This window comes from Buteo buteo, chromosome 7 (assembly GCF_964188355.1).
Source record: "Buteo buteo chromosome 7, bButBut1.hap1.1, whole genome shotgun sequence".
NCBI lineage: Eukaryota > Metazoa > Chordata > Aves > Accipitriformes > Accipitridae > Buteo > Buteo buteo.
In genome coordinates this window covers 37540704-37784496 of record NC_134177.1, presented here as the reverse complement: position 1 = coordinate 37784496, position 243793 = coordinate 37540704, and the positions used below count along the sequence as shown (strand labels likewise).

Sequence of the window (243793 nt, the reverse complement as noted above, 5' to 3'; positions counted from 1 at the left end):
TCCCTCTGCCCAGGCTTTCTCGGAGCAGCAAGGCTTTGACTGCAGGGAGAAAGGGAAAAGGGGAAAATTCAAACAACTGGATATTTGCCCCTTTTCCAACGCCAAACAGTTTTGTCAGGGGAAACAGAACCCAATTCTCATCCTATCTCAACATAGGCAATGACGGACAGTCCTCAGAAAGTCTGATGCGAGGAGAAAAGCCAGCACTACGCGACGTCTTTTCTGTTTAATTCCACGTTTCATTTTGTTTATGGTTTTCAGGGTTCTCTCTGAGCAAGCGGCCCATCCGTCCCAGCTGCGCTGCGAAGCTCTCGGCAGAGCGCCCGTGCATGTGGCCATACATGCCGCCGTGCTTTGGGGAGAGATGGGTGTCCCCCGGCAGCTCCTTCCACACTGAGAACACGGGCAGGTTACACTTCACCTTGGAGCTGAACGTTAGGAAACCACCTGAACTCCCTTTCCTCTTGCCCCTCATTCATAAATTTAATAAAATAACAATAATAATAATAATTAAAACAAAGGCTTATTGGAGCTGTTTCTGCTCAACTTTCCACAGTCTCTTTTCATGTCACTCTCTGGACTCAGATTTTTCAAGAAATACTGTGAGAAAAAAAGAATAATAATAATAATAATTATAATAATAATAATAATAATTATAATAATAAAAAGCATCTGGAACCAGCTCAGAAGATTTCTAATGCTTTTCAGCTTGACTGACTTGGAGTGCATTGACCACACCGTTAATATTTTCTTCAGGTACCTGCAAAAAAACAAAAAGAAAGGTCATGCTCTAGCAAAAGCCAGGCAGGGACGACGAGGAAAGGAGAGGCAGGAGACGAAGCCAGAACAGTCCCAAGCAGCCAGGTACTTTGCTGTTGGACACCTGAACTCCACTGAGAAAGGACTCCATCTACATGAGACACCCTCCGGTTCAAAAGCATTAACCCACGGTAGAAGCAAACAGTGTAAGTGAGATCTGGCTGGTTTGCTGTCCGTATGGTGGGTGCTGCTGGGGAGGCAACTGTTTGGGGGATTTTCCTTCCTTCTCATCTTCCTTTCCCTTCCTTTCCCTTCCTTTTGTTGGTAAAGCATTTGTACGCCAGCAGCTCGCTCATGCAAGCTGCCTGTGCTGATGGATTTATGTGGCTGCCTAAGGGCTCCACAAGGCTCTCCAGTTTAGGACCCATAAGTGTGGGTGGGGAGACCACGTCAGGTGACAGAGGAACATGTCCATCAAAAGAAGAAGAGAACTGCCAGTCTGCTTGTGGTGGAGGGTCCCAGATGGTGCAGCGTAGCACCTGAGCTTTCTTATCCAGTCTTGTGATGAAACTTAACCATAGAAGTCCATATACAAAATTATTGGTGGGTGTCTTTTCACACTTACTGCAAGAAAAAACCCTTGTAACAGAAGATGCAAAAGATCTCAGAGCGACTGTCATTGGTAGAAAAGAATATCACAAGTAAAGTTACATCAGACAGAAAAGAGGCGTCTGACCGTTACATAAACTCAAAGAGAACACGCAGGGGACAGGCAGCTAACAGCTCTTGCAAAGTGGAGAGGGGACTGAGGGAAAAATAAATTATCTGTGAGATGCTGCAAGAAGCCAAGATAATTCACGTTAAGTAAGTTGAAGAAGGGACTGTCTCCTCTGCGAGGTATTTGAGTCCTTGGCCAGGAGTACAATACCTGGATTCGCTGGACACCCTCCAGAGCTCAGACAGTGGAAATACAACTGGACTGCGATTTCCTGCAAGGCTTTTTAAAAAACTGAGGAAAAAACCCACGAGTAATAGCAAGAAAAACATTCAATTTTCCAATGGGAAGATGGAATAGGAGCAGCTAACTCTGATGATGTGTGAACAAAAGTCAGCTGGGAAAGGAAGAAAATCATTTTAAAACAACCACACAGCGAATTCTTCTGGGTTAGGAAGAAAACCCCAGCAAACCTCCACTGCAGGGAATAGGACTTTGAGACAGGACTCTCCAGTGCCTCCCCTCCATCATTTTTCCCAGAACACTGAACACTGCAGTGAAGGAAGCTATATGACTCTTTGCCTCTCCAGAAGATAATGAGAAAAGACATAGGAATCAATTTTGCAAAACACATTTTCTTTCCTGGCCCCAGCGGATGATCAGTGGGTCTCTCCATATGCTCCTTCAGTGCAGTACAGGAGCAGGGGGAAGCAGAACCAGCCGGTTCTGGCCAACTGGCTTTGACCTCCACAGAGCCACCTCCTCACTTAAACACAACGGGCTGATCCTTCATTCACCGCAAAATGCTTGACTTCCTTCATGTCAAGGAAATGGTATCAATCATACCGCAAACGTTTGGGCCAGATTTTCTCCAGGACAGATGTGCGAACAGTTTTGCTTTGTAGGACACATCCTAGTTCACCACCAGTGAAGAAGCCCTACCCTTCTCTGCCCCTTGGAGAAGATCCCTATCCCAGGGCAGCTGGTGCAACACGTTCACTTGCCAGCTAGAGGGGAGATCAAAGCATCTACCATGAAGGGAAAAGTAAAGCTCCCAACTACATCCCAGACATAGCTTTGGCCTCACTAGATGCAAAATGCTGGTGAAGAAGAGCAAGATCTCTAAGCATGAGGCAGCAAGAGCAAAGCACCTGGAAAAGGGACTCTTCTCACTTGTTTTCTCTAGAGGGAGCTGGAAACCGTAGCTCTCTCCAGCCCGACCTTATGTCACCCAGGGGACACAGCAGAGACCTGGAGGTTCCCATCTCAGCATTGCCTCCCAAAGGGATTTCTTCTCAAGCACGGGTCCTGATTTCCAGGCAAAACTTCTACAGCTACAGCATTGCAGGAAGAGCTGACTGTTAACACCCAGGTCAAATAAAAATTTAAGCAACAAAAAGATGGACAGGAGAAAAAAGATCAGGTCAAAGGGAACAGCAAGCTTTTATGAAGCACTCTAAATTGTTCACAACAAGTACCGAACAACCTTAAATAAAGGGAGGCTGCAGAGAATGGATTCGAGATGTACTTAGACCTTGAGAAATGTCACTAGAAGTCAAGGTGTCTGGGTAGCACAGTTAGGGAAAACATAACAAAATCTAGGTCAGGGTCTTGACCAACAAAACCAACCTAGAGCCAGCAAGCACACAGCCCAGTCTCCACGCCCAGAGCAAAGTCAAGCAAAGGAGGGCTTGAAATGCACCTTCCACACGGTGGAAGGATTTGACAGCTAGAATAGCGTGGTCCAGATGAAAAGGCTTTTAAAACCATACAAAAAGAGAACAACAAGTAGCAAGGAAAATGCTAAAATACTGATTTGAGTAAGGAAGATCTGCAGACCTTAGCGCATGGCCCAAATAATACCCTGCCAGCTGCGTGGAGGCAGGGATCTGCTGGGTTCAGATGCAGCAGGATGAGACACTTTTAAAAGGTGGAGCTGCCTGCAGAGTCATCACAATTGTATGGTGCAATTTTTAAGTGAAATATCTATTTCACCTGTCAGGGCTTAGCTGTCCAGAAATTGCTTGACAACTAGAAGCACTCTGCACCTTGTGCTCTGCACAGAAAGCATGCACTCGGGGCTACAACAACAGGTAGGATTGTGAGGCAAAGCTAACAGTATTGATTTTAAAATGGTGTTTTATTAGCTTATCTTATCAGCACAGTTAATATTCAAGAAAATAAGACAAACATATATAACACTTTGACCTTTGCTATCTGGAATAATATTTACTTTTACTCTTTACACACATGACCTATAGGCTGCAAATGGTTCATACCAACTGTGAAAACCCAAAGTAATTAACTGAAAAAAGCCTGCCTTGAACTCACTGGAGCTTTTACAGGTTAAAAGTAGGGCCTGTGCAGTGAATTTACAGTGATGAAAGGAGAAGTATAATGCAATAAAGGGCACATTTAAGAAAAAAAAACCAGAAGCACAAAGCAGCTGAGTTTTATTAGCACATGGGCTACTGACTCCCTCCCTGAGGATTGGGGAATGGGCTCCAAGTCAAATGCCACCCTGTGTGTGGCTACAGGCATAGCAATTTTCCCTTTTCAGGGAAATTCCTCATTTTTGAGGGTGTCCTATAAAGCCAAAGGAAGAGCAGAGGTAGGCCTAGAAGGTAAAATACCTGCCAGTATAAAAGAGAAGAGAACCCTGCATGAATGGCAAGACCCTCATGCTGATGACTGTGCTGCATCTGCATATGGGCACTCATGGGAACGAACGTGGCAACAGCCTTCTCTGCTTCAAAATCACCTTCCCGTGCTGTGCTGCCAATTCATGCTATTTTATCAAAGGCCTACACCATGAGAAGGACGATGCAGGGACAGCAGAGCCGATCAGGACTCACAGATGGGTCTCAAAATGCAAAGGTTAGGGCCCTGCAGGTACCAAGAGATGAAGGCTGGGGTCTGCTATTGGGAGACTCTCCAAAAAGTTCCCCCCACACAAAGGCACCCTCATGTAAGTCTGGAGCCTCCATGTTTGCAGGATAACAGAGAGGGTTTGTGGCCATTTCTAATAAAAGGTAGTGACACGGTGGAAGAGATTGCCCGGGGAGGTCATGCAGCCTCCATCGCTGCAGGTCGGTAAGGACTGAGACCAGCCTTTTGCAAGAATGATGCTCCCTAACATGGCTTTTTCGTGGCGTAGGCTTGGGCTTGGTTCAGGAGCCTCTGACCCAGGGCAGTGACAGCCAGGAGGCTGGCGAGAAGTATCTGCTGGGCTATGTCAGAGCAAAGGCACTCCAACAAGCTCTCCAGATGGGAAATGAGGTTCTCATCATGAGTTTTCTCCCAGGGAAAAGATCTCCCCTATTCCAAAGAAGCTGTCTTGATACTCACCAATGCGTGATCAAACTTAAAAGTACTGATGTAGTAGGCTGGGATGTCGGCTGCAGCCAAAGGCTCAGAAATCTGAGCGACAATTCCACATTCATCTGGGGGGAAGATAAAAATTCAGTTATTGTCTGAACGGCACCTGTCAGTCTCACAAAACTCCTGAGTCTTGCCAGCTCCGTGCCTCACAGAATCGGGCTCTTTGGGCCACCACAATAGACTGCACATTTGATTTTATTGCATTCTTCTTGTTACAGAGAATATAAATCCCCCAAAGGCACAAAACATTAGAACTGGAATGATTTTCAGAGGTCTAAAGAAAGGCAATTAATGACGTTCAGGAAGGAAGCACCAAAAAAGGTCTCATGTACCCTTAATTTCCATTTTTCTCTTTAGTTGTTGCTGTTAAAAACTTTGCCCTGCATCTCTGAGAGAGGAGATGCTGACTCGCTGGTTGGCCTGGACACACAGTTCCTAGACCACAGACCACCACAGCCCCTGAGACAGGATTTCACGCCAATTTAAATGGTTCATCTGTCCTGTTCATCGCAGATCAATGGTACATTGTTTCCAGGTGAAATCTGAGTTTCACTCATCCAAATTGAACATTTCAAATTGATTATAAGCTAACATATTCAAACATCACATATTCAGGGGACTGGCAGGTGTCCTGATGTCCCATCAATAACATATACCAGGCCATTTCTACATATTTTGTGTCTAAGATGCATGAAGAGAAGGTGTGTGAAAATTTCCTTCTTGCTGCTTTTGGTTGTCTGGTGTAGAAGTTGCAATTAAATATAAAAATTGGCCAAATATTTTTCAGAAATGTTCTTGAAGCCTGTATTTTGTAACCGTTTCAGAGACCATGGGAAGGAGTCCCAGTGTCTTCTGAAGATCAGGCCTTTGTTGCAGTATTCAGATCAGATGCCTTAAAATTACAGGGGACATAAAAATAACAAGTACACTTCAGCAGACATGAAGCACTTGCTCCAATATTCTTTTGAGTAGAGAAAACGTTTGCAGCACTGGATGTGAAACAGGTCTATGAACAGGACTCCCACTTGGACTGCTATAAATCCATACTAAATCAACTAAAGCCACAGAGTTGCCCGAGGACTGCACTGGAGTACGACAATGCCTTCTCACCACTAATTTCGGTAATCTACAATGCACTCCCATGCCATCTTTTTGTCCACTTTTTCTCTTTGAACAGAGACCCAGCTGTAGCTACCTCCAAAGTCCAGCAGATGACTGCAATTTAGATGGAGCTGTCAAGCATGTAGCACTTTCAAAAGTATATTTAGAAGTCTGACTTACTAGGTAGGAGTCAGACTCCTCCTGTTTGAAAATCTCAGCTTGCAAAGTCATGTTAAGCTGCTGGCTCTTAAAAAGCCTCAGCCTCAGATGGATTTTTCCACCATCCTTGAAGGCCCTGAGGCAACTGACTACCTGCACACCAACTGATCCCCCAAATGTTTACCTACCGAAGCCAAGAGGCTGCCCACCAATCCGCACCATCTTCCAGAGTTCGCCAGATGCACTTGTAAACAACAAATTATTAGGAAATCTGTAAAAGAAAAGGAACACCAAACATGGCAATTAAAACACAGCAGTGTGTCAGATTCTGCCTGCGGGGATGCTGCTGTTCCTGTACCCCTGTGCTGCTTGAAGCCAACAATAGCAGCGGCAGCAGCTCGGTGAAACTGAGAAAACTCAAGGCAAGCGGGACAGCTGCCCCTGCCTGCCTCTCCAGGTGTCCTATGGTAAATCAGCATCTGATGCTGGAAGTGTGCATAGGCACCCAGAGAGGCACGGAAAAAGATTTCTAAGAAACAGGCCATGCCCCAGCTTTATAAATGTCGAGACTGTTAATCTGAAGGCTTGATTTGAGCTGCATTTAGAAACACCTAGGGACAGAGTATGTTTCCACACCTACTCTCTTAGAAATGTGAACGGTGACCACCGGTTTTGTGTCTGAGCATCTCCAGTACTTCCTTCCACACCATCCCCGTGAGGTCCCTGGGATCCCTGCAGAGATCCCCATTTCTTAGCAGGGGAAAGAAGACCAGTGGCTGAGAGACTTGCCCAAGGTCAAGCAGGCAATCTGTGACAGAGGAGGAATTGGCTGCTCAGGTTCCCCAAGTACCAGACTGCCGTGCCAACCCTCTAGCCTCTCCTGAAGGCAGACAGAGGTTTACTCCAATTAAGGTCGAAGAAACTTTCAAGAGGGCAATTAATAGTTTGCAAAACAAGTCCCTAGGGCAGGCAAGAATCAAAACCAAACACTGCACTGTGTGTCAAAAGCAAATCTATGCACTGCATCTCAGCGCAGCATCCAGTCTAGCCTCCAGACCTCAGAGACATCTGTGATGTGAAGCTGCAGAAGTACACATACACACAAACAAACAGGCTGATATTTGCTCCCTAGCTAACTTTCTCCTTGCCAGACAAACAAGTCATGGGCTCCCACTGCACAGGGATGACTCAATACATTATCATCACAAGGAGACTCCCGCACCAAGCCCAGCCATGTGTAAAAGCAAAGCGGGAGGACAGCATTGCTAGAGTCCCCACCCTACTTTTGGCCTTTAGCAGTAAAACTTCAACCACATACACCAAATTGTACACCAGATTTTTGGGAGTTTTGCTCTTAAAAGCACAACTAATGAACAATGGAATAAAAATGTCAAAATCACTTTGCTCCAGTGTTCCTCTTTCAGAAGTGAGACAACCTCACGTTACATTGGCTCATGATTTCACTGAGGGCTTGGACAGACGAGCCCAAAATTCAGGAGCTGGAACTAACGTGCCAGACTTCACTCAGAAAGTGACAGGGTATACAGGCACATGACACCCATGCAATGAGGCTCCCAAGAATTAACATGGAGGAGCTTAAGCTGCTTCCTGCTCCTTTGAGAACATCCCAGGTGCTTTTTTGGGGTCCAGGAAACCCTAAGACCAAAGCTCACCTCTGCTGTGTCTGGACATCCATGACCAAGGAGATGTAACCCTCAATGAGAGAAAAGGAGAAAAAGCGAATATGTCCCGAGTCTTCGTTGCCCACCACCGAGTCTTTTACTCTGAAGAAACAGAAGAGAACAGCATTGACTGTGGCTAGAGGAGCAAAGGAGGGCTTTTAAAGCAGATACAGCCAGTGAAACCAGAAACGTTCATACACTGACTTAGGGAAGTGACATTGAGTCCTGTCACATTATACTGCTTTTCATTTTTTTTTGATTTTGCAGGGCAAAAAAATGCCAGGCCCCACAATCGAGAAAACTCTCCCATCCCTGCCCTGAGGTGCTCTCCCAGGAGGCTGTGGGCCAGGAGCCACAGGCACCAAGGGTAGCAGCACAGCCAGCTGTACGTCCTCCGGTCATACGTGGAAACCCAGCACATTGATCACATTGCTACTCTTCGCTTAAATCTGAAAAGGCTCAGCTTTCCAAAGCCAGGGGATGTCTTTGGACACCCTCAATCTTCTCTTTGGCTTCCACCCATCAGGACGACCCTCTTGAGCCTGTGAAACCTCCCTCCCTGCGTGCAGAGCACCTCAGCAGCATAAGGCCACAGCAGATCCCTGGCATCCTGGAGAAGCAACGTGAATGTGTGCCTCCAGATGCCGGGCACTCCTCCCCTGGGAGCTTGTCTCCCTGCCGGGACCTACCCATTGGAGTAAAACATGACATCCATTAGGAGCGTAGCAACAGTGGGAAGGGTATCTGGATCCAGGCTGGTGACGCAGAACATATTACTCGGACTGGAAAGGGGATGAATGACAGGCCTCTGAACTGAAAGAGACACAGAGACACACACAACTATGAAGCCACGTCTGCAGCAGGTTCACGTCCCCCCAGACGTGTTATCCATGCACCGGCAGCGGCCACAGAGAAAACCGGCAGTGTTTGGGAAGGAAGCTCCTCGTTGCTGAAGCCCTGCTGGCTCTCAGACAGGGACCAAGGAGCCTGACGACAACCTGCTCTTGCCGTGTTCTCCCTGGGGTATAGGGTGAGATCATCCCGAGAACCCTGCCCTGCACGGGGGCACAGCTCAGCTCTCTGCTCGTAGGGGCTCTCAGGCCATTGCATGCATCCACATGAGACAAGGGGCGAGCTAAAGGAGGTGCCAACACAAACTGAAAAGTAGAAATAAATTCAGGCTTCCGCCATTTAAAAGGCAGGGCTACGGAAGGCATTTCTCCAGCTGTGGTTGCTGGCAGTGTACGCTCTTTTCCCTCCTTTCTGGGGGCCTATTTTGCCGTAATATCCACAAAAATTAAAAACCAGCTGCCATGCAGCAGCTTGGCAAACATGTTGCAGCCAGTGGCTATGAAGCAGCCAGTATTTAGGCATTCAACTATTAAACAGAGCAACACAGCAAATTGCATACCTGCGCATAAGCAACGAGCGTTTCACTGTGCCCTCCATTATGGTTTTTGTTTAAGGCTCGTTTTCTTAAATGAGATTATTTATAGCTATTCAAGTGACGAGGCTGAGTGGCACTTCATAATACTGATCCCTGCTTTGTTTGGTTAAGGGCAGAAAATTTACACACAGGTGTGTAGGTAAACATATGTATTTAAGCAGTTCCTTTTCCTGATTGTGCCCTTTGCTTGATGCTTGTTTCTCTAGACTGGAAACATCCTAAGGTTCTGTACAGCCCTGGGCTCACTATGGTCTTGATCCTGACTGGTAGTGAAGTGTGAAAGTTGAATAACACTATTCTCTGTGCATCAATCACTGCAATACTTAAACAAGCTTTTATATAAGCCATTTTCCTTTGAAATGTTGAAACATGGAAATAGGAGCTGCAGACAATGTTATTTTTGCAACTGAAATGAATTGTACTTTAACCTTCCATCCTACAAAAGGCATGTCTCCTCTTCAAATTCAGCAAAGCTCATCAGCACTGCTCAGAAAGTTAAGCACTTACTCAAATCCTTGCTTGAACTGGGATAGACTCAAGTGTGTATTAAGATAGTTTATTATCTTACAACAGGATAAACATTCACCAAAATGTTGAAGGAAGGTGGGAGGCAGACACCCCCATGTGTCATGGAGACCAGCTCCCTGGCAAGCCGAGCCCATGCTGGTCCTTACCTAGTTTTGGTTTGACAAATCCATTTGTTATCCCAAGGTCGTCGGCAGCCACTGTCTCCCCATTCACTACTCTGAGGATGGTGAACTCAGCAGCCAGCGTGTGCATCACAAAGGGCAGGTCTCGTTCACGTACCTGAAGTTGACAACAGGATTAGCTCATGACAGTATGCACCAGAAGTCAGAATACACTGCAGTGGAGGTTACGTATTCCCAGGGCACAGAAAAGTGGACACATCACTCCTGCTTGAGCCAGCAGGTATGTAAGGATAATTACCATCTGGATGTGCATCTAGAGAAGCATATTTGGTGATACAACTGCAAATATCAGTAGGATTAAGCACCACAGTGCTTTTAAGACTGTGGAAAGAGTGTGGAGACTTCTAAGAGGGAGACATTTCACCTCTTTTCCAGCATCCCTTCAAGAACTCAGCACGGTTTGTCCTTCAGCCTTGTTTCCTAAGGAAATAAAGCTTATGTGGTTGTGTCCTGTGTGCATGCACACGTGTGTGTGTGAGACAGAAAGACAGTCTGTCTGTCTATCCCCAAAACAACTTTGGAGCCTCTTGGTCATCATCAGCCAATCTGACAGCAGACACAATCTTCCTCTAACTCTCAGAAAACCAACGTCTGAGTGATGGTGGGAAATGCTGCCAGTGCCTCCATTAAGGGAGAGACTGCAGTGTGGGCTCAGCACTCTCATTAGACACCAGATAACCCATACCGACAAATGCCTCATCCCATGGGAAAAGCTCCTGAGACGTCAGAGAGCCTAACTACAAGGCACAGAGCTCTGGGGAAAGCAGACTTTGGTCATTCTGCTGTTCCTCAAACAACTTGTTCCCAGAAATGTCATTAAAACTGTCCAAATGAACTTTCATTTGGTGGCAGGTAACTCTGCCTGGACCTCTCATGTCCTCTTACCAGGATGAAGTCCGTCTGATAGGTGGAGAGCATGAACACTGAGATGTTTTGGTCAGCTAGTGGTGCTATTACTGACTTGGCAATTTTGGTCACTCCGATGGGCTGGGAGCCAGAAAAGCCACCTCCACCAGACACCACATTGAGGGCAAGCCATGTTGCATCGGCCACGCTCAAGTGTTCCGAGGAAGGGAGCTCTGCAAAGAGACAGAGAGGGAGGACAGAGGTTTGTTTTAGAGGCAGAGAGAGCCAGGTCCACCATCTGGTCCATATGTGGTTAGCAGAGACCTCAGTGCAAGGAAGGAGATGAGCCTGCTTATCCAGGCAACCTCCTGGGCTTCCCGCGCTGCTTCACAGGTTAGTACTGTGCCGCTTTTCAGATACACTGATTGCATCAACTTCCACTGCAGGATTCATACAGATTTTCAAGGACAACACAGGGAACTACGCGAGCCTCAGCGATTCGCTCAGATGCCAGTGACCAGCACTGCTGACTTCCCCATGTGGAAACAGCCTGAGGTCTTTGACTTAACTCAAATCTCTTCTATCGCACAATTTCTCCAAATACTTTATTCAAGCTTTTCTGGTCTCTTTTGTTTCCTTTTTCCTGCTGTAAAACCAAATTTTGTTCTCCTGGACTTGAGATGGAGTTTGACAAAGCAGCCTGGGCACTAGCCCAAGACTTTGGAGATGCAGAGCAGGTACCCTATGCATCTGCAGGCTGCTGCCTCTATCTCTAAAGCAGAAGACAAGAGCCACACAGCTCTGTAAGGGATGGATGGTATAACATATACACTAGAGATTACAAGGTGATCACATACTAAGATAATGGAAATCTTTTTAACAATAAGCTGGTTCCATTCCATTTGCTTCTAGTCTATTATCACTCAGTAGTTAAAAATCTACAGCTAAACCATTTAATACAAATTACTGTTTTAAGGAAACCTTAATGTATTAACAGCCCAGACGCGGACCCTGCAATGAAGGCATAAACTTCTCTTAAGATTCTCTGGACTTTGGATTTTGGTTTGGCAAATTATAGAAACAAACAGTTCAGATCCAGACTTACAAATGCATAATCCCGGTTAAATCTACTTGGCGTAAGGAACCTGACCTCAGATGCAGATCCAGCCAGCAAAGACACAGCGGAGGTCCCAGCGGAAACCTACACACTTTGCTTAGAGGTTAGATGCAGCCCAGCAGTCCGAAAGCATAAAGCCCAGTATTGCTGCTCTTGCAGTCAGTGCCCTGGCACAACAGGCAAGCCATTTCATGTCTCCATACCCACATTTCCTACTCTGTCCACCCACTCCTGGCTCCTCCATACAGTATCCTTTCCTTCTCCTTCAGCAAGACCTTTGGGAGCTGTTTCTGTACAGCTCCAGACACCATGTAATAAATTCATAACCTCACACCCCCTGAATCCCCAGGCACCACTGCTGTGAGACAACGACAGCGCTGAAAACCCAAAATGAACTGAATAACAAATACTGTTCATTTTGCTCTCCTCAATAACCTCAATTGTGTGTGGCATGAAAATAACCCTGAGCAAACACACTGCAAACAGTGGGGACACTGAGGGTTCTGCTTCTGCATTTTGATGTTTAGCTTCATAGGCCAATGTTTCTTTTTTACTGAATAATCAGAGCTTACACAGAATGAAAACTAGACACCGGGGAGAGGGGGTAAGTTTGTGCATTAATCAACAGCATGTTACCTCAGAGAGACCACTGCAAGTTGCTTGCAGAAAATTATTGCAGCAAAATACCATTTTCTGATCAGACAGCCCTTTGCATGAGAAAAGCACCCCCAAAACAAAGCTTACTACATCGATTGGCATGGAGAAGCTAGGGCTCAAAACAACTGCTGCTGATCTAATAAGCAGCTGACGTCTTTTTTTCCTTTATTCCCACCTCTGCTCCTCGCCTGTGAAATAAATAAGGAGGACAAAAAAAAAAAAAAAAAAGAGACGTGTTCCTTCTTTGGACATGTATTTGCTCCCTGGCAGCACGGAGCAGGCAGGCGCAGGCGAGGCCACCTGCACGTCATCGGTATTTACACTTCCATTTCCCACATCCCAAAGCCATTAAAGCAGCCAGGCAACTGAATCACAGAAAGGTCAAGTGACACCTTTCCTCTCCGCAAACTCGTCCCCAAAAGCCTCCGGCAGCGTGGCTGCCCCAGTAACGGTGCCAGCTGCAGAGGATGCACGGGCAGCTCCGCGGGCTCCGGGGTCCGGTGCTCGTCAGCCTGGCCCACCCGTGTGCCCAAGTCTGCTAATGACTCATTACCAGCAGCGAGAAGAGATCACAACTCATTTCCCTCTCTATAAACGGAGTAGATGATATTCCTGCTTTGTATGGGTGACGTGGGCCTGGCTGCAGGTCATTAAATACCAGCTTAAAAACTATTTTGGGTCAGGGATGTGATGGAAGATGCGGTATTTCACAGTGAGCGGAGGCATTATCACATCTCACTCCAGCAGCAGCGGTGCTGGAGGAGCTGCCCCAAGAAGACCTCGTCAACCTCTTACTCAGGGGGCAGGAAGGCTGATTTGCCCGTTGCATTTGTAATTACTGGAAAGCGTTAATCGTGTTTGGGTTTTATGTGTTTAACAGGCCCTATGAAGTGTGACAGGGGCCATTGCATTTGCTTAAGTAACCTGCTTCTCATAATTCAATTAACTTTGCAAAAAATATATAGAAAGTGACTGAAATACCAATTTTGGACACTGTTTCCACTAGACAGCCAGATGGAAAAGCACAGCCCAAATTTTAATGAAACAAACCCAGGCTAGAGGCTCAACAAATTCATCTAAATAGCATCAAATAAGCCACGTGGGAAGGTGCTTTGCCCAGGAAGCTGTTAAATGCAGTAAACCCAAGGAGAGCTGAGAACACCAGACGTAACATTAACGCAGACTCAGTGAGGCAGAATAAGGTAATAAATAAAGAGCAAAAGGAGGAATCGCCCCTGTTTCAGCACCAACCCGCCAAAGCTCCACCACTCTCTACCACTTCTCCCGCAGGAGAGCAGAGCTCCTGACACCCCACGGCTTCAGCACCGCAGCATCCCCCGTCCTCACACCGCGAGATCGGCACAGAAATCTCTCGACTGGGCTCTCAAGATCCTCTTGCAACTAGTTTATCGGAGTGCAGGTCACTCCCGCTTCCCATCACAGGGGACATGTCACCTCTGGCTGAGAAGGATCTCTAAGAACTCAGAGACTTGGGCATTGTTGATTATAATCAGGGTCTTTGTTTTGAATTTGCATTGGGGTGAAGCCTTTAGACTTTTGTGTTTTTGCTGTGCAACACTTTGCAGACCTGCTGCCAAGAGCTGGCACCCAGGAGTGGTTCAGCTGCCCGCAGGCTCCGTAACCATCGTTTGCCGCCCATCATCACATAGCACTCATCTTGCCTATGATTTTGCCTGGCAGCGTAACACTAGGTACCAATCACTGGTGGCCTCCCGTAGCCCATGGTACAGCTCTCTCTGTTGGCACAGCAGTCTTCTCTCATCCAAAATTCTCCCCGCTGCACGAAATTTGCAGTGCCACCAAGCAGACAGACAGGTGCCATGTGGGACACGGCACGGGACACAGCACCCACCGAAGGAGATATCAAACAAATGCCAATCCCCGCTCAAACCAAACCCAACAACCACGTGTCAAATAAGGTTTAGGGCATAAGTTAAACTGCTTATTTGCACCATGGGTGATTTAAAAGGTCAGAGGTCTGTCCAGAGCCTCACCGGCCCATTTGGAAGGTACAACTGAAGCAAAGCAGCCTCCATGCACGTCATCCTGGGACACAAGGTGGTGAATATCATATCAGCCATAATTGGCTCCTGAACTCAAATAATCAATACCATTTCCAGTGAGGACAACAAACGTTGGCCGAAACCCAAATAAGGATTGAATTGCTGCCGCTGGAGCACTACAAAATACTGTAAGTACTGTGAGCTGGTGCTCCACACGGCAGTCCTAAAATACCTTTGGGAGGATGCCGGCCAGATGATGAGCTTCCAGCTCATGGGTCTTTGCAAGCAGCCAAGGTGGTCACACAAAGCAGCGGAGGAAAAATCTCCTGGTTTACAGCTCTGACCAAAGGGTCAGCCCGATGGCAGGGGTGTGTACAACGGTGGGAAAACAGCAACAATTTTCTGCCTCTGTTTTCCACCCTGGAGACCACTCAGTCTCATGCACCCTGTACAGCAGGAGGCAAAGCACTGGGAGAGAGTCCTCCCCCTCCAGAAGGGCATTGGAAAACGTGCAAAACGCTCTAAGAAAGTGCAACGCCACCAAAACTTCTTTTTCCCTTTCTGCACCTAATTTAAATGGGTTAAAATTTCTCATAAAAGGGTTATAGTTAAGGGGGGAATAACTGGAAAATGCACAGTTGCATAGCAGAAATGCATCTCACCTACCCACGTTGATATCTGGATCAGTGCTGTGGAAAGCACTGCCAACCAGGGACTTATTCCCTTCTTCCAAAAGGATACCCTCTGAGTTGTTTTCTGTGGACCTCGTTCCAACTTAACAGTAATCATATACCCACTAGAGGACACCTATTAGCTTTCAAGTGAAACTGTAGATATATGATGGATTTATTGTAGTGCTTGGAGAGAAATGAAGGTGCCTTCCATTTCTCTTCACCTGGTTTGTTTCTTTGGTGTGGTATGTTGGATTATCTCCTAAGTGCTTATCTTCACTCAGTACACAAATTTTTGCATTATAGCAAAGTACTCTGGGTGATGTGCTACTCCTTGATTTGTTCTGGTACTCTGAATGAACCAATTGCTCATTCTATTCATCATTATATGACTTATGTTTGCAGCCATGGCTAACTCCAAATGTTAAAAAATAATGAAATTAAGAAATACTGTGCATTTTTTGACCAGCCTTCTGGCTTTAGATCCCTTACACTGTACTTATTTCACCTTTTATAGCCTTCCTCTGCAAAAATGACAGCTAGACTCTTGCTTGTATTAAAAAGATAGAGAAAAAAGCTCCTGCAATAGCAGGACTCCAATGGTCAGGCATTAAAAATAAAAGCGCTGCCAACTGCAAAATTCATGATAAATTGGGAGAGCTGTTGCCAGTGCCTGTGTGGCAGCACAGTTTATGTATATATATTTTTAATAGGATTTTTATGTTTATTCCCACTGCCCAGTGGAAGTTTTTCATTGCTCTGCAGTTTTAAAATCCCCTCTTATAATGAAGTGACGGATTATCTCAGGTCGTAAAGCCTGATCCAAAGCTTGGGCGTCTTTCTGACTTCTCTGTCAGCTTTATCACACAGCCACTGAGGAGGGGCTGGAGAGGCCACCGGGTGCTGCAGCTGGGTGCTGCCGAGAAGAGGGTGCGATGGCCCAAGCATCAACGGGCCCGTGGGGAGCTGCATGCCCAAGGCAGGTTTCCAGCACCCACCGGTGTGGTTTCCCTGACCTCTACTAAAGCGCATGTGTTTGAACTGGATGTCTCTGCTCAGACAACGTTTTAGGAACTTTTTATCCTCGAGGGCACTGTGGAAACTGGCCACATGAGCTCAAAATCTTGAGGGGAGAGTGGGAGGAAGATAACCACCTGAGCCTCATTTCTTTTGAGAAATTAGGCTAAGTAAACATTCCTTTAACGGTAGGAAATGGAGTACTCTGCTTCTCTCACTTCCAGAAAGCCACACAAAAGGGGATACAGTAGGGTAAAGATGCCATTTATCAGTTTCTGTATGTGCTACAATCCAGAAAGAGCTCTGAAGCTGGTCCAATGCCCAGCTTTGCGTGCCCCAGTCCTCACTATGCACTACGCATGAGGGTAATTCCTGCAGGATGCCCCGTTTCTTGCTTTGCACTGCTGCAAGGACAAGCCAAAGTGATCCAGCGCTGCGCTTCCCCCACAGGGACCCCACCGGGACAGCAAAAACGTCTTGAGGATGTTACAATGCAAATCATAACCTTTCAGAGGATGCAAATACCCTTTCTTTTCGCCTCAAAACACATACGCTGCCAGCTTCACACTTAATAACTGGGAGCAAAGACTTGCTGCCACACAAATTCTAAACAAGCCCCACAGGCAGTTTGCAGCATGGTGTGAGATGGCTGCCAGGCAGAAAGTCCTTGGTGTCGGTTTGATTCGAGTGCCACAGAGCACTCCCACACCAAGGGACTTATCTAAGCACAATAGCCAGGCAAGATGAAAGCACACGACTTGGCTTTGCATTGGGAAACATGATGATTAGGTCCAAAAAGTTAATGCTTTTATGCACAAGAGAAGGAAGAAAATCCCACAGCTCTGATTCAGCTGAAATCATCTCACACGCCAACAAGCTCGAGCTCGTCTTGGGAAGAGGGCGGTGCGCTCACAACCGAGCAGCTTTTGCAATTTTTTTCCATTTATGCTAACGGTTTGGTCAGCTGCCACCTTCTTTAGAGGGCAATACCGGAGGTGATCACAGAATGGTTTGGGTTGGAAGGGACCTTCAAAGGTCATCTAGTCCACCCCCCCTGCAATGAGCAGGGACATCTTCAACTAGATCAGGTTGCTCAGAGCCCCGTCCAACCTGACTTTGAATGTTTCCAGGGATGGGGCATCCACCACCTCTCTGGGCAACCTGTGCCAGTGATGGGTGCCAGAGGCAGGCACAGAAGACAGCCCCGCGAGCACGAGTCACGACACGAGGAGCGCAATGCCTCCAGCATTGCATCTCTGCCCTGCAGCATGCGCTCTGGCTCAGTCTCAGAGGCATGAGCTGGCAGCAAGACATCTCATCCAGGGGCACATCAGGAATTTTTAAAGTGCTGATAGCTCCAAATATTCATTAGATACTAAGCGCTATCAGCAAATAGGATGGCAGGTTTCTCCAGGATCACAGTGGACCATCAAACTTCAGTTTTTGCCTCTTTTATTGCTTTTCTTTGTGCATCCCAAATTTGCTCCTGATGGGATGCCCAGGCACCTCTGCAGGGCTGGATCCACAGCCGGGGAACCTCACCATCTCTAACCGTGTGGCTCTGTTTTTGACATTTTCTCCCAACAGAGCATCCAAAACTGAGGTTTTTTTATTCCAAACTCCCTCAACAGGGAAGCTGTGAAACCTGTCATCTCATTTTCCTATTTAGGTATTATCCCACTCACAAAACTGTCAAAAGAACATTGTTAAGTTCATAAACTCAAACACTCTGCAGTGAAGAAATGACAGCTTGACATTTTATATATTTAACGTCAACATTTCTGTGCCTCAGTTTCCTATCTATAAAGTGGGTACAAACCCCACTATTTCTTCTAAATCTTGCCCTCAAGAAACAGCTGACCTCAACAAGGGGCGCTCCTCAGGGGCCAGTATTGGGACCGGTGCTGTTTCACATCTTTGTTGGTGACATGGACAGTGGGATTGAGTGCACCCTCAGCAAGTTTGCCAACGACACCAAGCTGTGTGGTGCGGTCGACGTGCTGGAGGGAAGGGATGCCATCCAGAGGGACCTTGACAGGCTTGAGAGGGGGGCCTGTGCAAACCTCATCAAGTTCAACAGGGCCAAGTGCAAGGTCCTGCATATGGGGCAGGGCAATCTCAAGCACAAATACAGGCTGGGTGGAGAAAGGATTGGGAGCAGCCCTGAGGAGAAGGACTTGTGGGTGTTGGTTGATGAGAAGCTCAACATTTAAGAAATAGTAATAGAATCATTAAGTTTGGAAAAGACCTCTAAGATCATCAAGTCAAACCGTCAACCCAACACCACCATGCCCACTAAACCATGTCCTGAAACATGACCCAGCAATGTGCGCCAACCATATCCTGGGCTGCATCACAAGAAGCATGGCCAGCAGGTTGAGTGAGGTGATTCTCCCCCTCTACTCCACTCTGGTGAGACCCTACCTGGAGTCCTGCGTCCAGCTCTGGGGCCCCCAGCGTAGGACAGACACGGACCTGCTCGAGTGGGTCCAGAGGAGGGCCACCAAGATGATCAGAGGGCTGCAGCACCTCTCCTATGAAGACAGGCTGAGAGAGTTGGGGTGGTTCAGCCTGGAGAAGAGACGGCTCCAGGGACACCTCAGAACAGCCTTCCAGTACCTAAAGGGCGCCTACAGGAAAGTTGGAGGAGGACTTTTTCCAAGGGCATGTAGTGATAGGACAAGGGGTAATGGCTTTAAACTGAAAGAGGGCAGAATTAGATTAGATATGAGGGTGCTGAGGCATGGAAACAGGTTGCCCAGAGAAGCTGTGGATGCCCCATCCCTGGAAGTGTTCAAGGCCAGGTTGGATAGGGCTCTGAGTAACCTGGTCTAATGGAAGGTGTCCTGCCCATGGCGGGGGGTTTGGAACAAGATGGTCTTTAAAGTCCCCTCCAACCCAAACCATTCTACGATTCTATGTCAGGAGAGAAGGCTGAAGAATGGTGAAAATTCTTAAATATCTGTGATGTAGCTAAGGTTTATATACATCTCAAAACTGAAGGATTTCACAGTTAATGCAAAAATCAGCACTAGGCAGACAAGCAGCATGGAAAATTTCTGCCCAAAGAGGGAGTGGGGCAAAGATTTAAGTGTTTGAAAACAGGGTGGGAATGGAAGAAACTGGAAAGTTTTGCTCTGGCCTTTTTGACCATCTTTCCTGCACCACTGAGGGAGGAAGCTGTTGGTGGTAGTGCTATTCTAGGGATATTAAGGTAGATTTGAAAGGCAAAGGTCTCTCACCTTCCACTATCAAGACCATAAAAGACAGACAGATAAGACAGAGTGAAAGAAAGAAAAGGAAAACAAGAAAGAAGCAAACAAGAAAGCACTCTAGGGAAAAACAAGCACCCGGAGCCTGTTAAAGTCTCATTCGTGAGCAGCTGGCACCTGTAGAGCACCCAGCATGCACCAGCTTTCCCCAAATCAACACCTCCTAGGAGCACTCCCAAAGCGACGTTGAGCGATGCAGCCATCTTCTCTCATTTGTCACATGAAATTTATCCTACACTGGTCCTCGTCTGCTGTTACAGATTTTCTTTCAATTACAGATTAACTAAATCTAAAGGTCCTTTATGGGTTTACATTAGAATGGGCGAACATACCCAGTGCAATTTTCTCATGTTTTCCCGACAATTCAATTCAAACTCTACCCAGTGTAATAACCAGTTTGAATTTCAAACTATTAATGTGAATAAGACAAATTATATACACAGGGAATTACACATGGTGACCCCAGGTTCCATGTCCATCTGACGGAAACTACTGTTATTACTCACAAGCAAGGGAGTTCTCCAAGCCCTTTACTGAAGGGAAATTATAAACACATTCATCCCACCTTCATTTTAATAAAAATTAGGAGACTCGAAAACCTGCTTCCAAGAGCGCTGAGGTCACCTGGGACATTTCTTCAGGCCCTGTTCTCAAGGAGAGACAAATAGCTCCTAACCAGAGGCATCAAGTGATTTAATACCGAGTATTTCCAGTCACCTCGGGAGATACCAGAGACTGTGTCAGCTCAGCCGTCTCCACCAAAGCTTCACTGGCCCCATAAACAATTTGCAAGGTCATGTGAGTATTCCGAATTTTTAAAACAGTTGGGAAGTTTTAATATAAAGTACCTATTTTTCTAACCAGCCCCATCCACTATCCCATACAACACAACCATTTCTGCAGGCGCTACAATCAAGCAGCTCTCTAGCAAGGCCTTTATAAAAAGTTTGTAGAGAGGGGAGAGCACAGTGCTGTGCAGCTTCTCCACTGTCATATGTCTGCCCACGTATCTGCACGAAGTAGGAAAGTCTTTCTGACAGCACTGGAGATGTCATACTCAAAGATGGAGAAGTCAGTGTATTTTTATCCTTGACGGTACAGTTACACAAAGACATCCCAGGCACAATGTCCATGCCCTGGGACGATAGAGGAGGACAGCTTGTTGCTGCTTCTCTTTGCCTGTCCAGAAACACATGCATCCCTTTCTCAGCAGATGCCAAAGGGATCCTCACCTCTGCTGACATGGACACAGCCTACATGGATTTTGAGGAATGAGGTACATGCTGAGGAGTGGCCTCTTCCTGGAAAGTTCACTACCTAGTCCATTAAAATCAGCAGAAGTGGCAATGTATTTACACAAGTTCCAGAGCTTGGGAAGGAGTACGTGCTAATTAAAATTATTCTTTCTGCTCAGCACGTCCTCAACTGCATTTGTACAGAGCAGAGATGACGCCATGCGGCTGACTGATCTATTTACACCTCTGGAGTCCCCTGCTCATCCCCATCCCTGTTTCCCAATTAAGGGTGCAGACAGGAATTTGGGCTAGTTCCAGCAATCAAATACGCCTGGCACACCACTGGGACCGAAGAGACAAACCAGTGACTTTTACCCAACATAAGCTGTTCAGGATCTCTCTGCTGCCTGAAAACAGGCAAGCAGAGGGACCTGAAAACCCCATTCCCAGGGAAGAGCTAAAATAAAGTGAATATTGTTGCTGGAGCCTGTTGTGAGTGCAAAAAGCCAGCAAAAGCTAGGTTAAAACTGTCTGCTGCTTTTTCTAACTTTAAGAAGCAAAGGCAAGAAGCATGCTGCGTTCAGAAATGCACCCGTTCCTGGGTAGTCTCTGGCCCGGGCATGTTACGTGTTCCTGGAAGCAACAGGGTGGACAGCCCACGACACACGTGCACCTGAGCACACATCAGGTCCAACCCAGCACTGCTGCTTAATTCCGGCTTGGCCAGAACACAACCCGGCAACGCTCACCAGCTCCGCACAGCCCCAGCCAGCTGCGAGCCCATCTCCCCCCACCATAACGATGGTACCATTATATTTGCAAAGATGTCTCCTGTACCTGTTAAAAGAGAAGGCATGGCTGAGAGCTCGTGAGTGGCCTAACTCAAAGATAATCACGGCACTGCAGACAAGGGAAAGAAAGCTTCTAAAAGATGCGCCTGTGCTATCACCGCCTTGGGGCTTTTGCTGGCTCCCCAGCTGGTCCTGGTCACTGAAACACCGGTGGCTGCAAGAGTGATTTTAACACTTTGCTCTTTTCTTGCAGGGATCGGGCTGTGTCTCTACACCCCAGGCCTCTGTCAGCATGGGCTACATTTCTACCACGTGCTCGGCATACAGATCTAGAAAGAAGAGCCAGAATTAAAGAGCAGCTGACCTTTGAGGCGGTAAAGAAGCAGCGCAGGGGATGAAGCTCTGCCGCTGCACTCTGCCTTGCTGGTTTTGACCTAAAAGACCTAGATGTTGACAGATGCCCTTCCACGCTGGAGATGTGGGTCCCTTCCTCCCTGCAGTGCTCCAGGCCTGTGGACGAGGTGTTTGTACTCAGTTACAGCTGGAGCTGCCTACAGCAGGGGTCCCTCCCGCAGAACACAGCTCGCTTGTACAACCATGCTCCTGGATTTGGTGACTATCCAAATTGCCACTGAACAGCAAGCAAATATTTGCACAAGTTCACGGAAGCTTTTCAGGGAAGAAAGGAGCAATGATATTTAAAAGACGAATACAGTATGCTGCAGGTAAGAAGATTTTTGTAATGGAAAATACGTGCTGAGGAGCCCGTATAATGCTAGCTTTCATCAATATTCAGAAAAACAAGTGAAATATGTTCCTTCCTATTCCCACTGCTTATTTCTCTTTTAAATATGGGGCAATTAGAGTACATACCAATTACATGTTGGAAAACATGAAACTGTTCACTGATCTCCCACAGCATTTTAGCACTGGTGTTTCCTGGAGCAGCTAGTTCTCAAGATGAATACTCTTCTGGCTGCAGCAACAGCATCTCTCTTTCTTCCAGACTTTTTTATACTCCTTGCCCAGCTGGCTGCTGGCTTAGGGGTAAGTAGAGCTGCAAGCTCTTTCACAGGTGCCCCGTCCCTGCCAGACAGAGACAGACTGCATGCAGGGCTGTTGGGACCGTGGCAAGGGCTGCAGCGTTGCAGATGGATGCTGTGAGTCCATCACAGTGGTCTGGCCCCAGCGGACGTGGCCGACCTGCCTTACCCTGCCACTAGCTTGTGAGGTGACCTTGAGCACATCACGTCCTCTCCCTTACCTGCGTTTCCCTTCCACAGTAAGTATTTGGTTGTTAAGGTCCTCCTCTCTTCCAATACATATGTAAAATATTGCCACGACAGAGCACTGTCATTCCTGGGCATTACAGGAATAGCACCAAAACTAAGCTCAGGAGATGGGACTTAGCCACCCATCCTGGTGCACTTACAGGAAGCAGCTCCCCTTTATTTGTCTCCTGGTATTTTCATTTCACGCACTTTTCCCAAAGCCACCTCTGTCTGCAGTGCCGTGGCACTCGGAGCCGTCCCCAGCAGTGCCTGTGCCACTAAGGTGAGGGGTCTCCATGCCTCCTCTTTCCCTCTGAAGTAGGAAAACCAGCAACAGCTGCAGAAATCCAAGCAGCTGCTTTTTTCTCCCTCCATTAGGCTCCAACCTACAACCAAAACAAGTGAATCCTTTGGTCTGCATCTGGAGAGCAGCTGGATCCCCTTGCATAAATGAAAGGCCAGGATCTCCCAGGGGGAAAAGAATGTGTTTGCAATGCAAGTTCCTTTTGCAGGAGAGAGATCTTCAGCCATGTGAAGCACAATATACTTCCTTTAAAATCAGCAAATATCCCTCCTGGTCTCAGTTTCCCCATCTTCAAGCAAAGAATTAGCATCCCTGGGTCGACTTGACAGACAGCTGAACTCGACAACTGCTAAGTGCTGTACTGCAGCCTTCCAGGTGCTGCAGGCAGAGGCCAGCAGTACTACCTGGAGTCTCTGCTTGTCCCACACTAACCACATACCCAAGCAGTGACATGTTCTGCTGCACATCTACCAGACCTGCTGCAGCCCAAGCTGCTTCACCAGAGGCACCCAGAACAAATCTCTGAACCCCCATGTGAGCTCATGTGCCTGTCCCACTCCCTTCCCTGTCTCAGTCTTTAGTACCTGATGAGCGTACGCCCTGGGCTTTGCAGGGATTTTGCTGCTACAATCATTTTTCCCTGGCCTTGCGGAAGCCCCCAGACTGACTGTGGTCCTTCACCTGAGCCTGAAATACGGTTGTGGCAAGAAGAAGAGCCTGGTGAAGCTGTGCCCCCAGTGGGTACATGAGATCACTGTTTCTGGAAGTGCTGCTGTGGTCCTGTGCTCTGCCACAGCAAGAGTCTTGTGTGCATCCTGGGTCATGTCCAGTGCCACAGACATGGCTAAGGCGGTGGAATGAATGAGAAAGGCCATTTTTAACATTCAAGTGCATCTCTGAAGTACAATGCTAGAGCGTGGCTCTGCAAGGCAAATACCTTTACATGAAAATGTCAAGCTCTCCAACTTTTGAAGTTGTTTTTCTAAATGCCCCCCTCCCCTTGTTCCAGTTAAAAGATATGGAGGAGAAGACATCTCTCTGGGAGATGTTCTGGATACACACCAATGACCACACTGAGTCAGACCAGAGGCAGTTTCAATAGTGCCCAATGACAGATGAACACACAGGTCCATTTTGGGTGTTCCCATCACACTCTGAGACTACATCAGTTTAAAAGGACCATTTTTTAGGGCAGTGGAGACATATCTGCATGTCTGCAGGCAAGCCAGAGAGAACCTGCGAGCGCTGGCTACCCAACCCATCATCGTGAGGATGATGCCTGTTTGCTGCTTGTCATCTGAGCCCATCATGAAAAAAATCAAAGACCCTTCCTGGCTGCCAGCCACGCAGACCAGCTGAGCCCTGCTCCATCCCCTTCTCCTGCCAGTGCCAGGCGGACAGGTGACAGAGGGTGCTGCTGGGAAAAGCATTCACAGCAGCTCAGTTTCCAGTTTGTGAGATGTTTCCTTCTTTCTACCTCCCCTTTCCTACTCTATCTGTGAACTTGTGGATAGACAGAGGGGATATTTCAGTACTTTGTTTGAACTGGGAAAATCTTTCCTTGGCTGGGAGGTGCTGAATTATTCCAGAGATGTCATCAGTCTTTGCCATTTCTGGAAAACCAAGTACGCAGGTGCGAGGGCTGCACACACTCACTCAGGCAGATCCTTTTGAATCAGCAGCAGCAGAAATGCTACCTTTTCTATGGATGAAGTCCTTAAAGCTGTGGCTTAGTGTGCACGAGCCAGCATCCCTCCAAAGGCACGGTGCGAGGTACTGGTGGGGAGCGAACCTTCCCCTCCTGCCAAAGTGACAGATCTGCCTGGAAGGAGGCTGGAACTGCAAATGGTGCGAACGTGTGTGTGTCCCCCCCACACCTGGTTACTGCACACCTTAGGGCTGTCCTCCACCTCTGACCCAGCCAGGCTGCAGCATTTCAAAAAACGAGGTCTGAGCCACGGGCACCTTACCTCACCCTGCAGAGAAGGGGCTGTTTTCTGGAGGGAGATAGGTGTTTGTTTCACTTTTCAAAATCTGCTTATGATTCGGGGCTAGCCAACTGCTGCTCATTTCTACTTAGACGCGCGCACACAGCACCCGGAGACCAGACTGCTCCCAGAAATGGGACGCAAAGCTCCTTCTGCGCTTTCTTCACCGGAGGGGTGCAGGTCCCTGCATTCACGGGGCTGTGTGCCCCCCTTTGCCCCCCCTGCCCCGTGCCACCGCACCGACCTTGCCCTCTTCCCCGGAGAGCAAAACCGCCGCTGATTTTAGCTAAAAGGTACGCGAGCAAGTCCTCCAGGTAAACCCAACCTGCGCATGCAAGCCGGGGAGAGAAAAACGAATGCAGATGAGTTTATTTTCGCACAGCCTCCTACTCCCCGAGCGCGGGGAGTTGCTCCCATTACATCACCCGCACACCCCCGCCCCTCCACACATCCAACCCTGCAAAGGCACAACGCTTCTGCTGACGGCTGCGGGAAGCAAGAGCCACAGGAAAATTAACTCGTGGCTGTGCAGGACGCCTGCGGCACTCTCCGGCGAGCGGGAGTTAGCCAGCGCTTGGGGGGTTTGCGGTTAGCTCTTACAGAAAGGGATGTCTGAATCCTCGGAGAGGAGCGACCCCAGCAACCTCTGCCTCCAGGTATTCACCTAACAGAGCAGGTATTTTTCTAACAGGACAAGGAGGATGAGTTGCTCCTAGTCTGTCCCAAATGATGGGCAAGAGAAGCCACCTGATACCTCAAGGAACAGCCCAACAGTTTTGACAGAGGGACGTGACTGAGCAGGACTCTGGATTCCCACCCGCAGACTTCAATTATACAAGAAACGGGTATTGTTAGCGCCGATTTTCCTTGAGACCCACGTGGCCTGACGGAGCAGCCGCCGGCTGAGACAGAGGCACAGGCATCTTGTCGAGAGCAACACAAAAGCTTTTCTTTGCAGGAAATTAAAAACAAGGAAACAAACAGCAGCACTTGCGTAAGCCCCAGACTGGCTCAGACAGAAAATTACCTCGAGACTGTTTGTGTTCCAGATCAATGGATCAGCTGCAGTGCCGGGCAATTAGCACCTTGAAATTATTCAGCAAGCTGAGGGGTGGGAATTTTAGGAGAGGGTGGTGAGGGAAGGGTGAGAGCAAGCAGGAATAACAACAGATCTTTCGGGATACAGAAGTCAACGCTTGGCTCTGCTGAGCCCAAGCTAAGATACGAACGTGGCTGTTGGATGCTTTTGCAACCAGGCAAAAGGGGGACAGGAGGGAGCTGGAGGGGCTGCTGACACTGCATCCTGGGAATGAGTACATGGTATGAACGTGGAAAGCAGAGCAAATTTTTTCTGGCTGAGACTAAAGGTATCTGCCCAGTTATACCACAAGCCTGTTTTTCACTGTACCTAGCACTCCAAGCAAGGCAAAACTACTCTGTAAACAGATCGTAGCTGTGCTAGATAAGTAGATGGCATGAGGTGCAAGCTGGGCACAAGGCAAACGCTTCAAGCAGGCAGGTGACAGCTCAGTTAGGGCTCTGCCCAGGTCTGCGAGGAGGGTCAGGACCAGCCCCTTTGAGAGGAGTGAGCACCCTCACAGGGGCTGGGTGGCCCTCTCCAACCACGCTCCTCGGCAGCACGCACACCAAAAACCTTCATTGTTCTGGATGTTATGAAGACATTGGTCTGATTATCCCTGCCGCTGTTAGGAACAGGAAAACCTCATTATTTCGTATGTGCTAACGTAATGCTTACATATATGTAACGCGCTTTACTGTTACCATCAGAGAAGGAGGAGGGAGGGAAGAAGGGACGACTGTGGCCGGCTCCAGTGTAACCTCCTTCATGGCCTTTGTTTAAACAATCCAAACTCACCCAGGAGAAAAGAGACATTTGCTCAGAAGGGCCTTGTTGCCCAGCCCGCTGGAACCAAGAGGAATCATTCCCTTTCCCTCTGACCCCAGGAAGCACACGTGGCCTTGGCTGCGGGCCGTGGGGGCTTTCTCCACCATTCCTCAACACCAATGCACAAAAAAGCCAAATATCAAAGATGTAACAAGGATTAAAGCAACTACATGAGAAAGCCTTGCTCCTTTCTAACAGGTCTCCATGCTTCTATTATTAATCTAGTATGAAAAGAAAACCGCCTCTGTCCAAACAGTTTCCTATTATCACGAATGCGTTTGCAGCTAATCTGAACGCAGGGAGGCCACGGCAAGCCGAGTGCAAAACTCTTTCAGGCACTGATGCTCTTAACACTTTGAAATCATGCTAATCTGATAAGGCACTGAGGGAATTATACAAGTAAACAAAGCCGGGCCCTGATAAGGAGTATTAGAGATAGGGCACACCACATATTTAGCGCTCGGAGGGAGGGAGGCAGCGATGGCCAGCACAGCCCCGCGCGGAGAAGCCGTGGCAGGGCCCGTGCGGTGCCAGCCTGCCCCAGCCACTGATCGCTGTAGCCCATGACAAGGAAAGTTAAACAGCAGGATGCGAGCGCTGCTGCTCACAGCTAGATTTTCCTGAGCATTAACATTTGATCACAGCACTTCCTTCGCCAGGATACGGAGAAATGCAGGAGGAGGACAAGCTAGAAACCGCAAATAAAAATGGGACAGGATCTAAGGGTTAGCTGCAAACGAAGCAAATTGGAGACAGCAGGGTTTTTTCCTTGCCTCTGCATGGTTGGTTGGTGTTTGGCAAAACCCGAGTCCTCTCTGCATTCCAGGTTGCTGGTAACACTTTGGCTTCGTGCTTTGTGAAAATGATGCAGGAAGGCTGCAAACTGTTGCCTGCCCTCCTGCCATGCTGGCTTCGCTGGGAACTCGCCTCCTGTCTCCCTGCAGCGTCCTCCACAAAAACAAGCCTCACAGCTGGAGGAAAGCAGTCGAAGTCCTAACTCCTAAATCAACTTTCTAATGCAGGGGCAATTCTTCAAAAGCCTCTCCCCACCCTGGGACACGCAGAGCCTGACTTTGCGCAAGTGCTGCTCTCAGCCCGGTGGCACTGGCACTGCTCTGGGACTCAGCACCTCGGAAATATCAGGCTGCAAATCAAACCCCCAAAACAGACCCACCCCAGAGCAGAAGACACTTCCTATGAAGTTTTGTTGCTACCTTCTTTGTCTCGCTTTCCTTATTCATATAATGGGGATACGAACCCTATCGTTTCAGGAATGCTGCTCAGTGATTAATAGCTGCAAAGCATTTGCAAGGTTAAATGGTCTGGGTAATTATTACCCTGAGCGACCAAGAACAAGACAGTTCAAGGGTACACACTGATAGATTACAACATCATGCTACAAGGGAGCACCCAAAATCTCCCAGCAATTCCTGCTCAAGGGACCAGGTCCAATACTGTATGTTGTGAGAGATGCTATGGCATTTTCACCTCTTCATCATTTGATTCTATTATTATTATGGTAATTGCCAGTGTGAAAAAAGAGATTAATGGGGTGAGAAGGGGAAGACAGGCTCCAGGAGGTGCTCACACTGAGGGGATGAGGCAGGAACAGCCACTCTCCCACCGCTGGCTCCCCTTTCCTTGGCATCTGCTGTCTGGAGCATGATGCAATGGGAGCAAAGCACGTGAGGAAGCCTGGTCCCCGTGATGTATAATATGGGACCTTTCCCCTGGAGCAGGAAAGGGTGAACAGGGACACAAATACCTTCCCCATTTCCCACTCATCCATTTGCACAATTAATTGCAAGAATCTGAGATCCTTGAGAGCTTTTCCTCTGCCTCCAGCAAATTTGGTTGAAACCAGCCAAGCAGAAAGACTCATTCTCTGCACATGTGCAAATCTCACTTTCCTATGGAGAACATTGGTGTTCCTGAGACAGCCAGGCTTTTGGGTAATCCAGTGCTAAGTGCCACCAAAACAGCAGCATTAGTGGTAATTAAAAATGAGATGCTTTCCACACCAGGCTGTATACTTTGGAGGCAGCCAGTTCACCCAAACAGGATTACAATAGCTCAGGATTTTACTTCTTTATTTCCACCCCCTTAACCATGAGATCAATGCAGCCAGCCTCAGCAGAAATAGGCACAAAATTCACTTATGCTGAGATGGGTCTGAAGTTAAAATGTATTTTTCCTCTATTTCTCCAGAACATTCAAGACAAATACAAATATGGAACAGGACTGACACTGGAAAGCAAATAGCATTTAGTCACCCACACAGACCTCTAACAAGCACTTTACTGCATAAGTGAAAATCCCCTGCAAAAGCAGTTTAGTTCAGGGGAAGGAAACCTTTAGGAGAGTGGTAGGAGAACTCCCTGACTGCTCATTTGTGGGAAATTAGAGGTAAAAACAAAACATACGAGGGAAACCAGAATGGTTTAAGTGGGAAACCTCCAAACTGAGGAAGCAGTTGGGCTGTGGTGGCCTGCTAGCACATAAACATATAATGTGCTTGTGTGCATCTATATACATGCTCCTATATATATAACACATAAGCACGCCAGCTTCTGTACACACAGCAATGCCCTCCCCTCCCGACCAGCCCCATTTTCAGTGAGTAGCAGGCTTGTAGGACAGGCAATTTGTCTTCACGCCACACATGTGAGCTGGCATCAGGAGCATTTGGCCCCTTTTTGACCCCAGCGTGTTGGTTCATTCTATTTATGTATTTTTGATCCGTAACCCACGACAGAGGTTTTTGGCACTGTTGCTGGAAGGTCAGGGAAGGACCACAGAAGAGCAAGTCCCAGGCACGGAGCCCTTGCAGAGCACGATCCATCAGCTGCCTCTGCCAGGAATTTGCTGTGTTTTGAATTCAAAGAATCTCTTTCAAAAACAAAAAACCCACTCAGGCCTCCACGCCAAGATGGTAAGCTGGCGGCCCAGAGCTGGTGGAATAGCACAGGGAGCATCCCCTGTTCAGACAGGGCAGCTAACCCCACAGAGATGCTCGGCCACGAGACCTGCAAGAAGGTCCTGGGGAGAGGGAAGGGATGGGGTGAGATGGAAAAGGCAGATTCATGCAGGAGTAGAAACACTCTCTCAGAACAGGCTCTACTCCTGCCCAGCACTAAGCCTGCTGTTGGGCAGCTGGTTTATCAGCATTGCCTAGGGCAGGAGAAAGTGTCTGCAAAGCAAAATGGGGAGCTAAGAACCACTCCCTGGACTTCCTTCCCCCTCCAAGGACTACAAAAGACATTTCATAACTTAGACCCTACTTCCATTAGGTGCCACTGAACATCCCCTGATGATTTCTGGCACTGTCTTGTTGAAGGATTCAGTAAGAAAGTCCGGGACATGTGCCAGGAGGTTCAGCCAGGAGGATGACTTTGGTCCTGAGCCCCTGTGAAACAGTCAGGTGAGGCTGAGGAACAGGAGGCAACTACATGAGAAAGAGCCATATATATCAACAGGGTGGGGAAAAACACAGCAGCGTGAGGCTACCAAATAGACATTCTCTTCATGAGTTCCCAAGCAAACTCATGTGTATACATGTTATATGTCCTATGTGAAGACATCAGGGTGGGGGAAGCTATGGGGCTGGGTTTTCAAATGATAGAAGAGCACAAATCTTGAAGCGATGGCACTTAAGAGTTTCCAGCAGTCCTATTTCTAAAGCCCTATTTCCCACATGTCTGAAGAAGGTCTAGAAAAGAAGATGAATACAGGGGCCAGGAACTTCCCCTTGCACAAGGCAGGCATATATTTAAAGAAGCAACAGCAGAGAAGGGTTGGGTTGTATATTCCCTGCTGGAGACAAACCACAGCATCCTGTTTTTCAGTGCTCAGGTTTCAAAAAATCCCCCAAACTTGACAGTTCATGCCCATTGATCTTACAAGACAGGACCAGGGGATTTTATCGTTACAATGGCTTCATCACAGGATCACCCGTCCCGCAGCTTCACATCCCATGGTGGGGAGAGCCTTTCCTGGGAAGGGACAATCCCCACAGGATTAGAGCATTTCGTGGACTAAGCACACACTCCCACTGCCTCCCTACCTTCTCAAAACACGCTATTTATTGAACAGGCAGAAGTGACGATACAAGAAATACATACGATGGTGAATTTCCCTGCATGGATAATAGCGTCTCCTCTCCTCTGGAGGCCCACCTCCGGGCTGCATTGGGTATCAGCAACCAGGCACTTCCCTGGCCACGGCGGGTGCATTGTCACCATTCACCCACTCACATTCCGGCACGTGAATTTTCTGTTTAATAAACTTTCCTGCAGTTTGTGTTTCTCGGTAACCCTGCGGTAGTAGTCATGGTGACAAAACTGGGGTCCTTGGCAACACACCAATGATGCTGCAAATCTACGATGACTAATCCTAAAAGCCTAATTTGTAGAACTAATTTAAATGCTTAAAGATACGCAGGTCACCACAGGGGTCGATTTAATGGCTATGGCATATCTGGTAGTGAAACAGTTGTTACAGGAGGAGCAGCCAGGGCATCTTCTGGTCATAAAATTAAGTGGATTTTTAATGCAAGATGTAGACTAAAGAGATTAAAAGGAAAGCACAATTTAAACATAGGCACAATAACAAACCCAGCTGATTTCCAGTCAAAGAGCTGGTCAAAGCTTCTAGATGAAATGCTGTTTTAAATAACAATCCCACACAACAATATCGCTGATACAGTATTGCCTGGTTTATTTGTGCCTATTCAGAACGTAATGAATGCTCTTCTCAACACATCTTGCCCATGAGTGTGCAAAACCACGGTGCAGCACAGCCAATTCCCCAAACTGGCCCAATTAAAGGCACACAGAGGATGCCAACTGAGGACCTTCCAGTGCAATGGTTTCCAACTTCACCAGGATGGCTGATGGGCCGAGTGTCTGCCCCACGCCACCTGCCCCTGTAAACCTCCCACGGGGGAGCTCGCGCAGGACAGCAGCTTTCATTACCTATTCAACGTTTCAGACTTTCAGCTCTTTGCTGGCACTAAAAAATTCATGGCTACATCTTCAGTTAATATGCTGATGACGTCACCGAGGGAAGAGCGCCAAAGTAAGTATATTGCTATAACTGTGCTTGGCTGGACCAACAAGGCAGCGTTAAAGCCATTGGCTCTTTTTCCCCAGGCTTTTGCATTTCTCCTCTCCAACTGTCTGCCACCTGGCATTTAACACGCATAGGCACAAGGAAACAGAGAGTGGCTTCTGCTAACACACATCAGCAAAACCCCCTTTGCAGAGGCCCTCTCTCCCTCTCTCTTTATACAAATAAAGCAATGAGCACTGTAGACAGTATCTTACCCCACAGAAAGCAAATCATGCTGGCCTGAGGCTGTAGAGTCCTAAATCCTTATCCGATGGTGCTAAACAATTATCGCTCACCTAATTAGTTGTGGTTTTGAGTAAGCATTCAACATCACTTTAGTCAGCAACTACCAGCGATAAGCATCAACACACAACCAGGTTAAGCCGTTTGATCACACAGTGATATGATTTCCATGTCCTGATCCACTGCCTTAACCCACTGCCCTTCCTACACAGGCATCTTCCAGGAGAAAGACTTCTTTCATCTGACCAGGAGCTGGGACATGAAGCACATTCATGTGGTAGAAAGTAGGCAGCTTTAGTTAAAAACAAGCAGACAAAAAAATACTTGTTTGGTAAAATCCTAGTTCTACTTACTTATCAGGATTTCCCCCTCTTTAAAACTGGATGCAACATAACTGCACTTGCCATTGTGGCTGACACAGAACCAACTCGAGTGCAAAGCACCGCTGGTTCCCTTCATTAGTTTGTCAACTGTTCCTGCAGAGGAAATTGTGTTTAACCAGGAGTTATCTGCACTCATACTTCACTATATTGCTGTAATAAAGCAACAGCAACACAATAATTACTATGGGTACTAATGACTTCTACTGCACCTTCAAGAGCAAAATGCACCACACGATGTACGTAATGTTTGCTTGGATGCAATCAAGATGCTTCTTGGTAAATTCATGCAAAACAAAGGCTTTGCAACTCTTGAAGATAGACTCAACCTTTGATTTTTTTGAAAAACAAAACCCCTTGGCGATCCCACTGGGGACCGAAGCAGTGATCCTGGAGGGCTTGGACAGCTAGAAACAATCTCTGGTCACCTAACACAGCACCTGTGACTCCTGCAATGGAAGCATTAGTCTTCTTGCCCACAGAGATGCGATAGCTCATTAACAGGATGCATCTACTACAGTAAGAAAACTGAATATAGACTTATGCCATTGATGTTGACATTCTGGTCTTAGCACTTGGGTATAGAACAGCACAATGATGCTTTTCAATGATTAGGAACAGAAATGGCAATGCCATACACCAGTTACAGCAAAAGATGGGAGTCCAAACCCCACTTTCTGAATCTCGATGTGTGAATATGTGATCCAACTGAAGTTGCTTCAACCATGGCTCGGTTTCACCACTGGTCATAATAGGTCTAGTTACGTGCTCTCGGTACTACTGTGAGGCTTTAATGAAAGCATTCATATAATTCTGTGATACATAGTGTTATTTACAGTGTTGTAAGTCGCTGTGAGGACTGAAATCCTGGATATGTGGATGTAAGGAAATTTTTGCTCATGGCTTTCTCAGCCAGAACTATTTGAGCTTTTCTTGTCAAAATAATAAACCTCGCAGGGTCCCCATCAGTGGGGCAGCTCACTCCTGCTGTCTGTGTCACCTCCCTGCAGCTCCTCCATGGGTCACCTCCAGCAGCCTGTCACGTCCCCTTGTCCCCCTACCCTGCCCAGGGGACCACAGCTGATGTTCTCTCCCCTGCCCCAGAGAAGCTGCCACTGCCCTCAAGCGCCAGCCAAGGCACTTCGTCTCGCAGCACTGCTCAGCCTGGGCTGCCCGCCCTGCCTCTGGGAATGGTGCTCCAGGCGCCACACAGCCAACATCAACATTTTGCTACAGAAAATAAGGGAAAACATGGTCCACATCGCACCTCTCCAATGCTGCGTAAGAGCACCTTGGGGGTTTACTCCATTTTTGCAGTTGCAGCTGGGCTGAGAATTTTGGGCATGGATGTCAGGTCCTGCTGGCAGTTCAAGGAGGGGCTTAAGGATGGAAAAGGCAACATACTTTTAGCTGCAGCTCAGTTACAGGAGAAGAGCTCCCTATAAAACACTGCCTGTGAAGCTGTCGAGTTTTTGATGGCTGCCGCATGAGCAATTGCAAAATCTATGCCCTGCTATGCTTTACACTCATCTCCTCCTGAAAACCCAGTGTCTACCATGGACATTTAAAGCTCAGCTGAACAAAGCAATAGAAAAGGGGCCGCGTGGACCAGTGGCATGGTCAGTGGGGTGTGCAAAGAGGCAACCTGAAGAGGCATTTACCATTTCTAAAACTCCAGGTAGAAAAGAAAAACAAGATTGGAGAAAAAGAGGGGTAAGAGACAGAACAAGTTGCTGTGTGGGCTAGGGGACTTGTAAGCTCTTCTCAACATCTGCAGAAAGGTTTAAATCCAGAACCAGAAACCCTGGGACGACGCTAGTTAAATGCTTCAATGAATTGGAAGTTATCTTCCAGTATATTTTTAGTTGGCACCAACAGGCATTACATAATGGCTATTATATAACAGCACTACAGCTACAAATACTCTCTTTTGGGCTTTTTGTTTGTTTTTTCTTTTTCTCTCTCTTTCTCTCCCCCCCCCCCCAAATCTTCTCCTGAGTGGGGGATTGATCAATAATTGCACTTCCCATCAAATGAGGGAGGCAAATCCTTAGGAGAAAAATCAAACGGAGTAAAAATATTGTTACTAAGCCTGTGAGCGCTTCTCTCTTGCCCAACCTCAAACAGAATTAACTATTCCCAGAATAGAAATTCCACTAAGGCTTATCTGTAGTTTAAAGGGACAGGCTGTGATTCTGTGCAGACACTGAATTTCTCAATACTGGAGGGGTTTTTATCTCGTAGTGGTGATAGCTCAGAAGACAAAAAGAAAGGGGGGGGGGAGAGCACTATGTAAGCGATGCTGAGGAAAAACTGAAGGAGATTTTCTTTATCTGCCAGCAAGATCATTGCCCGGTAGTGCTCCTTTAAAATCCTCCCCTGGCATATTTTTTATCTTTTCTTCCTAACAGCCATACTGGCAGAGCAACAGAGACTCTTGCTTCCAAACTAGGTGCTACATGAAAAAAAGAAGAAAGTTTCCAAAAGCTAGAAATATTTCCTTTCCTTTATTTCTTATCTCTGAACCTAAAGAGAGGCAAAGCAGGCGCTCTGCCTCTGAATGCAAAAATAAAAATCAGTTCAGTGGCACACCACAAGCTCCCACATCAAGCCGCCCTACGGACTTAGGCAAGGGCTCGCTTTGCTTTTGTTATCCCAGCACAGCGTCTCTCTGACAAACACAGCACTCTCAGTAATTCTGCCTTTTTCGGGCTGGTCCTCTAAAACAAATGAGCCAATTCCAGAAAGAGCAAAAGACCTCATCTGACAAATAATCACTTCTTTGCTAGCAAGCTGCTCCCTTCTGCTGTTTCACTCTGCCACCTCCCCAAACCCAGTAAATGCCACTGATGCTCTACTGACTCGCGCTACGTTTATAAATAAACCAAACCCTGGGCTACCTAGATGGGGAGGCATCGTACTGAGTGCATTGCTGGGTGTCACACACAGGAACAAAAACAACCCTGAGAGAGTGGAGAAGGAAAAAATACAAATGCAGCTGCTTGGAGAGCACTAAGTCAATTCAGAGAGAGGCTTTAAAAGTTGTCGTGGCACACGGCAGACCCCACTACTGATAACAGCTCTGAAGGCAGCGATTGCAGCCCAGTGGAGAAGGACAGCCTGGCAGGGCTGGTCATGTGAACATGAGCAAAACACCCCAAAAAACAGGACAAAGTGGGAGCAGAAGGAATAAAAACAAGTTAGCTGGCACAACAGTGCTAGGTTTGGGCTAAAGTAGTGCAGTTGCGGGGAGAAGGAATAGCATACAAAAACTTATCAAATGTACTAAGGTATATTATTACATGGGGAATACTGCCTTGCTCTGTTTTGTGGGCTTCTGACACCTAGCTATTATGATCTTCAATAATTAACTTGAGAAAAAAAGTAATTTGCTGGAAAAGCTGGCTTGAGAAGTTGTTTGAGCTGTGAAGATGCGAACGCGTGAGACTCCTGCTCCGCTGTGCTCTGCAAGTGGTCCATGCTAACCACAAAGAATACAGCCATTTGTCATTCAGGACTGAAAATATTAGAGAAACAAGTGTCAAAACAAGCAAAAGCAGTAAGTTTACTTGCATTTGTCATGGTTTTCTCCTCTATACAAGCCATTAAGGGATTTTACAATAACCGATCACTTGCAGCACTGGGAAATAGCAAAAACAAGCTTAACTAAGACAAACGTTCATGGTTCTCAGGAGAAGTGCTCCTAATTCATTTCAAAGCTACTCTGCCCTGCTGAGCCTCCAGCCCCAGGTGCTCGGATAAAGGCATTTGATACGGCTTCGGACACAGTGCTGTTTCTGATGTTGAGTGCCCTTCTCAAGATCAAAGCTCTGCAGGCAAACACGGCACAACTGCTAAATCCCTTGTTAATGAACCCTTCTACATGGCTGTACATATATATTGGTAGCTTGTTCATGCATGTATGCAAATGGGGGGGTGTGGGAAGACATCCTCAGGAATCAACAGCTAAACATACGGTCAGGCACTATTTATCAAACAGATGATTGCAGTTGCTGTTGCAGCACTTCTGTTGGAGTCGGCAGCAAACAGCCTGTCTGCAAACAGCGCAGCCACAATGGGAGCGCGCTTGGGGGTCTTCCTGCCGGGGGGGGAAGAAAAGGATGTTTAATTTAAAAGGAAGGGAGCAGCGTAGAGACTGTGTGAACTTTTAAAAATCAGGTTTCACTCGGACATACTCCAAGTTTGGCCAAAGAAAACCAGCTGAACTCTATGAGGACAGAACAGCATAGCCCTTCTCCATCAGGAGCTTCCTTTGTCCAGCTCTCCATTAGTCCCAGCCAGCAGGGAGGGGGAAGAGCTGCTAAAAAAGGGCTCCATATGCACCTCCTGTGCTCAAGGACCAGGCTGGGGTAAAGCCCAAAGCAGCCCTTCTGTGATGTGCTTGGGACACTGCAAATGGCCTGGCAGGAGGGAAAGCAGCATATGCTGCAGAAGGGACCCCTGGATTTTACCCCTGCTCTGCCACTGGTGTGTGCTCACATCTGAGACCAAACCACTTACCCTACCCAACCAGCGCCCAGGAGGTGACCCAGGCAAGTAGCTCACTCCTTCTCCTGTCCCACTTCATCTCCACATCTCAGTGGACCCAAACGTGCATTACCATTCCCACTCCCACCCAGCCTTTCTGCACATGCCTTTGCAACAGCCTGACGTTATCAGACCTCTCTCCTGCGAAAGCAGCACAGTTATCCCTCATAACCCTGAGGTGTAATGCACCAAGGTTCAGTTCGATGGTGTTTCAGAGCTCCTTGGTTCCTTACTTTTACAAGACTTCTGGGGAAGTGCATGCAACAGGACTGCGAAGAATCCTAACCAACCAGCTGCATGTCCAAGGGTGAGCATCTGCAAATATGCTGCTGCTGGGTAAAAAAAAGCCACCTTCACTGTACAGATTCTTCCACTGTATTTAAGACGGAATTAAACCATAATTAACTTGTATAAGTGATATGTAATAAATTTAAGAATAAAATAAAAAGCCTCAGATCTGCAAAATATGAACCATTAATCAAACAGACACTCTGAAAGACTTCACTGTGAAATCTCTAGTGATTAGCTATGGGCACTCAGCCAAAGAGGCCTGCAAGCTCTGTTTCACTGACATGTATTTTTAAACTAGCTCCAGCAAAGAGGAGGCCATTTGGAGCACAGGATACCAACTTTGGGGGCTGGGACCAGTCCCCGCCACAGACTATCTTGCAGATACAGAGAGTATCTCAGTTCCCCATCTCTAAACCTGGGATAATATGCCCTGCTCCTAATTCCTGCCTAGTTTTTACAACTAAATCTGCAGGACAGAGACCACTTCTTCCTACATTAATGTAGTATGCAATGCAACTCTGTCCCTGTTTGGTGATGACAGCTGTGTACATCTGTAATATACCCCATGGAGACAATAAAAAAAACAGGGTTGAAACATCTTCGGGCATAACACAGCCAGTCTATGGCAGGGCCAGTTAGCCCTAGATCATTCCCAATTCTATTTAATGCATTATTTGAAACCATCCAGCGATAGAGAGCCTGCTGCCTCTTTAATAGCCTATTGATTAAATGTATTGCCACAGCCCGTTGACACAAACTACTAGAAGCATCTCTCAGACTGCATTAACATCCCCTGCAACTCCAGGTATGCCAAAACCTGCCTGGGCTGGGTCAGGAGAGCTGATGTTTTGTCAAGCTAGTGGCCCCTGCCGACTTGTGCTGAGCAAAATATCTATTAACTTCTCTCAGTTTGCAAATCACCCAGAATGCTACAGAGACAAGAGGTTACACTGGTAACAAACACAGAATTAAGCTGACAGTTTAAAAGATTAGTAAAGTGTTGCTTTCCATTCAAATTAGGGGGAAAAAAAAAGATTACTTACAAAAAAAGAACTTCACCCACAGAGTGTTTACTCTCTCGAGATGCAGCAAGAGATATTTCATTACTGCAAATCCTCATCAACAGAAAAGCAAATGTTTAAAAAGAAAGAGAAAAACATAAGAGTTTGGAAAATAATGCCAGTTAAAAGGTTTTCAGATTGGTCTGCAAGAAAGAAAACGGGTAAGCAGTGCTCATCTAAACTCTGCCAAAGCAATAACTATTTAAAGGGCACGAAAGACCTGCAGAGCGGTGGTTAGCACAGAGGTCCTGGGCAAGCAGGCTGCCCAGCGTTAGTCCCACCGGCGTATCTGTCTCCAGCTCTAGCACAGCGAACCACCGCTCGGCTGGAAGCAGTGAGCAAGTTCACTCTTCTGTTCTGGTCAGAGCCACCGCTTCCCTCTCTGAAAGCGATGGTGGGGGTTCAAACTCACAGCCACTTTCGTAGCTTCTGAAGATCCTCAAGCAAAACAAGGTACAGACGCAAAGGGTGGCTATGAGGGCAGACTCCTGAGCAGGCAGCACCACTGCGGCTTGGCTTCTACCTGCTAACCCTGCAGGACACAACAGCTGGGGGAAAGGGAAACCCTGCCAAGGAAGGTGAGGTGCTAATTAAAAAAAAAAAAAGAACAGAGCAAGCATAAAAGCAGACATCAGTACCTTCAGCGTGCCTCACCAGCTGGGACTGATTTGATTTAACATGCAGTTTTGTTTTAAATGCTTGTACCACGTAAGTTTTTAATATAAGTTTTTACTGATCACTTCACTTGCAACAAACAGATCAGAGAGAGCAGTACTCCGAAGGGCCCTGCACTTGTTTCAAAAAGATGTTTCTTGCCCCCATGAGTTTACATTTCAACCTAATACAGAGAGACAACAGACGTAAGCAAAAATGCATTCTGGCTGCTTTCACAGCATGAGAAACGTTAGGAGAGTAAAGAAGGTAAGTATAGACAAGAATAGTTTAAATTAATTTCTGCCAACATAATCCGAGAAGTGCGAAGTGGAACTTCTCTGTGCATTGCAGGGAATCAAAAGCAAAAGAAAGTCCCATGACAGGGCTTAGCAGAAGCTCAGCACAAGCTCTTGAGCAAAGAAATAAAACAGACATCTTCATATAAACACAAGTTCTGAAAGAACTGATTGAGAGAGATGATGGATGACCCAGAGAAAGTGTCGTACAAAGTGATGCAGACTAAAACACTGCTCCACAGCTTTACCGTCTCCTCCTGAGCTGGTCCATCTGTGGGGAGCCGGGCACACAAGCCTACCAGCAACCTCACTGCTCAGCATGCTCTTCGGCTTAGCCTCTTGCCTTCAGGTGATCCTCCCCAACTCTATTTCCAAAGTGCTACCCTGACACAGCTAAACTCTAATTTCTAAGAATTAGAATTGGACCTACCAATCTTGGGTCCTAAGAAGATAAATAAAAGGACAGCTAACTTTTTCAGCTCTGCTGTACCCTGTTGTTGTTGTGAAACGCCATGGGACAGCATGGTATGAAAGAAAGCATAGAAGCGAAGCGCCCTACAGAACAAAGCCGTTGTGTCTGTGTTGGACTCGCATGACCTCTTCCTTAGGGTAAACAAATCTGGACTTCTTCTGAACCAGACACAGTCGGAGATGACTCTCTACTCCCAGGACTCACAGCTGATCCTGAAGATGAAAGAGCGCAAGAAAACCCTAAACGCTGGGTTGTTGCAGCCCCATCTCTCCCATGTGTAGCACGGATGACCCTTCAAACTGGTAAAAGCAATCTCCTGACCCGCTGAACTCAAGTTAATCATCGATTAACTACTTATTTATCATTTATCTTTTAAAACTTCCCTGTACACGTGCCCTTAATGAAAAGGGTGATCCTTCTTCTCAATAAAGCTGGACATTAACTGCAGAGTTTCTTCACAGGGACAATTGACTCCATGATGGCCTGGAATTTGGGGGCTGTTACCTATGCTTGGAAAGCAATAAATTCATCAATGGTCAGGGATCATGCTCCACAGCACCAGTCAGTCCCCAGTGGGACAGTTCATCCCGCTACAATGCTGCAAATCAAGTAAAGCACTAATGCATGTGCCCAAGTCCCAGTGATCTCAGTGGAGGTTAAACACTCATTTAGCATATGGAGCTGGAAACAGTGGTTCCTTGCAGACAACTTTGCACAAACCATCATCCTGGACCCTGCTTTACACCAACCACTCCAGCACAGCTACTGAGGATTTATCTTACACATAAAAATGTTGTTTAAAGTGGCGCAACACTGAGTACTCTGAAGGCAGGAGGCTGCCAGACTGAGGTTGTCACAGACAGGGACACAATCCTATTTACTGTGAAACCAATATTTCTTTTCCTGCCATTTGCTTTATTTAGTCTCCAGCTTCCAGCAGGGGGAAGGATGCAGCTGCCTGCAGCCCCCAGCCGCATTCACCACCTGAGCCAGATGCTACCCCAGTGCGGGAGCTTTGGGCACTCAGGTGATGATTCTCAAAGCAGTAGCCTGTAATGACACAACTGAATGCCTGCATCGCGAAGCAGACACAAAAGGAGGTAAATTATCACAGGCAAACTGAGTTTTGGCATCAGCCTTTCTAAAAACCCCAAGCACTTTTAGTAATAGTTGAAACAAAATGCTCAGAAACAGAACCAGTACAGCTACCAGCTTGGGCGCTGAAAACTGCTGAAAAACTGCAATTGCATCAGAGCTTCATCGTGTTCTGCACATGCTCCTGTTTTAGAGCCAACCCATTCAGACCTGCTGCCGTATGCACTGCAATTGTAGCTGGCCTTTCCCACTGCCCAGAGCTGGTGTGGAATGAAAGACACCCTTTGCTGGTGAGCGGGACAGGTACCTTCTGCCATGGGTGTCCTTGTGGGCAGCGGGAGGAGAGAGTGCTCTGGGTGGCCAATTTCTGCTCACCCACAAACCCAACACCCACCAACCTGTTTGTCCTTCATCTCTTCCCTCCTCCCACCTCCCCACCCCAGTCACTCTCACCAACAGCACTCCATCCTCATCGTCTCCTCCCATTCTCCTTGTTCATTCATCCAACTTTACTCTTTTTTGTCTCCTTTTGTCCTCCCCACTGGTCCTGTGCCCTATCTTCCCCACAATGCCTTCCCCTTGACGCTAGGTCCACCCCCACCAGCCTGTCCTCAGCTCCATCACTGCTGCTCTCACTCAAAGACTTCTCCCATCCAACCTCAGACTCACTATTTATACCTTTATTCTGTTTCTTCCTCTGCATTATGTCGGTAACAGCAGGGCCAGAAACCTCCCTTGCTCCTGCACACCCCTGAGGGTCCCTGCTCGCCACTGCAGCACTGAGGCAGTTGTTACAAAGCTGGTTTTTCTCATGCCTTACCTGCAATCTGGGGGAACAGCATGCTCTGCCAGCATGAGCTGTGCTACGGACTGCAAAGAACCACAACAGACTCGATGTCACTTCTGACACTTGGGCAGAAAAACTCCAGGGTGCAACAAACCTACACCTGGGCTGAATGGTTTTAATAAGGCAAAGGTACCTTCTCATGCAAAGACGCCTCCCCTGCCAAAGCATGAGAGGACTAGAGTTCTTCAAAGCTGTCAATATTTTGCAGTATTTCCTTCCAAGGTGCTCCTGAGAACAGCTTAAATAAAATAAGAAAAAAAAAATTGAAAAAGGCAGGTCCCCAGGCATAGAGGATCTCACCCTAGGTTACCCGATCTAGCAAAGAATCAGGCAAAGGCCTAGGGCATTTTAATGGGAAACACTGGGCAAAGTTAACAGAAGGCTGTACTATGAGCCCCACCTATAACAAGTTTTAAACTTCTGCTGACACAGTTCATTATCTTACAAAACAAATTGCTCCAAGTGAACTGTGACATTAGTGTGTGTGATTCTCCAGTTGCTCAGGCTATTAATGTTTAAGATGTAATTAGAAGTAAGGGTAGAAAATAGCCTTTGCAGAATATTTTTCAGACCATTAGTTGAAAGAATTTTCCACACAATTTCTCTCTGGCATTTCTGAGTACGAGGGCCTTCTCTTTATCAAGTGCTCCCCACCCTGCTAAGCACCATGCATTTTCGGTAGTCACGCCAGCCACCCACCCAATGTGCATCAGCGACTCCAGCTCTTATTCCACTACTTCACCAAACCGGAGAAGATCAGGTCAAATTAGACTTATATTGACAGGGGGCTGCCTTGTTTCACTCGCCTCAATGGAAAAAGGCCAAATCAATCTTACTCTCTAATCTATGAGTCCCTCTTGGTAGCCAAATTGTTAAAGAATTGAAGAAAGAAGCTGGGAGAAAAACAAGAATAGATTATTGCACATCTCCACACTGTAGAAATTATATGTATTGTCACCATCCAGCAACAGACACTCTGTCCGCTTACTAATACACAGTTCATTAAGGCAGCCATTTTCTATATGGGAAATTGTTCACATTAAGCCTCTTTGCCTTCTGTTCACCTTGGAAATAAGTACCTTCTGAGCTTTATTTAAAACCTTTCTTGCCACCTAGAACCTTCTAGCTGCAATGGAAAAAAGTACTTGCCAAACACACAAGAGTCTTTCTGTTTTTTGCTTCCTGGACCACCTTACTATTATTATTATTTATGCTGTAGCAGAGGCTAGGAGATCTGGTCGTAAACCAGAGCCCAGCTGCCTCAAGCTTACTGGAGGAGGGTGGGGGGTGGGGATCAGAAAAATTCAAAAGCATGAAAAGCAGTAGATGAGAAGTAGTACCTAATTCTTTTCCTTTTCCCAATTTTCCACTGAGTGCTTTTCGAGCATCATCTTTTCATTTTCAAACAAGGAAGCAGGCTGCACGCTACGTCAGTAGCCCAACTAATCAAAACCGACAACAAAAGTGTCCCCACCTAGAACAACCCATCAAAAATATACCAAACTCAAGCCCAGGAATCTCTGTAGAATAGGCTCTTTTTTGATACTAAATTTCCCTCCAGAATCTTTTCAACTGGAGAGAATTTTTAAAGCAGCTGGGGAAGGACTGACAATCAGTGACAAACACAATCTGAAATATTGCGGTGCCCATTAGAGCTGCCCTGCAGCAAGCACTCCAGCATGCGCCTTGTCTGCTGTACTAAAGAGCCCTGCTCAAAATCCAATGTTTTGCACTGCCAACAGACCATCAACTCCCCTTGTCACATAACCCAAGTCAGATAGATCCACATAACGAGGCTTTTATGCCAGTAAAACCTCTGCTGATGCCCTCCTCCTTCCCACTGTAAAGAGCTGGGCTCCCTCCAACTGCCTTGCCTTCCCTTGCTTCTTCTATGGGGCAGTACGTGAAGGGGTCCTGATCTTGCGGATATTTAAGCCACGTTCAGCACGCGAGTGGCTCGCTAAGCCCCAGCTTAATATGCTTAAAATCAGGCAGGTGCATACACCTTAAAGGTGCAGCCATTGCTCCACAAAGAGCATTGCTATTAGACCTCCTGTCCTCAAGAGTGTTTTTCTTTGGAGTTGGCAAAGTGTACTCTGCAGTCCCTTTGAACTTCATGTTTACGAGACACAGGTTGTACTTTTGAAAGCAAACCAGTTTCAGTTTGTGGTTTCCTTTCATACAACTGGGAGGCAATCTGAGAAGCTGGCATGGGTTGTCCTTGATTCTTGGACACATAAATACATTTCCTTGTAAAGGTACATAGAAGCCACTAAACCCAGGCACATTGTGTCATGTTGGAGTATTCACCTATGTCAAGAATTTGTTTATACAAATTCTACAAATGAATCTGGGGTGAAAATGATCCCTTCTCTGTTTAGAGCATGAAGAGACATGGTAAACATCCATCAGAGCAGGCACTCCTGTCTGCTGCAAACAGCAGAGAGCTTGTTCAAGACACTGTTTTATTTTTTGTTCACTGGTTGAAATGCCAAAACAGACATCCACCAGAGGCTCATCCACATGATGCCCCACATAAATCTCCTCATCCCACATCTTCAAAGGCTTGATTCTAACTGTTTTCTTAAAAAAAAACAACAAACAAATTCACCAAACCTAAAACCTGGTATCGCTGAGGATTTCAGCTCTATGGCAGCAGTACTCAGAGATCAGGACACAACCTGCCATCTAGCTCCTGAGGATACCCTCCTCTGTTAGACCAGCCCTCAGTTATGGATGTTTGTGTCTGTGCGTGAGCTGCCGATTTAATTCGCCAACTAAGGAAAACCTTGGTTTGGTCCTGGACCGCTGAGTCCTGGCAGATGGTTTTGCCAGATATATTAAAGCTTGAAAATCCAATATACTTTCCAGTTTTAAGCTTGAGTTTAAGGGCAAATTTCTGAAAAAGAACAGCTAAATATGCTTTCACTTAATCCCCTTCTACATCCCTGAATAAATACATACATATACAAATATAGGTATATACACATACGTACACACAGGCATTTTATATATATATATAGGCAACTCTTAATTACGCAAGTTCAGCTAAAAGTGTTTCAGTAAATAAACATCTTACCCAAGCCCAGGGAAGCAGAAGAGAAAAACAACTGTGAAATAAATACCTCCCAGACGCAGTTACTTCAGCAGGACTCCAGAGATTACCATTTATTTAGCGCTTACAATCTGCTCAGCAATGTGCAAGACACAAAGATAAAGAAACCAGGCTGTTTGGGACCCTCCAAGGGCATGCCAGCCACAAGTCCAGTGCTACTGACACCTCCAGTCCTTGAGAAGTCGCCTCTCACATCTTATGAAACTCTTCAATTTCACGTACTCCAAAACCAACTGAAACAATAAATGCAGACTGTGACTGCGGAGATACGGTTTATTCCAACTTCAAAAATTCAATAAATGTGGAAGTAGGGAAGTTGGAACTGAAGAGGGATCAGTAAGTCTTATAAAATAAACATGAGAATATTTCGGTAGAACATGGTAATGGAAATCCCAGAAAGAGCAAACCTGAAAGAAAACGGACAAAACTCATGCAAAGCAAAACTGGAGATGTGTTTACCACTTTTTGCCTAGATGGTATGCAGAAAGCTTGGATAGGGATTATGGAAGAAAATAAACTTGAGGTTTTATGATACTCTGAAGGAAGTTAACCACTGTACATCATATCTTACACCTAAACTAGGTTTCTAGAGTCAGGATTTAGGATTAAAAAAATGAGGTGATTCAAACTGGTATGTATATTTGGCAGGGGCGCGGGTGAGGGGGAGAGAGGGAGGTATGAACCCAAATATATTGTGATTCTTTCCATTTGTCTTCTGGGGATGAAATGAAATTATCCAGGAGCAGGTTTCGAGGATCTGAAGTACAAATCCATACAGTGCACACACTGCTGTACATGCTGACAGAGGATGTCATGGAGACTGAAAGAATGAAGAGGCTTCAAAAGGATTTGAGACAACTTTGTGGTGGATTGGTATACTGATAGCTATTAAATATGGTAATGTGGATTCAACCTGTAATTTAGGAATCATTTGGTTGTTAGCTGGCGGGGAACTGTAGTGGGGAAGGAAGGATACAAACTTTCTTGCTCACCTCCTATCCTTGCACATCTTACACAGAGGACAAGCCATGGGCATTGCTCATGTAGCCACAAGCCCATCTGAGCTGACATCCCCAGTTTTTTCAAACAGATCAGCATCTCAACAGAACTGGGTAAGTCCAGATTAATGCAGACAATAAGTTTACAGTTAACTATACACTGCAAGTGATGCAATAATCTCTCTTTCATCATATTAACCGTCTCTGAGCAGGATATCAGTCACCCAAAAGCAAATGCAGAATCCATACCAGAAACCTTCAAAAGAGCCCTCTGGTCTGCGGTACAGGACATGCATATAAAGACTGCTCAATTGAAAGGCAGTGGTAAACTCTGACTGCAGATTAGCAAACATCTAATTAAGGTTGCAAGACTTTTAAGTAGGCATCCGATATATCAGAACTGCGATTTTGCATCATGATTATATAAACAGGATCTTAAAGAAAGAGCTTAAAGCTCTGCAATAATGAGGACTTGGTATAGGAACTGTCAGAATCGTGAACTCTGGGAAGGCATTAAAATAGGGAGTAAAACAGTAAAAGAAGAAAAAATAATCTATTTTCTTTTAGATTTAAGACTTTGAGGGAAGTTTAAGAATTAAAGGAGGGGAAGGACTCCCGAACAACCACTTCCTGCTGTCACAGGAGGGAATTCAGAAATCGTCAGTTTGTACAGCCCAATGCATAAAGCTTCCATAAGCACAAATCATGAGTCAGGATCTAATTAACATAACCTGATGCTAACACTCTTTCCAAATTGAATAAATGATTTGGATGAATAGTTGACTTGCATGTTTATTTCTATCACTGCCTGACTGTGTACTAAATGCATGAGCCATAAAACCAACATATGGGCAACTCTGCAGTGTAATATAAGCCCCAAGAAGCTACAATCCTGAACTACAGGTAAATCTCACGTGCCTTCTTGTTGCCTCTCAAATGCTCTGCAGCCTCAGCTGTGCAAGGCCTGTTAGTCTTGCTGTGCTGATAAAACATATTTCTGGAAGGTGGTTACAGCTGAAAGACAGATTTACTGATGACACAGTCCAAAAAGATGAGAAGCGTTTTAACCACAGGGGCAGAAGAGCGGGCATGCCTTTAGCATTATGCACCGAGTATCACAAGATAGACACGTCTCTGCCAAGGGAAGCTGGAAATGCAACTCACTCGACTTTCTCATCTGTAAGCTGCATAGAAAATATTAGTGCCATGGTCAAATAAAACATTCTACCATTTTAGGCACATTGCCTAATTAGAGGCCATTGTTATCTGAGAACACTGTTTTTGCAGCTGTCAGGAAATTAAATAACCCAAGGGTAACTTGGAATTAAATGAAGCTGTACAAACACATAGCCCAGCTCTGAAATCCTGACTCTGACAAGTAGCTCCTCTGCTTTCCAAGGGACTAAACACCTAACTAGGGCACACAACTATCCTTTTCAATCAAGCCATAGGATAACACAATACTGGTCCTTCTGGAGCGGCTGATGTGGTAGTCCTTTAGAGACTGGGAACTTGCAAATCCGTATGTATGCACAGGCACTGGCTTCTCTCCACTTAAATAATCAGCACCTCCTGAGGAAAGACCTTCAGTACAAGTGTCCGCTAAGAGAGCAATCAAGGACTGATAAAAGGAAATGCTTATACAGAAACCCCTGCTTTTGTCTCAGTTTCAATCAATTACTTCTCTTGCTATCCTTGTAACTTTAAACTTTGACAGCCATCTAAAAACTAAGCTGGTTATATTTTTACAGTGACTTTTAAAAAATTAAACAAAAAGGAGGAGTGCATTTCCAATGAGATTGGCGCAGTCATATGAAATGCACAAAAATGTCCATTTAGAAAATATATTTATGGTGGCCTCCTTTCTTAGCTTCCTACTTGTGATTTCTGCTGTGAGAAACAAAACCCAGACTAATAGCAATAGTCTGAGTCTAAGAGCAGAGAGGCAAATTCTTGCCAGGCCAGACACTGATATAGCAATAAATGGCATTGCACAAGAAAGTCAAGTCATAATGTAGAAGTTGTTATAATGCGATAGCACACTTCCCACCTGGCTATGAGCACAGAGGGATAAGTGACTCACTACAGACTATTGGAAGGATCACTAGAAAACTGGTTTTACAGTAGTGTCTTATAACAGATATTCAAGTCTTTGGAATACAGTGGTAAATAAGTCTGATTTTGAAGTGCAGACAAGTAGATGGCAATTTGGGCTTGTAGTTAAGGCAAAACCTGATCCGTCCCGCAAAGCGTGTATGTGACTTGAAACAAGTCATTCAGTCTCCTTTTTATCAGTTTCCTCATATGTGGGAGAAAAAAATTCTTACCTCACAGGGGTATCATAAGACAGGAAGTATGAATACACTCCAAAAACAAAGCATCGTTATTATGTTTGGCTAAAAATGTGGAACATGGTAAGGTAGATTCCAAAAATAATCATTATGTCCACTCTCACTGGAGAACCGTGTTAGGAAGACAAATCCAGGTTAGGCTCCAGTCTGCTCTCAGGAAATCAGGCTGCTCTCTTCCTTCCTCTTCATGGGATAATGCGCCACTAATAATGAGCAAACCTGGAAAATCAAAACCAGATCCAAGCTCCAAAAGCTGGTGTTTGCTCACGAGAAGGAAGAAGGGAGCAGAAATTGGCTTTTTTTTTTTTTAAGTGATAAGCAATGAAGATTAAAAGTTTGGCTCAAGATGAGTTCAGAGCATGGATATGGGCATATCAGTCCTGCACAGGATTGCCTCCAGAGTGCATTGACTTTGATGCCCTCTCTCTGCCATGATCAAGAGCTGGGTCCTTCCCAACTTGTGAACCACAGCTTTTTGCTCCCAGCCAGGAAAGCATTATTGCTCACGGCCAGCCTCTCCTCGCCCACTTGCTGCTTCATGAGCGAATGGGCTCCACAGTCTGAAAGAACTGAGGATTTTGTCTCTGGTAATCAGAGGACAGGAACTGCAGAAATCAGCAGATTTCCCACTTCCTGACAAAACTTTCCCTGTGTTTCAAAAACTCTTGGCAAAGGCTTTGCTCGCAGAATCTGCAAGCCGGGGGGTGGGGAGGACCTAGCCCAGACAGTCGAAGGCAACGCTGACGGCTCAGATTACTGCTGGCAAGGGGACGCAGGCAACGTGCTTCACTGAAAAACGAAAACCACCGAAATAAAAGAAGATGAAAAAAAAAAACCCTGATGCAGTTGGACTCACATTTCCAATTCCTTTTGTATTTTCAGACAAAATAGCACAAGGAGTCCTTCTTTTCTTCTTCCTTTTTTGAAAATCCCATTTCAGACAATATTTCACTGGTCTGACAGAGCAGAGCAAATAATTACATTTCAAACAAGTCTTGAAGATGGAGCCACTAAATTCCTAACCGTTGTATGACTGTAACCTTGAGGTTATGAGACTTAATCCTGTGCAAGACTAAATACTATGATACAAGATTTTAAAAAGATTATGCAACTTTTTTCACAAAAGGTTATTTTTTTCTACCATAATCTCCAATCTGTTCTACTGCAGAGATGATTTATCCAGTAGGTCTGCAAGTATACCCAGGTCTGCAAGAATCCTGTGGGACAGAAGCTACGTCAATTACTATTTATCGTGGCCCTTGCCTGTTACATTATCAAAGCATTTCCACATGTTTACTAATTAATCTTTATAAGGCCTGTTATGAGGTGATTTAATAGGATTATCCCTATTTTTCAGATGAGGAAACTGAGACACAATGAGACACTTGTCCAAGGTCAAACAGAAAAGCCTGCAGCAGACCTGGGAACTTCTTCACGCCGCTCTGACTCCCTGTCCCTTCACCTTGCGATTGCAGCAGCTCACTTGGGAAAGGCTCGTTTGCCCAACAGGCAGCCCTTCCACAAACCCAGAAGAGACCTTCTGTGACTGTCAGGCCAAAAGCCTAAAGATGATGGTTGGCCAGCGTGTCACCATCAGCTTAACGCTGCATGCAAAGGAAAGAACATCCTCTCTTTGTTTTAACTACACAAGAATTACCTCAAAGCATCAAGCCTCTCCTCATTCCCCTCAAGAGAGAACTGTTAGCTTGGAGTCAAACACATGCATCACTCCGCATTTCCAGAGTTAGATACAAGGAATTCAACTGATTCCAGTGAAAACCAAACAACTAGACAAGTTGCACTGGGATTATGAGAGCTACCCTTGATCCATCATTACCTCTGGAGACTTTGTACCAAGACTGGCAGAAAGCTGGAAAAGGCTGATCTCACTGCACCAGGAGAAAATAAAGTTGGTGAAATTTTGGGGCAAAAAACTTGCCACCTCTGCCTGAGAGCCTCTGTCTAGGTACAGACAGGACGTAAGGTTGTTTGGCTTTCCCTCCTCACTTGACCAGGAAGATCATCCAAGCCTGCAGGGACAGAAATTTTCTCACCTTGACGAATGACTGCTGATCCCTGGGAAACCTGAGGCATGGAGGCCTCCATCTCCTGCACCGAAGAGAAAATCTGGCAAATCTGCTCAGAGACCAACCCTGGGGAGTGCCGGTGCTGGCATTTTACAAGGGATTACCACGAAAGAAATGTTTTCTCTGACTGCAGGTGATGAAAGACTGTTTTTTTGGAAGGTTATTGTAGTCTCACCAGTTTTAGACTATAGTCACAGCATTTATGAGATGCCAAGGTGGAGGGAATCCACTTCCTCATCAGGTCACGAACTTGAGAAAAGTATGGCTTGAAACCTAAAAGTAGGTTCACAACTAGCAAAGTTTGGGAACTGAGGGTCGAATGCTTTCAGCCCTGGGAAAGGGGGTTCATGTCTCTGCTCTATCACCGATCCCTCAGGTCTCCCTGTGCTTTAGTTCTCAGCCTGTGATGGGGGTAACAGCACTTCCTCATCTCTCGCAGGGTGCTCCATATAAAATTCACTTAAAAAGCAGGGAAAGATCACAAATGACAGTCCTACCAGCACTTACAATATACAAATACTTCAAAAGGTCTCACAGCACATATTCAGACTTGTCCCTTCCTTGCCATGGGGTGCACAGTGAGCTACCCTGGCGTGCCTCCACCAACCTGGCAGACTGTGGTTAGCTCCAGATACAGGCAAACAATGAAAGCCACCAACTCCCCTTAAGCCCTGCCTTAAAAAAAACAAACAGAAATGCACCGGTGGAACAGCAGGCAGATGGTCAAATGCTCTCCAGTGAAACAAATAAGCAGGGCTGCTACTTCTCTGTAGAGCTGCATCCTGCTTTTAGAGACCAACCTAAAATTTCAGTGAATCGTTCCATCAGCCAGAAAAGCTTTTTTAGGTCCTGCATTTATGAGAGAGGGTTGATAAGAGTGAGCCGTGGTATCTATCTGCTCATCTATCTCAGACGTTGGAAAGCGCTAGGAAACAGCCAAGACGTAATAAATTTAGAGGAGGAAATCATGGCCAGTCAAATGGTTCAGGAAGAAATGTCTGGGCTTTCTCATCACAGGCTGTGAAACAAAAATAGGTTATCGATACACACCCATCTGCTGGAGGAAACAGTGAAAAATATGTACTATTTATGCAGTATTTCTTTAAATAGGAGCAAACAGAGAAACTGGACCGAAAGACTTTACGTGGCAGGTTACAAACATAAGGAATAATACGTGCTATCAAGATTTGCAAATCCACTCACACATGAGCTCTAAGGAGAAGCTGAAGCACTCACTTCCCCAGGTGACACAAACCAGACCTTGGAATCCTTCCCTCCCTTCCCCCAAAAGCTTTAACCGCCAAACCCTACCACCTCTTGGGAGAGGGCATGCAATCACAGCCCCCCAACATATTTATTGATCTATATCAGCATATATGCATTGCAGCAAAAACCTTCCCAACAAAGCACATATTTCTAATTAGCCAGTAGTCGAATCCCTGTGTTTTTAATTTGAATTTAGGTCATTAATACCACATTACTTAAAAAACCTGAAAACCACAGACACAGTGTAGTCTGGCCAATACACAGATCCAAAAGAGAGCGATTGTGCACGTGTTTAATAGAGAAAAACATCTTCTGCCTAGCAACCAGCAGGCTCTCCTGGCGGTCCCGGGGAAGGAATTCAGTGCTATAAATGTCAGCAAGCAAATTAAGCCACTGTGCCTGAGATACAAAGGCCTAGTCACTGGGCAATAAAAAATTAAAGGAGAAATAGTTATAGAAGAAATATTCAAAAAACCCAGATGCATCTATTAGCTTGCTTCCCTCTGTATCTTTAAATAAAGTTACAGATTGCTCCCAGCTAGATGGGTTCTGTGCTTGCACTTATTTATAAGCTGATTTCTTGCCCATTTTATATACAGGATGAGAGAGAGGACACTGAAAGCAATTTACCATTTTGATGTTATTGAAAAAGGGACTCAATGTGGTACTAAAGCATATGATGGTCCTGAATCCAAGGTCAGATAGGGAACAGGTTGTCTGAGAATGATGGTTATCAAAACAAAGCACTGCCAGCAAGAGGGCTTTTTTTCTTTCTATCCTTTCTTTTTATTAGAATGAGGTCAACATTTTATGAATTCTGACAAAATCTCTCTGCCTAGTTGAGATTTTTCAAATAGTTCCATTATTCTTAATGTACTGGGCAATTTATTGTAAGGTATGAACTAAGATTAGGAGCTGCCTCATTCTGGAAACTGTAAATGCATGGATTTCTGGCCTTAGAGAAGTTACTAGCCATATTAAGCAGCCAAAGAAGGTTAAAAGGAGGACTGTCACCTCCATCTTGCAGATGAACCTCAGTGTGGGGAGACAGTCTTGCTCTATGTTCACACAGGGGATCTGCACCAGAGAAGGAGATGTTTCCCACCACTGCTTCAGTACTGAAATCAAATTGTCTTTCCACTCTGTTTCCAATCCAGAAGAGATCAGTCAGGACCTAAGGTCTGCTGACTGCAGGGGCCTACATGAAACGGTCTTACCAGTTCTAGGAGAAAGAAGACCAGAGAACAGGAATGTGATGTATTCCCCTTACCCACCCCCAATTTCCCTGAAACTAGAATATGCATGTTTACCAACTTGGAAATCACAAGGATTCACTCCTCACTTGACCCCAGCATTTGATTTCTTTCCCCCTTCTCTGATACCTTTTAAGTTCATTGCCTACAGAGAAAGATTACATGCAAGGGACACCAACCAAGTGCCAAGGCTGGGAAGGCAGTGATCTCACCTTGAAAATGGTAGCAACATGTTGCTTTACAATCTTCCATCTTCAGGATGGATTCACCTGGGTGACAGACTGTCACAGTCCCTATTTATGCAGATGTTCATGGAGCAACTCAACAGCTGCCAAGGTCACAGAGGCAGCTAGGTCGGGGCAGCAACAGGCTAGGGGTTTTCTCCCCAATGGAGAAAGAAGCCTTCAAACTCCATTCACTGCCCTGTAAGAGGTCTCAAAAAGGGAGACTCCTCTTTCCATCATAAATAGGAGAGAAACTCAAAAAGTAGAACTTGTTGCCTTCTAGGTGCAAAGAGACTACCTTGCCATAGGAAAGATAGTACAGAGGAGCTCCTCTTCCCTTAGCACATAGCCAGGTCCCAGTGGTGGTGATTCTGGGAAGGTCCTTATCAAACAGTTGGACATCATTTCAAGTGGATGCAAGAGATACTGAAACAAAGAAATACCTGAGGGTAAACTGTAGCCATCTCTCACCTCCATGCAATTGGACCAACTTACATAGATGACACTGGATGGGCTCTTCCTTCATTAAGCTTGTAGAGAATAAAGGTGGCTGAGGGAGGGCGTTAGTTCTCCATTTCACACTGTGCTGTTTAGTTAGAGAAGTGCTATAAAATGGGAGGCTAGATGGATGGCATTTCATTGAAAGCTACCCAAGCAGAGCTATCACTAAACCTAGTAGTGGACTTCCAAGAGAAAAAAGGATGAATAGGACTGCAGACAAACCAGCCGAAGAAACCAGGAACAGAAAAGGGACAATCAAAACAAGACAAACACCCAAACTGCCCGTTTACCTCCAATAAAAGGCTCTCTGGATATATGGTACAGAAACTGTGATGCGACAGCTGTTGGGAGTGCCACTGGAGGAACGTTGCTACCCCCAAACCCCATTATTTTATTCAGATGGCATCTCCAGGACAGGACTGCAATGTCAGCAACTGCTTCCACGCACAGGCAGCTCCTGCTTTCAGCCAAACCTTGTGAAAAAAGCAAACCAAACTCAAACAAGTATTCCTATATTTCAGGGAGCAGCAGCCACTTGACTTTTCTGCCACGCGCTGGCTGCACAGCAGGTGATAAATGCAAGGGTTTTACATGGCTGTCCAAGCACCCCAGTAGCTGAGACACTTGTCTTCAAATAGGAGGGCCCATGGCCAAACCCTTCTGCTAATTCATCTCAGTATCAGCCAGGAAAAGAGCTTTCTGTGCACTGTCCCCCCCGTGTTACTTGCTGAATAAAATTCTTCCTCATTAACAGGCCAAAGCCCAAGAAACAGCCACTGGAACAAACAAGGTTCTGTGCAGATATAATCCCCACCTCACCGCTGGGGAATTAAAGCAAAGAATTAGGCTGTAGCCGTTCCCTTCCAGCACGATGAATGCTTAAGCAGGTTATGGCTTTGCACTGCAGACGTTTTCTGGGGAGAAGAAATAATGACTTCTTTACCAGCCCGACTCACTTGCTACTCTCAGAGAAACAAGCCTGAGGATTATTTTTTGACAAAACAGTTAAGAATGATTACTGCGTGTCAGTATGTTTGAAGTGTTAACCCCAAGAACTGCTGAAAGTATTTCCCCAGCTTGTTCTTTTCCCTTCAGTGTGTTTGTGATATGCAGGAGAAGGGGCCTTGCTAACATGAGAGATGCCAGCTAACAGGACAATCTTCTCACTGCTGCAGCAGCAAAAATTCATACAGGTGCCTGAGCAAGAAAGGTCTTAATTTTCCACACACAAAAGCCTGCCCTTCAGAGACTTACATCGAGTTTGTTAAGCACTGCAAGAACAAAAGTTACCTGGAGAGGGGGAAAAAAAAAAAAAAAAAAATAAAAATGAAGTCACTTGCTGCTGGACTTGCTACCTAAACTGCTCACCAAAGGTGAAGATTTACCCTGTAATTCCTGAGCTGAACCTGGCACTTTACTAGTCAGGTCAATATGCACTTGAGGGAGACGTGATTGGTGCTGTTTTGCAAGATGGTGGGATGCTGCAATTCTTATAGATTTTGATCCTGTTCAAGCCCCTGGGCTGATTACACGCTATAAAAAGGCCAAGTGAGACTCCTCCTCCTGAGACATTTATAGCCAGACTGTGAGGGGAAGCAAGGAATGAAGCAGAGCCCTTTTGCTGTTACAAGGCATCCTAGATCCTCAGTTCCTCCAGATCGTGAAAACCTTACAGCATATGGAAACGAGGAACAGGGATGGAGCAACAGTGGAGACTGTGGTCAGGGTTAACCCTGAGAGGAAGCTTTGGATGTGGTGGTGACAATTCAGAAAGAAGAGCATGGGCTGGACACAACCCCAAAGGGCATGGGTGTTGTGTTAGGAGAATTAGCAGGATGCAGATCATCACTTACTAGCAAAAAGCAAAGAAAAGGTGATGAAGCTGCCAGCTCTGTGACACTACTACCCATGCTGGGTTATGCGCCTGGCTTCCACACCATACCGTAGTAGAAGATGGCCTTAGCATGCTCCTTCCTTCCCCTGTGTTGTCTGGAAGGTGATCTTTTCTCCTGCAAAGCCCTGCTTTAACACCCCAACCGCACGCGGCATATTTGAAAAAAAGGGATGTTATATGCTGCCAATACCATAGCCCAACAGAAGCTACATGGGTACTGTAACTATCAGCAGTAAATTCATGTGCCTATGAGAGCCAAGGTAACAAAGTCAAAAGGGTCCAAGCAGAGAGGTCTGCCGCTTTGAAGTGCGGCAGCACTGTCTGGTTCACAGAGATAACCTGGGGCAGCAGTGGGACATGCAGCTCCTCGAGGACACTGGTCTGGCTAGACGTGGGATTTGCTCCAAGTACAACCGGTGGCGCACACAGTGCAACACAATCCCCCGCTACTGATGAGCAAAACCACTGCTTGAGCTTATCTTTGTTTCAAGCTGGAATAATTTCCAGAGAGACAAATAGCGTGGCTGCTAGAGGCTGTACGGGGGTGGTTGCAATCCAAACTTGCCACCAGTGATTGAACTGAGGAATATGCCTTGTGCCAACTGGGCAGAGAAATGAATGAGTGCCATGGATGTCACAGACACAGATGTGATGCTGGAGATGAGCATGCCCCTAGCATGGCAAATCCGCAGGGACAGCACGGTTCAGTGATGCAGACTCCCTCCTGAGAATGGGACTCTCCAGGTTTCTTGCTCTGCCGCGTGCTGTGGCCCTTGGGGAAAAAAAACCCAACCCCTTTCTCCTCCTTTGGTGACTTCTCTCTTAAAATGAAGCTCTTAGAGGGAGGCTTTGCATCCTACTATTACGACGAAACCAAACTTGAATCGATTTCCCCCAGCTGCCACCAATAATAAAAAAGCTGATACTACCGATAGCAGTAATGAAATTTTTGTGCATACTCCCCCTGAAGAAATGTAACAAGGGACATTCTGGCAGCAGAACTGTTATGTCACCTCCTCTTTCAGGAGCCAAAGCAGAACACATGACATACACTTTCAATCAAACCCTACAACTCCCAGATTACAAACAGCAATAGCTGTAAAGATTCATTCACCTATTCTCAACCTAGTGATTATTTTATGAAAATGTTTAGCCACCATTGTAGTGTTCTAAAATGTAATAATTTATTCTATTATATGTTTTGAGTACTCCTGAAACAGAAAGGGGAATAATTCAGCAATGCTAGTGAACTTTGACTCTGTACTAAATAAAGATGGTATAGTTTCTAATTTTCTCCTTAGGGTTTGGATATTACAAACCCATTTAATATTACAGTGTCACAGGTAGTTACTCGACAGTTAATTCCTATTCAGGAATGAAATCCTCTTTTTTTCATATTTTAATGAATTTTCTCCAAATCGGTAAAATGTGTAGACTTTTAATTCCAACCACAGAAAGCAGTGACTGAACAAAAATAATAATAGCTGCACAACACTTCCTCATTCTACTACCTCAATAACACTGCTACAAACAAAACCTCCCCACATGATAAATGTTATTACAAACTATTTCCATCAGCAAAGCCAAACCATTCTCTCCATCAGCACTCGCCCAACACCAAGCGCCTGCAGCTCCCAAGCACATGCCAACCACCTTCTTTGACACGCAGCCGACTCCACCTTTGACACAGGCTGAGAGAGACCTTCAGCCACCACGTGCAAAGATGGCACATTTAGTACGGAGAGAGCTGGGTGTAAGAAAGGGGGATAAATCACAGCTTTCAGTGATGAGCCAAAGGAGCTGATTCACAACTCCACAGAATTGTGATGGTTGTGGGGATGATACGAACTACTTATCTTCAAGTGCTCCTTTTAAAGAGAGAGGTTGGATGAACCAGCTGGAGACGCAAGATGTGGTGTGCTTGTGGAGGCTTGGGGACAAAGGCCAGCTCATTTTAATACAACGATATGCAGATGGTTTTGCTTTTTCAAATACACTTAAGCTGCTCTTTAAGACTTGTGTGTGCTCTTTTCCCGGCATTAAAATATATTCATATTCCATGTGTGAAACGCCTTGTACAGCTCAGCAGCAGAGACAGCGTGCTTAAGTGATCAAAGCACCTTTCATAGCTGTACTACTAGCACTGACAAACACACCTGTTTTACAAACACTTTGGTTTGTAATCTCAGCGAGAGGTGACACATTTTCCTCCTCCACCCCCAGGTTGGATACTGAAGTGGCACACATTGACACTTACCTAGGAAGCCCTCTTCATCCACAATGATGGTGTAGTCCTCTGGGGTTTCGGTGAGGCTGAAGAACTTGCACCTGGGAAAGGTAAACAGCAGGAGAACATGATTAGCCACGGGACTGAGCAAAGCCTGGTCTTCCACCTAAAACGGAGGTCCTTTCCCACCCAAGCTGTGTTGGAGGAGAGGCACGGTCTGGTGTTTATGGAAAGGCCTGAGGCATTAACAGACCTGGATTTTATCCCTGGCTCAGCCACTCACACTACATGACCCACATTCCCTGCTGCCTGCCTGTGCACAACGGAGCTGGTAAAACACTTATTATTTTTATGACTTAGTTACTTTTCTTAATTACCGCATCCCTTAAGGCTTCCCGTCACAGCCCAGGACCTGTTGTATTGCACTGACACAGAGCAAAAGGCTTTGCTCACCAACTGGTCACTGCAATGCCCTGCAAAAGCCTCCCATGGTTCACACATGCACTCATCTTCCCTACTTGCCCACTGAAGTTTCTTCCCTTGTCAAGGTTTGACATCTAATCTCTCAACCAAGCTGCAGTATCTCTTCTTGCTGCCTCAGACCCCTTTTCCACCAGCAGACAGCATCCCAGTTCCCTTTGCTGGTCCTTGCCCCTTCCCTCAGTAGATGCCTCCCTTCCCTGGGGAGCTCCAGGCGAAGAGACAAGTGGTAGTGGCCATCGAGCACGTGAACACAAGGTTGAGCCTCCCTCCTCCTCAATCTCCTATTGCCTCTGTTCTGCTCTGTGCTCATCTTTTGACACCGCAGGCCACATGCGGCACAGCCTCGCCATCTCATTGAGCACTGAGCACAATGTCACCTCTAGCATGAGATACAAACCAAATGTGACATGGGATTCTACCACTTTAGACACACAAACAAAAGAAAGCCTCAGCCTTAAGGTTTAACACCGCATACAGCTGGAATTTTTTTTCCCCTGACACACCAATGTATGTACAGTAGCATCTACTAAAAAACCCCCACAACCCACCCCATAAACTTTCTCCAGCTTCTATCTAGTTGGTCCCCCAGCAATGGCAGAAAGGTTTGCACAACATTTTGCAAGCTCATGTTCACCTTCAGCAGAGCAGGCACTTGTCGAGCATCAGCACAGTGCTGGCTGGCATCCCTGACCCATGAGGGCTCCCAGCCTTTCCAGGAGCGTGCCAGAGCACATGGACTGTGTTTGCTGCCCAAGCCACAAGAGAAATTTTTCCCTCTGGGAAACTAAATTGGGTGCAACAGGAAGAGCCTGTGTCTATAAGGACCAAAGAGCAGGATTTCGCAGTTACACTGTAATACTATCAGATTTATCTGAGGCAACCTACAGAAAATAATTTAAATACTGGAAAAAGAAAGATTGTTCTTAAGGCCCCCAAATTTCACAGCGTGTTCACAGTATAGTGCCTGCATGGAGCACAGTTCAGCAGGACTTGGCAACCAGGGACTACCAGGGCTTCTCAGCACTGCTGCGCATCTGTGTCCCAAAGTCTCTAGGACTTCTGAAAGCCAGGAACCCCACGCTGGTGGCTCAAGACATCAAAAAATGGAAGCATTCTCTTGATTAGAGAATCAGACTAAAAACTGGCTTGAGCATTCTTCTGACTGACTGAAAAGAACAAAGATTGCAGCTATCCCCTCCAAAAACAACAGGGAGAAAAATGAGATGGCTGCTGCCCTCCCCCTCACCTCATCAGAAAAACTAGAAGAAACAACATGCAGCTCTGTTAGGGATCTGCCATGTAACCAACAGGATTCCATATAAATGGAAAGTATTAGACAACCTGCCTTTAGAGGCTCGTCCTGTTTTCCTGGAAGCATCCGTCACGACAATCAAGCATGACACTCTCCCTCCTAGCACAGACATATCACTATAAAATACGCAAGTGGCCCCACCACAACAGAAACCACAACTTAATTATTTTGTGTCATTGGTAATAGTAAATGTGGCTGTCACAGTAGCTAAGTTGACTCTTTCCAGGAATAGTGCCAAAGAAGCAGAAAACAGTAGCAGCCCAAATTTTTCACTCACTTCTTAACCGCACAAGGATGCTACCTGTGCGAGGGATGATCCAAACTGGGTAAAAAGGACTGCTGGGATGCTGCTCCAGGTGGGTCCCAGGAGGTATAAGTACTTATTTTTTAGTGGATGAATTCCCTGGAGAAGTTACTGAAATAAAATTCTTTGCTACTACTACCCGACCAAGCCACATGCATGCTGACTAGGGAGAAGCTAGTGGTCTTAAAGGAGGAAACGTTAATATAAAAAAAAAATAAATAAAATCTTTCCTGATCTGCGATGGCATTTATGGAGGAATTTTGTTCCAGAACAGTAATACACATCTGTGCGCACACACTGACCCCAGCAGAAAAAGTGATTGTGACAGATGCCATTTTCTTAGCACACATCTAAAAGTGATGATATTTAAGGGATATGTACAGATGAAATCCCGTAATTGCTGGCTCAGAACGCATGTCAAAACCTCACATCTTCATAGACCATCTCAAAGCCTAATTCCCACCTCACTGCAATTCTGTAAAAGGTCAGCAGCATAGAGCTGTCTGAATTTAAAAGCAAAGTCTTTTCACCAGCACAGAGACGACCAGTGGTTCTTGTGGTATACATTCACTTTGTTTAGGCTAGTGATGCATTCTTTTTCCCAAGGAAAATCTAAAAGTGAAAAATTGGAATTGCAAACATTTTGTGATAAAATACGGCATGGAAAATTTTCGTACCACCGCATGCTGCCAAAACTCAAGTCCTCACACTAAAACCTGTGCCTCAGCATAGATAAGTAAAGATCTACTTCCACTGTGAGTGCAACTCAAAAATTGTGTCTTGAATCATCAATGACAGAAGGAACCCAATGTCATATTTCTCTCCTGCACTATACTACACATGCCTCTTACATTCAAGTTATTCCAATAATTTCTTTCCTCTTACACCAGTTCTTGATAAGCTGAATGCCAACAGCATCTTCTATTATCACACCAAAGCCAAGAAAGGAAAAGAATTACCCTTTAATCACTTTGAGACATCAGGCAAACAGTATTTCTCTAAGTACATGTGGAAAGCATATATGTAAGACGACAATATTTTTAGTTTTTCTAATAGCCAAGCCTCAGATAGATTCTTCTGGATTTCTGCCTCCTTCATGTTTCAGCACATTTCCACTTCAGCACTGTTGCTGACTTCAACTGCCTGACAACATATGTCTTTTTCTGGCAACGCAGCAAATGTAGACCAATCTATTATTAGATTAGATCTTTGAAACTGCAAAGCTTACACTGTGTATGGAAGTAATACCCAAGCTTGCACAGAGCAGGAAAGCGTGTGTAGGATGCAGCAACAGCATCACTTCAGTTTGCAAACAGCACTCAAGTCTCCACGGGAGAAGCAAGCGGGCAGGAAAGCGTACTGCTTGGCCTCACTTACAGGTTCGCACCAGAAGTGTCTCCTTAAGACATGTGGTCCCCAGGCCTGCCTAGATCACAAGAGCGATAATACTGGAATGAATGCCGCTTCCATTGGTTCTGGGTCACACACAAAGCACACGTTTGTGGGAATACTGCTACGGGTCATTTGAAAGTTCAGCACAGACGATGGTCTTTAAGGAAGCCACAAGTCCTATCTTCTCGTTTATAAGGAAACTACTTAGTTAATTGTTGCCTCGGCAGGGTAGTGTTGCAGAGCTGTTTGTTCTATGGAAAAGATCTTTCCCAGAAGCAGGTGGGCAGCTGGCCTCCCCACATGTCAGAAACCATGGCCAAATGCCATTCAAAAGCAACATAATGCCTAAAAGGCATTCAAATGCAAAGTCTGGAGGTAACCCAAAAGTTTGCAAAGAAGCAGTTGAACTGAATGGGAATTAAGCAGCAGCAGCAAGTTGATCTGAGTGAATATGAAAAACATAATTTGTTGGGTTTTATTCCAGGCTGTCTTCTCATTTTAGATGAGAAGAGATTTGTATGCTTCACTCTGTACATTATCATGATAATCTATATTCTTAGTACAGAAAGACAGTCTCATGCTAATCATCTAATTCTTGGTGATCTTAACTTCTTTGCAGTTTATAAATAATGACAAGAGGTGGATTCTAGTACGACATATTGTGAAATGTATTTAGGAAAGCAGTAAAGAACACTTGTGCTGTTAATGCGTTTTGACATATTTGTGTAACATGTTATGTACTTTACACCATCTAATTACAAGACTATACAGTCAAATGATGCTGAAAATTACAAACAGTGAAATGGTTGGTGTTTTCTAAACAGCATATTTGTTTGTTAGCCAAAACACTTAGCCAGCTTTTTGGTGAGACTGATAAAACACAGCTTAGCTGAACTCCAAAGACAAAAAAAAGCCCCTTGCAATAGGTGTCAGTTGACTTCCCACTCAATGCTCAGATCAGAAAGTGGGGTGTTGTTCAACTTTCTTACAGTAACTTAGTTCTGCAGCCTGATGCTAGAATACTGCTACCCCATTAAAAGGAGCATTATTGTTCGTATGAGATGTTTAAACAAACTCCGCACTACCGTCCCTACCAAGGGAAACACTAAAGATGTCGCAGCACTGTTAGAAACGGTCAAAGGACAACAGCAACATTCCTTCCAGTCATTAGCTGTGCTCAGATCTGGGATGGAGACATTAGCAAATACAATCAGGGACTGCCTACAGAGTCACTGTGATAGCAGAGTTCGGTTCATTACAGAAAGTTAATCATTTTCAAAAACAACACAGAACAAAACTAACAGATTTGTGGCCAAGGAAAGCAAGTACTCATGAACAGACATAAATTCAGGGAAGTCCTACAGCCTGTGCTATGCCAAAACTTCTAACATGATAACCATGATGGTCTTGTCTAATCCATAATAATAATAATGCCAGTTCAAGCAACAGATTACAGTGTGTAAAGTTAAAAGGGGGGACCTTCAGTCAACCCCTCTCCTTGCTACTTTTGCGTAGCTGGGGAAGTTATCTAAGCCTTTATTTAGACTTTGAGACAACTGGGAACAGAATAATAGAAAAATGATTGGCACCCGGAAGGAACTGAAATCAAGACAAAACACAAAAAGCATGACCTGCAATACAGAAAACAAACAAACAAACAAACAAATAAATGTGGATGTGCTGAAGAAGATACTGATCTTAAATACAGCTTACTGGATAAAGCCCGGACACATGGCAAAAATAAACAAGGATTATTAAAAAAAAAAAGTCAACTGGGTGTCTACCATATTGGCCTTCATTAAACCGATATCAAACTGTGGTTCATGTCTTTATCAGAACAGTTCCATGTGGTCTGGACTACAAGAGCCCATGCAAATCAAATTACTGCTGCAAATGAAAGATTAGCAGTAGCTTGAAACAATACCAACTAGTAATTCTGATATGATTTCTATTTTTCTGGAGTCAGACTTCGTCAGTCCAGACTTCCCAAACTGCAGATTAAACAAATCTACAATATTCAAGAGTTATCCTGCAACATAACCACAAGAGATATTTTTTTGGTTCTATAAACACACACTTGGGAGTTTATTTTTTATGACTAGCAAAGCCCAAGTCACGATGCTTTCACTAGTCAAAGCACAGCGGTTGCAATATTCTTTCTAAAACTGTTACTTGGGATACTAAAACATATCCTTCCTTCATTTGTCATGACAACATTTTTTTAATACTTCCTAAAAAAACAATTAGAAAGCAACATGCAACTTGGCTGGTTTATTTTTCCCCCTTCAACAGACTTCCACCAGCATATTTAGGAAGATGCTGTAAGAAAATCTGTTTTATCTTGACTTATGTGTAGAAATAAATTCTTGCCAAACGTGAAGAGAGAAGCCAAAACTACACTGAAGTAGTAGTAAGAAAATACACCACATGAAGAAACTAAGGCATGCTACATGCTGGAATGGAGTGGAAAGCTCAGCTTACTGAAGGAAACTACATAAGGGAGATGAAAAGGTCTGAGTCCACCCAAGTGCAGCCCCCTCCTTAAGCCGCTCCATCTGATCAATGCGAACGACACTGGTTTCCCAATCCTAGCAGAACTGCCAACCGACAAAGAGTCTGTGGTGCTTAGTAGAGGTGTACTGCAGGAAATATAAATGCAGCTTAAGACCACGCAAGTCTTACTGCGCTCATCTGTTATTTGTCCATTGAAGGAGCTAAATACAGAGATTTTTTTTTGTGAACTCAGTGAGAACAATACACAAACCAACGACTTAAGGTGTGGATATACTGAAGTTAACACATCTTCTATACCCAAGACTTGTCCCGAGCATGAATCTGTAGAATAATTTACTGACCTGATGTAATTAAAAAGTTATTCTTAGCACAGATTTTTCTTCCTGGGTCATAAATTATTTCAAGGGAGCCCTGCTGTGCAATTTTTACTTGGAACGTCACCACTCACCACCTATATTAGTGAATGGGGTTGAACCAAAAACCTGGATCTGAACTTTACTGCTCTGGCTGGTGCCCAGATGATGCAAGTGCCAAGTGCTTGGCAGGAGTCCTTCCATCCACACACTGAGAAAAGTCACCCAGTTACCTCCAAATGGCTGACTTGCACTTTGGGACTCCAGTATGCAAGGCACCATGTAATCATCCTCAATGATAAGGGTACTCAAGGGTACAAAGCACAAGGACTGGAGCCTGCAGCAGATCTGCACCCATGCTGCACCTCACTTCGCACAACCACAGGGTGTCATTCTTCAGGTTTTAGCATTCATACTGCATATTTAGTGGTGCTCATACTGGTGCTCATAAGGGTTTGGTGGATAGAATGCATCTGAAAGCCTATCTGGTGCTCAGAGAAACAGCAGCTCTTGGTCTAAAAAAACATCAGTTATAGCAACATAATTTCAATTTTCCTCAAGTAACCTAAAAAAAATAATTTTTTTTAAATGTAAAAGGAATTACCTCACCTCTACATCTCATTCATCATTTTCTTTTCTCTTCTCTGCCATCTTACTTCCCAAAAAGGGGCAACAGAAGTTGAGGGAACAAGTTCTTGATAAATCAAAACTAGGAAATCACTTCTTGTAGTTTCAAGTTGAAACACTTCCTTTTAGTTTTAATAAAAAATTTCAGGCCAGCAGCAAACATTTCATGGAAGACACTATTCCATTTTGACATAACTGAGCCCCTCAAATCTTAATTCGATAAAGAATCTTCAGTAGTTAATACCTTCTGCTTGGGAAATTTTTGTTTATCTTGGTGCAGCAAATGACAAGGGGGATGGAAGAATCCAGCAGTCATGATTCAGAGTTGCAGACAGGAACAAGATCCTCCACTAATCTTAAAGGTAAAAAAAATATTAGAACAAAACAGCATTTAGATAGGTATATGCTCATGCTTCCACTCCTACACTCTCTTCTTGGGCCTTTGAAAGTGTACTGTGTTTCACAGCACATATGATTGCCACATACACCTCACTTAGGCTTACCCTGGAACCACAGGGTTATGTCTCTGGCTTGCACATGTTGCATGCACTACAAATGCTGCCATTGGAGCAGGTTTAACAATCCCATCGCATGAAGTGAGCCACAACAGACCCCACCTTCCTCTTCTGCAGCCACAGATGAGTTGCACAGCACAGTGCTGGCCTTTTTCCATCTTGGAAAACTCATTTTTATCATCTGCTTAAGTAGGCAACACAGTAAGGCAGGAGAGGAGGCTGGAGGAGGGGAGAAATAAGAGGAAAGAAATAAATTTGGTTAGGTTTTACCTTCCGAAATACTATTTGAATTTCTAGATTCATTATGGGCAAAAAATTCAGGTGTCAGACTGCTGATGGAACTAGCTGCTCTTCTGCTTGAAAGCAGACATGTCTCCATGCTCTAACCTTTGGAGACAGAAAACAAGAGAATAACAGAAGATGAACGACCGAGTAACTCTCACAAACTTTGAGAGCTGTTGCTTAACACTGCCCGAGAGGTACTAGTTTTCTTTCCTGTCATCACAGTAATTCTGAACCCAAATTCATCAACATATGGATGAACATGAACAGAGTGGACTATGTATCTTTGTCCCTTGCCTGTACAGAAAATATAAGCATGCTTGTTTGTAGGGAAACACAGCCATAAAGACAGTAACAGGCGCTCCTTCTCACTCAAAATTATTTCCTATTTTTCTTATAATACAAATTTGGCAACTTCAAGTTCTGCGAGAATAATAATCATTAGCTGATTTTGTCTCCCTGTCTAGAAGTCAAAATCACTAGGCTGCTCTGATAAGGGCAGGCAGCTGGCAAAGTTAAAGCCACAGCTTCCCTTGCACCTTGGGATTTCTCAGTGCACAGCACAAGGCAGCGGCAACTGGGTGCGCAGCTACAACTGTAGTCAGTAACTTTGCAGCTTCTTCGGTGGGATGCCTGCTCTTCACCCCAGGAACATCCCAGTGTGCGCTCAGAGCTGTTGGGCATCTGGGTGATGAGCACTGGATGGACACCTGCCTGTGGTCAGTATGGGTTATTATGGCAAAACTCTTTTTGCAGCTCTGGTTCTACGGAGCTCAAGGCAAACTGGGCACAGCTCTATTTCTTGACATTAAAACCAGCTTTAAGGGGCTTGCCATCAAGCCTCTGAGGAGTATCTAAGAAACAGGCCTTGCAGAGTCATTGGAGCCGACATGCCCAGAGAGCCGCCCTGGCTGAGGAGCCCCACGACACGGGCCAGGCACGGAGCAATGCCATGCACACCAAGCGCGCATTGCAAGAGTCACAAGGTGTGAGACAAGCTCAGATACTCAACTCTTCCCAAGTCAGCATTCATCCTGTGCTGCCCCTTTTTACCAAATGGTGCATAAATTTCTACTGATTTAGGTGGTCTTACATAGCTCTGAGTAAACACTGCTAGGGTGACAATCTGTTTGCATTACAGGCGAAGCACTGAAGCATGTTTGCAACGGAGGCAGGTACAACGCGTCAGTGCTATCCCTGATCTAGCAGGCTACCCTGTCAGCTCAGAAGTGCTCCCAGGATCTGCTTCCCCCCCTGCAGCTGTTAAAATGCAAGTCAGGGCTGATGCTAAGCTTTCACTAGGAGCCTCCCTTGGATTGACTACAGCCCTGCTTGCAACTTAAGGAGTTCTACTTGCAATATAAGAGGAAATTAAGTGAATTTAAGCCAAGAAGTTCAGCGAATCCTGTCTTCATGAGTTCGTGGCTTTCTGGTTATTGGGATATACAAGCAAAACCCAGTTGTAGGAATGGGTCTTGCATAGAGTTGGTTTTGGGTTACTAAAGACTCTACATTTCCCAAAAGGCAAAGTGTGTCAAGAGAGCCGATTTTGGTGCTGAACACTGAAAACATGGATGAGTAAATCTTCTTCCTCCAGCCGTCACTGTTGATTGACCTGTATCATATTATAGAACCCAGCTTGAAAAAGTGCACTTTCAGGGAGCGCTATCTAATACAAATTTGAATTTGGGAAGAAAACAAAACAAAACAAAAACCCAACAACAAATGTGCAATTTTCACAGAAATATAACCAAAAAGAGCCCAGGATTTATTAGCATGGTTTTCTGAGTTATAAAGAAGCTATAGAAACGTCTTTTTTGTCCACACAATTCACTGAACTTAAACCAGGTAGTGGTTTGCACCGACTCTCTTCCCAACTCTTCTGACTTTCATCAAACCCAACACTAGCTTCACTCAATACAAAACAGGCAAAGGGCAAAAGCAGAGGATATTTTTCTTTATAGAAATCTGCCTTTAACACTAGTACCTGAAAGAACAGCAGTAGCGTGTCTCTATATCACACAAGACTCCAATTAGGATTGTCTCACTCTGTCTTATTCAGCTTTTCGCTGTGGGCTCTGGGCATGTTTCTGTAGCTCCTGCCAGGGTGGTGCATAGCCACAGAGGACTACCAGGGAGTTGTGCAGTCCCACGAAGCCAGGAGACTCATAAAAAAATATTACTTGCCACTCTTCACATCAAAGTGAAATACTTGGAGGCTTGGCACTAAATAAAATGAACGCAAGTCAAGCTAAGGCAGAAGGTGAGCCATAGCACAAGTGAAAATGCCAGACCTGCACCTCTGTCCGCAGCAGGAAGCAGGTCTCTCCAGGAGCCAAAGTAGCACGGCACTGCTGGCATCAGTGATATCGAAAGCCTTGAATATGGACCGGCCATGGCCGTACTAAGCACCGTTGAGGTGCTGTCTGTGCTATGCTGACCTCCTATAACCATTAGCAGGAATCGGAATAACCATTAACATGCAGGAAGAGCAAGGACACCTCCTCTCAGCGCAGCACTTTAGGGAGAACAGAAAACTGCCCGCAGGGCCTCTTGCACATTCTCCTCTATTAACCTAAAACCTGTATTTAAACAGATTTTCCCCCCTTCTGCCCCTTCCCAAAAATTTGATCAGGAACAACTGCAAGAAGGGACTAGGACCCTAGCAGCATGAATGGTGTCACAGTCCTCAGAGCCAAGAGACATGACAGCAGCCGATAACAGAAATATTCAAAAGATAACGTAGCCTTAGATAACACGTTCCTCTAGTCATTACAGCCAACTACGTGAGGACAGTCACAAAACGGGCTGTAATCACTAAGCCAGATTCTGGTTTAGAAGTGAAAGCATCCCGAGACTGGTTACATTTCCAGCCTCTGTGCCTGGTGGGATGGGAGAAGCTCGTTCCCACTGTTAAGGCAGGTAGTAACACACCTCCTGGGTGACAGGATCCAGTCCCAAAGGCTGCAGGCGCATTTCCATCTGTGAGGAGGTAAGCAGGGGAGGTTGTGGCCATTGCTACTGACCTAAGCCTACACAGCAGCAAGGAAAGCTCTCTTCCCTTTAGGCAAATCCATGAATTACATCAGGAATTATTTTAATCTGCTAATTTAGATTGCAATGTCTTTAGATTTACAAATAGGAAAAGGAGACAAGACTCTTATTCACTTAAAAAAACCCCAACAACACCCAACCCACACCAAAACTGCCATAGTTATGTTACTAGCTCCAGAGAACCTAATCTAACACCTTGGTCCGTACTGGTCCTATAGGCCTATGACTCGGCTTCCATTTGTGATACAGGTCTAAAACCACCCCTGTTGAGAAGTATGGGGATATAAAACCAAACCAAACCTCATCATATTCTCATTTATTGTGCTAATGGGAACTAAATGAGCATCTTGGGCATCACTTTGCTCATGTTTTATTGCTGTTCTTACTCCAGTTGGGTTTTTTTTGAACCAACATATCAGAAACAAAGCAATAGAGCAATAGCAAAAACATCTGAATCCCCAAACTTGCAAAAATCATAAAATTATTTGCAAAGATGAAACTACTGATGCATAGTGCAGTGCTCCCTGTACTAATTTCCTTCTCCAAAGACTACAGTAAAAGTACACGTCACTTCTTATTCAAATCCTTTAATTTGTTCCTTTTGGTTTGATGCTACCCAGCTCCCCCCCCCCAAGATTTTTAACAATATTGTTTACAGTTTTATCATTGTTAATGACAGGAAAGTAATTTTTCAAATCTCCATAGAGGGTCAATGAATGTTTACATCAAAATGGCAAGAGCTCTTTGCTTTGGGAGAGAATGCTGTAATCAAATCTCTGAAGGGGAAGTTGGAGCAGTAAATGAAAAGGAAGCTTAGTTTGTGTGCATTGGAAAAGGATTCATTTATTATCTAACAATTAACTAATTGATCCAGACACACCTTTTCCTCTTCTCTCTTTGCTATCCCAGCCTGCTAGCACTCTTAAAAGCCCATCTATTGCGAGCCAACTTATCCACACAAGAGATGCAAAAGCAATTCTTTCCATTTGAAATAGCTCATCATTTATTTAAGCAGAAGGTAACTATGCTTTAAAAACTTTTCCTTTATGGCAGTAACAGTATCCCCTGATCACTGTCAGAGCTGAACTTACTTTCAGCACAAGAAAGAGAGGTGGAGTACAACACAGAATTTTCCTTAACCACAAAATTATCTTCTACAAATCAGAAACTGAACTGAGAAACACGTTACAGATGTGGGTGTGGGACCTAAGGCTTACAGTTGAAAACAAAGCATGATTTAATGTACAACAAAGGCTTGTGAATACATTTTACCAACTGGACCCAGAAGGATTATCCTATAAGGACAATGCAAATGCTGAGAAAAAGAGTAAGCCCTGTTTCCGTCCCCCTTCCACATCAGGCACTAAACATCAGTACTGGCAAGTTTGATTCTCTATTACTCCTTTAATGCCCTCTGCTGCAGAATATTGACTTTGAAATCCTACCAACAATAAAATACAATTGAGTTTTCGTAAGTGCAGTGCTGCTGCACATCCAAACCCAAATATTTGGGGTACGTAGTAGCTATGACTGTGTTCAGCCAAAACCCAATGATTATTTTGCGGACAGCAATGAAAAACACAGACTGCAGAGCATATGCTTTTTATTTCAAAGATGGGAGAAACCCAGGCTCAGCCGAATGGGGGCAAGAGGTTCTTACGATATTGCTCCAAGACAGAAAAGGAGGAGGAAGAAACAGCAAAACTGTTGTGGACTGGAACTGATGAACTTGTTTCCCTGCAGGAACCATAAACACAATTTTCCCAGCATGGGACATAATAGTTCTCCCACAAATTACTAAAATATTTCCAGCGCTCAATATAGAAAGCTAGATGCACAAGAAATGTTTGCAGCTTCAATGCAGGCAGTAATTGAGAACATGTGTGGCAGGGGGATTGAAGGGGGAGGAGGAGAGAGAGCAAGCCATACTCCATCGAAACTGAGCAGCGGGAGAAAGACATTTCAGTCCTCATCATTTTCAAAGACCTTCCATTTGCAAGTGGGTCCAAAACCCCGTGTTATAACTCCATCCGAGGGGGAATGCTGTCTGTGAGTCTGCACATCAAACCCAAATTTGATGTACATTAACAGTTTAAGAGCCATTGTTGAGCCTGAATAAAAAATAAAATAGTTTCATCAACTTTCCCTTAAGGACAGAGAGTGGGTTTAGTTTCTTGTATGAATTAAGGACACGTTTACAGGAAAAGCTACCCTTGACTCCTCTCATTCCCCCAGGCTCTGCTTTTGGGTCCTACCCAACATAGGTATTAACTAGCCCAGTGATGAACAAGAAAAGCAGTATTTCTGCATATTCTAGCTGACATTATGTGCAAAGTAGCATTGTAGATGTGCCTGTAGCCAGCTTTCCATAAACCTGTAGTTAAGGTGTTTACCAAATCTACCAGACTTGGACTGAAAGAAAGCTTCATTTGCTTCCTTTGCTAATGAAGCAAAAGGAAGCTGCTCTCGTGCCAATTCTGTCTAGTTTTTTTGGATAAAGTTCCCTATACACATAAGCGAAGGGGAAAATGTATTTCAAGAATTTAATTTTTTTTAAAGTAAGTCAATACTGACAACCCACAAAGTTTCAGCCTTGAAAATGCCAGCCAGTATTATTTTTAACAACACTCTTCCAAAACGTTCTTTCTAAATCAGTCTCTTCAGGCTGCAAAGGAAGAGCCCACAGTAAAGGTAGAAGCATCAAACTTCTTCCCAGGCCTACCAGACCCAAGAAAAACATAAGAAATTATTCAGCAAGTGAGCATGACATAGCTCAGATTGAATTCCGTAGTTTCTGAATATTGCTTCTGAAATCCAGCTGCCAGATCAACACCCAAAACAAAAGCCAGAGCTCCTGGAGAAGTCAAGTCCACTGATAATGCAGAGTGGGTCAGTGTTTGGGTCAAAACCAGCATCATGGTCAGCACCACCCCATAGACATTTCTTGATGCTCGGTCACTCTGAAGAAACATTACAGCCACTCCACAGGGCTTAGCCTCGCTGGGTCTGTCTCAGATCCCTGTGAGGCCACCAGTGTGAAAGGTGTCAAACAAGCTCAAACCCAGCTCAATTCAGGGCCTCAAATCAATGCTCCAAAAGTCTCCAGAAATTAATGGGCTTACTTATTCCCTCGCTGTGTTCTGGGGCTTCGGATATGTTTGCTGGCTACTTTAACTGGTTGCACTGTACCTGCACAGTGCCTTCGTATTTGGCTTTTGATCCTTTCAAAGTTTCAGTACAAAAACTCTCTGTACAGCACCTAGCACAATGAGGCTCAGACATTTCTAGAGAGTGACACAAAACTGTGCATTATGAATACTGTTTTGTAAGGCTGTTCAGTTTGCTGGGTGATGAGAAGACAGCTGCTTAGAGCCAAGGATTCATAAACTCAATTTCCACCTAAACATCTTATAATGCCTGGTGACCTAGAAATAAGATGGCAGGTGAAATACAAAGTCAATAAATGGAAATTAATGCATACTGGGGGAAAAAAATTTAAATACTGAATGAAGAATGACAGGCTCTAAATGAGCTATTACCACTCAGGAAAGAGATTCTGGAGTCACCACGGGCTGTTCTCTGAAAGGGTCAAGGCTTTCAACGAAGCTGAGAGAACAGGAGTAACCAGGCAGAGAGGTGAGAACATCCCATTACCCCAAAGCACAAATCCAGCACATACCCAGCTGCCAAGTACTTCATGATCAAACCATCCCACGGCTACCAAATGGGTTGGAATTCAGTTGGAAGAAACACAGAGAAGGGGCCAAAGGTGATCCAAGGTGTGGAAAACTGAACAGATGAGAACCGTCCAACTGCAAGAAGCAATGGCTCAGTGTGGGATTATGGAAGAAGTTATTATTCCCAAGGTAATTAAAGAAGAATAATTCACTGTCTCACAATGTGTGAAAGTGGGGCATGCAATGAATTGATCTGATAGCACAGTTTTCCATTTAAAAACCTGCATGACTGTGTACATATATGCATGAGAAAGGGATGGCCAGATAATAACACAAAAGCCAATATGAGCAGGGAAGAGATGGGTTAAAGGAAGAAGAGTTCACTGGTGAACATGGTGCCCCTGATGAAATCTTCCCTTTAAGACATGTCTTACACTTCTGGCTCTGGGAGGATGCGCCAGGGTACACACACGGGCCCCATTTCACTTCCCTGAGCAGCACAATCAGTGCTATGGAAGACACAGCACTGGGTGAGATGACTCTTTGCTTTGACCAACCTTGTATTCCAAAGGATAGCACGGCTCAAAGCAAGGGTAAGACAGGAAGATATAGCATGAAATAAAAACCTGTGGGTCTCAATCCCCCCCCCCCCCTTTTTTTTTTTTGCTTTAGGAAGTACTTGTGCAATTCTGGCAATGTCTGACACCTACCACCCTTCAGGTAATTGGCCTGAGGGTCAAACAGCCCCACACATAGATGCAGAGGAACGCCCTCTCTGTGTCATTGCACCCTCTTGGTCCTTCTCAGTGTGTATCCTGGAGGGACTCTTCATGCTGAGTTGCCACTTTGGGAGAAATTTATCAGCCCTTTCCCAGAGTGAGGAAGAGAGAATTACCAGCACTAAGCTGAGTTGGTTGTCTGGCTACGGTAAATCAGAGCCCACTGCCTCAGATACAATCACAGAGAATTCCTTGTTTCAAATCCTGATTCTCAAATTCATACTTCCGAGCCCCTCGGTCAGGCTGGGTGAAAGGGGAGTGTGAGCCAAAAGGCAGGTAAAGCCTGTTATCAGGATGTGTCCTCTTCTGGCATAGCTCTCATGGTTACTAAATTTGTAAAGTTTTTTTTAGACAAGATGAACTGTGCTGGGGAAGGGGGATAGGACAGAACCATGTCAGGAAAAAAACAGCGTTTCAGTAATTGTTTAGTTTCAGCTACCAGAGATCAATGTTAGCTGTCATCTTAGTCAAATTAAAAAGTATCTTAATGGCAGTGGTCTGTGTTTTAAAGAGGCGTTTAAAGTCTATGGGAACAAATACAATGCATTTAACATGTTGGGAAAACCTTTCCACAAGCAGAGGTAGCAAGAAGTTAAGGTAGTTTTAAGTGAGAGCCTGAGGGCACAGACAACATCTTTCCACTTCCAACTGTCTCGGACTGGATAGGCACTTTGGAAGTGAAAGGAAATGCTGTGCCCCCGGCAGGTTTAATACTTCAACTAACAGAGTTTCCCGTGCCCTACCCTCTTTGCTTTAAAATGTAGATGAATCAAGTGCAGAACCATTTAAAATACCACTTTGCATGAAATTCTAATCACCATTTCAGTTTATGTTTTACTGCATTGTTCATTCCCTGCTTCCCCACAGAGAAGGAGAGGAAGAGAAAAGGGAAAATGAGATGTTTCAGTAACGATAGAGTCCATAAACATGTTCTCTGGAAACAGCCAAAGACTGCAAAATGGTCAGGCCTTATGAAGACCCAACAGGCTGGAATCATCTATTTGTGTCCTGTCCTCACCAAGTGCTATGCAGGATTAAGTATTAAAATAGATTGAAAAAATTAAAGCAACAAAATAACAGCTGTCAAGGATTTACGGAAAATTAAAATTGTGAAATCACTAGCTGGGATTAAAAAAAAAACACAACAGAACTACACAATCTTCCCCTTGTAAGGGTTTGGGGAAGAACAAATACTCTCAGAACAATACAAGGCTGCATCATCAAAAGACACCTCTAAAGTCTGAGAACTTAATGAGTAATAGTCTTGGATCTTCCTCTGTGTGCGGGTGTGTTGAAGCCCACCAAAAATGAACAAGGGTAAGGCTGGGCAATATCAATATCCCCTCCATCCTAGGCAGCTGCCTGGGAGTACTCCTGACTTCATCCTGCCTTCCAACCAGTAAGTGGTCAAGTGGACACAACAGAAAATACGCTGTCAGATGTTGCTTTTAATTTTCATCAGTAAAGATATTTAAACCATCAGATGACTCAAAAAGGGAAGATGAGACACCTCAAGCACCTGTGACACCTGTGTGCTCACACCACACTGGTTGGGCTGAAAAGCTCCAAAGGGAAAGTTGCCCTGCTGTGGAAAAATGCAACCAGCTCAGGTGCCCAAGAGCTCACGTCTGCAACATCAACAGTGTCCAACTTGGAAAGGAAACGAGTCAAAATCTCAGTAAGCTGAGCCTTTAATATAAAAGGCTCTTCTGTCACCTCAGTTCTGTACTTACTTTTTAACTTAAGTGCTTCAGCAATATAAGATTCCAGGATAACAGACCTGTGTAGAATGTACGTATCTATAGATCTAAGGGAAAGCACAGTCATGTGAACTGAGGGATGTACTTGAGGTATGTTAACAATCCGTTTCCACTCGAATCAGGATTTAAAAACACACTTTACAGATAAAGATGAGGATTCTCATTCACTGCCTGCACGAGTCCTTCCTGCCAATGGTATTTCAAAATGCTTCCAAGCATGATCATAAGACAGAAGCTTATTGGTTCATCTGAGTGAATAACCTAAATTTTGCTTAATGCTTCCTGAAGAGTCCAATGAAAAGTTCATTCTACTGAGGAATCACAATCAGGATAAATGACAAAAACTTCAGGCGAGATGCAGCCTTGGACTTTGGGTAGTATAACGCAAGATGCAAAGATATCAACGAAAGCTTATAGCCTGACTCACATAATACAGTTCTCCCTTCTCCAGAGCCAGCAAATACCTGTGATTAGCATCATCAGAAAGCTCTCTCTTAAAAATATATTTAGGTCACGGAAAACACTTGAATATCCTCGAAGAAGATACAAAACTAAGTACAATGTTGAACTAAGACAATCACAACTGGAATAAGAACTAGAGAACACAAGTTGCTGCTAGGCTGTGAGTGGACCTGATAGGGAATTGCTGAATTACTGTTGTCGAGGGACAAAAGAAGAGACTCTTCGAAAGGCACAATTCCACCTGGCTCCTATTTGTTGCTTTTCACAAGTAGACCTCAAAGCACTTTCTAAAGAAAGTCAGTATCAATATCAGGTTTTATTGCATCTCAGCTTCACAGGACAAAGCACAAAAGCAGTAATTCTCTCTGGCCTCACACAGCCCAAACAGGTCTGAACATTTAGTGCTCTTCCAGCAAGTCCTCTAGTAGAATAAACAGTTCGTAACAGTTAAAGAATATTTTTAACCCATCCTGAGGATAAAGGGAGCACAGCCTTTGGCAATGTACAAGACTTTGCTTTCAAGCCAAGACTTTGCTTTTTGCACAGCAGAAAGAAACAGGAACAAAACCACCAGGTATTGGTGTCTGCACACTCTACACAGTAAGTGAGCAGTGAGGAGATGAGAAAACAGTGTGGTCCCACAGGACAGCAGGGTCTGACCCAAACCACCAGCACCCTGACATCTTCATCCACAGATCAATCCAAGCAATAGCATAAAAGCTGGAAAAGGAAGTAATAACCTGAAAAATAAAATTCAGTCCCGTACAGAGGATGAATATGAATAAGATTTTTTTAAGCATGGCTAGGGATCTACACTTGATTTGGTCTGACATGGAGCACAGGTCTCCAGCAGGATCTGGCCTCCAGCAACCAGATGTCTCCAGCAGCAGTTTCAGGAGGTTTCTGAGAAGACACACTGCCTGTGCTCCCATTCCACAGAGCACTTGGAGGATTTGTAAGAAAACTGTCTGGAACCAGGACTTCACTGCTGGGGGGAACAGAGGGTACAGGACAGTCTGGAAAAGGTAGATCTCTCTTTCGATATGGACAACTTCTGTTTTGCTGAGCCCAAGGCTTTACTGTCAAGCTCACATGTTGAGATACAGTCTGCAGGCTTTGTTCTGGCAGCAATTAATTGGCTTAGTCACCATTTTTTTTCTGCTGTCGTCAGTAAGTAAACAACATGGGGTTTTTGATCAGACAAAGAGTGAGGGGGTGGAAGCCGCTCAAAGTACAGAAAACAATCATAAATGAACCTCTGATCTTAGAGACTGTTGTAAATCAAGAGGGGGAGCAACAGAGAAGGTGCTAGGAAACCCACTGGTTATTGCACAAGCTTTTCTTCACTCAGTGCCAAGATTCAAATCCCACTGGAAGGTTAGGAACAAAACAGCCTTCTCCACAGCTATGACGGCGTGCCCAGTTGCAAAACCGAGAGTCGTCTTTGTTATTCCAGTTCAAGACAGTTCAAGATACTGCATTAATGTACCTACATTATCATAGACAAGACCTTGGACTCCACTATGTCCATCTTAGTCCAAATCTAGAGCATTTGCTATTATTCTCAATCCAGAATATCTCAATACACAATTCTGGTCTAGTCTGCCCCACCCGGACGTACCTTTTCCCACTGCTTAAGCTCTGCCAAGCAGCCCTTCCTTCCCCACCACCTTCACTGTGGGGATGGGAACTTGCACAGACTACGGAGGCTGCTAAGGAAGATGAGCAACCACACACTTCAGATGCAACGTCCTTGGGGCAAGCGCTATCTGGAAACCTCAGCAGGATCCTGTTCCATAATTAAACGCATCTGATCTTGTCACAGTAAGAGAGATAGCAACTTGAAACATAACAATACAATGATTAAAAGTCAGATGTGGTGCAAATCACAGTAGTCTGGGGGTAATGAATGTCACACAAGGGGTGTTTTGGAGGGATGAAGTAACTTATTTTCATATACCTGTACAATTAAGATTTCCTTAAGTAGCAACAAAAGCAAAACAAAACCATAATTGAGTACTTGTGTATTAAATGAATTAGACCACATTGTATTTTTCCCTATAGGTTATTTCCAGATCCACTTACACAGCCCTTCATAAAGGCCTGCTGAAGACATAAATCAAGCTTCCTAATGCAGAACGACTGATTTCTCTGGCCATCAAGAATACATTTATATCTCAAAGAACTGGATAAATCCAATGGAGGGAAGTTACCATTCATTTATTTGCCAGTAAGTTCTCTGCCATTTTGCCTTTTGCTCATCTGCTAAAATGAGTACTTGAATTGCAGAGTGATCCTCTGACATACAAAGCAGTCAATTCCTATCGTGTTTGTACCATAAACAGCAATTTCACCCATGGATTTAGGTGTTATTCACTGTGAGTGTGGGATCAAGAGTTTGGTCCGTGATGGAGCTGCGAGAAGGCTGGTAGGAATGTCTATGCACTGCCTCCTGCAGATCTGGCACAGCAACATGAATGTTTTGGGAATGCGAATTTTTAATTGCTGTCTTCCCTGTAACTACATTTCACTGTTTAACCTCAATAGAGGGTTGAGATGCCCAGGAGGCGTTTGGAGAAATTGCATGCGTTCTAGCTGATGAAGCATGATCCAGGGTCACACACCTAGATGTTCCTCCAGTTACGTGGTAGCCGCCGAGAGCAGTGAACTGGCTGTGAGCCAGGGAGCTGCCTTGCAGGTAGATGGGGCCAAGCCATGAGTCACTGAAGCTGCCTGGCATGGAAAAGGAGCTGTGACCTACTGAAGGAACTAAGATCTTATTAAGATGAGGAGTTCTGCTTTTTTTTCTTGCTGCTCAGTTGCTCAGCAACAAGTGGAGCAGGGAAGAGATGATCACTCTCTTCCCAAAGACAGGGCAGGGAAGATTTGGGAAAGAAGTACTGATAGAACCCCTATTTTGGGCCTAGTTTTAAAGAGAAAAGCAGTTTTAATGCAAACACACTATGCCACTTGTCCCTTCCATATAAGTTTTTGACCTATTGGCTAATTTCTGGTAAATGTCAGAGTTGGAGATTTCAAAGGTACTAAGTTCATACGAGGTTCATTAAAATGGGTGCTAGGTAGAAGAGGAAAGCCTGTCTGCAGCAGTGCTGAGGGCAAGGCCATAATGCAAGCACAAACCTTATTAGACAGCAAAGAATCCACAAGGGGCATGTCCCAACCACAGGAAACCTCAGAGCTCACACCATGCTAGACTCCAGAGAGTCTCGCTGCAAGAGAAAGTGAGAGGAAACCAGCTTTACTAGTTTGGCTGCTCATTTTCATCAGAGAAGCACAGCCCAGGCGTGCTTTGCGAGGCAGGGTCCTAGCTGTTTTAGAAAGCCCACAGAAAGCTGTGGTGTGTGTTTATATCAAATGCCTGAAGGGGCTGGAAAACCCAGTAGTGACTGTCTCCAGCCAAGGGAGGACCACATGGACTGCTGTGCTGGTGGGAGACAGCTGTTCCAGTGCCTGCGCTGGGGACAGAAATACACTAATGCCACCACCCCAGATGGGAACCGGACCTGATCCAAACCCAGCAGCCTATACACAGGCACCCAGATGTCCACATAAGAAATAGGGTCTGTCCCTCTGCTTGCTCTGGGAAGACTGGGGCATCTGAGGAGCATCTCTGGCAAAGGACAGGGCTCAGCCAACCTTCCTGACCTGCCAGGTCACAGCAGGCCTTGCTTCCCTCCTGGAGCTCTTCGTTCATTCTGGAAGAAGGGCTCCTCTGCTAAGAAGCAGGGGCATCCAAAGCCAGCTCTGTGATTTTGGAGGAGAGAAGGCAAGTCTGAGTCTGAGTTTAAAGGTTGAGGACTGGCAAACTTTCATTAAAGCAGTCCTAAAGTTTTCAGTTACCTCAACATCTGCCTGTATAAATATAACATTTCTCTCAAAGTCAACAGTGGTCTGTTTTTATCTTCGCTACCCTTTGATGTCATTGCCCAGAGGGCTGGAAATGCTACTTAGCAGCATCACCACAAAAGCGTAGGTAGCAGGATCTTCTGCATCAATAGCTGATGACTCAGGAATCCAATATAATTCAGCCTTTACTTTTGGCTGTTTCCGTTACCTGGATTTTCACCACGCTGCAAAACCTGTACAGAGTACTTAGTATCTTCTCCTTGGAAATGGCCATCTGTTTACCCTGACATGGTTGAGTTAATTTCAGATTTCAGCATTGCATGTTAGCTATAAGCCACCGAGCAAACAAGGCTTTGAGGAGAACCTCCCAGAAATTAGAATGGGGAAAGGTAGGTTTTAGTCATTGATATAAGGGGAAAATCAACTTAGAGCTGCTTCTGCCTCAGTGACAGCAGCACTTTTCCAGAGTTACTTGCCAGCCAGCCAACCTCCAAACTAAAACCCAGCAGCCAGACTTTCAAAGGTAGGCAGGATTGCTAACAGTGCAGACTGTGAGGTTTCCAAAGCATCTGCCCCTTCAAGAGAAATGGAAAAGGAGTCAGGCATTTCAATACCTCTGAAAAGCCACGAGTAAGCACATCTCAAAATGAACTAAATCCCTTTGCACATGCTGTGCCTAGTCTCACCCTGTAAGTGTGGGGAACTTCTGCTTCCCACCCAAGGTGCTGCTGTACCATAGGGTCTCTTTCCCAGTCAGATGAGAAGGGACTTCACTAGGAGCTCTTATCATTTCTAGACCCAGTGAATCACTGAGCACTGGCAGTAGGCTGGGGGAAACCCCATCTAAGCAATCCTTGCTGTCACAAAAGTTAAGTAAGTTAGATAAACTCTCAGTAAACCAGAGATCATTCATGTTGAGTTAATCTGGCTAAGGCACAGCTCCAGCTCTCTTCCAGGCTGGTAGGAGGCAGAAGACACAACAAGTGAGATCAAAATGAGCTCATGGTGCCAAACGCTTTCATGCTACACATGGAACAGAATGTCATCCTGCACTAATTTGTCCTATGGTTTCTTATTCATTCCTCTGCATTGGTTTCAGATATACTCAAGCTGCAGATCTTTAAATGGACATGCTAAATATAAGCTATGGAGCTGAATGACAGTTTTATTTTTGTCTTTTATTTAAAGACATGACTGAATCTAGTATTGCTAGTTTTCTCTCAGCACTCATGTTCGTCATGAGAAATTCCAGTCCATAGCAGGTAAGAGAGGTAACGGAAATTTCACTCATCTTCCTACGAAAAGAAGTTACTTCTATCTTAGATAAACACCGTTTACGTCCGCCTATACACATTCACATCTCCATCACTACACGTAAATATACCAGTCATACTAACACATATAGAAACAACTTATAATCTTCCTCTGTTTTTACTAGTCTAACAATCTTTGTATCCAATCAGCCCTTTAGTAAAACCCAGAAACCCCCATTCCCAAGAAAGTGCACTCTCCGAACCACTCACGGGCAGTATTGCAAATTCGAGCCTATAGGAATTACTTGTGCAATTGGTCATGAGAAATCAGCCAAATCAGTCTTGCTAGTTTATCTTGTCACTCCACTGGATTCAGGGAAGACAGAACTAACTCAGCTAATGGCATACAAAGATGCCTTTCTAAGCCATTTTTATAGAAAAACACCACAATAAAAGGAGTGCTGACCAGAGACAAGGAAACTCAAAGGAACAACAGAAAATATTTTTGCTTAGTAAGGGACATGCTTCACCCCATGTATCAGACTGCTGACAAAGCAGATTAGTCTTGTAGTACCCCAGTCCAGCATCTACTTCTGCTACCTGATACAACGAAGCAGATTTATTTTGGGTTTCACTTAGAGTGGCTTTATCTTTCAAGCTATGTACCTCAAAGACAAAAACAGTCTCACAACACAGTTTCATGAATGCCAGCTCTCCAAAGATGGCGTTTGAGGGCCAAAAGGAGACATCGTCCTGACTCATCTTCGTCCTAGCACACATCACAGATTTTGACATCAAGTCCAAAACTTGCATATAAAGCAGAACATAAGTGTGGGAAAACAACTGCACATACAGGTGCTGAGTTCTCTGGAACAAAGTCCTGTGGTTTTAGTGAAGAAAAGAAAGTCAGAAAAGATACTTTTCTATTTTAAGATGCTTTAGTGTGTGTGAGAGCTCTTGTTCTCAAGAGGCGAATGCGAATGGCAGCCCCATTCCCTTGGGAAAAGGCCAGCTCCTCTACTCTAAGAAAACGTCCCTGCAAAATAAGAATGCAGCGCTCGCTCCTGCATTCTTCCCCGGCTTTATGTCTATGATTGAAAAGGCTTTTTTTCTCTCAAGCAGGAGCGGGCAAATTACTACCTTCAATTTCTGCCTAGATAAAAAGAACATGTCCAAGAAAGCTAGAATGAAAACTGAAACAGCCATGTGTAGAAATGCGTATGGGAGTGCACATGGTTGTTGGAACTGCCAGGACGAGCCTGGATCTTTACCTGCAAGTAACAGGGAAGAAATCTAATGGAAGCAGCAGCACTGGGACTCAGGGCTCTTAGGTGCAGCTCATGGCTTCAACATGAATTCACTGCAGTATTTTGGGCTGGCGGCTGAAAATCCTCTTCCACGTATTTTTTCCAATGAAAATCAGAGTAGAAAAAGAGCACATCAACCTCTCAGGTATCCTCTGAACTTACCAGCTGTGGTGAAGCACTATAGCTCATAGGCAAGGCTTGTCACCCAGCATCAGTAAAGGAGCCAATTTATTTTATTTTTCACATGATAGTTGAGTAGATGTGGTAAAACACTAAAATAATGGAGAAAAGCCAGAGAATATAAAATGTATGCAGTTGGGGGGTAACACATTATGGCTTCTGCTACTACTGCTACAACTTGGGTAGTGGTTTATGACAACCTATCTATTCAGGACTTTAATTCAGCTCTCATGAAGTTTGCAATCATCCTTAAAATTCATTAAAATGAAGTGCACTGAAGTGCCAAGACATGGGGAAGAGATAAGGAGAGAAGTATTCAACAGTGGGCATATACAAACTTATGTACATGCTCTAAGTGTTCATATACCTGTCCCTCAAGATGCAACTTCTTTACATTCATCTGTCATTTTATTGGGAATTGTAGAACACTTCATTTCAAAACACAAGCAGTTGCCAATGTGTATTAATGAATATTAGCGCTGACAGCATTCTACCATACTGTCAAAATGGGTAGCTGTGCAACTTGCTGATTTTCATGATTTTGAAGCACAGAGGTAGGTGGGTTTGTGCACATATTATTCAGCTGCCCAAGGAGAAAGAACAAACAACCCATTGTGTCCATCTGAGAAAGAAAAAAACCAACCTGCTGTGGCAAAGACAGATCGGTTTTTAGTAATGCTGCTGGAGACACTGTTGATGACAAATGCTGAATTCTGGCTTGAATGTGTGGGGTGGGAAGATTAAACGTGCTCTGCCATTTAATAAACTTTACACTAAGCTCTGTTTTTCTCTGCCTCGCTCCCTTATCAAAAGAATGAAGCAACTTATCAGATATTTCCAGGCATGCTTCAGATATTATTACCAACTTAAATAATATCAGCTGCCTTTGCTGCTAGAAAAAGAAATAAAAGGTGAGACACAGGTCAGAAGCCCAGAGTTTGAACCAAGTATTGTCACCAAGTTAACTCCTTTTTTTACAAAACCAAAGGCAAGATTACACATAAAGGGTCATATTTTAGGCATCAGACAATTTCAACAAGCATGGAGGCAAGAGAAGCAAAGCCTTGGTGTGTTATTAAACGAGAACCAAGTACAAAGAAATTCAGTTAATCACAGAGACTGCTGGCACCTTATTGTCCCTGTGTGTCCAGACAGTCTCCATCTTGTACCAACAACTCAGAAATTGCTGACATGCTGGCATAAAAATGAGGTAGTATCAGAGAAAGCAATGCTCCCCACAACACTTTTACCAAACTGCAGCAATTTGTTGTTGCACCATGCTACCAAATTTGCATGGTATATTGATTGTCAAATCTTATGACTGCCTTGTTGCTGATATATCTAGAAACAGATGAAGTTTTCATGTAATCACATGACATTTAAAAAAAAAAAGCCCTTTTTAAATGAAGCAACTATGCTAGACTTCACAGGTACAGAGAAAGGTCCTGAAGCATTAACCCACAACTCAAAAACAGGATGCCAAATTATGTGCGTATGTGGAGATTTGATGTACCTTGAGTGCTGCGGGTTGACATTAGCATAAAATCACAGATTCCCATGTAGAAATCAGGTATCAGCCAGCAAAAAAAAAAAAACCACCACCCAAAACCCCCACAATTTTATTTTTTTTTTTTTTTTTTTAATAAAAAGGCATGTAACTGGACCAATACCCAGGGAACATCCAAAACTACAAACTGGAGTTAGACGTCAGCTACAGAGGAACAATCATTGGTATCCCTGAAATGCTCGTCTTCCGTCAGAAATTGCTTCTTGTTTATCTTCTGACAAGAATCAAGTCTGTAGCTGAACAGCCCTAATTCTCATCTCACACTGAAGAGCAAGGAGGGGAGAAAGCAAACACTAACATGACCCCACAGAACAACTAACCCATTCCCTGCACCTGACCACCCATGAACACTGCCATGTCCACAGCGCTGCTTTTATCGTTTACCAAACAATTCCTTGAATGAGTATTCAATTAGCAGTGGAGATTTGGAAAAGTGCTTGAAGATATCTCTTCCTTTTAAATGATCTAAAGATCTTTGAAGAAGGAGACTATATTGATGGAAGGAACAGATCTACATGAGACAAAGTATTTCTCTAGGTAAGAGAAGTTTGATGTCCAGACTGACACACAGCTGCATCTGCTGAAAAAAAGCCTGCAGAGAGAATTAAGCAGTTGTGTGCATAAAGGAGAGCAACTGACAAAAAACAAACAAGAAGGGGAGAAGAGAAAAAGTCAATAGACGGAATAAGTGTTTCCAAGTACATTCAGTTATGGCTTTAAAATATCACTGTTGCATATTTTTGCATAGAAAAAATAATGCTCTATTACACTTCACTGTCATGCCAGACTTACCCTCCACACTATGCATCAATGACTTGAGCTCCCAATACATCCAACTGTTCACCTCTTCGCTTACAAAGGAGGAGAAAAATAATTAAGGCATATACTAGGGCATTTCCGAGGATACTGCTGGTTCAGTACAAAGCCTATTATACTATCAAGTGCTCACCTATACGCTTTCTCTCTCAGAGCTCCCTCCTGCTATCAGATAAGACAGACACGCTACATGCAGACAGCAGCTCTAAAACTCAAGGTTTCCTGGTAGCCCCATCTTGCTAGTATTTGATATTGTGCTGGCACACATGACAGTTCCAGTAGGGCAATATCAAGGCAGTCTTAGTATAAGGAGCTTTGCTCCTTTTTACGCATACATTTTGTTTGATGCAACAGTGAGAAAGGTTCACTCTCCTGCAAGCCCATAACTGCCCCATTCCTGGTTAACAACAGTTTTCCTGCAGATTTGTGCTCCAGGTGAATTCAACAGGGACAGTCCTGTCTTACACAAGGGACCAAAAGTTGGAGTCTCTCCCTGTCCTCTATCGTGAATTCAATCAGAACAGTTCTGACAGGATGACACAATGGTAGGAAAGGGTACATTTTTAGTAACTTTATCGTGCACATGGAGAACCAAGAATTTTGTCACCAACTTTAACGAGAGGAAGATTAGGCCATTGTGGAAGTGGGGGTAAATCGGAAGCAAAAGCTTGTGATTCACTGGGCTAGAACAATTGTATCAAATAAGATCAATGCAATACCCAGCTATGAGCCAGCTACACTCTTAACTCCCAAGCACCAACTCACCATTACTGGTTTAATGCCATTGAAGTTCACACCTGCTGACTTGCTACCGTAAGAACAGCTATGGAGAAAGAGTTAATTTCCCATAATATTTATATCTATCAGGAAGCTATCAGGAACTTCTTCCTCTCTGTGCCCTGCTTAATTTCTTGCTATTTAGTCACGTTCCTCTGCCACGCAAACTCAGGCCAGCGTTTTCAACTTCCCTGCCTAGAGGCAGGCACCTACACCTGCTTGGAAGTCCTTCGGCAGTTTCCGAAGTGCTGAGCTACTGGTAATTCCTGTTGCCATCAGTTGGAGCTGCAGTGGCTCAGCATGTCTGTAGGGAACAACCTACTCAGTGTTTCAGTGCAGATGTGGTGATTTGAACACTTCTACGTGAAAATTTTGTTCCTGATTTTAAACATTCCAGTAAGTAAAGGTGAACAGCACATGGCCTTTGTAAAATGAGCCATGGGTGGCCAGGGATCCCCTCGGTTATCAATGTTCCCAAATAACCCTGTACATAGAACAGAACAGATCAACAATTTCACTGTGTTCATGCTCCTGGCCTCCCAAGGCTGATTATAAGCATGATTTAGTTGTAGCACTGTTCTAAACAGTGCAATAGGTGCCCCATAACTGATGCTCTTACTTTACAGAGAAAAAGGCTGCATAACAAGCCCTCCCCTTGACCCCCAATTACCCCCAAGTATTTCAGTCTTTTTCAACATCTCAGATATGGAAATCAAGCTATACTTACAAATTAAGCAGAAAACTTCAAGGTATAGCATAATTCCCCCCAAATTTTCTCTCTGCTCTGCACAGACTCAGAAGACAGTTTTGTTAGTGTGCTTACGGCAGTATCCTCAAACAAAATGCATTCATAATTTTATTCTCTGTAACTGCAGCTACAGTCGACACACAACATTTGGATCTTTTGAGGTGACAAGAATCCAGGGAGTCTGTCAGTATTACAGTAGCAACCCCAAGCCTGAAATACAATGTATTTATACGGTCATCAGAACTGTAATATCTTATTTTCTGAACAGTCCTCGATGCACTTAGAAGACTGAAGGAAGGCAATTTTTTCCCCCCATGTTTTACAGATCAAATTTGAGAATTCAAAGCTGCCTGCACTATCATTCTAGGTTTCTTGTGTGATCTTAGGCCGGTTTCTGATCTGTGAACTGCCTTTCGCATCTACCTCAGAAAAAAAGTTTGAGAAGGACTGGCATTATGACACTTTGCCAAAGAGCCCAGAAGCCCTGGTGCAAACTGAATAGGCTGAGCCCTTTCAAGGATGGAGTCAGAGTGGAGCACAATCATTAGAAAGCAATTAGAAGACATTGAAGTTTGATTAAAAGAAAACGCAGGGAAACCACACTACCGAGAAGCATATATGTACTGCTGGGCTCAGCCCATGTTAACAGCCCCTATCAGCCTGTTTTTTTAAAGTGAAGAATTGCAGGAATGCCAGACAAACAAGGACAGCAGCAAGAACCAATTCAGTCAGACCAGAGAAAAAATCTTTATAATCGCTCAAAAGTCCAACTTAAGCAAAAACCTAGCGTGGCAATACAGCAGCCCTTCCCCCAGCCTGCGACTCAGACTGTGGAGCAGAACTGAACCCCATCCACAGTAATCATCCTTCTGCCCTCCCCGCTTCCAAGGGAACAGAGTGAAAACTGAATACCTGAACTCCATTAGCAAAAGAACCCAAAGCAAGAGCTACTGCCCAGATCTCTGTAACAAGGCACTTGCACACATGCTCACCTTTCACAGCTAAAGTCACTGGTTTAAGGAATAATACTGTCAAGGCATCAAAATCCAGACCAGGCACTAACATGCACAGAAAAAAAAAAGTTCATGCGTTTCCATGGGGATAGCAGTGATTACATATTTAGCAGCGGTAAGATAAGGCAGTATGCATGATCCGCACACCAATTTCCTGGACAGCAGAACAGCCACAACACCTAAAAGCCAGGACAGCCACAAAATGACAGACGGCAGATTTCCATTCAGGCTTTAATGTCGAGGCAGTATTTTCCGCAAAGCAGGAGCTACTGAAGAAGGTTCCTGCTATTTCATGTCTTGAGATCAGACAAGTGATGCCTTAACTCCTCCCCGGATTTGCTTGTTATAGAAATCCCAGCGGAGGAGGCCTGCCACATCTAAAGAAGTGCAAGTCCCACAACTCCTCCCTCCCAATTCTGGAGTGCCGGAAAGCATCATCAGACCTCACAACTTAGATGGGGGAAGAACAAGCAAAACACAGGGGCTGACTGGGGACACACAGCATAGGGTCTTGTGGCAGACACAGACAAACACACAGGATGGTGCAGGAAAGAGGGATATAGCAGGGGACGAAGCACTGTTTGCAGAGGACTCCCTGCAGCACAAAGCACTGTTTTTCCGCTAAGCCCCATGCACCAAGCTGTGGGCAGACCCCAGATCAAGCTGACACCTGCGTGGCCAGCAGGCAAGCTCCCCATTTGGGAACTGTGCAACACAGAGCTCAAAAGCCCTAAAGGGAGACAAAGCAAGAGAGCTTCTTGTTGACCGTAAGGCCTGACAGGGCTGTAGCACAGTGCTGCAGGGCAGCAGACACCTCCCAGCAGCAGCCAGTGCTGCAGGAGCATCCTCAGAGTAGCCATTAAAACCTTCTTGACTGTATTAGACGTGTGGTGTCTTTTTATGCTCAAAAATAGAGTAAGGCAAAGGACTCCAGCAAAATTAATAAAAATATATAACTTTTCTACCAATCAAAATAGTTAGAGGCCACTTCTGCACATGTTTATGTCAATACTTTTGCACCCTAACCAGCACGGGCCAGGGATCAGAGGTTGGCTCCTTACACAGCTGCACTTTTGTGCTAAATCCTTTATGAAAGCAAACAAGCCATTTATAGGCAACCCAAATGCATACAGACACACAGCAAAAGCACGCAGTTATAGAGGGCTTGATAAAATTAAACTCCCCAATGAATTTCAATTATATTCCTTCAACAGCTTAATAAATGACAAGCTTAAACTACTGGCAAAACCAAAGTTGTTTGGTCACTGAAGTACATTTCTATGGTTTATGTAATTATACCACTGTGACAAAGCTGTAGCATTTGAAGTCCTGCTTAAAGAAAGGGAAGAAATTAAAAGCCAACCAATTACTGTATGCTGGCCCAAAGATTTCGGTACAAAGCTCTATGCTGGCAAATAGCCTGCAATCACCAGAGCAGGGAATAATTTGTGTCTAATGCTGCCAGGGAAAAATGAGGCTCTGAAGGCCGACACCTCAAACACCAATCCAGGAGCAATGCAGCATCCAGCATCACTCACCAGGCTTTTCAACAGCCTATTTCACATTACTGCCCGATACTTAGCAATTCAGGACATGCATCATCTGCAAACGTATTTTACAAATAGATCTTTACATCTCCCTGAAGCAAACAGGTGTATATTGTCATTAACTTCATCACTTTCATCTTCACACATGGAGGCAGGGGTAAAACCAACTTCCAGAGCCCAGATCAGAGCCAAGTTTAACATTAATCTAGATGCCACATCTGAGCTCAGCTCAGATATCCCACCCCTCCACTCCCATATCTGCTCCACAGAGACTGTAATGCTCCTGTCATGCCTCTGCTCTCCCATTACTGGAAATGGAAATCAGAATCAGCTATCAAACAAGTTTAAGAGCTCCTGGATTAGGACAGTGACCCCTGAAAACAGAATCATGAGAGCATGAATCTGCTTTAAAAGATAAAACAGGCTTTACTGCAGAATCAGAAGAGTGGCAAATCATTAAACAAACTCTGAAATTTATAGTTTAAGGCCCCAAAGACCATTTCACTACTCAATCCAGACCCCTTTTAGTGGATTCACACTGGAGCTGGGCTTCAGGGGACAGAGGATGAAGGACTCCAGACAAGAAGAGCTTCCAGGACCATTTTCTGATGCTCTCCCGGACTGGGCACATAGCAGGAAGGGTGCTGTGAAACCAGCACATCCAGAAATCCTCAGAAACAGATGTGGGAAAACAATGAAACACACAAGACTGACACACAACAGGCAATCCAGGACCAGGAGTCAGGATACTATCACCTACCCCAAAACTGCCCAAGCATTCATTTTGGGGGAGCTTTTCACTACGGCAGATCCCATTCCTCAGATAAGCCCTTCTCACAAATTCCCAGTCATTTGCCAAGTAGTTCCTGCCACAGAAACCAGGATTTTTTTTTTGATTTTTTTTTTTCCAGGAGTACTTTTAGGGGGCTACCTAGTGGGTAACTCCAAACAACCTTTTGGCCAACTGAAGGCAATGGCTATACAGCTCTACCCCAGCCAGCAACGGCCCTTTGCTGACAAGCAGCCAAGGCACAAGGCGGTTGTCAGCTGCAGAGCTGTTGCTCACCATTTTCCTTCCCAGACTACAGCTGTTGAGTAGTAAATATCAGCATAATTACAAAGAAGGGGAAAACACACAAACAAATCTAACCAACCAGGCGGCAACAGCAGCACTGCGAGAACCCCGTCCTGAAGTCAGCTGCATTCTTGGCTTGCTGTCGATGCCCTAAGGCTGCGCTGGAGGATGACAACCTGGCAAAATGGGAGATGTGTCCCACATGTTCCCTATACAAAGCTATAACTGTACTACTAGCAATCTCCTTATCTAGACAGACACAGCAGGAAAAGGTGAAGGCAGAAAGACGTTTATCCTGCTTTGCAGATACAGAAAGGAGACAGAGAAATTAAGGCCAGAATTGCCAATACTTGGCTTCAAGAAGGTTTTTGCTGCCCAAAGACAGGCTGCTGCTCTTGAAACCTGTGAAGCAGCTGCAGTGGCAGTACCAAAACTGAACAGCAGAGCCCAGACCCCAGCTCAAAGACTAACCAAGCCCTCCCTTTACAACCTACAGAAGTACTTGGAAGTCCCTGTTTGTAGCCCAAGGACAAAGCCCAGCTCCTGCAGCACCCACTATGTCTCCATTCAGGTCTGACATGCTCCTTGGGCCAAGAAGGCTGCTCCCTCCAGGAAGGCTGCAGAGATACCTCCATTCCCTGATGGATCTGTTTCCACTAAGGACATCTACTATTGTGGAAGGAAAAATGAAGAAAACATGGAGATAGCAGAAGACAAAGTTCCCATCCCAAGGAGAACTAGAAGTTTCTCACTTTCTGCTGGTGGACAGGTCTTGGAGAGCAACCATGCAGGCTGCCACCACCCCCTGGGCTGCTGCTGGGAGCAGAGGGGATGCAGCACTCCAGACTATGCTGGGGACTCTGCCTGCTGTGCTGGAAGGAAACACAGGCAAGACACAGCCGCAGGGATCTCAGGGCTGCCTTTCCACCTCTAAATCAGTATTTAAAGTTACAATGGGAGAAAATGGCTATTTGTTGGTACAAAATTATTTAGTTATGACAATAAATCCCAGCTGAGCCATAGAGGAGACACACAAGGAGACCAATTTTTCCTACCTGTGTAGTGAATGAACTGTGTAATTCTACAATCCCCCCCATAGATGTGTTGTTACACATTTAAGCAGTGTTGCTACAGTGCAGTGATTATGGCTCAAATACAGTGTTTGTATTTACTGGTGCACTTCCAAAAGCTGCACTCTAATATACCCTGATAGGGACACCATAAACTATTGTGTGATCCTTTGGACACAGACAGCTTTCCTCCCAGAACAGCTCGCAGGTCTTGCATTGTAGCAGATCAGACAGCTACACGCTGTTTTGAAGGTTTGCGCATTAAGCATTACTAGAAGTAAGCACCTGCTGCCGTAGACTGCTTGGGCTGGAAGATGGAGAACATAGTACCATAGCAAAGGGAAGGGAAGTGATCCTTTCTTAAAATGATCTAGCTGCCACTCATTCATTTATTCCACATACTAAAAGAGACTTCCAGCTATCATCTGCGATGCATCTGTCTGCTTACACTTAACACCACCCCACTGCCCCTCGGTAATAAATACAACTGCACAGTAACCCAAGTTTTCTTGCAACCTGATCTATAAAAAGCAGCTGGCTTCCATTCCCTCTCCCAACACTACCTTGGGTTTCCTGACACTCTTGGAAACCTAACAGGGTTTTTATTGAGCAAGTTGGCACTGAGTAGCTATAAACATGAATTCTAACCCTACCTCTCTAAATATTACTTACAAGGTCAACATCTCTCACCTACCCTTCACCCTGCCCTCCAAAACAAACAACAAACACAAACTTTCTTTAGCCCCTTTTGAGTTTTTGGAAGCTATCAAGCATAAAATTAAGATACCACCTAGTTGTGTACTCTGCTTAAATACCTTTGGCTGACATGGAGGGAGAGGAGTCATTCAGGCATACCTGCAGCTTAAGTAAATAAGGATAAGCTTCCTACTTGCAACCAAAATAGGAGCAGATCAACATGGCAAATTCTTGTTCACAGACAGATCCCTACCCCTTTTCCCCCCTACCCTGAAATGTTGCTTGTCAACTAGACAATTGAGGGCATCCATTTTAGAAACCCCATCATCACACAGTGCCTCCATTTTAGCAATTCTCAGTTGGTCTGTAGTGACGCACGGGATGCAAGAATGGTAGGCACATCTCAGCCCTATACCTTACTGCTGTCAGACAGGGGGACAGATTAAAAGCCAGCAGGAACAAGGACAGAAGAAAAGGAAAACCCTGCAGGAAGCAGGAGAGAGGGGGCTAGGATTAACCTAAAGCCAACTCTGATTTTGGGGAGTAATGAAGGAGTAAGTCTCAGTACCAAAGTGCCTTGCTATGGCTCAGCTCTGCCCCAGACCTTCATGCTCTCTGCAAATCTTAACACTCACTGTGAAGGGGAAGGAAATCCCATTGCAACAGGACAGATTAGGTTAACCTGTCCAGTTGCAGTTTCCCGGATTTTGTCACACTTCTGCCCCTTGCTGTGTAGCCTCTTTTTTCCAGCACCTTCAAACCTCCTTGGATTAAGCCTCTCTGCATACAGTTTTACCCATCTTCTAGACTCAGGCCAAGACCATGTAAAGAGCCATGGATCCTCTCTTGAAGTTCCCTAAAGCTGCATTTTGCTAAGAAAACTTATGACTCCTCACTGCACTATGGGGTCACATGCATTCTTCATAAAATGATTGGTAATTAAAGGGCCAACTACTGTTTCTCTGGTCCAATATCCTCACATTGGAACATCACCCCATTTAGGGTACTCAGTCACCGTATGGCCCATGCTAGTCTTCCATGCCATGCCAGACCTTACAAGCGTGGCAGAAAGAGCCAGGTACAGGTTGTTCTGCAGTGGGTTTGACCCCTGGCAAGTTCATCCGTTGCCTTGTTTCAAGAAGTACAGAACTTCTTGTGCAATGTTGTTTTGGTGAAGAAATAGTTTATTATTTATGGCATGTTTTATCAGGGAAATACATATTCAGGCTTGAGTATAACCTTAAAAGTAGGCTGAGAGTACATCAGGGAGTAAGAATGAGTTGAGCTAATGACTTGCTCAGATTCAGCCTCCTGCTTTCTGCACTGTTTATTGAGGGAATAAGCTGCTCCTACAGCACAACTCAGTATCAGAGCATTTAACCTGTACACGTCGTCTCCTCCCTGCAGTCCACACACAAGTATTCTGGGATCTGTACATGGCTATAATAGCAGGTAATTCATCAATAACCTCTCCTTCCTAGGTCCTCAAGGAGTATTTACCCAACTCTCAGGTAAATGAGGCAAGACAGAGCACGTCTTGTTCCCAGAACCAGCCCCTCTCTATCAAGTGTTAGACACATTTGCTGAAAAACAAATTAGAGCATGTTAAAACACTTCACTTAATTAAAAATAATCCTAACAGTATCACAAAGGTAAAAGTAATTCAATGTTTTGGTTAAACACTGAAAACACAACCAAAGTCTGTGAAATGACTCTGTGCATACCAAATAGTGTTTTATTTTTAAAGCATACAAATGGAGCAAAATGAAAAGTGATTTGAATTGGCTTTTTAACCACACAGTTTATCCTGTAAATAACTATCAAAAAGCATCTGGACACAGGTAAAGGCCAGTACAGAAAGATTTATTTTTTTTGCAGGGTTAAAAACTGGTAAGATGCATCATCAATACTTTGAATTTCAAAGAAAAAAACAAAACCAGAAAAATTCAATCTTCTTCCATCCTCTAGGGCCTGTCCTTTCTCCAGCTTTACAAATAATATCCTAAGCAGATACCTGGCTCCTTGCATGAGCATGAAAGAACAAATTCCCTGCCTTTTACAAAACCTGGATGAACTACTGATATGACACAGAGCTCCCCTAAACTCTAACTTGCAACCTCCCCCAGTGTCACAGAGGTGGTGGGCCACATTTTCCCTCCAGCGAGTAGTAACAGCCTTCAGTTTCCCCCTGAAGTCTGACCGCAGATTGTCAGTGATTTCTGTGGTTCTCCAACAGGCAGTTCATAAGAAATGGATCTCTGTCTGGCACACCAACTTTTGGCTATGAAAAGCTGGAGGGGAAAAAAAAAACCAACCCCAAACAAAAGAGAGAATGGAAGAAAAATACAGAAGGAAATTTGCAGAAAGCCTCGTTCATTTAAAATTAAGTGTGGTAGAATAGCCACCACCATGACTTTTTTAACTTAATTGCTTTTTTCTTTCAGTCTCCTTCACGGTGCCTTCAAAGAGAAAGCAACATACATCTTAACTTTTCCAGCACTATGCTTTAGTTCAGACTTCCTTAGGAAAATACATCAAAAGTTATTTTTAAGAACAAAAAAGAAAAAAAAACCCAATTACTCATTTCTTGGCATTCAGATAATAGGAATGCTCTAAGGAGATAAAAGCAAAACTTCAGGTTTTGCACTAATATATGCCTGTTTAAGAAGGTAAAGTCCGTTGCTCTGGACAGCTTTTAGTCATTTCATTTTTACTGTTACCATTTGATACCAAAATACATTTTTGCTGAAGAATTATGCAGTTGGATCACTAAAGCCAACATCATTTTCACCGCTAAATGCAACGAAAGCAGGATCTAGGCCACAGTGCCGAGCACATCTATGTCCAGTTATTTTGAGAACATAAATTAACACTGAAGCATCCATCTGGCATAACAGATTGTTTGGTGCACTTCGTCCCCTGCTAATTAATCGATTAGCTCTACTGGGTAATCGAGAGTTTCCCGCCTGGTTCTCCAGTTTCAGAGGACAGGGAAGACAGGCTGCCTGACTGCAGACTCAACAAGTAAGGGCTCACACTGACATCAGGCCTTTTAAAGCCCTTTCAATGAAAGTACAGTAGGCAGGAAACTCCTTGGCCAAGAAGAATTTTGGAGAGGAGAGATGGTTAAGTTTATTGATTAAAAACTGTCCTTTTGTGAAAGGTTTGCAGGTGTCAAAGCTCTTCTGATTTGACAATGTGGGAAAAAAAAGAAAAGAACTGATAAATTTCCAACCCCATCCCCCAAAAACCAGCATAGGCATCGCAGTAAAGGCTGAACACGCAGATTCCCAGACCCAGCGGTGGAGCCTCAGGCCAGATCACCTGGCAGCAGAGACCAGACCCACTCATGGCAGGGATGGGGGCCAGCCACCCTTCCCCAGCCCTCTTCTGCTGCAGTGATGCTTGAGGGAACTTCTCAGGGCCTTCTGCTTGTAAAGTCCATCCTCATCCCCAAGTATAAGCTCATGAGAGTAACACCCCCAACTTGGGATGGAGCCAGGCAGCAGAGGAGCACGCTGCAAGTACAGAGTGATCGCCACAGGGCCGCAGGCTGGGGAAGGATGTTCCCGTGTTAACCTCACTCCTCATCCAAGCCACTATCCTGCTGTAAGAAAGCTTGCTGAAAGCTGAAAACAGAGTTCCATGACTCTGAAAATGCAGAAAACTTAGGGGATTTGCTCCATGCATCTGCATATGCAACATGCCCTGGGAAGTGCTTTGGTAGGAAACTGTACAGCTTTTGCAGCAAGAACAAAACAGAAGGTAGGCTCTGTTTAAGCTCACTTGCCAGGGTATTTCCTGCAGTTTTGCTGGATTTAACCACTGCTAGCTGTTTATCTGCATTTTTTTTTTCTCCAACTGCAAATTTGTGCTGCTGAAGGAGCAGACACAGCCCCTGGGAAGCCACCGAAGAGCAGAATGCAGCTCTGCTGCCCTGACTCACTGGGTGCATGTACCTGCCTGCACCCCCAGCAGTGCCTGGGCCCAAAGCGGAGCCTTTCAAACAAACCCAGGAAGTCGAAAGTGCCTGTGTCAGGAACTGAGGGTTTAATGTACCTAAGACATTAACAGCAAGAAAATTATTGCACATGAAAATGCTCTTTAAGCTCCTTTTTGTAGCTCAGTTCAGCAAGGTAAAGGGCAATGATGATTTTATTCTTCTGTCTGAACTGGCCTGTTTGCATAAGCTAACAAGTGAAAACTCAGAACAAGCTTGAGGAATAACAATTTTTCCTCAAAATCTGCCCACATGCTATGGTTCAACCCCCCGCTGGCAACTAAGCCCCACACAGCCACTCACTCACTCCCCACCTGGGTGAGATGGGGGAGAGAATCAGAAGAGTAAAAGTGAGAAAACTCGTGGGTTGAGCTAAAGACAGTTTAATAGGTAAAGCAAAAGCCGCATGCTCAGGCAAAGCAAACAAGCCATTCATTCACCACTTCTGACCGGCAGTCAGGTGTTCAGCCATCTCCAGGAAAGCAGGGCTCCATCACACATAATGGTGTCTTGGGAAGACAAACACCATCACTCTAAGCGTCCCCCCCTTCCTCCTCCTTCTTCCCCCAGCTTTGAAGCATATGAGCATGACACCATATGGTCTGGAATATCCCTTTGGTCAGTTGGGGTCAGCTGTCCCAGCTGTGTCCCCTCCCAAATTCTTGTGCCCCCCCCCCCCCCCCCCCGCTGGTGGTGTGGGGTTAGGAGAAGAAAAGGCCTTGACTCTGTGTAAGCACTGCTCAGCAATAATGAAAACGTCCCTGTGCTATCAGCACTGTTTTCAGCACAAATCCAAAACATAGCCCCATACTAGCTACTGTGAAGAAAATTAACTCTATCCCAGTCAAAACCAGCACACCATGTCATAAAAGTATTCCAAATGCTCTTTCTGGGCAATACGACTTTCTTGGAAACTTTCTTTCCAAATTACATTTATCTCCTTGTCAAAATTGCATGGTAAGACAGGTCTCTGTGATCTGTGTAAGCATCTTAGGGCTGGGACCATCTCTCCCAATGCAGGTCTGTGAAGTTCCTTATCACATTTGAGGGCAGTACAACAAAAAAAACCCACGAGTGCAAATGTCTGGAAAGAAGATATCTTATGAGCCAATGAGATAATCATCAAAATAGAAAGCTGATTAAACACTGTAACAATTCAGTAAACAGCCTGGTTCTTTGCTACAGGGCTACTGTTTCACTGCATAGGGTTTGACTGCTAAGAGGGCATATACACTACAGTCCATATTTGAGAAAAGGGAGCTGCTCTCTGTACCTATGTAGAATTTTTTAAATATCTGATGTCAGAAAACAAGGACTTTCAGTCCCTGGTATCACCACAAAGCTGCCTCAGACAAGCCAACACGAAGTTTGTATACTGCAGGATGTGGGAAAGAAGAAATATTTGGCTTATATGCTCACAAATAACATAATACAAATTCAGATGCATTTTAAATCTCTCCTACAGGGTATGAAATTGTGGGAGGGAGCCATTCTGATATCTGAACTGTGTTTCTGCTAGGTGCCTCACAAGGAAAGCGTGGGACCTATACTCATACTGGGTCAGGGTCTTGAGCTTCCCACCTGCAGCAGGAACCAAGCAAGCCCGAGGTACAAGGGAAAGGACTCGAGTCCTATGCTCTGGCCACCCAACAAGTCTGTGATGTGACGCAGAAGCTGCCAGAAGGATCGAGTGTAACTTTAAAATAAATGCCTGTCACAAGGAAAACAACTGCAAAACAAAATGCCTTCATGAACCAACCATCCTGCCTGCCCTGGCCACACAGCCATCCATCAGCTGCCTTCATGCTGAGATACACTCTGTGCTTTAGCTGGCCACAGGGGGTCCGTTCAAGTAATACTTGGCCATGAAGTAAAGCCTCATGAATGATCAAACACTACGGGCACACAATCATGGCCCACATTCCCCCTCTCGGCACCCTCCCCCCCTCCCCCCAAGTATTAACTTAGATAACATGGCTTATTTTATCCCAACACTACCCTGACTCCTGCAGCTCTTCTATTTTTTTCCCCTGTTCACTATTTCCTCACACACACACCCTGGCAAACAGTAAGTGAACACAAGCGTCGTAGCGCTGTAACACAGCAGCACCACAGCTCAGAGGAAGACATGGTGAAAAGATCAGTCACTCTGCTACAAAGAGATGCAAATTATAACTCTCCCTATGCTGAAGCAGGACAAACCTCCTGTGACTGCAGTACGAAACCTCCTGGAAGAAAGAAATGTGAAGATCAAGGTCAGGAAGAAGAAAGTAAGTGTAACAGAAGGCAGAAGGTTCCCCCAGCAGCTCCAAAGGCCCCCTGAAAAAAACCGCACATTTATCACACATGCATGTGCCCAGTGGCTGGCCAAGATCCTGGTGTTGGTCAAAAGAGCAGAGGAGCCAACCCAGCACATGGCACTTACAGAAGCTGAGCACTGGGCAGCCCCGTCCACTGCGCTTACAAGTTTATTTGCAAGGCTCAGTTGGGAGCTCTTCAAGCAGCGATTTCACGGAAGTTACTTGCTGAGAGCACTGTTGATCTTTCATAATCCAAAGGTGCACAGCCATTTACCCATTCAAGCACCAGCCAATACAACAGGAGCAGTTATTATCCTTCAACTGCACAGGCTCAAAACTTGCAAAGATGGCTATTTCAAAGGCAAAAGAGGAAAAAGGAACCTCCTTTCTCCATCATTTACTTCATTGTTTTAGTTCCTTCTGCTCATCAACAAGGGTCTGGCACTGGCTGATGCCCTTCATTACTGAATCTAATTATTGCTCGACATGTTGATCCCATACCAAGAAGCCACATCCCTGCCGTCTCCCATGCAGGAAATTCTAGGCTTTATCAAAACTTGACTTGAGACAAGAAATAAAAGCTCTTCATGTTCCAATGTCACATAAGTCTTCTGAGCACTATCATTTATACAGCCATGAGTATTTAGTTTAGACGTCTATCACGTGAGAGCCACAGGTTCATTATTCCTATCTCAAAGTCAATTAATCAATCCTCATCTGGCAACCAAAAGCCTCCACATCAATTTTCTTTAAAAACATATTCACACCCAGAGTTTACATCACGGTCTTCTGGGCAATGGGGAAGGTGGCAGGATGCAGCTTGAGACAAGGGAAAACTGTCTTCTGCAAAGGCATGGGATTACATTCTGATGAATGATCTCCATAAACCTAGAGAGGTCAGGAACTGCTGAGGTACTGCAGCTTTGGAGCAAACCACTTCCCTCTTTTAGCCTCCTGCATAATACTGGGCCATCATTCACTGCAACATTTTTAAAAAAGCAGGTATCTTTTCTCCAAATCTCTACCTAGAATAACGTGATTATGCAAGACCAAATATAAAAAAGATAAATAAATAGGTTCAGGCTCGTTTGCAGACAAATCTAAACTGAAAGCCTGGATACTAATCAGAGAAAGAAACACACATTGAATACTTTTAAATAAAACCCACCTTCTAAAGCCAGTCTTCCTACTTCTTGGGGCCCGACCTCCTGGGGTTTTTGGATATCTGGGTATGTCGATGCTGAAAATGGAATGACCGGCCCACACCTACCTCATGCTGGTGTTCTGCAGCTTAACCACTCTTAATGAAATGCTGCTGGTCCTTTGACAGCTATTTCTATTCAGAGTTTGTGGTAACACCACTCCTAAAATAGCTGGCCAGCTACGAGACATCTCCAAGCAGTGTTTTCTCTGATTCTGTCTGGCTACTGTGCAGCACTCGCCTTGCACACCCAAGCTAGAAGTGACCAAGCAGAAGCCAGCAGAGCCCAGCCAGCAGAGTTAGCTTTCTGCACATCTTTTATGCTCATATTCCACACAGCAATAATCAAAAAAAGATCCTTTACCGTAGCAACCTGGAGAATCAACTCCAACAAGCCCACTACATCACATTCTTTCCATTTGGCCTCTGGCAAGTCTCTGCCTGTTTGAACAGATGCCATCAGCACTTGTCCACGTTGTGCTGTGCTGGTTTTTTCTACTTACTCCACCCTTCTGCTTAAAAGAACAAACCGGCTTTTACAACCTGAATGTTCACCTGATGGCAAAAGATGGCTAAACGTTAAACCAGAACAGTTTCCCATCCAGATCCCTAAGCACAAGTCTACATTTAAATGTTGTCTCCAACACAACTGACACTATACAATTATATTTGTGAAGTCAGTATCAGCTATTAGAACAGTGCTAGGAGGTGATGTTGAACAAAGTTGCCCTTCACTGGTAATGTGTGTACAGACTTGCTCTTCCGAAGCACAAACCAAACCCAAAACCTTGGCTGAGAGTCATCTGAGAAGCCCTATACAGGCTCAAAACAGGCTCAATCACTAAGTCATATCTGAGCCTATTCTTCAGGTGAAGATACAGTTAGACACTCATCAAGCTTTAACGAAAGAAAAGTAATTTCTGTACCTTTTCTTTAGCTTTCCAACTTTCAACTATCAAGCATATATGACACTGTTTGGGATTCCACTTGGAATAAAACTCAGCATTGCGTATCTGTTTTAATGTCACTGATTCCATGATACAAGCTTTTCTTAAAACTCCACCTTATAAAAATAAATCATATGAAGCTCAAGGATATGTATTTTAGGCACCTGAACAGAAAAAGAAAGGTAAACATGATGCATGTGTAACTAAAGAGGCTCAGACTGGAACATAAATAAGAACAGCTCTATTTTTATTTAAAAAAAAAAAATCAATCAAGATTTTAAAACTAATTCCATTGTTTTGATGACGCATGTATACTTGATCTGAGTGAAAAATGTTTAAAACCATCTATCTTGCATTTTTTTTAAGCTCTAGAATCCAACAATGAAAATAGCCACAGGCACGAGCAGGTTGTAAAAACTCCCTTGCTACAGAGCTTGTGGGCAGACAGTATTACTGATTTTATTATTTTTGAATATATCCTTTATGTATCTTGTTGAAAATGTCTTGAGGAATATCACAAGCACTTCCAGACAGTTAATATCTCTGTAAAGCATTTAAGCAATTGTAATCCCTCTGTATCAAATGCTTAAAATGGTTCAGACAGCCATGGACAAAAAGTTATTCTTAAGGATACTCTACAGAACTTCATTGCTTTTAAAATAAGTTTTCTGGTTGTATCACCCTGGAATCCCACAAGCCTGTCTTCAAAAGAATCACTTAACTTTTCTTCTGCCAAACTTTGAAAAAGTTCATTAGTAAATCTTGGAAGCAAACAAGTCTTGTAATTACACCACCACATAAGGCATTACGGCCAGACGAGAGAGTTGGGGAACAGTCCCCCAAACCCCTTAAAACTTGCATTCCCAATCTATCAAGTTACTTAATCACGTACCTAGCTAATAAATTTTAAAAGAAGTGACTCATGCGCTTGAAGTTAGACATGCCCTAAGGCAGCCTGATGAACCAGGGATATTGGGAATCATGCGTGCTGACCCTGGAGAAAAAATAACCCATCTAATATAAACCAAGTTTTTATAAAAGCACACCTTCCTATTAAAAGCCATTGCTCTCAGAGAGACATCCCCAAACTATCTGGTATTTACGCTGTACTGTGGAGTACTGCATTTTCTAATGCATGCCTTCAGTCATTACTGACTAGCCCATTAACAGAAATTTTAGATAAAAGTTTAACAACAACTACTTTGATCAGAAGTTAAATACAATTCCTTTCAGCTTTGTCAGTCTCGTGTTACATGAGCAATCCCAAGGGTTGATGTTTCCTTGGTTGTATTAAAGTAACACTTGATGAGGAAGTAATAACCTTTTTTCTTCCCAAACTGCCCAGACAGCAGGCTGTACTTATGTTGGCATCTCTGTAAAACAGTCACACTTTCCCACTGAAACAATTTACTAATGCTCCCAAGTTTCCTGATGTAGTTTCTCCCTCTCTTATCAAATTAAGGCAAGAGAGAATATGAGGAAAGAGACAGGGACAAAATATACAGCTTAATTACCTAGAAGACTGGATAATCAAAGTAAGTCACAGGGCTAAAACAGGACAAATACATACTGACTTCTATATAAACAGTAAATATCCACAGCATACCCCTAATTACTAAAAAGTACTCAGCCACAGGCTGAATTGTAACTGCATAATTAGACTCAGTGAGGACAACCAACCAAAGAGAAAACTGGGTCCACATAGAGCTATGGAGTTTGGAGCTTAGCTCCTGATGTTTTGTTTTCATTACACTATGAAAAACCAATTCAAACCTAGGGACTTACCAAAGACTTCCATGCACTTAAATTTTTTTCCTCGCTTTTCTCTTTTGTGAAAGATTAAGTCCCATGTTTTCTTACTGAGAGGATGCAAGAAGGAAGTAATTAGCCTTCAGATCAAGCTTGAAAACAAAGCCCTAAATCATATGATGCTCTAGTGTCAGCAAAAGGAAATGAACATAAAATGAAAAAAAAAAAAAAAGCTTTATGGCTGAAAACACAGTAAAAATCATGGGAAAAAAATACCAGCGTACAAAGGAGCCCAATAGCCTCTGTTAGTTTTTGGGCAGGCTTTAGTTAAAATACTAAAAGCATTAAGTGCACTACTTAGTCAACACTGGGCTACATTTAAGTCCACCTTAAGGTGCTTGTTTAGTGCAGCAGTCGGAGAAGCAGAGCAAAGGCTTTTTTTCCTGGCCCTTTTTCTGATGCCCATCTTGTTGGGGACGAGCCCTCCTACTCTTCTGGGGCGAGAAGCACTCAGGGCTGCCACCCTCTCTACAAAGGAGGGGGGAAGAAAACTGGAAGTTCACCTCTATTTCCAAGTCCTCAAGACAAGCAAACCTGCTAACTTACCCCCAAACGTGCCATGCTTTACCTGCAAGGACTACTGGTGCCCTCAGGCAGAACAGCAGCAAACAGGCTCCTTTGGAAAGCCTTCCCCTTCAAGGCAGGAGGGATCTAGCAACTGATAGAGGGAGAGAGAGCAGACAGGAAAGCAAGAGACTCCTATACTTTGAGGATGAGAAAATACGTTTGGATAAGCATTAGAACAAAATGAGAGGAAGGGGAACCTCATTAAAGAACAGGAGCCTGCTGCACACACAAGGGCTCCAAAGCACAAACGCAAGGTGACTGCCAGGAGCAGAATGACATGTATTATTATGATGATGATGACGACGGTGGGACAGACCCAGCCCTAGTGCATCAATTGCAGAGGCTCTCTGTGGATATGGACTGCTTTCCCAGCACTGAAATGGGACATGGGCAGTAGCAAGAGCTCCAGTCAGGCATGCACCATGAGGACCAGGAGTCACCAGCACTGGTGGCAGCTCCAGTCTGTTGTTTTATAGGCAGTCAGACACAATTAGATAAAATATAAAGCTGGAGAGACACCAATATATTTATATGTGTATTTAAAGGTACAGGCACGTAGCTCCCAACAAACTAAAAGTCATCTTCAAGCTTCTGACTATGGGCTACCAGCACTCTTTGCATCATTGCCCCCCCGCCAGGCTCCCAGAAATGGCTTGCTTTACAAGTCAGGACCATGTTTTCAATCACTGAGGAGAGAGGAAGGAGGGTGCTGTCCCAGCCTGAGGGGCATGGCAGGTAATAATTCTACTCCTCTGCCTCTTACTTTACCGAAATAATTTACTCAGCAAGGCCTGCCCACTTTAAAGCCCTGTTAGTCAAATATATGTAAGCACTGGGACAGACTTGCCCCTTCAAAGGCCAGAGCATGAAGTGCCACTACACTCACAAACATTTCATAAAAGAAAAAAAAAAAACAACCCCCACACTACCAGGCTCTGTGTTTTCAGAACTAAGTTTACAAAGAGACCATACTTTCTATAATACTCATCAAAAACTCAACTGACACAAAAATCAAGCTGTGTTTTTTTCAAGCGGATCTCCCACTGAAAAGGCTGCTAACAGATTTTTGCCAACAGCTCTGTAGATTAATCCACCTCTGTCCCTGCACCAGGAAAATAAAGCCTCACACAAACCAGGAGAGGAAGATGCTGCACTTGGCAGATACCAGAACTGCACATGCTACAAAATACAGCACAGCCATATGTAAAGGTAAGGGGTTTGCACATTATAGTATCCTTTTTGTTGTGCCCTTTTATTTTACAAGATACTCCAGAAATTAACGCCTAGCCCAGAATGTTTTTAACTCCATTTCATTTTAAGACTGCAGTTCAGATTATCTTAAAGCAAAAGCACCATACAAAACCAAACATTCCCATTCACCTTTGCAAAAGGGTGGGAAATTAACAGAAGGCCAATTAAAGCAGAGTTCACTGTCGGTATTAATTTCCAACTCTCTGAATTTATTGACAGCCATAGAACTCCTCAATTTCTAGCTGAGTCAGTAGCGTAAAGAGAGAAAGTAGCACCAGCACTTACCCTGGCATACAGAGCAATTGAGCAAGGTCCACGCTACATTGACCTTGCCATCTGGACACGTGGCAAGCCCAGTGCAGAGGCATTTCCAGCATTATCCTCTATAATCATGTAAAATTGTATTCTGGTGAGAGAGTCCAAAAATCCCATGCTCCAAAGATCCAGCTGATAACAGCAATCCATCAATCCCCCTTTATGGATGCCAGGTCACACATGTCACAGAGTGATGCCCACATTACTGTTTCAAAAACATTAATAAATTATCACACTTTCTGCATAGAGATGTTGATTTTCATTCCCCCAGCCTCACTGTGTGAGAGAAAAAACAGCAGTTAAGAAGCTGATCCTACTTCTCCAATGAAAAACTGAAAGGACCTTATTTGGGCTTGCTATAAGTGCAGGATTAGGCGTGAATGATTTGCAAAGAGCTTTGCAATGAATTGGTTACTGAGCTAAGAATAGGAGCCGGGAATCCTGGTTCCTAGTTCTGTACTCACCACACAAGTGCTGCCTGCTCAGCCTCAATAACCACTGCCTTCTCCCATACTGGGCACTCAGGCACACAATCGGACTTTCATGTAGCAAGAGGACACACTGCCCTTGCAAGGCTTCACTCGGGAATCTTCCATCAGCTACATCACAAGAGCCCTGTGCTGGAAACTATGAAACAGCTGTAGCTTCAACTCCTACCTCAGTATTACAAGCTAGTATTATCAGTCTCCATCTTTACGCCAGGAATTCTGCAGGAGTTTGCCTTCTGCAGACTAAAGAGAAAGAAGAATGAAAAAGATAGAAGGGAAGAGATGATTTTGTGCGTGCGCGCGTGTGTGCGTATGAGAGATGGAGAAAGAATGACAGAGAGAAGATGAAAGGCTTTGCAATTATATAGTTTAACCTTCTGCAAAACATAGGCTGAAGAAAATGATTTAGTAATTCCTGTATCAAGCCTATAACTTCTGTCCAAGTCTTCTGTATGGCATTCATCCTGCCCACTATTCTACCACCTGTATTACAACAGCTTCCAGCCTGCATTCAGGCCTCTCGCACATACAGCCTCTGCCCCAAGAAGCTTGCTTAGCTGCTTCAGACAAATCCCACTGCTTCAGCAGAAAAGGCTTTAGCCAGCTGAGCACAAGTGGCATTTCTTTGAAACAGCACATTTTGGGAAGAACCAAATACCTCCAAGTCCTGAGATGTAAAAGATAAAGGACTCAAAAGGAGATCCTCCAACAATGAAAATACATACAACCCTCTCCCATACACCCTGACATAACAAGACTTTACAGGGCTTGAGGGAGCAAGCATAACAGTTATGATATGTTGAAACAAGTATTGTCACTCATTCTTTGTCTTGTACAACAGATTGACGGATTGTCAGTGCAGAACTTGCAGACGATTTCAAAAGGCAGCAAGCTGAAGACAAACTGTCAGTGAAGGGACCAAAATCTTTTTCTGAAAATGAATAAATACAATCCCTGAATCCCCAAGCACTCTGGACTCTTATTAAGACACAAGCACAATCCAAGAGAACAAATCCTGATACGAGTCCACAGAGAAGAAGAGTCTGTGCATCTTTTCTAAGCTAAAGAAACTGTTTTCATGAAGGATGTCATTATTTAAGGACCAACAATCCAGACCAAGAAAAACAGGTGAATTATGGAAGAAAACGACCAGGGGACATAATGGGGTTTTGAGAAAGCCAGCAATGAATCAGCTAACCAGAACAAGAGATAATTCCACTGAAGCCAGTCTCCCACAATGATACTTCTCAATTCTGGATGCAGCCATGACATTCACTAGTTTGGTGATGCGTTAACTATATGACACTGATTTTCTACATGGCATCAAGAAGGAAACATGCTCACAGCCTGTCATCTGCAGAATGGGAAGGCTGCTCCACATATGCAAACATTTCAGAAGGAGGCTCCATGTGGCCATACAAATGCATGGGTAAAAAAACTAAAAATGGCTTTACAGAGCTTGTTGCTTCAAATCTGTCAGTATGGTGGCCTGTACTGAAGTCTGCTACTAGTTTAATAGCAATGTTACATGTAGTGAAGGTACAAAGGCCAAGGTGAAGCAGTTTTGATAGATTTCCTGGGAAGCTACATGCCAGGCCACTCTCTCTGCAGGGAAGGGAGCTATCTTCATGGAAATCAGCTCACACAATGTCAAAGTAGTAATTTTGTGCTCAGATGAATAAATTGGGGGGGGGGGGGGGGGGGGGAATCTTTTGGATTAAATCACAGACAAGCTTTCTCCACAACAAAAATCCAACAGCATAGCAAGGTTTCCAAGCTAGCCACCGCTGACCTGCCCAAAGAAAAGCTGAAGCGTAATTTACTGGATTTCTGTGAAATAAGTTTCAGTTTCATCTGAGGCTGCAAAGCTACAACTGCTGTGGAGTTTTAGTTGGTACATAACGCTTCATCCTAGAGCTGTTTGAGCAGTGGGCAGCATCTCCTACTTAAAGAACCATAAAGAACTTAATGTAAGTGTGCTGGAAAAAGAAACACTTTAATCTATCAACAGATAGGGACGAAGTCTGTCCCAATCACATGAATGTCAATACGGCCACTGCTTTCGACTGAATAAAGATTTCTCCTATTACACAGGCTTAGCTTGCTCATTGTCTACCAAAACCCATTCAATGTTGAGCTATGCTCCTGCTAACTTCTTCCTCGAATGAGAGTATTGCCCTGATCGAAATGAGCATGTATCACTGCCAGCTGTAACACAACCATACAAGGTACCTGAAAAAAGGACAAAATGAGGCTCCAAAATTATAAAGACAAAGACTTAGCGAAGATAAAATGGATGTTTTTACTGCCATTATTTGAGCACTAGCAAACTTCAATCTTTCCTGCTCTAAACAAAGGTGGTGTAAAGAGGTTAGCACTACTGTGACCTGTACCCAACAGATTAATCTCTCTGCCTAAGCTTACACAACAGATGCGTAGAGAAGATGTTGCCCTCAATTTCAAAAACAAAGCTCAACACAAACCCCCAAAATTTACATGCACATTTTCCTAGACCCCTGATTAAGTTTAACTCCCTCTCCCAGCATGGCAGCCCACTATTGCCTAGCAGTTTGAGAGATGTTCTGAGGCAGCACTGACAGTGGTAAACAAAACATCTATGAAAAAGACCACTGAGAGTGCAGACCCATGTCTTAAATGGAAATAAAAAAATTTCTATCTGGCCAGACTCCCAGGCAAAGGTAGTCCTGCACCAGTTACACTCTTCACCAGGATTTTCATGCCCAAGGAGCAAAATAATTTCTTCTTAAACCTCTCCATCAAGAGCCTGGTAAATAGCCATTCTTTGAAATGATGGCACAGAGCCACCATGGGTTTTTTCCCCTCAACGAACTAGCATTGAACAGAAGCTCACAGCCAAAAAGGCAGCAGTAAAAGGGGAAGAGGTAAAAGAGCAAGGCTTAGGAAACCATCACACATAGTATCAGCGTCCTCACACTCACCACAACACACAATGGCTTCAAACCGCGGTGGAGCAGCTGAGCAGCCGGATGGGAGCACTGTAAACATCAGTTATCCAGGAGAACAAAGGGATGGGAGAGCCTTGGCAAAATAAAACTTTAAGTAGCAGAAATCATACACATGAGTCTGGATTGGGATATTGGGGAAAGAACCATCAGCAATCCTGTCACCTACTGAGTTTCCCGAGCTGGAAAATCAACAACAAAATGCCACGCTGCTTTCAGTCTGCTCATCTAGATTCAGATGGGATGTTTTGTCCCCTTCGTACAGAAGCTTCACCATTTACACAATTCATCCAGAGATAATCAAGAGCGGGTTTTAATACAACATGGATTAATCCAAGGATCCTAATGCATGCTACATCCAGCAAAAATGGTCATTTTTGCAGAAACCTCAAGCATAGTGATTTCCAATTTGCATGAACAGGATTTTGCAGAAACATTCCTTCTCACATGAATTTTTCAGCCTGGGCTCCAACTTGCTGACATCAACAGAGAAAAACTTGTTGGCTTTGCCAGGCGTAGAACTGGGTTATCAGGGCATCCCAAGCAGATTTGTAACAAAATCATTGGCTTGAATATTGACATTTCCACTCTTCTATCTGTAGGCATGGTAAAGAAAGAAATACTTCTTGCAAGAAAAAGCTCTGGTCAAGCATAACTACCAAGTCAGCTATTTTTCAACACAAACAGTAAGGTAAATCATTATGCAGTGGTTATATTGTATTAAAGTACACATTGGCATTACTTCATACCAGGTTTTAGGCTTTCCAATTCTATTAAATTCTTTTTTTTTTTTTTTTTTTTTTACCTGGCAGTGCTTTTCAACTTAGTACAATGCAAAATACAGTGAACTGGTACAACCTTGGGGTTTGGGCTGAATGCCATTTGTTGGCCCTACAGCAACTGGAGCCAATAAAACAGGGCTTATTTGCAGCAGGAAACTACCTGAACAATTGTTCTCAAAGGAAGATGGCAAACTCCTGGAGAAGTGGGAAACAATCCCACAGAAAAGAGAAAGCCACACCTGTAAGCTTCAGGTATTTCCTTATTATGAAACTTGATCTTGGGGACACAAGACATACTTACTCAGCATTTTTCTTACTTCTTGCTGCCAGAAATAGGTGATGTATTTGAAGCATACACAAAGTTAAGTCTCTGTCGAGACCACCATTTCACAACAACCTGATCTTTTCTGTTTATTAGCAGAGGCTGGACCTAAATTTTTCAATACTATATACACAGACCTATATAATTCGAGCTAGAAGAATACTGCCATAATTGACAAGAATAGGTGCGGCCAAATGTCTTCTCATGCGGTTCAGAGATATCACAGTCAGGCAGCATCTTCTCAAAACATAACAAAAGATGACACTTCATCAGACAACGTAGATGTGCCAGGCAATAAATCCTGCAGCAGAAGGCTCCTTCCTATTTTAATTCTAGTCGTCACCGATTGAGAGATACAATTGTCTTTCTCAAGACAGACACAGGAGAGGTGAAACCAAAGCAAACACCTCAAGTAACTGAAAAAACACAGAATGCTCAGGGTTTCATTTAAAACCTGGTGTACTTCTCCTGGTCTAACAAAAATAGCCCACCCCACTGTTTGCACAATTCCTGAGATCAGTAGATCCTATCCTGCAGCTGCCTGCACTATTCAGAACAGCAAGGAGGCTTGTTTCAGTTGGGCATATCCATCTGTCTCCCCCTCCTCTTTTAATAGATGCATCATTTCAGCCCCAAGTATGGAACAGGTTGGAGATCTCCCCTACTGTGACTCACATATCTGTGCACTACTGACCATGAAAAGGTGTCCCCACAGGTTTGGTACTCTGCTCTATTCTAGGATCTTTCATCTAAATGTTAGCAAACAAAGCTGCTTTGCAGCACTCCAGAATAATGGTTTTTATCTGGCATCTGACCATTGCTGCTGTCAGGGCATGAAGAAAGCACTTTCATGTATGTAGCAGCACAGACCAGCATGAACTACAAAAAAATCCATCTAAACCCAGAGTAAACACTTGGTCACTTAGTCCATGCCAAGTTCTGTGTTTTACTGGTTACAGCACCAGATTTATCCAAGCTACCTAGTTTAAAGCTATAGATACATTACTGCTGTGTGGATTGGTCTTGAGGTAAGAAGTTTTAGCTTTCCACCCACAGCCACAGGGTTAGGCACCTACAGAGTGCAAAATAAGATCCCAATGCCTGGTCCCCGGGTTCTCCAGCTAGTAAGAAAAAAAATCAAGCAGTGGCAGCAGTAAGAGTCAGAGGAGTTCTCTTAAAGAACAGATTCAGACATATTATCTAGTAAAATCTATTTGTGTATCAGTGGCCACTTTTCCTTTAGAAGAAATGTTCCAAGGCTCCTTCAGTTCTAGCAGCTCAGAGTTCACAAATAACCCTTTGACCAGAAGCCAGTGTGCATTCAGCAAGGATATACGGCCTACCAGGATCAGGACTCAAACCAGCTTGCATCTCCTTCTTGTTCTTCCACAGCTCCCTGCACGCCTGTGGGTAAATCACTCAATCTTCCTGTGCCTAAATTCCACATCTGTATAGGAGGGATAATAACTCTTCACTACTACAGAGGGCCATTGTCAGGCTACATTTACTAGTGATTGACAGAAGCCTAGGTACTACAGACAAGCACCACAAAAAAATCACCCCTCTGCCCCAAATGCTTTATGAAAAACAAATGTTCCTTAAAAAACAGGTTTCAGATTCAGTTCCCTAGTAGTTATCACAAAGACCAACAATTTAACAAAAACTCTACAAATGTAAAAAAAATCCCAACATAATTTGACAATGTCCTTTCAACCTGACATTTAAAAAAAATACATGCACACGTACACATGATAATGTCAAGAGAACAAAAAAGGTGGGCAATATTGTTCCTTCTAGCTTAAAAAAAAATAAAAATTACAGTGCACTCAGTTTGCCAGTTTAATAGGTGATGTGACAGGTCCTTAGTTCATCTTGGGACAATTTGAGAACAGAATGATTAGCAGTGTATGATGACAGTGATCACTAGCTGGTTCCTGGAGAGCTGATAAGTTATTAAGCTAAACAATGCATCACTATTATGAGCGAGTCAGCGCACTAACTGTAATTTCCTTGAAAGCTGAGCGGTGCATGATTATACTTGTCCACTCAGACTCCCTGCTGGCAGCTCCGAACTCTGCTATTGTTCTGAGCTCTAGAGTCTTCCCAGTGCCCAGGATACAGCCGCGTGAAAACGTATTCTTCATATTCAGCCTTCGTTGTGGCAGCTGTCATCTGAAGGATACTGGGAAGAGACACATTGTCTGTCCTGAAGCACAGCTATTAGAGCCCCTAAAAACATGTGGTTTTGTTTGTCAGCACAAGCTACCTCTCATTTCTAGCAGAGGCAACTTCCATTTCAACAGTGCTCTAACTTTGGAATGACACATATATACCTACATGTATATTATACACATATATACATATGTGCGTTTATGTGTATTAAAAAGCCACACATACATACAAGTACATTCCTGGTTGTTTTCTTTATGAGTCTCAGGAAGGCTGCTGTTATTACTGGAAGCTCAAATGGACATCCTTCAACTCACATTTCTCTCTCAATGTATAAGAAAAGACGACAGAGCACACCTCCATGAACGAACCTATAAAAACTGCAAACAGAAAAAGCAAAAGAAAAAAAAAAAAAAGGCAGCAGTTGGATGACAAGGATTTCAAGTGGCTAATACAAACGTGGACTGAAAACATGCCCTTCATCTGTCCTACCAAAAAGAGGCAATTCTAGTGGTGGAGACGATGCAGGACCTGGAAAAAACACGGTCAGGTCCTACTGCGGACCTGCTTTGTGAGCTGGATAAGCCACTTGCCCTCCAGTGTGCCTCAGTTTCTTCCTCTGCTGGGAAGACAACTGCAGGGATTACTGCTGCACAGTGGGACAGTGCAGGGGCCTGATGCTGCACTGCTGGAGAAACGGAGTAAAGCAAGTCCCTAACCCATGTCGTTATGTGGAGAGAGAAGAACACAGACCCCCATTTTGATTCCCTAAAATAATTCTCAGAAATATATCTTCGCTCTTGCCTGCATGAAGAGTCACACTAAGCCTCCTTTCCCTTTGGTGCATTTTTACAACGCTCTTGTCCTGAATGTTGTCAGCTAGTCTGTCCAGGAGGCAAAATTTTTAAAAGCCCTAAGTGTCTTCCACTCCAACAGCAACAGACATTTCAGAGTGTAAGCCCCATTGGCTTCCAATGAGCCTTGGGGTGCCAAGTGCTTAAGTCGTTTTTTTTTTAATGGGACTTAGGTGATTCTGAAAATATTATCATGTACCTCACATTAGATTTGATATAAAGTGAACATTAAGTGGGAAGAAAACCTGACACTGAGAACATTTGACAAGTGCTTAAAAGGTAGGTCCTAATTCATTTTAAACTTTGTTTTATGTAAGACTCATTTAAGGAGCACCATGAAATTCTTTCATTGTCCTTTTCTTTGTGCTGATCCTGCAAGGAATATATAATCAGTAATATGTTTAAACAAGCCAAGGAAGAAGTACCACTACTTTGAATCCAGGAACTGTTCTATTCCTGTCACTGAGTTTTTTCAAACCCAAGTAAAAGGGAAAAAACCGTTTCTGTTGGCATTAAAAACACAAAATAAGCAAAGGTAATATTCAAAACGTGATACTAGTAATACATATAGGATAAGCGTGCCCTATAGTTTTGAAAAAAGCTTAACACCATTGCTATTCACACACCTCATACCTTTACAAATAAATTATTTCTAACCCTACAACAAGATCTAATCATCTGACCATTCTCCTGGGCAGTAAATAAAGGTTAAGTAGTCAATCATCTCTACTCCAGCTCTGAAATTAACCATCCCATAGCTGCAATATTGCAACTGTCTGTGAGCCTGTGCCATAAACATAACCAAAATGATTTGGCTTCAGAGGTGTGGGGTTTGGGGGGGGTTGTTTGTTTTTGTTTTGTTGTTTGGTTTTTTTTTTTTTCCCCCCTGAACTTGGATCACACTCAGCAAGTTAACAGCAACTTCCACAACACTGGAGGTAGGAACTATTGTCTGGGGGCCAGGAATTTCATCAACTGCTTTGCTATGATCCTCCAACTACACCCTCAGTTATCCAGCCAACAGAGACTGCACCTAAAGATAGGGCCATTAACTGCTCTAAGTACTGTGGCCATCTACAAATCCGTAAGAAAAATGCATGGTTACGTTCCAGTCAGTGGGAACTCAAAAGGAGATAAACAGCAATAACATGCCATGGAAGGCTATCAAACATGGATTAACAGCCAAGGATGCATCAGTTTAAAGCCTCAGTGATAATACTATAAACACAGAAGAAAATGAATTTAAAGCATATGCTCATGTACATTTCAAAAGGACACAAATCTTACACGAAGCATTTTACACATACGCGCACATACTATTTATAATTGCTGACTTTTTTCCTGGTTTTTTTCCACCAATAATTAGGTCATTATCACCTTTACAATGAAATATCCATTCAAAATACACTGCTTCACAAGATCATTAAAAGCTAATAGATAACCATATTGTTTTGGGACTGTTTCATATTTAAATCATTGCCTAAGATTACAATTCAACCACCATCTGAATGAACAAAGCCATTCAAACGGGTACAGGACACACAAAGTCCTTTTACATTAGTCATTCCAGGCTGATTTCACACTCCTGTGCAAACGAAAAGTATTTCTGGCCTGTCACAGCATAAGAGCTACCAGGGGATAGCTCAGTGATTCGGCGCAAACCCTTCCCTTAGAGACTTTTATCCTTCCTTCGAGACAAGGCTTTCCCTACATACAAACACAGAGCGCTTGTCCTGGGGTCAGGCCTCAGCAGCCCCTGGATTACAGCGCCGCAATGGGTAATGTGACAAGGCATGAAGCCAACAAAATGACTGTACATACAGGAATTATGAGGACCACTCAGAAATGCAGAGCGTTGGAGTAACTTGATACCAATATGAAGACTACAGAGAAAACTCTTTCATATAGTGTGGTTTCATCGCATGACCACTATTACAGTAGGATTTCAGAAACTGTACAATAACCAAAGCACAACTTTTACCGCAGGGCATCCACCACACAATACTGTACATTAAAGTCAAACCAAGTTAACATTTGGACTTCATGCCATTCTAATACTTTCCCTTACTTACGTCAGGGACATAAATAAAACTCCTGTGTAGAGGACTTGGGTAGAAGCAGCTTCATTAGCCTTGTACATCCATCTAAGACCATTACAAACTGTAATTCAGCTCTCTGCACTGGTACAGAAGTGAGTACATGCCCTTTCCCAAGGCAAGCTTTGCTCTTACCCAGCTATTGAATTTTTTGGCTTCTAGTTTGTTTAAGTGAGAGCAGCCTTGAGGCTGCTCTAACTTCAGCTAGTTTTTCACAGTTTACAGCCAATAAGCAGTTTCACATGAAACGCTCACAAAGAAACATAAAGGACCAATAAATTACTGCAGTAGACAGTTTCTCCTCCAGACCAACAGTTTTCTCCAACACTGGAAGGTTGTACAATTTCACTCAAGTTCAAAAAACACTTTGTCCTGTCTAAATGAGATATTAAATTACACATTATAATGCTATGCAGAAAGTAACACCAAATGGAGCAAAGCGTTACAATGTCAACAAGGTCAACAACATGTTAACACAGAAGAGAGCAAACCTGCATGCACGACTTTAAGTACAAGATCCAGCTGGACAAAATCCTGAGCAACCTGCTCTAGTTGACTCTGCCTTGAGCTGGGGGGTTGGGCTAGATGATCTTCAGAGATCCTTCTCAACCTCAACCATTCTGTGAAAATTTGCTATTTTCTCATTTTGTGACAACAGCACGGTACCAGGCTTAGACTGAAAACAACACAAAAAGGTTAAGGCTCCACTATGGCATTAACTGTCCAAGTCCTGTGTGATGCTTCCAGGTCGTTATGAGACATCCATGCTCATTCACCAAGCCAACTCTGTGCTTTGTCATCTTCTGATCCTCTTCCCCCCACCCAGAAAACCATAAACCCTGCTTTGGTCAAGCTGAATTCTTGCTAACTTTTTCTGTGCTTAGCCAAAATTATACTCGTCTAGCAAAGTGGTTCCTGGTAGTCATCAAAATACTGTTACACCTGTATACCAGAAATACTGAAAAGAAAGTAACCACTTAAAAAACAATTCTGGATCAAAAATGATGCTCTGTTCTTTAGGATTCCAGTTGCTCTGTACATTTGTACCTACCATTACCTTGCCTGCAATGCAGGTAACTCAAATCCATTTAATTTTCAGAATAATGTATTAATTTCATTTCCACAGAAATTGCTATAGACTGTCTACACTGCTGAGTTTTGCCTGAAAAAAAGACCTCTTAACAAAAACAATAATCTATCCAATTTGTGTTTCCTTAGTCCATAAAACGGAAATATTGCAAAACACACAGTCCCACCACTCACCGCAGAAAACCATTCACTAACTAGTCTAAAACCTGAGGTAAGCTCAGGGGAGAACAAGCCACATGCGTATGGTTTCACACCTTGCTAGCTCAGCAGATGCAAACAAGCCACGCACATTAAAGCTCTGCTTGGCTTATGAAAATGCCAAATGGGTAATAACATGCAACTCAAAACACATCATCTCAGTATATCATAAACTGTCCTAAATTTATCCCCAGAGCGGTGAAACACAGGTTAATTCTAACATTTCCCTTTTGCAACCATGTAGTTCAAACGTGAAAACAATTAAAAGCACAATTTTATTTTAATGTTAGCTAATCTGATTTAAAGATACCTGAAATCATTTCTGGAGTGATGGCATCTTAGGTGTAAATAAGATAATTTAAACAACAATTATCAAAAAAGTATGTTTGCTGCTGAAACCCCAAAGCAAATTAAATAAGTCAACTGAGGAGAAATTGGTGGCAAAGCAACTGGAACCAGTCCATTTACACAATAAGCCAGATTTTGACAGCAACAGCATCTTCTGCAAGAAGGGAGAATATTTTCCTCATTTCAAATTACTCGGTTTAGTTCAGAACAATCACTAGTTCATACTAGGTTGAGAAACAAATTAGGAACTGAAAAAAAGCAAGTAAACTTGTTTTTTTTCTGCCAGTATGCAAACAAGAAGTAGGTGTGGGAGGCTGACATCTACTAGCTCTAATGCCTTGACAAGCATAGTTTCAAGTCACCATCGCTTTAGTTTGTTTAGCACAGGTCACATTATAAACACAGTTATAAACACAAAATAGGCTGAGATTTTTTTTCCTAAATACTCAGCACATTTAATATTGCTTATTAGTTTAAAAACAGCAAATGAAAATGTTTGTTTTCCATGTTACAATCAAACTCCAATTTCCACCCAAAAGCAGCTTGAAAGAGATCACAACTGAAAGATTAATCATGTAATAAGCCATCCATCATTTTCAAAAAAGCATGAAAATAAAGAATAAGTAAATCTATGTAAATGTATACAGTTGCTTAGATGCATACAGAGTATATCCTTCTCATTATTAAGAACAACCTTTTTTTACTTTTTGCCAAGACTACATTTATTTGCAAGAGAGTGCCTTGGAGGTTATCAAAAGAGAAGAGTCAATCTTTCTCTAGGAGAAGAAATAAAAGCTACAAATGTTAAACAAGATTAACATGGGCCATTTCAATCAAGGTCTCTGACTTGTCTACTACAACCAACTCACCCTGTAAAACAGGATACATGTGTGGCATAATAAAGAGTTGAATACTGATCTTTTAACCACAGAACTAGGATAAATATTCAGGTATCACTAAAACTAGTGCATATCATTACCCAGATTCTCTGACAAACGCCATTTCCAAAAAGTGTGAACAGAAAAAGACAGGGAGAATCACAGTTATGTTTTACCTGTTCTATCCATGTCAAAACTTGTAAATTTTCCCCTCCCAGCTTTAGAGATTCCCCCAGTATCACAATTTTTTAAATTCACCTATTTGAATACTTTATATAAGACTTAAAAGTTGTATTTTACTCTAAACTCAAGTGGTATAGCTTGCAACACCTTATGACATCCCTGGTATCCTTTGTAACGAGGACACTAAAACTTTGCAGACAAAGAAAATAAACTTTTCCTTTAAAGTTACATCTGGATCAAACACACATTCACAATTACAAGAGGGTTGGGTTTCTACTTTATAAACAATTTGTATTGAAAGAATTTGGGTCAAGGACAGCCTACCACCAATAACAGCCTACATCTCCCTACAATTACTGGCCAATACATACCACAAGTATCTTAAAAACATGTACTCCACCACATTAAGAAAACTTAATTGGACTGCAAAGGTCTGAAAAAAATCATTTTGCCTACTGAGATGTCCCCACAAAAGCGTACCTCAGAAGTGTCCAAAAAGATTAACAAATGGTTTGCTGCCACCAAGCAAACTCACCACTTCTCTTTTCCATGTGCCAACTTTGTGCTAAATAGCAACTCCGATATCTCAGCATTACTGCTGTGAGCCTTCTAAAGCAGGTTGCAGTTCAGAAGGAGGCTTTTTATTTTAATCTCTAGTAAAGCACATTTAACAGACCAAAGTAAGGAAGTCAGTTCTGGTTGGTGAGGAAGCTTAGGCATTCACTGCTTTTCTTTGGATGTGAAAATAAAACTTTATCAACCAGTACAAAATGTTTATTATACACCAGACCACAAAAATGAGATCAGATTCTCTGTTTCCATGGTCAGCACAGTAAAACTTTGTGCAGTATGTCTGAAACTAACAAGGGATTGTATAGTCATGAAACAGCCTTAATCAATCTTTATTTCTTTTGTGCCATAATAAAACATTTTTGTCTCTTGTTTTCTCTCTTAACAAATATATCTTATAGTTGGCTACACAAAACCAAGCTGAGCTTGGGGGGAGAAGAGATCTTTTTTACTTTGAAATGATAACTGCAACTTACAGGCTTTGCTCTGTTGATTCTGAACTGCAATGAATGGAGTTATTTCCTCACATTCCTGTTGTATAATTCTTCCTTTACCAGCCTTCAGCTATCAGCAGATCAGAGCTGGAGTTTACTCTGGAGTTGGCAGTAAACAAAAGAACAAATCTGCACTGTTTCCTCTGAAAAAAGAAATTGTAGCCCTTGTCCAAATACATTAAAACATTGAAACATGCAGGACGATTAAGGAGTTGTGTATTAGATAAATGAGGTAGTGTGTTCAACAGATTAAAAAAAAAGAGAAGAATTAAGTGGAAAGATTTACATATTTATGGAGCACAAATAAGGCGTTGTCAAATAGTTCCAGCCATCAAATGGAGCCTAATTTAAGTTATAACCCAGTGGAAGGAGCAGCCTGTGGACTCAGACTATTGTGTTAGTGAAGAACTCAGCTGTTACTTCTTGATGACGAATGCACAATAGTCATACTTTTCCTTAACAGACCTGCGATATATTTGCTCTACTGCTGAAGCATAAGAGCACCCAGGTTGCAGGAGAAGCCATCTAGGAACTACGAAAAGCCACGTTTTTCATTTAAATATTGACTTACATCTGAAAGTAATAAATATCCAGCTGAAGGGATCTTTAATGAGTTACACGGAAAAAGATAAATACTTCTTCCTCTTTTTTATTTCTCAGCTCAACATCAGTGGGCAGCAGTGTTGTTTTCTTTACATCACTGATAGTGTATGTTATCCCCAGATGATGTATTACATCTATGCAACAGCTCTGCCAATGGACAGAAACAGTTTAGCATGGGAAATAAGGAAAAACAACCAGCCCACTACAAACTACAGCCAGGTATTTATTTATTTAAAAGGCAAATGTCCAATTTCAGATAAGGAGAAAAAAGAAAAAAAAAAATCTTAAAAAATGAACAGCACTGTTAAAACATCCAATATCTAAACCATTTCTCCAGCACATAGTGCTCCCCAGCATTACACTGTGGGTTTGATCCAGTACTTCCGTTCCACCTTTTGAATCTCGTTTACTTTCTAAGCACTCCTGTCAGCTTCTGACTTGGCATCAGCCTTAGCCTGATGGGACCACATGGTAGGTTGAGGACTGCATGACAAGACTGCCAGGCAAAGAAAGACATAAAATAAGGCAGTGCCCCACTGGTCGGCCCATGTGCCAGAAGCAGAAAAGAAAGGGAAATAATAACAACATTTGTAGATAAACAATAAGAGACCATCAGGAAGGAAACCTGGTCTTTCCAAGGTTTAATGTATTAAAACACTGCAGAATGTTCTCACAGCCCAGCGTCAGCTGAAACATACAGTAGCCCCGAACACAAATTGATGACATTCACAATTAAAGAGCTTATGTTCTTCGTTACCCAAACAAGTAACTTCTATTCTCTCTCCTCATTTATCTGATTCTCACTAGCTCTCACTCATCCTGAATATCCACTAGCAAGTTCAGCACCATACATGCACACAGTGATGCAAACAAGGGGGCAAAGTGCTCTGGGGAAGGGCAGGCAGGCGGCTTTAGCCATGAGGCTTCCCATCACTCCAGCCTCCTGTGGTGTCTGGACATCAGGGCTCAGTCCTTCTGTAACAGATGGTCACCAAGTCAGACTAAAAAAGAAGTCCCCAAACCTTAGATATCACACACAAATACAACCTCAGGGGGAAAAAAAAAAAGAAATCAAGACATTTGGGAGTCTTTGCCACACCAAAAGAAAACACAAGCAACCCGTTTTACATGAGTGAACACTGTCTTATAACTTGCAAAAGCCTTTTTTCAGTGGTCTTCCTAGGACATACAGGATGGCAGAAGCTCGGGGCGGCGGGGAGGTTTTAACAACAGGAGTAACTTGCCTTTGCCAGATGATCACCCAATGTTGCAGCCCAATCTGTATTTCATACAAGGACATAAATGACATTTGTTTGTCTGAGTTCATACTAAAGTAAACAGACTACTGATCTCTTGAATGTCCTCAAATGATGCACAGGTACATTTTAAGCACTTGTTTCTCCTATTATGCTCTGAAATCTAAAATAGACCTTTTATTACAGTATCTCCAATTTCAGGACACCTAGGCAGTAAACAAGCGATCAAGGAATGAGAAACACTTATATTAATAGCAACAACACACTGTTCATAAGCAGAGGTGTCAATTATTACTAAGCAAAATGGATAGATTACCAAAAATACCACCACAAACTTAGCAAAGATAACAAACCTAGTTTCATTTTTTGTTCAAAGACCAAAGAAAATACAGCTTATTTTGTACAGTTTATCATTGTTTACTTCTTGCTACATTTTTGTTAGAATGAGTATTTTTAAGCACCTCTCCACTCTAAGAATACCTCCTGCCTCTGAGCATCCCATGGTAGAGGCTGCATGACAAGCAGCGTTGAACATGGGGCAGAGCCCAGCTTGGCTCTTCCACCCTATCCAGCTTCTCTGGGAAGCACCTCACATGCAGGGCCAGCCTTCTGTATTTAGTGCCACATCTGCAAGCTTGTAAGCTTGCAAAGTGCCTGTAATTCTGCTTCAAGTCACCAATATACACAAGCTGCACCTCTAGAAGAAGACCTGAGCATCTTGGAAAACAAACCAGACTGACAGATGCTTTTGAAATGGCTGCCTTAAACACTTCTGTGACCAAGGTTTCATCCTTTACACACGCAGAACTTGTAGGTCATTATTTCAGTGTGCTGAAGAGAAGGAACACCTCAAGCTAAACAGTATCAGAAAACTCTCGGAGATCTTAAAATTTGTGATGCTAGACATATGACCTACAATTATTTTAACCGCCCAGCCCTGTGAACAAACTAATCTCCCAACTTCATCCTGGTTACAACTTAATAGCATTGTAATTTAAATAATACCTTTTTCCCTCAGCTACTTTTTTTCACTGTTTACCACCAAATCTCTATATTAGGTACCGGAACAGAGAGAGGAAAGGCTACTTGTTAACTCATTGACTCCAGATGTTCAAGGGTCTACCAAAGCATTACCCAGAAATCAGGCTAATTACATTATGCAGATACAGTGCTTGGAAGAACCCTGAACCCACTTTATTCTCCAGGACTTAAACTCTCCACATATTTTTATATACACTCAAAAGACAAGGTCAGGCTCACCTTCCTTCTCCCTACTGCATGCACTGGTGGCTCAGTGCAAGCATTATCCAAGACTGTCCTTCCTCCCCCCTCCATTCAGATTTAATTCCTATGCAGTAAAAGGAGATGCAGTTAAAAATATTTTGCAATTAGGAAAAAAAAAAACCAAGACAGGAATGTAGCAGCACATTAGTATGTCTATCAAGTCCTCAAGCAGGTTACTTGTGGCACATCACCCAATAGCATGTGATGGTTTAACTCTGACCAAGGAAGCAGAGACACTTAATTTTGGTGGGAGGAAAGCTGCTCTTTTTGCAGCACACAGGGAGCTGAAGGTGGGAGTTTACAGATAAGCACAGTTCTCTGCCCCAGAGAACTAACATTTACAGAGGCAGGTATAAAAAAAAAAGGACACAATGTTAAAACCAGGCACAGTTGTTATATTTACATATATAAACATGCGGCACGCCTTCTGAATAGGTGAAGATCCTTGGCACCAAGGAACTCTCAAGCCAAACGCAGACGCAACACAAGCAGTAAAACACTAGGATGATGATGACAGCAACAGCAAAAAGATTAGACACATGCAAATCTTCCGCATGCAACTGAAAATTACACAGATCTGATCCTCCACTAGGGTGCCTGGCAGAGCTCAGCTGAAATCAATAGGTCTGCACTTAACCTACGCAAGCAGAGCATCAAGAGCACGTTGCTCAGTGTAACTGCTTCGGAGTTTCACTATTATTTATTTCCGGACTACCTGTCTTAATGCAACTTTGCATAAAATACCTGATGCCTAACTTAAAGTTATGATTAATAGTGTTTTTCTTTCAGCTCAGTTCAGCCCACCATTTTATTCACTCCTGGTCTCACCTCTTCACCTCGTTAACTGCTTTCTTGCTTCTGGCCATCCAAACAGTTCCAAAATTGCTGTTCTTTGTTCAAAAAAATACTGCTATTATAACAGAAGCTAAATTAAAAGACTCATGTCATGAACAAGGGCAGACTGAAAGTGGCAAAAGGCCAAATAAAAAGAGGGAGATTTGTTACTTTGCCTTCCCAAGAGGATTAAGAAAAATGTATAAGATTTTAAAAATTGTTCCAGCCCTTTTCCCTGGTGTATGAGAACATGAAAGAGACTCCAATACTCCCTCCAGATCACTTCTCAGAAGAGCCTATGTAAAAATTGTAGTTTCTTGCACGACTATCATAAAGATACTGATGATGTCATTGCCACTTCTTTGGATCACATCTGTCCCACAAATCATTATATTTCTTACTGGCAGCCTTGCAGCACAGGTTAAAACTCTGTTTAAAGTCTCACTGGGAAAAATGTAGGTGGTATAAGTAACTGGCATCTTTGCTATCTTATCAGAAAAGATTAGCAGGGATGTAGGCCACCTTCACCTTTCATCCCCCAAGTGGTCCTTTTCAGATGGGGTGGTTGGGAAGGGAGATTTGTCTTGCACCCACATAAAAAGTTGTTGTCTCCTGGGCACATTCACTTCTTAAAGGAGAAGGAAAAAGAAACAGTGGGATCATAAATGTATGGAGTTACATCTCCCAGAGACCCTCACCTTCTTCATATACAGTGTTCATCAGAGCAGAAGGTCTGTGGGGCTGGGACCTTGTTTGCCTCAGGGCATGTAAAAAGCACACAGGAGAAAGTATTTCAGTACTGTCAGTTGTCTTAAGAATGACACAAACAAGCTTCCCCTTCTCTCCCCTGCATCTCTACTGTCTGCAAAAAACAACAAAACAAACAAAAGGGAAATAAATAGAAGTTTCCCATGTCAACAAACCTTTCCACAAACAGTCTTTTGTGCCTGACCAGTGAGATTCCATGAAAGCTAAGGAAAGATTATTGATGCTCCCTGTGCATGGAAGGGGCCAGACACCACAGCAACCAGAGGCAATACCAAACTGTCAAGTGCTGCACCCAAATGCAGGACAAGGTATCACACCCCAAAGCGCTTATCTTACTGTCCTAACCCTTTCACAGCTCTCTAATGTTGAAGATGTGAAATGCAGTGTGAAACAAAAAGAAGACAGGACCATGTCTGAACTTAAAATAATAAAAAGACACCCCCCCCCCCCCCAAACCCAGTCTACGCATTAGGAGTGACAGATTTAAAGGTTTCACTGTTCACATTGACAGTGACATTTTAAGCACGGGAAAGGGAGCAACAACCCCTCCAAAAAAACAGTAACCACTTTCAATTATGATGAAACAACACATTAAAAATAGAAATTTAAGACTGAAGAGCCTTTAATGCCCTGTTGAGTATTCAGGGACAGCAGTAAACAAGGTGCTGATATACTTTACACTACAAACAATGTTAGTGGTGAGCCAAATGGGATGAGCCCCAAATCAGAGTGAAATTTCAATGCATGAAGTTTAACTGTGAGATAAGGGACTGTAATCAAATTACACCACAAATAGATCTATTCATCTGTAAGCATTATCGCAGAGAGAGGATTGAATTACAGCTTGGAATAAAACAATTTAAGAAATAAAAAACAAATTTATTATCTATTTGTTATTTTCCTACTGCCAAAGAAAATGTCCCACCTTCATACAAGAATGCTATCCAAGATGAACCTGGGGAGAAAACTGAAATACTAATTATCAGGCTGGAAAAACAAGAAGAGTTTGAGTTGTGTTATTTACATTCCCATTCCTCTTTCTGAATAAAGTCAACAAGCTAAGAGAAGACACAAGAATATGCATTTGCAATTCAAGTTGTTTTGCTGTGAAAGGCCTAGGCAGCTTATATGCATTCAATAAACCGTCCAGAGTATTTTTTTTCCTCCCCTAAAAAAAAAAATAAAAATTCTCACAGTGCCTTCCACTACGTTTTTCTTTTTTTTTCCCCGAAAGCTATGACAATCCATATTACTCAATACCACAATTTTTAAAGAGAACCAAGAGCAAGGCAGGCATTGCCCATCGTCCTCCTCCAATTTGGCAGCACTGAAAAAGCACCTTTTAAAACAAACACGCGTGTGGACGATTCGCTCTTTCAGTAAGTGCTGCAAAGAACAACAACCAGGAAAAAAAAAAAAAAAAAAAAAAGAGCGAGAGCAAAAAAAAAACCCAACTCCTCCTCCTCCTCCTCTCATTGCTGTTGTTGCCTTTGTTGTCCGGCGGTCGCCCCGTGCCTGCAGCCTGCCCCGGCCGGCCCCCCCGGCCCCCACCTGTTTTCATTCATCCGCTCATCGCAGAGCGGGGCTCCCGGGCGAGGTGGCCCGGGAAGGGCAGCAGGAGGCAGGAGCCTCACCGGGGGCTGCCCTGAAACGTTACGGGGGGACCCCAAACTCCAGCGCGGACCCCCATCATCATCTCCCAGGCTTGGGGTGGGGGTGTGTAGGGAAGACCCAGGTGTTCCCCCCTCGCCCCCCAAAAGCCCTGCCCTCTGGCGAGGAGGGTGTCCCCCCTCACCTCAGCACCCTGACTTCTCGCAAGCAGGGTGCCCTCACCCACCCCAGCACCCTGCCGTTCTACAAGGAGGGTATGCCCCCCCCCCCCCAGGACCCTGCCCCCTTGCAGGAACGAGGGCACCCTGCCCCCTTGCAAGGAGGGTGCCCCCCACCCCAACGCCCTGCCCCCTTGCAAGAAGGGTCCCCCTCACCCCAGGACTCTGCCCCCCTGGCAAGGAGGGGTGTCCTCCATAGCAGGACCCTGCTTTTTTTCAAGGAGGGCAGCCCCCACCCCATCAACCCACCGCCTCGCAAGAAGGAGGCTACCCTACCCCCTTGCAAGGAAGGTGCCCCACACCCCAGCCCCTTCGCAGGGACGGAGGGTACCCCCCACTCCAGCACCCTGCCCCTCTGCAGGAAGGAGGCTGCCCTCCCAGCCCCCGGCCCCCTTGCAGCAAGGGGGATACCCCCCCAACACCCTGCCCCCTCGCAAGGAGGACCCCCTCCCCAACACCCCGTTCCCTCGCAAGGAGGGCGCCCGCCCCCCTTACAAGGAAAGTGCCCCCAGCCCCGCGCTGCCCCAGCCCCAGCACCTACCTCGTCTTGGAGGACAGGAAAGCAAGTTTGATTAATCCATAGGTAAACAACTGGATGCTCTCCTTGGCTATGCTGGCCACTCTGAGCCTGTGCTCTAGGATGTGCAGTTCCATCTTTTCCTCTTTCTCATTTGTAGTTCATCTATCCCTGGGGTTTATTTTGTGTTTTTGAATGGGGAGGGGGAGGGGGGCTGTTATTGTCGGTGCCTTTTTTTTTTTTTTTTTTTTTTTTCTCCTTTCCCCCCCCCGGCTCCTTCTCCCCCCTTCCCGGCTCCGGGGGCGGGGGGGGTGAGGGATGAGGGAGCAGAGGGTGCAAAAGTTGGACCGGCGGGGGAGGCCGGCGGGGCGCGGAGCGGAGCCGGGCAGGGAGGCAGCGGAGCCCGGAGTGCCGAGCAGCTGGTGCTCGCTGGAACAAACAACTTGCCACTCAACCCCGGCCCAGCGCGCCTGCGCGCTGCCCCGCCGCATGCCGGGGCTTGGAGTCCGCGCCGCCGCCGCCGCCGAACGGGACGGGACGGGACGGGACGGGACGGTCCGCCCTGTCCTGTCCTGTCCTGCCTTGGGGAGCGGGCCCGGATAGCCCCCTCCCGCAGCACCCCCTCTGCTTTGCCGGGCGATTTTGAGCGGTCGTTTAAAAAAAAAAAAAAAAAAAAAGGAAATTCATTAGAAATACTTGTAAGCGGGCCGTCTTTTTTTTGCTTGTTTTGTTTAATTTTCATTGCGCCTATCGTGCGACTCGGGCAGCGGAGACGCACAGGGCATCTGGAAAAATCTTTCACAGCCCAAAACCCAGCAGAAATGAGAACTTCATAAGTTTTCAGTAACAATAGGGAAATACTCAAATCTTACCCTGTTGACTCTTCGATGTGGCAGATAGGGAGTCCTTGTCTATTTCCCTGTGCAGCAAAAATAGAGTGGAAAAAACCCTCAATTTGCATCAAAGTATTATAGAGGTAAAATCGCAGTTGTTAAGAACGTAAAAACAACCTTGTGTGTGTGACAGTTGGTAATGTTGGAAGGGCGAATGGCCTGTTTGTCTCAGTCCTCACCCCACTCACTCCTCAACAAGGAGGCTGAAGGAAGGTAGGAATGGACGGACCTTCAAACCAGCACCCCAGAAATGGGGGCTGCTCTTCTCCCCAGGAGTGCCACAGGGCTGGCACCAAAACAGCAACCCCAGCCACGCTTTTTGTGAGCACCAGCTCCTCTGCACAGAGCCCCACTGATGCCACACAGACTGAAACAGGAATTAAATTCAGGCTTGGGGTATGCTTAAAACAGGACTTGGGCCATAAACATGATTTTAGCTTCTGTGCAGGGCTCCCTCTGACTTCAGATCACACCGATCCTGCCATGAACACAAGAACAACAGTAATACCACCTAGATCGCTATGGCTCTTTTCATTAGTAGATCTCAAATAGGCTTTATAAAGACCACCAGCAGCAGCCCTTCTGCTCTATACATGGGAAAACTGAGGCACAGGATGCATCCAAGGGCGCAAGATCAGAGCTCAGTTAGCCAAGCCCCACTCCAGGCCATTCCTCTTCCCTATACAGAAGGAAGAGCTTCTGCAGTTGTAAATTAAGCTTCTAGGGCCTGTGTTCTTCTGGCAGAAATCCCTTGAATCCAGCTCTGGAGACAAGCTTCTGAAACGAGGGTTTCCAAACTCTATTCTGTTAGTTCCCACTGGATGGCTGTATTTCTCCCCTGGACATGTCTGTTCTTCCTCTGCCTGTGGCCATACTTCTGAAAGGCTGTCTTAATTTCGTTATATCCCAAAAGGAAAAACTTGAAATTAGAGGCATTCATATCAATAGTTAGTCGAAATCACTCAGAGGAAAGGCAACAAAGATAAAATATCAAATCTCTACTTCATTTTTAAAAAGCCTTTAAAAACTGAGGAGTTGTTTTCCTTCATTGCCTCACACAGAAGTTGAAATGACTGTAGGCGTTGCATTTTAGGAAGCTGAAGAGGTTTTTTAATCTGCTTCCACTGCCAGTTCAAGGTCTTGGTCTTCAAAGCTCTGAATGTACCTGCGCCCAGCTACAAAAAGTGCCTGCACCTGCATCTACAAATCACAGAGATATCTGTGTTCCTCTGGGACAATGCAGACCACGCACTCCAGGAGGAGGCAGCCAGGGACAAAACACGCACCGTCAAGGTTGCTGTGAACTTCCAGAGGAAATCAGACAAATGTAGCCTGAATCACTTCTAGGAAATGCTGCAAAACTTTCCTCTTTTAAAAGATTTTCCATCATAATCAGGACAACATTCACAACATCAACTCTTCCCCTTCCCACTTAGAGAAAAAATATGCTGCCCCCAAGCAGAGCTTTCTCAACCCAGAGAGGCCAGACACTCCAGGAAGGCCACCAGGGATTATGCTATTACCAGTCTAATTACCACAGAAAACGCTTACATGAAACAATGAGAGATGGTAGAACAGACCCAAAGGTAAAATCAGTGGGGACCTTTTGAAGCAAGCAAATCATCAGAGACTTTGTTCTGCCTGCAGGGAAGGAGAAAAGAAGCCCTGAGTTAGTCATCTGGATTTACTAAAAAAAGAAGAATCAAGCAAACAAGCAAAAAAAAATCCCCCCAAACCCACAAAACACAAAATACGTCTTCATTTTGCAAGTTTACATCTGGTGCTCTCCAAAATTGCAATTTCTTTCCTGGGTCTGTTCAGCTGCTATGGTTTTCCAAGTCTTTCAAAGAAGGCCTGAAGGCCTCTTTGAGCTGGAAACACAGACCTCATGGCTACATGAACCTTCACATAATTGACTGTAGGAAGCATTAGGAAAATATAAAGCCCTACCAACACCCAACCTAATTTTCTACACATGAAAAATATGCCTACCTCAGCACAGGCAAATTTTTCAAGAGCAGGCAACCTGGCAATTAGCCAAAATACTATTAAATGCCCCCTCCTCCAGCTGTCATTAGTATTCAGATCTCTCCCTCCCTTGTTGCCAGGTATACCTGGGAGATTCCATGCAGGGAGCAGCCTAGAATATGTTGGTATTATATATAACATGCTATAATATCTTTTGATTATTGCAATTCCAAGTTCTCCATATTTTTGCAGCTCAAAAGGACTCACTTGGCCCAGCCACAGAGCAGGGACCTGTTGTGCAAGATGATGTAACCACACTTTTTCCTTAAAACCAAAACCCATTCCCTGCCCACACAGCTTCCAATGTCAGCTACCGCAGCACATGCTGGGCAGACAGAACAAAGAAACGGGGAGAATGGACAAGAAAACAGGAAGATGAGATAGCAGCATAACAAATCTCAGTATGAGGACTAGGCACCATGAGTCATCTCCTGCCTGGATGGACAGCAGAGCGCTTACAAACTGCCATAATTAGATGAGATTTCTAAGTGCTCTAGGTCAGATACCCCTCATAACACTAAGCAAAACTTGGGTTTTGAAGCCTTGAGTCTAGAGGTGGTGGGGTTTTCCTGGTAGAAGAATGAAGACTGTACTTGGACTGATGGGAACTTTTCAGATATCTCAGCTTCTACTCATGATCACAAGGACCTTCTTACTGGTGAGCAGGGCAAAAGCCATCTCCTGTTTCCCCTGGGGCACTGCTTGTCTGGTAGTGAGGTCCTCAGAAGGAATGTAGCATTTTATGAAAAACTTGAGTTCAAGAAGATGGTATGTATTTTTGCCTTGAACATCTATTTCAGCAGCAACCAAGCTACAGCCAGGTACAGGTCATTGGCAGTCCTTTGGGAGACTCTAGCTCTTGTGAATCTTCAGTTTTGTCTGAATGCGAGATATCTCATAAAGCACACTGCTGCAGACTAACACCCAAGTCTCTGCATGCAGATTGCTTCCAAACCAAACACTCAACAACAATCAGTGTTTCAGGAAACAGAAATTTTAAAAAATGTAGAAACAGTTTAGGTGAAAGGAATGTAATTATCCATTGTGACGAACAGTTCATGAAGATCAGCACTGTACACAGAGGAAAAATAAAGGAGAATTTCTAATCACGTGAGTCATCATGTTTTATGCAGTTACTCCAAACTACAGCAGGATATTTCAGTATTATTTTATTTAGATGGTGAAAGCAAGTTCTTAAATCATTTGTGATCTCTTCTGATACCATAAAAAAGCCCCAAATTACCCTATTTAGTTCTCAAAGATGAAGCTGTGGTAGCCTTTTAAGATGGATTTGAACATGCAATATCTAAATTTTTGGCAATAAAACCTCATTTTAAAAAAATAATTTAGTTTAAATTATCTCACGTGATTTGTATGACATTGCACTATTGCAAATCTAACATTGCTCTGCTTTTGGCAGAATTATGCTCTTTCAGAACCATCTGAAGTTCAACAGCATCTTGACCTTTGACTACGGCTTGTAGCAGCTTCCAAGATCTAAAATAGCAGATAATACAAGTCCTAATATGAATGATGTAATGGCAATACCCTGCATAAATATGCCCAAGGCAAGATGAATCCAGTGTTGCTGTTGTTTGTACTAGCATTTTCTTTTCTGCAGTAGACGGAACATATGAAGTTCTTAGCACGTCTATAGCTCTGGTGTGAAACCAGGGTCAGTGTGCATTCCTGGGGTCCCTTTCAGACTCAGTACATAAGGGATACAGCAATCTGTTCCAGCTTCTAACCTCAGAGAGTACTTTTTGAATGCAGACTGTGTTTAAAGTTTTGAGGACTGGAGGTATCTTTAGGTCAGTCACTGGTTTTGACCAAAAGGGAAGCCATCACATTTCTTAACAGTGTTAACCAGTTTACTCTGAGATGAAAGTTACTAAGTAACTATAATTATCCTGGAACTCTTTGCTTAAGTTAAACAGGCCTTTTTGACTCAGAGAGGGTAATGCTTCTTTAGACAAACACATAAACAAAGGCACAGAAAGGCAGGCAATGAACCAAGGTCACACCATTAGTTATTATCATTCTGGAAGTACAGTTCATAGGCCACTGCTTGATCATGAGACCTCTACGAGGTTGTATGAGGCAGACAGACAGGATGGGTTTACAAGCTGCTATCTTACACTTCAGTGACAATTTGTCTCTCCTAAAAAAATAAATAATCAGTTCTTTAAGAACAATCATGTGTAAAATATAAAAAAAAAAAAAAAAAGGAAAAAAAAGCTTCCCAAATGATAGCTTCTGGGCTTGCTCGTGAAAAATTACCCATTTGTTTAATTGAAGAGAGCGATTTATCAGGCTAATTTCCTTCTAGCAACCAGAGACCTTTCAAAACTTGATTGCAGTTAATGTGCCAGTGTTTCAAAGCATTTTATTCAACTATCAAATAAGCTAATGAAGACCTTTAATTTACTGTTGAAGTACAAGGTGGGCTGAGCAGGTCAGACATTTCATGCTCCCAGGGCAGCAGAGGTGCAGATGAGACTCTGCTGTTGCCTCAGCTCCTCAGATAGGCCCAGAAGTCCTGCAAGAGAGCTGTGGGAGGCCAAACCAGTAAAAGGATGTGCAGAGGCAGCTCCCACTCTGTGTACAAGCCACATTACCCCTAACCTGAATGACAGCAAAGAACTCCAATTAAACATTCACAAGCCAGCTTGCAAATGGAAATTGTACAATTAAATACCTTGGTCAGGAAGGACAAAACCTCACATCTTGGTTCCCCCACCTATGTTCTATGCTTTGGTGACACCTAACAGCTACTGTTCTAGAAGAACAGAAACCAACGGGACTGCCAGTACTGGGCTGGGGAAAGGAAGCTCTGGCACTTGTAATCAATGTTACATAGCTTCTGGATAGAAGAGATGAAATTGCACGTACCTGTCACATGTAGCTGGACACAGCAATTACCAACTGCAGCACTAACCAACTGCAAGTAACTTGCCAAAACTCAGTACACCACAAAGAGGCAGGCTAGTACTGTCCCCATCTAAGGCAAGCAAAATTTGCTCAACTTTTGGCCTGTGAGGAGCCAAGCATAAATATTTGGTCTTGGTATTTCAGTCCAATTTCCTGTTCTCATAGAAAGTGGCTGGCAAAGCTTGTCCACATCCTTGGAGATTCAATGGCTATAGCCACTCCTATGAATTCCTCATTCTCAGAAACACCTAGATGCGTTAAGTTGCACCTATGACTTTACTGGAAACATTCAAAGTCTGGGAGGTAAAATGATTATTAACAAAAAAAGGAAAAGTAGTGCACATGTTGCTGAATCAAAACATCACATGAGAGAGAAGCTGAAAGTTTCCTACCCAAGATGCTGATCACACTGGTTTACTGATCAGGTGAGCTACTTAAACCTGTTTGCTACAATAAGCATTATTGAAACAGACCCAGTTCAGCCCATTAGCTCTATGCAAAACCAGGTGAAATGACTGATGTCATGTCCACTTCGCGAAGGCTGAAAAACATTGTTGATGCAAAACTGAGACAGCATGGCTCAGGATGTGGGAAGGATGTCTTCACAGCTACTAGGAGGTGTTAAAGATAACCTCATCTTCTCATTTACTTCTGATACTGAAATAGGCAATTGAAGAAAATACCATACCCCCCCCCCCCCGCCTCCTAAAGATCAACACATCTGCAAACACATTCTGCAAACCTAAGGGAAGAAAGCCAGATTGTAGCCTGCCTTATCTCTTCTGACTTGCTAAATGTATTTCAGGCCTCAAGTATCACATGACTGTACATAACGTGGGGATACACTAACTAATGTGGCTTTCATAACGCATCAGCAGGGATCAGCAATGTTGAACAAACACCCTTATTTGCAAAAGCACCTTCCCAGCCCGTGAAGCAGGTGACCTTGTCTCCCAAGGGTTACAGTGCAAAGTTAATGATCCGCAAATTAAGGATTAAAATTTGTGTGAAATCTATCCACAGCTCCCCCTTAACCTCACCGTTTTGCACCGAATTGAACAAATGCTGTCACTGCTCTATAGAAACCTAGTGCAATTAAAGAGGCCGGTTCCTGGCAGTGCAAGAGGCAGTGGACAGTGCATTTTCTGCAAGAAAGCACCTGTTGGTGCGGGACAAGATTGCATGAGAAAGCATAGATCAGTATGTTGTTGAATGTCCTTTGTTGTACCTCCAACTGAAGAATATAACACATCTCTCACATAGTCCTGCCTAGTTATATGGTAGGCTAGGTAGAAGTACACAGCAATGTGGGGACTCCTAAAGACCAAGTCAATATATAAGCTATTAACATTTTCCAGAACAGTTTTCTACACACTGGAAGGTTCTGATTGTACAGGACGAAATCTTGTGTGCTCTGCTGGACCACAGGATTCAGGTACTCACAAGATTTAATTCTGCATGAAATGCCACTTGGAAAAATTCCCTGCACATTGACTCTCACATTCACAATAAATTACATCCCATATATCTCAACGGTGAGAAGGCCTTATTTGCCCACGTACTTATAGAGTATGCACCCTATGTGCACAGAAGGCAATACACTTCTGACCATACTATGCTTCTCTTGTAACTGATGTAGCTAAGTTGGGCTCACATGGTTTTGCCATTTCCACTTGAGGACCCCTTGAATCTCTTGGTCAGTATAACCTCTGGATAAGTCCTGGGGCTTTTTTGACTTTGTGGGCCTGTGAACACCATGCTTTTTCCTCGCTAGGGAATTTTGGCTGTGGCAATGCATTTACTGCTGTTGAAGCTGGCTTTAGAAGTTGCAACCTGCCCTAAGGGACTAATTCCTATACATTTGCTGTGCTAGTCAAAGTTTTTGTCTGGCTACAAGACCGACAGGGAGCTCCTGTGTCAGAGATTCAAAGAAGAGGAAACAGTGAATATTTTAAATCCACTCTAATGCCTGCCCTCTTAAAGAGAAGCTGAGGCAAGCTGGCAGGAATCTCAGTTAGGCAAGGCAGCTTTGCTGAGACAAAGCAGGGCCTGTTGGTCATTTGTTTGTAAGAGGTGGAGGGCCTGAGCCAGCATGTCCAGGTCTCTCTTGGCAGGAGTTCCAACAGGGAAGCAGCTTGATCTCTCTAACAGCCTCCGTTTCTTCCAGGACATTATCAGCATCCATTCCCTCCTGTTTATTTTCTTCAGAAGGGTCTTTTTTTACATGATTACTTTGATACAAAAGAGCCCTCCTGGAGTGATTTAGAAGATAAAGCCCAGTTGTTCCCATACTCTCTAATATGGGACCTTCCTTCAAATATCTCAACCCTTTTGATTCTGGACAGCACATTCCAGCAAATACTTGAAAATACTCTCCTCGTCTTGCCTCTCACACCAGGGTAAGAGTTTTAATCCATTGTTACCCCTTGAAAACAGGATACAGCAGCAGGCACAACTACTCTCATGCACTCCATGGAGTTTAGTACTAGAGATAGACAAAAACCAAAATGAAGGATGCACTAAAGAGACATAAAAATAACTGCACAATTAGGAAATGTACACACATTTGCCTACACAAGGCCTGCTTCTTTAACACTTGGGAGTCACGCATAATTGCTTCAGTCTCCATTTTCCAAGTGCAAAAATCATGGAAATGTCGTATCTATTAATGAGGTACCTCTGCAGAGAACTAGAAGTATGTTTTCACATCTTCAGATTGTGTGTTCCACCATGGTGACCAGGGAATACTTTTTACTTGGTTTATACACCATATTTGTAGATTCATAGATGTTGCAAGTGAGGAGTTGCTGAAACAAATGAACATAACAATGAACATAACGAGCTGCAGAACTGGACCATCTTGCCTTGAATCCTGTTTCTAGAGAGTAGCAAATGCTGATGGCAGAATGCAAGAGTAAGACATTTTTGTAGCCTCTTCTGCTGCACCCTGTCTACCGTCTAACAGGTACAAAACCTCACATTCTTCTAAACCACTCTGTAAACCTCGAGCCTTTATTTTAAGAGCAAAATTTTAGTAGTAATGATCTGAGTGCCCTGAGGAACTAAAGCTGAATTGAGGAACAAAGAGTCTTTAAGACAGCAGGGGAAAAAACACTGAGATATTTTAAAATGGAACATTACAAACACTGAAAACAAGCAGACTAAAGAAATGGGACAGCAAGACACACAGGGGAGCAAGTGGAAGGAGGCAGAGTCAACTGCATTTAACTGCATAGAAAGTTTGCTTTATATAAAACATTTCCACTTCTAGGCTTAAATCATGGCTTTCCTCTGCCACTGGCCCCAATAAAAAACAACAGCAACAACATGAATAATGTTCTAGCTTTGGGGATCAAGGGAGAAATTCAGGCATGAGGTTTTATAATATGGTCACACATATCCCCCTCCTAACTGCTTACTCTCTTCCTGCTATAACCACCTATGTCTTTGTCTGGAGAGCTGACAGGTTTAAATAGAGCATATAAAACTGGCTGTTTTCAAGACCCCACTTCTGCCTGTATCAGACAGCATGTAACAGACTTCTTTACACTCAGAGTCACTTTTTCAAATTTCAGTTTTGATTACTTCAGGGCTGTGTTTCATGCTATGCTGTTATTTATTTTAATGAACTCTGCCTACTCTGTCATTTGGTTCAGACTAGGAGATCTTTGGAGCTGTTATGCTATGCACAAATTCAGGATGATACAGCAAAGTAACCTAAATGGAATGAGGCCAAACAACATGTAATCATGTCTAACAAGGAGGGAGGGTAGAGAGCGCAGAGGGGGATGGGTTGGGAGAAGTGGAGACGCAATAAATACCACACACAGAAAACCAGTGCTTCTTACTATACACAAAGCCTGACAAACAAACAGGAGGACAGCTCTGGCTGAGAGGGGAGAGCAAGATCGGACAATCAGGTGGATGGACAGTGAAAGCTATTTTCTGAACTGGCAGCTGATTTTTTTTGTAGTGGCCTGTATTCACAAGGGGGGAAATGTAGCCCTGGAGAAAGAACCCTGCAATAAATTGCTCTTACTTTTTTTTTGCATTGCTGTTCATGACTAGCAGAAAGCAGAAAAGGAAAAAAAAAGAAAGTTGCACCAAGAACAGAGACTCCAGACAGTTACCTCCTTCCTCATCTGCTCGTTACCTGAAGACTAAGCCTTCTCAGTTCTTGGCATTAACTAGAGTCTTCCTTACCTCTCTTCCCATGTAACTCAAATTCATTTCTTACTCTTTAAGTGGAGTAAGTAGGCAGTGCTTTTGTGATTTTGTTCTTGGGCAGAACTGGAAACAGGATGAACTTCTGAGGCAGAGATAACACTAAATGGGTCCTCATGTTTGCAGAACAAATAGATGAGTTGAAGGTAAGGCAATATATTCTCCAGAACATTTCACTGCTTTTGCTCCAGTAGGTATCCACACTGGAATAATTTGTCCCAAGGGGAAATGATAATGAAGTAAACTAGTACACAGTATCTGTTTAACTTAGGAACATGCAAAAAGAAAGAAGAGCAGGAGATAATGAAGCCTAAGGAAGAGCAGAAGTCCTAGAGGCTTTTTTTTCCTTCCTCATATACCAGCCACACTCATGGAAGCACTTTATGTTGTTCTCCAAATTCGTGGACATGAACCTATAACTAAGCATACCAGAACTCCCCCTACTGAGGAGCTACCACAACCACAACTAAATATTTGGGGAATTTCTTTGGCGAAAGACTTCTCTGTTGGAAAGTGCTGATTTGTTGAAACCAAAGCTTTCTGCGGAAAAATGTCAGCTTCAATGAAATATTAGCTGGGAAGAGGTTCTTGTGCTCACAGTGCAAGAGCAGGCAGACACAGCATTCCTTCTGGGTTTTTTCTGCACTGTCCATATACTGCAGGGTCGGACAGATGAGCACAGACATACAAACACAACCCAGAAAGGGCAACCTCTTCATTGTGGAAGGCCAGATTTAGAAGAGGTGTTTGAACCTGGCCTTTCCCACTGGGCTACTACCATATCAGAAGGGGGCTGGTTCCTGTCTCAGTATCTTTATTCAAAGGATAGGCTTAGGTGCTTTGGTTTTCTTTTTCAAAAGAGAACAAACAGAAAGACAAAAGCATTAAACTTTTCATGAAACAGCACTCCGTTCCCACTCTCTAGTTTTAACACAAATGATATCATTGCACTCACACTAGGGACTTGATAATTATTTTGGCTAAAGAAAACTAAACAAACAAGAACAAAACCTTGGAACTCTGTGTGATAGCACTACATTTAGAAAGATTAAGCATAAGACTTAAAATGAAAGAAATCCTGCCTTGCTGTCTACCCTTCAGCCTGAGGCTGACTCTCCTTGCATGCACACTTCCGTACTTGCTGCCAGCACCATTTCACTAAATCAGTGGAACAAGGTGCAAGCTGGGCCCCCTGGCTAGGGGAACAGCATTTTCTGATGATGTTTAAGAGTCCTAAAAATCTGCCTAAAAATGCCAGATCCTCTGTTTAAATGATGTGGCTGCAGTGAGATTTTGTTTGAAAGAATCTAACTGCAGGAAGTTGGGGTTTTTTTTAGCCTAGGTGGAAAACAGGCTTTTTCTGCTTCTTGAATCTCATTCTATGCTACCGTGAGCAACTGCATTGTTTAACCCCCTTCCCAAACACCTCAGGCCCCATATATGCCAAGGGCTTTTAAAGCATCTCAGCCACTTGGCAGATTCTTAGTTAGCTCAACCTGAGTGTGCGTTTGTCCATGCTAACAGTTGTATGGGGGGCTGTTGCTGCATGTGCTCAGGGTTGAGAAGCTTGGTGTGCTGCTCTGTGGTGTCTCTGCTAAAAGCAGGTGATGCATGTTTTCACTGTAGTTGTCCTGAGTCCAAAGAGAACTGTAACTCCTCCTGATTCTGTTTCCAAGGCAGCATCATCAACTAGCTTCAACTCACTATCAAACTTGGACTAAAACAAATGAAAGAATTACCTTCTGGATGTATTATATGTCTAGCTATAAAATACGCCATTTAAAAATATTTTTCATTGGGTTTTTTTTTTTTTTGGAAGCCACAAGCTATGAAAACAGGATGAAGACAAGGTCTTGCAGACATTGCTTGCTGGAATACAGTTGAGTGTAAATTAATTGAAGTTCCAAGCAACAATGAAGACCAGTCCACAAACAAGCTGAGACCCCACAGCCACCTTGTCACAAGTCTGCAGTTAGGATTAAAAGCTGAACCACACCCATTTAAAAAAAAAAAAAAAAGGCATTATCTCATCTTAAGTCCTTTTGTTGGTCAAAAATAAGAATTATTTGTGGATCAGTATCACACGACTGACTGACATTTTTATGTCCCTCATTTGCTATATGCAGTCACTGTTGTGGCAACAAGTGATAATGCTTTGCACTTTAGGGTTGCTGATCTATAAGCCACTCCAGAGGGAACTGCCCAGGGAGAAAGCAACAATGACCCTTAGCCATATACAGAGGGTTGAGAAGAGTTAAAGCATGCTGCTGTACCATCAAACTTTCCCAAGCAATTATCAAAAAAAAGGTTAGCAGAGACACTTTGGTCCCAGACTGTGTTTGCCCATCAGGTTTTTGAGCTGTAAAACTCAAAGGTTAGAAAAGGCCAAGAAAATTCAAGAGCTGCTTGGTGAGAGGGAAGGGCTATTTGCCAAAGCATGGGTCAATGGAAATCTGTTGTGACCAGAAATTGCCCCCATATCACAGCTATTAGGATCTTGACTTCCAGCATCCACATGGCTGCATCTGACTGGCAAGGTGGCCATGATTCAATTAGCAATCTGTACACACCCACCCTTAATACTATTGTGGACATAAAAATGTACATCTAGAAAAGGATTAACAAATCTATCACTCAAATACCATAAAAAGATTATGTTCCTAAAATGCAGATGTTGAATGTCTGTTTGATGCCAATCACTGATTTATATTTTTTTCCTTTTGCTTCACAAGATTTTTTCCTGCAAATGTAAGTGTCCCACTTACTTAGATAATCCAGTCTAAATACTTACAAGCTTTGTAGGAAGTTATGGCTTGGCCATAGCTTTTTGACTAACGTTAGGAGAAAGATGCATAATATAATCCTGGTAAGGCTTGATTCAGTCACACTTCAAAATCAGATTTTGGCACACTTGTCATCTCTGTATTTAGAATCATTGACACATATTTACAGCCTTTTAAGTCTGTTTCTTCCCAACTTACAGTCTAAACATTTCCTTGAAAACACAGAAATATCCATGACAAATTAGAAGATATGCATCAACCAGCTGATCACAGAAGGCCTCATCTGATAGGCAAGAAGAATATTACTATTACTATATTAATTTTATTAATATTACTATCTGTTGTCCAACACAGAGACAAAGATTCTTTATCAGAAAGGTATCTTGCTAGTAATGTGGGCTTGCCAGAGACTCAAATTGTCTGAACACAAATAGCTTGATAATGAAGAGAAACACCATGTTTAGACCACTACTGCAAAGCCAGAGTGGTTTTATTTTTTCTCTCTGTCACTCAAAAAAGAGAAAAGGAACTTCTGGTCAAGTGCCTTTGCTGTAAATCATAAGAAATTATTAAAAGTTTGTTGTACACCCCCCCCCCCCTTCTTTTCCCGTTTTCTTCTTTAAAGGGAATCTTTAGTGAGAGAATGATATTGCTAAAGTGTTGAAAAAACAAAATGCAGGCTGCCTCCCAGACATAGCATAGTCAATATATTACATCTGGATTTATCTGCTCCAGCAGCAGGTGGAACAAATTTAGGTAGTCAGGATAACATTGTTGTTACTTCCATATTACGGTCATTTTTGTGCAAGTCCCTCTTTGGAAGCTAGTATGAAATAGTACAACTCCACCAGACTTTCCTGGGATAGCACTAGTTTACACCAGCTCTGATTTTCAGGCTTGTTGTCTAACTACCAGTATGATATGTAGAAACTATCATAAGAGATATAGAAAAAGAATTATGTCTTTCTTTCTGTTGTTATCCCATGCTTTCTCGTACCATGTTTTACCAATTTACAGGTGACTTGCTTATTAACCCAGTTTGCCCTCATGGTATTATAACTAATCTAGGGGCTGGTTCCTGCTATGCCAATCTATCACTTTGTGCACCAGCTGCATCTGAAATTGGATGAGAAATACAGATTTATTGCAGAGTAGAAGCAAGCAATCCTTAGTACTGAACCTGCAATCTTTACAAAGTTGGAATTCCCGTGGGATTTTGATTGAGGTGTGCAGAATTCACTTTTAAAGGTTGTACATGAACAGAAACACAGTGAAGGCAAACAGTAGTAGGGACTCTCGTGGTCCTCAGAATGGTAAACTATAACATCATACACTAATGTAAGGATAACAGGAGTTAAAAGTCCTTCTACAAAGAGCAGAAATTAACTGTTATTTTGCTCTGTTTACTTATTTTAAACTACATATTCTCCCATCCCTTTTTTTTTAGAATAGAATGAGAAACACTCTTCCAGCCAATATGAACGTGATATTTTAAAAATATTTTCCTCATTTAAATTAGAATGAAATGTTCAACTTCACCTTTTTCATTGCAACTATTCATTTTGTCTTATCTTTTTCAATTTAGGCTTCCATTTATGTGTTTCAAATAGTACAGTTTATAAAAGAAATTCTTCAAAGCAGGTGTTTCAACAATGTCAAAACCTTTCCTATAAAAATGATTTTAAAAGACAAAATTTGATAGGATACTTTCAGAACAAGCCCTTTCCTGAAAAAAGGTTTGATTTTAATGAATTATCATTTTACAACACAGACAATTCAGTAAGAAATTCTTGATTAATTCCTTCAATAACGTCTCAAGAAGGAACATCCTTTTACTATCTGTAAGCCTGGAATTACTGTGCAAGTGTACTGAAGAGTGCTAGAGACAGGTATGTGCTCAAAGCCACCTGGGTACTTCTCCTTCATGACTCACTCTGGTACCCTCAAAGGAAGCACAGAGAAAGTGTTCCTCTCAAAATGACAACAGAACAATGCAGTCCCCATGCCCTTGATGAATCAGGCCAGAACAAAGTAGGTTGCTTTATTTTCACTTGTCACTCCAATATCCTTTTGCATGCTCTTCAACAAGGAAGACAAGAAGAGTGCATTAAGTGGCTTTACCCATTCTACATTATCCTGTTCTGTATCTGTATTGATGATATGTGCTGAGCAAGTTAAATTCATTCTTTAGAGCATGGCTGTATCTGAAGTTATGTTCTCTTACCAAGGATGTGAGCAGGGAGCATGTTCTGAATCTTGAGATTCCACTCATCAGTGGAGTATGCTGCCATTATAACACTAAGCTGCCATGAAAACGATAGCTTCAATTACATTTTCATGATGAGAAGTTTCCACTAAAGCTGATTTAACAATACATTATACTGTCTATTTTCCATGCTTATGCCAATGACTTGGAAAATTGTAAAATTTTGTACAAGAGAATAAGCCAGACCTAATTGCAACCTCCAAGTGTTAGCACTGCAGTTAGTTTCTTCCCTTCCCACCCCTGCAAGTTTCAAATCCCCAAGAAATAATGCTGCAACCAGCACCCAAATGTAGGACTTATTACTTAGCCCCGCACACATACGTTCCTTCTCCAAGCAGGTGGATAGAAGTCTCTCTACATGACTTAAACTCTCTCTCTCAATACAGGCTGCTGACTATTATCATTTCTTATTATGCAGCAGCAAATAATGTTGAAAAATGTTCACAGAGTACAGATGACATTAATAGATGAGTAGATGGGAAAGAAAAACATGTTAGTAACAACTACATGATTATGAAATTCCAGAACTTTGCCAGATAAACATTAATATAGATTCCAAAGGGTCAATTCTGCAGTTCGTTGTTGAACAGAAGTTTGTACAGTCAGATGACAATGAGTTGAACATATTTAGAAGATGCACCTATATATTTAACATAAAAAGTATCATCAAGGGTACCTTTCATACCTTGTGTTTATAACCTTCATTAATCTCTGAAGAGACATCTTTCTCCTCTTTTCCACAGCTAGCATACCTTGCAAACAAGACTCTCTTCAGCTCCATACCTCAGAGCAGACAAGGGGCCACATGTTGTATTCTGCTGTGTTACTGTTCATTAAAAACATAAGGGATGAAAAGAAAGTATGCACAAGTGCATGAAATGGACAGATTAGGCACCTAAGGCCACAGACAACAAAAGGAATACATTTGCTTCCACGATCTGCTTTTGTCTTAGAAAACACATTAGGAATACACTATTAAGAAAATGTCACATGCCTACTCATACATATACTCATATATATACGTTTAGTATTTCTTAGTGTCAGGTCTTGAAGACAATATAATTTCTATAAAGAAGCAATGGAAAATGCATTAGTTAATTTCTTCAACCACAGTAAAAGAAATTACTGTTTCTAACACCACTCAAATTGGACCAGGTCAGATTTTTTTTTTTTTCCCTTAAAAAACTTTGTTGGGCAAAAGACAACAAAAAACCCAAACAAAACCCAATTTTGTGGTGATTACTGCTACAAACTCACATTACAACATACTGATAAAAATTAAAAGCATGTGTTTTCCTGCATAACTGTGCAGGGTTTTTTCTGCTAATGCTAATGCAAATCACTATTGTGGGTCCAAATATAACACTCCATGAATTAGATCCATTTTGAAAAGATGTGAGTAGAACATAGAAGGGTCAGCAGAGATGCTGTGCAAGGGAAACACTCAGCCTTGTTCTAATAGATGTTAGCAACATTGGAGGACTTTGGTGAGACTAAGAACCACAGGTTTTGTGTCTTTTTGGTATTAATAGTTATGCATAAACACCTCTCTTCCAAGGCAGATGACAGCATTTGCCTGCAGAATGTCACTGCAGTTTTCTCCAAGCCCAGCAGGAGCTGCTGAATACTTGCAAGCAGTCCACAGAAAGATAAGGCAGGACTGGAGCCCAATAAATCCAAGACCATTTACTAATCACTCATTCCATTGCTTCCAGTCTTGCCTCTCTTCTCATTTGCCTGGGGCCTGAGGCTCCTTTCATCAAACACGGAAGGGCAATAATCTAGATCAAGACAAACGGACTGAATTCTACTGTTAAAAAGACCATGGGGGTAACACACACCACCCCCCTCCCTCCCAAAAAAAGAAAACAAAAAAAACCCAAAGAAACACAACTAATTGGAAAGCTGAAGAGCAAATACCCTTCCTTTTCCTTGCTGCAGAAAGCATATACCCCCCCCACATAGTCCTATCAACAGAAAACCAATGTTGACCACAGCCAATGTTCACAGGAAAATACTCTGCTCAGTGAACAGCCAGCCCAGTCATATCCCTATCTCTGCATTCAACTTCAGCTGGCTGCAAAGGGCAATGCTATCTTTACAAGTGATGTACACAAGACCTCTGTAAATGCAATCTCTGTCAAGATTACATAATCTAACAAACATAAACCCAAATGTATGTCCCACCAAGTAATCCTCACGAGAGCCATGTTTAGAAGGAAATACAGAGCTCTGGCATTATATTTATGTTGCTGGCTAAATCTACTGGGTACTATTGAGGCGAAGTTGTAATCTTCCTCAGAGAGGTTACCCCTCCTTTGCAGGGCAGAACTCAATTTCACTGGGACCAATATTTGGCTCTCAGAACATAAACTAGGAAGTAGCAGCCAGGCCACACTGCTGCAGTTCACGCAGCCAACAGCAGAAAAAGGAAATGAAGAAGCTAGTACTGCCAGTACTTTGTAGGGGGAATGAAAAGGTCAGCATTTCACAGATATGTTCTGCATATAGACACGTGTGTATACATTTGCAAGAAATTTGTTTTCTCCTCCTGCTGTGCTACATGTTGTTTTGCACATGCAGCCCTCTGTTTTCCGACTGCAAGCCTTGAGGAAGTACTGTTGGAACAACAATCCTGGACATGCATGTAGTTGTTTGACTTGTTCATATACTATTTTATCAAGCTTTGACACGCACGTTTCATATCCAGGAAAAAAAAGGGGGCTCAGACATAGGGAGCTTATTTGGACTCCTGTTTTAGTGTCAGCATGCTGTTAGTGCCTAAGCCTTATGCTGTGCAGACTTGTTTCTGTCACTTTCTACAAGAAGAGCAATAGTTAAATTGGCATGAGGTTCCCTAGTGTATGTCATTGACATTTTTATAGTACTGAAATCAGGTGGACTTTTGCTGTTTCATCTCTATTCACTTGTTTGTTTTGTAACCAGTCTATTTTTAAAAACAGAATCATCTGTCCTGGATATTTGGCTGTGTCTGAGTGCAGTACATAAATTAACCTTCAAATGTGCAAATTTAACAGCCTGCAATTATTGCAGTCATCTTTCATTACAGACCCTTTTAAACAAATAGGTTTTCTTCCATGTATGAAGAGCTTCCCCAAAACTAGCAAAACCAACACCACAAGCATCAAACTTAGTCACGTGCTCTTTTGCTGGCAGTAGAAAGGAGGTACCAGAGGCACAAGGCAAGAAGTGCAAAGAGCTGTGGAAAGTGAGCACTGCCCCTTAGCCCAAGGCCAGGGAAGATGTGACTGTCCCTGCTGCCCTCCCTGGAGCTTTGCCAGGGGTATTACCCCTGTGTTGGCTCCAGAACAGCTGCACATCACCACTTAGCATCTTAGCTTGAACTGGTATTACAAACTGCTTAGTTCCTAGCTATGGCTCAGCACTTGGCATATAAGTGGTTCTCCTGCTGTTCCAATGGATTAGCAGAAGCATCTGGCCAAGAAGTGGTACATAGAACTAAGAGAGATGTCCGAAACTGTGAGAGTAACAGTCATCTGTACTCATCTACCAGAGTGCTTGAGCATATGCTCACCATTAACCCCTTCTTAAAGTCTTCCTGTTATTAAAGGGACTTAGCATGTGCTTGAAGGCTGTATTGAACACGTGAACTGAAGCATGTGCTTAAAAGCGGTCAGATGAACTGCAGTGTCAATAGATTGAAAAGTTATTTTTGAAGGCAGCAATGAAAGACAACAAATATCTTCCAGAAGGCTTAACATAAAACCCTCAAAAATGGGATGCTTGGGGTCACTCTCAACGCGCCATAAACCCAGGATTTACTGGGATCATATTTCAATAGAAATCAGTGTGCATATGCTGGGAAGGAAAGGTGGCAAAGGAGTTTGTAGAACTTAAAGAATATTTTCTGGTATCTAGTATAAAATATTTCTGGATTGTATGCTTTATCACAGTTCTTGCTTTTTATTTTTGTTTAAAGTGGGCTTATAAATAATTTCCCCTACTTTAATGTTTTTTAACATGCCTTTTTCCTAATTTAATATAAGTTTCTTAAAGACGGAAAATACATCTTACATACATAACCCAGCTGGAGTTTAAAATTCAGTTTTGCAGAATTTCAAGAATGAAATATGTTGATTTATTTAAAGAGCTGCTTGGATGCTGAAGGCACTAAGGCCTTTATGTAGGTAGGGGAAACTGAGCTACATAGTTACTACAGAATAACTGTTTCACAACACTCCTTCCAATGCCATTCAGTTATTCACAGCAGCTCCAGGCACACTTCTGCAAAATAAAAGTCACTTTAATTTTAGATTAAGGAGTGAAAACAGGATACCTATGCTAGAACAGTTAATTCTGCAGCAGCTAAGCCACAAAGAGTTTTCCCTGGCATAAAAGTATGCCTATTTCAGTAACTCTACTTTTTAAAGGAACAGTTGTGAAATGGCCACAAAAATCAATGTTAGGGAAGAGCAAGAATGTATTTTACACTCTTTCTCTTCCACAGATTTCATTGCATGAACCTTCAGATGTATATTGGGACTGAAGAATCAGGCTTCAGCAAAACAGTAACTATAGTATTTTCCACAATGCCCAGAAAATTTGGGATTCTCAGTTTCATTTGAGTGTATTAGTAATCCTTAGAAATTAGACTTTGTAAGATAGTGCAGTAGTGAGCATTTCTTTTTTAAATGAGTTTTTCATCCTTTGATCTCATTGGTTTCTGTTATTTGGAAATCCCAAATTTCTTTATAGCAGACGTTCAAGATAACACATTATAAAAATGGAATAAATTAAAAGTTAAAGATAGCAGTAATTACAAGTATGCACAGAAACTACCCTAATTGTTCGTTTCCCATTGTACAGAAGGTAAGTTAGTAGTTGTATTATTTCTGGAGGCGTTGGCTTGATTTTCAAAATTTGTCAGATACATCTAGCATGTGTCAGCTTCAATGGAACTTGTCGTTTCCAAGTCTGGCTAGCTAAGAAAATGTAGCATGTTAATAGGGCACACACAGCCAACGTAACAGAAGACTTGCACCTAATCTGATGCAGTTGATTTAGTTGGAAAGACTTTTTTCCCTTTTTTGTGCCTTGTACCATTCAGCACTGAAAGTACCTTTGCTTTGAAAGGACATTGCTAAACTTCCTATTGAGAAAAGCTCACCTGACCCTTCCCTCTCATCTTCCTGCTCCCAAATAGTGTCTATTAATTGTCCTATTCAGCAATTCCCTGCCGTTTACTATGGAGAAAACATCTATTGTCCAAGCAGTTTTCAGTGACCTTGGCCTCACTATTGCTGTTCAGGAGGCCTCCAAAAGACAGATGACTCCAACTACATGGTCTGAACTTGGGCACTGCAGCAAACATCCTCTCTCAACCGACCGAGTCACTCATCTTCTAGCCAGCACTCATGCCTGACCTTGAATTGGTCAAACTACTCTTGGCTTTGGAGACAAAACAGTGATAACTTCTTTCCTTTATTGCTTTCTATACATTTTAATAGATATAACTATTTATCTGTGACATTAGTGTTGCCCCTTCTTCCCCAAGTAAACTCAGAGAGCATAAGGCACTTATAGAGCAGGGCCATGAAGCAAAATGGCAGACTTACTGTTAAAAATAATGTGATTACAGCATTCTCATCACTCTGCAAAGATGATTCATGGCACCTCTTCATTGGTACTCATGTATACTTTTTGTCTTTGATTTTTTCCCCAACATGCAATAGAAACGCATATCAAAGATTCAAAGTAGGTGAAGAAATCTCCTTCATGGCAGTTAACTACCTTAGAGACAGTTTTCATCAACATTCTCCAATAAACTGGTCAACATATTGTTAAAGAGGCAGAAACTGTGTTTCCTCTCTGAAATCAGGGAAAGGAGAAGTCCTGTTCTCACACCTAAATGTATTAAAGAAATGCAACACTACTATCTCAGCTTCTAGACACAAATAGGATAGCCATATCCTCTGATGGGCCTGTCCCCTATTTTTTTCCCATTTGTTTAATTTAAAAACAGAGAATGGGCATTTGTTCTGTTTTAAGGAAGCTGCAGTGGAACCTCAGATAGATGTTCTCTTCATGACATGAGTAAAGAAATCAGTGTATTGATGAAAGTTCATTCAGCTCAGGGACTATCCCAGAAGTATCAGCCAGACACATCACTGTCTGTCCACCTCTATCAGAGCTCAAGCATAGTTCCATAAGCCTGAGACTATTTTTGCCATCTGCAATGCTTGTCTTTTACACTGGCAATGCTTGGCCCAGACTGAGAAATGCCTGCACTTCTACTTTCTCCACTGGAGGTTTGGAGACAATACAGAGGAAACAAAAGGAAGAACTAAGAATATTCAGCATCCTTATGTTTGTGCTATGCAGTATAACAGGCTGTTTGGTGGTCCGTCTCAGGCACGTGGAAAACAATTACCCCTGAGCTAGTACAGGTTCTCACGCCTCGGAGTAGATCATATCTATATTGATAGACTGATAGTAACTGCTGGCAGTAAAAAAACCAGGCTATTTAACCCAGGTCTGCTGACCTAACAATTTTTTTTGAAGCTTACAAATAACAACATCAGCAGACATTTCTGAAAAGTTTCATAGGCCTCACTGATACTTCAATATTTTGTTACACTGAACTTGGGCCATGTAGCCTCCACCAAGTTTAACTGGATATCCCTTAATAGACTGAATTAAAAAGGAAAACAAACAGTTAATTTCTCCTGTTACATGCCAAACAGTGAGTGAGAGGACAGATTGCTTATTGACTTTCCTTTGCTCTTTGTCTTTTAAAACACAGGAGCATAGCGTGTGTGTCCCATCGCACTGTACCTTGTTTAACCAGGGACTGCCCTGACACCCTCCCTCTGGTGATCAGGAAATGCTAACAGCAAAGCAGGCACTGGGGCTTCATAGCCCAAATCTGCTCTTCCTGATGGTACACAGCAAAACTTTACTGGGAAACTGCCCATTTGTTCTCCACTTGGCCACTCTCCTATTCTAAAAAATAATTTTAACAAGCTGAATACTCAGACAACCTCATCTCTTAGTAAATTATATGACACTGTATTGTTTTCAGTCCATAAACTGGGTCATAAGAGGCCTAAGCATAATATAATAAGGCTCAAGATTTTAACTTCAGTATTTTGTACTAAAGAGTAAAGAGAGAAGTGTCATGTTCCCAAGGCTCTCCCTCTCCAAAAGGGTATTACAAGAAAATAGCACTCAATTTTCAGTGTAAGACTCAGCCGCCCCTTCAAATGCTCAAGGCTGAAAACCGTGGCAGCTTCCATCTTCTTATCTGCTAGTGCTTCCTCCTCGTTATCAGGTGCTTACAGACAGCAATAGGATGATAGGGAAGCTGCTGCTTGTGCTGCATCAGAAAGCAAAAAGCAGCACAGATGTATATAAAGATGCAACTCAACCAAGCCAAGCTCCAGTTTCCCACCTGCTTGTACAAGGCCAACAAATCAAGAATCAGTTGAGAATACACTTGCCTAAACTTTCACATTTAAATTGTTCTCCTGCCAGAACACACACATACAGGAAATTTGATTAACTCCCACTTCAAAAAGGGCAATACAGTCCTTCAATACCTTTTCACTTAATGAAAAGGACAGGCTATAAAAATACTTTGAACAATATTCAACCCTGAGATCGTGCTTTCCTTTCTCCAACTTGTATAACATGCTTGTCATAAAAGAGCTCATACATCACTTGGAAAGCGATAAAGGTTGCCACAGTGGTCATTATCGAAAAAACACAATCTGCACGTGCAACATTGACCACATTCAAACTGTGACTACTTAAATCTCAGAAAACAACATGCACAGAAAGTCAACTGAATTTAAGCTCTAACTCCAGAAGGGAAATAGACTTCTGAGACACATGATGTACAAAACTTCACAGTGATGTCATGGTCCTGGATAGCAAGGGATTGCAGGAAACCACCCGACCCCCACCCCATTTTCTTTTCCACTTCCCCCCCCCCCGAAATCTGTCACACAAAGTATATGATTTTATGGCATGCCAGTGCACTAACAAATATAAACTAAAAATCAGGCTTTTTCCTTATAGAAGAGCTGAAGTCATCCTTCAATCATTCACATTCTTAATTTAATTAGGAACATAAACATCACATGTCCAAGCACAATGGATCAATAGATGCTATGCCAACGCAATTTACAAATACAGACCAGTTACTGAACAGCTGACCACTCAAGTTTTACACCAAATTTAGATTATTTTTTTTACTTAAAAACCTCAGAGATGACTGATTAGGCAAAACAACAATAAAAAAGTCATATCTGCAGAAAGATAGGAGTGTGCAAAGAGTAGTTTCATATAAACATGCTTCTTTGTAGAGAAAATGAATTTTCTGTTGATGAGGTAATGAGGAATCTAGATCAAGATTGACCCACATGCACGATAACAGCAAAAAAAAAATCTACCTTAGCTATGTGTCTTGAGTGTACAGACACTTGCTGTAGATGCAAATATTTTTTGCCGAACTTGCATGAAAAAAAAGAGGTAGGCATAGGTTTTCTCCATGTAACAGAGTTTCCATTGGAAGCTGATCCCAATCCTTGCACATTTGGCAATCAAGCAAGTATTTTCTTGTGTCTTTTCTAAGCACTAAAGCCTGTCTCAAGCCTTGAAATTGAGGATAGATCTTACAAAACAGCATGTGCAGAGAGGAGGCTTACAAAGCATACAGCCACTACCTGTAATGTACCAGACGGTGCACTCATGCCACATCCACGTGTTAGGGAGGGTTTTTGCACTGTCTCAAGCTGTAAGGTTGTGTGGAAGAGATGGGTGGATAGAGAAGGTAAGTGCTTCTAAATCAATTATGCAAGAATGTGTAAATTACTGCCATACTACCATGGCAGGCAGGAAGAAATCCTGGATTGGCATCCTAGAGTCCTGACACTGAGGTTCTGATGATGTGCAAAGATTATGTGTATTATCCACTATTTTACTGCTGACATGCAAAAAATCATGATTCATTAAACACACCTATGCATTTCCTGTGTGTCATGCAAACTAGCCTGAAACTTGAACTTTCTCTAGGAATGTGCTGTTTGGGTGAAAGAACATTTTTCATAGGGATTAAGTGGAATAATCTCTTTGCCTTCAAATCAATGAGATTCTTGACAAAGTAAAGTAGAGTTCAAGGGGTCTGAAAAATATTCAAACCTAGTCCATAATCCTTCTTAACTGAGTGGAAAAAAGTTGGATATTGTTCCACATCCAATCTGATTTTATATTAAGATTGCTATGGCAGCCTCTGATACCATTTTGATATGGGGTACATGCATAATCTCATGGGTGAGGGGAAAATTGTTTGCTAATAGCATTGGTTGACTGGGGCAGTTTGCTGCATTGAGGTGCAGTATTTGTTAGCACTTCTCCCCTGGACACCTACACCTGGTTCCTACTACTTTGGTTCTACTTCAGTTAGATCCTCAGGTAAATTCAGATGAAAACTCCCATGGCAAATTTGCTTGCCAAAGCTTGTACAGATATTAAGAAATATACAGAGTAGAAGATAAAAACCTATTGCCTCTTTGCCCAGGCACTGCTGATTCTGTGAGTCTCTACAGCTAGCTCCAGAGCTAGGTTTTGGTTGGCACTAACGAAAAGGAAAGAGGCTGTGTAATCATTAGTGTTTAGCAAGACCCACCTCAGAATCTTAGAAAAACACTGTTGTGGGTTCAGAAAACAACCACTAAGATTAACTATGAGATCACCATCATAATAAAATTACTTTAGCTCAAAAAAATTAATTTTCAGATCTAAGACCCAAATCCTACAAATTCTTGGTGTTCCTGTGAACACCTTTTCCTATAAATGTAGTTAAGAAATTAAATTTTCCCAGAGGATCTTAAAGCAACTATTAAAAATAATCAGTCACACAGGGCATCCCATTAAGAATTAAATTGTCAGAGATTTCAATTAGTCTCATTTCTAACTAACATAACAATAGATCTACTGGGGCAGACAGCAAGCTCTGAAGTTTCCTTTGGCTATCTTTTACAGATTCTGAAAGAACTGAAAAAAAATATTCACCCAGACAAGAAGTTACCCAACTCAGAAAACATACTGGCATGTTCTAATAACAAGGGAAAGACACAAGTTTGCATAGGTCGAGGTAAAGCTAGGCAATATAAGTCAGACAATATTTTGAGTAGAGGTTTTACATCTACCTATCATGCCTCTTCTGAAAACCTGTATGACTAGCCTGGGAAATATAGGAAGAAGGGAAACATAAATTTCCCAGTATCTTTCCAGCCTCCAGGGACCTGCAGCTGAGGGAACTTCCTAAACCAACAATGGTTCCTCATATTGAATAACTCTTGATTAGTTTTTCTCAGTAAGTTTTTCTTGGTAAGCCATGTAAGTGTTCTTCTGTTCACAACATTCTGGCTGCTTGCTTTAAGGTTTATTAAGTTAGACTTAAATTCAGAGCAGAACTTGCCCAATTTCCTGTTGAGGAACAATTCCTGTAAATAATTTGTTTTGTAAAGTTTTTGTTCACTTCTTCCTGGAACCTGGAGAAGATCTTTTCTCTGCCAGAGGATGATGCACTGATATTTGTCATGAATTCCAGAACCAAACCTGGTCGACTCTCTCTGTAGAGGGGGGAGGATGAAGTCCAGTGGTACTAATGAAGCAAAATGTTGGTTCATAAAGGTAGACAAATGGACCTGAAGCTCTCCTATTTAAACTGCCAGTCTCACTCATGAGTCTCTTCCTGCCATAGACCATCCTTTTTTCTCTTCCCTACAACCTTCATATAAGGAGGTCATGCCAATCCCAGCAAATGCCAAAGAACAGCTATATTCCAGCCTCAAACCTCAAGTTCACTTCTGTTCCCCAGCCAGGAGACAATTATTTTTATTAGTATGTGAATCATTAAAAACATTTTTAGTATCTTTTAGATGCAAATTACCATAAGACAGCAACGGCCTAAGCATTATCTGTGGCAGATTAATTCTCAGTTTATCTGGAGGGACTTTCTCAGAATAATCAATGTATAGGAGTTTTGTAAGAAAGCTAATAAGCAGATTCATCAAATACAAACACAGAATTACCTAGAAAATTTACAATAAGGCAAATAATGCTTTCTTCAGCTTAAATTTCTACTTTCTCAATGCTTTAAAAAGAGGGCAGTGATGTAACCCACTATTCAATATGCACTGCTTCTTCCCTCTGTGCTTGATTCACAGATGATGTGAATGCATGTTAGCTTCCAGCTAGGGAACACGCTATTTCATTTTAAACTATAAAGGTTCTTGCTCTTAATTCTACAGATCTTTCAGTGACAAAGATCATGACCACTGCATCACAGATGAGTGCTGCAGTAGGAAAGAATGCCCTGTGCAGTCAGATAGGGGCCAGAGGATGCAAAAGCAAAGGTTACTATCCTAAATTTTTTAAGGAAGCTTGCTTAATGTTGGGTATGCGATTACAAGCTTCTGTGATATGTCCTTCACAAGAGCTAAGTAATCCTTTAATTTATCAGAATATGTACTTGCCTTTTGGATGCGATACAGAACGAGAGGCTATTAAAAGGACTATTCATTGTAAGATTATTCACATTAGCAACATTTCCCCTCATAGCATTAGTGATAAAGGTCATTGTATTGACCCCGGGTTTGGTAGAAGTTAGTTGACTTACATTAGCAGGCATGTATTTCACAGTAATATGAATCATGAACTGCTAGTGAGCTAAAACACAATGTAACAGGAACGAATGGTTGCAAACAACTGCTTGACCAGAGATCCCAATCCCTCTACAGTGTTCTAGAGCAGCAAGAGGAAGTTTGGCACTTAGACAAAGGTCTATTCAGTGTCAAGTCCTGCAGTTTTGGTGCCTAAAATGTTGTCTGGTAGGTCAGTCCAGAATAGGGTCACATGTTACTTACAAAGGTCTGACTCAAAGTCCCTGGGTTGTGCATCAAATGATTTAACAACTTGGAGAAACGCTCAACTCTCATTTATACCTGACAGAGATTTTCCTGAAATCTCTAATGTTTACATCTAGCTGTGTCAATCTGTATCTGGGATCCAATTAGTCAGGTCAGCTTAATTAGTGAGGAGAACTTAATCACTTCTCTACCTTTTGCCCTCTTGCCAAATTGCTTGCATACATTAAGTCTGTCTATAAGGCCTCTTACTACTCACCTTAAAATCATACCACTAGCCTTAAAACACATCACGACTACAGTCCACAACATGTACTCATTTGTAATGTTTGAGCTGAGCTGTTCCTACATATTTCTATGCTAGGATTAAGTACACTTCTAAAATGTGCATTTATAATGCATCAGATTGTCATATCATCTGTCAGTGTAGCAAAACATCACTGCAAGTTACCTTAACTGCTTGCTTACCATCATTTTGATGGCAGCACTATAGCTATATGCTTTGCCAGGTAAACCATTTTAGTAGCTTTAACTCTGGAGGAAGAGAATTGGTGAGTGAAGTCTCAGGGCTAGATTCAGACATGATAAACAGGGAAGAAGGTGTAGACCTGTATTTGATACCCCTTGACCATATGTAATATGTATGCAATGCAAAGTGGGAGGATGTTACAGCTAGCAAGGACAGCTGAGAACAGTTAATACCTTCCTCATGTCTTGGTCAAAAAACATCAGCACTTTCTTCCTTTTTTTCCATGCCTTCATTTTGTTTATATACATGCATATATATGCACACATTCACACACACACACACACACACAATTAAGTATGTATTTTATAATGTAATTTAACTATTTGCAACTGCCCTGAGTGTCTTGGAGGAGACAAAGCCTCACATGCAAATGCCACTCTGTGCTCTAACAAGTGCTGGTCAGGAAAAATACAGAGATAAATTAATTTTTGGAAAGGGGTTATGTATTTATGTCCACACACTGTGCCCCTCATTAATCTAGGCAATATCACATTATACTTTGAAACTAGAGTTGTTTTGGAGAAGCTCATATAGGACAAGAAAACACTGTAGAACCATGCACAATGAAGATAATATAGCCATTCTATTGGGTATCACCAAAAGACAAACAAAACCCTTTACCTTTGTCTAAATTCAGTTCCCCAGTGCAAGGGGAAACACAATAAAGGTATCTGACACTAGTGACCTGGTAAGGCAAGATCCTACCTATGATTTTTTAGGTAAAAGTTAGTACCCAAAATGCAAAGGAACAGAAAACTGGACTACGGATTTTAAGTCAAACCATCCATATGCTGCACGGACCCTAAACATGGGACACCAACTAGGTTTCAATTCAGTGATTTCTGGATATTGTTGAAAGCAGAATAACAAATTTAAAGCTAAAACAGATAGTGGTTTTATTTGTTGCCGCCCTTCTCCCTCCCTTTTTTTGTTTTTTATATCTAGCTGGGTTTTATTCAGAAGTCATGTTTTAAAAATCATCTAACATATGAAATAAAGAATACAGAGTTTAAAAAAGCTGGTTTCATTTCTTCTTCATATTTCAGAATTTTTAAAACCAGACATGCTGATAAGACTTTTTTCCTTCCACTTCTTTGCAAAAACTTCCATACTGAACTATGCCAGTTTTTAAGAGAAAAATATTAGGCAAGCTTAGACGCATTTTGATGTATATTCAAAATTATTGTGTTTATCTTGATATTGCAGAGCATTCTGTACACAGCACTGTGGGAAACCTAGACTGAAAAGCATTTGTGCTTTCAGAATGAACATTTAATTTGTTAAGGCTCATACTCCTTCAGTTTATGCAGGAAACATTCACCTAAAGTAAACATCTCAACCACTGAAAGCCATCTCTGAATTTTAAAATAATTATCATCTCATGGGAAAGGATTTCCAGGGAATAAGAACTTAGAAAGGGTGTCCATAACATCCTAAGTAACACCCCCCACACTCCTTTCTATTTGTAAATAGCAGGCTGTATATTACTTAACACACATTATCTACACGTTGCTTGCTGACATTGTTACAGCCCAAGCAAGTTAATTCCTTCAGGGTGATTAGGGTGTAATTTTCCATTTAAAACATACAGGATGCATGCACATACAACTTTAACTTCCCATACCCCCCAGCACAGCAAGCTTTGTCTAGAACTGGGAGAACTGCACCGGACTAACACTGTTAGATGACCACACTCAGCTGCTGCAGGGCAGCCAAAAGCACAGCAGTGAAATTAAGAGTCATGAACCCCCATTTTGCAAGCCTCCACTTACAGATCCTCTGTACAGACATACATGCAGTGTCAAAGGAATTTGGCCAAAGTGCAATACAGTTAATTGCATTCAGTGAACGCATGTATTAAACACTCTCCTTTGAAAGACACTTCACAGATATATCTGGTTCTTGTCTCCTCCAATCAAAAAAAAAAAAAAAGGCATATGACTGTAAATCAGTTCTTTGTTTTACAGAGTTAGGAAAATATTTTTTCTTTCCTTTGAAGGCTACTTGCTTGAAAAATCAGGTGAGATTTTGCCAGATAGTTTAGATGACTTCAAGTGCAAAGCAGAGCTTTTCAATTTTGCTTATAGAAGTTTTCTTGTATGCAGGCACCTACTTTAAAAGACACAGTGATTTGGAAAGCAGTAAGTACCATTTGCCTATAATTAAAGACTATCTACATTGCTTAATGTGCATGCATATAGAATACACAAAACAGATCACAGGGAGGAATGAGGAAAAAATGCCTGACCTATTGGCAGAACAAACCACTCACTTTCCCCAATTTCTCTGATGACACACTGTTTGCCTGGAACATACCACTCACGCACATTGCAATTAAATACAAGTTCTTGTAAGCAACAAAATCATTAACAGAAAAGGCCATCTCCTCCCATGCCCTGAGTTGTGGATGGTAGGTTTTTAGTAAATGAAGACAATCTCACCGAGAGGAAGATCCTCATTTTGAGACACATGCTTTTGGACACCTGTGTTATCAGCCAGCTTCTCTTGCCAAATGCAGCTGAAATCAAGGTCAAAAAGAGCATATCTCTGTCTCTCCCTCTCAGAGAGCAGCTTGACTTCTCCCACCTGTAAGTTTTAATTAGTCCAAATGAACTGACCTCCAGTATTCTCCGGTTTGTTTGAACAAGGCTGAACAACTACAAAATAATCACATCCCTTAAAAAGACTGCAACAATGAAGCAGAGAGAGAGGTGAAGCCACTTAAGAAGTTACCCCTCTTCTCCAGTAATCTTATGAGTTAAATTATTACATTGAAGTCTGCCGGTCAGCTAGCAGCATAGCCAGAAATACAAAGCAGAACTCTAGCTCCCAGTTTTATCCTCCTACTTCCACACTTAGAGTAATAACTCACACTATCATCACTGCAAGAAGTAACAAGGACCAATGCAGGGGCAACAGGCAGAAGGTTGTGCAAAGTAAGTGAAACATGGAACAGTGCAGCATACGCTTCAGTGAGATGTGAACAGGGAAGTGTTTAAGCAGGATACACCAAACTCAAGACAGAAAAAAGGGATGAGAAGGCCACAAAGGGAATGCTAATGTGACTCAAAATATTTTTAAGGGTAACTCACATATGTTCAGAAGATAAGACTTACGGACAGACCCAGGCAGGCAAGAGATTCTGTGCAACATACTGATGACCTGGATAAGAAAAATACCCTGTTTTCATGGATACAATTCCTCTGAAGTAATAGTGCAGTGAGCCTCAGAGCTGAGTGTGCGCAGTCTCTCCTCTCTTTTGCAGCCTTTGCAAAACTCACATAAGGCTTCTTCTTTCAGGTCTTCATGGAAGGCCTTGGGCTACTTTACCACACACAGACCCCAAAATAAAAGTTATGAAGGTCTTTAGCTCAGCTATTAATTTCTTATCCTTAATGGTATCATTAAATCAGTCAACCTCCTCCATCCTCTTTAGTTTTCAGGCTGAAAAAATTCCAGAGTTACACCAGGTTACAACCTCAAAGGTACAGCAAAACTCAGGAGTTACTTTTATAGTTCTTTCCTCTACTCTTTCTGGAAAAGAGTCATGGATATGACCTGTAACACTGCACACACAGAGGTATTTAATCTTGAGGCCTTATTTGTATCTCTGATGATCAGCTCTGTAACTCTGACCCCTCATCACAAGCTTCTCTCTCCTGCTTCTTGTTGGAGTATCCTGTGAAGCAAGTGGGGGATGCATTTGCAACTCTAAGTTCTTCTTCCATTAATATCTGCTCATCAAACTACTTCTGCATGAGCAGTAGCCAGAGGTGCTCCCGAGAACATGAATGCTGGCAGGAACACTGACATTCAGGAAGGTTGCTTTTCTGGAGTGTATAGTTACTTTGAGGAGAATTGGTGCTGTTTAATTCTTTAAATAAGAACAGGGCTAGAACCAGACATTTGCTACATTCCTCCTTAAAAAACAGATGCAAACCCAAAGTATCACAAATACATCCTGCCACTGACATCCCTTTTCTAAGGCAAGATAACCCATCTGACTGACAGATCCACAGCTACATCATTGCCTTTGATTCAGAAGGCTGTATTCTGAAGGGTGAGCCATTTGCTCAGCTGCTGTTAGGCTACAGCTGATAATTGAAGTGCATTCAGTACAGAACATTTGCTGGGTTCACCTCTGTGCTTTTCGTGACTCTGAGATATGAGGCTTTTCCATTCATCAGGTTTGTCAGCTTATTTGGGCACAGCAGAGGCCAGTAGACTTATCTTTGCTCTATGCAGGGAAGCAAAGATCCATACTGCAGTGCACCCAGCCAATTTTCCTTTCTAGTTATCTGTGCAGAAAATATACCACCTTCTGCACTGCCCTGAGCTGATGAGCCCCTACCAACTGCCTTACTTGAAAGCAACCTGTCACTTTCATTACACAAGACACTTGAAAACATATTATTCCCAGGCAAAAGATGCATTACAGGGAGCATACACTCACTCTAAGTAGAATGGTCTTTTTGTCTATTGAAAATCATAGAAAGTATCCAGCAACCAGAATTTGGCTGCAAGTTTGACCTGCACAAACTAAAGTAGCACAGTTCACTGCTGCCTACAAAGATTAAAATGATCACACCAAAGCAGCATCCATGAAAGCTAGCTCATACTCATTGTAAACACAGAGAAGCCCAAACAATCATTTGTTTGAACAGTATGAGTGCCATCAACTAAATTTTTACAAACCAATTTTTATTAGGTGTATTTGTCTATGTTATTTCAGGAGGATACAATAAGTAATACAAATACAGAGATAATCATATGCATATTTAACTGCCATTTTGTAAAAAAGCATACAATATATATTAGTAAGCATTGGGTTGAGCTGCACTTTTGATTAAAATGAACCAAGACATTAGAAATCAAGTATTTAAACTATTTGCCTGATTCACTTTGATTCTCCAAAGGAGTTCTCAGATTTAAAAAAGTATTAACCACTAGCAGGAAACAAGCAAGTCAGAGCAGAACAGGAAAGGAACCTTTGTAGTCTCTTCTGTCCTTGATGAGATACAGCTGTGGCCTATCACAACAGGTAGCTGTAGGAAACAGACCTATTTCTTAAGGAGATATTGATCTCAAAGCTAAAAGAGGGTACATCCTTTCTGGTAACCCTGGGTATATCTACTCTTGTAAAATGCATCATGGCTTATGTCAGAGGACAGATTGTTAAAAAAATTTTGAGTGAAGTGGATGTCTAAGAATTGGATAGGGAACAAAGTATTGGTTAAGTATATGGAGAAGCAAAGGCAGAACTTGAAATGGTGGCAGCTGAAGGAAGCTCAGCACAGTATGCATGGAAAGAGTTTCAGTTGTTATGACCAGAATTATGACTCTGCAAATAAACAAGGTTGGTTAGATTTCTAATTACCTGCATTAAAATGAGTAGTATTACTCTATATCCAATACACTTATGGGGGAAGCCCACAGCTATTATTTAATTAAGCATCACTTAGACCTCTGCAGAATTTGTGTAGACCGGATTCTCCACTGCATTACAGTACTTCACACACAGTTATCTCCAGTAAGGTCAGGGGAGTTAGAACAACTGAACTCTGAGTAGTGGAAAGGAAATTTAGACTCACTGTTTTTGTAATTTTGAACAGCCATCTGAGCACTCATCTATAGCTCATACTTTTACAACTTACTGAACTGATGACAAAGATCTTTGAAGGCATTAGGTTCTCATTTGAATCAAGATCTTTATGCTATGCTTTCTTTAAACAGAGAGTTTGCCTGTGTGGCTGAGTGAAAAGCAGATGATCTAAAGTACCATCAATGAATGTCCTTGCATCTTCTGCACAGAACTTGGTGTGCAGGCTCCTTGGTTGGTCAAAGTTGATATAGCATGTGTCAACATCATTTTCCTCCCTACACGACTTCAGAAAGTACAAAGTGTGCATGACAAGATGGTTAAAGAGAGAAAGCCAACAAAGGGCAGCAAAGTGCCACTGGAAAAAGTGAGTAGGTAAAAGAACAAGCTCCGAGTCTTCCAATGTGTCCTTATTACTTTTCTTAAGATACCAGGAAACTGTGTTTCATTTGAAGTAGCAAAATATGTATTTTAAACTACATGAGCTTGCTGAGCCTGGTATTTGAAGAATGAGTCTGTTCAGCATAAGGAAATTACAGTGGAGAAATTAGTTACAACCTACTTGTAATTGCTGACATTTTACAAAAAAAAAAACCCAACCCAACAAACAAAAAAAGAAACAGAAAGCAAACATTGCAGGCTCACTGGAATATTCCCCATGAGAAATAAAAAGGTGATTTATCAAATTTGGGATCCCTATGAAATTTTAAAGAAAGCTGCAATTAGAGAATTAATGATGCAACACCCATATTAGCAGCTGTCATGTTCAATGTAGTAATTAAGTGACTCAAAGCTTTTGTTAGAAAGGTATAAACATAGCCATCCTTGTTTTACAGACAGGAAAGGAGTAAGAAAGTTAATCATTGTCATCACCTAAATATAAACCCAGAAGTATATGACTCCAAGTTTCATTCTCATTCCTTTGGATTATGCTTACTAGATCAGTTCCATTAAATTTATTCTACATTCATCACACACACACAGAAGGGCAGTGAGCATGCAAGCTACTTAACTCTGTGTACAGTTAGTACACAAAGCATCCTGTGGTTACTAAAGTGAATAGGAATTCTATCAAAATACAATATGAAAGATTAAAAGTACATCAATGAACATGAAAACCTGAAACTCAATTAACCACCAGTTTGTTAAAAATACCTTCCCCATCTGTAAAAAGGACAGCTACACTTCTCTACTTCACCAGAGGGCCAAAAAGGGTGCAAAAGTAGCACTGCCATAGAAAACATATAAGTAGAATACATTTACCAAAATATTTTTCCTAAATTCAACAGCCACTAGATTTTCTGCACCTATCTGAAAGCACTCTCACTGTCCTGGAAGAAGTGCATCAGATTTTCATCTGACTTCCTGGCCTAACAGTGGTGGGATAGGAGCTGTGAATTCATACATGAAGAACAAAACATAACAAAAACTTTCTTGAGAATAAATATGCTAAATTGATTAAGAAAGCACAGAGAAATCAGTCATAGTATGGTTATAAGTAGATATGCAACTTTAATGGTAGCTCCTTTAATATGTGCTAGATACATTTCCTTCTTTATCTTGGACAAGCACCCATAAAAAGAAGAAATAATATAAATAATCATAAAAAATAAAACTAGAACAAATGATGACACAGATTAATTATATATTTAATTAGAAATTTAGTACAAGAACTGCCCTTACTTATGTGAGCCATCTGAGGGTGGAAAAAGGGATTTTATGCATGTTTATAAGAGCTCTCACCCCGTGACTTTTTTTTTTTTTAAAGTACAGTTTATGCTGCTGCCCTCTATCATATGCATAAGCAAGTCTCAAATGGGTAGCATCACTCCTAAGAACAAGTACAGATACTGGAAAACCTTTCAAAAAGCCCTATCTACAAAAGAGAGAAACTTCCAAACTCTGGTTCTGTTCTTGCTGCAACACTGAGCAATCCTGACATTTGACACTGCAGAAAAGCATGAAGTTTTTGGGTCGCCAAAAGGTTATAATTATTATAATTCTTTATATAGACATACACCTATGTACACACACGTACATATATATATTTTTACAGTGCAACTGTTCTATCCTAGAAATCAAACTTTTTAAAGAGAAAAACACTCCTTTAAATAAAGCAAGGGAGTTGGAGAACTTTATTCCAATAGTTATGTAGTATGCTCAAGAAGCACTGACGTTACAGATCTATGCATACAGCAAGTGCTTACATTCAGCCTACTAAATCCAAATGTATCACTAAAATTAAATTAAAATCTATAGGCACAAGCAGAAGACCAAGTTCTGTCTGGATTTAGTCACTGATAAAAGAATTATGTTTATCAACATGTGGCACATCTGGAAGAATTACAGCCATGAACCGGATGGGGAGTAAATCAGGACAGAATTAGACCTCAGGAGTGCACGGCTGTATGGCAGCCAGATGTGGTCTCTGTCAACAAACATAATCCCTTCCGAGTCATTGACTCCATCACCAGCAGAAGTAGCATTATTAGCCAATGCTGTGCATGCAGTTTCACTAATGTACTCCCTCAGTTTCAGGGATAAACATATGCACAATCCTGCACCGCAAAACTCCCCCACACTAAATAGGAGTCAGGCAGATTGGTCAGACCACCCAAGCTGAAGGTCAAACAGTGCAACTTGTAAAATGTCCAGACTGCAAACCCTCTACTCATACTAGTAAGCAGTCTCCTTACTTCTAGTTCACTAAGTCAGTGGGTAACTGCTTCCCAGAGGATTCACGGCTTCACCTCAGAACAGCAGGGACAGCTTTATCTTAAGAAACACAAAGTGATTGCCATAGTAATGTGACAGTAAACTGGGGCAAAACAGGCAGAGAATTCATAACTAGAAATACCACAAGCATCTCAGAGAACTGTCTCTGATAGACACCCATCTTCAGACTGTAGAAGATATTTGCAGAGCCTGGATCATGGTCCATGTTTTGCCATTAGAATAGCAATGATTCTTCTCTGGAAGATGATGACAGATCAGATGACCCTGCAAGCTCTTTCCTAGCCTCTGTATGGCTTGATATATGCTACTTCTAATTTTCAAAAGCTACATAATGCATGGAAAGGAGGGCTAAAGTTTTACTACTCAACATGGATGAAGAACACTGAACTCACAAAAGTTCAGATTCCTCTACTGATAATCAAGATAATCAGCATTTCACTTATGTTAGCAACACTACCAGGACTTTCCTGGAGAAAAGTATCACCCTAGCCTGTCTAAGGATCACAAAACAGGACTCGTGGCAACTTTATACAAGTATCACTTGCACTCTGAAAAACAAAATAATACAATGCAAAATCCTTTTAATAAAGGAGAGCAAGTTTAAAGTTTCTTGACTGGCCCTGCTATGTCTATGGAGGCAAGGACCTAGAATGCCTTGCTAACTGATGAAGAAAAAAGCAAGCATCAAATCAGTGAAATGAATTAATGTTCCCTGGAAATGACATCAAGCAGACATTCAGAAATATTTTTAAAGGTGTATTATGCTAAAGTGACCAACGCTTTGTACTGGGCCAGCAAAAAAATTTACCATATTCAGTTGTCTGGCTTTAGGGATGGGAGTTTCAGTCTAACAATTTAAAACATGTTAGCTGCTCTTAGACACATGAAGATTACCTAGGTAGCATCAGAGCTATATAATGTCTTAGCTCATAAAATCTTAGCTCAGTAGTTCATACTACATCCATGAGAGAAAGATGAATTATTCTCAAGTAGGTGAATTATGCTGACAGTCTTATTTGGCAGAATTTATTGGAAGAGATGAACAATGTTCTCAACTGATATAGAAGAACAACAAGAAGATTTCCTTATGCATTACATTTTTCTAGGTTTAATTCTAAACTAAAGAATTTTTACCATTTTTCTTAATGAGAAAATTGTTCTCATGCTGTGTGTTGAAGTGTGTGTCATATTAATAAGAAGTACTGTGAAACTTCTTTCTAAAGCATGCCTGAAAATGGAGTTAAACACCCTGCTCCTAGGTTGAGCAAGTAATGCACAAGCCTTTCCCAACACCCTCATGAAACAGCTACACAGTTTAACTGGTTTACAGACAGTTAATTACGGAGGCAAGCACACTGGGAATTGGCCTACTCCTGATAAAGTGTCTTCTCCCAGCTTTAAAAAGACATTTTCATGGAGCTTCACAAGTACAGTGAAATATTAGTGCTTGGTTTAGAACAAATTAGCAAGTTGCCAACCAATGCAAGCAGCATTGATTTACGTTGCTTTCCCACTGAAAGTTATTATTTTAATAGCTGGTATGAAATCCCAAGACTATCTTTTAAATACTGTAAGTTAAATACAGGTGTTTCATACGCAGACAATAAAAATCTACCCTGCTTTATATCTTCGCTGGGCTATCGAGCTCTAGAACATTTTATACTATACAAATGACAACATCCCTCTGCCATACACAGAAGAAATGCAGAGGGATTATTAGTCAGGAAAAGCTTTAGCAATCCAATACATTCCTTGCTGCAGCTGTTTTCAGAATGGAAGTGATCATTACGCAGACTTGCCAGAATCCCTAAAGGGGCGGAAAGTCATTCACAGTTCAGTATTTTCTGCCTAGAGACTGTAGGAGTCATGGTAGGTATGGAAAAAATCAGCACATTAGAGATTACGTAGGAGCAGAATTCTCAACTGGAGAAATAAGTAATTTTCACAGCACCTCCTTCCCTATTACGTAAGTGGTCTTAAAATAACTGAAATACTAAACAAACAATTTTTTTGGTGGTGTCTACTAGTGTAAACGGACCATTTATTTTAACTTTAATTTTGCATTTTATAACAGAAAAATAAGTTTAATGTCTGGTGATATGACACTAGCTAAGGACCAATGAAAAAATCCCTTCAAGGGCTGTGCAAATGGCAATAAAGGTTATAGAAACAGATGATAGGTAATTTTCTCTATAGAATCAGATCAGGTGATTGGCACAGGAGACAGCAGCACAGGAAGATCAAAAAAATACACTTGAAGAAATCACACCAGAGATCTGGAGTAATTTTGGGTGCTGTGCTCAGTTTTGCTTCTCCCTAGTACTTACCATGAAAAAACGCCAGGAAAATACCATCACTATTTAGAATACTTCCTCTGTGCACAATAGAAGCACTACTGGCCATCATGAAAGGAACAGCTGTCCTTCAGCTTTTAGCCTCAGGAAAACCAGTCATTGGTGCTGAAGGATTTCTCCGCAAGCTGTAGGCCTCAGACTAGTGCTCACTGTACAGCTTCTGAGTTGTATCAGGGCTAGCAGCAGTCACACATGAAAAAAATTTGTTGCACTAGAAACAACAGCGCTGATTGGTTTCATACACTGCCTGTAATACTGGATTTTTTTTTTAAATCCCCAATCTGAGAATTTTACACATAATTGGATTTCAAGTAAACAAAATTAGAGAGGAAAAAACCAGTAATAGTATCAGCCCCAGTTCATTTCTTCCTTATTTGCATCTAAGCAGTATCAAGCAACTGAGCTGTTTATTTTAGAAAATGCCTGTGCTATTTCATTGAATAAGATTACTAAAAGAAAATTAGAAGTCCCTTGGGCTAGATGCATTTGGCCTGAAACAATCACAAATTAGCTTTATCCATGAACCCTTTGATTTGGGGACAGAACATTTCTGATCATAACCAGCGAGCTCAGCGTCCTCTACTATCTACAGCTACCAGGGCCCCACTCCTACAAGCCAGGCCTATGTACAGGCAGAGTAAAGCCAAGGGAATTTGTTTGCCTTAGGCTTCTTACTGGAGTGAGGCTTTAATCTCTGAATGTTTGCAAACTCCTGCCTAACAATGGCAGCCTTATACCTTTTCCCTCCCCTGACAGCCATTTTGTTTTATTAGGGTTATTGAGGCAGGATTACTTAAGAGTTTATTAAGACAAAGCCACCCACAGCATTTAAAAAAAAAAAAAAAAAAAAAAATCAACACACTTATCTATATAACTAGCATCATGTTGGGCTAACAATGATTTCCTAACTAGGGATTCACATTTCTGTGTTGGTACTAAAAGCTGACTCACCTGCTGAAGCAGGCTAGGCCTGCTGTTCCAACATCTACTGCTATGCCTCTACTAGCAAGACACAAGAAAACTAATACAACCCACTTCTTTAAGGGACATAGTGACAGAAACACTCATTTTAAGGATTTGGTGCTTTAATTAGCAGGGAGAGGAAGGGGCAGGTCCCTCAGCTGAGGCCATTCCTCTCCCCCCTCCCTTTCCCCTCAGGGAATGAGGCTGATGGCCCTACCCCAATGCGCCATTTTGTTTTTCCTCCTCACCCTTTCTGCACCCTAAGCAGGGTGGTGTCGCCAGGAATGGCTTGTAGTTCCCACCTGCCCAACTGAGATGCTTAATGTGACACAGGGAAGATGGGTTTGCAGTGAGTTCTTGTTAAATTACCTCATAAAGGCCTGGGTACTGGGAGTTACAGGTCACTCCTGTGGCAAGGGTGGTGCTAGATGCCATTTCTGGAATGGCTGGTAAAGGAAACCAGTCTCCAGGGTGTTGTGCAGTGGGGGCCTGAGTGCTTTCAGCTCCATTATGTTATACTTGTTGCGGTTTCTTAAATCAGAAAACCTTTTGGTCAGCCCAGTGCGCTTACAACTGTGTCAGAAGTGCCAATGCCTCCAGATGTGTGCCAGCCTTGATGCTCTACTCAGGCTGTGAGAAGGTAGGTAGTGAGGGTTGGGGCTTGGGGCCTGTTTTATCTAAGGGATGTTGCCAGCTGCCTCTTCAGAGAACTTGGTTCTGGAGTCTCTCTGTGGGACCCTCTTTACTGACTTCTTGCTGTGTTTTAAGAAATTTCCTTGCAATCTGTTGTGCCAGTCAAAATTAGAAAGGTTTCAACCTGAGGTAAATGAGAGGGGATGTTTAAAATATACATGGAAAAAAAAAATATCTTTGGCAGGAGAGTGGGACTTAAAAAAAAAAAAGTTTGGAAAATAAATCCCAAATACAGCTATTTCTTTGCCACACAGCATGAGTTAGTAGTGCTGAATTTTGTAGCATGTTATGTTCCTTTTAAGGCCAAGCTCGCCTTTATTTCTCTGCCGATCTGACAGATTTCCAGTACTTTATTAGGCTTTCCTGCTTGGAATTGATTTTTTTTCTTCAAAAGTCTTTTCCCTGATCAAGGATTTTTCTGCATTAATGAAGCAGTATGTTCTTGTGTCTATAAATGGAATAGCATACACTATACAGCAAGTGAATAGCGAGCAATAGAGACACCTCTAATAAAAAAACCCCAACCTCTTCCACTAGCAAAATCAGCAAATGTATGGAATCAAGAAATATTTTGTAAGATCGGTGTGGTAGGAGCACTGTGTATGGGCAGTACCTCGTTAGCCTTAGGTTACCATAATATTTGTTTTGTGACCTTTGTTCTGTAATTCAAAATCAAAGCAGTATCACTTTCTTGCATTTTTTGGTATTAAGTTAGGACAATGTCAATTTAAAAGCACTTTTCAGTTTCTGTATTTCTTTTAATCCATCTCAAGTTTTCTGTTGGCAGTTTTGTAAATTTAGTAGCACTGTGGTGTTGCTGATCCTGCTAATTGCTGTGTAGAACTCGTGTTGATTTAGCGAGCTCAGTTGTCGTTTTGCTACTAACACAGATATCCATTCCCTGCTTCTGGCGTCCTACCAACCCATGGGGAAAGCTTGCTGAATGTTTGGCTGCCCAAGTTTAACTCCTTGGGGTTATTTTAAAGATAGAATTCATATTGGTGGTGTGTATGGAACATTCTGCTTTAATCCTGCAGAGACATTAAAAAAAAAAAAACAAAACCAAACCTCTTGTGCTAGACAGCCTGAGAATCCTGAAGCTGTCCTGGAGGAACAGGGCTTCAGAGAGATGGCAGTACAGGACAATTAGATAAGAATTTGGTTGCTAAATTAAAGGAAATGTGAACTCCTAAACTCTCACAGGAGCAGCACAGATTGATTTACCATGAAATGCAAATGATCAAAATGAGTAAAATGCAACTATGGAGCAATTTTGCCTTCCTTTTTCTTGCTTCTCTTTCCTTTGTCCAGAGGCAAAAAGATAACATTGTGCACTTTAGTAATTTGTTTTTTAAATTGAAGATTTACATATGGTTCTAAGCAGTCTATAGTAGTTACTTCACCCACAAGTTACCATTTGGATTTCATCCTCAAGGCATTTGTATGTGAAAGCAATTCTCATTAATGGCAAGACCACCTATCTGGTTGACAGAGCCATAGCTTAGCCTGGTGTTTGTATTTGTTGGTAAAGTATACATACAGAATTCCTAGGAAGGTGGTAGTCTGAGGAGAAGGGAGATGTGCAGGTCAACTCCTGACTTTAATCAATATATCTTTCCAAGGGTCTGGTTCAGGCAGAGGGGACACCATGATCAGAATGGTGTTTTCCTAGTGTGATGTTAATGCCTTCTGTTTCAAATATGCTGACTCTGAAAACCTACCTACATCACTTGTGGGGGAAATGATGTTCAGAGGTAACAGCATGCTGCCCAGGCACTAACCTGTTTTGCCTAAAGCTAGTGAGTTTCACATAATGTGGTAGCTTTAGCAATGCTGTGGCCAGGTGAAGACTATTATGCATTTGAAAGAAGTTGGCTTCTAATTTCTGTGCTGAATGAAGTGTTTGAAACTTTAATTACTCATTCTGATGCAGGATGAAAACAAACGTGAGACTTAAGTGCAAACATTCCCTGAGAACAGTATAACAGGCCTGCTGTTTTTCAAATAGTAAAATTTTTCCTATTTGTTTCCCTTAGAGACTAGTTAGAAGAGCATAAGCACCTTTGCAGCCTGGTTCACAGCTGTGAGGTGTGGCACAGCTGTGTTGTATTATTTCTAAAGCTAGGACACTGTACCACTGTAGACCTTGCTTAGCAGCTCAGCATGCCAAAAATAATCTAGATGTTTAGGATGAGAGTTCTAGTCTCACTGTTCTAAAAGTTTTTTTTCCTGGTACACTTCCTCTTTCTCCTCCCTTGTTCAGTGTTTTGCTAAGGATGCATATTTCTGTCTGAAAGAATCCTCCTGGGTTTGTCTCTGTGTAGAGATACACCCAGCAAACTTGGGCAGACAGTCTCTGCAGAGTGAGTAATACCTGTGAGTTGGGCTCTTTCGTACCTGAGGCAACTTGTGACCTGTGTCCTGTTTCCTCTGGGAGGCTCAGCTAAGAGCTTTCTACGTTGAAACCACGCATGTTTGAGAAAGCCTGGGAATGAACTGCTTGCACTGTGGGAAGTAGCAGCTGAGGCAATGGGTAGAGGAAGGACATAGTCCTGATCGGTGCTGATAGCCTATCCAGTTTCCTTGATTTCTGTGATGTCAGTAAGGGAGAATGAGGTCAAAGCAGATTTTTACATTTTTATTTTAAAAGCAACAGAAGCTTCCAGGAAGGTAGAACATGAAGAAACATAATACAAGGGATGGAGAGTGTCAAAGGGATTCATTTGCTATACAAATTAGTGCATAACATAATGAAGGTTAGATGACTCATCAGGGAGGTACAAGGGCTTTTCAAGGCCCAGGCTACCTAATGGGATGCTCCCACTGATTTTTAACTGATTTTGGGTCATGCTTCTACAGAGCAGAACTGAGATGTTTCTGATGACATGCATTTTTAGAAGTGATAAGTGTATACAAAAGCTCTTCCATGGGATTCCTCCAGGAAGTAGTAGGAATACAGGTAAAGCTTTTGAAACAAAGCCATGTGAAGGCCAGGTCATGTAACTTGGAGAGAATTGCATATGAGATCTCAAACCCATGTATAATTATTAAACCAGTGGTTTTATACTTGCTCGAACAGGGGTCATGTTAACAAATTTGTGTTTGGACAGTAGCTAGCGCAAAGGCTTGTTGGTCCTTGCATAAGACCTTATGCATGATTATCAACAAATTAGCAAATTTACTTGAAGAAACAACATCCTTCAAGGTTTCAACTAATGGGGCATCCTTGAAGATGTGCAGGGTTTAAATCATGACCAAGCTCTGCCTAATAGCTGGGAGCAAGAGAAATCCTTCTGTTAACATGCGGGTTATATGAAATCTTCCCTTTCTGTCCCTATGTTTACTGGGTAGTTCTGCTAGGAGATTTTTGTCTTAATGGTGTTATAATGGTAGCATGGCTTATTCTGCTTCTTTGACCAATGCTTTTGCATTCTGTTCCTGCTCTGTTTTTATGTGACCCTGTTTGCTGTGATTTGTGTGTCAATTGTTTGCAAACATACGACTCCAAATGTGTAACTTGTCACCAGCTACATTAATATATACAGTACATTGTGGTGTTCCCCCCCATGTGTAAACACCAAAGCAACTTAACAACCATTATTTATATGTAGTCAAACAGGGTGGTTTATAGATCTGTAGCATCCAGTGCTGAATCCCTGAGTTTGGTTACAGGAGACTCAGGAATTCAAGGTGACTACCTGATGTACTGAGCAGAGGTTTATGAAGGTGAACTTAAGAGGCAGAACAGTAGCAAAGCAGACATTTAAATAACATTTATTCCCAGGTAGGTCTTAGATCTTAAAAAACAGGTGCAGTAACTTCCCCCTTATTTTACAGGTGGAGAAACTGAGGCACAGAACAGTGACAAGTCCTGTCTATCACTCCACTGGAGGCACAGAGCTGGTAAAATAACTTGGATTTTTTGAGTCTTAAATCAGTGATTTCTCTAATGACATCGGAATGTCATTGTGGACAGTAGTTTTCAGTCTTGGCTCTTGGAGCCTCCCCTCCAAATTTCAAGGGACTTGTGTGAAATTTTTTATGGGTCCACATGCAGGTTGCTGTATGGTGTGCACAAACCTGATTTTCTTAGATGCCTTTTGTGGATCTATCCTGAGTAGTTTGTTGTCCCCCTCCCTGCCCCCCAGAGGAGTGTGAACCGCAGGATGAAAATTGCTGGTGTAGGAGTGTTATTAGCCAAGGCTGTAAGGATTGAAGTGTAAAGGAAAATGTGTTTGAAAGCAGGTCTGGACTTGCTAGATCAATGTTCTACTTTGCTCCTCAGATAGCTGCAGCTGGAGGAAAAGTTTAAGTGAAATTCTCTTGCTGTATATGTCTGACTTTAGGGTAGGTCAGAAATGAAAGTTTTTGAGCTTTTGTTTGTGGATGCCACCTGTGTGACCACAAGTGATGCAGGTTGGGCAGGGATGGGGGTTTTCATGTGGAGCAGCTGTGCTTTTGTTGCAGGAGTCAAAACTGGGAGGAACTTATATGGTGACAGGCAGACACCCCCTTAGTGTCCTGGTACTTCAACAGTGGTTTGCAGCTTATGTTTAGGAACCGCTTTAGTAAGCTTGGCTCTTTCTAGGGTTATCACCCCAGTGGAAGTGCTGACAGAAAGCTGCCTGGCAAGTACCATGAGTGTGGGGCTTAAAGGAAAACAGGCTGTGGGACAGTGTGTGGGATTGGGAGCAGGGGTTTAAGCCTATGAGTAGAGTTGTTGGGCTGGACAATGCTATGTAGGCTTTATTAGTGTTGTTTTTTTTTTTTTAAAATGTATTTTCTGAAAGATGAAAATTGCTTTTGAGATGAGGCTTTTAAGCTCTGTCTGAAGCAAATATATGCTGGTGCTGCAAGGAGCAGTTCCAGAGTGTGTTGTATTTATTTTTCTCCTTTTGGAATGTAATTTGTTTTTCTGTAGGTTCTATCCTCTCCTAGCAGATTGTTTGATAGCCTCGGTGTAGGAGTAGGAGACTGCACTGAAACTGTAGCTCTCTTGCTGGCTCTTTCTGTGTGTTTAGATGAGGTCAGTGGGACATTAATCCAGTTATGAAATGAAGAGGTTGCCCATGGAAGAATGGCACCTGAGTGCATGATCCTGCTGCGTTTGTGTATTTGCTGTTAACTTAGGCCAAATATAAAATGTGAACAGTAAATCATTCCTTGTTGTTATCTATCTGCAGCTGGTTCTCTTCACTCTAAATTAAATGGCAGGGGACTTACAGTGAAGTGCAGCACAGATGATGGAAGGCTGGGGTCGAGCAGTGCCTTAAAAAAATTTGCCTAAAAAGCTCTTGCATGATTGCATTATTCTCAACAACTGCACTGTGCCTAGCCGGTGCAGAGCTATTCCTTGGTGGTATCTACACTGGTCCCAGGGCAGGAAGCAGAGCTCCTCAGTGTGTGTGCTGCACCACATTGTAATGGCTTTAGCAGAGCTGGTATCTGAGTGGGACTGCCCTGACCTGAGTACCTGTTCTAGCTCTAGGGTTTCCAGGCAGCATTGCAGTGCATAGTGTAGGCAAACCTCAGCACATTTAAACAACAAAGCTGAACTAAGCCAGTCCCAGACTGCCAGGAATTGGAGCTTTAAAAATGGTTTATGTTTGAATATGCCTTTGGGGTTCTCCTATATCCCAGAGTTTAGCAGTTTCCTCCTCTGCTGAGGATGGAGCATACCACAAAACCATCAGATTTTACAGCAGCTGATGAAATGATGTTAGAAGTGTAGCCACCTTGGGTGCCCTGACCAGTTTCATTCTTATGTTTTATTCTGTGTAGAGAGTGGCAGCCTGGCAGGTATAAGTTACTGGGATCTTGGTGGACCCTCTCCCCAAACTACAATATGCAAGACCATGGTCCAGAAAACCATAGTTTCTTCATGGTATTTTCACTTCCAAGTTTGATGGGAGGAAGTAGATTTGCTAGAAAAGCATGGTGGCCTCTTAGTTCAAGGTAATTCTGTTAGAAAATCTGGACTTGGTTCCTGATAGGAGGGTTTCCAGTGCCTAGGGCTAAGACCTGTCCTCAGACTAAACTGCCTTTCCACCTTCAGTACGTGAGAGTGGCTCTAACTCCACGTTACTGGCTAAAACTCAAGGTAATCCAGCTTGACAGGAGCAAATGTGACTACCCTGTAATCTCTGTCAACTGGTATTACTTAAGTAGTTACAGTTTATTCCTATCTCTCTCTGCATGCTCTGGGATGGACGATTTTTCACCATTTCTCTGTGACAGAAATGGTTGAAGTGGTACATTACAGTTAGAAGGATCACAGTATGACCCATGTCATTTGGGGGCAATTCATATAAAGGAAGGCTGTGTAGACTTGAGCACCTTTCCCCAGTTGTACCTAGTAACACCAACTGGTACAGTGTGTGCTCCTGTATCCCGTGATACCACTGAGTAGGAGTTAAGGATTGTATTCAAGTAGTTGCTCATGAATTTATGGCAATAACTGAAACTGGAAAGTGTAAGTTGTCTTTCTTGCGATGAAAATCTGTGTCATGTATTTTAGAGCTTACTGTTTTATATCCAGAATTTGATTTCCTTTTACAGGAAAAAATCAATTTTTAAACACTAAAGTATTTCAGTGTATTTGTTTATCTCTGATTTATTTGTATAAACATGACAAATTTAAATTCTAACCACCTTCAACCCTTCACCCTTTTGATAGTAATTAATTCATAGTATGTTCCAGTACCATTCAGTGCAGGTTTAATCAGATCATCAGTTGTGGATGTTAACTGCAACATCTGGGACGTTGGCATAAAACCTGTAGGAGCCTGACGCTGTATGAAATCACTCTCATTACACAGTTCATTTTGAGATTGTAAGTAGCCATGCTGCTCAGAAAACAGGATTAGGGTGAAGTATTCTATTAACACACTTAATCCATAACTAAAATAATATTCATTACTCCTATCCTGTTTTAGGAGTCAAATGCTTTACTTAAGCTGAGAATGACCTTTCTGAATAGGACTTATGTAGTTATATTATTAAATTGAAGTCCATAATGAGAAAGATTAGCTGGAGCTTGTAATACAGCAAATTTATGTGTCAGATAGGAAGCAGCTGTGTCAGAGGTGTCATCACTTTGTCAGAGAGTTGCTCCTCTGCAGCTGGCAAGGATAAAATTGTAATTCCTTTTTTTAAAAGTTGCACTGTGGTGTATGTTGGAGAGGTCCAACCACTGTGTCGTCCCTGGATATGTCTGAGTTAGGCATTAGTTTTTCAGACCATTGACTGTCTGCTGGTATTTCCACAACGTCTGTGTTGCAGCCACAGTTTTGGCTCACGCTCCAGGACTGAACTGGAGGACTCCAGAGCTAAAACAATGAGCGCCGACAGCTTCAGCTAAAGAGCCAAGCTCCTGTCGTGGGTGGCTGTCAAAACACATATGCTTTGCGTGTTCACTAGAGGATGGACATGAACAGTAATGCTGTGTTTTTCTCCATACACAAAGGCTGTCTGTAGGCTCTGTCAGAATTACTTCTTCTGGATTGGAAACAACCACGGGATCTTTGTCAGCGAGCATGCTGTGGAAGAGTCATGCTGGTGACTGCCTTTAATTGAAGTGAATGCAAAATGGCTGCCTGTCTCTACAGCAGAGCTGTGGCATTGTACAGAGAAAAGAAAGGCATGACAGCTATGCACTTACCTTCCATAGCTTGCTTGCCTGAACTCTAACCTTATCCTATTGGTAGTCTCAATTAGGAATAAAAAAAGAATTATATTTGTTAACAAAGTATTAAAGGTTTTCTATGACTGGAAACATTTTAACAGCCTTTGGGTACCTTGGTCGTTTGAGACAAAGTCTTGCTGGAGCAGAAGGAAGCTTCACATTTTTCATGCTGCTTTGTCGCAGTAGAGACGGACACGACAAGTAATAGATCACGCAAAATGGCTACTTTATTGTTCTAACACACCTTTTTATACCCTTCTTTAGAGTATGTGTTAGTAAACACACCTTTTTATACCCTTCTTTAGAGTATGTGTTAGTATATGATTGGTTTGGTTAGTAACTAACAATTCATGATTGGTGAGTTCGTTAGGACGGTTCTTCTTATCACTATCTTGTTTTTGTACTGGTCTTCTTGGATCTTTCCAGACTCTTCAAGGATATACTACAAGCTGCTCAAGGTCGCGCTGTTCTCGAACTGTCAGGAATTCAGTAGACTCGTTGCATTCCCCAACACTGCTTCAAAGAAGATTTTGTGAAAATGTATTTGCACTGAGGAGAGGCATGCACATGTGTGTCCCTTTGGTTGTAGTTTGTAGCCATGGCATGTCCGACTGGGGTGTGCGATGCTTCATGTTTAGTTTCTGTTCTCACTGATTCAGAACGGAGTTTTTTCATCCTGCATCATGTCAAATGAGGCTGAGCAGGGACTAGAATGAGAATCTCACTGGTCAGTACACCCCAATTCATTTTGCCCAACTTCACATGCCTAAATGCTGGTGTTTTTTTTTTTTTTCCCTGAAGTTTAGAGACGGCGTATGGGGGAGGAAAAGAGAAAAAACAATGTTGATTGGGGGGGGGGGAGAAGGGATAAGGGTAGAAAAAATAACGGTGAATTAGCAGAACAGGTAAAAAGTTAGAAGTAACAAAGCTGAAATAAAACTTCTGTTTTGTACACATTTTTGTTATATACACGAAGTCTTGCTGAATGTCAGTGTCTAGCACAGAACAAGGAAGGGGAATAGAGGGAAGGAAAACATCAAACAATTAATTCTGTAACAGTTTCTAGGTTTAGGGTTTTTTCCATAGTGTAATGAAACAAGAAGTGGCAGAGCAGCCTGGGATCTGTTTTGGATAAGGAATAAATCTGGCTAGAGCCAGTTCTTTGGTCAGATAAGACAAACAGTATTTTACATGAGGAGATTGCCAATTCTGTGAAGCTTCCTATGGCAATGGGCAGAGGAGCCTTCGGGGTTTCTCTTCTGATAGTAGAAGATTTTCTGATGCAAGAACCGTAGAGCATAGCCATAAAGCTAGCTTTTGATGGTGCTTTCCAATACCTGCTTGGAGTCAAGAAAACCTGTAGACCCTTCTGTGGCAGGCCTCTAGGGTGGTTCAGAAATGAAGGCCCATCTCTCTCTGAGAAAGTTTCCTTTATTTTCTGGTTCACCAGTTGTCTTTCTTGCTATCTCTGTGATAGCATTTGTTTAAGGTTTAGAATATGTGAAAACATTTTGGCATTTTTGGATGAGGGTATAATTTTTTGTGTTAATGCTAAGCTGCTGTGGGAGAACAATCACACTTATGTATTTTTTTAAATTAGTTTTTAGTTGAAATTGATCTTAAACAAGGGATAAAAGTAGATAACAAGTGTGATTTAAACGTGTCAAAAATATCAATGAGACAAATGGTTCAGTTAGAATGCATTAATGTGTTCACATATCCTTTCTTCAGGAGTGTGTTCTTGTGAAAAACTGTTCTCTCCTTTAGAATTTTCTAATCTTCCTTTATTAAGCTTTCAGGGTTTGTTCAAACATACTGTAGAATATCTATTATTTTCTATTATCATACTTTAGGCTTTTTTATGTTGTTTATGAAGAAACTATTCAAATTCATCTGTAACAAATTGTATGGGTCTGCTCAGTAAAGGATCTATAGGTGACTGCCAAAGATCTGGAGTATCATGCAGTCCCCTTTAAACACCTTTCTGGGAAATTGGTGTAGCAAAAGTCCCTCTATAAGAATATGACTGTATTCAAACTGTGCTTGAGCATGGAAACAAACACAAACCTTGCCAGACCAGCAGTCCTTGTAAAGTAAGCTCTGGTGTCTAGTCAGTTTAGTTTCAACCGGAATCAAAACCTCTGATTACTGTCAATGAAAAGCGATTATATAGGCTGTTTGCCTCCCATTAGGCAGGACAATGAAATCCACAACACATTTTAAGTATTTGTGATGAGCTTCATTTCATAAATAGAAGGCATGGGCTATTTATACCACAGAATAGTGATGATAAAGGTGCCAAATTATTGGTGCCTTTTGGTTAAAGGGGAGTGGGGACAGCTGGTACCTTGAGATGGTGTGTCTGTGGCTGTGCTTGGCTGAAGAGGCCCTGGGAGCATTGGGCCCTTCTGCTGTGGCTGGGAGGCCGTGGGGGGGCTGTGCCCCAGGCCCTGGGAGAGACTAGAGCCAGTTCTGCTCTCTGGCCTGGGCACTCAGCTGAAAGGCAATGGCAGGTGCTTTGCTGGGTGAGACAGGAACGTTTTGCTTACCCTCTGTTCTGGGCATGCTAATACAAGTATTGGTTCTGGTTTTGTGGTTTTTTAAAAAAAAAAAAGGTAAAAAGTAACCCCTTGATTGTAAAGATTTCATGTAGCACAAGGTGGCAGTAATGCTCTATTATTTTGCATTCACCCTGCTGCAGTTAAACAGACATGAAGTTAGAGCTGCAGAATGCAAAGCTGAGATTTTTTTTTTTTTTTTTTTCCTTTGAGATTACTTCCTCTCCCCCTTGGACCCCTAATCATTCTTTCTACTTTTTCCTGAGGTCTGGGGGTGGGTGGGGTGGGACACAATGGGAAATGCCTGTGACCTGAGTCTGTCTGAAGCTGCCTACCTCAAAAACACAGAGAACTGAATCCATCTGAGGTTGGTGCTGTAGGAAAATGGCTGGGAGTGAGTTCTGAGGACTAATTAAAATGTACTCACCAACCCTATTGTCACAGCAATATCTGTGCTACTACAGGGCCCATCGAGCTGCACAGGAGGGACACCATAAAGATAGCACACACTGAGATCTAAGTGTAATGAATACTCAATCACGCTACCATGTAGATCTAATTCTCTCTTATTTACTGCACAAAGGGATGTTTTTCTCTTCTGAGCTTTCTAGATATCTTCTTCAGAACAGATCTGGATATTGACCTCTCATAGCCTTTGCTTAGGAGTGGCACCATGTTGGCCATAAACACCATTGTTTTCAGCTGTTGTGCAGAAGTTTAGTCTTAGTGCATGAATGCCAGGTCTGTGTCTTTGTGTAGTTGCTCTCCGGCCTTGATACCTTTTGTTGGCCTCTTCTGCTAACGACTCAATATTTCCGTTACGGCTCCCTTCCTGAATTTGTCGTACTGTAAAATGACTGTTCCAAATTATAATTTCACAGAAAATAGGCTTTCATTCATTCAAAGATAGTATTTGCAGTAGATCTGGGAGTACTTATGAGTAGATCTGGGATTACTTACTTTAAAAATACCTGCATATTATATGCAGAAGGGGAAGGAAGTACTAGAGGATGAAACTTGTTCAGTCAGTCATTAGACACTGTGGTACAAGCCCCTGTCTTGGGACAATTTCATATCCTCTTGGCAAATTTGGGCAGGTAGGTGGCATACATCTGATTGCAACAACATTGCCTATTGTTTTCCTTCCAAGCTGCAATCCAATATTGGGTCTAAAGCCCAGATATGAGGCACTTTTCTTTGTATTGCGAAGATAGCAATGTTTGAAGGTATTATGGTTTGACGGTTGTTTTTTTGTTTTGGTTTAGGTTTTTGGGGGTTTTGTTTGTTTGGTTGGTTTTTTTTGTTTGTTTTGTTTTTCCTTGTGGCCATGTTCTCTGTTCCGCTTCTAGGGTGGTATCACTGACCCTGTAAGTCTTGTGGGACAGAGTTGGAAAGGATTACAGTGAATGCCTTTGCCCTTTCACATCCCTGCTTTTTGTCTCCTTCACCGCTCTGAAGTGGACGCAGTTACCCTTTCTTCCTGACACAAGGATAGCTGCCGCTTTTCAGCGGCACAGTTTTGATATGGTGTGTGCCAGCAGTTTGTCTAGAAGCCTCCTGAGTGTGTGGGGATCCCTCTGAAGTGTTGGTAGTTGCGTGTGTGTTTGCACAAAGGTGCGTCCGTGTCGAAGCCTTTGGTGTCGGCAGTCAGTGCAGTGCGGGCTCTCGGGGCTGGGCCCCTCTGGCTCCATGAGCGGAGGAAGCCCCGGGCGCAGCAGCCCGAGTCCCGGCAGGTGTCACTCTTGGATCGCGGGAGACAGCGCTGGGGCGAGCAACCCCCGGTTCTGGCTGCAGAACTGCTTTGGCCTTGGCACGCTGCTGTGACACTACCTTGGTGTGGTTGTCGTGTGTTCTGCTACAGTGTTTTGCTTCAGCTGCGTGTATCGTGGGAGGAGTACAGGATGGTGTTCCTGTGGCTGAGTGTGCGACGTCTAACTGCCCGATGTCACTGGCTTTTGGGAACACAAATTTAGTACGGTTTACAGAGATAGCTATTTCGGATGCATCCACACAGTGTCTGTGCGACAACATGCCGTGACTTAAAAAGCATCTGTGATTTCCCTGTATCTGTCTGATTAACTTTCTGAGTAAGCAATTACATTTCCACAGTTATTTTGGTGCACTGGCAACAACATTTAATTCTTGATGTATTTCAATATGTAGCACCTTCCAAATGTGCAAATGATGTCACCCTCATCCTTCTGGGTAGCACATATTGAGGATTAGATCTTGGGTTTCTTGCCTTGAGTTTTGTCACTAAGGGTTAGCCAAATGTGCCTGGTCTAGTTAGAGAGACTCGGTTTGTAGACTGAAACACAGCTGAAAAATTGCCCCTTGTGCTGCTGTGTCCCACAGCCTTTTACAGCTGTGTGAGTGAGAGGTCTGGGTTATAGGATGATGTTTTGGCCCTACTGTGGGAGGAGCAAAGGCTTATTGCACTCAGGCTGATTGTGGAAGAACATCTTTCTCCTGGTGATTGATTTTTTTTTATTTTTTTTTTTAATATTTTGCTAGGCTCTGAGGAACTGGGACAGTTTTTACCAGCTTACTTCCGTATTGCTTAGTACAGCCTAAAGCACTGTTTGACCATGGACAATATGTGTTGTCGCGTAACATCAAAGCCTGCATGGGTATTTTTGACAAATATAAATGCGTCCATATGTGGGGTTTTTTTATACAGTAAGAAAGTCGTATCATTGCTCAAAAAAGCAGACTGTAGCTATTAAACATATGCTAAAGCTCAGAGTTTCCATTAATTTAATATACCATGCATAGCTGGAGAATATACTGTATGAATAGGAGATTCCCCTCTAAGCAGAATTGGCATTTGGGATCTCATATGTTTTGTATCACTTCCTTGTCTTGACTCCAGCTTAAAAGTATTGAAGTGCTTTTTGGTAAAGCGTTGTCCCCCGTCTCCCCCTCCCCCCCCTTTTTTTTTTTGCCTCCCCTCCAAATACTTTCACAAATTGTTAGCTTCAAAATTAATAGCATGGTCCTTGTGGTGCCAAAGTGTACTGGGAGAACGAGATGTTGGCACTCCAAGCTGTTGGAGTGGTTTTTGCTATCTGTGGGCTTCGTTCTTTGGTATGCAGTCTGACTTGTGCAGGTTTCTGAAAGGAAGGTCATCCACAGAGCTTTGTATTTTGGGCCAGGACCTGTGCAGGCAGTCTGAGTCAATAGTTTGAGACTGTGAACTAGAGAACTGTTCATTGGGATGTACTGACTTTGGCATGAGCCAAGGCTTCCCTGGTCATACAGAACTGGCTGGCCCACTTTCTCTGGAGGAAAAGGCATCAAGGTTATGTCTGTGCCTTTGAAGGAGAGTCAGACTGCAGCATGCTCTGGCATGCTGGAGGGAACTAAATGTGGTTACTAGCCAGCAATGTAGGGAGGATATAGAGGAGGGCACTTCCGCTTGCTCTTGGGATTGTATAGCCAGGTTGCTGGCTTGTTGTTGTCTAGTTTTGTGCTTTATTGTTTTCTAATGTCACTGTTCAGACTGCATGGGTTAAGTTAGTAGATATACCACATGCTAATAGATATACCTGCTTGAGGTTACAACCACACCTTTGTTTCTCTGTGTGGATGTACCCTGGGAAGACACTGTGCCAGGAAGCTTCAGGCATGTGTGTGGTCCTTTGTATCTAGCACTGCCATTAAATTGAGATTTTAAGACCTGAAAGGTATCACGCAATAACTGTTTCTTTGTTGTGCATTTGACATGCAGGACATTTTCTCTTGTCCCTGCCATGAACTGTGACTATTGCCTCCTAAAATGCTTGCACCACTTATTGAACATGTAATTGTTTAGCATCTTGTTTTAGACTGACACCTTTTGTATATGTATTGTTGGGTGAAGGCAAACAGTGCGTTCATTCATGCATACAGACCTAACCCTGCCTTCTGCCAAAGCAATTAAACTCTAGAAATGTACCACAACTGTGGCGTCATTCAGCAATGTCAAAATCTGCTTGCATAGCAGTGGGTAAACTGTTGTTTTCTCTTGTGACTCGCATGTGTGCTCTCTCTCCTTTTTCCTTTTTCTTGGTGGAAACTAAGAGCTGGATACTTGTCAAATGCTATAACGTGAAGTTAAACATTTGACTTGGGGAGAATGACACATTGACACTTTTCATAATAATTGCTTCCTACACTGGAAACCTCCAGCTGTTTTGGTGGAAATAACATGATGTGACTGTGGCAATAATACAGTCCCAAAGTCTGCAGACTGAAAATAGAAGCTTCTAGGTCCAATTTTAGTTGAAAAGTAGGGTTTTTAACCTTTATGACACTGATCATAAAGATGACTACATGTGGAAATTAAAGGAATCCCAAGAAAGTTCTTCCAGTTGTTTGCACGTCTGTGTAGGTATTTGTTGGATGACTTTATAAATAAGGATTATTTTTATGTCTTTGCAGCAGTAAATGTCAGGAATGCCCTTTGAAGAGGGATAGGTTTAGATCTTTTTTTGCTTTGGAGAATTCAAATTGCAAAATCTGTATTGCAAGATCACCCTGTTTAGTCCTGATACTATGCTAGCGTAGGCAGCAAAAGAATCTTGGAGGCTTTTTCCATCTCAGGAGAGTGTATGGCCAGTCCATGTTGAATGGAAAGTCATCTGAAGGTTAGTCTGTAGTGAGACAACTCTGGGGTAGGTTTCCATCCTATAAGCAAAATTATTGATGTAAATAAGTCATTAAAGTTAGAGCTGAACAGGGAATATTTATTTCTAATATTTTTTTGCCCACATGGAACATTAAAGATTGGACAGTAAGTATGCTTTTAATGAGAGACATAACTATTCTGTGAAAGGATGAATATGGTAACTGTATTTCATTATCTATTTGGAATTAATGTCTCTATCCCCCCCCAATAAAAACAGGATGAACATACGTCTGCTAAATCTTTAATGTCTCTAATGGCCTCTTGATCATTTGCATTTCAGATCCTTCTTCATACACAGTAGCAAATTGCGATCTTGGAATGTGCTGCTGATTGAAGCTGAAGGTGCTGCTTATTATTATTTTTTCCCCCATTCAGCCCTAGGATGCAACAAATAACTCTGCTGTAATATTTCTGGAGATTCACTGCTGAGATCTCAGCATCAAGAGGGTACAGGCTCTGCTTAATTGTGTTCTAAAGGGAATATGCATTTATGCATCTTTCTTTTTGATGACAGGGATTCGGAGAAATAATTAAAAAAAAGGCATTTGTTGAAGGCTGTAGAAAGGCAGGTAGGCAGTAGAGCAGTAGCAGTCATTGCCCGTCGTGTTTAGAAGATGATCCCACCAAGTCCCATCATGTAACTTCATTAAGAGATGAATTAAAATCACTTAAGTTCCTTCTCTTTTGTCAGAGGTGACAGAGCCACTGATGGAGCAGCCACTGAAAAAAACCAACTCGTGGGACTGAAATATGTTATTAAGTCACAGTCCCCTTTTAGAAAATACAAAATACAGGGACTTGAGTGTAATTAAGGCTGTGTGAATATGGCCCTCAGAAGAACCTGTTCATAGCACAAGTTACTTTCTCAACCTGCATCATGCTGAGGTTAGTTATTCCAAATGTTGCTATAAAATATCAAATCCAGGAATAGCTCTCTTATATCACAATATCCTAGTCTGGGTTAAATTCTCTTGTGTCTGTCTGAAGAAGACCTGGAGGGTAGTTCACTACTGTAATTGATTTATTTTGACTTATGCCAGTCACCAGGGCATATAGTCTACTTTCAGTTTTCAGTAGTAGATACTGCAAAGTTTTGTTTATGTTAGTGAGCTTTGTGTAAGGTACATTAGAAGGACTCTCTTTGTTAAGGCAGGAAAAACAGGGTTGCAAGCCATTTGCAAAAGTGTAGTTATTTACATCTTGAAACCTTTATCTTTTTGTAGGGATACCAACAGATGCTGTGGTTGATAGTGTTTTTTTTTCTCCCAAGGCAGCAGTTTTTCTCTTTCTGGGCCATACCAGATTCCTGCCTGATCTTTCTTGGGAGCCCTTCCATATTATTTCTGCTCTTTCATGCTTCTGTGAGTGTAAAGCCATTGAAGACTGAATCTGGTATGTATCCACAATAAACCCTCTTCTCTTACTGGAAGGTGGAACTAGAAACCAGATAACTGGATACCGGATTTCAGGATTTGCTAGTTGCAGTTCGAAGAATACACAGATACTATAACTATACCCCCCTATTTTCCAGCTTAAAATGTTAGACTGAAATGAATACTTTCCTGTTATCTAGGATTTTTTTATGGCACTGTGGTGGGTTGACCCTGGTTGGAGGCCAGGTGCCCACCAAAGCCGCTCTATCACTCCCCCTCCTCAGCTGGGGGGGAAGAAAATATAACAGAAGGCTCGTGGGTCAAGATAAGGACAGTTTAATACAGTGATAGCAAAGGTCGCGCGTGCGAAAGCAAAGAAAAAAACAGATGATGTTATTCTCTACTTCCCATCAGCAGGCGATGTCTAGCCACTTCTCGGGAAGCAGGGCTTCAGTACGCGTAGTGGTTGCTCCGGAAGACAAAAATGCCCCCCCCTCTGTCTCCCTTTACTTAGCTTTTATATCTGAGCTGACGTCATATGGTATGGAATATCTGTTTGGTTAGTTCAGGTCAGCTGTCCTGATTGTGTCCCCTCCCAAGATCTTGCCCTGCCCCAGCCTGCCATTGAGGGGAGGGCAAAAATGTTGGGGAGACAGCCTTGATGCTGTGCCAGCACTGCTCAGCAGTAGCCAAAACACTGGTGTGCTATCAACACCTTTCTAGCTACTGATGCAGGGCACAGTGCTATGAGGGCTGCTGTGGGGAGTATTAACTCCATCTCAGCCAGACCCAATACAATCTCCACCCCTTATTCCATACCATTTGCGTCCTGCTCAGGTCCCACATAATTTAATACAGATATCTTCTAACCATATTATTGTATTTAATTCTCATTACTGAAATCCTTTCTTACCAACACTTACAGCTGAAACTACGTACTGAAACCACTTTTATACCCAATGTACAGATTTATACATTCTTATTAATTACTATCCCTTGTCCTTTAAAAGATAGATATTCCATGGGCTTCTTCCACTCCTCCAGATGTTCACACTCAGGTTATGACTTAGGCCCCATCCATCAAGATGAGTGGTCAGGACAGGAAAAGCAGTATGTTCGAATGCTGGGCACCAACACCCGCTTGGTTTGGGTCACCGATGCACTTGTCTGGTTCCTTGCGAAGTTCACTCCTCTGCAGTTCAGGTCATTCCTGCTACATTACTTCCTACAACATACAACTCACATCACAGATTATTTTTCCCCCAAGGTTAAATGTCCTTGAGGCACACACTGGGTCTCCCCATCCTTCCGCATTACCCACCAAGTACACCCAGGTCCCTGAGCAAAGACAATCCCACGAATGGGTTTGCCTTTTCCCGTGGGAGGTGCAATCCACACTGCCTTCCCCAGCCACTTCCCCATGTGCACTACGGGGACCTTATCTCCTCCCACAGTATGTAGGGGTTTTGTTTGGGCAGGACCAGGACGGTTAGCAGATCCTCTGGTGTTAACTAGCCAAGTGGCTTCTGCTAAATTTGTATCCCAATGTTTCCATGTCCCATTGCCTAGCGCTCTCAACATAGTCTTCAACAGTCCATTATATCTCTCAATTTTTCCAGATGCTTGCGGGTGATAGGGTATGTGGTACACCCACTCAATGCCATGTTTCTTTGCCCAGGAGCTTATGAGGTTATTTCGGAAATGAGTCCCATTGTCTGATTCAATCCTTTCTGGGGTACCGTGTCGCCATAAAATTTGCCTTTCGAGGCCTAAGATGGTGTTTCGGGCAGTGGCATGGTTTACAGGATATGTTTCTAGCCAACCAGTAGTTGCTTCCACCATGGTGAGTATGTAGCGCTTGCCTTGGCATGTTCGTGGCAGTGGTCCAATGTAGTCAATTTGCCAGGCCTCGCCATATCGAAAGCCCAGCCACCGCCCTCTGTTCCAGGGAGACTTTACTCTGGTCGCTCGTTTGATTGCAGCACATGTTTCACATTCATGAGTGACCTGTGTGATGGCCTCCATGGTCAGGTCCACCCCTCGATCACGAGCCCACCTATATGTTGCATCTCTCCCTAGATGTCCTGATGTCTCATGGGCCCATCGAGCTACAAATAGCTCACCCTTACGCTCCCAGTCCAGGTCCACCTGAGCTATTTCTATTTTGGCAGCCTTGTCTACTTGTTCATTATTTCGATGTTCTTCAGTGGCACGGCTTTTGGGCACGTGAGCATCTACATGACGTACCTTTAGAGTCACGTGTTCTACACGGGCAGCAATGTCCTGCCACAATGCTGCTGCCCAGATGGGTTTACCCCTGCGTTGCCAGTTGGTCTTCTTCCACTGCTGTAGCCACCCCCATAGGGCATTAGCCACCATCCAGGAGTCAGTATAGAGGTAGAGTACCGGCCACTTTTCTCGTTCAGCAATGTCTAGGGCTAGTTGGATGGCTTTCACTTCTGCAAACTGACTTGACTCGCCTTCTCCTTCAGTGGCCTCAACGACTTGTCGTGTGGGACTCCACACAGCAGCTTTCCACTTCCGATGGTTCCCTACCACACGACAGGATCCATCAGTAAACAAAGCGTAACACCTTTCGTCTTCTGATAGCTCATTATATGGTGGTGCCTCTTGGGCACGAGCCACCTCCTCAGGTGATGCTCCAAAATCTCTGCCTTCTGGCCAGTCCATGATCTCTTCCAGAATTCCTGGGCGGTTAGATTTCCCCAGTCGAGCTCGTTGTGTGATCAATGCTATCCACTTACTCCATGTAGCGCTGGTTGCATGATGTGTAGAGGGGATGTTTCCTTTGAACATCCAGTGTAGCACGGGCAATCGTGGTGCCAAGAGGAGATATGCTTCTGTACCAACAACTTCTGAAGCGGCTCGAACCCCCTCATATGCTGCTAGTATTTCTTTTTCAGTCGGGGTGTAGTGGGCTTCTGATCCTCGGTACCCCCGACTCCAAAACCCTAATGGTCGACCTCGGGTTTCTCCTGGTGTTTTCTGCCACAGGCTCCAGGTGAGACCATGCTCCCCAGCTGCAGTGTAGAGTACATTTTGTACATCTGGTCCTGTCCGGACAGGCCCAAGAGCTACTGCACGAGCTATTTCCTGTCTGATATGCTCAAAAGCTTGTTGTTGTTCAGGGCCCCATTCAAAATAGTTCTTTTTCCGCGTTACTCGATAGAGAGGGCTCACAAGCTGACTATAACCTGGAATATGCATTCTCCAGAACCCCACAAGGCCTAGGAAAGCTTGTGTTTCTTTCTTGTTGGCTGGTGGAGACATAGATGCTATCTTGTTAACCACATCCATTGGGACATGACGGCGTCCATCCTGCCATCTTATTCCCAAGAATTGAATCTCCTGTGCAGGTCCCTTGACCTTACTTTTCTTTATGGCGAAACCAGCTTTCAGAAGAATCTGAATTATCTTTTTTCCCTTCTCAAACACTTCTTCTGCCTCGTTGCCCCACACGATGATGTCATCTATGTATTGTAAATGTTCAGGGGCATCGCCTTGTTCCAGTGCCATTTGGATTAATCCGTGACAAATGGTAGGGCTGTGCTTCCACCCCTGGGGCAGTCGATTCCAGGTGTATTGGACACCTCTCCATGTGAAAGCAAACTGTGGCCTGCATTCTGCTGCCAAAGGAATGGAGAAAAATGCATTGGCAATATCAATTGTAGCATACCATGTGGCTGCCTTTGATGCCAGTTCATATTGGAGCTCTAACATGTCCGGTACAGCAGCACTCAGTGGCGGTGTCACTTCATTCAGGCCGCGATAATCTACTGTTAACCTCCATCCTCCATCAGACTTTTGCACTGGCCATATAGGACTATTAAAAGGTGAATGAGTCTTACTGATGACTCCTTGGCTCTCTAGGTGATGAATCAGCTCATGGATGGGAGCCAGGGAGTCTCGGTTTGTCCGATATTGCCGACGGTGCACTGTCCTGGTAGCGATTGGCACCTGCTGTTCTTCAACTTGCAGCAATCCCACAGTGAAGGGATCTTCCGAGAGGCCAGGCAGGGTAGATAGCTGTTTGATCTTCTCTGCATTTACAGTGGCTACACCAAAAACCCATCGGTACCCCTTTGGGTCCTTGAAGTACCCTCTCTTGAGGTAGTCTATGCCAAGGATACAAGGGGCCTCTGGGCCGGTCACAATGGGGTGCTTTTCCCACTTGTCCCCTGTCAAGCTCACTTCAGCCTCCAGTATAGTCAATTCTTGGCATCCCCCTGTCACTCCCGAGATCCAGATGGGTTCTGTGCCCCTGTATCCTGATGGCATCAGTGTACACTGTGCACCAGTGTCTACCAAAGCTTTATACTTCTGTGGGTCTGATGTGCCAGGCCATCGAATCCACACAGTCCAGTATATCCGGTCATCCCTTTCCTCCTCCTGGCCGAAGGCAGGGACCCTCTATTGCTGTTCCTCATCAGAATATTCACTGTCCGATCCTTGCGGTACCAGACCAGAAGTCCCCTCACCAGAATCAAGGGAGGTGGTTTCAGTTCTTCTGCGCTTGGAGGATCGCTGAGTGTTTTCTTGGGCCTCTACAGCAACTACGCTGACAGCCTTCTTCTTGGGTGACCCCTTCTTAACAGCTGTCTTCCCTCTCAGTTCACGTACGCGGGCTTCCAGCTTAAAGGTAGGTTCACCATCCCACTTCCTCATGTCCTCCCCTTGGTCACGCAGGAAGAACCAGAGTGTACCACGTGGCATACGCCTTGGGCTCCCTTTCCCTCTGACTTGGGCAGGAGAGGACTGATTTCTTGGAGCATCCCTAACAGCCAAGGCACTGTCCTGTAGGGATGAGGAGGCACAGAGATTTTCCTCAAAGTTTTGGAGCCAAGACGACACTTTCTCCACAGTTGGTGTTTCCATATCTGGACAATACATTGCTGCCAAGCTGTTAGAATACGATGCTGGGGCACCTTGAATCACCTTTCGCCACATGGCCCGTGTGCACAGGACATCCTCTGGATCTTTGGATACTTCCTCATCATCTAGATCACTGTAGATGACTTCCACCACTGCTAACTCTCTCAGATACTGGATGCCTTCATCTGCAGTAGTCCACTTTTCTGAGGAATTCACAAGATCTTCCTTGAATGGGTATCTTGCCCTCACACTTGAGAGGAGCCGGCTCCAGAGACTGCAAACTGCTGCCTCTTTTCCAATTCCTCTTTCAATTCCCCGGTTTCTAGCGAGGGATCCCAGTTGTTGGGCTTCCTTGCCTTCCAGTTGCTGACTATCAGCCCCGTTATCCCAGCATCGGAGCAGCCAGGCAGCAATCCGCTCACCTGGCTGGCGGCTGTAATCTTTCCGCAAGTCCCGAAGTTCTGAGGACGTCAGGGACCGGGTAGTTTCCGCTTCCTGTTTAAGCTCCCTCACTCCTTCCTCCAATTTCTTTGTTGAAGGACCAGCTTCTAGATCAAACCCTTCCTCTTCTTCTTCTTCCCTCACTAATCGATGGTATGGACCCGTTGATCTCCTTGTCCACTGCTTCCTTTTCACTACTGGGGCAATTACTGTAGTTGTTGTTGTTTGGGTCCCTATCTCGAGCATGGTGTCCTCAGATACAGTCTGGGTCCCTGCCTCAACCATGGTCCTCTGACAGTGTTGAACTATGGCTCGGTAGGCATAGGCCAGGCCCCAGTACAGTGCAAGAAGCTGCTGGTTCTCATTGGGATAAGCAAGGCACCCTTCTATCAGGTGGCGTGTCAGTTTGCCAGGGTTACTTGCCTGTTCAGATGTAAAGTCCCAGGTTATGGGAGGTGATAACCGTCCTAGGAATCTGCCCAAATCCTTCCATATACCCTGCCACCCAGGGACCGGTCGCTTGAGGGCACATTTCAGTATTGCCTCACCTAAAACTTGCCTTCTCTTATACCAGGATGAGACCAGATTCCACAATACCCATAATATGCCACCAGTATTAATTATTAGTATTAAACAGCTCACATAAGGGTGAACAAGGACCTCGGGAGCCTGCATAATAAAACCATTCACATCAATGCCTGGTAGGGAGAGGGAGATGTGTTCTCTCATCTCCTCCACAAGATAGCTCCCACAACACAGCAAAACCATCAGCGCCAGGACAAAACACATAGACATTATTTGTATTAGCACGTTCCCGCGTTCCTTCGTTCTCCCCACAAGATAGCTCCCACAGCACAACAGAGCCATCAGTGCCAGGACAAAGCACGCAGCCATTATTTGCATTAACATGTTCCCAAACTCAGCAAGCTAGAGATAAGCAAGCAGCTAACAAGCTCGGTGACCTGCACAGGAGCTTGCCACTTAATAACTAGCTATAGAACGCTTAATGCAAAACTGCCGTTGTCGTGCCCCACGTTGGGCGCCAAAAAGGACTGTGGTGGGTTGACCCTGGTTGGAGGCCAGGTGCCCACCAAAGCCGCTCTATCACTCCCCCTCCTCAGCTGGGGGGGAAGAAAATATAACAGAAGGCTCGTGGGTCAAGATAAGGACAGTTTAATACAGTGATAGCAAAGGTCGCGCGTGCGAAAGCAAAGAAAAAAACAGATGATGTTATTCTCTACTTCCCATCAGCAGGCGATGTCTAGCCACTTCTCGGGAAGCAGGGCTTCAGTACGCGTAGTGGTTGCTCCGGAAGACAAAAATGCTCCCCCCTCTGTCTCCCTTTACTTAGCTTTTATATCTGAGCTGACGTCATATGGTATGGAATATCTGTTTGGTTAGTTCAGGTCAGCTGTCCTGATTGTGTCCCCTCCCAAGATCTTGCCCTGCCCCAGCCTGCCATTGAGGGGAGGGCAAAAATGTTGGGGAGACAGCCTTGATGCTGTGCCAGCACTGCTCAGCAGTAGCCAAAACACTGGTGTGCTATCAACACCTTTCTAGCTACTGATGCAGGGCACAGTGCTATGAGGGCTGCTGTGGGGAGTATTAACTCCATCTCAGCCAGACCCAATACAGGCACAATCATTCAAACATCTCAATAGCTTTCTGTGTTTAGATACAGATTTTAAAGTAAGTGCAGTGCAAGCTTTACTCCAAAAGATATCTAGTCCCTCTCATCTTAAGGAAAGATATGTTATTTACTGCACAACTGTTGTTGTCACTTCCAGTTATTGTGAATAGCTGTTCAGTGAGCCACTTGCAGGTGGATTATTTGAGCTCCTCCCTTCCTGTAGTGGATCCAGGTGGATGCTAAGCTTGCCAGAGAGATTTGTGGTGCACATACCCTTGTCTGTTGTGGGGACAGACCAATCAATGCTGATTCTCAGCCTGCAGGCTTGATCTTGATGCCGGTGACAGGAAAGTGATATGTCTGTTGGACCCTGGCAAGGATAGGTTAGATGCCCTTAAGTGTTTCTGTTTTTCATCCTCTGAGAACTGGAAAGTTTCTGTGTGATTGCTTATCTGCCTTGAGGATTAACTCTCCTGTGGTGGGATAGAAACCCATGTTGGCATCCCTGTTGTTCAAAGCTATGAAGGGATCTGAACAACAGTGTATTTGAATGCTGTAAAACTCCACTTGATTTGTTTTGCTTCATCCATGTGTTGTTAACACACACATATGGGTCAAAAGTGGCCAGCTGAAATGTGACCTAGATGATGAGGGATGCATCCAGCAGAAATGGTGATAGTCATGGAGTAACTGGTGAGAGGTGTCTGTATTTTCTCACTGTAACTTAAAATCTGGTGGTTTTTTTGTTGACTGAGGTGGCTTGATAGTACTCTAGCATGCCTCTTCCACTTTTTTAAAGATATTTGTTCTTGCCTGTAAAGTGAGTGTTTCTGCAAGATATAAACTGTGTTTTGTAATCTGTACAGTATCTGTTTTGCAACTCCTACTGGATTTTTGCAATGCATTTTCCTTGTGGTTACAATTGCCTGGCTGTTGGGTGTCTTTAAGTATCTATACAGTTAAATATCTGTCCAGTTCAGCAGTAGCTTTGTGGCAGCTTGTGTTCAATGTGATTCCTGTTCATATACAGGTACAACAGTGGTGATCAGCACTTGGTCTTGTGTGTAAGGTCAGATACTGATACAGGGACAAGGTATCAGAGGTGATTGTGAGGCTGTTCTGAAGTCAAGAATAGTTGGCACTTTATGACAATAGAGATTTGTTAAGTAACAGGAGAGCATCTCATAGTCCCCGCATGGTTATGACTTTATTTCATCTGCATTAAAATTTGAAGGATGTTAAACATGCTTTCTCATACTGTGTGTGTTAACTCTTAGTCATGTGAAAGTGGACTTGCTTTGTAAGATAACTCTGCCCTTTTCCCTCGTAGAAGATTTAAAAAAAAAAAAAGAGTGTGTTTTAAAAGAGTAAATAAATGGAGCCCAATGATCTGTGTGGTCGTGTAGTGCTGGCTAACGTTGCCTGTCTGTTTTTCTCAAATGTATAATCACTTGCCCTTTTTAAATGGCTCTTCACATCTGAACAGCAATACAGATGAAACAGTGACCATTTAGAAACATGAATCTGATAGTTCTTTTAAATTGTACTGCTTGTAGAATCTGTATTTTGTTGACCATAAGACTGATCTATTTTTCCTGTCTTTTTATGTCTCTCTCTAATAACCTGTTTTTGATATACTGTATCAGTACTTAAGACAGATGCTTTATTATTATTGAGCAACTATATTCTAGAGGGTTTTTTGACGTACTACATCTTGCTCAGTCTGTTAAACCAAGGCCTTCAGTAATCGCATCATTTTCATCCCTACTTCCAATTCTTAGTTGGTGACTCATACCACACATCGTCACCATGTATTCTCATTTGAACAGTCCAATTTACATATTGCTACGATCACACTGGAAGTGCTAATAAATTTCCCTCAGTGGGAGAAAGCTATTTGAATAATAGTTGTGTCTAAAACTGTCATCTTAATACCTTTGAGCTTGTCATCTTCCTGGAGCTTATTACTCAAGTTTTAGCTATCCTGTAACTGATGTCCTGTCTGCATGGTTGTGTTTTAAAACCCTGTGAACTTTCTGTTGCCTATGGTGACACTGCAATTACTTGCAGTCCTTTAGGGTTTATGTAAGCAAACTGAAACAGAGTCTTTACATGTGCTGGATGAGGTGCTGATCACCTTCTTCCATGCTTGTTTAGTTGTTTTGTTTTTTTTCAGAGGGGTGGGTGAGAATCTTCATGAGCCTTGTCACAGGAGAGAGCTCTTGCTTTTGTGATGCATGTATTTTATTACAAAGACTGCCTTGGAGTGGCACATCATTTACAAATCGTGCATGATGCAAGCGCTTGCCAGGTTATATACAGGCCTGTGACTTCTCTATAAGAAACTTTTCTTTTCCAATTCAATATTTATCCACATTTTTTTGTGCTAAAGAATATCGAAATACTGGTGATGAGGGGAGATCATTGGATCCACATGGAAGAGTTGAAGTGCTATTTGGGTTATGGTTTGCATTTGGTAGGGAAGGAGATGCTGGGAGTTTGTAAGCTAATACTGAACGTTGTTGAAGCTGCGTTGGGAAACAGCACTTATGGGAATATGCATGTGATTGGCAGTTGTTGCAGGTTCCCTTTTTTCTTTGGTCAGATGCACTGTAGGTGCAGTTATTGTACAGGAGGTATTGTAAACAGTTGTTTGTTCTTTATTTTTCTTACAAGTATGCAATCTATCTTAGCCTCCTCTCCTCTTTGGGCATTGTTTGTTGTTACTTGCCACATTCAGAAACGCTTCGCACTCTCTGACTTGACTAGTTAGAAGCAGTATAGAGAAAATGAATGTTGGGGCAATCTGTTGCACTAGGACTGTTTTATGAAGACAAACCACTTGCATATAATAGATGATTTGAAGTTTTTTTTGTTAGTGTCCTAGATAGGCTATTTGCTCTTCAGCCAGAAAAGAGAGGCTGTTTTCATCTATGAAGGAACTCAGTCTTTGAATGGATTGATAGACAGATGCATAATGAAAATGGAAGTGACAAAGGACAATGCACTTTTTGCTACAGGGCTGATAAGATCCCTCACGTGGAAGTGCAGTACTTGGAGGGGTGTAGTGGATATGTTTGCATACGGGGTGTAACTGTTACTTGAACATGGTGGTAATTTTAAAGCTGAATGGTCTCCAGTCTGATGAGAGATTTGGGGGGTTGGTGTGTGTGAGTTAAGCTTTAGAGTGGTGTGGCTTGGTTTTTTGGTGGTGGGGTTTTTTTTCCATGTTGAAAAAAATTGTCCAACCTAGAGCAATAGCTGCTAGGCCAGTGTTCTTGCTCAAATGCTGGGGAAAGCTGGTTCAAAACCCTACTTCATGTGGGTGAAAGCAGCCAGTGAAATTGGATTTCCCATGTTCCGGGTCAGTGCCTTATCCAGGAGAATTCAGGCTTCTATTCTGCTTTTTCATGTGTTTTTAGCTTTTGTTCTGATGCAGAGTGAGATCAAATGTCCTTTCTTACAGAATTAATCTCTCTAATTTTTTTGTAAATGATGCTGTTCAGGACCAGATGTTGCCAACCAGTAGCAATATGCACCCTTCACTGAAGGCGGCTTTTGGTATTAAGGGTCTGATCCAATTTCCAATGAAATTGCTGTGCGTTTAGCCTAGGGAGTTAGTAGGAACAAATATGCAACATGCTGGGAAAATATAAGTGTCATGTTGGAGACTGGAAATCTGTGAGTTCAGCTCCTGTTTGCTGTCCCCAAATACAAAATGGATATGTGCTTGCATATATGATGAAAATACCCAATATGGTTTTTAAAAAAATTGGTTATAAGGGTTACCTGATTATGAAACACTTGCACAGGCTGTCACCTTAGCTCTGTGCAAAATTGTGGAATTGAGGCCAAAGCTTTAATGTTGTTCAGGTGCTCAAATCTTCCTGATTTCTTAGGGATTCACTGATTTCGGTGTGAGTAAGGTCGTTTCAGCAGTTCTGGCTTTTGCTCCAGATCAGAAAATGTCTAGTAAAGCACACAAGTGGTCTCTGATGTTTCAGTAATGCCTGAGTGGACATAATATGCAAGCCTGCTTTCAGGACAGACAGCGATTTCTGGGGCTTATTGAACATGCTTATGAGAGGGCGTGGTTCCTCCTCCCCTCCCTGAGTATGCTGAAAATAAGACCTCTCTAATGTTCCTCAAGTTGAGCACTTCCATATCAAGGATCAGTCTGGAAAATTGTATTTGGTTTCACTGTTTATTTATAAAATATAGATGTAAACACCCTCACAGAGTCATGATAGGTTCACAGTGTCCACAGACTGAAAAATACACTTTTTTATTTTAAAACTGTGTATTGGTTTTGTGTAGCAAGGGTTTTTTTGAGGGGGTGGGGGGGCAGTTACAGAAAGGCTTCTGTGAGAAGCTGCTAGAAGCTTCCCCTGTGTCCGACAGAGCCAATACCAACTGACTCTAAGACAGGCCTGCCGCTGGCCAAGGCTGAGCCAACCAACGATAGTGGCAGTGCCTCTGTGATAACATATTTAAGGGGGGGGGGGGGGGGGGAGTTGCTGACAGCGTATTTAGGCTCTCCTCTAGGACAGGGATGTCCGCATATTTCATGTGGACGCACACACGAAAGAACAATCTGAAACACATTTAGGAAACACACAAGCTGATGCTCTCACAAAGATCCAGTCCGTAAAACAAGAGGAACAGAGTAATGCTACATTGGCATGGTGGACCCATGAAAAGACCGGTCATGGAGAAAGGGATGCCACCATACCATGGGCCAAGACCTGGGGAGTACAACTTTCAGTAAAAGATATCCAAACACGTATTACTCAATGTGAAACCTGCCAACTGCTAAAAAGACATCCTTATTTAGACCAGCCAGTGGGACGCATATGGTGAAGCACATCTGGGGGTGAAGTATGTCAGATTAACTATGTTGGATCTTTGCGAGAATACAAGTGACAATGCTATATCTGTGTAGCTGTAGACATATACTCAAGACTAGTAATAGCAGTTCCTAACTGCTATAACAATACACCTACCACGATTAAATGCTTAGAGCTGATAGAGCTCTATTATGGTACCCCTGTAGAGATCCAATCTGACAACAGGATGCATTCAAAAGCACCAGAGTAACACAGTGGACCAGTGACCAGCGATCAAGGAATCGCAGCGACATGGCATCTTCCTTACCACCCTCAGGGGGCAGGATTAATAGCGCACACTAATGGATTATTGAAAGAGCAGCTGAAACACTTGGAAGGTGATACGTTCACTGGGTGAGTAGACCATCTAACTGAAGCAATACGCATCTTAAATAACCATATCATTAACCAGAGCTCAACCCCCATCCTGCACATGAAGCAAGGGCAGATCAGAACCACAAAGGTTGCAAATCCAGGAATATCCATTCTACAAGGGACGACCTTCACAGCTACACCCCGGGACGGTAAATATGCTGTGCAAAGTATTACAGATATAACCATGGCTAGCCAAGGGACACAGTGGTTCCGTACTGATGTCACACTGTGTCCAGCCTCTGGCAACTGGCTATGTTTATTGTGCTCAACCCCAGAGCTCTTAGCCCGGGGCCTAGTGTTACTGAATCTGACTCAGGAATCTGGAAAAAAACCCACTCATACTTGAAATTAAAAATACTTCCTCGTGGACAGTAATCTTACCCTGCTACCCCATGGGTATTGGTATATGATCTTCTAAATACACCACCAACTACAGAGACCACACGGTGGTTCGCTGAGGCGTGGGTATGGTATCAGCCACCGTTAGGACAACCAGTCACAGCCAAAGTTACAGCAGCTGATGACTCACAAACTGTAACTATCGTGGTGCAGGGAGAATCTGTGTGGCAGCGTGTGCCAACACAATACTTAACGCGGCAGGAATAGGATATGGACTATGTTTTCCCTCCCACTTGTGTTCACAGACGGATGCAGTCATGGATACTGCCGCAACCCAAGGAAAATGTCTGGGTGACCCTGGCTAATGTAACCAGACAAAATTCCTTGTGTCTCAGTACAACATCATCAAATAATGCCTTTCTCACATGTCTAATAGGGATTCTACTGTCATCAATGGAGTTTGAAGATCTGTCAACAGCTACCATACAACCAGTTATAAATCCAATGAACTGGAATGCTTGGTTTCCACAAATTGGACATCCACTTTCATTGCCACCCCAGGAACTGCAGACTCTGGAGTCCCTGAATACAGACCAGTGTACCTATTTTAATTACACTGATAGAGTGTATCATGGTAGGTTAATGCCACTTTTCCAAGATATTCCAACACATCACTCTGGCGTAACACCCACTCCGAGGGTGTTACAAAGAGTTTTTCCACACATATGTCTTTACCACCGGGACTGTTTTTGATATGTAGTAACTGAGCCTGGCTAGAAGTACCATGAGCAATCAAAGGTGAGCCATGTACCCTGGGGTGACTCATCTTGTTAACCCCGAATGTCACTCTTGCTATCTGGAAACAGAGAAATTGTTCTCGAAAGACACAGGAAATACATACATTTGATCCCAACTATAAGAATAATGTGGAGTTTTGGAATGCCCCATGAACTATCACAGCATCTGTGTTTACACATGGCGTAACAAGTGCTGCAACCCTATCTCAGCTAAAGAAACTGGGATGTTAGCTAGCCAAATATAGTAACTCCACTAGTTTAACATTATCTGATTTATTATTAGATGTAAATTATGTTAGACATGCCACATTACAAAATAGAGCTGCTATTAACTTCTTATTACTTGCTCATGGACATGACTACCAAGACTTTGATAGACTCTGTTACATGAACCTGAGTGACCACTCTACATCTATTCATGCACAAATACAGGAGCTACAAAGACTGAATCACCAACTTGTCAAACAAACAGGTTAGAAACCCTTTGCGGGGTGGACATGGGAGTGGCCGTGACTACAACAACTTATTTTAAGTTTGACTTTAGTATGTCTTGTGTTCTTATGCATTATGTATTTTGCCCCCTGTATTATCCAACTGATTGATATTTTGCTACAACAACATGCCATATGAATGATAGAATACCATTGTGTTCCAACCACGGACCATGCGGTAGCATGTGTACAGAAGGGTTAAAAGATGGAATTTTGGTCTGTGGATGAACACTGAGTAAGAAATAGATAACTAAAAAACACAGCACAGAAAACAGGTAGTTTATTGTCTATTGTTTGAAATGCTGACCATGGAGATAAGAAAGTAGAGCAATGTTAAGGGAGATAGTATGTACAATAATGGAGGAATACAAGACACCACACAATTTTACTTACCTTGCAAAAGTCCTACTATTGGTTAGAGCATAGTAGACATGACTGATGAATTATAGTAATTTACCACGTGCACAGAACCCATGAACCAATAGAAGGGATGGCTATGGCATGTGCAGTGTGCCTGGCCAGTGGGCGCATATGCCATAGGGTCTCTATGTTACAATTGAGGTGTGTTTCGACACTCATTGACCGCGAGTGTCGACACCCGTTCCTCCACAAATGTATAAAGTACCAGGGTTTTCCAAAGAACAGTAGACTAGTATGCAGCAAAGTCACCGTTACCTCCGTGGGGACACCCATGTAAAACTGACACCTGGATTTGCGGCGCAAGACAACACAAGAATATACGGATGATTCATCTTCTTCACAATCCTTAGGTCGATATGTTAATTGTTTTGTGGTTTTTTTTTGCTTTTTCTTTGTAAGATACGCTTAGTGTAATACATGACTATAGTTAATAAAACACTTACTTTTTCCCTTATAGTCAGTGTATGTGTGTTTACCTTCTCGAAAATCCTTGAAAACACCCTAAAACAAACTGTTATATCCTAGGTAAAATAAGGTAGAAAACAAGTCTAGAAAATACCAGGGAAGAAGAACATTGCCTATCTCCTTTTGTCTGCCACTAGGTATTTTTTTTTGATTTTCATGTAGAGTTTTATATCCAAGATGTAAGTAAACAGACTGCCTCCCTATAAGATATTTACTGCAGTTTGTCACCCCGTGCAGCATTCCAGTGATTTCTCTACCTCGGTTATACAAACACATGCTGAGTTGTTGGAGCACAGACAGTGTGGCAGGTGGCTGCGCAGTGCCTAATTACAAAAGGGTAACATGGGTTTCTGTTGTACATATATGTAAACATAAATCAGGCAGGAGATAAAGAAAAAATATTCTTTGTCCAAGTCGGGCAGCAAAACAGGACAAAGAACTAGGCAGCAATGACTTTGCTGAACTTTTGCACTAACTTTGCTAGGCATCTCCTCCTTGGGAGCTATGGCACATTTGTCTGTTGAGCTTCTTCTATCAGACGTGGAAAAAGTCAGACTTGCCTCCTGTGACCTGAATCAGGAGGTAGACAGAGATGTGAATTAGACTTTCCTCTCTCCTGTGTCTGTTCAGGTAGTGCTTGTAAGGATCAGTTCTAGCAGAAATTTCATTTTGGTTACCCTTCCCTTTTAGAGGGGAAAAATGCAGTGGTGATACTAGCTATGTCACTACCACACATGTGGAAGGAGAGGTTGCAGTCATCCAGCTTTGAGAACTATGTGTCAGTTCGGTTTAACTAAGTTCATATGACATACCTGCTTTGTGGTAGGGGAATATCAGTGAATTGGCTGCAAACTCTTCATGTTTTACTTTCTTTTTTTTCTTAAGAATAAAAGTTGTAGAACACAAAGCTAAATTATTTTGTGTCAGCTAACTTTATTAGGAAAGGCAGTCTCTAAGCTACAAACTGCTATGTAAAATTCATGGTTTATTAGACTGTTTCCAGTTTAAACTCTAGTTTGTTATTTGTGTGACACTGATACTTTGAGATTCCAGTGGAACTTGGATATTCGTTACTCTGGGCACTGCACAGAATATACCCAGGGAAACTTCTCTGCCATTAAAGAACTGCAGTCCAATGTCCAAGATAAGCAAAGGACTGGAGCCTATAGCTGGTCAGATGTCCAGCTGGACACAGACCTCCAAGTCTAACATCTCATGGAGTGGAGTGCATTATCTCCTAATTAAAATATTTGTTTAATACAGCCATTGATCCATGAAAAATCTGTCATACAAAAAGAATACAATAGAAGATAGGTTGCCAGTGCCCTGATGCTACGTATTTGCTAGACTTGAAGGGAAGGTCTGGTTTTGAACAACCTGTGTTCTTGGTGCAAGTACTAAGCCAGCTGGAATTTCCACACTCACTTTGCTCCCAGCTTTATGCAAGACGAACCAGACTGCCTGCACGATAAATAGGGAAAGAGGAGGAGGTGGGAGTATATATCTTTATCATACTATTGGAGCTGGAAGTACGGAATTTGTTTTGTGCTGGTATGTTGGAGGATAGTACGAATGCAAGTGCCACCTTTGAAGCTAAGGCTGCTGGCAAAAATGATGGCATCTGTTAAAATATGTAGCCTCTGAGATGTCTGAGAACTGTTTTATTTCAGGTTGAAATCTGGCACTGGGAGTGCTAAGGAATATTTTTCTTCTGCTTTTCGTCTGTGACTAATTGATGAATAAATTAATGTACTGTTAGCATGAAATGAGAACTGAATTATTCATATTTGTATTTTTTTTTTGGTAAAGACATGCAAGTCATGAACAAATAGTGATAATAAATTTTGGTTGGTGTAAAGTCAATAACTGACCAAAGTACTGGAGCTAGATGTTTTAATAATGTGCCTAACCAACTGGAGTGTCTGTGTTTTTAGGCAGGAGCTCTATGAATACCTAGAAAATTGCTTTGTAAAAGTACTTGATAAATTGTAATGCCTTATTGAATCTGTTTGACCCAAGCACTTGCGGAAGAATACTTCCTGTCTACAGGAAAGCTGCCTACATATACAAAGATTGTGAAATCACCATGGAGAAACCCACTTTTTTTTTTTTTTTTTTTTTGACCTAGACCTTCGAATGACAGGTTGTGTGTCTTTTGATTTCCACCACCCTTCCCCATTTGTCATTAAAAGGAGAGCGCTATAATACCAGCACGTATTGATATCTATGGACTTGTGACGTAAAGAATTACTGTGGTTTTTTTTTCTGTGAAGGTCATTTCCCCACAAATATGTTAAGAGATTAAAGTATGAGATGTTTTAATGTATCATGCTAAAAAATTAAGGCTGTATCTGTGTTGTAGTTCAGAAGAACAATACCAAGTTGTACCAGAAAGCACTGTCCTGTTCAGAGGGAGTTCAAGTGGAGAGGAAATACAGTCCTGTGGCCCTGAGCTGCACTTACACCTGTCACAGGTGCTCTGGGAGACCTTGAGGAAGCCCTCATGGAGGTTTCTGTCTCAGCTTCCTTGCTTTAGTTTTGTTGTTATCTGTTTAGGTGGTAAATATTCAGAAAGTGTTCTGTCTTGAGATATGTACAGCAACTAGCACATAGGGTCTTGCTCTAAGGGCACTGTGGCAATATGAATAATAATCCTTAGCCTAGGAAACAAGGCACGTTTTCCCTTTGCAGCATAATAGCACTTTAAATTCCTTGGCTGTCCTAGGTTAGATGCATGCCGACTCAGCAACATAAGGAGACACTACAGAAATATCTTTACGTATGCTATGGGTTTGTGACTCTGCTTCCACAGCTATGTAAATCAGAAGTAACTCTGCTGAAATCAATGTTTTATGTACTAGTGTATAACTGTGGGAGAGAAGAACAGATTTATTTTGAAAAATGAGAACGGCAGCTTGCTTAACGTTTCTTTCCTTGCATTAAAAAAACAAAATGTGTTGATGATGTTTTTCTAATGGGCTCTAAAGACTCAGCCCTTAAAATGAGCAGGTTCATGAATAAAAGAATTGTTCCTGGCAAGGGAGAACTGCCAAAAAATATGCTTAATTTATGGTACTAAGAAAGAAATACTGATGTAATAAATGAGTTAGTTTTGCCATTCGATTATGCAGCTAACGTTATGGGTACTATAATCTTAAAGTTTCCAGTTTCTATTTTGTTTCCTTCCCACATCATATAAATACTGCCAAGTAGTTTCTAGTTCAAAATGGGTGAGAACTGTGAAAGGAAAACTTCCCCTTAGTCTCCTCATGTTAACTTGCACAATGCCATGTGAATGCAGTTGCCTATCAAACATGTCGGCTACCAGCATGCTGACCTAGCTGTCCTGGTTGTCTGTTCTCATTACATGATGTGGATAATGTCCATGAGGGTGAAGGCTGCATCATGTTGACAGGTGCCCCTATAACATGTTTCTCTAAGATACTACCTTCTAATTATAAACCAAGAACATTCTTCTGTGTTGTATTTTCCCCATCTACTGAGTTGTTTCTTTTGCAAGGTAAAGGACTTTTGGTTTTCATGTTTTGACATGAGCAAAAAAAAAAAAAAAAAAGTTTAAGGGCTCAGGGTTGCTTCTGACTTTGTAGTATGTTCTGCTGTGGTTCCTGAGTAGTCAGCATCAGGTCTTTGGTGGCATAATGCCCAAGAGAGCAAACGATTGAAAATTAAGAGAACAGGGAATTTGGACCAACAGATTTCATGATGGTTACATAAAACTGTGACTGAGAAAACAAGATGCTTGGCTGGCAGCTACTCTCTTTGCGAATTACCTGGTTTGTTTTTGTTTTAAAATTGAAGTGCAGTGGTTCTTTGCCAATGCTTTGAAGGAGTGTCATCTACTATGAGGTGCTGATTACCCCTTAGTACTGACATAATCTTACTATTATGTAGTTCTCAAAGCATGCTGTAACAGAGATTATATTTATCTCTGTTTACCAGCTGGAGAAATGGTCTGAGAAAGAGGAACTGATGGCCTCCCTGAGGTTTAAAAGCATGTTCTAAGGAAGAATTGGAAAAGAAACTCAGTTTGCAGGCAGTGCTTTACCCACAAGGCATTGCTCCTAATTCAGCTGGTTGAACAGCAGTTGAATTCTGATGCCTGATATTATTGTCCAAACTTTGGTGTATTCTTACTGCACAGCAAATAATATCTGATCAGCTAAGACTGACTGCTGCCAAAAGCTGCTGGAAACTGAAGTGATTTATGATAAACCTTTTTTCTTTCAGGAAGTAATAGAGGTGCAGATTTACAGAAGTGGGCTAGTTCTTGACAAGTAGAATAGGATTGAGGTTGGGACTCAGAACACTGGGTTTTGGCCTCTTATATCTGTTAGGAATTGCTTGAGAAGCAGTCCCCAAAAGCTTTAAGGTGCTGACACTAGGATGTAGGCAGAATTCAGGTATCTAAGCCTGGAAGCACAGTCCTTATAAACCCACTCTGTTAGGCTGCAGGCATCTGCTGTCATCAGGGAGTTGCCGCAAGGCCCCACGTGGGCATGTACTCTGGACTGCCTAGGGAATAGCACAGTGCCTTTCGTCTCTGCCTCATGAGTCCTCTACTAAGATGCTTGCAGCCTTTCTATATCCAAGGGACATCTTGTGGGATATTTTTTAAACATATTAATGCATACTACAAGATCAATCAAAAGTCAGTTCAAAACTGAAGAAAATGAGGGGTGAAAAGATGGTGATGTTTTTATGTGTGGTTTAGCATTTAGGGCAGTCTCCTGCATATGGAAAACTCAAAATTAATTTCCCCCACCTGCCTGCCTCCAGCTTAAATCTGCATCATCTTCTGCCCAGGACTGGCTGGGAGTTCCAAGGCTCTGGGTTTTCTGGGTGGTAGGGCAGTGAAAGGTGCAATTTTGAACCTCCCCCAAGCAGAGGAGGAAACTGAAATTGGACTTCCTACATCTTGGCCCCATGTTCTGATCACTAGGGCATTGGGTGAAAGATGAATGTCACTACATCCCCTATCAGCCATGTTTCAGAGGGAAGAATGATAGCTGGCTGGTTTTCAGTAGAAAGATCTTCAAGTGGACAACTCACAAAGATGTTGTCAGGTGTGTGAACTCTAGAAGAGGAAGATGGACTCCTGCAGGAAAACAAGATACACCTCCGTCTGAAAAAGGTGATTTAGATGGCATTTAGCTCAGTGTGAAGGTTGCTGTGAACACCACTTGGATGTGCTGACTTTCTCCATGGAGCACTTGGTTAGCTTAGGATCCTCATTCACAGTGATGGATGGCACTGATCAAAATGGGTTAGGTACCTGGTGCTCTTCATTGTAAGAAACAAGTCTCTTTGGAGAGCTGGTCCTTGGCTTCCCTGCAGTTCAGTTGCACACTTATGAAACGAGTAATCAGGGCTGCAAAACTGGAGTGTTTTGCATAGCCAGTATGAAATGGGTAGAGAATTTTGAATCCAGCAGACCTAGAAGTTGCCTTAAGCAGCGGAACTGTTGAGGTCTGTTGTTGGGTTTGTTTGTAAAAGTATGTCTGGAAGATGTCATGAATGTATATATCTGAGGCTGTGGAATGGAAAGCTTAGGCCTTATATTAGGTCTGAAAATCCATTTTCTGTGATCATATAGGGGTCTTGCAAAAATTGCTGGAATTTCACATATGTCACTTCTGGGTTATCTTAAAGTAGAAAAAAGGCACATGACACCTTATTTGCTCTCCAAAATAACCTTCCTCAATTCATTCCCCTGTCATTCCCCTGTAACCTTGACTGTTATGAGCTTGTCTGAGTAACATGAGGGATAATTTACATCAGAGTCCCTGCTCCTGCTAGTCCTCAGGTCTTTGCCTTTGATTTTTGAAGGTTTGATGGTTTATCTCTGACTTGCTTTATTTGTAAAAGGAGGTTGAATGTATGTGCTAAGGACTTATATTTGCAAAAATGTGCTATTCAAGTGCTGGAGAAATCAGGATCTATAGTTTACTCAAATGTAGCAATTCCTGAATTTCCTAATAAATCAGGATATGGTTAGTCTTTTGAGAGTGGTTCTTGCTTGTAGCATCCATTATTGTCTGAGTCCATAGCTTTTAATTTGCCTAAGGAACTCTGAATTCAGAAGGATTTTATCTGGCTTCCATAAAGGAAGTTTCATTTATGGCTGTTGTTTTCCTCCACTGAAGAAAATTCAAAGCTATTACCTGGTAGTGTGAAGAGGTGAGTGGATAGGGCATTGCTTATATTGGCTGTGCTTGTGGTAAATATTCCTGAGGACAATGCAATGAATAGAAAGCCTGAGCTTTAATTGACAGACTCAGACATGAAAAGAGAGACCTGTTTGATGCATTTCTCATTACTGGGCAAACAGAAGGTCAAGCTAATTAGTTCTCTTGATAACTTGCTTACTCCACTGTGGGAAAACTTGAATGTGTCTGAACAAAACTGGTTTGCAATGCAACAGAGAATTACCTTCCAAAATCATTAAAGAAACATTAAGGAAATCACAAGTGTAATGCACCTGAGCAGATTACAAGGTTCTGTTAAACTGGTGCATATTTAAAATTAGCTCTAATTTCTGCCTTCATTTAATGCACCTTCATCTCTTTAATGAGGACTCTTGTGAATTTTAACAAAGAGGGAGCTGAAAGTGTCCCAAGATGGCACTGGTTTTTCACAAATAATTCAACCAGTTGTTCTCCAGCCAGGTTTAACAGCTGATAGTACTCTATCTAGTTTGATTCCAATGAACGTGTGCGCTGCACTGAAGCTAGTTTCGTCTCTTATGTTTGTCAATGTATATCTCATAATTATGGAAGGTTAATGTGGTCTTGGTAAGGGGAAATTAGTCAAGTTAATGTGTTGCGGTGTTTTACCTAAGAGTGAAGGATGTTTACAGCAACCTTGTGACTTGACTCTTCATGGAAATTTGATGGGGTGTACTCCACAAAATCAGTGAATGTATATTTATTGTTTGGGGTAATCTAGTAGAACAGCTTATGATTAAACAATTTTGTAAGCTTTTTGTAAAGGTCTAGCACTCTGCTTTCTTGTTCCATATACTACAAATTCACAGGAGAGGAAAGCTGTGTCTGCAGTATGGTCTGTTGCTGTAGCTGTAGTGTACTATTTCTCACTAACCCAAGCTCTCTGGTTTTGCATCTGCATCTAAACTGTTAGAGGTGTAAACCCAGATGTGTGTCTAACACAGTCTTCTTTTAAGTGGTAGAGTTTTTAATACACTTTGTTATTAGCATGTATCAGTGGTATCCTGAAGTGCTGCACAAATGTAGTTTTAAAATCTGCACACCTTGAAATCTAAATCAGCAGGTACAGAGGGGAAGCAAAGAAATACATTTGTCAGATTTCCTAAAATGCGGTCTGATTCCCCAGCAGTGGAACTACTTTGCACATTGATGCATCTAGTCCAAAAAGCAGAGAGTGTTTCGGCACCGCAGGTTTAGCTGCTTTATGCAGTGGAAGAATAAGCCTCTGGGAAAGTACTCAAATGCTTTCTGAGAACGGTTTCAGAGATATCTAGTCTTTTTTTTATGAGTTACCTTTCTCCTTAAAGCTGTTCTGTGGTTCAAATCAAAAGTGGATACAGATTTTGAAAGTAAAAGTAATGTGCCGGTAAGCTAATTTTAAAAAATGAGAAGTATTTAAACGTGTATTTTTTCTGTTGGCTTTCTCTTGCAAAAAGGGCCCATGTTTTAGCAGAGCATAGCAAAATTTGTTTTAAACATGAGGGTTAAGATTTTTTTTTTTTGTGATTGTAAATATGAATATTGTAGGAAAGTGTGTCTAATTTCAAGTTTCTCTTAAGTGTGTTTAAGGCCTAAATGTCAACTCTTTCATAGAAGGATCATTCCCGTTTACAGTAGAATCGAGTTTTGTGTTTAACTTCTCCTTTGGAAAAGAAGAGGAAAAAATGGTTTAATTTTGATTGGTATCTATGTAGCTAATCCTTTTCTTCTTACCACTTTCTTTGGTGGTATATTCCCTGCTGACTCCTTCTGTTTTGCATTGACATCTAGGCTTGGATCATGCATAAACAACACCTGATGGTGTCAGTGGGACCACTGCATACATGAGTGTCCTCGCAGTAGTACCCTGCCAGCAGTAATGACATTCCAGCCCTGAGTTTGACATTGCTACCTGTTCCAAAGGCTTATTATTGCATGCTTGTGTTTAAAAATACATGCTTATGATTTTAAAGGCTTTTCTTTTTTACTTAATGTGTATGAAAGGCAGCCCACCTCACATTGCTGTTTTAATTCTTGACTATGAAAACATATATATATGAATTGTGTGTGTATATAAGGGAAAATATATATTAGAACTGTGCAAACATCCTACTTTTTTACATTTAATATTTGCATTTGTCATTTGCTAAATGAATCTTTGAATTGTTTCTGATGCATTACTTATTTTGATGCATCTGTGTTATTTTTTGGCTTTTCAGACAAATTAAGTCATTTTACAAACTTTTTTTTCTTGATACCTTAGACACTCTTCTGTAGCTGTTGTCAAGATAAATAGAAAACACAGTTTCCATGTGCCATCAATAGATGTCCAGTGAAAAGATCTTTCTTTTTGCTCTGAAGTATACAGTTCACTCCTTTTTTTGCCACAGAGCTACATAAGAGACATGAAACTAATATGGATGCAATTCAAATAATGATGTCACTTTACATAGGTTTACTGTGTGGCTTGTAATAATTAGAAACCATGTGTAATGGTGCTTTTTATTTTCCCACATTTTGTTTTGTGTTAATGGATGGCAGCTGCTATTTGTATTACTGAAATAATCACACATTCTTCTGATTCTGGCATTAGTATGGATGAAATCATATTACTGGTCATAGTGCTTACTACTGTTACTGTTCCCCATGGCTCTGTGGGACAAAAACTGCCCATGCGCGTAAGTGAAGTCTACTTGAACTGTATTACTACTCTTTAATGAAACTCTGTTAAAACTGAAGTCCTCATGGAAACCTCCTATTAAAAATTCAGGATCTGAATGTTGTGGTGTATACTGAGAAAGTCAATGACTGATCTGAACAGAATGAGTTTTATTGAGTAAACAGTGAATAAGGCCTAGTGTAGTCATACTGATCTGCATCAGCTAAGACCCTAGACCAGCAATATTTTTACTATTTGACACCTTTGTTCTTCCATATGCAGGCATTTTAATAAGAGAGGAAGTCCACATTAATATTGGATTTGAGAAATAAGTTTTGTTTGTTAGATTTGCAATAAGAGATGACTGGTAACTGTATTGTTGGAAGTGGACCAAAGTAAAAGTCATACTAATGTTCTTTCATGACCTCATTCTGTGCAGGTTATGTGGAACTGAGTCATGTCAGCATAAGTGCAACTATACTAAAATCTAGAAGGATACCAGGTGTAAATGGAAGATAGGTTATTCATTTTCCTTTTGAGTAGAAGGGCTGCTACAGTAATGCAGGGTAGCTCTAAAAAAAAACATGTTTTGTAGGACTTTTGGAAGGTCCATCTTTTGCAACACGTTGGTGTTTTGTGTTTTTTTTTTTTTATTCCCTCCCACCCCCCATGCCAGCAGGCATCTTAGCAATAACATTTATAACATCTCCCCACTGCTTCATGGTTAAGAGTCACTGTGAACAGAAACTGAACGGGTAGTGACTGCAGAACACCAGTTGCAAGCATTGATATCCAGCCCCCCTCACATGCCAAGAAATGAGCCCAGCAGTTAATTAAATGGTTCTTCTCTAAGTCCACATTCAGAAATACAGATATTCTAGTTAGTGATGTGGGACTTATTGCCAGTTGAATCTTGTTTTTTCTCCCATAAAATTCTGTAGTTTAACAATTTTGGTGAGGAGGTGCGGTCAAGAGGACAGGAGTTAAGGGCAAGAGTAATTCTCTTAACCCTGTGCAGCTTACTTGCTAGAGAAACTGGAATAGGAGAGAAAAGGAGAGGTGCGTGCAGGCTGTCTTTGTGTATATAGTGACAGTTCAGTCCTTTGTGGGTATTTTCCATCAGGATGTGGCCTAGTGGAATTTCTGCCCATTCTAGAAGGTTGCACTTTGGGCGAAATGTATGTAGCTCTGTCATAAAATGAACCAAATTTGATGATTGGTGCATTCCTCTGTAACAAGGATTAACTTCGCAAAATCTCATTCAAGCGCAGCATGTCTCCTTTCCTTCTCCCTCTCCCAGAAGAGGCTGATAAATGATTGATATGGAGCATTTGCTCCATGGTATCACTGTCAGGACATAATATTTTGCTAAAGTTTTATAAGGCTTAAACAAATACAAACTATTTTGAACTTAATTTCTTAATGTAATGTCTCTCCGAAATAGTGTGGAGGATACTCTTGTTTCCAGCTTTTTTTGTTTCCCTGTAGGTAGATGAATATATACTGTTTATTTAGAAAGGTGAATAGCTGCTCGTAGGGTAAATGTGTTTACCTTAAAACTGCTGCACCTCTGTAAGATGCTGCTGATGCTTTTTGGACTTTGTTTTCTTGCAGATCTGTTACTAGACGACATCAAGTTTTAAGTTTTTAATAAACGCTATTTGATCACTTAAAATAGGAAAATGAAAGTACTTTTAATGCTTGGGGAGAATCATGCTGGAAATGCATTAAGCAACTTTGCTCACTTCAAAACTGGTTAAGTTTTTGATGTTAGTATTTGTAGGACTATAATTCCCAAATGGTGAAATGGTAGGTTTTGGTCCTATTTTAGTGCTTTCTCATGTTGGAAATATCTTCTTTTTTAAAAAAAAGTAAATACTAAAATTCTTCCTTATCATGTAAGCCCCTGGGTATAGTGCACACAAATAGGATGAGCATCATGATAAAATCACGAGTCTGGCTGCAATGTGTGTTTGTAAGTCATCCCTAAATGGATTGTTCTTTAACACTACGAAGTACTTTGAAGTCTTTTTGAAGTAGGCTAGTTTTAAATTAGTACATCTAGCAATGACCTGCTTCCTATTTTACTTTGAATCAAAGTTTTTTGGTCACTGTTCTACAGCAACAGGCTGTAGAAGTTTCAGTGGATGTAGAATGGGGACCCTATGTGACTTCTTTCCAGGTGTCTTGCATGCTAGGGGCAGCTGGAAATACAAAGCTTGATTAGGAGTCCTGAGATCTAACCTTAACATAGCACTGCGTCTCCTAGCAGGCTGCCATTTGCTAAAACTTGAAGTGCACAGTTTGCAGTTGTTACTAATTACAGTATCAGTATTAAACACAAATGAAGTATGTGTTCATGCAAGAGCAGTGAGGTGTGGGTCTGTGTGAGTGAACAGAAGTAGAGGAGGCAGAGATGGCAGCTCATGTGGAGCAGAATTCAAAATACAAAGTGTTGTGCATATATCTAGGGGAAGAGAGAACTCAAGCTATTAAGTTACAATTGCTTGACTCCCTTTGCCTCTGAACCACAGAAACAGTATGCACATTTTAATAACTTTGTGGTATGAGTAAGGACATCATTGTGCACAATTCTTTTGCTGAGTCTAGTAATAAAGCATTCTGCCCTTTATTTATAGGACTGCCTCAAGGATCTGACAGGAGGAATTGAGTATGCTGCCAAGATATTAAATGAAATTCCCCAGAAAGACATTCAGCGCACTAAAAGAGCCTCAAAGGCAGGAAGGGAAGGAAATGGGCAAGGTAAGTCATACATAATGATCTTGGTTGGCGTCCATTGATCTCATCCAGCATCCTTTGAGAGTGGAATATCCATAAAAGTCTTTTAAAAGTCACTTGGATATTCTGGGTAGTGTTTGTGCTCAGACACGCATTGTGCAGCAGTTAAGGTTAACTGTGACAAGCCATTTTCTTTTGACCCAACTAATTAAAAAAAAAAAAAAAAATTGTTGCCTCAGTCTGTTGCTGTTAATCTGAAAAGTCAGCAAAGAAATACATATTTTATCCTGAATACCTTTAGCTCTCTGCATTTTCCACTGGTTTTCCCTGAAGGAGAACCGTCAACATGGGACTGTACTAGAAGAGATGAAAGGTCCCTTAAGCTTGTGCTCTGTCTCCAGCACAGGCAAGTGATAGATACCTGGGGTGACTATAGGAACAAGGCAAGCTCATACTGATGTTCTTCAGAATCATCTGTATCAGCTGTCTGTGACTCAGAGCCTTCCTGAGCCACGTGAATTTATCTACTTGGTTTTTGAACTTACGTAAGCTACGAGCACCCACAGGGCCTTGCAGCAAGAAGTTCCAGAGGTGAATTACACCTGCATAGTGAATTACCATTTCTATGTGGTCTTTAGTGCTTTCCCTGAAGTTTCACTTGATGCTCCCTAGTTTTTACACTGTGCAATTCACAGGAGCTGACCTTTTCCTTTATGCTTCATGTGATTTCAAATCTCCCCCTCCCTCCCCTGCTGTCTCCTTTCCCACCAGAGAAGTCCTCATCTACTTAAGTTGTTCCTCATACAGAAGTTGTTCTGTTCATGTATCTAAGCTACCTGCTCATGAAGCTTTTGTGGTAAAGGGAAAATGGGTGTTTTGGGGGAGAGCTGTCTGGAATTAAGTTTTGTAACATGCCTGGCCTGAAAATGTAGTTCTTGAAATGAGAAAACTCTTGTTCTTCCCCATACCCAGCATTAACCAGAAAGGTCTATATTTCAAGTGATTATGTAAAGCAAAACATATTGATATCTATACATCTCTGAGAAACATTTTTAGCTTTTGAAAAATTGTGTTTTGATTGAAGGAACTGCTTGTGATCTGACGAAGACACTAATAAGTTCCATAAAAGCTCGGAGCGTGGGATTTGTTCTTGGGTTTGGGTCTTCTGTGTGGGAGGGAACGTTTCAAAGTTGAGTTAGCTCTTTCACTTCAGTGTTTGAACAGCTTCTTTGATGAGATCTGATAGTAAGCACAAATATTTTACGAAGGATCAATAAAAAGTATATCCCTGTTCCCACAATGCACTTAACACTTTAGGTCAACATTTTTTTAAAATACAGGAAGGCAACATAAATATTTCTAAATATTATGAAGTGCTTCTAACCAATATCCAAAGAAGATAGAAGACATGGCTGTGTCTGTGGCTCTGTTAGGGACTGATAGAAAACATGCAATCACTGTCAGCTCAGAAACAGTTTCTGTATAGTTAGCTTGCAGTTTGCTTTGATATGCATTATTTTACTTGCTGCTATAGACTCTTAGTAGTCTTTTTGTGCCCAAATGTAGTTTCTTAACTGACAAGGATGAAAGCACAGTTTTTGGGTTTTTTTGTTGTGGGTTTTTTTGGTTTTGTGTGTGTGTGTAATGTGATGTGATGCAATCAACCACAATATCAAACCCAAGTGTTACCATGAATCAAGAACCACCTAAACCTTTTGGGTAACTTGTGGTTCTGAGTACCAACATTATGGTTGTGAGCTACACTTCTAATCCTTCCTGTTCTCTCTTCCAGAAGAAGCATAAAGGGCTATTCAAGTTTTACCATGTTCTTCAAAAACAAAACTACCACATTGTTGTAATTATTTAATTTATGTTGATGAAGTGCTTGGAGCTGCACAAACTGTATGAGAAATATTGAGGTTATAGTGTCTGAAATATGACAGTCTCTATAACTTTGCTTTAGTAGTTGATTTGGGTAACTGGCAAAGGGTGTAATATCTCTTTATTCTTCTTTTTCTTTGTTAAATCAACCCTTTAACTCCATTCTCCAGTTTATATAAGGTAGTTTATCATATGCATTGTATTCACAGGCACTAGATAACATTAGGCAGGCAGATGTAAGCTTCATGTTTGAGCCTTGTATTTTCTTTTCGCTGTTTTTTTCGGTATGCTCAGATTGCTCTGGGGTACAGGAACAAATAGACCTTTCTCATTTTAACAGTCCATGTCCTTTTCAACAGGAATGTTACCTGCCTGGTACAGGTTTAGTGATTGATGCTATTGCTGAAAAACTGGAATTTGTCTGTCCCTTTCATTTCAGTTAAAAAAGTAAATCAACATCTCGGAGGGACACCACCCCCCTCGCCGTGGCTAAGGATTGTAATAGTCTACATTCACACTCCCCTGGCCTAGAATTATGCTAGTGTCATATGGGTTCCTTTTTTACATAAATATCATTCAGGTTTTTCCCTCAATAGGAAAACAATGTAGTGATGCCATGTAAGATGCTTTGCACACAAATTTGTATAGAGTTGTTAAAAAGAGCCTGAAGCTGGTAATAGGCTTAGTGTAGAGTCACTTTGTTCACCACTGAAGTGCAGTTACTAAGCAGGAAACACAGCAAGCCTCCTGTATCAAAAATTAAACTGCTTTTGGGGATCTTTATTCTTATAACTAAAACAACTCTGCTTTGGGAAAGCAGCAAGCTATGGCCTGGCTGGAATTCGGCCTGGTTGGGCTTCAGCTGAAACACCTGTGTGACACTAAATTAAAGAAACCCTCCCAAGTTTTGATGACCAAAAGATGTCAGTGCTTTAAAACAAAACAAAAAATATCACTTTGAACCTGGGAAATACTTCACCCTGTTCCATGATATTTTTAATAGAATTTTTATTGATAGCAGAGGGAGCTTTAAATACTGGCTTTTCTAGTGTTGGACCTCTTCACTGAACAGCTGCACCTAAATTTTAGCAGATGTTTCTCTATTTTAGGCTTTTTGAAACCTCTAAGGATTTTTTCCATTTAAGTACATTGGGACCAAATGGTAAATTACTGAAAGTCAAGAAACTTTGTTTTTATCATAAAAGTGCTTTCTAATAACAGAAAAGGCAATATGAAGGCCTTTATTGTTGTCTTCTGGACCAAATTGCTACAAATTATTCTGTATTTAGTCCAGTAAAACACTTGTGATTACTTTGTATTGAATATGAACTGTAATGAAGTAATGTGGCAGTTGAATGAGCTGATGAATTAAAAAGGAGAATCTTTTACAGCTGGGAAACTGTCTTTGATGTGTCATTTATTATTTCCATGTTCTGCCATGTGCTAGTGGTAAGTGTGGCTTCTTTATAGTCTGCCTGTATTTGTGTATGTGGACTAGGACTATCTCAGTTCTGATCCTGATGTTAAGAAGATAGGAACCATTGCTTACAGGGAATGTAATTGTTAGAAACTAGGGTTGAGAAATGGCTTTTATTCCAATGAGAAAACAAATAACTAAGCATAGATAGCAGCTGACTGCAGTTAGGAGAAAGAAGTTTTGACTCGTGTTTCCATATAGCTCAGGAAAGAAATATGTAGCACACTTGTGCTTTCAGTTGTTTGAGTAATGATGTTATGCCAAAAATGACTGCTCACAGTTATATGAATGGAGTAAGTTTGCAAACCCTGCTGTTTTTTCTTAGGGCTGCAAAATCTGCATTGTGGAAGGAGTTAAGTGTACAGCCTCCCAGCAGGTTTCCTGCTGGGGTGTTTTAGGCACTGCCAGGTTTTCTGCAGGGCACTTTGACGTATCTTTGAATCTGATGTGGTGGTGCCTCCGTTGCCATGTTGTTCTCTTGAAGTCTTGTGCAGTGCACAACGCTTCCCCCCGCCCTCCTCGCCATAGAGCGTTAATAACTTCAGTAGCTGCTGTCTGTAGAGGTAATAGTTTCCCATCCTCATCTGTTGTATGGAAGCCCTACACCACCCTACCCATGGCAAGAAGAGTTCAGCCCTTTGGGTTGTTCTATCCGACATTCTTTTTCTAAATCTGTTGGTCGGCTATCTAGGATTTTTAATCAAAGTATAGGAGCCTGCCTTTTAAACTACAGTTATGATACACTATTGAACTGGTAGTGTATTGCCTTGTATCCAGGCTTTGAAGACCAGCTGGCCTTCCCTTGCACTGACTTCTATGGTGGTACTGCTTTCCTGATAGCGTGAAGTTTATGGTACAGGAAACTGCTTGCCTTAGTGGCAATGTGGTTACAAAATAATAATATCTTAAACTTAGCAGCCTTTGTGGGTCTTTCAGGTACTTGTTCCTTCCTGAAAAGAAAACTGTATGTGAAAAGAAAAAAGGTGCTAAGAAGGTATCCTAATAGAGTAAAAAAATAACTGCTAAAAGGGAGCAGCTTTCATTTCTATTCACCCTGTAGGATGCGGGAGACTCTACCAAAATGCTCCAAGGCCTTACTCTGAAGTGCAGAATGACCTTTCCTGGCACTGCAGCCAGTAGTCTGGAACTGTGCTTTCCTGGAGCTCAAGATTTCATCTTGTTGCATGAGTTGAGATAGAGGGTTCAGATTTAAAGGAGAACAGGAATGAGCATAGAATTAGACCTGTGGCCAGTTCCTAATGCCTTTTACTCTGACTACATGTTTCAGGCATAGTTTTACTGGAGAGGCTGAGGAGAGAGTTACCATTCAGGAGTATCCCTTGTTACAATGCATTTGTGCAGTATTTCTACATTCTGACAGCATCCAAGCAGTAGGCACAGGGCACACGCAGCTGGTGAGATGTTTTTTGTCCATCACCAATATGTACGTCGGCAGCAAGTTTGGCTCCTGTCAAAGGATTCTGTCCAGGAATTCCTACCCTTCACCTAGGTCAGAGCTCTGTCTAGGGGCAGATGAGATTGGGCCAACCATAGGTGGATGATCTCGTGAGATGGAAACTGTCTTACTGAGTTAGCTCGCATTGAAACTGAGCTGATAATCCTTGCTCAAAGACAAGGACTATTAGATTGTGCTCAGTGCTAGGCTTGATATGGTTACGTGCTTTCCAGCTAGTTTTGGAGCATGGCCAGAGCAAATTTGGGGCCTGCTCATGTGAGACTGTGCAGCTATCCTTACAATATAAGCTATAAAGTACATTTCTTTCCCTAATTGCTTATAGTTAGTGTTTTGGGTTTTTTTTGGTTGTTTTTTTTTTTATTCCTTGAAGAATGACTTTTCTCACCTTTGTAATGTTGAAAGTCCTTGTTCTATATTTAAATTTCTATTTTAATGTGAAATGCTAGGTATGAAGAGTCCATGGGGATTGTGGGGTTTGGTGTTTGTTCAGCTGGATTAAAAGCCTTTATTGTTTTACATCATCTGCCCCTTTGCAACTTTTGCAGCCTGAGCACAGAAGCCCTGAAAACTTGGTAGAAGGTAGTTGCAATAGCTGTAGTCTTTGATTTATAACTAAAAGACATGAAAGCCACTTATGTGCTGGCCTGTACCCTAGTATGGGTTAGCCTGAATGTAGCATGAGAATTTTTGTTGCAAATGCTGAATATCTTCTGGCATTTTGACTTTCTTTTATCTGTACGGAATTATTAAGGAATCTGTTCAGGTACATAGGTATGAAATACTCACTCTGCTTTAAAAGACCTAAACCGTGTTCTGCTTGGAGGAGCTTAACACCCTTGAAGGAGAAGAATCTGAGATGCAGAAATGAGGAAGATAAAAAATGGAGCTGTGTGTGCAGAAAAGGTTATGGCTGTGTGGGACCAGTGCTTGATGATTCACTGAGCATTTCCTGTGATGAGACACAGACTTTCATTCCCCAGAACAACCAGCGATGTGGCCCCTGCAGACCTGTAGATCTAACTTTTGGGGCCATTCCTGCCAACATCCTGAATATCCACAGTATGCCTCATGGTATCTCCTGAGCGGAGAATGGCTTTGTTTAGCTTCTTTAGTGTAGGAAAGGTTAATGATTTATTCTGTTTAGATTGATTCAAGGATCCCTGAGTTCTAATGATAAATGAGACTGTCATTTGAGGAGCCTGCTGTCATTTAATGGTAGCATATATTAAGTTTACTTATGGTAAACATGGAGGGGGGGGACACCCAACACCCAACCCAAAACCCAACCCCAAACCAACTGACTGGTTAAAAGAAGAAACTAATCAGGTGGGCATTTGGAGGGAGGCCATGGCAGAAACAGTAAGGGATTTTGTTTATTTAAGACACTCAGCTGGTAATTTCTGCTTGGATAGGTTTTTCTACTTCTGTCATATAAATTAGAACACTTCCTTTAAATTCAGAAAGTCATCATATGCAACAAATTGGGGCCCTGTCTCTCAGAATAAACAAATTCATTTTCATCATATGTAGGTGTTAATCGCTGTCACACTAATTCAGAATTCTTGATGAGTTTTTGGTCATCATTTGGGGAACAAAGCCGGTTAAAGGTATGTATTTTAAATGGAGGTAATATTAGGAGGGATATTTATGCAGCTATGAAAGTGTAGCAGTGGCAGAACAAAGATGATTTATTTTCCAAAATAGTATAAATTTAGAACAAAGTCTGGAAAAATTTGTGCCAACTTCCGTGGATTGTTTCAGCTGAAAGAATTGAAACTTTCTCCTATCTTGAATGTCACCCTGATTTAGATTAGATATGTTTTAAAATGTAAGCTAGCACCTGAAATTTATTTTTTCACCTTAACGTTGTGGCTTTTTTTTTTGGCATTTTGTTTCACCAAGAAAACAGTGCTAATAATCCCACAGCCAGCTTTCTTTCCCTCTCCATCTCACATTGCACTGTTTTGTTAATGATTTTTCCACCTTATGTCCCCTTAGTTTGTTCTGTTAACCAGAGATGTCATTACCTTCTCACAGGATTTAATTTTGAAAATAGTGACTGCTACAGGAAGAAGTGAAAGTTCTGATTTTTATGGCAGAACTGGCTATCTGTCAGAGTTGACCAAAGGACTTGTTTTTTTTGTGCTGATTGACATTTGGGTGTTTTGGAAAAGTGGTTTTGAAGTGAGTTGAGAACATGGAAGTGATAAAAATTAAAATACTTACTTTCATAGCTGCTGCTGGACAGAAGTCAACTATCTTGAATGTAGCAGCATTCAGTTTGGGAGTAAATGTGTTCTAGATATGTATTTTATCATTTGGTTTTGCCCACAAAATAGCTTAAACTTCAGCTATGAATTGAAAATATGCTGCCTTTGGTAATTTTCAGAGGTGGTTATAACTGTTACACTTTCACTCTACCTTCAATCCTAATGGTCATCTACCTTCTTTAATTTCTCTTTAGAAAACAAGCTAGTTTTCATCCTGTGCATTCTGTACATTCATGGTTTTGTTGTGGTGTGTTTCACCGTGCCCCCCCCAGCTGCTGTTTTTATATGCAAAATGAGTTTGGGATTTCATTTTTAGGAGATACTTTAGGACAATAAATTGCTCTCAATTCTGGTATTTTTGACTATCGCTAGGTGTTGGGGATAGCTGGACTAATGCCTCCTCAAAGCTGATGTTTCTTAAAATGGATATGAGATTGTTCCAGGCACATGCTTTTGTTTTAAAAAAGTTGCTTGTAATTATAGCTGCTAAATTTCAACTTTCTTGCTCAGCTGCTGGGTCAAGCTTGAAGTCATTTAAAACTCTGGGAAATTTGAGTTGATTTTTAAACTGGTTTAAATGCACCAAGGACCTGTACTGTTGCTATTAGAAGGAAGAATAAAAGCTTAATTTTTATTTTTAAAAAGGTAATTTGTCTAGTAATGTGGACATTTCTTACAGAGGCTATATACTAACTAATGTGCAATTACTTCTGGCAGCATGGTATTACTGTACTAATACCAGTTCTTATCATATATTAATGCTTTTATGATTACTGAAATGGTATTTCCAAGCCCAAATGTATCCAGTGGGGTTGGATATATTTAGTCAAAGTTTTCAGGTTCTCTACAGGAAAGAATGAGGTGTCTAAGTGAAAATGTAGTCCTTGGAGATATTACTTAGAAGGAACATTTTCTCTGTGTGTTATACATTAATCTTTATTTTCACTAGCTTTCCACCCTTCATATTAAGAATTTCCTTGGAGGAAAGACTGCAAAATCCAAATCGTTGTAATAAGACATGAACAGAATAAAAGGTAGGAGCTGTGGCAGGTTACCATGCTAAGTAATGGAGCTTTCTTCTGGTTGCTTCCATTAATGCTAGGTGGAAATTTTAGATTTTATTGTATTTTTATTATATTTTATGTTGTCAGTTGTACCCAGGAAGGTGCAAATCATTGTTTCTAATTTCAAAGGAATACAAGTAAAGAACAAAGGTGGTTAAAAGCATAGAGGAGAGAAATCTCATACCTGACTGAAAAGATATTGTTGTTAGCATAAGTCTGCTGCAGTCATGGACCTACAGGTATTTCAGGGGGTAATGCTGAAGCTGCTGCCCTCTCTGTGTTACAATGTACCACCACAGTGCAGTCATTTGAGGTGCTTTCTGGTCTTTCAAAATACGGATCTGCAGCAAAATGCCTTAGGTAATGCTGCCCATTGACAGTCCTACTTGCAACATCGTTGCAAACAGCTCTGAACACCAACAGAGCTGTTCACTTTTACAGTTTTTCTCTGTTTTTTTTTTTTTTTGAGGGATAGGAAACACACATTTCGGCCTCTACCAGGAATCCATTGTTCCATTGTTTAGCTGGGTTTCACATTGGGAGCTGTCTAGGTACAATAATAAGCTTCTTACACACCGCACCTGCTTTGCAGAGCTCTTAAAAATTGCTTGTGTTCAATTAAAAGTGGCTGGCTTGCCTTCTTAATACTTGGTGGGTTTAGTTCATACTTCTGATAATTGCTTTATTAAACCTTTTGAAGAGAGAGGCTTTATATATCCTTTGGATTGACTTTCTTCCCCTCAGGGTTAATAGATACCCTAGATTAATGTCTGATTTTGTATAGTGTGGTAGCATCTTCTGTGCTCTGTAACTTTGGTTGCTACTATATCAGGCTAAGATACAGAGCTCTGTGTAACTTAGCTCTGCATACTTTGTAGCACCAACATGACTTTGTTCTGGTAATTGCTTGTCAAATGTGCTTGCTTTTTTTGTGTGCGCAATATTAATCCTTTTGAAGGACATCACTTGACAGAATGAGTCTGATTTTCATACAAGAAAATGGGTGTCTAGAAATGATCCAGTGTTCTGGAATTTGTTCTCAGTGGTCTTTTTTGTTGATATTCATTTAAATCTTTAGTTTGGGTAATGTGATTACAGGTGCTTTGCAACGGGTTATGCGACTGTGAATTGAGATGTCTTTCTGTCCTAAGTACGTGAATGTAATTTCCTTTTCAGAAGGAGCCTTGAAGCTGCAGTCTTGCCAAGCTCTGCAGCAGGGCATGGCTACATGAAGGGAGAATGCCAGACAGGGTTTCTGAAGCTTTTGTTTAAAAGTAAGAGGATCACCTAAAGATCAGTGTGCGCCAGGTGATGGGGAAAGGCATCTCCCTTTATGTGGAAGGAAGACTGTGGAGTCCTTAGCAAGCAGGAAAGTGGAATTCTGACTCGGGAGCATGCATAGCTCAGTCCCTGCCTGACCTGGAACTCTGCCATTGCTTCCCAGAACAGGGATGCTTCCTTCTCATAAGGCCATAAAAGAAGGAAGATGTCACTGTATTATTTTTGGGAGGGGGTGGGGGGGTTAGGGGTGGCGAGAGGAGTTGTCTGAAAACTTAAAAGCTCTCAAAGGAAAATGGTGGAAGGTCATCTTTTGGGGACTTCAGAAACTAAGCTGAGCAGGGTGCCAATAAACAGTAGTACTGGAGACTCTTGTGCTTGTAGGGGAATGTATCAGCTGAAATATTCCAACTAAGCCTTATCTTGTCTGTCTCTGCTATAATTATCTGTCTTGGAGGCTCAGTGTACTAAGGCATGATGACTACAGACGTTATCTGCTATATGATGGAAAAACAAGCACTTGAAAAGCCAAACATGGTGGTTACAGTAATCCTCTTTCCCCACAACGGTTTACAAATCACACAAACATAAACAAATTCTATAGAATTTTGAGCAAGTGTAATCTGCTCCCATTCAAATAGAGCCGATTGTTGCTTTTCACAGCTTTAGCTTATGAAATCTGTAATGTAATTATAGTGTAGAAATAGCAAGAATGGAAGGAATTTAGCTTAATGTGCAGTGAGTTTTCAAATGGGAGATAAATACAGATATTGCAGGAAACTATGCACAAATTGAGCAACACATACACTGAATGAAAAACATATCCTGGCCTGGAGTGTGTGCTGACCTCTTCCTGAGCAGGCAGCACTGGAAGGAATGCATTGGGGTTTTGTGGCCTCTTTTGGAGGTGAGTGAAGATCCCACGACTAACTTCTTGTCAGAGGTGGGTCGAGGTCAACTCTGTCCCATTAAAGAACCGGGAGCAGAGCTGAGAGGAAGGCCTTGGGGAGAAAGCCATGCTTTGCTTTCCTTTTCCTCAAGAGCACAGTTTAGTACTTGCTGCACATTAAATGAGCTTCACTGGTTTTAAGCTACCTACTAATGGCCCTGGTTAGCTATTGAACTGTCTGGGGAAGTCCCAGAGACTTTCCTCTCCTAACTGCTCTAATGCACTAGTCAGAAGCAAGTGGAGAGTTACTGCTGTGCCTTGTGGGGACCATTCCTTCCCCTGCTCTGTTAAAGAATTTTGTTGCGCAGGAAGGGCACCTGTACATCCCTTTTCTGCCCTTGCAAGGGATCTTGTGGAGGGCCTGCATCTGGCTGCATGAAGGGGAGAGTCTAGGTGATGCTATGGAAGTGTGAGGGTGTTAAAAATGGCTGGTGCAAGTTAGTTTACTCGGCCTGCTGCCCAAAAGCATAAACAATTGTGGCAAGACTTTAATGTTTTTTTGATGACTAGAACTACAAATATGAAGGCATTCTTCACAGGTCTTGTATCTTTCACAAAGAATGGCACTTCCTATCACAATTTATATTGAAACATTTGAGTGGTGTTAGTTAATAATGCTCAGTTATATGTAGCAAGGAGCTGAAACGCATCCATAAATAATGGCAACTACTGCATGGAACAAACAAGAGCTGCCTTGTGCATATAGTTTGCTAATGCACCTAATAATGCAAACACTAAGTAGTCTGATATTAATTACCACTAAATCCTCTGAGTTGAAGTGCCAGCCCCTCCTGTCAGATGGTCTCAGCTGGTGGAAACCAGCATTATTCTCTTCTTGTGGTAAATCCTCTTAGAGTTTCAGGGAGTTCAGTGAACTTATGCTAGCTGGTGTTTCTGACTTTGTGGGATCAAATCAGCATTTCTTTCTGGTGTGGCAGACAGAGGTCTGTGTGGGAGCTTGCTGTAGCTGACTTGACAAATATAGGTAGCTGTATTTTGGAATTCTGGCCTTAGATTATATGAGAGTTGGACAGGAGTTTGGGTGGAAAGAGTGGAGGAAAGATCTGGAGAGAGAGAGAGAGAAACAAAGATGAAGTTGTAAAGAAGAGCACAGAGAAGGTAAGTCACTTTTGGTGTCTGAGTAGAATAAGGATGAGGTATTTGGGGTTTTTAGTTGTTTCCGTTTTTTTCCAAAGAGGATAGAACCCCTAATTCAGGGCTGGAAAGCATTTGTTTTGTACTTGGTGTTCAAATGTGCTTCAGTATTGGCACCTTTGTGTGCCATATAACTGGGGAAATCAAATGTATTTGCAAAAATCTCTTCTCTGCCAAAAGGGGTCAGTTGTATTTATATGCGCTGGCTGGATCTCACCTCCTCAGAGGAACCCCGTGTGTGTATTGGAACTCCATCAACTTTGCTTTTTAATGTTGTGTGATTTGATCTGTCCTGTGTTGTTGCCGTTAGCCTTGAGGCTAATTTTTAATACGTGCTCTGCCTGTGCCAGCAATATAGAGCCTGTCTGTCAGATGGCTTTGAGGTTAGGCAGGTGCACAATGGATAACACTCTCTACCTGGTTGCTCACTGCTTCAGCTACAGCAGTAGCATGAAACTTTGCCCAAGGGCAAGTCTTCTCACTACAATTCCTACAGTCTGCAACCTCTTCTTCACTGCTCTTTTCCTTACTGATTCCTTAAATATCAGTGGGAAGTGATTTACAGTCCTTTCTGATCCCATGAAAGTTCACCTACCTTGTTACCAAATGGAACTGGCTTCTGTCATGGGCTGGGGGAGCTGTGGGAGTATGTACTAGCCTCACCATGGGCTGCGCGACCTCCCCATTCAAAAGGTTCCCTACCCATGATATACACTAAAGTCTTCAGTCTTGTAGACGGTTTCTCTGTTCAGTGTTTTGTATTAGGATGATGGAGACATGTAAAGACTTACAGGGACAGGCATGAAAATTAAGCACTGGTGTTCGTTCTTCAGGATTTTAACCTTCACAGGAATGAAGCTACAGAAGAACTAGCTGTATTTCTATCCCTATTAATCTATTCAGGCAATAAAATAGTTCAGTTTAAAGGTTGTCTCCATTGTGGAGGTAAGAAGACACAGAGAACAACATAGAAAAGTAATTTCAAATTAATTTCAACTGTGTATTAAATTAAATGTGTTGAACCTTTTTATACAGGCACTGTGTCAGAGCTGGACTGGCTTTAATTTGCTTTACATGTTAAACAGCGTTGAGGAATTTTCATTTTTAAATGAGAGGGTTCACTCCAGGGTTTATAGCACTTTCTACAGAGAAGCCCATATGCGTGTTTTCAGCTGAAATGTTTCCAGGCTTTTGATGAGCAGAATATTTTGTAATTGTTCAGTTCTTGATGCTCTTGTTTCATTTTAAGGCATGTGTTAATGACCTGTGTCAGGAATCAGAGAGGGCTCTGGATGGACTTCTGGCCTCTTCTTGTATGGCTACTCTTGCCTTCATGGAGATGGTGGAGGAAGGGCATTAAGACAAGATGGCAGTGAATTAATGTGCTGGCTGTGCATCTAAAACGACCTATTCTTGGCATCTCTGCCCTATTAAAACTGGCACACCACCTAGTAAGCAGGCACTATGCCATCTTGACAGATGGCTGTAGAAGCAAGCAGCCAAGAGGCTATACATGAGCATCAAATGCATTTGTTGAGGGCAGGATACCAAGCTAGAAATGTCAGAGTGGTTTTCAACCCAGAGCTGCTGTACCTGTATGCAAGAGAATGTCATTGATACTTCAGCTCAGAGCTGGGTTAACTGGGTAAAGGTAAAGCTGGAATTCCCAGATCATAGACAATAAACTCCTGGAAAGTCTTAGATGTATTTTTTCCTGCCACAGGGCATAAAACACTGTGACACGCACTGACCCTTGCATTTTTCTCTCTTAAAATGAGCATTATAGAAGTGACAGTAGTACATCCTGAATCTGTTTCTGGTTAATTAAATAAAGCTGCTGGGTACCTCATGGGTTACTTTTTGTTTCTTTTGAACCTGAACAATACTTCTGTGGCTAGAATTTTTTGGAAGCCTTACATATTAATGCTAAAATATTACATGGTAGACATAATGTCCATGTTGTAGTAGACTAGTAAACTGCTGATTGGCTTTCTCAGGACAATTGCGTGGGACTTGGATTTCTAAATCCAGCCCTTTGCTGATGTAGCACCACAACGTGTGAAATTATTGTGCTTCATCTTCAAAATTGTAAGCTTTTGATGAAATGTTCTGATTGGAAAGGAAAGGGTAGGAAATGTCTTCCAATTCTTTTTATATAATTGAATTTGAAAGAATAATTTGAAACCAATGTATTTTTTTTTTAAGACAACTTTAAAGGAAACCCTAGTTTAGCAAATCTGAAACACAGCTGGTACCTAGACAAGTATTGTCTGTGATGATCTGTGGGTCCAAAACATGCACTTTTAAACTGTGTAATTACACTGATTACCTTTATTCATACAATAATCAGATCACTGTCTGGTAAAATGAGGGTTTTTTTATTTTGTGACATAAGAAGATTATTTTCATTTGGTAGGTTTCAGAGTTTGTTACTGCCAATATGCTAAAAAAAAAAAAAAAAAAAAAATTGCCTATAGTCATGTGGGACAGTTGGAACAGAGTGAGTAAATCTCTGTTCAGACAGGAATGAATCCCACAGGGAATGCTTTAGCATGGATTTTCATGCTTTGAAAAGGAAATAATGGTCTTTAAAACTGTCAGTTTCTCACCTAAACATTTATTTATATTGCAGTGATACCCAGAGGCCCCTCCCAATAGGGAACCGATTGTACTGAGAAGTGGAGCTGCTGGTGCAGGGACAATTGATGATAATTGCACACCTTGGCTAGGCTTTCCCAGCACCTCCTGTCTGTTACAGCAGTGTTACTGGTAGATTCAGAATTCTAATCCATTATCACTATGCTAATCTGGTTTTCTGCATAGTGCAGTCTGAGAATCCTAATCTTTATTTTCTGTATCATGATCTTAATTTTCCCATTTTATATTATATTATAGAAAATGAAGACTAGAAAAAACTTGTAACTTCTTGCAGTATCTCGAACTTTCTGTTTAGAGACCAGTTCTGATTCTCTGCTCCCCTTTTACATTAGACCTAGGAAAAGAATATCTATAATTTACATAAGGAACTTGGAAGATACAACAGCCTCAGTAATATGTATTCAAACCAGAGTTAAATCTACATTTTTTTCCTGTTTATTTAAATTTTAAAGAAAATGAAAGCTAATTGATACAAAACCAACCTATTTTTACTAAAAAGTATCAAACACTATTTTAGCCTTATTAATAATTCACTAAGGTTCTAGTGTTGACCTGTTTTTTAAATTTTATTGCATATTGTTATATCTCTGTATTATTATGACTGAAGAGTGTTATTGTGGGTCTTCCAAAATTCAAATAACTCCATGACTCTCCCTCCATGCAGTAATATGTTAATTAAAAAAATTGTATTGTTCATGTCTTTTGAACACAGACATTCATTATTTTGCTTGATGAAGTGACCTTAGCCAGAATTTGCTAATGTCCAAAGGGGTAAGCTTGTAACCTCAGTAACGTGGTTAATTTTAATTAGTCAAAGACACATTCAGACTCTCTGTAGCTTTGAAACATTTGAATTCAGTTTGGATGGCATTATTCTCAGGGAGCATGAAACAGATGCACATAATTCTTGTTAGCATATTACTTGAAGTTGACTTCAAACATGTGTTCATTGTAAATTATTAGAGTGCGCTCATCTACTGGGAATCCAATCTGTCTATTTGCTGGTGTTTTTTTTTTTTTAATTATTACTACTATTTTTGTCTGTAACTCACACCTAGGAGCTTATGTCATGTGGTGGGCCCTTTTTATGCTGAGACCTCTAAGGAAAAAGCATCTGCTCCAATGGTTTATAGTTTAAGCCTCAGAATTTCTCACTTGGTTTTGTCTTACACAAGACTAACTTCTTTAAAGGAGATATTTTATTTCCAATTACAGTTTTTATTTTTCTGTTCTGGTGACAAAATAATGGTGATAGCCATCTGAGTATATTCTTCCAAATTAGAATGGAAGTATTAGGGTCATCTGCTGCACACGGCTGTCAGCTTTGAAGTCCTGTCTTGAGTATGGCAGTTTGCTTGAATGAAGGAGCTCAGATTTTGGCACTTTGCAATAGAAAGAGAATGTCTCGCATAAGCAATGTGTTTCTTTTTCCATACTTAAATGTGTAATTCCATATTTGTTGGTCTAAGTGATGATACTATGTAGTATTGTGTATGTTCAAGTTTGTACAAAGTTGAAAGGATCCATTGCTAACTCTGTAGTTATTTTTTAAGTTGCCATTAGGCTGGGACAAGGCTTTTTTTAATAGGGAAGGACTGAAGATAATTTTGTCTGTATAGAAGTAGTGGCCTTTATTTAAAGCTTTAGTGGTTCACTGAGTTTAGTACACCTAGATGGGCCTAAAATAGGAGGAAGAGGGATCAGAACAAGACTCTCTGTGACCAGGTCACCTCCCTTTTATAAATTCATGCTCCTGTTTCTCTCATGGCTGCTTGAACATCTTCAAGGCATTTTGTATCACAATACTGATGCAAAGACATCCCTTTTAATATTGTGTTCTCAGAGGTAGTTTCTGTTGCTTAGGTTTTTCTGCCTCTATCCTGTTCAGTTTCCTTTCCCAAGCAGAAGTCTTAGAAACTGCCAAGACATCAGGCATTGAACTGTGACCAGCCTTCCCAGGTAATTGAACAATATATTCTGCTTACTCTTTTCTAGAACTGAAATTGGGAGGAATAATTTGATTATTCTGACTGTGACAGTTTAAATCATGGAATCATAGTATAGCAGGTTGAAGGGACCTCAAGGATGATCTGTTCCAACCTTTCTTGGAAAAAGCATGGTCTAGACAAGATGGCCCAGCACCTTGTCCAGCTGAATCCTAAAAGTGTCCAATGTTGGGGAATTCCCCAGCTCCCTGGGGAGATTATTCCAATGGCTGATTGTTCTCATAGTGAAAAATTTTGTTCTTGTGTCCAGTCAGAATCTCCCCAGGAGTAACTTGTACCCATTACCCCTTGTCTTTTCCATGTGACTCCTTGTAAAAAGGGAGTCTCAATCTTTTTTTTAGCCACCCTTTAAATACTGGAACATGGTGATAAGTCTCCCCTAAGCCTTCTTTTCTCAAGGCTGAACAAACCCAGTTCTCTCAGCCTTTCCTCATATGGCAGGTTTACAAATCCTTTCATCATCTTCGTGGCCTTTCTCTGGACCCTCTCCAGCCTGTCCACATCTTTTTTTGCATAGTGGGGACCAAAACTGAACACAGTATTCCAGGCGTGGACTGACAAGTGCTGAGTAGAGTGGGATAATGACTTCTTTATCTCAGTTGGTGATGCCCTTGTTGATGCAACCCAGCATTGCGTTGGCTTTCTTTGCTGCAGCAGCACAGTTTGCTCATATTGAGTGAACTATAACAGAAACAAATACATGAAAATTACTGTGGAAATTTAGGAAAAAAGTGAACCTGGTGGAGAATCTCTACTTTTTAATGCTTTGAGAATAATTTTTTAAAAAATGAGATTAAATATTTTTACTTCAACATCTAAAAATAATGGTGGAAGAAGAATAGTTACAGAGCACATAGGTATCTCATAATCTATTTTATGTTTCTGTGCACTGGTTCATCGTCCGAGTATGAATTTGAGCTCTTTTCTTCACCAAAATGTTCCTAACAGAAATGGATTCCAAATCACTCTGCAATTTTTTTATTACTTCCCATGCTCTAAAGACAAGAAATGCTCTAAATAATCTTGTGCCACATGAGCATGTCTCCTCCTGCATAGTCCCATTGGTTCACTGGAGTTCCTTGTTCTTGTCTTCAACCGGTATGTTATGATATCCCAGCTGTAGAATAAGGCCTTAATTTTTGGATAGAAGCAGCCTGTTTGCAGAGTAAGAAATATATTTACAGAGTGTGTAAGATGTGATTTTTACCTAGATGAAAATCTTGGGGGGGGGGCTGGTTAAGCTTTATTTTGGTGAAATAGTAGTTCATTAATTCCCCTGTGTAGTCACTGGTTAGTGTATTTTTAATGATTTTTTTTTTAAGCCACAGAGAAGGTTAAGTTTTCATGGCGGTCTGTGTTGTAACATAGTAAGACGTTATTTTCTTGCTGACATGGTATGGAAGGACTGGCTGAGTGTGGCAATAATGCTGTACCTTGCTAGGCTGGATCTTTAGTTTGCAGTCTTGGCTGTAGTTATCTTCTTCCCAAGTCTGGAAGGAGCTGTAAAGTTAACAGTCAGTTTTCTGCAAAATTTACCTCCCTTCTGAAAATGTTGGAAAATATTATTGGGGTGCTAGTGAGTATTAACACCTCTTTAGATGGGTAGAAATAAGGTAGGCAGCCAATTTCTCCTGCTGCTCTGAATTGATTTATGTTTTGTATAGTGCTTAATCTTGAATGCTTTCAGTATGTGTTGTTTCTTATTTCTTGTAATGTTCTCATTAAATGTAAATGAGAGGTTTGAATTTGGTTATTTTTTAAAATGACATAGAAGTTGATTCAAAATACTGTAAGATGTGGCATTTGCAGTAAATAAGCTTGAGGTAAAAAGATGCCAGCTGAGTTTATGTAGTGTCGAGTGACAGAGGCCTTGAAGCTCAGGGAAGTCTTTGGCATCTACGCTTGCTTACAATGTGCTGCTGTCTCCCCCTGCCATCCAAATACCTTTTATTTCCTAATGTCTTTAGACCTCTTTGAAGTCCAATCAATAGTCCAGTCAAACCACATAGTGATGGTTTGGAAGCTTTGATCAGGTCATTGGTGTGCGTCAGCGTATTGTTTGTACCTCATGTGCAAGTGAAATTTTACAGAAAATTCAGATAAAATATGCACGTGTTTAAAAGTGAAGATGTGCCTAATAAATTTAACCAGATAATGAGCTAGATGAAGTGCTAGTTCCTGCAAAATCTTTCTTAAGCTGCATTGTTTTACTTAAGGGACGGGTATATAATTATTGCACCTCCAATAGTAAAAGCTATTTTTCTGTAAGGATACAATTTTGAACTCCTTAGTGGAATTTGCATTCCTTGAAGACTTGCACTTGTACTTGAGACAGGGAAATGAACTGTTGTAGGATTAACTCGGTAGCCTAGCATAGGCTGGCTGGAAATCGCTATGTGTTGTTCACTTAGTGTCTTAAAATCACATCTACTGACTCCTCACCTAAGGATTCAAGTTCTTGGCATGTTTGCTCAGTAGAAGTGACATGTCATGGGCTTCTCTAGCTGTGATTTTTCTGTGTATTGGGAAACCTCACTAAATTTTATTACTACTCTTTGTCTCAGTGGCAGCTATACGTCACAAATGATCAACAGAGAATATACTTTAGTCTTCTGTTGTAAGAGAAGACTTGGCACTTGTTTCTCTTAGAGTACCTCATTAAGGCAGAAAAATATGCATACAGTTGTTTTCGAATTGGGGAAATTGAGGCAGGGTGTGGAAAAGACAATGGCAGAGATGAGGACATCTCTCTGATGCATAATCCAATACTTAAAGGACCTCATATGATAAGGTGGGAACCTAGAGATTCCCACTTAAGGATTTTTTCTATGCTTATTGTGGCTGCTAGCGCATCAGTGTATGATTCTGTGTCTCATACGGTATTGAGCTTGTGACTATCTCCGGCAGAGTGTTTCTTCCCACTGCAAGGCGGGAACTTCTGTGTTTGAGCCTGTTTTTTCTAAGTGGCCATGATACCTCCTCAGACTAGTAACTGACTGTTGGTTTGTCTGCTTTACTTTTGTTACATTTTACTCTGGCCTAAGTTAGCACTGTTACCAGAGGAAACATTCTGCTTCTGACTACTTTGTCTTTTCCCTGCACCAGCTATGTTATGCCCCTGTGAGTCACAGGATAAAGTGGATCAAACCAGCAGTCTCCTCTGCTCTCCCCTCTTGGTTCATCTGATCAGGGTGGTCCACTCTGTCAGCTCTCTGATCCGCTTCCCAGGGTGATTTCAAGAACATCTATTTTGGTGTAAGAGGGTGGAGAGGCAGAGGGACCAGAGGCATGGATAATATAAAACTTCCTTTTGGCATCAGGAGCAGGCTACAGTGGGGTAACATGCTGAGGGACCTGTAACTCTAGCAGCACTCTCAGTTATTTGCTGAATTAAAGGGAATGTTGTAGATACTGCTAAGAACAAACTGACCAACCCCACGAAGCAGCAACATTGTTGGGGGGGGGGGGGGGGGAGGAGGAGAAGGGTGTTGTCCAACACATCTCTCCATCTTAACTTCATGGATAAACACAAGGACACCCAACCTCTTAGCCAGGTGGAAAGAAAATACGAGACTGTAGAGAAAACATGGACACCCAACCTCTTAGCCAGGTGGAAAGAAAATACGAGACCATAGAGAAAACATGGGCCTTCCTCTGAGGCTGAAGTCGACCTGTGAGGACATTGCACCAGTCTTTTCACTGTGCTCTCAGTTATGTATATGATTAGAGAGTGTGTTGTGTGATCTATCAGATGACAAAATAGGACTGAAGCTGCTCGTGGGATATGCTGACTGGTATCTCCACCCCATATACTTTCAGCAAAAGGCAGAAGTAGCAAGTTTAATCTCTGTTTAAACCATTCTATAGCTAGAAGGCAGTTGAGTGACTCTGATATGTGGTTTGGCTGCTGCACAAGAGAACTACTAAAGACATTGCTTGCTTTATTTATTTTATTTCATAAACAGACTTCTGGGGGCACGTTAGACTTCAAAAGACCTTTCTTCCTCCTTCTTCCCTGAATAAGAAAAAGTTTCCCTTACGCATATTGCTGTAGGCCCATATTTCAAAATGACACATTGGTACCAAAGATTGTAGAGCTGAGCACATCGCTCATGATGCATTGCTCCCTATCCACATAGTTCCTCCACTTTATGATCAAAATAAAACACTTGAAATATATTCTAGTCTGCTGGGTGGGAGAGAGAACAAAATGCTGGAGGGAAACCTTTAAGTAGTATCTCTCTGGACTTATTTATAAGATTGCACTATTTTCCCCCCAACCCCTTCCCTGTTTCTCCTCCTCTTTTCCTTCAAATATTCTGACTGGTGCTGACAGAAATGATTATAGCTTATGAGTGATAATATAATTCAGTTTCCCTCAAGGAGAGACGCTATCAGAGAAGGTTTTTTTTTAAATATACTGGTAGAAAAGAGTCATCTTTCTTCCTAGAAGAACAGTTATTAATCTCTTACTAGTACATTTTCATATCGTTTTGGACATTTATTTCCATGCTGTGATATTATAAAACCGGGCATTTGTGTCAGTTTTGATGCAGTGCAACATGCTGGAACATGAAAAGCCATAATTACCACTGTGGTCATTTGAATTGCTAACCAGATCCTGACATTTTCAAATCGGACCAATTTCTTAGTGATCCAGAAGTAAGCCTGGGTGCTATCTGAGCTGCATTTCAATTAGGAAACTCAACATTTAAAAAGAAAATGCGGAGCATTCACATCCCCAAAGCATTGCTAAAATGAAGAAGTGCTTTGCTGGTTTACTATTGCCTCCTCTAGACTGAATGTTTTGTTTGTGAGGATTTTTTGATAAAATTCTAGTTACTGTTTACTTTGATGCATTTTAAATGTGCAAGGAGATCTCTTTAAGGAAGTTTTACTGCAACTGTTAGTTCTTTTTAATGGTTATACTCATAGCCACCTGCTCTGAGGTTTGTGTGTGATTGTGCTGTGTACCTTCATAGGTGTAAACTCTCAATGCTCCTGAGGTTTTGTGTTATGGACTTCGTTGTCTGGGCCATGTTCATTTGGGTTTGTTGTGGTGCAAGCCTCAAACTTGAGTTTCCAAGGTGGCTGGAGAGCTTAATTTTAGCTAGTGGATGAACTTCTCCAGGCTTTTGCTTGCTGATGTTGCTCTGCTGGTTAGTGTTGCTTGGAGAGGTTATTTTGTCAGAGCCCTCCAGCTGCACTGGCTGGGAGGAGGGAACGTGACAGAGCAGAGTCACAGTGAGAGAAATGTGCCGATGATTAACGACCCTACAAATGAAGGGTGTGACACCCTGTGATGTCAAAAGTTTTATCTTTGAAAGAGTAATTCAGAGGCTCTCAGCATCACAAACCAATAGAGTAAAATATATATATGTTGTTTGGTTTTGTTTTTTTTTTTTTTTTTTTTTTTAAAGAAGATTTATGTGCTTTTAGCCTATTGGACCTGAGGAATGTAGCATTAATAGGTAAATGGTATCTCTTAGACCTGACGCCAGAGAAAACCATACAACAGTCATAAGTGTGAGGAGGGAAAGTGAGAAGAAAGAATATTTACTTTTATTCTGCAAAGCAACAGTGGCAGTAGTAAAAATATTGTCCACTTCAGTAACTATGGAAAAGCAGTACCAATACTAGACTAGACGAGGAAAGAAAGCAGGAAACAAGTTGAAATGTTTGTATTAGCTGGAAATATTTGTATGTGATTACTCTTTTTTTTATTATTCTATTTTTTGTTTTCCTTATTTATGTGCAAAATTTTGTATCTAAAAATCTGAAGAGTCTGATTTTTACTTCTGCCCTCTCCTTTTTGTCATTGAGAAGTGCCAGGGTGTTTTCCCACAAAGAAAAGGTGAATTCATGGCTCAGTCTGGGGAGGTCTGTTGTTCTTTTCCTTGTGTGGACAAAACAATCATTTTCCTTAAGCTGTGGGTCTGCTTATTGAATCAAGGAGAGAAAGAAAGATGACAGAAACCAGCTGCAGGCTTCCTTTAAAGATCAGACTTCAACCTTTCATATATAGGGAATTCACCTTTCCTGCCTGAAAATATCAGATTTGCATATCTGTCATAATGTTTTTGTGTATTGAACTATGAAAGTGTAGCTGTAGACAAATGAAGCTAAAAACTGGCTTAAATTAACAGTTGTTTTCTTTATGACTGTTTTTTGCTTCTTAGAGGATTGAAAGAAGTGCTTTAATCTGTTTTTGTGAAAGTCATTGGAATATGTAATTTTTATATTCCTAGCATGTAGTGCAGTAGTTGTTGGAATATTACTTGTCAAAGTTACTGTTCTTGATTTAAGTCCATCTCTTCTCAAAGTGGATTTTTAGATCTGTTTGAATTTCGTGTGAGTTTTGGGTGACTGAAGCAGTGTTGGTGATGTTATGGTGTGTGGTATTTAATGTAGTCTTTTAGGAGGTAAGGTTGATCTTGAGAACACAGATAATTTGGGCATATTGTGCTTTGCACTCAAGTTGGCAGTGGATAATTTTCATGCAACAGATGTGTTTGATTATGGCAACCTGGGGCATGAAATTACTCCTAGTGCTAAAACTAGTGGATTCAATACGGTGCTAGGCTGTGCAGTTGTTATTTCCACTGCAGAGATGTCTAGACACCTCACCCAGGGAGCCAGGCCCCCAGGTATTAAGCACTGTATGTCTATGTAACAAAAGGCCTCTTCCAGACTGAAACAGCTTTAAAAATACACTTGAAAGCACGTTGGTCGTTCCAAAAAGAAAAAAAAGGTCTATTCTGATTGTGAAACTCCTGTGTGTGGGAAAAATAAGAAAAAAATCTCTGTGTGGCAAAAAGTGAATGAGTCACAATGTGCACAGCTTCTGATTAACTCGTTACCTCTCTGGATTTTCTCCTTGCATGTCTCGCAGTCTGTTCAGCCCAATGTGGATCACAGCAATCACCCATATGCCTGTTGCGGTAGTGATAGTGTGCTTAGGACAATCAAAAGTATATATGATGCAAAGAGTTCAGAGGCTGAGATTTTATAATGGGCTGTCCCAGCCTGCTTGCTTGACCTTCCACCAGTATTCTCTGGGTGGCATGGGGTTTGTTTGTTTGTTCTAAAGAAAAATGTATGTAAATGGCTAACTATTAATATCTATGTTTGGATCTATGAAGTCTGAAGTCCAGAGTATGAAGCAGTGAATAAACTTGTCGGTGTTTGTCCTTGTAGCTTCTTCCATAAGGTGCATCATTTTATCTAAGGCAAATCAGCTGCTTCTGCAAATGCTTTCATGGACTACTTGCATATGCACTGCTACTCTCTTGAATCAGCATTGTGCTGTTTTTACTGAAGCACAAATAGCAAGTCTCCTCAGGGCACAACTGCAGATGGGGTTCTTACTACTAAGGAAAACCAGAATATGTGTTTGTGTGAGTCTATAACATGGCATGTCTTCTCCAAATATAATTGGTATCATATTATTAAATTGGAGTCCCACTTCTGTGGCATTTTAGAAATATGCTAGAGAATATTGCCGTGGATTTGTGTTTTAAGTCAGCCATGGTAGAAAATTGGAGGATTCTGACCCAGCCTGGAGATGAGACAAAGGCTTGTGGACAGAGCAATGGTCACTGCTATCCATCACTTCTTCCTTCCCCTGTCTGACAGCGGACAAGGTGAACCTCTTCTCATCCCTGTGGGGGCACTCTGGCCCCTTGTCATCTCTCCATCAAGAAGCAGTGTCACCTGCAGTGACAGCACTGACATGAGTAAGTGGCTTGCAGGGATATGAGAAAGCATTGCAGTGAACAAAACTTGTCATCTTTAATTAGCGGTGTTGAATGATGTCTTGAAAGCCTGTAGGTATAAACAGACAAATAAGCTGGTAGAATTAAAAACAGATGTTAGAATTTAACTCCTTTAATAACAACATCCCCCGCCTCCTCCCCATTTAAAAAAAAAAAATCTTATGTCAGTTAATGCCCAATTCTATTTATACATTTCTCATTTACATGCAGATTTAGCATAATGTATTCAGGAAGACAACATGTTTTTTATTTGAATGGCAGTGGCTGTTGGTATTTGTCAAACCTGTTTGCTCTTACTTTGCTCCTAGCCACTTGCTCAGACAGAAGGGATTTGACTTAAAAACTGACCAGGCCATATCACAGATTCCATAAATTCCTGATCCTCCAAAAGAGGGTAAAAATATTCTGTACCAAAATCCTAGGAAAATGTCATTTGGACTACTAGAGTACACTGAAAACTCTTAATGTGAAACTCATTCAATGCAATATAAGGATGGTTTAATATGAGGAACCCCTTCCAGACGCACTGTTTCCAGGGTCCTTGTGCCTTTCCAAAGCAAGCTGTTAATCGTGACCATATGCAACTGGAAACTGAAGCAGGCACAGTCCTCATCTGAACAGCATGATCACACAGCCTCCGACCATGGCTGTGGTATGTGGTGTAGCACACACTAAGCCAGCTATTAATAATAAGGTCGAGGAAATGGAAAGAAAAGATGTCATGGCTCCCTTAGCCCTCAGGTAAATCTACATCCACTTTCATTTGCCTTTGAATTTTTTTTATTGGTGAAATGCTTTATGTTGCTGTAAGTCTACAGAACATAAGCAAAGTGTAGTCTTTTATTTATCTCCAAAGTCTGGATTTAGGCTTGAGGTGTGCAGTGTCTTGGAAGGAGGACCATGGAGATGAACACAATCTTGGAGCAAAAGGCTTTTGCAGTAAGCCTGATTTGGAGTCATGCAAATGCTTCCTGATTGAGTGAGGAGATGCTTGTGTTTTCTAGCTCATTAATCTAAGGATCAACAGTCTGTGGCAGGGATGCCAAAGATGGCACCCAAGCAAATTTTGAATGGCATTTGGCAAGGCTGCCATGTTGTGACAGGAGAAATAGCTGAGAGAAATAGGGTCTTCTGTTTACAATGTCCTGTTGAGTTGCAAACATGGCCAGAGTGGGATCCCCATCTTACACAAGCAAGAGGTGGTAGGTAAGCAACAGCTTTTCTCTGAAAGGCAGCATCTCCTGGCTTTGGTGTTTGTCTCCATGCTTAACACTGAAATTGGAAAGAGAAAATACAGTCTGGCACAGGTCCTCTGAAGCAGAATGCAGCATGTCCCAGCAGTGGGAACACAACTCGGAGCACAGCTTTTCCCCATCAGCCTCCTTAAGGGGTTCAAATCTTTGGGAACTTCTTTAAAGATAAGTCTTCCTACTGGTATGTACCAGGAGAGAAAATCACAGTCTCTGATCTAACTGTAATTGTAATTGAAAGTGATATATTTTTTCTGGATGACATATTTGATGTCAGACTTCCCTATTGGACTTCACTGGCACCTGAGGACCAAGCAGCGAGCATGGGTGTACTTCATGATGACTAATTGGAATGCTTTCTTTCAACTATTAGTCATTGTTTTTCCTGCAGGCTAGACCTGTATTTATGATATGAGCTGCAAATGCTCCAATAAATTATGAATAGGCATGTAAATGTTTAAATACGTGTGTTTGGATGAGAGGCAATACTGGAAAATAGGAACAATTCTTGATCTACTCTGATTTTCACAATACGACAGACTGTCAAGGTTAAAAGGACCTTCACAGATTTTTATTCACTTTTATACTACTTGCTTGATGTAAAATGTAGATCGCAAAATAGGAGAGAGTCACGGCAAGGTGTCAAGTTATTAAGACTTAATTGCTTCTAGAGAGTACACAACTGAACATATACAGTGCTGAGATGTAAAAATAAAGTACATGTTAAATAGAATGACTAAATCTGCAGCTTGAGGACATATCTTCCATTTTTATGTTTTTGGCTTGCTGATGTGCTCACAGCTCGATAATATGTGATTAGTCTCCGAATCATTAATATGATACTGTTATAAAACATTGCTTTTATTTCTATTCATTTTACTGAACTATGCCCTGCTGAAAACAGAATAATGGACAGTTATAACTGAAATCAATAGCTATTGTTTCTTCTGTTCCAAAGCATTAATATGGTAAAACTAAACATAGGCAGTATAGATTTCCACTCAGAATCATGAGAGAAGTAGTCAGTTATAGAAGATGTCTATGTATGAAAGATTCCCGCCTTTGTATTAAAATTACCTTTTGACCCCTTCTTTCAAGTTCATATGCATGTAAGTCTTTAAAAATGCAGAAAAGGAGAATGTGTAGGAAGACTTCTTGGGGACCTGAGAGAGGTGGTGAGCAAGATCTGCATCACCTGGGTTCTGGTGAGTGGGGGTACTCAAGCAGTGCAACTCCACCTCTCTGCAGATGGTTGTGCTCTTCCCTCAGAGGCATTGCTTTGAGCTCTACCAGCGGTTTGATAACTGCTTTTTGAAAATGCTTGTCATGGTTGAAGATTTTGCTGTTTTAAAAAACAACAAACATTACTACAAAAGAAAAAAACCAAAAAAACCTCCTAGGGAAATATGGGTGCCAGTAATTAATATGGCTATGGTTCTGCTCCTAAAATGGCTTTCACTGTTATCTTGTTATAATTGGCCTGTGTTTTTCAGTGACATGGAATCTGAAACTTGCTGTATTGAAACTATGAATTTGACATAAAATTTTACCACTGAAATTACTTAACCCTTAGAATGACATCCCTCTAGACAAGGGGCAACCCTCGCTGATGAGTTTAAGTTACTTTATTTCTGAAAGAAATAGTCATACTCAACCAGAAGTTATGCTCCTGTTGCAGGAATACACTGCTGAAGCTGTGTGTCACACTTTAAATGATAAGACTTTATGTTCTCTCATGTCCTTAAAATCTGACTATTTACTTTTTTTTTTTCCTCCTGTTACAGTCATGCTTTCAGCAAGGAGTAGATTGGAGAGTGGGATCCTGAAGGTAATTTTCTCTGCTTTTTCTTCCTGGGAGGTGTTGTAGCCAGTAGCAGGCTTGTGTCCAAATGAGGTAGTGCGATGACTGCAACTTGCCTCTTTTTTTGAGAACTTTCTGTTAAACAATTGTATTGTCCATTGAAAAGACTAATACTTAACTTTTTTCCCCTATGTCATTTAGAATTTGGACAAAGACCAGTCGTAATAAAGCTATTATCCCTTGTGTTGGTAGGACCTTAACTAAAATGTAGTCTGAAAATTATGAGCTGCCATTCAAGGAAGATGAAGTCACACTGGGATGGGGGCAAAAGGTCTACAGGAGTGATATGGGGAATGAAGAGCTTGTAACAGGAGACAGAATGAGCTAGCTTAGGTGTCTGCTGTATGGCACTTCTTTGCGCTCTGCAAGCATACTCTTAGATAAATTGTTTTCTGTCTTGCCAGTCTAGTCTCTCAGCAGAGTCCATATTTCTCAAAAACAAATATTTGGGTTTAAATGTCTGAAGCATATCTTACAGTGATAAATACACCACTAACGCTGGGAAAGCAGGAAAGGCTAGCAAAGACTATCTGGATCAGGTTTTCGACACTGCTGTCCCCTCCACACCACGCTTTCTGGCCATGCTGGCAAAAAATTATTCTTCCTTGTGAAATGCAAAGCACTAGAAATAATCCTTACTGGATTGTTCTTGGCTGGTGATGTTGAAAGCTTTATTATGTTTCCCTGTAGTTGGTACAATTTTGCTGCCAGCTTGCTATACGGGTTTGTGTGTTTCTCATTCATTTTCAAGGAGTTTAATACCATGGAATGCAGAGAGCAGGACTGGGACATTAGATTCAAAGAAAATAGTTGTGAGTGGAAAAAAAAACCTGTGTTCAATAGAATCTAAAATACTGAGAAGTTTTTTGCTGGTTTTGGTTTTTAATAGTTGATGAATTCCTTTGTCTATTCCCCCAACATTGTCTGGGGTTTCTTGTTGTTTAATTTATTTAATAGCAATAGTTTCAAAATCAATACAAAATGAGAAAAAACAAAGCCAAAACCCCAAGCTTGTGTGTCCTTGGCAGAAAGAGCTCTGCTACACATCTGCTGACTGAAACTTGAGCTGGCTCTGTGTTCATACTCTGAGCCTGGAACCTGATCTGGTGTCCATTTATGTGGAAGAGAATCTTGCCATGAGTTCACTCGGCTTTACTTCACACTGTCTCTGTAGCAGTAGTTTATCAGTCAGAAATGTGAACACTTGTGGGATTTTGGTGGGTTTTGGGGGGTGTGTGGTGTGAGTGTTTGGGTGGGGGTTTTTTGTTGGTGTGTTTGTTTTTTGGTTTTTTTGAGAGTTCAGCTAGCTTATCCATTTGCTTTGCACTTAGAAATGCAACTGTATTAATTCTTTAAACCTTCAGTCCTTATTTGAGCAAACACATCTCTGCAGTTAAATTCGCATAGACACAGCTATTTTCCTTCTGTTACAAAGCTGGCTGGAAGGTCTACACTATCAGTAGTGGTAGAAAATATTGGTTAACAAAGAGAAATAAAAATCTGCTTGGGATTTTATTGCCTTAATCTTGGAAAAATTTAGCTTGTCCATGTGGTTTTAAGACTTGCAGCAAATGTAACATCACTAATGACGGAAAACAAAGTGTGTTTGAATTTTGGTTTTCATTCAGATAAAGGGTGACTTCTACTCTGTGGGCAAAGTGACAGCCCCACATGTCTTTCAGTGGTACAAACCACATGGTGCTTTCTCTGTAGCCTGATTCTTTGATTCGCTTGTAGATAGACTTCTGCTTTGGAAAAACTAGACATAACACCATCCAGTGGTCTGGTACTTCTGTTGGGAATGCCCAGAAGGCCTTCTCCTGGATAGAAGTGTTTGTAGCATGTTAAAACCTACTAAATAAAAATATCAGTTTGATGAAAAAAGTGCGGTGTTTGCATCAAGGAGGGCAAGACGATTACTTTCTCTAGGTTGTGGGAGAAGACTAACATATGCCATCCTTACATCCAGTTAGATTGATGAATACCAGATGGAAGTCATGCAGAATGTTTTCTGTAGTATGCATAAGTATTGCTGGCAGCTTTTCAGTTTTTGATATAGCAAAAGACAGTTGTACTTGCTTTAGTGAGTTGAGATAAATGCCTGCAGACTCCAAAATCTGTCGAGGAGAAGCACTGCAACTCTAAGTTTTCAGTGATCCTTCATTTATTGTTGAAGTATCATGACTTAATACAAGTGCTTGATATGGACAATCTCTTAGTAACCATTAGTGCAGATAAGTAGCTCTTTTGCACAACTTTATTTTTCATGAATTTTTATTTAAATCTTAGATGTATGTTCTGTTTTTCCTTTAATAACCAAAGATGCATGTTGAAATGTTCACTAAATAGCCTTTCATGAATAACATATGACTGCTGAATTTCACATTCTTCTGTTTCTTTCTGCAGCACTTTGTCCATCTTGTCCATTTGGGTCTTGCAGCTGCATTTAATCTGCATCAGTGAAGTCTTGTCAATTGTGACCTAAAACAATGAGCTGTGCAGTGCCAGCATAGTTGGCTTGTGTGCTCCTAACTGCATTACTGTGTTATATTACTGAATGTGTTTTGGTTACTGACTAGCAGTAACAAATCTTTGAGATACTATAGATTGTTCATCTATTGAAATACCTGCATATGCAGCTGTTATATTTTGGCATTGTATTTTTTTGGTCTTCTCCATCAGTGGGTTTACTCTCAATGGGCTTAACTGACTTTGTTATTTTACGACTTCTAGTTTTTAAGCTAATGGTCTGCAGCAATTTGTCTCTTGTAACCTTAGCCTGTGATCTGGGTCTGGTTTGGGTGTGATTTCCATGTGGCTATTGTTTGTTTCCATCAGCCCCATTTGTGACTGTTTCACATAATTCAGTTGATACTAGTTTGACATAATTTCAGGTGAGACCCAGAAATAAATAATGGAAATCCATACTGAAAAACTGCTGCATAGACTGGCCTTTGTGGCCCACTTGTGCAAGGGTTCAAAAGAGAATGAGAACCATGCGGTGGTTGTGGGGAAAAACAGTTCTGTAGCTAATTTCCTTTGGGAAAAGGGAGTGAGATTGTAAATGGCTGCAAAAACTTATTCTGGCTGGGGAATTGCAAACTGTCTTCAGCTTCCAAGAGCAGCCCAGTCTCCCAAGGCAGGGGAGTGTGTGTTACCTCCCACAGTTAGCAAATACAGCTAGTTCTCTCATTCCATTGCCATGGAAGAACTGAGCAGCTGCCGACTGAGGTGACAGCACAAAAGCAGAGCAGCCAAGTAAAGGAAAGGGTAGAGCAAGTTTGTTTGAACATGTTTGTGAAACACAGTGAAATTACTTTCACCTGAGGTGCCTGGAGGAATAGGATAATAATTAAGGATAATATTTGGAGCTGGTTGTGAACTTTTCAGTGACTCTTTTTTACTTTAGAAAATGCTGGCTTCTCAAAATGAGAAAAATGTTTTCTTGAAGCATATTGGCTTTGTTAAAACTTTTAAGGAGGGTTCCTGGTATGAATCTTCGGAATGTGAGAGAGATGCACCCCTGTAACACTTCAAAAGCCTGGTTGTCGGAGCATTCACACAGGATGGAAGATGGACATCCTGAAGTCCTTGCTTTGCTTTGTTGAAAGGGTCCTTAAATCCAGCTGGAGGCAACAGCTGGATGGACAACAGAGACCACAGTGCTTGCAGTGACTGACAAGGTTACTGTTCTCGGCACCTTCCTGCTCCCCAGGGACTACGTAGCTGAGCCACTTCTGAATTTGTCATTTAGGTGCTACATTTCACAGCAAGGAAATCAGTGATGTTTGGTTTAAAAATCACTTGGTAAATGCCCCAGTGCAACTTCATTGGCCACTCAAAGCTATGCTTTCCCTGCTCATTGGTCCAAGTGTTCTGTGATTAAGGTTCATCAAACTCTGATGCCTGGGCTGAGTTCTCCAGTGATTCAGTACTGCAAGGTATACTGCACTGTGCTGTGTCCCCTACTTTGTAGGAGTTCTGGTAGCATGTCAAGTAAGGAAAGCAAAGGAAGTTTGAACAGCTTAAAGTCCTCATCAGGCCTTTAGAAGCAGACATGAACTAGGATGATCTGGTATTTCAAATGTGTCCCAGACAGATACCAAAAGCCTGCTGCATGGTTTGGATTTGTTGTGTTGCTTTCAATTGCTTATGGCCTGGCTACTTCTAACCTGTCTCACGTGTATAAAAATTACTTCCCTTCATATTGTCTCCAGCTCTGTACAGTGCTGGCTCTATGTATCCCCCTCTTTCAAGCAGTAGCATGCAAAGCTCAGGTACTGGCTAACCTAACTTTTTTTTTAGGGTGAGTGGTGGAGGGTGGGCAACAGAAGTCATGAGTACAGAAGACATATAGTTTAGTCCATGTGGTTTATTTAGAGAATGGAGGCATCCAGGTGGACTTGCAGTTTAAAATGAAGACTATTGCCAAACTCTTGAAAATGTGAATAGTTTGATTTTTTTTTTTTTAAAATGTGTTTGCAAGGATGTTCTAAAGTCTGAATCCAGCTATTGTTCACCACTGAAATTTTATTTTGCCTTGTTAAAAGTAATACCTGTTTAGTAGCTAGTAAGTTTAACTTAAATGATACTTATGTCTAAGTCCTTTGGATGTCTTTAAAAACCCTGTGTTTCAGTTTGTTTGCATAGTTTCAAGGGGTTGTGTTAAATGGTTGTCTTTGATGGCAGTGGAGAGGACTTTGTGCTGTTGGTAGTCCCATTTCACATGTGCTTGTTTTGGGCCCTAGTGCTATACGTGAATTGTAAGAGTCCTGCGGGGTAAATCTATACTGAATACAGCATTGTAAGGAGGTTGTTAAGCTAGAGGTGACCTGGACTACTAAATCCATCTAGCACATCATGTGCTTGGTGCTGGAAGAAGCTGGTTCAGAGGACCAGAGTTCAGCAACCTGGTAGGTGTTATGAATGGAAGCAGGAGGCACCTTTTCACGTGGAAGACCTGGGACATGCTGGCTGCGTGGGTGTATCTCTTTCCTTGTTTTGTCTATTTGGGTTCTAAACCATAAAGGGGAGTGACTGATTGTCAGTAACTGTGTGCACTGTGCCTGGTGCAATGAGCTGCTGGTCTAGGTTAGCACTTCAATTCCAGCATAGGAGTACAGGGAACATGGTGTTGTGCATACATGGTATGCTGAAGCTGAGGACAGGAGGGTGGGTTGTAGTAGTTCCTCTGAGTTCTATTAGTGCAGGATGAGAAAATTCCCTCATTGCCTCTCTGTCCCACGATATGGATGTGAACAGTGTCTGTTTGAATGGGAAAAAGGGGAGGGAGAGCTGAGGAGCTAGGGTGGCAGATCAAGCAGTAGAAGTTTTAAGTAGAGTGCCATTGCCTGTCTCTCAGGATGCTCAGGTTTTATCATCTGATTTCCCAGCTTCTAGCTAACAACGTCTGCTCTCAGCTCACTCCCTCTTTGGCAAGAGCTCTGTTCTGCTGTTCTTCTGTAGCAGGTTTATAGGATGCCTCAGAGAATGAGCTACTAGATCAGAGTCATCACATCCTACTTGATTGCAAAGGAAGCAGAGTTAAACCTTCACTGGGCAGGAATGTCTCTCTAATTTAACTGTTAGGAAATATTTTAAAATAATAGTACAGGGTAACATGCAGTAAAGCAACCACAAGTCTGCCTTTCCAATAGACTTTTTAGGTTGTAAAAAGACTGAATTTGAGCCATAGTTGGATTTATGCTTATCTTTCTCACTGTACTAGCAAAGCTGGTTAGGCATTCATTTGTGTTTTTCTGGATGAAGGATTTTTCCAGAACTCACTTGAAGATCTATTGCTTTTGAAAATCCCCTCCTGTGAGACTTGGGGGAAAAGGAAGAATTAATGGAACTGGCACTAGAAAGTTGAGGAAAACAGTGGTAAAATGGTAAAAAGAATACTGAACAAATTACTTTTTTTCATTCTAAACATAATTACATGAAATGTCTTATATTATAATGTAAAACCCTCTGAGATGCTGAGATGGGTATTAAAATGTTTATGCTCAAAATAATCTGGCGATAAGGGTAAAAAGCATTGCAGGCATTTCACCAGATGATGGTGCTGTGGTTTCACAAAAATTGTCCCCACTGTAGTAAACAAATTTTTTTGACGTGGCTATTACTGAGCTTTCGTTCTAGCTAGATACATCAGCAATGTTAGCCCTGCAGTGCTGTGTCACTTGGGACTCCTGGCCATGACTTGCAGTGATGTGGAAAGAAAACCGCTTCCTGCTTCACAGAGCGAGACCCACAGTGAAGAATGGCTGGTGCTGCAGCATCAGTTCTTAGGGGGAATTTGGGATAGTCTTAACCTTTTGAGTGCTCTATACTACTGTGGTGTACGCATACAATTAGCTCCAGTATATGGAAAGGGAAAGTGTCCTGTAAAACAGTTTGGCACTCTTCTTTGGCCTCTACAAACCTCAGTGTATTGTGTCCAAATCACATGTTGAATACCACAGTAGCAAATAACCATGAGAAAACGGTCAAGGTATGGCAATGGGAAGCACACATGGTGTCAAAGTGTGTGTGTAGAAGCATTAGGAACATACATGGTACCTTTTCTTTGAAGTACTGCAGAGCAGCACAGTTCCTAGTGATGCTTGGTAATCAAAAGCATCCAAAGCAATTGGGAACACAAGCCTTCTGGATTTTTTTCAGTGGGAGCTCTTAGAATTTATTCCTAAGATCCTGAGTGACTATGTTACAGTGGCTTAGCAAACAACTCATCAGCCAAACTTCAACAATTGACCATCTGTGTGCTCCTAGTTGGTAAATGTGAATGGTTTAACTACCATCGTGTGTTATTATATTGTAGTAGATAGTATTTTCTTTAGCGGTTTGTGAGCTCTGTGATGGTATTCAGTAATTGCCAGCATATTGCTTTTAGCAGACCAATGTGAAAAGCTGCACAAGCAGAGAAAGGTCCTAAATAATTGTTTTTACTTGATATATACAGGCAGATGAGGCTCAGTTACACACATGGCTTTTTCACAGATTTTTTTTTTTTTTTTTTTTATCATTCTTAAGTACAGAGCAATGATAGAGGAATGTAGATAATTAAGGATATTGCAATCTCCCTGTATACTGTACTTGGGTATCTCAGTGGTAACTTGAATTTCCCAGCTAAGCTTTTTGTATCCCTCCTGAATTCCTTTAACTGTCTTTAGGGGTTTATCTGTGAGCAGTCAGTGCTTGTTTAAAATCTCAACCAAAGTTGACTCTTTAAGAATCAAGTAGTACCCAGGGCATTGTTAAGAAGGCTATAGTTTAACTGTTGCAGAATGAAGTTTACTCTCTGACTGAGACATAGTAGCACTGTAACAGTCAGTTAAGTATGCCATCAAATAGTTTTGTCCAGTTGGGTTTCCTTTGATGGCTGGGGGAAAGGCTGCCAAGAGGATGAGTGTTGAATGCTTAGCTTCTTGGTTTATCAGGTCATCAAATAACCTTGCTATTAAGAGTGTGTTTGTTATCAGTCTTAATGAGTTCAGGGCTTGGACAAAAGATGCTTCCTTCAGGTAGGTTTTCCTCAGTTACAAAGTAGCCGTGTGAAATTTTGGGTGGTTTATGGTAACAAAGAATCATCGCATGGAGTTTTCTCTGGTTTTCTTTCCAACTGGTGAGGGCTATCATACCTTTGCTTTCTTTCACTTTGATTTAGGATTTTCACTCTTTTGGTTGCTTGGCTTATTGAAAGCAGATAGATAGGATGGCACGGAGAGTGCACATGCAAATTAGTGAACACAACCACAAGGGCAGGCTGTTTGCATAGATTCAGCCAAAAAGTAGCAGGACTGTAAAGAATTATCGAGTCCAGATTATAATAGTGATCTTAAATAAAGATTAAAAAGATATATTCTATTGCAAGTGTTCTGCAGGTCAAACAATATTTGCTGAGCATGATTTTACAAGTGTCACTGTACCAGCATGTAGAGGGCCTGCTCTGCCACGTTCATACATTGACTGTGGAATCTCTGTGGAAATTGGAGAAGTTTCAGAAATATAAGCTGAAACATGCCTCAAAGTTGGAGTTCACTGTGGTTGCTGGAGCCCTAGGAATAACAGGTACAATAATTAGTCTGTTGGCGATCATATGAATAGACCTAAAGGATAAACCAGTAATGCTTAATATCATCTTTAGGGAATGTAATAGTAGTACTTTTATTATTATTGCCAATGTGTAGATATTTTACGTGATTCCATACTGGAAGTTATAGCAATGATTTCCTGCTGATGGAAGTGTGAGAAGAGAATTTGGTTTAAGGTAAAAACCCACAGAAGACTTTTGAACCAATAGCTGATGCCTGCTAAGAGATGTTTGTGTAGTCATGCTGATTTATAGCTTGGATGTAACAGGCTATGAACAGTTCAGTGTCTTGTTCTAGGCAGACAGAGGGATGCCAGGTTCCTAAATGGTAATGTGACAAACAAAGACTGAACTGTTGTGATAGACTAAACCCTATGATCACACTGTGACTTTTCTACACATTGCAATTTGAATTAAGTTTATGTCACTTACTGGGGAAAAAAAGACTTACCATTTAAATAGCATACTTGAAATCACTGTGTGAAAGAAGTACGCCAGCATTATGGTGTGTAAGAATTGGTAAATAAAGAAAATTGTATATTATAAGTTAATGACAATAAACGGGACCAGAAAAATGCCTGGTCTAATATGTATTTGATTGGAAATGCAATATCCAAGAATTGCCTATTAAGCTTCAGGGCAGGTAGTTTAAATAAAACCAGAATTGTATTGGTAACAACTATCTTAGAGTAGCAGGCAATAAGACATGTCAGGACAGATCCAAGAAAAACTGAAGAAACTTTTCATTGGGATAGGAAAAGAGAGGAGTTCTGTATTGATCCTGTGTACTGAGGTCGCTAATACATTTAGTGATGCACTTAGTGTGCAAATTCTTTGTAAATAATTGTTACTGTGGCTGACATAAGATGCACATTTTAAGACAAAAAAAAGTTTTAAGGACACTAAAGAAACCTTTAATTCACTTTGTCTGTTATTTCCTCTGTTCAGAGAGCTTTCTAGCATCATTAAGTATCCAAGCTGTGAAAATATATGAATTATTAGAATAGTCATCTTTAACAGTAATGGTAGAACACAGAGGTTTAGTTCAGCTTCGATAAGCATCTCAAAATGAGGGTGCTTTCTTATTCAGATTTACAGTATTTTAGTTGTTTTGATGCAGAAATTGAATTACTGCAGAATTGCAATGTTTTGCCAGATGATCCTGTGTTTCCCTCTCCCCACCCTACAGATAAGAAGACATGAGCTATTTTTCTCCCTTCTGCTGCTATAGTCCTAGACACAGTCTGGAAGTGGAAACTGGAAATAAAACAGCAAATGGAGAAACAAGAATTAGATGTTAGTCAAATGTCAGAGATCTTGTAGAAGATTATAAAAGCATATGTACGAAGTGCACTTATTAGGCTTTTAAACATTTGAGAGTGTTATGCTCTACTTAATTCATCTGGTACGTGCAGTTTTCAGAAAAGTCATCCTTGAATTGCCACAAGAATGCACTTCCACTACTTTATTTTGTGAAATAAGAGAATAAGAAAACAACTGACACACTGAAGCTTGCAGAAAGTCTATCTTCTCAGCAAATCACATATGCCAAAGCCAGCTTTCAACATAATCCATAGAACTTCACTGGAATGAAGGCAGAGAGATGGCAAAAAAAAAAAAAAAAGGAAGTTAAAACTGTGATTCTGTACTGTAGCACTTCAGAGAAAATTGTCTACTTCTAATAGACTGGGGTTTCCTTAGTCATCCCA

The 243793-nt window shown here is 42.4% G+C and overlaps 1 protein-coding gene across 3 annotated transcripts; it reads right to left on the bottom strand.

Moving 5' to 3' along the window:
- Positions 1-207: 207 nt before the first annotated feature.
- On the bottom strand, positions 208-124766 carry CASTOR2 (cytosolic arginine sensor for mTORC1 subunit 2). 3 transcript variants are annotated; one of them, XM_075032439.1, is made up of 10 exons: positions 124356-124766; positions 57996-58066; positions 54135-54317; positions 10840-11033; positions 9919-10051; positions 8487-8610; positions 7789-7899; positions 6304-6386; positions 4823-4917; positions 208-760 (listed from the first exon to the last, which is right to left on the bottom strand). In XM_075032439.1, exons 1-10 carry the CDS (start codon positions 124466-124468, stop codon positions 695-697), a joined length of 1173 nt encoding a protein of 390 aa, XP_074888540.1. In that variant the 5' UTR covers positions 124469-124766; the 3' UTR covers positions 208-694. The 3 variants fall into 3 exon arrangements, with proteins under 3 accessions (XP_074888540.1, XP_074888543.1, XP_074888542.1); XM_075032442.1 differs by lacking the exon at positions 124356-124766 and adding an exon at positions 95846-95934; XM_075032441.1 differs by lacking the exon at positions 54135-54317 and having other exon boundaries at positions 124356-124764.
- Positions 124767-243793: the final 119027 nt, after the last annotated feature.

Excerpts from the sequence above, each read along its gene's own strand:
- CASTOR2 (XM_075032439.1), bottom strand. The coding sequence starts at position 124,468 with ATGGAACTGCACATCCTAGAGCACAGGCTCAGAGTGGCCAGCATAGCC. Across the intron at positions 58,067-124,355 it reads TTCCTGTCCTCCAAGACGAG|GTGCAAGTTCTTCAGCCTCA; the intron begins GTAGGTGCTGGG and ends TACCTTTCCCAG. Across the intron at positions 11,034-54,134 it reads CAGAGAGCCTTTTATTGGAG|AGCTCCCTTCCTCGGAACAC; the intron begins GTAAACGGGCAG and ends GTCTCTTTGCAG.